Raw genomic sequence first — 207,725 nt, forward strand, 5'->3', positions numbered from 1 at the left:
GCAGGGGAATGGGGAAAGGTAAGTAACAAATGTTGTTGTTTTTTTTTTATACAGGGCAATAGGAGGAGGGGAGGGGCACAATGTGAGAGTCCACAATGTGAAGGAGACAAAAGAGGGGGCCACAATGTGAAGGGGATAGAGGACAGGGGCCACTACGCAAGAAGGAAAAGACTCAATATGAGGCTACAATATGAGGAAAGGGGCCGCAATATGAGTACAAGGGAGAAGGGCTGAATTATACCATACGTTTGCGGGGCCTTTAGGATGAATTTTATACCATGCTTGGGGTTTGTGCATATCAGGGAAGTGGAAATGGGCGTCAAATTTTCCTTGTAGCATCCCATGTGCAGCACGGTTTTGTCCTTCTTTCTCTATCCCAAAAGATGGGAGGTACAGTATGTATTGGTATGTAAAACTATGATTTATCACATAGTATACTGAAAGAAATAGCTTGTGGGCCCTCTATGTTTGCTATAAGTGGCCAACCCTTTAATAATGAATTCAGAGGACACTACATTAACTGTTTATCCCTCAATCTAGGCATTGAGCTACAGAATTAAAAAACACACATGTGAGTTTTTAATATGAACAAAATATGCTGTAGATCGCACATTTTATGGAAAAAAAGAAATTCAAGATTCTTTCACTGAGCAAACAAACACATGCCCAGATTTCACCTGTTACATCTCAGCTGTGCTTGTTTGTTATGGAATAGTATTACCTCTTTTGCTGCCTGGTACAATTGTCTAGAGGCATTTTGTGTTTAGTCTGAGACAAATTGTTCCATTTTACCACAAAGATGTGAAAATACTCTGCTGAAGCGAAAACACACAGAGCAAGCTTAAAACATCAAATAAATGATTTCAATATGTGCTGTGGATTTTTTGATGAATTTGGAAGTATTACTTAGGAGAAATTGTGCCCTGAATAGCTGTGTTTGGAAAGAAGAAATCCTCTTTTTCTCTAGGTGTTTTCTTTAATAGTTTTTATAGGGGTCAGGGAAACAGTGCCACTCTCTTCCTGAGGCTGTGGATGGTATTGCATCTTATATCGAAGGGAGTCTGTTAGGCACAAAATGCCTCTAAAACTATAATAGTTGCATGTAGAGGTCTTTAATAGGGGCAAAAATCTATTTTTGTGGACACAAACCAATGAAGCAATTGCAGGATAATATTTTTTTACGGCTATGCAAAATAGTGTGCAAGGGCACCAAGAGCAGGAATGATTTGCCTAACCTCCCTGCAGACATTTTCAAGTGATCCAGCTCTCCCCTCACTCACGTACTTATAGGCATTTTCCAAAAAAAACATTACCATGTCAAAAAGAATGTTTTTTTCCCCCAAAATGATTTTGTTATTCCTCTAGATGTTTTCATTCAAAATTCAAAAATGATTCTCAAACTTTAAGGTGATAACAAATTTGTTCTTTTCGGTCTAGATCTTGTCTTGTGTCTCTTTCTCATTGTGCTACCTTTGGGTCAGTGTTTAGAATTTAGAAGAACTTTGCTTTGTAGGAATAGCCATTGTAGGAATTAAAATACCGTATCGTACAGAACCAGTGAGACATCATTCTCCCCAGATTTCAAATATTCAGGTCTTTGATTTCAGTCTTGGCAATCTTCTTCTATCAGTCACTGGCTCACCAGGCATGTGCCACCTCATTGCACAGCTGGGTGTGAGCTTCAGCTAGCCAATCCATTCTTGAATGGGGAGTGCACACAAAATTGGGCATGGCTAGCTAGCTGGAGATCGCACTCATGCTGCACAATGAAGCTGCGCATGCAGTGACGTAACTTGTTCCACTGCAAAATGTGTGCCAGACCCCCAAATATAATGTATTGTTTATATTACTAGTCTTTTCATATAGGAAAGGTAAACCATATGGGCCTCTTAGGTCTCTTGGGCTTAGTTGAGACCGCACCCTCTGCAGCCCCTCAGGTAATGTCGCTGGGCGCATGCTTGGTGCGCTTGTTAAACTAACTGCCAATAACAAATTTCAGGCTCCCTAGGGTATCCTCTGGCAGGGTCTAATTCCGATTAATCCATTACAGCAATGAAAGCCTCTGAGTCAGTCATAGCATTGGGTTGCTGTCCCCAGCACCAAACTATGAAGATCAATTTGTTACACAGAAAACAAGCCCTAATATAGCTCCTTACATGAAAAAATAAGAAACTTATGGATGTTTGAAGGTGGGGAGTGAAAAGTTAAAATGAAAAAACAATAAAGGCCTTGGTTGTTAAGCGGTTAATCAAGCCCCGCCCACCTATGCAAGATGGTGTCTTTACACTAAGTCAGGGCCAGATTAAGTGTCCCAGCGGTATGGAGCACCTCATTTAGGATGGGGCCCCCCCAGCTCGGCAGCCGACGTGGGGCCCCCTCCCACAACAATATATGTAAAAAGATTTCACATAGTTACACAGTTCCAAAGCTCTAGAGATATTAGAAACAAAGGAATCTTTAGTTTTAGATAAATTCCTACCCTTACTAAACCATTTCCAATTTTGGTCCATGACAAACTAAAAAATACTACCACCATACTATTACCGAATAATGATACCACAATACTGTTACCAAATAAATACTACCATAAGACCAATATTCCAAACAATAGCGCTACAATTTGCAAATGATCCCTCGAAACTGACCCACAGGATTACCACAACATGACCAGTATTACCAATAATTTACCAACTATAAACTCCATTTACTGATGATCTTTACCGCCATATTGTTATAATACAAACACCACCGAGCACAGGACAATATCACTAATGACACCTCTGTACTAGGCCCAAATAATAACATTACATCATGATTATCACCACTACATAATAACTGAATAATACTGCAATACTATATAATAACCTACACACACAGACCAGTATTTACCACCATATAGTGATCATATAGTAGTAGATACCAGTCCTGCACAGAGGCTGCAGTGTCATCCAATGACTTACAGGTGACGTACCCTGATGTTGTCTCCTCCCTTCTGTCTGATCTTCCAGGAGACTTCTTCCAGCCATGACTCTCTGCGGGTTTATCATATGTACCCCTCACACCACAACTGACCACACTGTACCCCCACATATATCATATATACCCCTCACACCACAACTGACCACACTGTACCCTCTCATATATCATATATACCCCTCACCACACAACTGACCACACTGTGCCCCCACATATATCATATATACCCCTCACACCACAACTGACCACACTGTGCCCCCACATATATCATATATAACCCTCACACAACAACTGACCACACTGTGCTCCATCATATATCATATATACCCCTCACACCACAGCTGACCACACTGTGCCCCCACATATATCATATATACCCCTCACACCACAACTGACCAAACTGTGCCCTCACATATATCATAAATACCCCTCACACCACAACTGACCACACTGTGCCCCCACATATATCATATATACCCCTCACACCACAGCTGACCACACTGTGCCCCCACATATATCATATATACCCCTCACACCACAACTGACCAAACTGTGCCCTCACATATATCATATATACCCCTCACACCACAACTGACCACACTGTGCCCCCACATATATCATATATACCCCTCACACCACAACTGACCAAACTGTGCCCTCACATATATCACATATACCCCTCACACCACAACTGACCACACTGTGCCCCCACATATATCATATATACCCCTCACACCACATCTGTACACACTGTGTCCCCACATATATCATATATACCCCCCACATCACAACTGTACACACTGTGCCCTCACATATATCATATATACCCCTCACACCACAACTGACCACACTGTACCCCCACATATATCATATATACCCATCACACCACACCTGACCACACTGTACCCCCACATATATCATATATACCCCTCACACCACACCTGACCACACTGTACCCCACATATATCATATATACCCATCACACCACAACTGACCACACTGTACCCCCACATATATCATATATACCTCTCACACCACAACTGACCACAGTGTGCCCTCACATATATCATATATACCCCTCACACCACAACTGACCACACTGTGCCCCCATATATATCATATATACTCCTCACACCACAACTGACCACACTGTGCCCCCGCATATATCATATATACCCCTCACACCACACCTGACCACACTGTACCCCCACATATATCATATATACCGCTCACACCACAACTGTCGACACTGTACCCCCACATATATCATATATACCCCTCACACCACAACTCACCACACTGTGCCCCACATATATCATATATACCCCTCACACCACAACTGATTACACTATACCTCCACATATATCATATATACCCCTCACACTACAACTGACCACACTGTGCCCCCACATATATCATATATACCCCTCACACCACAACTGATTACACTGTACCCCCACATATATCATATATACCCCTCACACCACAACTGACCACACTGTGTTCCCACATATATCATATATACCCCTCACACCACAACTGACCACACTGTGCCCCCACATATATCATATATACCCCTCACACCACAACTGACCACACTGTGCCCCCACATATATCATATATACCCCTCACACCACAACTGACCACACTGTGCCCCCACATATATCATATATACCCCTCACACTGCAACTGACCACACTGTGCCCCCCATATATCATATATACCCCTCACACCACAACTGACCACACTGTGCTCCCACATATATCATATATACCCCTCACACTGCAACTGACCACACTGTGCCCCCCATATATCATATATACCCCTCACACCACAACTGACCACACTGTGCCCCCACATATATCATATATACCACTCACACCACAACTGACCACACTGTGCCCCCACATACGTCATATATACCACTCACACCACAACTGACCACACTGTGCCCCCACATACGTCATATATACCACTCACACCACAACTGACCACACTGTACCCCCACATACGTCATATATACCACTCACACCACAACTGACCACACTTTGCCCCCACATATATCATATATACCACTCACACCACAACTGACCACACTGTGCCCCCACATATATCATATATACCCCTCACACCACAACTGGCCACACTGTGCCCCTACATATATCATATATACCCCTCACACCACAACTGCCACACTGTGCCCCCACATATATCATATATACCACTCACACCACAACTGACCACACTGTGCCCCCACATACGTCATATATACCACTCACACCACAACTGACCACACTGTGCCCCTACATATATCATATATACCCCTCACACCACAACTGCCACACTGTGCCCCCACATATATCATATATACCCCTCACACCACAACTGGCCATACTCTCCCCTACATATATCATATATACCTCTCACCACACAACTGACTATACTAACAGTGACCACACTGTACATAACCCATTATGCAGGTTCCCCCCATAGTACTTCATTAGGTAGGTCTCCCCCTTAGCATTTCATTAGGCAGGACTCTCCTTTAATAAATCATTAGGTAGGTCCTCCCCTAATGAATTTATTAGGCACAGTTGTTAATACACACACAGTGATGTCACAGCGGATTAATACACACATACGCACACACACAGTGATAGCACAGGGGATAAATACATACACACAGTGATGTCCTAGCACAGGGTGTTTATACACACACAGTGCTGTCACAGTACAGAGGGCAGATACACACACACAGTGATGTCACAGCACAGGGGGTTAATACACAACAGTGATGTCACAGCAAAGGGGGCTGATACACACACAGTGATGTCCCAGCACAGGGGATTGATACACACACACACACAGTGATGTCACAGCACAGGGGATTAATACACAACAGTGATGTCACACCACAGGGGGATGGTAAACACACACAGTGATGTCCCAGCACAGGGGGTCAATACACAAACACAGTGATGTCACAGCACAGGGGGTTAATACACAACAGTGATGTCACAGCACAGGGGGCTGATACACACACAGTGATGTCACAGCACAGGGGGTTAATGCACAACAGTGATGTCACAGCACAGGGGGCTGTTACACATGCAGTGCTGTCACAATTCAGGGGGCTGATACACACACACAGTGATGTCCCAGCGCAGGGGGTTAAGACACACACACATAGTGATGTCACAGCACAGGGGGTTAATGCACAACAGTGATGTCATAGCACAGGGGGTTAATGCACAACAGTGATGTTACAGCACAGGGGGCGGTTACACACACAGTGATGTCACAGTACAGGGGGTTAATACACAACAGTGAAGTCACAGCACCAATATTATCAATAAGAAAATGCTGAAAACCATAACAATAATTGATAACAATAACCCCACACCCCAATGCTGGCTCACTATGAACACTAGGAATATTACAGGGCATGTACAGTACAAGCTGAGAGATGTCTCACACTAGAAGGTTAGTCAGTGAGTACAATACTGATCTGACACAGGTAGAAGTGGCATCTAGTACCTCACAGGTGACGTGTCTTCTCCTTCAGGGCCAGAATCGATGTAACTTATGGCTGAAGAATTTTCCACCAGATGTCTTCTGCTCCTGGCAGCACATGCCCCACACTTTGCACCTAAAAATACCACAGTTACTCACATTATAATGCCACCTGGATAACAGAAATATGCCCCCCCAAATATACCCCATAATTAAACCTCTGTGTCCCCTGCATATATTACTATACTACAGACCCTGAGTGATACTGTACCCCTAATTATATATGTCACCCCCTAATTACACAATATATGTTTCCCCCATTACTTAATTTATATATTACCCCCTTTAATGAATTAACCTACCTATTTATGGCCCTTTCTAATATACTGGGGTGCCACACTTTAAAGGCTGGCCCCTCAAGTAATTATTTAATATACTGCCCCCCCCCCCATTTAGTTATTTAATATACTGCCCCCCCCCCCGTCCATTAATTATGTAATATACTGGGCCCCCAAATGTATTTTTTTGCACTTCACTCTTTGGTTCAGTAAGATCACAGGGAAAATAAATTTATAGAGGTTTTATTGAGTTTTAATACATTTGAAAAAATTAAAACCTCATCAAGAAAAAAAGGGGTTTTGTCTGACGCTAATAACTTTTTCATAGCGTATATACTCAAGGCTTATACTCGAGTCAAGGAAAAAAAAGTCAAAACTCACCTTTCCAGCGCCCCCGCAGGTCTTCTCTTCTTCCATCGGCAGCGGCAGGTCTGTACACGCTGCCGACGGAACAAGAGAAGACCTGTGGAGGCAAAGGAAAGTTGTATACGGGGGAAGGCTATATCAGGGGCAGGTGTTGGCTATATAAGGGTTGGCTTATACTTGTGTATATATGGTACTGAGATACGTGAGGAGTTATTTTCATTGCTACCATTTTGAGGACTGTGAGACCTTTTGATCAGTTTTTATCACATTTTTTATGTGATGTAAAATGGTGTCAAAGTTGCGTTTCGGACATTTGGGCGCCATTTTCAGTTATGTGGTTCAACACCAGCAATAACCGTTTTTATATTTTGATAGATCGGACATTTTGAGACATGGCCATACCTAACGTGTTTGTGATTTTTACTGTTTAATAAATTAGTATCAATCTTAAAATAGTTGACTATTTTTTTAGAGTACTTTAACCCTAGATGGTCTGATCGTTCCTACTATATACTACAGTACTACTGTATTGCAGTATATGCAATTATTACACAGTATTCATTACAATGAGCCACTGGCACATTGTGACGAAACTGCAGATGCCATGCAGCCTTGGGTCTGACGAAGACTCAATGCTATCATGGCAACCGATCGCTACCCCCCGATGACGTCCCAGGGAGCGAGTAACGATCGGAACAAAGATGGCGGCACCAATGTGCCACCGTCCTTTAAATGTTGGCGGCAGCATCAGAAGGGTTAATACCCACTGTAGGCACTAGCACTAATCGTGGGTATTAGCGGTGGATGTTTGCTGCAGTATGCAGCAAACCCCACTGCTGTATGGAGAGGGCTCAGCACGTGAGCCTTCTTCATACAGGTCCCACACTTCTGCGCCGTACATGTAAGCCTCAGAGCTAATATTGTACCCCTCACACACACACAATTAACTATTAAATATGCTGCCCCCCCATAATTAACTATTTAATATGCTGCCAGCCACACAATTAATTATTTAATATGCTGCCCCCCCATAATTAACTATTTAATATGCTTCCCCCCACACAATTAACTATTTAATACGCTGCCCATCACAGTGATCTATTTAATTTGCTGCCCCCACACAATTAATTATTTAATATGGCAATTACATAAACATAAACAAGTGTGGGCACGGTCACAACACGGTCTCAGAAGTGAAGAATACAATTTTTAATTTCAAACGGAGTGTTACTTTTCTTTCTAAAATACCCCCAAATCCACAACACACTAGAATACAGAATAGATACTGGCCACTACAGAATGAGAGTTCCCCTTTTCCAAAACAAAGGGAGGAACTTTTTCCATGGAAACCCCACTCCACCACAGATCACGACAGGAGAACACAAAATGCCCCTCCTCCACAAATGCGAACACACAGGACACCAGTCAGAAACACATACACACAACAACAACCTTACCACAGTCAATATCACCACCAAGATTATCACCAAATAAATCAAAGACAATTTCATCAGCACTCACCACGACACATACACAGAACATGGACACAACACAACGAAATAAAAAACTCACGACCAACCAAGGACCACCCACGCAGTCAACCTCAGACATATGCACAAGCAACACAGAGTTCACCCACTCTAACACAAGGAACACATGCCATACAGACACAAACCACACTGAACTTGGGACAACACACAAGAAAAAGAGAATTAGAAGAGGACGCCGAAATAGACACAATTCCGAAGACAAAAATAGGGAAGATGTGAATAGCACGGAATTAGAAACACTAGGGATTTTTAATCTGAGTAAAACAACACTCACCAGAAACCATATTAACTTGTTAAATAAGGGGTTAAAATTTGCACCCAGCCACCCCCTAGATAAGTTTGAAGTCTATATAGGCATAGAGAAATATATGAGAAACCTATGCCTAAAGAAATATTTTTTGAAAAACCCATTGGAAAAGGCAACCGTAAGTTTAGGACCTTACAAACACACTAGTTTAAAACCGAAGTCAAAATTCTTTCCCCGACAGGAAATGAGCAAAGAGATGACATCCTTTAAAATATTCTGTGAGAAGGATGTAAAAAAACTAAAACAAACCAACAGACAATCAAATTTAACCAAAGCAGAACAGTGTTCTTTAAAAAATCTACAAAAAAATAACAACATAACCATACGTCCGGCAGATAAAGGGGGGGGGAATCGTAATACAAGACACATTCGAATACAATAATGAATGCCTGCGACAACTTAAGGACACCAATACCTATCATAAACTTACACACGACCCCACTGAGTCCTACACAAAACAATTAAATAACCTCATAAAGGAAGCTTTGTCAATGCAAATTATAACAGAGAAAGAATACAATCACATTTTACACAAACATTATAGAATACCGGTTTTTTATTGTCTGCCCAAAATCCATAAGGATAAATCCAAACCCCCCGGAAGACCTATAGTCTCAGGTATAGGATCCCTAACAGCCAACCTTTCTCAATACATAGACCATTTCCTTCAAGACTATGTAAAGAAAACAAAAAGTTATTTAAAAGATACCACCCAAATTATAAGAATACTGGAGAACCTAGATTGGAAACACAACTGGATTATTGCGACACTCGATGTAAGCTCCCTGTACACATGTATACAACATGATTCAGGAATCAAAGCAGTTGAACATTATTTAAGGGGAACGGGAGACCTAAGGTATGAACAGATCAATTTTTTGTTAGACTGTATCCGTTTTATTTTAGAACACAATTATTTTTATTTTGAAGGTGAATTTTACCTACAAACATCCGGTACTGCCATGGGCACCAGGTTCGCGCCAAGCTATGCCAATTTATTTATGGCTTACTGGGAAGAACTTACCATAAACGGCAAGCTTGGCGACGGCCTGGTGCTCTGGCACCGTTATATTGATGATGTCATCTTAATCTGGGACAAAAGTGAATTGGAATTAAATAATTTCATCTCACTAATAAATGATGATAACACATTTAATCTACAATTTTCTCCAAATATAAGTAAAACACGGGTAGAATTTTTAGATTTACAAATAGACATAATAGATAACAAGCTGGAATGTAGTACATACACAAAACCAACATCCAAAAATAGTTATATATCCAAATACAGCTGCCACCTTCCTAGATGGCTAGAAAATGTACCCTTCGGCCAGTACAGACGCCTGAGGAGGAACTGCACAACAACTGAAAAGTTCGAGGAAGAAGCCAACAGATTAACAACACAGTTTCAAGAAAAAAACTATACTACTACAACTCTAACATCAGCTCTACAAAAAGCTAGACATCTAAAGAGAGAAGATCTAATAAAAGAAAAAACCACACCTCCAGAAAAAATCACATCTTCAGAAAGAATTACATCCTTAGAAAACATGCAAACAACTTGCGAAACACAAGAAAATCAGAGCAAAATAATCTTACCATACAATACACAATACAAAAAACTACAAAAAATTATTACTAAACACTGGGACATTTTAAAGAACGACAAAACTCTCCATTCAATCTTACCTGACAAACCATCTATAATTTACACGAAGGCCCCCAATCTAGGCTCACAAATAGCTCCATCCATAAAGACTAAACCGAAAACATCGAATGAAACTTGGTTAAACCTAAAAGGTTTTTTCAGATGCGGTGATTGCATTTGCTGCAAAAAAACTTCCTTTCAAAAACGCACTCAACAAGTCATATCATTCAGCAACAAATTGGTACACAACATAAATGAATTCCTTACCTGTAACAGCAGCGGGGTAATTTATGTGATAACCTGCCCTTGCAAAAAACAATACATAGGGAGGACGATCAGACCCCTAAGGGAAAGAATTTCAGAACATTTAAGAAATATTAAAAAAGGACTAGACACACATACCTTATCGAAACACTTCAAAATAGCTCATAATATGGACACAACAGGGTTAAAATTTTGTGCTATACAATCTATCAAAAAAGATTGGAGAGGTGGGGACTATATTGCGAAAATGTCTAGAATAGAATCAAGATACATCTTTTCTTTTGAAACTATGTTACCAAAGGGCCTCAATGCAGAATTGGAAATTTTTGGTTTTCTATAAAATTGAATAAGCAAGTATTGGATGGAGACAGCCGCAACATGAGCCACATAGGTCCGGCTGTATACCAGCACATGTGGCCGTCCTTCGGCTTCCCCCACCCAAAATTCTAAATAAGACGTTGTATATGTACTACTATGCAAACACCCAACTTTATCCATATTCATTTTCATAAAAAACATGTATTCGACTATATAGATTTCTCTACTTCTATTTTCTTGTTGTTTGGATCTAATTACACCTTTGTTACGATCGGAACCTGCTTGTCTGTTGCAATGATCCACTTGGACACATATATTGTAAATTAATATCACTTTGAAGGGGATATAAGTAAATTGGTCCAGGTCCGGTTTTTAAAGTCCGATCCAGTCCACACGGATCCAGACCAGGCAATGTTTAACCCAAAAAGGCTATTTAACCAAATACAACAAAGAGGAGGTTTTCATAATTTTCAAGCTACTGAGGAAGAAGCATTGCGCTTCGAAACGCGTTTAGCCATAGACATTAACCATAACCATTAGACTCTTACAAAATCAGAACACTCCCAAAATTGGATCCACCGCACCACTCTCTATACAATTATAGGAACATTTACGGGTTGCTGGTGGGCTGGAGTCCATTGTTCGGAGTACTGCACGTTGGCAGGCACAACATCATCCGTGGCACGCGGTGGTTGCGGAGCCCGCACTGTGAAGGGGAGGACCGAGGAGTGGGGAGCGTGCAGACTCGTCTTTCTTGGTGGCGTTCCCGGAGGATACACACGGACGCCGTTGCACGTGGAGGACGCCATCACGCATCGAAAGCGGCCAACAAAGTAATCCCTACAATATAGAACGTCTCCAGACATCTCCGCTAACTAGAAACAGAAATACGGACATAAAAACAGCCACATAAGACCAACCAACAGTGAGTGCTCAAACTTCAAGTATTATTATAAAAGAGTTGTAAGAGTCTGAACAGGTGTAGGGCCCTACACCCTGTGCAACTTTAAAACCTCCTGGATACCAATTTACCCTCAGAAAAATCCTTTACCTTTTTAACTTTTTCATTTTAATGCATGCAATTTTTTGTGAATTTTTTACGATTTTTTACGTATTTTTTCATTTTTACCTTCCCATTTTTATATTGATGTTTACACTAGGGAAACCAATTAAGGACTAAATATATAAATAAAAAACATAGGATTTCACATTGTGTACAATATATGATCCTACGGAGAGAGATATTTTATACACACAACAGGATAAACCAAATCCACGCAGTTTAAGGAAATTACGATGTATACTGCTATACTGTTCATAAGTATTATATATTATTATTAATTGTTAAAAACTAACCTTTCTGTCAGTAAGACTTTGCACACATAGAAAAAGATGAATTAAGTCCATACTGGGGTCCATACATCATCTATGTGTAGATGTGTCAATATTGTTCATTTCATTTGTATTTAATGTTTGTTGTATTTTAGAAAGAAAAGTAACACTCCGTTTGAAATTAAAAATTGTATTCTTCACTTCTGAGACCGTGTTGTGACCGTGCCCACACTTGTTTATGTAATTGCCATTTTTCTACCTTGGTCTTTTTCTGGTGTTGGGACCTATTGTGGATGCACTCAAACTCGGCCTAGCAGAGATCGATAAGTGCCACCATAACCTCAACTTAATTATTTAATATGCTGCCCCACACACAATTAACTAATATGATGCCCACCCCCAATTAATTATTTTAAATATTTCGTCCCCCACCATCTTTTAATGCTGTTTAATTAAAAAAAAAAAATAAAACCTTATACTCACCTCGGGTCCCGCGTCTTCTGTCTTCTTGCCGCGGCCCTACAGGAAAGGGTGCGCGGCCCCGTGATGACGTCATCACGCGGCCGCGCATCCTAGATCATGGAGCGATGTGCGCCGGGGTTGTCTTCCGGCCACATCGCTCCAGTAATAGTGCTCGAGCGGCCGGAAACGGCCGCATCGAACACTATACAGGGACGGGCAGGAGCTTCCTGTCCGGACGGACGGAGGCACCTGCCCGATTGCCGAGGCGACTGTCGGGGCACGCCGGGGCCCCAGCAGGAGCTTGAGCATCGGCGCTATTGAAGCGCTATTGAAGCGCTATTGAAGCACTATTGAGGCGCTCCATTAGCACCAATGATGATCCGGCTCTGCACTAAGTTATACTCCCATAGCATGCCGCACCCAAGAGTTACTAAACTCCACACAAACTGTTTATAGATGGTCAAAATCAACATGTACAGAGAAAGAGTCTCATACTGCCTCCCTTATATAGGAATAAGGCTTCTTTTTTAAAATAACACAACTTAATACTGCCATATAAGTAGCGGAGATACAGGAGTCCATCGGAAGGTGAGTACATGGTTTATTATTTTTAGACCGGCCCCACACAGACAGCCCACCGGCATTTCCAGTCTTCCCCTGTCCCTTATGCTACACACACACAGTCCAGGGGAATAACCACACTATGTACCCCCCTACCATTTACATTCCTATGAAATGCTACTGAAAAGAGCCGCTGTGCTCCCTAATACAGTCACATGCTCATTCCATACACTTATCACAGCCGCCACCACTTGTAATTATGACTTATGAGATGCCTACAATGGGACCGCACACATACACCCAGATACACACTATTAGAGTTCACCTAGACACACATTGCTTATAGCTACTGCGAGCACACAGACAGGGTCACATGGCTTAGAGATAATTTACCGCTCCAAAGATATGGGTACTTATATAGCAACAACAAGCAAACTTATTAAAGGACAATTTAATACAATGCTTACAAGTTACAAAAATGATTAAGTAAACAGACATAAAAACAAGATAGTATAATAAATAGGGATAAAATAAATATTGAAAGCACAATGGCATAGAGATCATCGGAGGAGAACCGATGAAATCCTGCAAAACCTAGTTGCATCTGCTTGATACTGACGCTGTGTCAGTGTTGGTATACTCTTTGTCACGGGTGCTCCCGTGCCTCTCCGGGTTCCGGTGCCCGGCTGCACTCACCTCCCCCGGCTCCAGCGGCATCCTCCGCTGCTTCCGCGGCTCGCTAAGATTTAAAGGGCCAGTGCGCCAATAATTGGCGCTGGCCTGATTTAAATTCCCGCCTCTTCCTATTGCCCTTGCTGGATCTTCAAGTCTTCGCATGAAGAGAAAGCTCTCCTGTGATTCCTGCGTTCCTGTGATTCCTGCGTTCCTGTGATTCCTGCATTCCTGTGATTCCTGTGTTCCAGTCCGTTCCTGTGTCCTGTGATTCCTGTGTGCCAGTCCGTTCCTGTGTCCTGTGATTCCTGTGTGCCAGTCCGTTCCTGTGTTCCTGTGGTCCTGCGTTCCTGTGATTCCTGCGTTCCTGTGATTCCTGTGTGCCAGTCCGTTCCTGTCCGTTCCTGTGTCCTGTGATTCCTGTGTGCCAGTCCGTTCCTGTGGTCCTGCGTTCCTGTGTGCCAGTCCGTCCCTGTGGTCCTGCGTTCCTGTGTGCCAGCTCCTGCGATTTATGACGTGAGTGGTGTCTCCTGTATTACTACCTTGGCAGCCACCGCGGGCTAGTCGCACCTGTGGAACGACCTGGTGGAATCCCGCCGCAGCAAGTCCATTACGCTTTGCGGCGGGCTCTGGTGAACACCGGGGTTCCACTTAGACTCCGGTCCCAGGTCGGCTAGTACCACCTCCGTGGTGGTCCAGAGGGTCCACAGACTCCCGGTCCTGACACTCTTTTTGAATAATCACCCTTAGTCCGCCATTTTTGTCATGTGAGAGGGGCGTGGCTACACCTGGATCAAGGTGGAAAGTTGGGGACATATTTCCTAATTATGTCATATTTTCTTCCAGGGGTCTCCTGAGAAGAAGCTATGCCCAGCACATTTCCCAGCATGAATTAAGAAATGTAGCCATACCAAACACCAATATGAAATATTTAGTCAATTGCCTAATATTGATTTTTCTTCAATACTTCCATGGCGCTTGATACCCTCGGAATATCAGAGGATACTGCTCATAGATTAATTGACAAGAAATTGAAATATATAAGTTATGACCAGGCTGGCTTTGAAGTATAGTTATGCATGATCTAAGCCCCCAGTTTACAGACATGGAATACACACACATGGGCCTTGGTGACGGAGAGTCTACATCAATGAAACTTTTCTATACACACCGAAGGCTGTAGAGGAAAAAAGTTGGCCTGTTGGGTAGGTGTTAATTCCATTATCTTATAGCCAAGGTGGTTTTTAGCTGGAGGGTGCATAATAATCCATTGCTCATCCCAAATAGCATAATTGTAAAAGCTGATTTTTGAAGAAGGAGGTCATGGATAACAAATATAAGATGACCACCGCAGTCACGGAGCCTGGATCTATGAGTAAGAGGCCATGGTTTATTATGCTGGATTTTCTTTTTATTATTTCATCTTGGAAAACATTTTGCATATTCATTGTTCCCTAATTCTCAGTGGAACATGCATAACCTTTAAGAATTTTGACGCCTGCAAAGGCAATCTCCTTAAGGAGCTTCATTCCTCTTTCTGACCAGCATAGAACTGGTTTTAGTGTATGCTATCATACTGTAATCCCCATAAGGCACTCAACGTTTCTAGGGTAGATCGCCATCTAGTGGAGTAAGTTTCAGCATTAGACACGGTGTGCCCCTTTTCCAGCAACCTCCAGCATACATAATACTTGAGTTATAAGCGATGGTACACTTTAATAGGGTTGTATTGCACTTTGACTTGACATCTGTTCCATTAATTATGACCTGGAGCAGGTGCAGATCTTTATTACGACTCCCAGTAGGAATGTATTTCTTGCCTTACTTGGCAAACTCGGTTCTATTCTTAGAGTGTTGGCTAGGCTCCAGTCTTTACCGGAGAAAATGAATTAGCTAAATATGAATGAAAAGTGCACATATAGTCCTGAACATAAAGTTTAGGGCTACATAACTGCTGTAAAACTGTATACTGATCTGCCCTAGACAGATTGGCACATCATGATGGAAACTGATATCTCTCCACAGCTGGAAAACTGCACAGTGTCCATTGCTCCCAGTATAAATTCTGAGCATAATATGTCATTTTTCTTCCTAGAAGTCTTTTCACATGCCTGTCAAAACAGAGAAAACACAATTAAATTACCTATCAGCACTGTCAGTCAAAGTTTTGTCTTCAGGGTATCTATATAGATATGGGCTCAACCTGTGCAGGTTGAAATGGTAGTAAATATATCAGAACATATGTTGTTTGTGTTTAAAAAAAATGAGGCTCCTTATTGGTACATTTGAAACCCTATAAAAGTAGCTCCACCAAGCCAGCATATGCAGACACTATGGGGATAGCCAAAAATTATCTTAAGCCAAAACTTAATTTAATAATATTGAACTTGCTTTCCAAAGATGGGGGATGCATTTATCAGGGATCAATATGCCAGTTTTTTAGCCCTGAAATTATTGCTATTATTAGTGAACTGCCAGTAATTGTCATCATTTCTCCCATTCAGGCCATCTACATGCCAAGTGGGCGAGGAGGGGTGCAAAGGGCGGCAGAGCATTCAGACCTGATAGTTTTCAGGCTCTAGCCGAAGCCTCCTGACAATTAGCCTGGCGTGGGCTGGGGCCAACTTGTAGGAGCGCCGGCATATGATAAATGTCTCCCATGGGATTTATTAAAAGATTATCTCACCCATTTAACAAACTTTTCAAAAATGTGTAGTTGGGAGGCAGAGGCATAACAAGGAGTGGCATATATATAGCATATATACATCACATATATGTTATATACATATTATGCTCTACAATATGCAGCATAATATATATTAATACATATATGCATATAATGGTGCTCCTTCTCCATTTTTTTGTGTGTCAGGGCGGAAGACAGGGCCCCTTGATACTGCAGACCCCATAGCAGCTGCTATTGCTTGTCAGGCTTCTGGGGTAGTGAACCCCCTGGACCACGGCGGATGATGACACAAGCTGACACCTGGAGTCTACGTGGCACCTGGTTGTCACCAGAGCCCACCATAAAGCGGGTTGGTCTTGCTGGGGTGTGGTGCCACCAGGTTGTTCCACAGGTGCGACTTGTCCACGGTGGCAGCCAAGGTCGAGGTACAAAATTGGCAGGCAATCTTGTGGTCGGGGACAGACAGTAGGTCAATACAGGCGGCAACGGTACAAGGTCAGGGACGGAGCATGAGGTCAAGGATGGAAGCGAAGGAGCGGAATCAGGAACAGGTCCGGGGTCACAACGGGAGGTCAATACACGGGAATCAATCACAGGAGGAAGTTTTCTCTGAGGAATATAGCGCAAAGACCCGGTTTGGGATACTGATTAATCTCACCCTATGTTTTGCTTTATCATATAACAGTCCCATTAACATATATGCTCCAAAGCAAATTGTTGATAAGTATGTTTGCTTATTTGTAGGTTTGTATTTAAAGATGACCTGTCACCAGATTTTGACCACCCTAACAATGCCTACTGAAGGGTTACAAGTCCTCCCCATATCACCTAAAATTAACTGCCAGTGGGGCACTGTAGCTTAATATTCAAATTAGCATTTGTGACTCATGTCTGGTATCTGTGACTCTTCTCTCTCTCTCAGGCTAGCAGTGAACCATGCCACATTATTGTGACTGACAGCTTGGTGTCTCTTAAAATCACTGCCCTGCCTATGTAGCTCTATGTACAGATGAGAAATATTGAGGCACATTTACTTACCCGGTCCTGCGCCTTCCCTGACCCGGAGTGTCCGACGAGAATGCACTGTGCCACTTACATTGTGCGTCCGATATCCTGCATGTGTCGATCCCGCTCAGGTCCGCCGGAGTTCACCATCTTCTTCCCGATGCATGCAAGTGCATGGCTTGCGACACAATTTTAAAGTTAAATCCCCCGCTCAGTCCGAATCAGTCGGATCGTCTGACGGCCCACTCCCAGATTTCTGTTGCACGAAAGCCGGCGCCGATGTGGCAAATTCCAGTCGCGTGTGACACAATCTCATTCTAAATCCCTGTCCCAGCGGCGTGATCCCCGAAAATGTTGGAAATGCAGCCGTGGAATCCTTATTAAATAAGCCCCATTGTGTCAATTTTTGTTGGTGCCTTGTGATATATTCATTTCATGTGGCCAGAGTGACATCATTGAAGGGCCTTGTAACAATAGCAAAATGTACACCATGTATGTGATTACATGAAATCATAGCAGCCTCCATGTTGGATGAGGAGGAGTAGAAGTCCATGGAAGCAGTTGTGATATCATGTGGCAAATACATGCATATGGTACAGTTTGCTATTGTTAAGAGGCTAAAGGACCTGGGATAATGTCACTCTGGTCACATGACATAAACTGTGACCAGTAATGAGACATAAGGCATGGGGATGATTAGATGGGAGGGCCGGATGGGCAGGACACGTCCTCTTTGATGTCAGGTAATATAAGATAAAAGGTGATTTATGGGGATGTAAGCGAAACAATTTTAAGCTAAAAGAAGGGGGTCAGTCAGTTAATAGGACTCTATAGGAACCTGTAACTGGCTGTATTTGTGCAAATGTGGTGACACTTTCCCTTTAAAGCCTGTATTTTCCTGTAAATAAATCGTACCTCAGCGGGTAGTGAGAAAATATGTGCACTGGAAGACTCCGCAATCTTCACCACTTGACTGCATCATGTGAACACATGCACATGGCACATAGTTAATAGCAAATAGCATAGCAAATTCTTCTTTATCTCTTATCTTTCAATAGAAACAACTCTTGAATGATAGTGTTTTATATAATGTCCACATTCAAAAATCATTCATAAATAGGGTAAAAGTTCTCATGGTCTCACCCGTAATTTGGTGTCCAGGTGAACGTGGCGCAGAACGAGGCATGGATCCTTCCTCGGGCAAATACATTCAATCACATCTGTAATAAAAACTTGATATGACTTTGATGACTTTCTGTTTTCATATGGTCTGTCCTACACGTGTTTCAGTGATGTCAGTTGGAATTGGTGATGAAATCCATGGAATCTCACACCATGGAGAGGGTAATAGTTCAAAACAATGTGCATGCATTCTGGAAGTCACCCAAACAGAAGGTAATGCTTGTCACTAACGTGCTCATACAAGACACAAACTTGGACACTTGTCATAACCTCTTCTCTACATATTTTCATATCAGCAGACTTTTATTTTTAGATGTGTTTGTGTACAATTTAAAAGGGAACAAGAAAATGGGATGCTGAACTTCATGCTCAATTATTGTAAAATAGTCAAAACATGAAGCATCTGAGGATTTATGTATTATCTGTCACAGGACCCCTAAGGCCCCTTCCACACTTGCGTTGCAGATCACGTCAGAGTCTGATCAGGGTGCGATCAGGATTTGGTCAGTGAAAAACTGACATTTTACATCAGAGTTCAATCAGTTTTCAGTCAGAGTTTGTTCAGTGTCTCAGTTTTTCACACGCGTTTTCAATCCATTTTCAATGCGTTTTTCACGCACAGATAACGCACATGAAAAGGACTCAGGACTGAGCTCTATCTTTTCTATGGCAATTGATGCGTGAAAAACGCATTGCACTTGCATTGGACTTGCATGTGTCTCAGAGTGCAATGCGTTTTTGATGCATCTCCATAGACTTGTATGGTGCGTTTTTCACGCATGTGACTTGCAAAAGTAGAGCATGCTGAGATTTAAATGCGCATGTGTGCGTGAAAAAAAAATGCAAGTCTGAAAAAACCCATTGATTATAATGGGTCAGAGTGCAATGCAAGTTCTGCGCGTCAAAAGCATGTGCAGAACACGCGCATGAAAAACACAAGTGTGGAAGGGGCCTAACAATAACGTCTTATTTGTTATGCCTGCCTCACTCCCTTCATAGGAGGCAGAAGAAGGATTGGCCATTGCAGTGTTGGACAAATGCATTTCCACAGGACACATCATCCATCGCTGCTGAACAAGGCACCACTGATGTCCTGGCACCCAAGGATTATGAATCTTGAACTTTATCATAAAAGCTTGTTTTCAAAGGGGTTGTCCACGTTCAGCAAATAATTGACATTGTGCAATTAAAAGTTATACAATTTTTGCAATAGACATTGGGAGAGATTTATCAGAAGTGTCTGAGAACAAATCTGTTCTTGTTGCTCTATGTTTCAATTCCTCACAGTTTTCTAAATCTCTGCTTGTCATTCATTGTTAACTTCCAGTGGACAGAAATCTTTCGAAAGTCATGTGATGTCACATAGGTGCATGGCTCGTAAGTATCAGAGAGTAATCAGAGCCATGCACCTGTGTGACATCACATGACTAGGGAAAGCTTATTATACACTGAAAGCAAATGAAGATCTATAGAAGGACAGCGAGCAGCGATATAGACAAAGTCAGCAACCGAGACAGAAAGTATATTGGAAAATTGTATAACTTTTCTTTATATAAACAATATCAATTATTTGTTGAAAGTGGACAACCCCTTTAAGATATTATATGATCCTGTTATGAGTGTTATACTGATGACTTTATGCACTTGTTATTTGGTCATTTGATTGATGGGTATTATTGCAGCATATTTATTGGCACAATAGTTAGTAGGACATCTCAGTGACGTGCTTCCCATAAATAGATTGATATATTTCCATGACACATACTGTTAAAGGCCAAGGCAAACTGAACTGAATTGATGGGAATGTATGTACAGCTCCAAGCATAACCAGGTACATATACACACATTCACAATTTTCTCCATCAGAATTTGCAATCACATCAAAGACAAAATCCACGTGTGTTAAATGCAGATTAAATTGTGGATTTTGCTGTGTTCACCCCATGAAAATACTAGTCCTCTCACTTAGAGTATAAAATTCCCTTTCTATAATTCCCCTTCATTAATGTGCAGTCAGTTCAGACCATTTTCGGTGGTGCGCCAATTCAATATGCACAATTCTGAATTTTCTGCTTTTCAGGCATACCACCCTAATAACTGTATAACTAACATATGTCTGCTTAATATCGGCGTAGCTTTTTATTAGAGATGAGCGAACACTAAAATGCTCGGGTACTCGTTATTCGAGACGAACTTTTCCCGATGCTCGAGTGCTCGTCTCGAATAACGAACCCCATTGAAGTCAATGGGAGACTCGAGGATTTTTCAAGGGGACCAAGGCTCTGCACAGGGAAGCTTGGCCAAACACCTGGGAACCTCAGAAAAGGATGGAAACACCACGGAAATGGACAGGAAACAGCAGGGGCAGCATGCATGGATGCCTCTGAGGCTGCTTAATCGCACCATTATGCCGAAATTATGGGCAACAGCATGGCCATGACAGAGTGACAGAATGAAGCTAGATAGCATGTAAAACATCCAATAATTGACCCTGACACTATAGGGGACGGCATGCAGAGGCAGAGGCAGCGGCAGCAGGCTAGAGAGTGGCATGGCGACATACCCTAATTGGACTCAGGCTTCAAACCAATGGGTGTCAGAGAGGAACCAAAGGAGGTGAGCAAGAAGCGCTCAAATAATATCGGTACATGATAAAAGTTTGCCAGTATATTTTGTGGATTACACAGCAGGGTGGCGACAAAGTTAACATGGAAGCCATGAAAACAACCCAAAATTCTGCCTGACACAGCTCGTTTGATAAGGGGACCATGTATGCTTACAGTTCATGCCAGTCGCTGCACTGGCTGCCAGTCTCCTTTCGAATACAGTTTAAAATAATAATAACCCTCATCCATAAAGCTCTGTATAATGCTGCACCCCCCTACCTCTCCTCTCTTATCTCAGTCTATCGCCCAACCCGTGCTCTTAGATCCGCCAGTGATCTTAGATTAACCTCTACCCTAGTGCGGACCTCCCACTCGCGTCTCCAAGACTTCTCTAGAGCTGCACCAATTCTATGGAATGCTCTGCCCTGGACTATCAGACTAATACCTAACCTCCAAAGTTTCAAACGTGCTCTTAAAACCCATTTCTTTAGGCAAGCCTATAACACTCATTAACTGCATGAAGTTTTAACTCTTCTACTAACCCGTCCTGTGTCGTCCTCCCATCTGTTATCCAGCAACCAACAGGCACCAGACTTCTCTGCAGTCCCATTCACCCTGGACCTGGTATATAAGATGACGGCTGAGTGGTTCAAGCGACAGCAATTCCATTTATTATATTTTTTTCTATTCCCTAAGAAGAATGGCTTGACCATTAAATATTCTTTTACCTCGTGTTACCCCATCATCTTCATAAACCGTAAGCTCTGGCGAGCAGGGACCTCACTCCTGTTGTTCCATACAAATGTTGTGCTCTGTTACATTACATTTGTATTTGTTTCCTATGATTTGTAAAGCGCTACAGAATATGATGACGCTATATAAATAAAGATTATTATTATTATTATTATGGAGGCAGTGAACTAGTAGTAGATTAAAGGTGCTGCAACTATGTTAGTTGGATCTTGGGATGGAGCTGGCGCTCTGCAGCCAGGCGAGCTTTTGCCAATCCAAGCCCCTGTCTCTAGGCTACTCCCCAAACAGCACTTCTAAGAACCTTTTGTATAAGATCAAGTGTAGTAGCGTTCTTATAAGTTTAGGATATGGCGGGTGAGGGGAATGTAAACAGATGCGCAAGAAGCGCTGAAATAATATCCCTAAATGGTAAAAGTTTGCAAGTATATTTTGTGGATTACACAGCAGGGTGGCGACAAAGTTAACAACTTTGATGTGGAATGCCCTGTAATAGCTCTTGGGCGGTGTGCCTTTTATCGCCTAGGCTCAGCAGTTTCAGCACCGCCTGCTGTCGCTTAGCGACGGCACTGCTGCTGTGCCTAGAGCTACCGACTGATGGCGCCATGCCCACGGATGGTAATTCGGAGGAGGAGGAGGTGGAGGAGGGGTGGGAGGAGGTATAGTAGGCCTTTGAGACCTGGACCGAGGTAGGCCCCGCAATTCTCTGCGTCGGCAGTATATGACCAGCCCCAGGGTCAGACTCGGTCCCAGCCTGCACCAAGTTAAGTGTAGTAGCGTTCTTATAAGTTTGGGATATGGCGGGTGAGGGGAATGTAAACAGATGCGCAAGAAGCGCATGATGCGCATGGAGCTGGCGCTCCGCTGCCAGGCGAGCTTTCGCCAATTCAAGCCCCTGTCTCTAGGCTACTCCCCAAACAGCACTTCTAAGAACCTTTTGTATAAGATCAAGTGTAGTAGCGTTCTTATAAGTTTAGGATATGCCGGGTGAGGGGAATGTAAACAGATGCGCAAGAAGCGCATGATGCGCATGGAGCTGGCGCTCCGCTGCCAGGCGAGCTTTCGCCAATTCAAGCCCCTGTCTCTAGGCTACTCCCCAAACAGCACTTCTAAGAACCTTTTGTATAAGATCAAGTGTAGTAGCGTTCTTATAAGTTTAGGATATGCCGGGTGAGGGGAATGTAAACAGATGCGCAAGAAGCGCATGATGCGCATGGAGCTGGCGCTCCGCTGCCAGGCGAGCTTTCGCCAATTCAAGCCCCTGTCTCTAGGCTACTCCCCAAACAGCACTTCTAAGAACCTTTTGTATAAGATCAAGTGTAGTAGCGTTCTTATAAGTTTAGGATATGCCGGGTGAGGGGAATGTAAACAGATGCGCAAGAAGCGCTGAAATAATATCCCTAAATGGTAAAAGTTTGCCAGTATATTTTGTGGATAACACAGCAGGGTGGCGACAAAGTTAACAACTTTGATGTGGAATCCATGAAAACAACCCAAATTTCTGCCTGACACACCTCGTTTGATAAAGGGACGATGTATGGAGGCAGCTATATGGACGACTTTTGGAGGTAGCAATGGAGACAACGTGTGGAGGCTGCTATGGAGACAATTTAATTTGGATAGTGCCTGTATGTGGCAGTCCCAAACATTTTTCAAACCAGAGGAGCAGGTAGGTGGCCCTCCAGTAAAATGGAATAGATTGAGTGCCTGTATGTGGCAGTCCCAAAAATGTTTCAAACCAGAGGAGCAGGTAGGTGGCCCTGCAGTAAAATGGAATAGATTGAGTGCCTGTATGTGGCAGTCCCAAAAATTTTTCAAACCAGAGGAGCAGGTAGGTGGCCCTCCAGTAAAATGGAATAGATTGAGTGCCTGTATGTGGCAGTCCCAAAAATGTTTCAAACCAGAGGAGCAGGTAGGTGGCCCTGCAGTAAAATGGAATAGATTGAGTGCCTGTATGTGGCAGTCCCAAAAATGTTTCAAACCAGAGGAGCAGGTAGGTGGCCCTGCAGTAAAATGGAATAGATTGAGTGCCTGTATGTGGCAGTCCCAAAAATTTTTCAAACCAGAGGAGCAGGTAGGTGGCCCTCCAGTAAAATGGAATAGATTGAGTGCCTGTATGTGGCAGTCCCAAAAATGTTTCAAACCAGAGGAGCAGGTAGGTGGCCCTGCAGTAAAATGGAATAGATTGAGTGCCTGTATGTGGCACTCACAAAAATTGTTTCAAACAGAGGACCGGGTAGGTGGCCCTCCAGAAAAATTAAATGCATGAAGTACTATAGCAAGAGCCAGTGGGCCCTGTCAAAAAATAGCCATTTTCCTCTGCTTTACTGTACAAAGAGGAGGAGAAGGAGGAAAATGAGGAGGAGGAGGAGTGGATCAATTATTCAGGTTGAGCTTCCTTCACCTGGTGGAGATTGGAAATTCTGAGAAATCCAGCCTTTATTCATTTTAATAAGCGTCAGCCTGTCAGCGCTGTCAGTCGACAGGCGTGTACGCTTATCGGTGATGATGCCACCAGCTGCACTGAAAACCCGCTCGGACAAGACGCTAGCGGCAGGGCAGGCAAGAACCTCCAAGGCGTACAGCGCCAGTTCGTGCCACATGTCCAGCTTTGAAACCCAGTAGTTGTAGGGAGCTGTGTGATCATTTAGGATGATGGTATGGTCAGCTACGTACTCCCTCACCATCTTTCTGTAAAGATCAGCCCTACTCTGCCGAGACTGGGGACAGGTGACAGTGTCTTGCTGGGGTGACATAAAGCTGGCAAAAGCCTTGTAAAGCGTACCCTTGCCAGTGCTGGACAAGCTGCCTGCTCGCCTACTCTCCCTCGCTACTTGTCCCGCAGAACTACGCACTCTGCCGCTAGCGCTGTCAGAAGGGAAATACTGTTTCAGCTTGTGCACCAGGGCCTGCTGGTATTCATGCATTCTCACACTCCTTTCCTCTGCAGGGATGAGAGTGGAAAGATTTTGCTTGTACCGTGGGTCCAGGAGAGTGAACACCCAGTAATCGGTGCTGGAATAAATTCTTTGAACGCGAGGGTCACGGGATAGGCAGCCTAGCATGAAATCTGCCATATGCGCCAGAGTACCAACGCGTAAGAATTCACTCCCCTCACTGGCCTGACTGTCCATTTCCTCCTCCTCCAACTCCTCCAACTCCTCTTCTTCTGCCCATACACGCTGAACAGTAAAGGACTCAACAATGGTCCCCTCTTGTGTCTCACCAACATTCTCCTCCTCTTCCTCCTCATCCTCCTCCACCTCCACCTCCTCCGATATGCGCTGAGAAACAGACCTGAGGGTGCTTTGGCTATCAACAAGGGAATATTCTTCCCCTGTCTCTTGTGACGAGCGCAAAGCTTCCGACTTCATGCTGACCAGAGAGTTTTTCAACAGGCCAAGCAGCGGGATGGTGAGGCTGATGATGGCGGCATCGCCACTGACCATCTGTGTTGACTCCTCAAAGTTACTCAGCACCTGACAGATATCAGACATCCACGTCCACTCCTCATTGTAGACTTGAGGAAGCTGACTGACCTGACTACCAGTTCTGGTGGAAGTTGACATCTGGCAGTCTACAATCGCTCTGCGCTGCTGGTAAACTCTGGATAACATGGTCAGTGTTGAATTCCACCTCGTGGGCACGTCGCACAACAGTCGGTGAGCGGGCAGTTGGAGGCGGCGCTGCGCTGCCCTGAGAGTGGCAGCATCTGGGCTGGACTTCCTGAAATGCGCACAGATGCGGCGCACCTTCGTGAGCAAATCAGACAGATTGGGGTATGTCTTGAGGAAACGCTGAACTATCAGATTTAACACATGGGCCAGGCATGGCACATGTGTCAGTCTGCCGAGTTGCAGAGCCGCCACCAGGTTACGGCCGTTGTCACACACAACCATTCCCGGCTTGAGGTTCAGCGGTGCCAGCCACAGATCAGTCTGCGCCGTGATGCCCTGTAATAGCTCTTGGGCGGTGTGCCTTTTGTCGCCTAGGCTCAGCAGTTTGAGCACCGCCTGCTGTCGCTTAGCGACGGCACTGCTGCTGTGCCTAGAGCTACCGACTGATGGCGCCGTGCCCACGGATGGTAGTTCGGAGGAGGAGGTGGAGGAGGGGTGGGAGGAGGAGGAGGCATAGTAGGCCTGAAACACCTGGACCGAGGTAGGCCCCGCAATCCTCGGCGTCGGCAGTATATGAGCAGCCCCAGTGTCAGACTCGGTCCCAGCCTCCACCAAGTTAACCCAATGTGCCGTCAGCGATATATAGTGGCCCTGCCCGGCAGCACTCGTCCACGTGTCCGTGGTCAGGTGGACCTTGTCAGAAACGGCGTTGGTCAGGGCACGGATGATGTTGTCTGACACGTGCTGGTGCAGGGCTGGGACGGCACATCGGGAAAAGTAGTGGCGGCTGGGGACCGAATACCGAGGGGCGGCCGCCGCCATGAGGTTGCGAAAGGCCTCGGTCTCTACTAGCCTATAGGGCAGCATCTCCAGGCTAAGCAATCTGGAGATGTGCACATTAAGGGCTTGGGCGTGCGGGTGGGTTGCACTATATTTGCGTTTCCGCTCCAGCGTCTGGGGTATGGAGAGCTGAACGCTGGTGGATGCTGTGGAGGATCGTGGAGGCGACGATGGGGTTTTTGTGGCAGGGTCCTGGGCAGGGGGCTGACTAGCAGCTGACACAGGGGAAGGAGCAGTGGTGTGCACGGCCGGAGGTGAACGGGCTTGTTGCCACTGAGTGGGGTGTTTAGCATTCATATGCCTGCGCATACTGGTGGTAGTTAAGCTAGTAGTGGTGGAACCCCTGCTGAGCCTGGTTTGGCAAATGTTGCACACCACAGTCCGTCGGTCATCCGGTGTTTCCTTAAAGAACCTCCAGACTTCTGAAGATCTAGCCCTCGCCACAGGAGCCCTCGCCACGGGAGCTTCACTAGTTGACACATTTGGCGCTGATGCACCAGCTCTGGCCCTGCCTCTCCGTCTGGCCCCACCACTGCCTCTTCCAACCTGTTCTGGTCGAGGACTCTCCTCCGTCTCAGAAGCACTGTGTTCACCCGGCCTCTCAACCCAGCTTGGGTCTGTCACCTCATCATCCTCCGATCCCTCAGTCTGCTCCCCCCTCGGACTTCCTGCCCTGACAACAACTTCCCCACTGTCTGACAACCGTGTCTCCTCATCGTCGGACACCTCTTTACACACTTCCACTACGTCAAGAAGGTCATCATCACCCACAGACTGTGACTGTTGGAAAACCTGGGCATCGGAAAATTGCTCAGCAGCAACCGGACAAGTGGTTTGTGACTGTGGGAAGGGTCCAGAAAACAGTTCCTCAGAGTATGCCGGTTCAAATGCCAAATTTTCCTGGGAGGGGGCAGACTGGGGGGGAGGAGGCTGAGGTGCAGGAGCTGGAGGAGTGGCGATTTCGGTGACATGGGTGGACTGCGTGGAAGACTGACTGGTGGTGGACAAATTGCTCGAAGCATTGTCAGCAATCCACGACATCACCTGTTCGCACTGTTCTGGCCTCAACAGTGCTCTACCACGAGTCCCAGTAACTTCAGACATGAACCTAGGGAGTGTAGCTCTGCGGCGTTCCCCTGCTCCCTCATCAGCAGGTGGTGTCTCACCCCGCCCAGGACCACGGCCTCTGACCCCTGCAGTAGTTGGACGCCCACGTCCCCGCCCTCGTCCTCTACCCCTAGCCCTCGGGTTAAACATTTTTAAAATGAGAGTTTTAACTTTATTTTTTTTTTTACTTTTTTTTTTTTTTTTTTTTTTTTTTTGTGTTTTTTTTTTTTTTTTTTAGTTTTTAAAACCAAACAATGCTATCCTATTGCTATGGCTATTTTCTAGCCAAGTATCAAAGCACACTACTATGCCAGATGAGATGACACTGAGTTAGTGCCTAATTGAAATCCAACCCCTACTAAATTTTCCCACTTCGGTCTTTGCTATGGATATGTGCGTCACTAAGCGCAGAACACAGCGGTCGCAAGTCTCACTACAAATTGCTCAGAATTGGCTAGTACATGCACTGCAGAAAGTACAGCCACCAGCAGATCAACCAGAAATCAAATATATAGAACGCTACTGTATGCGTAAGTAAGCTCTTTGTATTCTCCTATGGCTATTTTCTAGCCAAGTATCAAAGCACACTACTATGCCAGATGAGATGACACTGAGTTAGTGCCTAATTGAAATCCAACCCCTACTAAATTTTCCCACTTCGGTCTTTGCTATGGATATGTGCGTCACTAAGCGCAGAACACAGCGGTCGCAAGTCTCACTACAAATTGCTCAGAATTGGCTAGTACATGCACTGCAGAAAGTACAGCCACCAGCAGATCAACCAGAAATCAAATATATAGAACGCTACTGTATGCGTAAGTAAGCTCTTTGTATTCTCCTATGGCTATTTTCTAGCCAAGTATCAAAGCACACTACTATGCCAGATGAGATGACACTGAGTTAGTGCCTAATTGAAATCCAACCCCTACTAAATTTTCCCACTTCGGTCTTTGCTATGGATATGTGCGTCACTAAGCGCAGAACACAGCGGTCGCAAGTCTCACTACAAATTGCTCAGAATTGGCTAGTACATGCACTGCAGAAAGTACAGCCACCAGCAGATCAACCAGAAATCAAATATATAGAACGCTACTGTATGCGTAAGTAAGCTCTTTGTATTCTCCTATGGCTATTTTCTAGCCAAGTATCAAAGCACACTACTATGCCAGATGAGATGACACTGAGTTAGTGCCTAATTGAAATCCAACCCCTACTAAATTTTCCCACTTCGGTCTTTGCTATGGATATGTGCGTCACTAAGCGCAGAACACAGCGGTCGCAAGTCTCACTACAAATTGCTCAGAATTGGCTAGTACATGCACTGCAGAAAGTACAGCCACCAGCAGATCAACCAGAAATCAAATATATAGAACGCTACTGTATGCGTAAGTAAGCTCTTTGTATTCTCCTATGGCTATTTTCTAGCCAAGTATCAAAGCACACTACTATGCCAGATGAGATGACACTGAGTTAGTGCCTAATTGAAATCCAACCCCTACTAAATTTTCCCACTTCGGTCTTTGCTATGGATATGTGCGTCACTAAGCGCAGAACACAGCGGTCGCAAGTCTCACTACAAATTGCTCAGAATTGGCTAGTACATGCACTGCAGAAAGTACAGCCACCAGCAAATCAACCAGAAATCAAATATATAGAACGCTACTGTATGCGTAAGTAAGCTCTTTGTATTCTCCTATGGCTATTTTCTAGCCAAGTATCAAAGCACACTACTATGCCAGATGAGATGACACTGAGTTAGTGCCTAATTGAAATCCAACCCCTACTAAATTTTCCCACTTCGGTCTTTGCTATGGATATGTGTGCCACTAAGAGCTAAACACAACGGTAGCAAGTCCCCCTGCTAATTCCTCACAAAATGGTACTAGATGCAAATTAAAATAAAAAAAGTAGAACGTTATTGTAGCCCTAAGAAGGGCTGTTGGGTTCTTTGAGAATCACTCCTGCCTAACAGTAAGCTAATAGAACACCCTAACGCTTTCCCTGACCAGCAGCAGCTCTCTCCCTAGCGGCATCCAGACAGAGAATGATCCGAGCAGCGCGGCCAGCGGCTAGTCTATCCCAGGGTCACCTGATCTGGCCAGCCAACCACTGCTATCGACGTGTAAGGGTACCACGTCATGCTGGGTGGAGTGCAGAGTCTCCTGGCTTGTGATTGGCTCTGTTTCTGGCCGCCAAAAAGCAAAACGGCGGGAGCTGCCATTTTCTCGAGCGGGCGAAGTATTCGTCCGAGCAACGAGCAGTTTCGAGTACCCTAATGCTCGACCGAGCATCAAGCTCGGACGAGCATGTTCGCTCATCTCTACTTTTTATGCATCCTCTCTGTTTTCTGAGTTGTTTGGAGGTTCAGAATTTTGGGTGAAATTTTTCTCAGTTTTATGAAAATCGCCAAAACCCATATTCAGAGTCACCTGTTCAGCTTCAAGTGACTTCAGAGGGCTAAATAACAGTAAATCCATGTAAATTATGTCATTTTAGAAACAATACCCAATCAACTTTAAGGCTCCTCCCAGATTTGCAGATCCCATCAGAGTCTGATCAGGGTGCGATCAGGGTTTGGTCAGTGAAAAAATGACATTTTGCATCAGAGTTCAATCAGTTTTCAGTCACAGTTTGTTCAGTGTCTCAGTTTTTCACAAGTGTTTTCAATGCATTTTCAAAGCGTTTTTCACGCGCAGATAACGCGTGTGAAATGGACTGAGGACTGAGCTCTATCTTTTCTATGGACAACGCATTGCACTTGCATGCGTCTTAGAGTGCAATGCGTTTTTGATGTATAGTGCGTTTTTCACGCGCGTGATGTGCAAAAGTATAACATGCTGAGATTAAAAGGCGTGTGTATGCGTGAAAAAAAATGCAAGTCTGAAAAAGCCCATTGATTACAATGAGTCAGAGTGCAATGCAAGTTCTGCGCGTCAAAAGCACGCGCAGAACAAGCATGTGAAAAACACAAGTGTGGAAGGAGCCTAAGGGTGATGGCAGACGTGTCGTCTTGGCTGCGTTTGTAAATGCAAATGCAGACCAAGCCGCACCTACCGCAAACGCAGCCAAGACGGCATGTCTGCCATCAACCTAAGAAGTTTGTTAACCCTTTTGGTGTTTTACAGGGGTTAAAACAAAATGAAGGTATAAATTACAAACTGTAATTAGTTTTAGATAATGCATTCATTTTGGCCAAACATTAAAGTCACAATGGACATATGGGGGATTACTTTTTGCAGGATGAGATCCACTATTCAGGTACATCATCTAGAAGGATTCAACAGCTAATACGGTAATGAGATTTTATTAACTCTTTCTTGGTGGTGGTTAAAAAAATCATTAATTCTGGTTTAAGGTTGTTACTTTTTTTTTCCTGACCGTTTACCATACCATGAAAATAATATGTTATCTTTATTCTATGGGTCACCAAGATTACCCCATTTATATAGCTTTTTTGTGGTTAACTTGTTTTGCAGAATATAATGATATTGGTGAGAAATGTTGTTTTAGAGCTTGTTTTGTTGCAGGACAGGCTGTACTTTTTATTGGTATCATGTCAGGTAAATATTACTTTGATCACTTTTTATCCCATTTTTAGAGGTCAGTTTTGGAAATACCATAATTTTTGTGAGTTAATTTTAACTTTTTTTTTTACAGCGTTCACTGCACAGGTTCCGTGACAATTTTTTTTTTATTGTACCGGTAGTTACGGTCATTATGATACCCAATATGTAGTGATTTTAGTGATTTTTATTTTTTTATTTTGTATTTGATTTTTATATGGGATGGGGCATCAGGGGACTTTTATCCCTTTTTAATACTTTTTTTAATTTGAATTTTTTTCAGTTGTTTTTTAAATGTTTTATTTTGTCCCAGGGTGGGACACGAACAAGTGATCATTTGATTACTTGTTCAGTGTAATATACCGCAATACTCATGTATTGAAGCATTCTGCATAGGCTGACATCAGCACTGTTAGATCGGTCTAACAGGCTTCAACTGAAGGCAGCCCTGGGGTCCTTCTTTTGACCTTAGGGCTGCAATAGTAACGATTGGCACCTCCGTCCCTGTAATGCCCTATAGACTCACTATGACCGCCGCATCTATAGGGTTAAACAGCTGGGATTGTGATAATCGCAATCCCAGCTGTTACTGGGGTTGATCACCATGAAGTAACTGTACGTCATGATGCAACAACTACTCGCACCTTATGACATACAGTTTCATCAGGATGCGGGAAGGGGTTAAATTACTGCCACACATGTGGTAGTTTTCCTTTAACTGAGCCAAGACCAGGATGTTGGACTACACATAAAAAGTGAAAATCTTTTTGTACTTTATCTTTGGAATCATATCTTATCTCGGTGTAGTCTGCACAACTCATTGTGCCTCACAATAAAAATATAAAACTCATGAACATGTCTGGTGTGTGGATCCCAGGCCACACAGTGGTCAGATATCATGGACACTAAAAGAAACTTAAAAACACCCATGAAAAAGGATAACAACATCATAATTTATTTTAAGGTAATTCAGCAGATATTGCAATGTGCTGTAATGCCACTATTCACCACTAGAGTATGCTACAAAGTGCTGCAGTGCATAAACATATCTGAGGTTGTATTTCTGTTTTAGAAGGTAAGAAGAATTAATTATTGCTTCTAACATCTAACACCTAAATGGTAATTACAGCACCTTTGTATATGTAACATTTTTCATAAAACAATTAAAGAAGGTGATTATGAATTGGTGCCAGGATAAACCTATAAGCTGTATATATTGTTCAACAAAATTCACTTGAATAGAGATGTGCTAAAATACCATAGTCAATTGATTGACAGATATGTGTCGTTTCTGGAAAGAAGATTTAAATATGTAAATCTGTGTTTACATTACTGTCATCATGGGTGTTGTCTTTATAGGACACATATACATAATCCTGGCTGTAATGAAGTGTGGAAGGATTTTTTGGGGGGATCATTGGAGTCTTTCATGACAGGGACCGTGCTGACTGAGGCCTATGAGCCCCTAAATTAGTGCGGCTAGCTCACAGCCTCTGGACACGGTCCAGAGAGTGCATGAGGGATGAGGCCTTAGAATGTAGTAAAGTCTTTAAACATCATCATTATTAATATCTATCAGAGATGTCCCATTTAGTATCGGGGACCTAACAAATGCAAGATATAAGTTCCTGATACCATTGTACAATAAGAGCTTGTTATGTTCACACTATATAGGATATGTCCCAAAATTCATGAAATTTGTAAGTGTATATTATATCAAGTATTGGGAACTAAGCTGTTCACTCCACTATGCTTTACACTAGGGCAGGGGTGGAGAATTCATTTTCCCATGGGACCACATGAGAGAGTGGAATTAAGGACGGACTAATATATTTTGTTCTACCCAATACCTCATGCCCCTTCTCATTACGCCCCAATTTATAGTGCTCTCCTTATGCTCCTTCCATTCTGTCCCCTTTTATAATGTCCCCTCTCCTTATGCCCCCTTCTATAGTGCGCCCTCTCCTTATGCTCCTTCCATTATGTCCACTTTTATAATGTCCCCTCATCTTATGCCCCAATATATAGTGCCCGCTTTTATTATGCCCCCTTTCATTTATTATGCTCCTTCCATTATGCCCCTATATATAGTGTCCCCTTAATCTTTCCCTGTTTTATAATGCCTCTTCTATTATGCCCCCTTATATGTTGCCCCCTTTATTTATTTTTTACAATGCCCCCTCTCATTATGCCATATGCAAAATAAATAAATACCTATCTGGTGGCAGCTATTCACGTTTCTGCAATAAGACGCCCAGTGCCGGCAACATGGTGACATCATTACATTGACGATGGTGGGAGCCGTGCTGTCACTAGTTGCAGAACAGGGAGCGTATTACTCTCTGGTCTGCCACGGCAGGAACAGCAGTCAGCTGCAGCGCATAAGCCAGCTGGAGCGTACGAGCCAGGTGCTCCATGCTCATACATTCCCGTTGCCCTGTGCACTGCTGCTGGACCCACTATCCCCACGTGACCGACCACCACGATTGCTGCGGATGTGACTCCGATCGTGGCGGGCAGTCACTTGGGCCATTTCAAAATACTCAGCAGACCGGAATTGTCCCACAGGCCGCACAATGCTCGGCCCGGCACTAAGATTTGTCCAAATACAGGGGTCCCCTACTTAAGAACACCCAACTTACAGACAACCTATAGTTGCAACCTCTTGATGTTGGTTTAATTTCTGTACTTTAGCCTTAGGCTGCAATAATCCGCTGTAACAGTTATCAGAGGTATCTGCAATGAAGCTTTAGTGTTAATCCTGGTTCTTATGAAAATCCAACACTTTTAAAATCCAATCGGGACCACAATTATAAAATATACAGCTGTCTGTATATACACACAATAATATGAAAAATATTAAAGTGGTTTGCCCACGAAAAAAAGGCTCAAATTTTAGTCCACAAGTGATGTTTTTGACGTCTTACAATTTTACTCAGTTTTATAGATTTTTTAGCTAGTATCAGTGATGGTCAGTGTAATATTCCAGATTGTGGACAGGGGCACTTTTAGCAGACACTTCATGATTCCTCTGTGTTATAATAATAATAATTCTTTATTTATATAGCACCTACAGATTACACAGCGCTGCACTAAGCATGACAAATGGTCCCTGTCCCCATGGAGCTCACAATCTAAACAACCTACCAGTATGTTTTTGGAGTGTGGGAGGAAACCGGAGGACACCACGCAAACACAAAGAGATAATACAAACTATTCACCTGGGTGGGACTAGAACCCAGGACTCTAGTGCTGCAAGGCAGAAGTGCTACCCACTCAGCCACCATGCTGCCCATAAGGTGCTGTGTACTGACAATGTGGGTAGATTATCAGGGTACAAGGTTTGTATACACATTCATTTAGCTTCTGAATATTCACTAGTATCTGACACATAGAAAGAGAGGTCAGAGATTATGAGATCCATGAGATGGATATAACACAAGACACTCTCAGCTCTAACTCACCTATAACACACACAGTTCTGCTATATGTGCTACAGGGATACGGATATGAGTTTGAACAACATAAGGGAGGAGTTGAGAGGAATGAGGAGGCATTATATAATCCATTTAGGGGGGCGGCATTATAAATGAAGACACACTAAATGAAGTAGCCATGGTTGGTGTGGCTTAATATAAGTATATAATATGCACATTACAGCTTTTTCTCCACCTCCAGATGTTTTCGAGGTATATGGAGGCTGCAATGCCCTGATACCAATTTGTACCAGGACTCCCCACTGGCAATGGGAAGGGGCTCCTCGGCCTGAGAGTAACTGCCTCTGCACCCCCTGATGTAGGATCAGGAATAGTAGGTCAGAAGCAGTGCTCAATTTTTTCCCATAGTAACTTCTACTTCTAGTAACTTTAGACGAGTAACTAAAAAAAAGATGGTGCTTAATATTGTTTGAGACTGTATGCAGAATTTATATGCTGGGTTAGTTCAAGGCACTCCAGTTATAGGAAAGGCTGTGACCGCCATGTGTAAAATATTGTACGTTAAACAATAATCATGTACCTCAAAGGCAGTATTCACATTTATATATTGACATCCAGAAAAATGTGAATTCCTGACACATGCAATGACATATGTGTCCATGTTACCCATAAAATTCCACAGTGCTTGCATGAAAAAGTTTGTTGACTGCGCTCTGCAGTACAGCTGTAAAAAATGGTATGTCAGTTTGTAAAAAGGACAAAATACCAGAATATACATTTCATTGTGAAATGCGTCAGCTCATAAACAGGAACACATGGCAAAAGATACATGTTTGGAAAAACACCAAGTAAACATAGCCTTGCTTCCTTCAAGTCATAGGGAAAATAGTTGGGTTGGCCACTTTACTTCATGTTTTTTTGTAATGTGTAGTGGGGGGTATTAAGTAACTTACCATTATACATCTATTAGCAGCACTTCCTGGTTGTGACATCAGCTAAGGGCAATCCACTAGGGGCATCCATATGAATCAGAACAGCATGTAAGCATGTAATGAGTCACATGCTTGTGAAATCACTCCAGGTCCTATTATTTTGCACTCCTCTAATAATACCCCTCCCAACAAGCCTCCTCTCTTCTACAACCAAAGCATGAGAAAAGGAGAGTAGCCTGGGGGGACAAAGTAAAACCTCTGCTTGCTGATAATAGTCTTCACTTTACATATCAAGAATGGAACAAAACCTTTAATAGATGTATAGTGAAAAATTGCTGCACATCCTGTACCCCAGATATTACAAAGAACATAAAGGAAAAGTAGGCAACCCCTTTAAATATTCTTATAGGCAGGACATATGTTTTTTCCCCCCTGCCAACACTAAATATGTTGGTTCCCTGGAGAATCTCCTCCACCCATTGTGCTCATTCCCATGTGAGGCACATTTATAATATAGTTTTTAAGACAGCCTTACATTCCAGGGGCATAACTATGAGATCCTGTGTGCTGATAATGTGCTTAAATTATCTGACACATACAAAAAAAAGAGATATGACAGATCAGAGATGATGAGATCCATGAGATGTATATAACATACATTGATACCCTGCTAACTCACCTATAAGGCACGTTCCACTCTACTATATCTCAGCTGTAACACACAACACACACACAGTCAGTTCTGTTATATACCTCCTTCCCCTGCTATACAGATCTTATCTTGTCTGTAGCTTGCAGAGTAAGTCTGTGCACGCTGCTGCTGCTTGCTGGCAGGAAGTGTCTGTGTGTGAGCTGCTCTTGTAATGGAGGGGGAGGGGCAGGGATCACACTGCATCGTGCAAAAAGGAGAAGCTATTCATGTGACAGTGTATGTAGCAGAGCTGGATTTGTGAATGCAGAATCGTGAGGTACAAGATCTCCCCTGCTCCCTATCAGTCCTTCCATCTTAGTCTGTGATTCTACAGAACTTTCTCTGTCTCTCTCTGCATCTCATGCTGCACCCCTCCCCCAAGTATCAGCTCGGTGCAGATACACTATTAACCCTTAGTGCTTACACAGCACAGGCTATAGGCTGCATGTAACTGGTTTACTTATGATTTCTACCATTTATTACATGTTCTCTGCTCCTCCTTGTAATGGAAGCTACCATACTGGTCATCATATACATCCTGTATGTGCACTGTGCAGTGTTCAGTGGATTTACATGTGGGAAACTAAATGGATTTACTGCTAAATTAGTTTGAAAGAGAACACAAGGCATCATGGGTTCTGTGGGCAAGCTAACTGGCCTCAGCCTGAGGGCATAGACAGACAGACATTAGTCTCCACCCACTTCACCTCTGGTGAGGAAGATTTTTGTCAAAACAGAAAATCCCATTACTTTGGAAAGAAAAGAGTGAGCAGAACAAAGTAGGTATCGCTCTGTTTGTTCTCAAAGGGGGAATCACACATAATATCTTGGTAAAATCACTATAACTTTACAGTTATGCTTTAAATTGCATTGTAGCCACTACATTAATAAAGGTTGCTGTTTGGGCACTCATTCTCCTAAACTTTCACCATCACTTGTATAGGTGATCAATATCAGAAAGTAGTACAACACCCAGCAGGAAACCGCTTATAAGCATTAATAAAAATCAGGGCATATTTATCATCTGATGACCTGTTCGTAGCACAGTTCCATATAACATTAAAAAAAAACTTACAATGTAAAACACCTATACAATGTATGAATTGCAATACCACTTAAAAGGCTTTTTAACAGTTTCAATTCCCTACAAATTTCTTTTTTTATTCTACACTTAATTTACATTTTTCAAAACAAAGATTTAAATATACAGACAGGTGAAATCCCTACAAATTTCTGAAACCACATGAAGGTGCAAAGGAGAAAATAGATCAATTATTAATACTTTCACTTGTGTTGTGCAGTTGTCGTCTCTTGAACATGCAATAAATCACAGGAATCTTGCTTACAGCACATTAAACCCTATAATTATGCACAAGCAGTGTAAAAGTAAAGGCAGTCGCTGTGAAATCCGGGCTGGTCAGCCAAATGTTACTTACATAACTGAATTGTTTTATAAACACACTACCTGTAATTCAGGTGACGAACACCAGGAGCTGACTGAGCTTTTCCTAATGCGGCAAAGGTATTATATAATTTAAAAAAAGCAATAAAAAAAATTGCATGCCCAGACAACTGGAACTATTTGTGGTGTAATGTACCTCCTGAAAAATCAAGGATATTTTTATAAATTCTTTATTTAGAAAGAAACATTCAGAAGCAATTCCCAAAGAAACAGAAGCAATTAGCATAGTAATATTGATGTAGAAAGAGAATACTAAATATGCATAGTGAGAAAGACGGAGCCATGGAACGCCATTGTAAAGGTCCGCACTTAAAATGGGAGTGCACATTAGTCCCTCTGCGTCACTGAAATGTCCCTCTTCTAGAACTCGTTAATAAATCTGTATTAATTAAATACTATAGTCTCAAATTGCAAAAGAACAAAACTCTAATCATTGGATCTTTCACAGGATGAACCTTAAGTGGAAAAGCTATGTATAACACACTAGCATAACAGTCATGACTTACATTACTGTCTTACTATGCACCAATATTTTGGGAGAATTTTGTGAACACTGTTAAATCCTAAACCACATATCTTTTTGGTGCAAGGGAAAAAAACAAGGAATTAATGATACAATAGAGATCATTCAAGGAATGAACGCCAATTTCTTTTTTTTATTTGTGAAAACTCTGTTTCCTTGAACTCATTGTAAAACCATGCTTAAGAGGGGCTAGCTGAGAGTTCAAAAAAATTAGGAGCCAGGCTGAGACGGGCTTTTAAAAAAAATAAACAGGTTGTTTAGTTTCCCAAATCGTCCCCTACACAATCGCACAAAAATAAATAAACATTTATACTTACCTACCATACTGTACTAGTGAAGCCGTCATAGCACACCTCGGCTATATTATCCCAGTGTCACGGGGGCTCCCACAATCCCTGTCTCGGATCGCGGGCGCATCCATGTCCCTGCTTGTCCCCCTGGAGCCCGACACAACTTACTGTACCTCCCCTGGATCCAGTGGCGGCCTCTCTGGCTCCCACCTCCTAGGGCGCACGCGCACCGCCTCACAAAGATTTAAAGGGCCAGCGCACCGATTGCCGCTGGCCTGCTATAAGTTCCTGCCCCTTCCTGTGACTCTTGCCGGATCTTTGTGCCTCACAGCCTGAGAGAAAGCTTCCTAGCGATTATTCCTGCATTCCTGTGCAGGGCCAGATTAAGGATGGAGGGGCCCCTGGGCGCAAATTGGTGGGGGCCCTTCCAACAATGTTTTTGGAAGTATATAGCCTGCCAGGCCCCTGTAGTATATAGCCTGCCAGCCCCTTGTAGTATATAGCCTGCCAGCCCCCTGTAGTATATAGCAAGCCAGCCCCTGTAGTATAGAGCCACCAGCCCCCTGTAGAATACAGCCACCAACCCCCTGTAGTATATAGCCTGCCAGCCCCCTTTGGAATACAGCCACCAACCCCCTGTAGAATTTAGCCACCAGTCCTCTGTAGAAAATGGCCACAAAAGAATGAACTTCATACTTACCTCACCTTCCCTTCCCACAAAGCTGCAGGCTCTTCCTTGCTCTTCGGGCAGCCGCCGGCCACTGAAGTCACAGCTGCCATCAATGGGGGAGATCGCCGATGCACTGTTTTGGAGGCAGCATGTAGTGATCGGACGCCGTCATCACTCACCACCGGTGCATCGGTGACCACCCCCAGCAATGGCAGCTGTGTCTCACTGACACAGCTGACATCCTAAACCCCTATGTGCGATGCTGGCAGCCACAGGCTGAGCTTAGTCACTGACTGTCGAAACTGGTGGGGGCCCCTTAAAAAGTGAAAGTGGTGGGGGCCCAGGGGCTCGAGCCCCAGAGGCCCCTCCTTTAATCCAGCCCTGTTCCTGTGTGTTCCTGCTCCTAAGTCCTGTGTTGCTGTGTTACCAGTATTCCTCCATGTTGCTGTGTTTCTGTTTCCCATGTTACTGTGTTCCCATTCCCATCTGCCTGGACCTCCCGTTGTGACCGCGGATTGGACTTGACCCTGCATTTCTGCCGCCTGCCTTGACCCTGTGCCTGGACCCAACCTTGAGACTGTCTTCCGTTAAGGTACCTCGACCTCGGCTGCCACCACAGGCTAGTCGCACCTGTGGAATGACCTGGTGGTACCCTGCCGCAGCAAATCCAACCCGCTTTGCGGCGGGCTCTGGTGAAGACCAGGTGCCACTTAGACTCTGGTCCCATTTGTCAGCTAGTACCACCTCCCGCGGTGGTCCAGTGGATCCACACATCCCGAATCCTGACACCCAGCTTCATTTCCCGCAACACAAGAGGAGGCACAGGCACGGGATCTTTTGATGTGAGTCAATGTGCCTCATTGGACTCACATCCAGGTAATAATAAATGTTTTATTTTTATTATTGAGGCCACGGAAAGATGATGTACAAGTCGATTTGGACCTTATAGAATCGGCTTATCAGGCTGTCTTTAACTTTGCAATGGACTGCCCATTTTAAGGTCATTCTTGTTACTCAAGAATTTGACCTGAAATAACCGAAAATGACTACTAATCATCGAACAAAACTGTTTTGTTTGCTGATGGTTCTGTTGAATTCAAACTTAGAAAAAAAAATAAAATCATGCTAGTGTTGTGGTCGGGCCACATACAATTTCAACGTTGTTCCAGCATAAGAAAAAGTGAAAGATGGGGACAAACATAGCAGTGTCAGGGACTATGGGACTACACTAAAAGACAAATAATGGGAGTATTTATTGCTAAATATAAAGGATAGTGAGGTCTCTTCCGATATGAGAACAGTTAACCAAAGTTAGCCCAAGGGTGCAATATTGACTTCTCATGAAAGTATTTAGTAGTACATACAAAGAAGAGCTTTAGCAGAGGTTTGTGCTTCTACAATAACACATGAGTATAACAGAAATGAGATTAGGGGAAAAATGTGATATAAGTAAGACATGAATGGATATTCCCAAGCACAGTATTAAGGACATGTCCTCCAAAATGTCATAAATTCTGTATAGATTCAGGTCCCCCATCTGGTACCCATCTTGAGAACAGGGCAGGGCAGGACTGTGGCTGAGCGGAGAGATGGTCAGGCATGTGCAGTTTATGGGAGCCAAGAAAAAAACTGAGCTAATAAACTAGGTTATTTTTGCTGTTCCAATTAACTTGATGGTGAGTGGTCACACTGGACTTCATGAGGTCCAACTGTGGCACAGCATCAGCATACCTTAGAGATTGGACCAGTATGATTTGTAAAGCGCTACGGAATTTGATGGCGCTTTATAAATAAAGATTATTATTATTATTATTATTACCTATAAATTCATTTGCAGTATCCTAAATATTCAGTCCACAAAATTTCAAAGCTTCTGAAGCCGGCCGCGATAAAAAGTTGTTCCTGAAATGGCTAATGTATACATGTGCATTGAGATTCATGAGTGAAGATCCTACTGAGTATAAAAGCCTATAAGGCTAGGGCCACAGGGTACCGCCCAAACTCGAGCCTACACCGTGTGGGGCTTTTTCTGAAAGTGAAGCCAAGATAGAAGAGGAGCTGCAGGGAGCGCTGGAGGGAAATACAACTACGTTATTTTTTGGCTGTGACCAATGCATTTTCCACCCTAGGCTTATGCTTTAGGCCATAAATTTTCCCATTTTTTTGTGGCAAAATGAGATGCCTCGGCTTATTTTATGCACATATACACCCACAAAGTTTGGTAACACTACTTACTGTAAATTTTAAAGTCAATGCTCTTCATCCATGTTAACCTGTACCATGCTAGGGTGGACATCCGGCAGCTTTTTACAGGTATTTTTCAGAAGCAGAGTAAATTCCATAAATTCCCTTTGTTATTTTTTCATCTTTCTTTACAAAACTGTACAATATGAGTTACTAATCCAAAATAAAATCGGCTATTTAAGAACAGAAAAAAACTGCCAATGGCCTAACATAAACCCAATTGATAGAAATATCATTTCATACAGAAGAGCTGTTAGTATTTCAACAAATACATCTTATCCCTGTTGCTTTAATACATTTATCAGTGCTACATCTTGCTGCGCTGTAATGATCTGAACAATATAAACTTTATTTGATGAAACCAGATATGATAACCAGTCTTGTGGGAAAATCTGTTTCCTGTGGAAAACGTAGCTTGAAGTCTGCTAAGGTCTTAAGAGACACAAATGTGTTTTTTCTGACCTCCTTATCAGTTTTGTTCACATGTTGCATACAACACATAACAAACTCATCAACACATCATGCCTAGCTTTGTCCAGGCACAAACTCAACAAAAGCAGTCCCTCGCTGGCATTGTCCTAAATAGTCCAGTTTACACCCGAGTATTCCATCAACATTTATAGTATACTGTGCTTCCAGTTTCCTTGCACAAAGTATTAAAGTGCTTCCCTCAAAGAGCATTGGTACCTCTTCTTCCCCGAGCTGAGAGTCCAAGAGAATAACCTATCCTGGTTATACAGCACACTGCCAGGTGCTCACATCAAGGCTCAGGGCGCGTTCACACGTTGCGTTTTTGCCTGCGTTTTCATTGCGCTTGAAACGCATTACAACAGCTGAGGAAAGGCGATTTTCCTAATTACATTACTGTTTACATTTGTGATCGTAGTGTTAATGCGCATGTTAACATAATGCACATGTTAACAAACGCTAACATAACGTTTAGGATGCGTTTTGTAAACGGTAATGTTAACAGTAATGAAATGCGTTTCAAATGCAATGAAAACCCAGGCTAAAATGCAACATGTGAATGGGCCATCAGGCTTCAGTTCTGTGATTTAACCCTTTCCAAATAACTTTTTTTAGCATATATTAGAGATCTAGGAGACACTTACATGTTGAAACCATGCTGTTGAGAACTAGCACTATAAACATAGGGTATAGTGATGTGTGGCATGTGATTGACAGCTCCCATTGTCGTCCACCACTGTGATTGCATTGGTTTTAATATGGTAGATAAGAATGGTCCTAATGATTGCCACTTGTAGTTTGGCAATAATTCAGACTTGGCTTAATAAGTACCTGTCAGTTTTCACTGACGAGACACTAGTGCATTGAAATACTGAATTTCTTCAAAATTACATTATTTGTTAAAAGTAAAAAAGTCAGGGGCATTAAATAGGGAAGAAACACTAATGTCGAATTTGTTAAATGTTATCAAACATGAGAAAAAAACTACACATATTATAATGTGTAATAAATATTGTTTACACTAGATAGTAAGTAGTCTAAAATAAACTGTGAAACATGAGTTATGAAAATTACCACATTAAAATATATGTATCCAAATTGTGTTATCTAAAGGGTACCTGTCATCAGGGAGGTCATTTTAACCTGAGGACAGGTTCCAATAGCCTATGGCATGTGCATTCCAAAAATGTCTTTGTCAGCAATCTGAATAATTTCAGTACTTTTTAATAGATTGTTTTACATTACCTGGCTCCCTGCCAGCAGCGTGCAGTGAGTCCTGGGGAGAGGGGCAGTTCAAATGGCAGAAATCGTCTTCTCCTCAATCGCTCCTCTGCCCTCACGACCCTCCTTCGCACTCCTGAAGCCACGGAAGGAGGGATCATGAAGACAACTTGTGCCAGTTGAAAATTAAAGATAACTTATGAGGTCGATTTGGAATCCTAAACCAACTACAGGTCCGTATGAACCTGAGATTTAGGGTCCAATTTTGACTAGTATGACAGCTGTCTGTAGGTGCAATTGAAAAGAACAAACACTTATTATCACCTAGATGTGAGTCCAGTGACACACATCGGACTCTTATCTAAAGGTCTTGGAGAAATTTGAAATTAGAATTCCCCTGTGTTTGTCTCCTAGGTCTTGTGAGGTCTCCATGTGAGGATGTTACTGCATCTACTAATGGTTTAAGCTTCTAAAACACTGCTCAACTGGAAGCCAAGTTTAACTTTGATAAATGCAGATCTTCCACTTTATAAATTTACCAGGAGAAGGCCAGAGTACTTTAATCAGATTGGAGATTTCTGGGTGAACGCTATCCGGAGTGTTTATGGGATTTCTTGACACTGTGGAGTGTGTGAGGATATCTGTGTGTGGGCTGGTTTTCATAAGTCTCTATTTTTCCATGGATGTCCCTATACTCTCTAGTCATCTAATATGGGTCCTGTGCTTAGAACAGCACCGGGCTGTCAGCCTACCAGTTCTTTTCATCATACATGTAGCTTTGCAAAGGTGAGTCACATGTTCTCTCTGCAATGTGCTTTGCAACCGGAATGGGGAGGGGTTTGTGTAAATCACATCTGCGTTTCCTCTGAAACACAGGCAATCAGTAACTAGTACCACATGATTTGTATGTAAATAATGCAAAACAAGTGGTGCTTGTTACCAATCTCCTGCATTTCAGAGGAAACGCACATGCGATCGGCACAAGCCCCTCCCCGTTCCAAATGCGGAACTTGTTACCGCACCCTGGCAGCTTCACTTTCTAGATCAGTGGTTCTTAACCTTGTCTGAGGTACCGAACCCACCAGTTTCATATGCCCATTTACCGAACCCTTATTTAGTGATAAATGATATATGTGTGTGTCTTGACCTCCATGGCGGAGGCTCTCCCGAACCCGTGAGACCGACTCACCGAACCCCTAGGTTTCGTTAGAACCTTGGTTAAGAACCACTATTCTAGATTCTTTTATTGCCCCAGGAAAGCCTTATACTCTACTGATTATGTAAATGTATATAAACTCGGCATCAGAAATTTTTGTTGGTTTCTTTATTTTATTGCTTATTAAAATTGCAAAAATTTACATTTATAAATTTATTTATGGCTAACAGGTAAAATTACAAAAAAGGCTTATATTAAAATATAGAATGAGTTTGGTTTTGGTGAACACTGTAAAAGGTTGACAATTGATTATGTAGGGACATTCACATGTAAGACAAGAGTGAAATATAACATTTTAACAAGTGCAAAAAAGATTTTAAAAAATCATTAAAAAATATACCGGTAAATGTTTTCATTGCTTTTGACAGCACTATGCAACGAGAAGATATTTATAAAATGTAATTCTTGTACATTACTACTGTAAAGAGAAGATTTGAAGGCATGAAAACAGCCCAAAACTTATCTCATGTTACCTAGGATTATAAAGAGCCTTTGGGCTTCATTCACAAGCCGTTTTTCTTGTTGCATTCCTAAGGGAAAGTCATTGATGTGCTTGTGCCATGCCACACAAACCAGCTTTGTCCTCTTTAAAGCAAATGGTGCCCCTTCTTGTCAGAGGTTACATGGTGCACTCAGGATTAATATTGCCCTGGTTACTTGGTTCATATAAATGTTTCCAGAGCGCCTGCACCCAAATACAATAATATATTTATAAGACTAAAGTGTGCATGGATTTTATTTAATAAATCATCAATCATTCTGAATCAGCCCATCTCATCCTACTCCACAGAATCAGATGGCAGGTTTAATGTGGCATTGAGTTTACCATGATTCTGAAATGGTTTGCAGGGGTATGAGCTCAGCCACAGCCATAAAGTTTACACTTTCAATGAAATTTGGGGTATCTGCACGTTGTCTGGATTACTTTCAGATTTGCCGTGTTTCCAGGGTTCTTAACTCATGAAAAGCGAGTTCTTACACACTAATGTCAAGTTCTGCCCTTGTTCACACAAGTGAGCTCAAAGAAATCACACAAAGACAAAAATTAATGGGGCTCATTTACTTAACCGGTCCTGTCGCGATCCCGTGGTGCGTTGTCCGACAAGGATTCGGGTCTGCCGGGATTCACTAAGGTCATGCGGCCGATATCCAGTAAGTGTCGCTGCTGCGCCGAGGTCCGCCGGAGTTCACCTGCTTCTTCCCGGTACATGTAAGTGCTTGATCTTGCGACAAATTTCGTTTTTTAAACTCTGCGTTTTTTTAGAATCCGTCGGGTTGTCTGATGGGCACGTCCCCCGATTTCTGTCGCGCAATTGCGCCAAAATCCCACCGGAATTCGCTGCAAAACGGAAAAATTCGGGAAACCCGACGAAAGTGCGTCTGCGGAGCCCTTAGTAAATAAACCCCAATATCTCTGTGGAGCAGTGATGCCATGCAAGGCTAGGCAGATGTGAGATGCTTTATTCAAGTCACAAAGGATTATACAGAAACTTTTAGTGGGGCAGGACCTGGGCTTGGTTAGTTAAAGATAAGAAGTAATGTCCATAGTTCATTGGTTAGTAAATTATAACATGGGCATCGCAGAAACAAAAGATGTCTCTTTCCCTGGAATAGGTAGTATCGTAAATCAGCCCAGGGAGCCTCACATTGTTTCGCCGCACAGCAGCGTGTTATCACACTGTTATGTTGAGCGTCCTCTTAGTTTCAGCATTTAGCAAGCATATAAAAATAAAAGCGTTTTCATAGATTATACAGCAATACTTCACATTACTTATATTGCTTAGTTCAAGCAGTGTTATGTTTTTTGGTTGTGGAAATTGTAATAAGTAGAGGTTACTGAAGCCACTCACACTGTTCATTTAGGAGCACTAGAAGTCGGAATCTGGGTCACATATGACTCATACACATGAGTCACAACTGAAATAAATCTATACCTCTTACAGTCAAGATTGTCAAGATTGCAAGGGGCCTACAAGCAACAATACTAAATGGAAATGCTCAATGAGGTTAATAATTGGGTGAAAACAAATAATATAAATAAATATAATAATGCATGGATTTAACCAACGTTAAGGTATCAGCATATATGAGGAATAGAAATGAAGTTCATCAAGCTTAAAGGAGTAGTGCAGCGCTGCGTAATCTGTGTGCACTGTATAAATAAAGGAATTATTATTATTAAGGGGTATTCTTGTCTGACCATTCATATGTAATTTCATTTATCTGCCATACAAGCAGTCCTCACTTAGGGCTGCATTCACACGACCACAAGGGGGACATGATTCTCGAATACGTGATTACACTAGCAATCATCTGTAACCTCCCTGGAATATCGAGCAGTCCAAGACTGAAGTACCTGCGACTAGACCGACCCCTCATCGGTCCCCTCGATGTACCCCCGGCTGTCTCATCACTCCCCCTCTTCACACCCACTCCTCTTCTTCTAGGCTCACCCATGGGAACACTCCCCCCCACCCCCCACCCTTCCTTTTACTTTTCTCTTCTGTTTAGTTCAAGTTATAAATTTGACATGTAATTGCAAGTCTTACAATGTTCCATTGTTATTCTACTGTTATTGTAATTTTATGCTGTGGCTTTTGGTACTTATTGCCCTACAAGGCACCCCATTGCTTCATTGCACTGTCATGCCATTGCTCTGTTTTTTATTTTTACCTGATGCTTAATAAAACCACTTGAAAGGAAGAAAGGCACTATAGAAGGGAACATTATAATACCCCTTTTTCTACAGCCCCCTACACACACCAATAATGTCCTCTCGTCTTTGGCAAATGTCCAGCACCAGCCGCCCCTCGCTAATAAAGTGTCCAGTAGCAGCCCCCCCTCGCTAATAAAATGTTCTGCAGCAGCCATCCCTCACTAATGAAATGTCCAGCAGCAGCCTCTCCTCCCTAATGAAATGTCCAGCAGCAGCCTCCCCCACACTAATTAAATTTCCAGCAGCAGTCATCCCTCACTAATAAAATGTCCAGCAGCAGCTTCCCCACACTAATAAAATGTTCAGAAGCAGTCCTTCCCCACAAATAAAATGTCCAGCAGCAGCTTCCCCACACTAATAAAATGTCCAGCAGCAGCCTCCCCACACTAATAAAATGTCCAGCAGCAGCCTTCCCTCACTAATAAAATCTCCAGCAGCCTTCCCTCACTAATAAAATCTCCAGCTGCAGCCTCCCCACACTAATAAAATGTCCAGCAGGTGCCCCTCACTGATGAAATGGAAGCAGCAGCTTTCCCACACTAATAAAATGTCCAGCAGGTGCCCCTCACTGGTGAAATGTCGAGCAGCAGCTTCCCCACACTAATAAAATTTCCAGCAGCAGCCTCCCCACACTAATAAAATGTCCAGCAGCCTTCCCTCACTAATAAAATGTCCAGCAACCTCTCCTCACTTATAAAATGTCCAGCAGTAGCCTCCCCTGACCAATAAAATGTCCTGCAGCCTCCCCTCACTATAAAATGTCCAGCAGGTGCCGCTCACTAATGAAATTTCAAGCAGCAGCTTCCCCACACTAATAAAATGTCCAGCAGCTTCCCTTCATTATTAAAATGCCCAGCAGCCCCCCCCCCCTCGCTAATAAAATGTCCAGCAGTAGCTTCCCCACACTAATAAAATGTCCAGCAGCAGCCGTTCCTTATTTATGAAATATTCCCAGCAGAGCCCCCCCTAGAGCGAAGCTAGTCAACCATTCTGGAAGACCTGAAGACAACTGCATCCACAGAGCCCCCATAACCCTCAATATCTACAGTAAACTGGCCAAAACAACAGGCCCATCCTATAATTGCTTATAACTGAAGTATTGAGACCCTGAGTCAGACAACTTCTTCACCCAGATGTGTTTCCCATCCAACATCCGATGCACGATTCGGTTGGGAATCTGTCCTGACTCCTGCAATCCTGCAGAAATCCAGATCCAGTCTTCAGCAGCCATCACTGCAGCTCTCAGTTACTCCCAGGTCAATATGCAGGCAGTTTGCACACTCTGTGAAACAATGGAAACAACCAACAGGAACACCAAATTAATTCCCAGTGGCAAGAAACCTTAAAAGAAATTAAGTAACCAATTGTGGTCACTATTGTGATGTACCAACAAAATTTGGAAAATGATTTCTTTACATCTGATCTGTGGTATTGGAGTACAGTGAAGAGGTTGGATTGTCCTCCCCGCAAATTGTTTGTTAGATAGATGAGTGGCATGTTTGATATGGGATGCTTCAAAATCAAGCATGGATAAATCAGGGACACTTACTCATAGAAACAAGCACATGACTGTGGTAATCTTTTTATATTTGTTACTCATGGCCTCCTTCCTTCTAAAATGAACAAATGAGTATTTTCAGAGCCGCTCAGTGCTGCAGATTCACAGGTTGTTACAATGAGCAGAGCAGCTCTCCCTTCCTTCTGCACTTCCTGCTGTTGCTGCTAGATTACACAAGTAGAAGGAGGAGGGAGAGAGCAGGGGGATGGGTGAGCTACTGTAACGGCTTATGAATCTGCAGCACTGGGGGACTTTTGTAACGCCCCCCAGAGCCCTTCAGGCTCATTGATAACACATATAAGAAGATTACCACAGTCACAGTCCCTGGATCTATGAGTAAGTATCACTGGTTTATCATGATGGATTTTGCTGGTAGATTTTCTTTAAGGCAAAGGTCATTATTTTCTGGTTGATGGCATTACAGCATGTGCAGTTCTATGTTCTGCAATAGAAACTTATCTGGCAGCAGTTTTAGGAGAGTTACATTTTATTGCTGTAATTCATGTCCCTGGTAGAGATTCTTTCTAATCCTCTTGAATTGGCATTATGGGGCATTCTGCTGTCACTTTTTGCAGTGTAAGATTTGTCTACTATCCTGTTCATATAAATGGAGCCTGGAAAAATGCTTGTCCTCAAACAACCCCATTGATGAAACCAATGAGCATAGAAAATGTGAGAGGTGCTCCCTCTATCACCCAATAAGCCACAAAAGACACTTACCTCCTATCAGCAGGGATAAATGTCTGATCACTAGGGTCCGACAGCTAGGACCCCTACCAACAGAGAAAAAGTCCTTTGACGTCCCCTAGATAAGTGGAGCACAGGTGCACATTCTCCACCTGCACTCATTTATATTCATATATATGTCATTTTAAGCACAGGTATCCTGGATGTATCTGCTCTGCGCTCCATTTCAGAGATGGTGACAGCACGTGAAGGTAGACACCAATGACGGGTTCAGTAGTCACATGTTGTTTATGTGACTACATGCAGCCGCATGACAAATACAAGCCAGAGGAGCTGGAACAAGGCCACAGGAACTGGAGGGCGAATATTAAGTTTTTTTATTTAAAAACACAATGGACAGTTAAAAAAATAATTAAACCCTGAAAAACACTTTACAGGTAGAGTTTATGCCTGACTTCAAGCAAAGTTGGAGCTACCAATGGTGTTTGTTTTGCCATCCAACTGTCAGGTGGGGGGGCCTGAAGTGCTCTGTAGGGTGTTACCAGAGCCCCTCCGTGCAGCAGATTCACAGGCTGTTACAGTGTGCAAGGAGCACGTCCTGCACCCTATGTGTGCTGAAGCTTTGTCTGCTGCTGTGAGATAACATAAGGCAGCAAGAGAGAGGAAATACTGAGGGAGAAAACTGTAGCAGCCTGTGAAGCCCCCATAGTATAATTTTAAAAGCTGCTTTTAGAAGGATGGAGACCATGGATACCAAATATAAGAAGATTACCACAGATGGTGCCTGGATCTATGAGTAAATGCTCAAGGTATTTTATGCTCGATATTGATGGTAGATTTCCTTTAACTCCTTACCGACATCTGACGTATTAGTATGTCACATGTCCGCCGTGGGTGTATGGAGAGGATTCACGCTGCTTTATTGGCTTTGATCGCCGCTCCCAGTGGCAGTATCAGGAAGTGAGGATCTGTTACCATGAACGCCTCCGGTCATACAAAGACCCAAGGCTGTCTCATTTTCCACTATCTAATACAATGTGCGATTTGCACATTGTAATAGATTATGTGGAAAATCCGCATATACTGTCATACTGTAGTATGGCAGTATACGGTAAGATTAATCAGACAACCTAGGGTTAAAGTACCCTAGGGGGTAAAAGTACCCTAGGGGGCTTAAAAATAGTAGTAGCCTACTACCCTAGGGGGCTTAAAAATAGTAAAAAAAAAGAAGAAAAAAACCCCATTAAAATTCAAACCACCCCCTTTGCATAGAACTGATATAAAAATAAACAGTAAAAATCATAAACATGTCAGTTAACACTGCATCCCAGGTCTGATCTATCAAAATATAATAACGGTTATTCCCGGGGTTTAACTCCCGTAACGGAAAATAGCCCCCAAAGTCGAAAATGCCACTTTTTTGGCATTTTACAACATATCAAAAATGTAGTAAAAAGGAACAGCATTGAAAACATCATCTCATTTCACAAAAATTTACACCATTCAAAGCTCCGTACACTGAAGTATGAAAATTTTTTTAGTGCCAGAAATGGAAAAATTAAGAATTTTTATGTACAGGAGATTTTAATGTTTGTAAATGTATGAAAAGATAATAAAACCTATTTTAAATTTAGAATTCCTGTGATCGTACCGACTTAAAGGACACCTGTCATCAGGTCTCTGTCACTATTTCTGTCACCTCTACCTGTTGGAGCAGCTCACAAGAATCCCATCCCAGCCTTTATCTAGTCATTTCATACATTAATTATTGTAAAATCATCATTTCTTTATTATGTATATGAGGCTGGTCACATGGTCAGAGGCAGTGATGTCACTGCTGTTACCCCTCCCCTCTCCTCCCCCTGCTCATGTCTGTGTGTAATGTATAGTAAAGCATTGCTAGTGTGTGTGCTGCATCTGCTAACATGCTGCATCCTCCTAATACACAAGTGTGAGACACAGACATCAGCTACACAAGTATCTGACATGTTCTGCTATAACATGGCTGCAGCCTGGAGCTACTGTATCTCTCCTATACACAAACACACATGCACACACAGGCTGCAGGGGGCGTGGCCACCAGCAAGCACATGGAGCAGCCATCACCTTATTATACAGCCTCACATCATTACACAGGCTGTCAGTCAAGCACTGGGGGTGTGGCTGTAACTCCCACTCATGAATAAGGTGGACAGCTTGAATATGCAAATAACTCACTGGACATTTCACAGGTCATTTGCATACAGCTTTAGGACCTCATTGCTTAAGTTTACAGGCATATAGAGGGACAATGAAGGGATAGAGGCAATGCTCTCTAATGGCAGTTTATGAAAATATATTTAGTTTAGGAAGGTTATTTTGCCTGACGGGTTCTCTTTAAAGAATAAAGTAGACAGTAGTAGACATTTGGGGCGCAAATATCGTCACTATGAAGTGCAATTTGTTATGCAAAAAACAAGCCGTCACACAGTTCTTCATGGAAAAATAAAAAAGTTATAGATTTTTGGAAGTAGGGAGTGAAAAATGGAAATGCGAAAATAAAAAAGGGCCTGGTTGTTAAGGGGCTACAGTACTGTGACACACAGTTCTGTCATGTGTCATCAAGAGGTCCCTTGATTTTGATCTAAATGATGACATGTAGCAACTGAGAACAATAAAAAATTGTAGTGCATAGTGAAAACTGTAAAAAAAAGAGCCCACAAGAAAATGGCACAAATTTCACTGCATTTGGAATTTTCCAGCTTCCAGATACTAGGTACTTCCTGTCCTATCTTTCTCCGTAGTACGGCGCCGTGCGCCATTAATTCCTATGGAGAGGGACGGGGGTGAGCTGCGCTCACCTCCTCCTCCTCTCCCCGTGCACTGCCGTTGCCCGCTACGGTACGGTACGGGCGGGCAACGGCAGTGTGAATATAGCCAAAGAGAGAGGCTGCATGAAGGGAGACACTATAAGAGATGGACTGCATGAAAGGAGGCACTAGAAGAGAGGGGCTGCATGTAAGGTGACACTATAAGAGAGGGACTGCATGAAGGGAGACACTCTAAGAGAGGGACTGCATGAAGGGAGGCACTCTAAGAGAGGGACTGCATGTAAGGAGACACTATAAGAGAGAGGCTGCATGTGAGGTGACACTATAAGAGACACTGCATGAAAGGTGAAACTATAAGAGGGGGACTGCATGAAGGGAGACACCATAAGAGAGGGGCTGCAGGACAGGAGGCACTATAAGAGAGGGGCTGCATGAAAGGAGGCCCTATAAGAGAGAGACGAAAAAAAGCATTATAAGAGAGGGTCTGCATGTAAGGTGACACTATAAGAGAGGGACTGCTTGAAAGGAGGCACTAAAGGAGAGGGACTGCATGAAATAAGGCACTATAAGAGAAGATATACACTCACCGGCCACTTTATTAGGTACACCTGTCCAACTGCTCGTTAACACTTAATTTCTAATCAGCCAATCACATGGCGGCAACTCAGTGCATTTAGGCATGTAGACATGGTCAAGACAATCTCCTGCAGTTCAAACCGAGCATCAGTATGGGGAAGAAAGGTGATTTGAGTGCCTTTGAACGTGGCATGGTTGTTGGTGCCAGAAGGGCTGGTCTGAGTATTTCAGAAACTGCTGATCTACTGGGATTTTCACGCACAACCATCTCTAGGGTTTACAGAGAATGGTCCGAAAAAGAAAAAACATCCAGTGAGCGGCAGTTCTGTGGGCGGAAATGCCTTGTTGATACCAGAGGTCAGAGGAGAATGGGCAGACTGGTTCGAGCTGATAGAAAGGCAACAGTGACTCAAATCGCCACCCGTTACAACCATGGTAGGTAGAAGAGCATCTCTGAACGCACAGTACGTCGAACTTTGAGGCAGATGGGCTACAGCAGCAGAAGACCACACCGGGTGCCACTCGTTTCAGCTAAGAACAGGAAACTGAGGCTACAATTTGCACAAGCTCATCGGATTTGGACAGTAGAAGATTGGAAAAACGTTGCCTGGTCTGATGAGTCTCCATTTCTTCTGCGAAATTCGGATGGTAGGGTCAGAATTTGGCATCAACAACATGAAAGCATGGATCCATCCTGCCTTGTATCAACGGTTCAGGCTGGTGGTGGTGGTGTCATGGTGTGGGGAATATTTTCTTGGCACTCTTTGGGCCCCTTGGTACCAATTGAGCATCGTTGCAACGCCACAGCCTACCTGAGTATTGTTGCTGACCATGTCCATCCCTTTATGACCACAATGTACCCAACATCTGATGGCTACTTTCAGCAGGATAATGCGCCATGTCATAAAGCTGGAATCATCTCAGACTGGTTTCTTGAACATGACAATGAGGTCACTGGACTCAAATGGCCTCCACAGTCACCAGATCTCAATCCAATAGAGCATCTTTGGGATGTGGTGGAACTGGAGATTCGCATCATGGATGTGCAGCCGACAAATCTGCGGCAACTGTGTGATGCCATCATGTCATCCATCATGTCAATATGGACCAAAATCTCTGAGGAATGCTTCCAGCACCTTGTTGAATCTATGCCACGAAGAATTGAGGCAGTTCTGAAGGCAAAAGGGGGCTGCTTCAAGAAGCAGCAGAATTTTTTATTTATTGAATTATTTTATACTTTTTCCCTTATAAAGAATAGCTGGACCATTATACAAGCTCTTATACCTCTTGTGTCTCCCCGCCATCCTCATAGACTGTAAGCTCCTCACTCCTATTGTTCCATATGACTGTTTGTACTCTGTAATGTAATATTATATTTGTATATGTCCCCTGCAGGGGCATAACTAGAAGAGGCTGGGTCCCATAGCAGACTTTTGAATGGGGCCCCCCTTACCCCTTTGCCAGGCAGTCTTCTTATCTCAGGCGGTAACTGCAGACCCCATGGGGGAAGTAGATGGCAGGATGCTAGAGATGAAAGATCGCTAGTTCTGCCGTCACCTATTTTTTATCCGAGGTCCTGACTATTGTGATGTACAATGTGCAGCAGGGCCCCCTAACACTGTGGGCCCCATAGTAGCCGCTATGGCTGCTACAGCTGCTGTTACGCCCCTGTTCCCCTGTGATTCGTAAAGCGCTATGGAATTTATATAAATAAAGATTATTATTATATTATGTAGAAGCCACTAAGGGAGGGCATTCTGTAGAAAGGTAGTGGACCACCAGGTGTATAATATTTCCTTGCTGTGTACTTGTTGGCCACTTTCTCTTGAGGTATATTAACAGTGACGTAACTAGAAGCTGATGGGCCCCAGTGTAAAGTCTGTGCCAGGCCCCCGACTATAATGTATGGTTTATAGTAATAGTCTTCTCATATGGGAAAGTGACAAATGATGGGCCCCCTAAGCTTCTTGGGCCCAGGTGCAACCGCACCCTCTGCAACCCCTCAAGTTACGCCCCTGTATATAAACCTGCACGTCCCATGGTAAGTCTATACAGCGATAGGTCGCCACAGTTGTAGCTTTTTCACTCTTATACCACAGTATCATAGTCTTTCTGAGGGAATAAAAACAGACACATCTACAACTAACGCAACTATCTGGCATATCAGGACGCAGAATGTGAACACAGCCTTAGCATGTGCTCTGTATACCATGTAGTGTCTCTCTCAGGGAAGCCGTGCGTGAGACTGGGCGCCAAAGCTCTGCATTACCTACTGTACGTCTCATACAGCTGCAGAGGAGAGGTAACCACAGCAACTAAACCTTGCCATGTGACGGCCATGGCCTAGAGCTAACCATTCACTATGTGCGGACCAGTGTGTGTCAGGTAAGTGGTATCAGGTAAGTACCGCCACCACTAACTAGTAAGTGACTGGGTACCACACACTCGCATAGCACATACACAGGCGGGTAAGAGGTTCTGTTTCTACGGTAACCAAACCCTTCCCCATGACTGGCATCTGACTGTAGCCAATCAGAGACTGGATTAAACCCTACGTCACCGCAAACTCCTTCCACAGTCGCTTCGCGGCATTGAAAAAAAAAAATTAGTAAAGAAAGAGGGGGCGTTCTTCGGATGTCCGTTGACCGACAAAGTCGCCAGCCAATCAGCCCGGCGCTCATTAGGCTGCCGGCCAATGAGCGCGAGAGTGGGGCGGAGTTACACAGGTTTCCAAACGCTCGGCGGCGCCATGGGCTTGAGAACTAAACGGAGATGGAATGTCCCAGTCTGAACCGGTTTCAGCCGGTTGCGAGTGTGTGGCACTAGAGCAGAAGAAGCGCCTCTTTCAGCCTGCCCGCCCGCCTGCTCCATCAGTCACGACTGAGAAACTTGAAAACACACATCCCGCCTCGCAGTCAGCCGCCCGGGAAGCATTTAGTAGAATGTGTTAGGGCCGCCCGGAGAGAATCTATTAGCATTCATTACACCTCCCCGCTGTACAGTGACTGTGTGTGAGAGGCCTGGAGGCTGCCCCTTCTCCTCTCCATTCATTATCCCGCCACACATTGTGTCAGCACAGCCCGCACTGAGGGAGGCTCCGTGCTATTTCTATGAGCGCAGCTCCGGGCCTGATTCTGCTGGATTATCCCCCCACGTCTGAGGAAGAGGCAGCTCCCGCTCTCGGTAAGTGCCGTGTGTACGTGACGGGGAGGGGGTGTGTGCCGCTCACACGAGTTGTGCTCATTTGTGTCCCCCCCACGTGTGACTCCCCTCATCACAGGGAGAGCGGTGTGTGGTGGCTCCCTCCGTGCTACTTAGATAAGTGGTAGGCCTCAGGCTTTTAGGGGACTTTCCTGAGGCTACAGCCCCCGGCTGGGGGGAGAGTGGTGCAGAGCTGACTCTCATTTGTCCTCCCCGGGTTGAGGCGAGTTATTGGCGGAGTGGAAATTTCCAGAAATGTTGCACAGTGTGTGGAGAGCTCCGTGCGCGTCACGTGCTGCCGAGGAGGGAGGGAGGGGCAGGGAGAGGCCGCGGCTCAGCCACAGGGAGAGCTGCCCGCCACACACTGTCACCTGCCCGGGCCTACACCTCATGCCTGACCACCCGGGCCTGCCTTACCACCAGCCTGTACCCTCTGCCCACCCGGGCCTGCCTTACCACCAGCCTGTACCCTCTGCCCACCCGGGCCTGCCTTACCACCAGCCTGTACCCTCTGCCCACCCGGTCCTGCCTTACCACCAGCCTGTACCCTCTGCCCACCCGGTCCTGCCTTACCACCAGCCTGTACCCTCTGCCCACCCGGGCCTGCCTTACCACCAGCCTGTACCCTCTGCCCACCCGGGCCTGCCTTACCCCCAGCCTGTACCCTCTGCCCACCGGGCCTACCTTACCACTAGCCTGCACCTCCTGGCCACCCGGACCTACCGTACCCCCAGCTTGTACCCCGTGCCCACCTTACCCCTAGCCTGTACCCCCTGACCTCCTAGCCTGTACCCCTTGCCCACCCAGACCTACCTTACTCCTAGCCTGCACCCCTTGCCCACCCAGACCTACCTTACTCCTAGCCTGCACCCCTTGCCCACCCAGACCTACCTTACTCCTAGCCTGCACCCACTGCCCATGCGGACCTACCTTACCCCCAGCCTGCACCTTCTTCCCACCTAGATTTGCCTGACCCACCGCCCATCCGGACCTACACCTTATACCTGCCCTGACACATACAGTCACCTGCTCGTGCCTACGACCCCTGCCCACCCGGACCTACCTTACCCCCAGCCTGCACCCCCTATCCACCTAAACTTGCCTCACCCACTGCCCACCTGGACCTTCATCTTATGCCTGCCCAGACCCACACACTGTCACCTGCCTTAGCCTACACTCCCAGAACACCGGACCTTACTTGCCCCCAGTCTGCCCAAGGCTACACCTCATGTCTGCCTGGACCTACACACTGTCACCTGCCTGGGCATTAGTGCACAGTCCTACCTCACCCGGCCGCCAGACACTGCCAGCTGCCTGGGTCTACTTTGCCCCCTACCCACCCAGAACTACACCTCATTCCTGCCTGGGCCTGCCTTACCTGGCCGCCACACACTGTTACTTTCCCGGATCTACCTCACCTGTTGCCCACCAGAAATCATACCTTGGAAAAGAATAATTTTTCACTGATGCTTTACTGAAACAATCTGTATGTGTCCATAAGCCAAAATGGGTTTCGGTAAAAAAAATCACTGTGCAAAAAAGCCAATGTGCAACAACCTTTAATCTTGATCGCCCATAGTGTAAGGCCTAGTTCACATCTGTGTTTGTCAGGTCCTTCTATTTTCTTTATTTTGCTGTTGGCCCAGGAGGGTATCAACATACCAGTCAGTGTATATGCTGTTTTTATCAGATGCTCAGACGTGACATGTTGCCAGCCATGCATCAGCTACAGCTTCTGCGTTGCAGGTTGTACTGTACACGTGCTTTAGCGGGAGTTTTGGCATGGAGATTTTGGGGTATATTTATCATGCACCGGCATATGATGGGCCCACCGCAGCTTTTTTGCAGCACAATACATAAAGAGGCTGAAGTCTCAACGTATTTGGAGGGTTGTCGCGCAGCGTCTATTTCTACGCCAGGCTCTACTATCACGCGTGAAAAGTTACCAGCTGCAGGAAGAGTCCTCCGCTCGGCCTGTAGCGGTCGTTGGCGGATTGAGCTAAATAACTGCAAGTTCTAGCAATAAGCTAGCATTTGCAATTATTTCAGGGCTTCTAAGCCACTGACGTGGTGCAGAGGCCCTAATAAATGTGCCCCTGTTTATGTATAAAGCAGTGTTGAGACTTCACTTATTGTCTGCATGGAAATAATGGTTTTCAGTCATTGGAGATCAATATCTTGTAAGGAATACGTAGAAACTTCAGGTTTATAAACTTGCTTGCCCTTCAATACCCCACTCTATTTTTGATTCTCTTGGCTGGTTGCTGTCCTTAGTGGTCATGTGCGTTTACTCGTTTGCTACAACAGTTGCGAGATTAAAAAAAAAAAAACACCTGATTGTCCTGAAAAGTAGGGATGCTGAAGGCACAGGGAAACTTCAAAAGTTTAATATAGTTTGTACTTCTGTAAATTTAGTGATTTCAAGTGCTATGCCCTCTGACTTCATTGTTATCCCCTGTCTAACTACATGTTATACATAGTTATACGTAGTTGTGTGGGGTTTTGCAACAAAGATGCTTCTACCAAGTAGTCAGTGACTACATAAAGCTAAGGCCCCATTCATATGGCTGTGGGTTTTGTGATATCGCCTGGTCTTGTTTTAGGAAATATCAACATATGGAAGTAAATCCCAGAGTTGTAGGTTTGTAATTATCCTCTTGTGTGAACTGGAGATGAGTTTCATTTCTCGTTTCCTTGTGGATCTGTGTTTACATAGAAACTTGCTTTCACACTGAGTTATTGAAACTGGAAGTGTGTTTCCAGTAGTAGAATAGTATTATAACTTGTTTTTAACTGTTTAGCTTTTCACACACTATTATTTCAGACGCCTTTATAGTTTGTTTTCTGGAAGTGACCAGACAAGGACACTGTAGTTTAATGTTACCCTCCTGGTTTTCAATATGTAACTTGTTAGTTTGTTGCCATGACTTTTTTGTGTGTGTGTATGACGGATTTTAGATTCTGCTTTGCAGTTCTGTCTGATAATAAACAAAATAGTAAATATGACTTAATGTTTAATTGAAATCATCATTGCTCAGATGTTTTGGCGAGGTTGTGTTTATACTCTCACAGCTTCATTCAAATGGTGGGACAAAGTACTCTTAGTAGCAGTGCCTATATCTCTACAATCGTCTATTTTTTTACCTATAGCAAAGCTGTCGGAGGATTTCTTCTGCTCGTTCTAAGGGTAGGATATGACAGAGGGAGAAAAGGGTGAAGCGTACGTGAATTCAATCAGGATATCTGTGCTAATCCTTAAAGGGGTTGTCCGAGTTTAAAAATAAAATATATGTGGCCGGGAGCAGGCTGCCTAAAATAATAAAGATGTACTTACCTCCGGTGCCCTCCGGTATCCAACGCTGCTGTCGCTCCGGTCCGGGCGCCATGTAAACAAACATGGCCGCCGGAGCAGCGCTGGACTCAGCTGCCGGCCGTGGCCGGGTACGCCTATCCCTCCCTATACACAGCATTGTGTATGGGGGCCGGAAGGTTGTCGGGTCCGGCCGGAACTGAGTCCAACGCTGGATACGGGAGGGCACCGGGAAGTAAGTACAGCTTTGTTTTAGTCAGCCCGCTCCCGGCCACATATAGTTTTTTTTTTTTTTTTAAACTCGGACAACCCCTTTAAATCTCTAATAGGGGAAACATTGAGGACTTGGTGTATGATTTCTGTAGTGATAGTCTTCTGCCTTTTTGGCTTTATGGAGATGAGCCTATTTGTGTTAGGCCCAGCTACTGAACTAGTTTGTAAGCCTTGCCAGAACATGTGATTTACCCCATCCACCAAGGGTTAAAGGGATTGACAAGACATGTATGCACCAATACAGTTGAGTGAGCAGATTAAGTGAAACTCTTCCGTGTTTTGAGTTTTTGAATTTTTGAATTTTTTTACTTAAATTCTTATTTCCAAATCAACTTTGCAGCAATCTCTGGGAGCGACAAGCGGTGCAACTGAGGTTCCTCGGACCCACCATTCTCATGAACTGTGGGGGTCTTATAACTGAGACCCCCATTGATTAACAAGTGAGGCCCTATCCTGTGTATAGGGCCTAACTTCTTTCCTGGGAAAACTATCATTAACATGTTAATGTTTTCTAAATGCAACTTACATTTACAACTTTTTAACAAATGCTACATGTGAGAATGGCCTTTTTCTTTCGTGAGATGTGGCAACCTCTAAAAGACCTGATTCTCCATTTAGGTACAGGTACCTATTTAAGGTGGAGGGGGAACCTATATGAATATGTTTGAAATGATGACACATGATTTCTAGCTGCATATGATATTGTGTGTTATAATAAATTGTTATATTATAAGAGTCGGTATTTATGTAATCATTTATTTTGTAACCAATGACATTAAAGCTGCAGCAAAATTCACTTAAAGTTTCTATCATACTAAGTTGACCAGTTTATTATGGTGCAGAAGTATTCTGCACGCAGGATGTTTTCACTGACTTCCAAATAGCAGCATTGTGTTCTCATTCCCCCTGGTATTACCCACCGTGTTTTTTATTGGAAACTACAAAGACTTAGTGCTGGGTCGTCTGCATTGTTTAACCACGTGTTGATTTGCGCCCGCAGTCACATGCTGCTGACCCTTTTAGGGATTGTTTTGAACCATTGGCTTAATTGTTGTTGTAGTTAAGATGTTTATTTACACATATATTGACATGACACTGAAGGGGTTGCTGCTTTACCAGCATAGTCTGCCTCCTATCTCGGCTCAGCCACAATATTAGAAGGCTTTAATGGCGTTAATAAGTTATGACTGATGGTGTATGCAGCATGTATAAATATACCCTAAGGCTGCATTCACACGTGGCATTTAAACTGTGTGTTAACATTGTGTTTACTTAAACCAAGCTTGCCAGCCTTTACATTGTTTCAAAATTGAATGTAAGTGCCATGTGTGAATGTAGCCTTAAAGAATTGTGTGGTTTTTATGGTTCCAAAACTGAAAACCCTTTTAAGATTGCAGCTGGGCGTGTAGGAATAGGATGACATTTTGCTCAACACTGCTCTTATACAGTCAATTCTCTTTGAGCAGATGCAAAATTTGGTATTTTAAACGGATGGTCTGCTCATGGGGAGAAAGAGTTGAATGAGAAAAAAAATCTTGGGGAGAGGGTCTTCTCAAAGGGGTGGTCTTTTAGAGGTTTTGCTGTGTATGGTTTACTTTGTATACTGAAGTGTGTTGTATGCTACAAATTATTTGCCTTGATAGTAATCTTTCTTGTTGCAAAGTGAGTTTAGCCAGCCCAATATACTATAGCCGGTGCCAGAGTCTTGGCACAGGTTATTCCTGAATTCTACAACAAGGAGCACTTGCCATAGAATTCATTGGAGCCTTTTGGTATATCAAGCCTGTCATTCGCCAGGGAGGGATATGAAGACCAGCGAACTTTGTACCAGCCATAGTAAATTTGCCCCCATGTTTTAACATTTAAAAATAACTTACATTTCTGATCAAAAACAATGGGTGATATTATAAGGCTGTATATTCCATATCCACATTTAAAGGGGTTTTCCCAAAAAACAAGTTAGGCCCACAGGATAGGGCCTTACTTGCTTATCGGTGGAGGTCTTGGTGATGAGACCTCCATAGATCACAAGAACTGGGGACCCCATTGGACCCCGCGTCACTCCCCCATATTTATGGAACAGATGGCAGCAAATGACTGTTCTGCTCCACAGAGATGAATGGAGCAGAACGGTCATGTGCGGCCGTCTGCTCCATTCAACTTGTAGAGCAACGAGGGACCGAGGGGTGACTCATAAAAGCAAACTACTCAAGTGACATTGCTGACATTCTGAGTTCTGTTGTATTCATTCATTTATAGCATTATGGGTTTTTGTCAGATGTTCATATTCGTGGAGTAACCCTTTAACATGAAATGGTAGAAAACCTTTTCACTAATACAGTACAGAGGAGGAAAAAGAAGCAATTCAGAAACCAAAAGAAGCCCTTCAAATGACTGCACATTTTCCGGATTATACATGGTTTAACGCAAAGATTTTGCTCGCTACAAAAAGTCACTTTTTTTAGCTGCAACTACTTAAAGGACACACAGCACCAGGATCAAGGTTTGCAAATCAAGCACATTGACATACTGGTGTGTGCCCCCTCTGGCAGGATGCACACTACTTTTAAAGGGCATTGATCACCAGAATGAAGGATTGTATGCAAATGAGCGTGAGGGGGTCCAGGCTCCATGGGTGTTAATAGATCCTAGAGCCTCTCAGGCTCATTTGCATACAGTCTTTCATCTTGGTGGTAGATGTTCTTTAAGCTTCATATGCCCTTGTTTTAAGGGAAAAGGGCTTTAACCCCTTAACGCTCTGTGCTGTGGCTCTACTGCGCAGAGGTATAAGGGGTGTGTGAAGAGGGCTCACGAGTCCTCTTCATACAAAGGTGGGGTTTTTGCATTTTGCAGAAAACCCCCACCGCTAATAACCGCGGTCGGTGCTTGCACCGATCGCGGCTGTTAACCCTGTCATTGCCGTCGGCGGCGCCGGCATCTTTTTTACGATCGCCGCGCCCCCGAACGTCATCGGGGGGCGGCGATCGGTTGCCATGGTAGCCTCGGGTCTTCTTTTGACACGAGGCTACATGGCTTCTGGAGATTCGTTACAATGAGCCAGTGGCTCATTGAAATGTATGACCTGCAAAAATGCCATATATTGCAATACAGAAGTATTGCAGTATATGGTGGGAGCGATCTGACCATCTAGGGTTAATGTACCCTAGATGGTCTAAGAATTAGTGGGGAAAAAAAAAGTTTAAAAAATAAAAAAAATTAATAAAATATTAACTCAAATCACTCCCCTTTCCCTAGAACTGATATAAAACATAATAAACAGTAAAAATCACAAACATATATTAGGTATCGCCGCGTCCCAAAATGCCCGATCTATCAAAATATAAAAACTGTTACGGCCGGCAGTTACACCTTTTTACATCGCATTAAAAAATGATCAAAATGTTGCATAGACCTCAAAATGGTAGCAATGAAAACGTCGCCTCATTTTGCAAAAAATGACACCACCCCCAGCTCCGTACCCCAAAGTATGAAAAAGTTATTAGCGTCAGAAGATGGCAAAAATAATTTTTTCTTTTTTTTGTACACATTCGTTTAATTTTTGAAAATGTATTAAAACACAATAAAACCTATATAAATTTGCTATCACCACGATCGCACCGAACCAAAGAATAAAGTTGAGGTGTTATTTTGAGTGCACAGTCAAAGTCGAAAAAACTGAGCCCACAAGAATGTGACGCACGTGCGTTTTTTTTTTTTAATTTTTCCACATTTGGAATTTTTTTCCAGCTTTGCAGTACACGGCATGTTAAAATAAATAACATTACGGGAAAGTAAAATTTTCTACGCACAAAATAAGCCCTCACACAGGTCTGTCACGTAAAAATGAAAAAGTTATGGATTTTTTAAGTTGGAGAGCGAGAAATGAGCGGAAAAATCCTGCGTCCTTAAGGGGTTAAAGAGGACCTTTCACCCGTAAGTTACTACAGTCCCAGCAGTGACACTGCTAGCGTTATTGGAAACCTCTAACGCTAGCAGACACTGCCGCAATGTACAGAAGAAACACTGGACCGGCGGTAACTGCCATGCACCATTACTTTAGTTAGCAGCTCCTGGTGCAGTTTTTAAAAGGTCATCTACCACCAGGATAAAGGACTGTATGCTAATGACCCTGATGGGCTCCAGATTTCGTTAAAAAATTATGCAAATGAGCTGGAGGGGCTCCGAGCATGATAGGTGTTAAAGCCTTTTTATGTAAAAACCAAGGCATAAGAAGCTAAAAGAGCAGACCCTGCCATTGGGAGCACACACCAGCATGTATGTGTGCCTGGTTTAGGATCCTTCATTCTTTAATAATTTCTTACATATTGTCCGATTATTGACCCCCACTCGTTGCAGTTAAAGTGGCTGTACCAAGTTGGATTGTTTTCCCCTAACCTGTCGGTGGTTCTTGCCGATGCACCATTCAATACTACTGGAGCCTTGAAAATTGCATGGCACACTCGTTCACTGTCTGAGAGTGATGGTAATGGATGAGTAATTTCCATTGCTGCCATAATATTGATTTCCTTCAATTAGTGAGAATGGTGGACCCACAATCTAATGATTGTTGAGCTTCCCAGTAATTAGACATCCACCAGTTACCTTTTTATCTTCTATCATTTGCTTCTGGGATAAACCTATAACTAGGTACAGCCCTTTTAATGACCCTAAACCTTAAATAACGGATCTGGCCTTGGATGTATTTGGTCATTATAAGGAGCGTTGAGGGTGTATCCACACGTTCAGTTTTTTCAGATGCAGTTTTTGAAGCCAAAAGCAGGTGTGAATCATAATGGGTGAGGATTATCATTCAGTTGTTACTACTCTATTTTCACCCCACTTCTGGTTTGGGCAACAAAATCTGCATCTGAAAAACTGAACTTGTGACTGAAGTACTCTTTCACACGATCCCTTGCGTCATGTTTTTTGATGCCTTTTTAGTGCATTTAAAAGGCTGCAGCCCTGATCACATGCTGAGGTTACATTGCGTTTTAGCAGATGCATTTGAAGCGCAATGTAACCTTAGCATGTGGGCGAGGCTGGAGCCATTGGAATGTGTCAAAATACGCAACACATCGTGTGATCGTGCCCTAAAGGTTTATACTGGTTGAGCATCGCACCAGGGCATCTGCACCGCTCAAGCACAGTGAATGGGAGTGCCAGAGATGACCGAGCGCTGTGCCCAGCTTTTTGTCACTACACAGTCTGATAAGTTCTAATCTCAATCATGTTGTACAGAGCCTGCCCCCTAGAACCATCATCCTCTTGGCAATATGTTATAAAATCCATGTTCATGAGTAATTATAACAAAGGAATAGCACAATGTAATTGATCTAGTAGAGTTTCAGTTTAATGTACAGTCTATTCCCCAGTGATGACTTCTGTACCACAGCATACATGCAGAATTTTACTGATGCCTATACAGATTAGACCAAAAGTTTGGACACACCTTCTCATTCAAAGAGTTTTCTGTATTTTCATTACTATAAAAATCTTAGATTCACACTGAAGGCACCAGAACTATGAATTAAAGTGTAATCATATACTTAACAAAAACATGTGAAACTGGAAATGTCTTATATTCTAGGTTCTTCAGAGTAGCCACTTTTTGCTTGAAGCTCATCTAGAGAATGTCACCTGAAAAGGTTTTCACATCACAAGTGTACACTGTCAGGTGTAATAAGTGGGATTTCTTTCCTTATAAATAGGGTTGTTCTGCTGGTGGATACACTGCTGATATTCTACCTGTCTACAGTAGGACTTTTCAAGTAAAGAAAAACAAGTGGCCATCATTAATTTAAAAAATCAAGGTCAGTCAGTCTGAAAAATTGGGAAAACTTTGAAAGTGTCTCCAAGAGCAGTTGCAAAATCAAGTGCTACAAAGAAACTGGCTCAAATGAAAAACCACCCCAGGAAAGGAAGACCAAGAGTCCCCTCTGCTGCGGAGGATAAGTTCATCCGAGTCACCGGGTTCAGAAATTGCAGGATAACAGCAGTCTTTGTGTGAAGCAGTAAAAGTAAATGAATGGACTCTACTTTTCCGAGTCCCACCATGAAGTATAGAGGTGTGATGGTGTGGGAGGCTTTGCTGGTAACACTCTTGGGGATTTATTCAAAATTGAAGGTATACCGAACCAGCATGGTTACCATAGCATCTTGCAGCGGCATGTTATTCCATCCAATTTGCGTTTAGTTGGACCATTTATTGTTCAACAGAAAAATAATCTCGCGCAAACATCCAGGCTGTGTAAGGGCTATCTGACCAAGAAGAGTGATGGGGTGCTACGCCAGATGACCTGGCCTCCAGTCACCAGACCTATACTTGAGATTTTTTTGGTGTGAGCTAGATCACAGATTAAAGGCAAAGGGACCAATAAGTGCTAAGCATCTATGGGAACTCCTTCAAGGCTGTTGAAATATATATATTTATTCCACAGAAAATTCTTTGAATGAGAAGTTCTTGGTTTGTACTGTAGGTGGAAAACCCTGTTGTATATAACTGCTTAACTTTGATTACAGAAAGTCACTAATGTACCATGACCCCTACTAAATGTACACTGTTCATCCAGCTTTAGAAGCAGTGTGAGCTTTAGGCTGCATGCGCAAAAAAAAAAACTATATACGTTCCCCTTAGTCATCTATGGTGACAGGCTTGGTACGGTGAGCATTGCATGTTCTTGCTGTGGCTGCAAAAAAGATAGAGCATGCTCTCACTCTAAGAACGGCCGTGCAGCGTTTTCTTTGAAGAGGGGAGTGGTGAGCAGCCGTGTGGTCACACGTTTTTGTGCATGCAGCCTTAAAGCTGAGCTTTGATTTGTAATGAGCACATGAATTGTCATTAATATATTTTGTTGACCATTTTGCTGTTACAATTCATATCCATGGATTTTCCTGGAAAGATTGTTGCATACAATAGTTTGTTCCAAATTTGTGTGTTTTGAACAGATGTGTTGGGTGCTTCAACAGTTTTTATGGAACATTGAAATCTGACTATACCACCTCTATGCCATGTGGACATGAAGGGCGTGGTTGCCCTCAAAGTGGCCTGGCATGGGGCATCCCTGCCTCCGTGTGACTTCACAACCTGTGGTCGTTCACCGCTGAATGTTTGCAGGTTTTTACCCCAAAATATACCTACTCTGACATGATGCAGTTTTGTCCACTATTACTAAACTGGAAGATGCTTCGTGAGGCTTGGGCTCCATGCACACGACTGTCTGCGGGGACACGTGTACGGCCTAATAGTTGGCTGTGACGCCCGGGCACGGTACAGTGAGCACAACAAATGCTCACCGTTCCGAGCCATATCCACAAAGATAAAGCAGGCTATCTTTGTCCGTATCGCCAGCACTCGCCTCCCCTCCCGAGAACCGAAGCAGCCAGGCGGGCATATGTTTGTGTGCATGAGGCCTTAGACCTACTGATGTATCAGTCGAGGGGGGGCTTTATCATACACTGATGCACAATAAATGTCCCCCACTTGGTACACTTCCATTCGTTATAGGTTTGTTCCGGTAAGAGACACGGACACTTTGCCAGAACAAACTCCCTTATGTACAACTGGCCTTTTGCCAAAATTTTGGCAAACTAGTTTGTACAGTTTTAAGAAGCAAGTCTATTTGGCAAAACATTGGAATAATTTAATCATCTATTAAAGGGGTTCTCCAGTGACTTACAAATTTAGCCCTTCAAATAGGGGCTAACTTGCTGATCAGTGGGGGCTCAGTTATTGAACCCCATATATCATGTGCATGCGCTGTGTATTCTGTTCATCTCTATTGTGCTGATATATTTAAGAGTACGGTGTTCTGCAATCTCTGTCAGTTATAGAGCAGCAGGTGTATGTACGACTGGCTGCTTTCTATATCTCTAGGTACAACAGACCCCTGTTCTTGGGGACCCCCCCACCCCCACCTCGGTATTTTCTTCTGAAACCTGCCATCTCAATCTGCATAGTTGATGGTCCAGGTACATCTACTGTGACCTATTAGTTTAAGGTGGGTCTGGCAAGTCACGGATGCTGCCTAAATTAAATAGAAATGTAGGACCTGGTGAATTCCCAGTTGGTTTATAAAGGGTTTGGCCAATATCACCAGCGTCCTCACATCTGGCTTAGGAATTGTGTTCAGTCATAGAAGTAAAGTTCCTCTAACTTATTCCCATACTTGCCATTTTTGACTACGTCCACATCTGAATATATCTACTTAACAAGTTCACCAAACCCAACATGTAACTTTGCCAGAGCCAAGGCTACTCCAGACCCAAGTAGCCTCTTTAGAAAATCTGCATATTAGGGGAATAAAAGTTTGCGGGAATGTGAGGATTAGCCCTTAAAAGGGCTATCCTCACATCCAATAGATGTACTACCACCTGATCTACCTTTATAGGGATATCCGTGGTAGTAGGTTTTCTTTCTGTCAATTTTCAGCCAGTAACATTACATGCCAGTACACACAGAAATAACTTTGTGTGTAAGTGCACACCCTAAGGTGTTACCTGAAAACAGCACTTTCTGACATCACTGTTGATTTTGACAATGCGCTATGATTCTGCACTGTACATAGGGGCTTGTTATAATACAGTGGTCTTCCATGTTGTAAAGATCTTCTGGGTTTGAATATCTTCCTAATCTTTTAGGGAGTTATATCTATACTGACGAAACCTTTTTACCCGGTCACTCACTGGTTAACGTGTCGATATATTACAGGTGCGATATATAGGAAAAAGCACAGTATTGGGGTTTTGCTTTCTGGCTGTGTTGTTGAGGAAAGATGCAGAAATAACATGATAAAGAATTATATCACATTCTCTTTGAGTTTGGGGGCATAATAATTTTTCTTGTGTTTTTATGCAGATTTATGTGTGACTGGGGGGAAATTTGTCACCCACATATCCCCATGTAGGTTTTCTTTGTAGTAGCTGTGAACTACAATACAGGGTTTAAGCTTTATTTGCACTTTGTGTGCCCGCCGCACAGCGGGCACATGTCGGCGCCAGGAAGAGGAAGTGGTGTGGTGGTGAGCGGTGCTCAGCCCCACCCCCACCTGTCTCGATAGTGATATATGGCTCATGGCGTCGTATTCCGGGGAAAGACGGGACATGTCCTCTTTCTCCCGGCTACGGAATGGTACGGTGCTGCACTGTAACGCTCCTGTACGGCACAGTGTGCGCATTGTGTATATACGTCCCCCATACGGACGTGTGAATATGGCCTGGTGCTTATAGACTCCTCTACAAACAAGCCACTTCTAGTCTAGTCTTAAATACATAAACATTTTTATACATTGGAGGTAAGAAATGCATAAGCAGATATAGACCATTAGGAATAGTTCTAGAACATGTATTAAAAAGTTAACTTTTGTCCCCAACTTGGGACATCCACTGTTTTTTAGTAGTGTGTGTGTGTGTTGGCTGAAGGCAGAGTGCAACAGTAGCTGCAGCGAGGCAAAAAAAGATAGAGCATGCCTTGTCCTTGGCCGTAAGAGCTGCCGTGCATCAGTTTCCTATGGGGACTTTTTTCATTTGCGTTGTCATTATAAGAGGTTATACCTTTTGTAACGCCTTAACATATTCAGGATATTTTGAGACTGTTTTCTCGGGATGCATTGTACTTCAAATTAATAGAAAAACTTTGATAGCGTAAGTATTTTATTTATGAAAAAACCCCACAAATTTTAGCAAAAATTTAAAAGTACTGTACTGTTTTGCTTTGCTTTAGTCAAAGGACCCAATTAACTTTATTACTAACATTTCCCAAATGTCTGCTTTATTTTTTTTTTTTTTTTTTATGCGACCCACTCCCCAGCGCCGCCCCCCCCCCCTTTTTTTTTTTTTTTTTTTTTTGTTCAGCATTTTGGGTGCAATTTTTCTCATTTTTCTGAAAATTGGCAAACCCCATATTTAGAGGCACCTGCTCAGCTGTAAGTGACTTTGTGAGTTCTAAATATCAGTAAAACCCATAAATTATGCCATTTTAGAAACTACATCCCTCAATGTATGAAAGGTAAATTAAAGCAAAATAGAGGTATCATATACAATTGTTTTTAGATAATACATTCATTTTGGACAAAAATTTAACTGTTAGTGTATTGTTTTTTTCCAGATGAGATCCACTTTTCAGGTTCATCATTAAGGGGGGTTTCTAAAGCTAACAATCAGATTTTATTAACCCTTTCTTGGTGGTGGTTAAAAAACCATCAATTCTTGTTTATGGTTTTTAGCATCTTCCTGCTGTTCAACATACCATAAAAATGTTATCTTTATTCTGTGGGTCACCACAATTACCCTATTTATATAGAACTTTTATAGTTAACTTGTTTTACAGTATATAGAACTCATTTTGTGATAAATTTGCTCGTTTTTCGTTAATGGGCAAAACGGTTTTATTTTTACAGAGCTTGTTTTTTGCGGGGCAAGCTGTATTATTTCTTGGTATCATGTAAGGGCGCGTTCACACATTGCGTTTTCATTGCGTTTGAAAACGCATATACAACAGCTGAGGAGAGGTGATTTGCCTAGTTACATCACTGTTAACGTTTCTGTTTACAAAACGCATTGTAAACGCGATGTTAACACATGTGTCTTGTTAACGCATGCTTTACCGTTTACGTTTGTAAATGCAATGTTAATGTAATTAGGCAAATTACCTCACATCAGCTGTTGTATATGCGTTTCAAACGCAATGAAAACGCGACCAAAATGCAACGTGTGAACGCGCCCTCGGGTAAATGTTACTTTTACGCTTTGATCACTTTTTATGTTGTTTTTGAGGTTAGATGTGAAAATTTCATAACTTTGTGAGATTTCTTTTACAGCATTTACTGTACTTGTTGAGTGACAATTATATTGTATGAGTAGTTACGGAAGTAGTGTCACTGAAGGCAGAATAAAGGGGCTTTTTTTTTTTTGTAGGATTACCATGTTTTGACCTTTCTTTTGTGTTAAACCTGTAAGGAGTGGTTAAAGGGATTCTCTGGTCACGTCATGTCAAAGGTGCTGACCGCTACTTTACTACTTCCATGACTGCTATAGACTGTGAATGGAGTGGCAGTACTTATGTCCGACCGGGGAAAACTTCGAGTGATTGGCCACCCCCTCTAACTTTACACAGACAAAACTACGCAAAATAAGTGGTCTCCAAATCTGTTAAATATGTTTGGTGCCCACAAAGTGTGGTGAAAGTGTGTTTTTACCAATTTAGGTTTGGCTAACAAAACTTTTTTAAAAAAAGTCAACTCCAGTTCATATCTGTTATATAATTTCTTATATATATATATCTCCCCATTTAACTTGTTGTGTGTTTATTGCAGTAATCTATGCCAGCAATTATGACCATGTTAGCGGACCATGCAGCTAGACAGCTGCTGGATTTCAGCCAGAAACTGGACATCAATCTTTTGGACAATGTGGTGAATTGCTTATACCATGGCGAAGGGGCACAGGTAACTTTTAACTTTTTATGTTTTCTAATTCTTTTCTCTCATACTTCTTAGACATCATTTCCCCAAAAATGCATACATGAATTGAGTAGTTTGCTTCCTTTAACCTTTTCATGCACCAGAATGTACTATTACATCCCGGTGCTGCGGGGGTGTAAAGAGCTTCACAAGCTGAGCTCTCTCCATACACAGCGGGTGTCAGCTGTGTAATACAGCTGACATCCACCTGTTGCTACTGTGGTTGGTTCTGGCACCAATTGAGGATGTTAACCTGTTAAGTGCTGTAGTCGAACCCGACCACGACACTTAACATGCTGCTGATCACCATATACTCCAAATGAATATTTGAATAAAAATGATCAAACAGTCATATAGATCCCAAATTGACAACTTTCATATGTCCGTACACCAAAGCAATTTTTTTTTATTGTACAAAAGATTCTTTATTCTTTTAAATCTAATAAAACCTAAATGAATTTGGTGTGTGTGTATTTATACACATTGCATGGAATTTTAAATTGCACCACTAAAAAGTAAACATAAAAATTTAAAGTATTGCTTTTGCAATGAGGGGAAAACAAATGCAAAATCTGAAGTCCTGTAAGGGTTAAAACCAAAATTGCTCTTTTGCACATTAATTAAAAAATGATTAATGTATGTACTTGTCCCCCCCTCCAACGGCCCCGTATGTGTGGAAATTGAAATATTTGCCCTCAGCAATTAACATGAACAGTTTGTTACTGATGAAAATTCATTTTACAAATTGACAACTTAATTTTAATTTATTTGAAATCTAAGAAAAATTTTTATTATATTATCAAGCTGCAAAATTTTCCATTAAACTGTAGGACCTGAATTTTCAGGTTTCTATAAAAATTAAAGCCATTTCTATCAGGAATTAACACAATCTTACTGTTACTGCAGACACAATGTCAATAGATTATAAATAAATAGTTTTAACCTTTTTATGGGGGTATTTTGCATTTGCCTCATGAGAAGGAATTCTGGTTTGAACTTGATGACTGGTGTCTTTGCTTTTTTCAGTCTCCTATACTACTGAGGTACCTTAAGGTCTTTAGTAGATGTATCTATATGTATACAGAAGATCCGTGGTGATATGCCTTGGCTACATCCAGGGCCTCTGAAATAATTTAAAAAAATGTAAAAGTTTATTGATTAGTTAACAAATGTACAGGCGGTCCCCTACTTAAGAACACTCAACTTACATACGACCCATAGTTACAAACGGACCTCTGGATATTAGTAATTTATTGTACTTTAGGCTACAATAAACAGCTGAAACAGTTATCAAATGTGTCTGTAATGAAGCTTTAGTGTTATTCCTGATTCCTGACAACCCAACATTTTTAAAATCCAATTGTCACAGAGACCAAAAAAGTTATGGCTGGGATTACAATGATAAAATATACAGTTCTGACTTGCATACAAACTCAAACTCACATACTCAACTCAAACCTGCAGACCCTATCTTGTATGTAACTGCCTGTATAGTGCATGTATAGGTTTTCTGTGCATTTAATCTGCTTGTGAAATGTGTAAAAGCACAGTTTTTTATAATTTTACCAATCTCTTGTCTTCTTAATATAGCAAAGAATGGCACAGGAAGTATTAACCCACTTAAAAGAACATCCAGATGCCTGGACAAGAGTTGACACCATTCTCGAGTTTTCACAGAACATGAACACCAAAGTAAGAACTTCTGAACAAATTTGAAACAAAAAAACAAACCCAAATCTTATGCTTTGCATTTCTACCTGTACCCCTAACAACTTTGAGGAAGGTGTCTTGCTTGGCTTCAGCATCTACTATGCACAGTATATGCAATTCAATACATTTTTTTTTTTAAAACAAAGTCGATTAAATAGGCAAGATTGTGGTTTCCAAAGTCTTAAGGGTTATAATGTTCAAAGGGGACTTTCCTGTCCCAATGTAATTTGTGTGCCCATGGCTTAGCAAATAAAAGCTACTATATTGCCCTAGTGTGTGCTTTTGTGTAATTTGTGTTGTGGGCCATTATCTGCAGCAAATTATTTTGATGTGAAAGGAGTAAATTGTGAGGCAATATTATGTAAATGAGCATAGTTTACTTTGCTTAGCCCTGTATACTAGCCATCCCTGTTGCTATACATATAAGTATATATATTTTTTAATAAAGGGTATCTTGTTTAATCTAAAATCTTCAAATGAACTTTGAACCTATGGCTAAATTCCCATCTGCGTTTATGCAGTACCTGTCATATTCACTGTAATAAATAAATAAATTAAAAAAAAAAAAAACTTGACCCAAGTCACAAATTATGGACACCATAAAGTGAATGGAAGATGTTCCATTCACCTTCCATATTCAGTTTCTGTTACACCCTTCCTTAATTGAGGGGCATAATGGAAAGATCAGGCACAGATGTGAATTGGGCCTTGGTGTACACGTACTCAAACATGCATTTTTGCGAAGTCACCGCTGTTGGCCCCATGTATTTTAATGGTCTTACACCAACTTCCCTGGTAATCCTACTCTCATTGGTGCCATATGAGGTTAGCTCACCCACCAACGACACACAAGCTGCAAACAGACCACTGGCTCCTTGTTTGCTGCCACTGAAAAGTACTTTTCTCTCGGACTCCATGCACATGACCAGGCGCTTCACCAGGCTAAAGCACACGGCTGGGTGGAGATGGGAGAGCTGAGCGCTGCAAGTAGTAGGGTCTGCTCTCTTTTTGCTGCCACCCAACTCTGTGTAATAGATCTTTATGGTGGGCCATGATCTGGATGCAATTAGTGTGGCCAAATCTCTGCCCCCAATACGGTCGTGTGCATGGAGGCTTGCACAAAGCAGCAGCATGTTGAAATGTCGCTGACAATGTGTTGATTTTTCTATATTTTATAAGTTTACAATTTTGGTAAAATTTGCAATTATGTAATAGTATGTATATAAAATGGGTTTTGAATTTTTCTTTGTACGACTGCATTCACTGTAAGCATTTCATTGTAAACAGTCTTGCTGAATATTCTCGCAACCCATTTTATATATAATGGTATTTAGGACTTCTATCGGGAAATAATTTCCTTCTCTTCCTAAAAAGCGCTAACTTTAAGTTAACAGTATTTGCTTTCTGGACATTTTTTTTTTTTTTTTTCTGCTGTTAAAATACTGACGGACATTACTAATGTTTAAGTTGATTTATCAACAGTACATTATTTAAAAAAATACTCAAATTGTCTTGTGAAAAAATGACATGATTAGCGGAACAGAAAGAAAGCAGCAGGTAAAGAACTCTTCCATTTACATAAACTGCAAATGATTTGGTGCTAAATTTTCTGCACTATTACATTTGGCTTTTATGCATTTTTTTTATTTATTGAGCTGTTAACGCTTCCTGATATTAATCATCATGTTCCATTATGTTGATTGCTTGTAATAGGAAGAAAAGGGGTGTCTTCCTGTGCAACTGACACAGCTAGGCTTTGACGGCAGGCCTCCACAAGGTCTACCCTTTTCATTCCCTTTAACTGAATTCTGTTCATCAATTGTTTTGTTTCTTGGGTGGGTTTTGGGAGGTTTTGGGTACCGGTGGATTGATAGAATTGAGTATTTAGAAACTTCTGCCACAGGGATCCTTTTCATACAGTCTGCAATCCATATTTGCTGTTCAATTATTAACAATAGAAATCTGACCCATCGAAAGTCTGTCTTATTATTTTTTTCCCCTTACCAATCTTGTGGAAATAACTGCATCCGAAAACCTGAACTTATGGAGGCATCCACGGCCTGCATTCACACACGGCAGTTCTATTGTGATTTTAATGCCAATTGAATGGCTCCACCCTCAATCACTGATTGCGCTTATTGCACATTCAGGAAATGAAATTTTGCCTTAATGTGCTATCAGGGGTGGAGTTTATTTTTATTAAAAAACGCAATCGAAATGCCATATGTGAATGCCGCCTTAAGGCCCCCCGTGTGTGTATGTGTGTGTAATTTTATATTACACAAATACATGTCCTCTAGATTTTGGTCTAAACAACTTGTGTTTTAAAGTATTAGAAATCGGGTTCTTAAAATGTGTTTTGTTCACATAAATACAGACTGAGGTTTTTTTTGCATAGAAAACGTAATTTAACAAATCGTAGAAATTTTTGCAGGGTCTATCCAAATTAACTGACCATGGCCACGTACTTCCCATGTAACTTAGGGCTTGTTTACATATGTTAATTACATCATCAGCTTTTTTAAACACTAAGGCTGCATTCACACGGCTGGTGCCCGCCGTACCGTACCACGGCGGGCACATGGCAGCGTGCGGGGAGAGCGCTGCTCACCCCCGCCCCTCTCCATAGGGATATATGGCGCACGGCGCCGTATACCCTGAAAAAATAGGACATGTCCCGTAGGGCGCCGCATGCCCATTGCCGTCTATGGGGGACGTATATCGGCCGTATATACGCCCCCTTTGCGGTCGTGTGAATGCAGCCTTATTGTGAGCCAAACAAAGTGTGCTTGAATGCGCAGAACCAGTGCTATAGTTGCTTCACCTACTTTTTGGCTCACAATAATTGATAAAAATAACTGAAGATATGTTTGAGATATTAACTGGGCTAGTTTTTATCTTAATTACTGTGTTATAGCTAGAAACTAGTTTACAAATCAAAACTTAAGAAACTTCATTTCTCTGAAATGTTGAATTGCAATGAATCCATAGTATGTAAAATAGTCTCTGAGGTCACTAGGATTTTTTTTTTAAGTATAAATTTCCCCAACAGCAGATATGTTTGCATACTGTGTGATGTACTTAAAACAATCCCTTTGGTGGAAGTTGCATTGATCGACTTTGTTGTATAATGACTAACCTTTTTCTAGTATATACTTTTATTCTGGGTCAAACTATTAGAATGCAGATTGTGCAAAATTTACCTTTCAGGTATTACTGGGTCCTTGTCCCCTCTTCAAATTTTATTTATTTTTTTAGGTTATAAAATTATTTTTGGGTACTCTACCTTCAAAATGAAGCCTGAGTTCACCAGGGGCACTTACCCATAGAACCAGGCACCGTGGCTGTGGAAATCATCTTATATTTGTTATCCATGGCTTCCTCATAAACAAAATCAACCTTTCAAATTATTGCCGAGAGGCTGTCCTAGCCCCATTGGGATTTTTGGTTGCAGGTTCTAATAAAGCTGTTGCTGAATACTGGGCATGGTAATTATATCCAGCCCATGTGGATGTGGGGACATGTTTGTGGTACCTTATTTATGCTGGGGAAAAAAAAACCCCTGCGGTCAGGCAGACAGCCCGAATGAAGTCCAGGATAAATTGTATAGTGAAAACGGGGAGTGGGTGCGCTTTCAGGTACATGTGCCAAAACCATGAGACTCTGCCATAGTTAGTTTTAGTCTTGATAAAGAATTTTTTTATTTTGTAAAATGCAAAATAACATTGCAAAATGAAAAAATTGTTTTATCAAGCCTAAAACTGACTCTAAACTTTGAGTCTCATGGTTTCAGCACCTGGAAGCGCACCCACATCCCGGTTTTTTCACTATACAATTTACCCTTTACAGACAGTTGCACATTCTCACCCTGAGGACGTTACATAAGGCAGTAGGAGGCAGTGACTACACAGGAGAGAGGAGGAGACCTGCTACTGCACAGTAAAATAGCCTATGTAGCTGCATCCTGACGGGGCTCCAACACCCCTGGAGTACTTCTGGCTCACAGCATTATTTTAAGTCTACTTTAGAAGAAAGGAGACCATGGATAATAAGTAGAAGATTACTCATAGCTCCAGGCGCCATGACTGTGGTAACTGCTCCTGGTTTATCATGCTTGATTTTGATGGTAGATTTTCTTTTTCACTTTTCTGATTTTGTTTTAAATCCATGCTCTTTATCAAGTATCAACTTGGTGATGTAGAGCAACTGCTTGATCCTGTAATTGATTGCGGTCCCTAGGGATTTTTTTTTTTTTTGTTGGGGGGCCAGGATATTATTTCATTTACCAATATATATCTATTAATAGTTTTACTCCACGGCCCCAATAGCCACTACTGACCGACCCCTCTGGAATTATTTGAGCAGAGTTCTCAAGCAGCACTTCGGCAGCGAGCTACTACAGCTCAAATACTGCCGGAGACGGACAGGTCAGTAGTGGATACTGGGGGCGTGGAGTAGCCCTTAAAACTTTTTTTGACCGAGATGTGACAGAATCTGCAACAGAAGCTTCTAATGCAGCTCTGAGTGTGATTTTAGTGTAAGGATTTCTATACAAGAATTTACTTGGTCCATGTAATGGCTCCATGTGCTGGGTGTATTTTAGACTGAATGTTGTCCTAGAAGCCGTACTTCAGGCATCATACTCTACCGCTAGCTGCAAGTACCTGCAGGACTACAGCTCTTGCATGGTCTCTATTTGTGTAAATCATCATGACATTCATAATAGGCAAAAGTTAGCTACGGTATATATTTTTGGTAGAAATGTCTATTCCTGGCTGACTGTTCCTGACTAACGAAAGCTTAAGACATCTACCATCAGTTTACTGATGGTAGACATGTCCTAATGAGTTACTGAGGAACAATGTGCCTTGTGATTTCTTTTATTATAAGGCTATACGCTTCAATTGTGGAAATAGTTTAAAAAAAAATATGCTAATTACCCTGGGGCGCTCAGGCTGCATCACCCGAGCACTTTAGGGAGCCTTGTATTTTTTATTTATACGCACTCCCCGCTACCTTAGGCTTCCTGTGGTACTCGGGTAACTTTTATAATTCTATATTTCCACTATTGCACGGTATAGTTATAATGAAAGAAATTCTTAGGATTAGGGTGCTTCAGGAACTTGGTAGGACACTAATGGCAGATGTCCTTTATTTCACTTGGATGTGTTCTGTTCAGCATTTGTCGTCATTATTTGGATATATAAAAATATGTCCAAAACCAAATAGTCTCGCCATAGGAAATAACCATTTTCGTGGTCCTGGTTACTTAACACTTGCCTCCCGGTACCACAAACTTTGCAGAAATCGAGTGCTGCTGCTCCTTCCTGCCCTCAGCATTGTGATCTGAACTTTGATCTCTTCTCTGAATTGTGCCTTGCTAGTAAGAAAGACAGACTAATAAAGCAGATTAGTAGGGTGAAAGTAATGTCTTTTTCGGAGCAAAGAGCTTCCATCGTAAATTCTTAAATTGACTTCTTGACTTTATGCAAATTTTGATTAAAAACATACTGAGACTGAAGACTTCTTAGATTTGTAGATCAGGAAAACTGTAGAATGTAAGGTCTCCACATGGGACAGGAAGACCATGTTCCTTCCCATGCAAGAACAGTGAATGCAACCCTTTATACATATTTTTTTCACGAAGGTCCAGTAGATCTTTCCTTTTTTTTTTTTTTTTTTTTTTTTTTTTACATTTTTTTTTTTAATTTCCTGGGTTTTTTTTAACTGTTAAATTAGATTCTTCTTTTTTATGTAACTTAATTAGTTTTCTGTGTTTTTTTTTTTTTTTAAATAAACATATATATTTATATTAAAGTTGTTTACATGAAAATACCTGAAGGGTAAATGTACGCTGCGTTTTGTTTTTGACAGTATAAAAGTACCTCTGAAAGAATGTTATTTATATGCTGTGGGCAAGGTTGGGTGGTCTGTGGGGTCCCGTGCTGAGCTTTTAGTTTCACACCAGTGAAGTCTGTAGCCAGTGGCAGCTTTTAATGTGAACTAAATAAATTCTTGTCGACCTGTAGAGACCTTTCTAACTTTTACTTCTTTTCTCAACACTCCTGTTATTGTATGTATATCTTTTTTTTATTTTATTTATTTTTTTTGTGTGTAATTTTGTTTTATAGATAATTTGCCTTCTAGTTGCCCATATGGCTACAGGAAACTTATTTGAAACTTCCTGGTGTGATCATAATTATACAGCAGGGGCAGTAGTTAAAGTTTTTAGGAACTTTAAATTGCATGTAAACAAATGGGATTGTAGCTGAATTATGTCCTAGTCACTTTGTCCTTGGTGTGTTGAGTGATTGAGTTGAATGTATGCTTTTAAAAAGTAATATATTTCTTTAACCAAATAAAACCTTGTAACCTACTTACATGATTTTGTTCTCCAATTTTAGTACTATGGACTGCAAATATTGGAAAATGTCATCAAAACACGATGGAAAATTCTTCCTCGAAATCAGTGTGAAGGTAGGATTTTGTGTTATGCTCTTATCTCATAATCAGATGCATACTATAAGTATCTTATTATCTCCTCGTTTTAAGGAGACAATGTACTGGTTTGCTTATCCTTTGAATCTCCCTTTTCAGGTATAAAGAAATATGTTGTTGGGCTGATAATCAAGACGTCTTCAGATGCGACATGCGTTGAGGCAAGTGACCTTATTGCGAGTAAACTTGTTGGTTGTATAATTGGTAATTAGAATTCTAATGTTAATTCTAGTACTATCTATCTTCTAGAAGGAGAATGTGTACATTGGAAAATTGAACATGATTCTTGTACAGGTAAGGGATACTAAAATACCTTTTTTATGGAACTTTCTGTGGCTTTAAAGGCCTGTCACTGGGTTAGGGTTTCCAGTCACCGTGATGGGTTCTCTTTTTAAGAGATTTTCTTTGTTATGGGTGTGCAAACTAAAAGTTGAATTTCTGATGTAATTTCAGATACTGAAACAAGAATGGCCTAAGCATTGGCCTACATTCATTAGCGATATTGTAGGTGCCAGCAAAACTAGTGAAAGCCTCTGTCAGAACAATATGGTAATTCTGAAACTTCTGAGCGAAGAAGTTTTTGACTTCTCCAGTGGACAGATAACACAAGTCAAAGCCAAGCACTTAAAAGACAGGTAAATATTTCCTTTGCAGGCAACTTTGGTTTTAATACTGTCAATAATATGGTGAATGCTACAATTGAGCAAAATGGCCAAATCACCAAGTTTTCGGCACCCAATTTGAAAAGAAACTAATCCTATAGTCCTCCATGTTCCTAAAGTGGTATGAAAATGTCAGATATGCATCTGTGCCCTGAGGTGAGATAAAGTAGTTGGTGGCGGAAAATGGCAATGCAAACTGAACTGAAGGAAGTAGATTTTTCCCGCAGAAAACCAGCCCTCCTATGGCTTTGAAAACGGAAAATTTAAAAAAAAATCTGGCAAGGGGGAAACTGAAAGGAGAGATGTAAATTCTACGATGTAGAGAGTTTAACGCTGAAGTCGAGCTCTCCTGACCCATGAACGCCTCTTCCCACTGTGATTTAAATTCATGCACCAGACTTCAGGAGATCGATTAGTGATGTCTGGATCCAGGACTAATTTACAGTGAATGGGGCATGGAGAGCTTGACTTCAGTGTTTAACTTTATGCCTCTGACCTTTTATACAATCAAAAGGTTATCTAACCTTGTACTACATAAAACTGTTTTTTTTTTTTAATTTGCCATGTGACTTGAAACTTTTCTTTTACAGTATGTGTAATGAATTTTCAAAGATATTTCAACTCTGCCAGTTTGTTATGGTAAGTTTTCATGTGCCAAAAGACACCTTTTAGAGATACTCATGCTAACTTTTTTTTTGTCATACAGCTCACAATTCGGGAGATTGTGTGGTTTGTATGTATAATATAAAACTGGGAAAAGAGCAGCACTGTACAAAAAGGTTGTTTAAATGCCAAGCCCAGAACTTAAAGCAAACTCCTTCTACAGTATAACAAGAAGACAACAGCTGCGCTACCTGAATTCCAGAGTGCTGCCGTTTTCTTGTTATATGTATAATCTGTATGTTTGTTGCGATATATCTATGTTAATGTTTGCCGCTGAATTGCAGTGTTATATTATGATTTTTTTTTTTTTTCCCCTTGATAGGAAAATTCTCAAAACGCACCACTTGTTCATGCTACCTTGGAAACTCTTCTCCGCTTTCTTAACTGGATACCACTTGGTTATATCTTTGAGACCAAGCTGATCAGCACGTTAATATATAAGGTACAGTATGGAGGGTTTACTATGCCCGAATAACAAAGAGTTTGTGTACAAGCTCTGTGCTCATGTGAGATTTTTATTTTTCAGTTTCTAAATGTTCCAATGTTCAGAAATGTATCGTTAAAGTGTCTGACTGAAATCGCTGGAGTCAGTGTGAGCCAATATGAAGAACAGTTTGTGACTCTCTTCACACTTACAATGATGCAGCTTAAGCAGGTGAGAAGACTTTAATTTTTACCTCAAAGATTTTTTTTTAATTTTTTTTTTATTCTTCAGACTAGTCACTGACTCTCTTTTTCTCTGTGATAATAGATGTTGCCATTAAACACAAATATCCGTCTAGCTTACGCCAATGGAAAAGATGATGAGCAGAACTTCATTCAGAACCTCAGCTTATTCCTGTGTACTTTTCTTAAAGAGCACGGTCAACTCATAGAGAAGAGACTCAACTTGAGAGAGACTCTGATGGAGGTTGGTTTACATCTCCATGTCAATGCAATGACTATCACATTGTATAAATAATCTAAATAGGATTTACATTTTTCTTTTATGATTTCCAGGCTCTCCATTACATGTTGCTAGTGTCTGAAGTAGAAGAAACTGAGATCTTTAAAATATGTCTTGAATACTGGAACCATCTGGCTGCAGAATTGTACAGAGAGAGTCCATTTTCGACTTCAACATCGCCACTCCTTTCGGGGAGTCAACATTTTGATGTCCCACCACGAAGACAGCTATATTTGCCAGTTTTGTCCAAGGTAATATTCATTCTTTTTATTCCTGCTTATTTACATGGGTTAGGCTTTTTAACTTCTGGAATAATGAGCAAGCAGGTTCATGGCTGTGTACAAGCAGGTCTCTCCTGGGCAGTCTAAATGCCCCCCCATGCCCTCATCCCCCCTGCTTATGAATTGTAATCTCTCGCAGTGGGATGGGTATTTGACCTATATTGTGTCCTTTTGCAATTAAACAAAAACATACATTTTTCTTCAGTGATTTTCTCCCCACTTCAGTGATATAATCTTCCCCTTTGCCTTGTATGAATTTGGACACAGATTTATTTATTCATCTGGGATTTGTTCATTGTTGTTCTGTTATTTTCTCTCTAGGTGCGTTTGTTGATGGTTAGTAGAATGGCTAAACCAGAGGAAGTTCTTGTTGTAGAGAATGATCAGGGTGAAGTTGTACGAGAATTCATGAAGGACACAGATTCAATCAACCTGTATAAGAATATGAGGGAAACATTAGGTAAATATGTTCTGTTGAAGCTGTGTTCTGTAAAATGGCTACTTTCCTAAGACCTTTTCTAAATATTACATTTCCTTATGTTCAATTTACATGAATCAGGAATTTGAAGTCTCCATCTTATAAATGGTTTTTCTTTTCCATATGCAGTGCCTAGTTCCACATGTATTCATGTTGTGTATAAGACGTTATCCTGACTGCAGCCTGCATAATCTCCCCCTGCCAGTGTTATTTTACAATTGGTTGTCCTTCACTGTGCCATTGTGTGTGCTCATGTTAGTAGGAGTTGTTTCTGCTGTCCATTGAAATGTTTTTTCTTTTCAGTATACCTCACACATCTGGATTATGCAGACACTGAAAGAATTATGACAGAGAAATTGCACAATCAAGTGAATGGATCAGAATGGTCATGGAAAAATCTGAATACCTTGTGTTGGGCCATTGGTTCTATTAGTGGAGCCATGCATGAAGAGGATGAGAAGAGGTTTCTTGTTACTGTTATAAAGGTATATTCTACTGAAACCTGTTGGCTCTTTGCCTTATTTTTAATTTTTCTCCAATGCCAGCGGTATGCTCGTGCACCCATTTTCTTTCTACAGTAAAGGTATTGTGCTTGGGGGCACTGGACATCTCTGAAAGAAAATTGGTTCACTAATCTCCAGTGCCCTGATCATGGTTCACAAATAATCTAATTTCGTTACAGCCAAAAACTTCTCTCTAAAATTAGTTTTAGAAAAACAGGATGGGTATGCATGGAAAGCTCATAATGTGTCCTATATAATTTTGTTTCCTCGTGGGGCTGATGTGTTCTAGTACCCATCATAGGCCAGCTTTGTGCTTTAAATGCCCATGACTTGAAACATTTGCTTCATAGTTGTCTAAACCACATAGGTGACAATCTATGACTTCAACATTTTAAGGAGTTGGAGGGAGAGCGCGCAGTCAAGCATCAATTCTCAGACTTAATCATTCAGCATCAACTACTCGCTCAATTAAGACAGTGTCTGGTGTAGAATGGCACACTTTGTTTTTTTCCCCCCCTGTTTTATGTACTTCATTTTTTTATTTTTTTTCTTGTAGGATCTGCTTGGACTATGTGAGCAAAAGCGTGGGAAGGACAATAAAGCCATAATTGCATCCAATATAATGTATATTGTTGGACAATATCCCAGATTTTTAAGAGCCCACTGGAAATTTCTGAAGACGGTCGTAAACAAGCTGTTTGAGTTTATGCACGGTATGAAATGAATATTATGTTTAATCTGGCAATGCAATGTCTGAAATGATGACGTATGGACTCATTTGTAACAATTCTTTTCAGAGACCCATGATGGTGTGCAGGACATGGCGTGTGACACCTTTATTAAGATCGCTCAGAAATGCCGCAGACATTTTGTTCAGGTGCAAGTCGGAGAAGTGATGCCTTTCATAGATGAAATTTTAAACAATATAAATACCATAATTTGTGACCTTCAGCCACAACAGGTACATTTTTATATTCTTTTTATAGTGACTTACTATTACCATTACCTGAAAGATTTTATAGCAACTAATTTGCACTCTTAAAGGACAACTACCACCAGGATTGTAAACCCAGCATAATAGGGGTGTGCCTCCTCTGGTAGGATCTGCTTTTAGCTTGGCTTCTTATGCACTGGTTTTTACAAGAGAAGGCAAACCCATTTGCATATTTAAGGACTCATTTGCATAATTTTGCAGGGGTTTTTTTTACACTATGAAAAACATGGCCGTAGGAAGCTTGATGAGTAGCAGATCGTAGCACAGGGGGCAAACGGCAATATGTCTGCTTGCCTGGCTTAAAAGTCCTTTTATCTGTGAACCATTTTGACCATACAAAAGTGTGGGCATTCTTGGACTGCAGTCTTAGAGATCTGTGTAACTAGCCTTTTGTATTGGCAGCAGCAGAACTGTGATTGCTGCATCTATATTCCAGTATCGTATGATATCTGGGGCACTATTGTGTGAGATCTCTGCACCACAGTTCTACAAATCTTGATAAATTTTATGATCCAAATGCATTTTAGTCCTGATGGTGCTATTGTTAAACAGATCTCTCGGGCTGCTACCGATCTACATCTTTTTATGTTCAAAACTGCTGACAGATTCCCGTTACTTGGACCTGCTTCTTCATCCAAACAGGAGGTTTCCTGTGGGTTTGTAATGCATAAGTTTTTTTGGGGTTTTTTTGTAATCTAGATCTATCCAAACCCTCTTAAATAGAATTATAATTTTTAAACTCCTGCTAAATCTTTTGATTTTAAAGATGTTTAAATATATGACAAGAGTCCTTTGATCCCGTATTTGTGAGAAGTACTAGACTTTGGTTGGGAAAAATGTTTAATGTGCAAAGGTACCTATTAAGACAAAGTGGAAATGCAAATAGTTACTTGGCAGAGCAGGTGTCCATGACTGAAGGAAGAACCGTTGCCTTCATGAACAAATCGCACAAAACCATCATACCTCTGACACGCTCCTACTCCCAACACCTTCTTTTTTCTCTTTATACATAAGTCTTACATGGACTGTTACTGTTCAGCTATTTGCTCCACAGTGTGTGAACACGAGCAGCACTTCGCCCAGAGAAAGTAACTATTAAACCATATTTATAAATGGTAATTTAATTTAATTTTTTTTCCCCAGGTTCACACCTTTTATGAAGCGGTTGGGTATATGATCGGCGCTCAGACAGATCAGCCGGTGCAAGAACATTTGATAGAAAAATATATGTTGCTTCCAAATCAAGTATGGGACAGTATTATTCAACAAGCCACAAAGGTAAGTAACCTACAAAAAAAATAAAAAATCATCTAAGTGATTCTCTCATTGAACTGAAATTGAGCTATTTCATGGTACAAATTTAAAATGTGTTTTGTTTTTGTTTTTGTTTTTTTTGTTTAAACAGAACGTTGATATCTTAAAAGATCCGGAGACTGTGAAACAACTCGGCAGTATATTAAAGACCAATGTCAGGGCATGTAAAGCAGTCGGTCATCCTTTTGTCATTCAGCTGGGAAGGATTTACTTGGATATGTTAAATGTGTATAAGTGCCTCAGTGAAAATATTTCTGCAGCTATTCAGGCAAATGGTAATTCACACATTTTCACTCTATGGTTGGGGGTGGCTGTTCATTTAGGCAGTAATTTTTCTGGGTGGATGGAGCTCAACTTTTGCTGTAGGTTTGTTCAGTTACAGATCTAATCCTTTATTCTGCTGATGTAAATTGATAGAGGTTAGCAGGTGCCATATCCCTATCGCTCCCTATATCTCACAGGTAAATGACAGGAGTGCAATGCCCCTGCAGAGATAATCATTGGCTTTATTTGTTGCAGGTGAAATGGTCACTAAGCAACCTTTGATACGAAGTATGAGGACAGTTAAGAAGGAAACGTTAAAACTGATTTCCGGCTGGGTGAGCAGGTCGAATGATCCCCAAATGGTAAGTACCAAATGAAGTCTGAACTTTGGATCTTATTGTTGCTGAGCAAAAATTCTCTAAAGCTTCATACACTGCTCAAACACGGGCGGAGGTATCGGTCCAGTTGCTGGGTTGTTGCGCTCCTAGGGCCCCCTCCATGTTTTCTGATGTACTCGCCTGTCTCCTGGTAGCGCCTACAGCCTCCGGACACTACGAAACAGACATGGCAAACCACCTGGCCACAGCTCGCATTTATGTGCCATCCAGGATGAGCTGCACTACCTGAGCCACTTGTGTGGGTTGCTGAAGGGAGGTCATACAGGCACGTGGAGGCCACACACAATGCTGAACCTCATTTTGTCTTGTTTTAAAGACACTTCATCAATGTTGGATCAGCCTGTGGTGTGTTTTTCCACTTTAATTTTCTGGGTGACTCCAAATCCAGGCCTCCATTGGTTAATAAATTTGATTTTCCATTGATTCATTTTTTTTTTTTTTTTTTTTTTTTGCAATTTTGTTGTCGGCAAATTTAACTTTGCACAGAACAAAGTATTCAATGAGACTACTTCATTCATTTAGATCTAGGATGTATTAGCCTGTATTCACACTGCCGTATGGCAATGGGTGAATGGCGCCCTATGGGCGCAGTACGGTGCGGCTCCGTACCCCGTGAAAAGATCGACCGTGTCCGATCTTTTCTCTGCATGCGGCGTTGTGCGCCATGTTCCTCTGTGGAGAGGGGCGGGAGTGAGCAGCGCTCACCACTTCTTCCTGGCGCCACCGTACTACTGTACAGTGGGCAATGTGAATGTAGCCTTATTTCAGTGTTTTGAGCAATGTATGTTTAGGTCAGGTCGCATGCAGTTTGGATCCTCTTTTCTGCAGTGGATTTAACAATCCATAGGCCTTCGGGGAGGGGGGATTCGTGTTTCTCCATTTCAATTCTTTGGTTTTTCAGTGGACCAGCTAGGAGACGATGTGAAAATTTTTAAATATTTTTATTATATTGCTTTCTAATTTTTATTCTTTTCCTTTTTGTCCCAAGGTTGCAGAAAACTTTGTCCCACCTCTGTTAGATGCAGTTCTTATTGACTACCAGAGAAATGTTCCTGCTGCCAGGGAGCCTGAAGTACTTAGCACAATGGCCACTATTGTAAACAAGCTTGGAGGCCATATAACAGCTGAAATACCTCAAATATTTGATGCAGTGTTTGAATGCACACTAAATATGATAAACAAGGTTTGTTTGGTTTTTTTAAACTTTTTTTAGGCTTGATTCAACCCTCTTAAAGAGAATTATGTTAAGCTATTCACGCTATTAAGTCATCTATTGTCAAGTATTTAAACATCTATGTTTTTGATGCCACCGTGTTTCTGTGTGCAGTAGACTCTAAGGGAGCTTTATCAGTGCTTCTACACCAGTTTTTGCATGTAGAAGCACTGATATAATTGCAATTTTTTTTGCGCAGTACAAGAAATTGTAATTATTCTGGCAAGGTAGATGGGCATGTGGTGTGTCTGCATAATTTTTAAAAATCTGCAAACAATTACCGGTGATGTGGTGTAGTACCTTACACTTAAATAAACATTAAACTTCTAATATGATGGCTGTGTCTGGTACTACTGCTCGGACACTTCAAAATGTACTAAGTTATGCCTAGTCCAGGTGGGGGAAAAAAACTAATATCCATTTTGTGTTTTGTCCAGGACTTTGAGGAATATCCAGATCACAGGACAAACTTTTTCTTGCTCTTACAAGCTGTAAATTCGCACTGTTTCCCTGCATTCTTGGCCATTCCTCCCGCACAGTTTAAACTGGTTTTGGACTCTATAATTTGGGCGTTTAAACACACAATGAGAAATGTTGCAGATACAGGTAAGTAAAGCAAAAACTAGTTATATAGGAAGTAACAATCATCAGTTTAGTCTTCTACAATAACCTCTAACTCCCCACCTTGTCTTGTATGTTTTTTTAAAAACTGGTATTAATAAAAGTTAACCTCTTAATGGCATTATGACATACATGCGCATCATAATCATTAAGTATATATGAAGAGGGATCCCCAATACATGGTGAGTGTTGGCTGCATAATGCCTCAAGCGCCCATCACTGCCAGCACCGATTGCAAGTGTTAACCATGGACAGCCATGATCCGTTCCCATGGTAGCCTGGAGTCTATTTGAGACTCTAGAACTTCTCTCAGCAGCATCTATGCATAGCAAATTCTCCATATACAGCAATGCTATACTATGGTAGGGTCGGTCAGGCCCCCTTAGGGTATTATATAAAAATGCAAATACAATCTTTAACATATATCACTGCATTCAAAAAAACTACTGATCTATTAACTGCTGGGAATAATCGTTTTTAGATGTTAACACTTTTATGTTATTTTCAAAACGCCACTTTTTTGCCATTTATAGAAAAATATAAATTTAATAGTGATCAAGAGGTTATGAAGTCCCCCCTCCCTCATAAAGCTTTGTAAACTAGAGGAGAAAAAATTATGAATTAAAGACCGGGAGTGAAAAAAACTCAAAAGCAAAAATGGTCTCATTCTTCGCATTAATATAGCTGATTAAAAGCTGTATGGTATTGTAGCTTATTTGATATCATTGTCCATTTCCAGGTTTACAAATCCTTTACACCTTACTGCAAAATGTTGCTCAGGAGGAAGCTGCTGCACAGAGTTTCTATCAGACATACTTCTGTGATATATTACAGCACATCTTCTCTGTCGTAACGGATACCTCTCATACAGCTGGTAAGTTTCTAAGAATTGCTATTTACCTTAAGGAGTTACTTTTGTCTTGGGTTTAGGTTTTTTATTTTTAAATTCTTACAACCCCTATCTGTTGGGGTTATATATTATTATGCATCTAGACCTGAAAAGTTGTGTAATAAAGAAAGCTCAATGCTATTAGACACCTGTTGCTGTATTTTCATGCACCGTACTGTTGAATTTAATATTTTATAGGTTTAACAATGCATGCTTCAATCCTGGCATACATGTTCAACTTGGTAGAAGAAGGAAAGATAAACGCACCATTGAATCCTGCAACTCCATCAAATAACCAGATATTTATTCAGGAATATGTGGCCAATCTTCTAAAATCTGCATTTCCACATCTGCAAGAGTAAGTTGTGTTAAATATGTACAGTATATTAATACCTGAGCCGCTTCAGGGATTTCCACCAAAATGTCTCATCTCATCCAACGAGAACACATTTTAGAGGAGCAAATTTGTCTTGCTGATCTTCAGCCATTTACCTAGTGGGGGGGGGCTTGCAAACTATGGACTGAATTTTATAAAAGAGGAGAAAAGAAGGCATAAATAAACTGTCAAAGCAATAAAAACTCAACTCATTATACTGTTTTTTATCTTTCCTCCTTTTAGTGCACAAGTTAAACTTTTTGTGACTGGCCTCTTCAGTTTAAATCAGGATATTCCTGCATTTAAAGAACATCTTAGGGACTTTCTTGTACAGATTAAGGTAAGTGCATAATGACTATGCAGACACCTTGTTAATTGTAGTTTGTGGTTCTGATTCCTCTTCATTTAGCATAGCAATAAAGGAAATCTGCCATCAAAATTAATCCTGATAAACCAAGGACTCTTAATCATAGATCCAGGCAACTGTGACTTTGATAATCTTCCTATATATGTTATCCATAGTCCACTTCCTCCAACTCATGCTGATGAGTCAAAGGGCTCTGGGGGCATAAATAGAGGATCTGCATGCTGCACAGATCATCAAGCTCTTACACTGCAGGAGCATCTCTCCCACCCCACTGCTTGCTAAACTCTCCTCTTCTGCTGGGTGAGTGCATCATGGGGGAGGAGTACTGATGGAGGATGACAGTGTAACATCCAGTGAAGCTACAGCACAGAAGGCCCCCTGATAACCTACCACAGAGCCCTTCCGGTTCATTAGCATAAAGTTGATTTTTGAACAATGGAAGCTATGGATTAAAAAAGAGTCAGTGGCTTGATTTATGAGTAAGTGCCCCTGGTCAATCCATGCTTGGGTTTTAATTGTCAGATTTCTTAAGTGATGTGTGTAGGTATTAAGGGAATGAGAGATTCCTACGTTTTGGCGTTCATGAGCTGTTTCTTTGTGCTTTCTTACACAGGAATATGCTGGGGAAGACACTTCAGACCTTTTTCTGGAAGAAAGGGAAACATCCCTCCGGCAAGCCCAAGAAGAGAAACACAGAATACAGATGTCAGTTCCTGGCATTCTTAACCCACATGAGATTCCTGAAGAAATGTGTGATTAGTTTTTAGAAGCCAAGTTATGCCGTTACTTTCCCTCCTCCCGCTGAACATCAGTTTTGTTCAGGAAAACATCACTTTGATTCTTGTTGACCAAAATGATGCCAATTTGTAAATTATGTCACCTAGTGGCCCTTTTTTCTTATTATGCGTTTTTTGTATAACAGATTTTCTGTGAATTATCCTTCCATTGTTTAAAGCTTTGGTCATCTTTAGGTTTGCATGACATAAAGAATTAAGGCTTTTTTTTATATATAAAAAAAAACTACTCCCCCCTGTTTTGTGGCTGTGGGGTCAAGGGCGGTCAGATTTATTTAATTACAAGTTTATTGCTGCAAAAAAGTTTCCTCAACCCCCCTCCCCCTATAGAAGATCCATATTTTTGATTAATTTTTCTCTGTAGTGGGTATTGCAGCATAGGAGGATTGTCAATGGAATCAAACCCCACCACGGGACATGAGTAAGGCATTGCCTGCGCTCACCCAAAAAGTAACAGGATTAGTTTGAGTTAAAGTGGGTTTGACTAAATACATCAAATCGGATAAACTTTTGCAGCAAGATCATGTGCATATCATCCCATTGTAAAGCAACTTCGGAAAGTATGGGAACACAGTACAGTTAGTTATTTTTACACTTTTTTTGTTTTTGTGTGTGTGCTGTCGCTTTGTCGACAACAGCTTTTTGTTTTCCTCAATGAGGAGTGTTGCTCATTTGTGAGCCTTCATTAACGAGAAGTGAAATGGTTAAAAAAAAAATATTTATCCTGTTAGAATAGGCTTGCATCTTTTTAACAACTCATAAAAAAAAAAAAAAACCTCTGGCTTTTGAGATGACTTGTACTAATTTACATTGTTTACCATGCTGTAGTGCTTTAAGAACACTACTACTTAAAAAGCAAAATAAACTTGGTTTACATTTATTTCTCTGGCTTCTAAAAAAAAAAGTGGTTTTACAGGAGACCGAGAAATACTGTAGTCGGTGTTCACTTCACCTTTGCAGTTTTGACAGTTGTAATTGAATTTGTTTCATGAAATTATACCATCTTTCCAGTGAAATCTCTTTAGTCTAGCGCCTCTTCTTGAATGTCTGTGAAATTACATTCCACCAGGTGTCATTTTACAAGACGGGTGCAGGAACCTGAACAGTTTTAGAAATTAAAATATTCACTGTCCTATCTGCAGAATACAAGTGTATCCAGTTGTTTATTTAAAGTGTAACTAGTGTATCTGAAGCCTTCTGAGGTCCCTCTACTTCAGACCGATAAGGAGGCAAATGATTAACACTTTCTATACCTAAAGCACATGTCCTTTGATTATTCTGATCTCTGAGAAGATTGGACACTTAATCAGGTACTTTATCAGCTGTTTGTGCAAGTCAGATTTCTGTCCTTTACCTACCAAACTGCTTAAATTAGGAAGAAATAAAGAGGAGAAAAAAAACACAGGAACCTATTTCTAAAATTTTATTGCACAGTTTTTATTTTTATTATTTTTTATTTAAAGGACATCTACCACCAGGATGAAGGATTGTAAACCAAGCACACAGTGTGTCCCCTCTGGCAGGATCTGCTCTTCTTTTAACTTCTTCCGCCCATGTTTTGACAGAAAAAAAGGCTTTTAAATTTATGCAAATGAGCCCAAGGGGCTCCAAGCTCCATTCACCCCTATGGAGCCCCTCGGGCTCATTTGCATAATTTTAAAAGTCCATTTTTTTTCCCCCCATAAAACCCAGGGTATAAGTGGATCCTGCCTGAGTGGGCAGACAACAGCATGTAAGTGTGCTTGGTTTACAATTCTTGAGCCTGATGGTAGATATCCTTTAAACTATTTTTCCAAGTTTTCAATATCCTAGAATCTTATTATATTTAGAATAAATTCTCATGGTTCTACGTCAAGCAATATTTCCCAAGTTGAGACCACATGTAGATAGAGGTGTGTTTTTGTTTTTTTGTTTTTTAAAGTAGGGCCTGTAGCCTAAATTACATCATTTGTAGCTTGTATAGAACATGAAGTGATCCTTTGTGTTGGAGATGTATTTTGAGATCCAGTACAAATGCAGTCATTATCCAGCCTTGCTCTAACATGATGGTAGTTCACACTTTACACTTTTATATATACACATACATCAAGTTGTTTTCAGAAAATGCTGACACTAGTTTATCTACTTAAATCTTTAAAGGAAATCTACTATCAAAATTTAAGTAGATAAACTAGTGTCAGCATTTTCTGAAAACAACTTTTAAAGATATGCAAATGAGCCGTGTTTTTCTCCTGCCCTAATCCCACCCCTCTTCTTACACTCCATCTGCTTCATCCAAATCTTGTATGGTGGATTCAACAATACACTGCATCAGATACGCTCCTTAACCCTTTAACGAACCGTCACGTAATAACGCGTCACGGGCTGACTGCGGGTGCATGGAGAGGGTTAACAGGCTGAGCCCTCTACATAGCCGGTAAGTCTTTGCTGCATATTTCAGTCTTTCCCTAGAACTGGTTTAAATATAAATAAACAGTAAAAATCACAAACACATGTTTGTATCATCGCATCCAGAAATGCCCATTCCATCAAAATATAATAGTTTTAAACGGTGTTTAACCCTGTAACGGAAAATGGCATTTTTTTTGCCATTTTGAAAAATTATAAAAAATAAAAGTGCTCAAAAGGTCCTACAGTCCTAAAAAATGGTAGACTTGAAAATGGAAAAAAAATGACACCACCCACAGCTCCGTTCACCAAAGTATGAAAAAGTTATCAGCACTAGATGATAAAAATAAGAAAAAAAAATGTGTGCAGGGAGTTTTAATTTTTGCAAATGTATGAAAACATTGTAACACCTATACAAATTTTGTATCTCCATAATCGCACCAACCCAGAGCATAAAGAATTTTTTTTTCTCTGCTTCCCAGTACACGGCATGAAATAATCAATACTATTACTATGAAGTTGAATTTGTTACACAGGCTGGCACAGAGCTCTTTGCGTGTATAAATAAATAAAATTACATTTTTGATTGTGGGGAGTGGAAAACATCAAAATGGGAAAAAAAAGGCTAGGTATTTAAAGCCAGAGACTTGGATGAAGCGGATGCAATGTAATAGCTTAGTGGGGCACTGGTGATTACCTCCTTCAGAACCCCATCTCCCTGAAGCAATGTCTCCCTTTGCATATTTTTTTTTAACTAGTGTAGGCTTTTCTTGAAACCCTTGCATTGTGTAGAGGCTTATCCTAAAAAAAAAAAAAAATATGCAGCCTGCAAATGAGAAGCAATGTCCTACACATATACGCAACTATAAGCTGACCCAAGTATAAACTGAGGCCCCTAATTTTACCACCAAAAACTGAGAAAATCTGTTTACTCGAGTATAAGCTGAAGGTGGTATATGCATTGGTCTCAGGTCCCTTCAGTATACAGCGCACACAGATTACGCAGCACTACACAGTTTGCTAAATCAGTCCCTGTCCCCAATGGGGCTCACAATCTAATCAGCCTAGCAGTATGTTATGTTAAAAGTATATAGCCAGCACAGTGTAGTATATAGGGAGCCCCCAGTTTTCCCAGCACATTAACTTGCATATACGCCTTCAGGCGGTACCCAATGCTCAGAGTGGCTCCTCTTCTCTCAGCCAGCAGAAATGCGGTCTGCTGGTAGGTGCACACTATGACATAATCAGAGTTGACACCGCTCATAGTGTGCGCTGGCCGGGAGAGTGCATGGCTGCGCCTCTGCCGGCTAATCGAGCACAGAGAAGAGCCACACGGAGCATTGGGGGCGCCGGAAGGCGAGTATGCAAGTTTATTATTATGTTTTTAATAGACTCGTGTATAAGCCAACATGGGGTTTTTCAGCACATGTTTTGTGCTGAAAAACTCGGCTTATACATGAGTATATACAGTACTCAAATACAGTGCTGTTTGTATACTTAACGTCTATCAGTCTTCTGAAAGGCTGACAATCTGGGTGAAATGTTGAGTGCATTGTAGAGGCATGTCTAAAAATCACTAGATCTTGCCCATGTGTACACTACCCAAAACTAGCCCACTATTGTGACTTTGTGTGGGCCAGTGTCAATTAACCAAGTGTTTTATTAAAGGGCATTTGGAGATGCAATGCACACATACAATGAGTACAGCACATAAATGGTGGTCTCTCAGGACCCTCCATATAGAATGAGAATAGAAAATAAAACAGGAAGGGGTGTATAATTATACAATATGCATATTAGGTTCACTACTATAGACTGATTGTCTCCACAGAAAAGAACTTGTAGAATCATCATACAGTGTGGCACATGCCCTTGTAACAATAAACAAATTGGAAACCGCACAAAGCACCCAACCACGCAGCTGCACTGCAGACCTCTCTGGATCATGGTGCAGTGACCACATGGTATATCACCTCACCATGACTGAGTTTGGCAGCCGTGCTGCAATGTATAGGACATGTCCTATACTTTGGCAGATTTGCGGTGAGACTACTAGTCTGCCCATGAAGGGAGGAGGGGTGATGAGGGCTCCACCTAAACCCAACCCATGCCAGCCTGGGATCTGGGCCCAGCAAGCACACGGCCATGTGAATGAGCTCTATTCACCACACACCTACCTGTTAGCTCATGCTTGCATGAGGGAGGAAGAGCTAGCGGAGTCCAGATACTGATAACACCAGGGGCTCCAACATCCCCTTGACTCGATACAGTTTGCCGGCATGAAGCCATCCATACTACATGATCATATGCAGTCCATGGACAATGGCCAGCATGTTGCCCCAGCTCCACAGATGGCACACTGTACAGAGCACAGAAGTCATGCGTTATATCAAAATATAAAGCACAGGCTACTCGGAGGCCGGGCAGCATTGTTGGCACTGCATTAGCTGTTATACAGCAGTCAGTTGGGCCGAGCCGATATAGGACTGCATGCGATAGTAACATAACATTACTGGTCCAACTCACACTTAATTGTAAAAGTAGATTGGTATTAAAAAGACTATGGCAATGGTGGCAAACCAAAACTTTCTGCAGTCCCAGGAAGAGATGCTGAGAGCCTAAAGGGACACTCCATTGTCTGTTTGGAACTGCAGGAAAAGTGCTGAGAGACCCTGCAGAGAAGCTACAATGATAGTCTGAATTTTCCCTCCTTCTTTCAACTGTATTGATGGGCTCAGGGGTCGATACGATTGAAAGATGTGGAAGAACAGGTAACAGTAAGTTACTGCTTCAAATGCCATGTTGGCACTTCAAGGTAAATAAGTGGATTTTGGTTGTAGTTTGGGCACTCTGTCTCCACAAGGTTTGCCATCACTGGACTATGGTAACCTGTCGTGACAATGTGTGTGATACATGGCGGAGATAGTAGTTTTGATCTGAAGAACAAGTTTGTCAAAATGCAAACATTGGATAATGGACTAGTGAAGGATCTATTGATGTATCTGTCAAACTCATGAAATTCTGTTATCGAGCAATGGCCGGGATCTTGCAGTGAAAAATGTCCTTAAAGGACACCTGTCATCAGGTCTCTGCCACTACTCCTGTCACTACTACCTGTTGGAGCAGCTCACAAGGATCCCATCCCAGCCTTTATCTAGTCATTTCATACATTAATTATTGTAAAATCATCATTTCTTTATTATGTAAATGAGACTGGTCACATGGTCAGAGGCAGTGATGTTACCCCTCCCCTCTCCTCCCCCTGCTCATGTCTGTGTGTAATTCATAGTAAAGCATAGTTAGTGCATCTGCTGACATGCTGCATCCTCCTAATACATATGTGTGATACACATCAGCTACACAAGTACCTGACATGTTCTGCTATAACATGGCTGCATCCTGGAGCTGTTGTATCTCTCCTCTACACACACAGGCTGCAGGGGACGTGGCCACCAGCAAGCACATGTAGCAGCCATCACAGCGTTACAGGCTGTCAGTCAAGCATTGGGGGTGTGACTGTGCCTCCCACTCATGAATACAGTGGACAGCTTGAATATGCTAATGCTTCATTGGACATTTCACAGGTCATTTGCATACAGCTTTAGGACCTCATTGCTTAGGTTTACAGGCATGTAGAGGGACAATGAAGAGATAGAGGCAATGCTCTCTAATGGCAGTTTAGGAAAATATATTTAGATTAGAGGGGTTATTTTGCATGACGGGTTCTCTTTAAGTTGGAAGTGTTCGTCAAGCCATCCCATATCAGGTGCTCTACATGTTCATCTCTCGTGGCTTTGACATTGACAGGAAGCAACACAGTTTATTGATTCAATACAAATTTTACAAAGGGGCGTTGTTCAGCTGTCTGTCTCCTAAGTTCCTGCGATTATGGCAAGGAGGTATGGAGTCAGGCTTAATTAATGACCTATTCTTAGACACAAGACAAGTTTATTTTCTCAGGTAGCCATTTTTAGGCCCGCTGTACACAACATAGAATATAGGGCATGGACTAGCCTCAACAACCACAGTACAGCACACAATACGACCCCAGCAACCAAATACTGCATTCAGAGACCCCTGAGCAGACAGAAAAGAAAACTAAATTCCTTTCCTGGCTTCTTTTCTCATTGCAGCCTTTTCTCTTCCCCCATGTGCTGCTCTGTGTCCTGCATTGGTTGTATGTGCCAGCAGTAGTACAGCTGACAAGTACTTACCACTCCCATACAACCAGCGTGAGGAATGAGGACCCAGGCGCAGTGAGGATTTAAGAGCTGAACTTTCCGCTACTCGACCGGCTGCATCAGTTATGGAAGCATACTTGTACATACTCTTCTACTTATTTAAAGGAAACCTACCACTTGTAGTGGCAGGTTTCCGATGGCAATATCGGGCACCAGCTCAGGGTGAGCTGGTGCCGGAGCTTATTTTTGTTAGTGTTTTAAACCGCGGTATCGCGGTTTAAAACACTTTTTAAACTTTATAGCCGGCGCAGGGAGGTACGCGCTCGGCGCTTACCATGCGCGCGGCTCTCCTTCACTTCCTATGTAGCCGCACGCACGGTAAGCGCCGAGTGCGTACCTCCCTGCGCCGGCTATAAAGTTTAAAAAGTGTTTTAAACCGCGATACCGTGGTTTAAAACACTAACAAAGATAAGCTCCGGCACCAGCTGGTGCCCGGTATTTCCATCAGAAACCTGCCACTACAAGTGGTAGGTTTCCTTTAAATGGGATGCATGTGCTGCACTTTTTGTACATGCTCAGTAATGACACTCCCATTACAGATCAGAAGAAAAAGGCACTGGTAAGTTCATCTTTGAACTCCAAGTGAGCTCCTACCGGCTCCACACCATATAACTGCACTCTTAGTGTGCAGGTAGTCTATATACCTTTATAGGACCAACAATCACTGTGGACTTTATTGGTGTCTGGTAGAAGATGCATCCATTTATCCAGCCCAGGGGGGAACATCTTGTTCCAATAGATAAGGTATGATGTTCTAAAATCTCCAGCCCATTGCACTGCATCCACATATGACATTATGGGGTCGTGTGCATTCCAAAAATAAACCTCCTGAGCAGAGATACATGAGACTTCATGTCTGGTCTGCATGAAAATGTAAAATCTTTCCCAATGTACGTAAATAAGGATTAAAAAAAAAATTAATGTCTGACAAAACCCATTGAATACAATGTGTTAGATTGCAACGCAAGTTCTATACATCAAGAACTCGTACGTGAAAGGGGCCTATTTTGTAAATAATTATGTGTCTTTAGAAAATCAGTGTCCTTGGAAAACAGTTGCCTGGAACAGAGACACGTGTGGGGGAGCACTGCAGTTGTTGAAAAGTGTCAGACAATTAACTCTTGACCCAAGACAGGAATTCCTGAGTCTCTAAAGAAACAGGTGCATAATCCTCAGAGGACACACAAATATCCTCATAGCTGCTCAGGTAGTGGCTGATGACATCTAAGACGGCTTCCGTACTTCAACTCACAGGGGTCATTTAACAAACTTTTAAAACTTTTTTTTTTTGCTCTTTTTTTTACTTTTTAGCATAATTGTTCCAAAATGTGTGCCTTTTATACAATTTTTTTGTGACAGTAATCCAGATGTGGACATCTGAAAAAGTGGCAGATTTCTCTTCACGAATCGTTCTAACTAGTTCCAGTATCCTAGATTCCATGCTGCGCACTTGGAACCGGGCAAATAATTCCAAATGAGGTAATATTGACAAATCAAATCAAATTTTCTCTTGGGCTCTGCTTTATTCTTTGGTTTGGTATGACCCCGGGGATACAACATTTATAAAGCTTATTTAGTAGATTTAAAATATATATATATTTCTTAATTTTGCCATATTCTGACGCTTATAACTTTTTCATATTACATGGAACAGACTTTTTTTGTGGGAAGAGCTGAATGTCAGGATCGGAGGTAGTGGATCCTCTGACGACCACGGACGATGACACAAGCCAACACCTGGGACCGGAGTCTAAGTGGCACCTGATCTTCACCAAAGCCCGCCGCAAAGCAGAATGGTCTTGCTTCGCCATACTACCACCAGGTTGTTCCACAGGTGTTACTTGTCCGCGGTGGCAGCCAAGGTCGAGGTACAGGAACGGCAGGCAATCTCATAGGCGGGGACAGGCAGGAGGTCAGGAAGGGCAGCACGGTATCAGAGTCGGGGACGTAGAAATAGGTCAGGGCAGGCAGTGTGGGAATGTAGTCAGGAATGGAACCGGGGTTACAACGGGAAATCACTAGAATAGCGCAGGGCATCAGACAAAGCTTTCTCTAAGGCACAAGGCCCAAAGATACGGCGGGGAATGCTGGGAGACGCCGGCACCAATTAGTGGTATCTGACCCTTTATATCCTCAAGTGCCTGTGCGCGCACCCAAAGAAGCGGGGACGCGGACAGGTAAAGTATTGCGGGGAGCCGGTAACCGCGGGGCAGCAGCCATGACCCTGATATTTTCATTCTTACCATTTTGAGGACAGCACAATCGTTTCATCACTTTTCATTAAATTTTTTATTAATAGCAAAATGTTCAAAAACTATCGATTTAGACATTTATAGATTTGATAGATCTGGACTTTTTGGATGCGGCGAAACATAACTTGTTACTTATTTTTTTGTTTATTAATGATATCAGTTCTAAGGAAAAGGGGGTGATTTGAACTTGAATTTTTTTTAACAGTAATTTTTTTAGCCTCCCTAGGGTACTTGAACCCTAGGGGTGCGTCCACACATTCAGTTTTTCAGATGCAGTTTGTGATGTCCAACCCAGGAGTGGAGTGAAAATATAGGAGGAGCAGCACTTCTTAATGATAAGTTCTCACCCATTATGATCCACACCTGCTTTTGGCTTCAAAAATTGCATCTCTAAATGCCTGTCTTCAAACAATCGAAACAAAGAATGAGATGTGCATGCACCACTGCATTTTAAATGCCACCAGCAGGTTTTCCTGCATTTCTATAGCTAAAACTATTGATCAATGCTAGCACCAATCAAGGATGTTAGTGTTGGGGGTTTGCTGCAATTTGCAGCAAACACCCTAACTGTATGGAGTGGGCTCAGCCAGTGAATCCTCTCCATACTTCGGGCGTACATCGGTAAAGGAACCTGTCATGAGAATTTAGACCCTCAAACTACCACAGTGTCAGGATGACGGGTGAGTGGTCCTGTTGGGGTTTTACGAGTATGGGCAAACACTCACCCCCACCGGTAAGGCCCCTTCCACACTAGCGTTTTTCACGCGTGAGTTCTGCGTGTGCTTTTGACGCGCAGAACTTGCATTGCACTCTGTCCCATTGTTTCCAATGGGCCTTTCCTCATTTGCGTTGTTTTTCACGCGCGTGCTTGCGTTTGTTTTGACGCGCGTTTTTCCCGCCCCATTCAAGTCTATGGAGACGCATCAAAAACGCATTGCACTCGCAAGCATTGCAATGCGTTTTAAATGGATGGGTTGCTAGGTGACATGAATAATTCCCCTGCTCGAGGTCGAGCATTTAATTAAAAAAACACAGTGAAGAACAGTGAAGAATAGAATAAAAACAGTGAACAGTGTTCTTTACACACATATATATTGTTCTTCACATGCTATTTTGTTTGCACCGTTCCACGCGTATCATCTGCAATCTATTCTTCACTGTGTTCTTTACTGTGTTTTTCACTTAAATGATCCTGTGTTCACTGTGTTCACTGTTTTTATTCTATTCTTCACTGTTCTTCACATCTGCTAACTTGTCGGGAGATAATATACGCGCGGAACAGTGAACAAAAGATTGCAGCTGTTTGCATACATCTGCTAACTTATCAGAAGACATTCTTTTTCAATTAAATAAAACATTTTATTCCCGAACCATGGTCCCTTTGAAAAATGCTCGAGTCTCCCATTGACTTAAAAAACGTTCGTGAAAACCGCACCGAAAACGCAAAAAAACGCGAACAACACGCAGCCAAAAACGTCAGTTTTTCACGCATTGCACCCTGACGTAAAATGCAACGCTAGTGTGGAAGGGGCCTTACACTACTGATCGGTGCTGGCACCGATTTGGGTGTTACCCTTTAAATGCTGGTGGAAAATTTTCTGTAGGACCGTGGCTCCCCGATGACATCACGGGAAGCGATGGTCCTACAGAAAATTTGGCACCCGGATTAAAAGGGTAACACCCAAGATCGCTGGTGTTCCCAGCATGGATTAACCTGAATCTGCAATGTTAGATATGGACCCGAACATTACGGGTTTGGGTACTCTCTTTTCTGGTCAGGATCATGATGGTGTTTATTTACTAAGGGTTCGTGGCTGCACCGTAGTCAGATTTTCCGACATTTTCGGGGATTGCACGGCTGTGACAGGTATTTAGCAGGGGATTGTGTCGCACGCAATTGGATTTTGGCTTTCATGCGACAAAAATCGGGGGGCCTAAATGTGTAGCTGTATGCAGCCATAGGTTGGCCCAACCTGTGACGTCTAAAGCAAACAGTGGGATGTGGACTAGCTTGGATTTGGGACAATCATAAAGACAATTGCATAAGGATCAGGACTTGTTGCCTGGACCCATGGCAAATACCTCTTGGACTAATACCAGGGTAGGTGGCAGCTGTTCCAGGGAGAATGGGGGTTGGTGAGGGTTCAGGTGGAGAATCTTCAAACAGCAGGTGGCAATGCCATAGGTAAGGACAGCCAGGAAACTGACAAAGGAAACAGGCCAGAAGTCTGGGGAGGTCAAACCATGGTCATCAACAAAGCAGAATCGTAGTCAAAGGACAATGGTGGGAACAGACCATCACAATTACAACCAATGGCAGCTTGATTTTAGGATTCCACACTGTATGGCCATGCCCTAACTTGCTAATCATAAGATTACCTGTGCGATATAATTAAAGATCTTTGTCTTACCACTTAAACAAGTTTTGTTACATGCCAGGAGGAAAGTCCTAGTTACCAATTATAAGAGACAATGGTAGAAGCCAATGTGTTATTTACTTGTGTCCCTTATTTCAAGGCAGTAGCAAAAAGCCGGACACAATGATTAGGATGAAGAATAAGTGTTCATTCACATAAGCAGTCTGAAGGGTTAAAGACTCAGGGCACAATTGTGCTAGGTAAAAAAAAAACTAACAAAAAAAAAATCAGTAAACCCGTATTTTATTTAGTTAGGGTTTAAATAGCAAACAAAATATATATTTTTTTGTGTCTGTAACTCCTAAGGAAACACTTTTTACATACCCGTAGATTCCATTATTGTGTTCTTTTACTATGTGACGTTGCATCTACCCACTGGTGAAATAAAAAACACTGCTTTTTCACGGAGTGCTGCTTCCTTGTTTTTTTTGTGTTACATCCCTGATTTTTTTTTTATGGAATATCCTACAATTATTCCTAACATAATCTGTGGAAGAGATGTGAGCAGGCCTTAAGCCTCATTGATTTTCCAGGTCCCTCATTTTTTTATTGCTATTAAAAAAGAGCTAGGGCTATGTGCAAGTTTAAAAATTAGATGGATGCACCAGCCGTGATGCGAGTTGAGCCTCTTGCCTTATAATAATAATAATCCTTTATTTATATGGCACACACAGATTAAGTAGCACTACACACAGCATGCCAAATCAGTCCATGTCCCCATGGGGCTCAAAATCTTATAATCCTACCAGTATGTTTTGGAGTGTGGGAGGAAACCGGAGAACCCGGAGGAAACCCACGCAAACACAGAGAGAACATACAAAATCTTCGCAGATGTTGACCCAAGGACTTGAACCCTTAGGCAGCACCCAATGAATTAAAATTGGGGGATGCATCAGGTGTGCAGTGACCTACTACGCAGCAAGTCCTGACTCTTAAAATTAGTGGGGCAGATTTATCAAGACCTAGAATGCTTTTATTTGCCCATGGCAAGCGATTAGAGCTCCCTTTTAAAATATTCATCAGCACTGGTAAAATGAAAGCTGAGCTGTTATTGGTTGCCATGGGCAACTAAGAACATTCTAACTCTTAGACAGCTTGATAACTCTTCCCCAGTGTCTTCATGCCTGAAATCAGCACGGGTGTGAGACAATGCAAGGAGAACCCAATTACTAAAAAAATATCCCAATATATTACTATTAGATGGGGTAAAGGGGGTGATGTTTTAGCTTACCTCTGCAGATAATTTAGGTTCACTCCTGGATAAGGGACACCAACCTGACCAGCTTCTATGAGATAGTAAGTTACAGACTGGACCTGTGTATTTGGGTAAGAAATTGGTTCAGTGATAGAAAACAAAGGGTCATTAATGGCACATTAACAGATTGGGTTGAAGTTAACAGTGGAGTGTCACAGTGGTCAGTATTGCGGCCACTTATTTATAATATTTTATTAATGACCTCATAGATGGTTTACACAGTAGAGTTTATTACTGTAAATATGCAGAGGTAATTGTGGAAGCTGGAAGATTGTGCAGAGAATAGTTGATGAGGTTTAATGTAGATAAATGTAAGGTTATGCACTCGGCCCATGGAAACAAAAAGTATAATTATGTTCTAAACAGTAAATTACTTGGTAAAACTGGAGCTGAAAAGGACTTGGGGGGTATTGGTGGATGGTAAACTTAATTTTAGCGACCAGAGCCTGGCGGCTGCTGCTAAAGCACATAGAATTATGGGATGTATCAAGAGAGGAATAGATTCTCATGATAAAGACATAGTTTTACCCTTATACAAATCCCTGGTCAGACCACACATGGAATATTGTGTACAGTTTTGGTCACCAGTGTATAAAAAGGACATAGTAGAGCTGGAACGGGTGCAGAGGAGAGCAACCAGGATTATTAGGGGAATCAGGGGACTAGAATACAATGACAGATTACTAAATTTGGGATTATTCAATTTACAAAAAAGACGACTGAGGGGAGACCTCATTACAATGTACAAATACCTGAACTGACAGTACAAGGAACTCTCCAAAGATCTTTTTATACCTAGGCCTGTGACCAGGACAAGGGGGCATCCTCAGCGCCTAGAGGAGAGGCGATTCTACCATCACCATAGACAAAGGTTCTTTACTGTAAGAGCAGTGGGACTATGGAACTCTCTGCCGCAGGAGGTTGTTATGGCGGACTCTATGTACAAGAGTGGCCTGATATTGAGAATAAAAATATAAATGTATGGAATGAATACATTTAAAGGAAATCTACCATTTGCTTTTATGCATTATGAACCAAACATACCTTGAGAATGCTGTAACTACACTGATGCACAGACATTAATCGCTTAGCCAAGTGGTTTTGCTGGAAAAAACAATTAAAAAATTCAGGACCATGGGAAAGCAGGGAGCCTAAATAAACACATTACTCACGGAACTTCCTGAACTGTCCAGATAGGACTAATCAACCTGAGGTGGGTGACTCATATACAGCAGCTAGGAGATGGTGCAGCTATTGATTACTTCTGCCTCTCAGGGACAACACAGTGATGACATTTTCTCGGCTTATGCTGGGCAGGACAAGGCTGGAGCAGTGCATAATTAGGGTGAGAAGAAGTGCTGAACCAGTCACAGGAACGACAGAGCCTCATTATCATAATGTTATAATAGTTTTTTTTAGCAAATCCACTTGGCTCAGGGATTAAAGAAGATATGTTTGTGCATCAGTGTAGCTACAGCTTTCTCAAGGTATGTTTGCTTCATAATGTATAAAAACAAATGCTAGATTTCCTTGAAAGGCTTCTGTACAGCGGTCATGTGGGGGTAAAAGGAGCTTTCCAGTGCATAGTTCAGCTCCCGCCTCCTTGACTTTATGAAAGGGAGAATAAAAGAGGATTTTGGAAAAGAACAAGAAAAGAAGGAATTGTAAACAATTTATAAGAAGAATATGGTAGAACCTGGGATCTGTGGTGCTGAGGCCCAGTGACAGGTTCCATTTAAAAGCCATTTTAGCTAAAAACAACAGAGAACAACAAGTAGTCAGGCACAGATTTGGGGGCAGATTTATTATGACAATTTTCATATAACAAGCCAATCTCTGACACTTTTTATGGTTTTCTGTGAACGCCCTTTCCCGTAGAATTTACTGTAGTCTCCACAGGAAAACTGGTGGGGACTATAGTTAAAATCTCCTGGAGAAGATCCCTTCCTGATCTACTAAAAGGCAAACCCTCATAGTAGATTAGTAGATCCAGGAAGCTGTGCACTGGTGTGGGGGAATTTTAAGAGCGGCTTGCAAAATGTTAGTTTTAATTCTTATTGTGCGCTGCTAGGGTACAGGCTAAGTGCATTAATCAGATAGTCTGGTTTAAGAAATCCAAGCTATATCTGCAAATGTTGTGGATTATCCACAGTTTTTCCAATCAAAATTTCCAAGCAGCAAAACCGCAGCATAATATAGTAGCATTGTAGTGTAGCATTTCATTATTCCTGAGCTCTGATATACATCTGACATCACTATGTGTATTATTCCTGTGACATCACTGATTGTATAATTCCTGTACTGTGACATCACTGTGTGAAATATCCCTTTACTGTGAAATTACTATGTGTATTATCTATATACTGTGACATCACTAATTGTATAATCCCTGTATTGTGATATACACTCACCGGCCACTTTATTAGGTACACCATGCTAGTATCGGGTTGGACCCCCTTTTGCCTTCAGAACTGCCTCAATTCTTCGTGGCATAGATTCAACAAGGTGCTGGAAGCATTCCTCAGAGATTTTGGTCCATATTGACATGATGGCATCACACAGTTGCCGCAGATTTGTCGGCTGCACATCCATGATGCGAATCTCCCGTTCCACCACATCCCAAAGATGCTCTATTGGATTGAGATCTGGTGACTGTGGAGGCCATTTGAGTCCAGTGAACTCATTGTCATGTTCAAGAAACCAGTGTGAGATGATTCCAGCTTTATGACATGGCGCATTATCCTGCTGAAAGTAGCCATCAGATGTTGGGTACATTGTGGTCATAAAAGGATGGACATGGTCAGCAACAATACTCAGGTAGGCTGTGGCATTGCAACGATGCTCAATTGGTACCAAGGGGCCCAAAGAGTGCCAAGAAAATATTCCCCACACCATGACACCACCACCACCAGCCTGAACCGTTGATACAAGGCAGGATGGATCCATGCTTTCATGTTGTTGACGCCAAATTCTGACCCTACTATCCGAATGTTGCAGCAGAAATCGAGACTCATCAGACCAGACAACGTTTTTCCAATCTTCTACTGTCCAATTTCCATGAGCTTGTGCAAATTGTAGCCTCAGTTTCCTGTTCTTAGCTGAAAGGAGTGGCACCCGGTGTGGTCTTCTGCTGCTGTAACCCATCTGCCTCAAAGTTTGACGTACTGTGCGTTCAGAGATGCTCTTCTGCCTACCATGGTTGTAACGGGTGGCGATTTGAGTCACTGTTGCCTTTCTATTAGCTCGAACCAGTCTGCCCATTCTCCTCTGACCTCTGGCATCAACAAGGCATTTCCACCCACAGAACTGCCGCTCATTGGATGTTTTTTCTTTTTCGGACCATTCTCTGTAAACCCTAGAGATGGTTGTGCGTGAAAATCCCAGTAGATCAGCAGTTTCTGAAATACTCAGACCAGCCCTTCTGGCACCAACAACCATGCCACGTTCAAAGGCAATCAAATCAAGGCACTGAGTAGCCACCATGTGATTGGCTGATTAGAAATTAAGTGTTAACGAGCAGTTAGACAGGTGTACCTAATAAAGTGGCCGGTGAGTGTAACTGTGTGCTTTATCCCTGTACTGAAACATTATTCTGTATTATCCCTGTACAGTGACATCACTGTCAATAATAATCGGGTTGTGCAAATTCAGATGCAACAGGTTTATTCAAATGCCGAAAAAAAAATTGGGTTCGGGACCCGGGCTTTGGCCCTTAATTTGACCTGAACAAGGACCCCTATTGAAGTCAATGGGGACCCAAATTTTAACACTCATAAGTGGCTGTAAAATGGGGCTAGTAAGTAGTACTTAAGTACTTAACATAATATAAAACAAATAAAAAAAGAGAACATTTATGGAAAAATGAATTAAAAACAAAGTGCGCTCTGGTGTTCAGATCTAATTATTTACAAAGAGGGTTAAAGAAGCAATGGGACAAGCAGACACCCTTATTCCAGTTAACCCCTTAACCCCACAGCCCTTTTTCGTTTTTATACAGCATTATAATTTGTAGCTGCATCAAAATCTGTAAGGTGCTGTAGCAATTATTGGTATTTGAGAAGCCGTTGCCTATCTGACTGACCCTATGAACCGCAGCAAAGTCTTCCTAGCCCTGTCTCATATAATTGCGTCTGGACATGTGACCCTGCGCTTGTACTGCAAAGTCACATGTCCCACCTGGCCTTGCCCACAGAGGATATGCCTGCGGCTGCTAATGGGATGCAGGCTGCTTGATTGGCTGCTCAGTGGTGAATCAACCAGTTTGGCGCTTTTTCCCTTAACCCATTCCCAAAGCAAAAATTGCGACGTCTTTTCAGGCAGTTTCCCACGTGCCATTTTGGTTGTGTCTTTAAGAGCATCCAAAACGTAAGTGGGAGGGGAAACACATATGCGTTTTGGCCAAACCCCCTCTCCGAATTTTGTGTATTATCTCTGTACTATGATATTTCTGTGTATGCTATCCCTATACTATGACATCACTGTGTGTATTATCCCTATACTATGACATCACTGTGTGTATTATCCCTGTACTGTGACATCACTGTGTGTATTATCCCTGTACTGTGACATCACTGTGTATTATCCCTGTACTGTGAAATCACTGTGTATATTATCCCTGTACTGTGACATCACTGTGTGTATTCTCCCTATACTATGACATCACTGTGTTAATTATCCCTGTACTGTGGCATCACTGTGTGTATTCTCCCTATACTATGACATCACTGTGTTTATTACCCTTGTACTATGACATCACTGTGTGCATTATCCCTGTACTGTGAAATCACTGTGTATTACCCTTGTACTATGACATCACTGTGTGTATTATCCTTATACTATGACATCACTGTGTGTATTCTCCCTATACTATGACATCACTGTGTTTATTACACTTGTACTATGACATCACTGTGTGCATTATCCCTGTACTGTGAAATCACTGTGTATTACCCTTGTACTATGACATCACTGTGTGTATTATCCTTATACTATGACATCACTGTGTGTATTCTCCCTATACTATGACATCACTGTGTGTATTACCCTTGTACTATGACATCACTGTGTGTATTATCCCTGTAAGGTGACATCACTCTGTGTATTATCCCTGTACTGTGGCATCACTATGTGTATTACCCTTGTGCTATGACATCACTGTGTGTATTATCCTTATACTATGACATCACTGTGTGTATTATCCTTATACTATGACATCACTGTATGCATTATCTCTGTACTATGATATTGCTGTGTATGTTATCCCTGTACTGTGATATCACTGTGTGTATTATCCCTGTACTGTGACATCACTGTATGCATTATCTCTGTACTGTGACATCATTATCCTTGTACTGTGTATAATTTCTGTACTGTGACATCACTGGGTATGAGTTCTCCCCTGGCTGTGCCCTCCAGTGGTTGCTGAGCTGGAGGCCATTCATTCTGTATGTGGAGCGGGAGAGAGCAGCTCCCAGCATGCATTGCCCGCCACCTGTCACTCCTCAGAGCTGCACAGTCACAGCCGCCAGCTCCGGCCTCGAGCCGCCGCTTAGCCCCGCCCCACTGTCAGCGCGGTCATGTGACCTGACAGCTCGGCTACTGGGAGGGATCACGAAACCGAAGCGCCGAATCACTTCCGGAAACAGCCGAGCCGAGCTGAGCATCCCCAACCAAAATGGCGGCGGCTGTGGTGATGATGGTTCCGTGAGGCAGTGAGTGACTCCGCTTGTCGCCGCCTCGGTCACAATTGGGGAAAATTAACTCGTTGTTCGCCGTGTCATTACGCCCCCTCTCCCCGCATCTTCGTTGTAGGCGGCATCCAGTCCCAGCGCGGTCCTCTCTCCTGCTCGTCCCCGGGCCTTGCAGTCACCAGCGGCGCCGCATACACCGGCTGACGGGGCCGCGGGCGGCACGACATCCATGCTCGGGACGCGGCTCCTTCATGAACGATGTGTGAGATCTGCGCAGACCTGGTGGAGGTGTTGAATGAGAGTAAGTGACTCCGGGGGAGGACGGGGCTGCAGCCCAGGCCTGTGCTCGTCATGGCCGGCAGCCGTCATCTCATGTCACCCTGGGCCTACTAGCCGCGGGCCTCGGGCTGTCAGTGTCATAGTGATCCGGTACACGGGAACATGGATGTCTATGGAGGAGACTCACAGGAGGGGGGCCGAGACATCCCTGTACCGGGGAATGGTCACATTGTACAGTGGCCTGCAGGTAGCATGTTATAGAGCAGGAGGAGCCCAGAATAATGTAGTGTCCTATCTGAAGGCAGCATGTTATAGAGCAGGAGGAGCCCAGAATAATGTAGTGTCCTATCTGAAGGCAGAATGTTATAGAGCAGGAGGAGCCCAGAATAATGTAGTGTCCTATCTGCAGGCAGCATGTTATAGAGCAGGAGGAGCCCAGAATAATGTAGTGTCCTATCTGCAGGTAGCATGTTATAGAGCAGGAGGAGCCCAGAATAATGTAGTGTCCTATCTGAAGGCAGAATGTTATAGAGCAGGAGGTGCCCGGAATAATGTAGTGTCCTATCTGCAGGCAGCATGTTATAGAGCAGGAGGTGCCCGGAATAATGTAGTGTCCTATCTGCAGGCAGCATGTTATAGAGCAGGAGGTGCCCAGAATAACGTTGTGTCCTATCTGCAGGCAGCATGTTATAGAGCAGGAGGAGCCCAGAATAATGTAGTGTCCTATCTGCAGGCAGCATGTTATAGAGCAGGAGGTGCCCAGAATAACGTAGTGTCCTATCTGCAGGCAGCATGTTATAGAGCAGGAGGAGCCCAGAATAATGTAGTGTCCTATCTGCAGGCAGCATGTTATAGAGCAGGAGGAGCCCAGAATAACATACATAGTGTCCTTTGTGCAGGCAGCATGTTATAGAGCAGGAGGAGCCCAGAATAATGAAGTGTCCTATCTGCAGGCAGCATGTTATAGAGCAGGAGGAGCCCAGAATAACATACATAGTGTCCTTTGTGCAGGCAGCATGTTATAGAGCAGGAGGAGCTCAGAATAATGTACACAGTGTCTTAGCTGCAGGCAGCATGTTGTAGAGCAGGAGGAGCAGATTGTACACAGTGTCCTAGCTGCAGGCAGCATTTTATAGAACAGGATGAGCTGAGTAGATTGTGCATAGTGTCCTATCCACAGGCAATGTGTTATAGAGCAGGAGGAACGGAGCTGATACTATGCAGTGTCCTATTTGCAGTCAGCATGTTGTAAAGCAGGAGGAGCTGAACCGATTTACTATAATGTCTTTGCATGCAGCATATTGTGACAGAAAAGGCACTGAGGATATTCTATTTGGTGTCATGTGTGTAGGGTGCATGTTATAGAGCAGGGTGAACTGAGCAGATTTCTAGCTATGTTGGGAAAGTTAGTAAATCTTGTTATTTATTGATGTAGATATCAGTTTTCTGGGAGTCTAGTGGCCTCTCCTACTTGGTCATTGGCATCATTCTCTGTATGAAGGGAGACCGCCCACTGGACTCCTTAGCCAAGAATGACCAGAGATCTAAATGACACGTTATACCGAATCACATAAAATCTAACTTGTTTGTAGAGATGAAGGGTTAAAATGAATATGGATGTTGTGGGCCCTCATTGTGGAGGAGAGTTTTGTCCCCATACTTTGTCGTACAGTAGCTGGTAGTACTCTCAGATCTGAGCTGCACTATCACTTGTAGTTATTGTGATGATGTACTAGGGCAGTGTTGTGCTGCTGTGGGGTCCCCAGTCACCCTGAGAAGAGGCAGCTGCTAGATCTGCCCCGTGTGTCGCCTCTCCTCGGCCCTGGCGCACAGCTGGGTTTGGTCCCAGAAATCCGATCCGTTTGCTGTTTTTATGTCCTGGACTTACAGTATCACAATGATCTATACTCATCTATGACGCTAGTAGTCACCGCCTCACCACGTCTCCATGCAGGACGGTAGTGCCATGGGGATTCCTAATATCACGGAGAACTGGGGATTGGAGTCTTGCTGCCTGCATAGTGGAAAAATGAAAGCTGAGCTCTGATTGGTCACCATGGGCACATGTATCATAGGTTTTTGGCTGCCACTTTTTCAAGTTTCCTGAAGTTTGCCTACTTAATCATTGCAGTGTATCTGTTTTCCCCTTTGTGATACATGTGATGAGTTGCCCGTTTAGTCTCACTTTTGAGACTTAGGACTTAAAGAGAACCCGTCATGCAAAATAACCCCCCTAAACTAAATATATTTTCATAAACTGCCATTAGAGAGCATCGCCTCTATCCCTTCATTGTCCCTCTACATGCCTGTAAACCTAAGCAATGAGGTCCTAAAGCTGTATGCAAATGACCTGTGAAATGTCCAATGAAGCATTAGCATATTCAAGCTGTCCACTCTATTCATGAGTGGGAGGCACAGCCACACCCCCAGTGCATGACTGGCAGCCTGTATAATGATGTGAGGCTGTATAATGATGTGCTTCCTGGTGCTGGTGGCCACGCCCCCTGCAGCCTGTGTGTGCATGTGTGTGTGTATAGGAGAGATACAACAGCTCCAGGCAGCCATGTTACAGCAGAACATGTCAGATTCATGTGTAGCTGATGTCTGTGTCTCTCGCCTGTATATTAGGAGGATGCAGCATGTCAGCAGATGCAGCACACACACTAGCAATGCTTTACTATACATTACACACAGACATGAGCAGGGGGAGGAGAGGGGAGGGGGGACAGGGGTGACATCACTGCCTCTGACCATGTGACCAGCCTCATTTACATGATAAAGAATAGATGATTTTACAATGAATAATGTATGAAATAACTAGATAAAGGCTGGGATGGGATTTTTGTGAGCTGCTCCAACAGGTAGAGGTGACAGGACTAGTGGCAGAGACCTGATGACAGGTGTCCTTTAAGTCCCAAAAAGTAGTTCCCAAAAGTAAAAAAAAATAATACATGAACTAACCACAGTCAGGTGAGCCGGACTCTATACCATACTTTTCTATTGTGTCTCATTACCAAAAGTAAGTCTAGGTCTAGCATGCTCTATTTTGCGACTTATTAGGTGCAAGAATGGGACAAGCCCAAAACTTATAAAAGTTAAACATCTGGGCTACAAAGATATAAATGTGGCGCCCTGCATTACACCCTGGAGGCAGCTAACTTTGGTACGCTTCTTGATTCTGCAAGCTGCCGAAAGTCGCACAAAAAAAGACAAAGGAAGCAATAGGAGTGATACATGTCCCCCCATAGGGTCCCCACTTTAATCAAACTTGCATGGCTCGTCCCCCGCACTGTTGCTGGTCCGTGGAATCCACCCAACATGTCCGTTTTTCACAGACCGACCACGATTGTGTACCACCGGCATGGGAAGCTAAGCGTCTGTGGTGTCCAAATACAGGTAACATTTCTCTTCCTCAATGAAGCCCTTATCAATATTCGATGAGAAGGTGAAACGTTGCCTGGTGAAGTAAAAGGATATTTTATCTGGTAGTGCTGCTACAACCCCTGTATACGTTTGTTGGTTTGGTCGGAACCGTTGAAGACTCCGTTTCATTATTGTTTTATTTATTTGTATTCAGCAGAGCTGTAAAGGTCATGGGGTACGTACACCAACGTTCCGGAGACATAACATGGAATGAAGGCCCCGCTCACAAGAGCTTACACTCTATGAGTAAGAAGGGGTGGCAGGGCTTGTAGAAATACATTCCCATCCACATGTATGAAAACGTCTGCAGCAAACATCATGCTGTATTTCCCAAGCCCCGTCCATTTATTTATGGGGAGATAAGATCTTTTCTCCTACTGATGACCTCTGAGGCTGGGGGTCACATGTTCCGCTAGCATTGCGCTTCCTGATGCAAAACTAGCGCATAGAGCTCTGCCTCATCGCATGTGCGTTTCACTGGAAACGCCTCGCTAGCGGGCCGTGTGACCGCTGCCCAATGGTGTAATGGTCATCATTCTCTCTTCTGTACTTGTGAATATTGTTTTAGCACCAAAGGATTTTTTCAAGCCCCATTCACATGAACGTGATGGTCACAGAAACCTCGGGAACAAATCTGCCACCTGTGAATTGACTCTTAGGGTTAAGATCCCTGGGAACGATGACTTCCTCCTGATGCAGGTTGTATTGTAGCGTATTATAGCCTTTACTGCAAATAGAGATATAGAATTCTGGAAATGTTACGTCCTGATGCTTATAATACTAATAATGGAGCACAAGAACTGGGTCCTCTTCTCCCTTATTGTGGGAAGCTGTAGGTCAAACAGGCATCCAATTAATACCATGTGAGCATAGACTCAGCTCAACTTGGTGCTCTTAGATAACAGGACCCTTTTCTCGAAAGTCGTCGGACACCCCTGATCTGGAGAGTCAGCGGGCAATCTGGTTGTTGTTGCCCATCCTGTGAATAAGTGGGGACAACCCATCTTGGTCCAACCCTTCTAAGTACATTGTCTTACCTCTTAGATTAAACAAGCATCAGTTGTGTCCCTATTATATTGGCCTATCAGTGTATCAGAGGTTGTCACCCAGTTATTGTGGTTGTGTTACTGTACTGTAGCTCCCGTTTACTTTTGGTAGTGAATTTGCTTCATACTGTCTCGCTGTACATTATTTTGTACAATATGGTTTGTAGCTCTGTTTTCAATGGGAACCTGTGTCTGGCTTTGTATGTTCTACATCTTTAGTTTGTCGGTATATAATAGACTGCGTTTTTCCCTTAGGGCAATGGTGGTCAACATTTTCGAGGCTGAGTGCCCAAACTACAGCCATAAAAAACCCCACTGATATATTGCAAAGTGCCAACACAGCAACTTATTTCGCCTTGCCCTTCCACGGCTTTCAATAGTATCGGCGTCTTGAGGACACCAAGAAGGACGGAAAATTGAGCTCATCATTGTAGCTTCCCTGCAGGGTCTCCTTGAACAGGAAACATGGAGGGCAGGAGCTTCAGTGATAATCCAGCCCTGTTCACACCTCTATGCTCCTCTTGGAGTCCCAAAAAGTTTTGCTTTAAAATGTCGCTGAACACAGCACATCCTGGGCTACTCACGGCTCAACATGTCTGACAAACTTGGTGTTGACGGCCTGGGTGCCCACAGAGAGGGCTCTGAGTACCACCCCTGGCACTGTGCAATAGGTTTGCCACCTCTGCCCTAGAGGCCTTTCTGAGATATGGTCATATGAAGTCTGATGTCATGTTATTGGAAATACCTACATAGCATCCAGACTTGCAGTTTGATTTCCAAGCATCTGGTGCCAGGGGAAATACTGTCATGGAGTGTAAAATAAATACTTCTCAAATTCGTATGAGCACAACTTTTCTGAACATCTAGGGGCAGTTGTCCCACAACAAGTTCAGGGTGGGGGTCCAGGTCCCAAAATCAGTTCTTCAGCAGAATTTTCTACAGGAAACGCAAAGTTCATAACTAGCGCCGCAGGTTTTGCATGTGTACTGTGCAAACGGGTGGGAACTCATATCTGATCCGCCCAAGCCCTTTTGATAGAATTTCTAAACATAATTCGGTCACCACATGAGTCGTTGAAATCTTAGGGCGCGGTCACACGTTTCGCTAGTGTTGCGTTCATAACGCAACGCTTGCGCATGTGTTTTTTGGAAACGCATTTGTTTTTTTAGAAAATTTATTATCTTAATGAAAAACGGACAAAAACGCATGCTTTTTTAAAAAAATGCATGTGTTTTTTAACGGACTGAAAACTCATGCCTAAATATGGACTTAAAAGGGGTTCAAAACTCCATGTGTGCCACTACCCTCAGGGTGCAGTCACGCATCTCTAAATGCAACGCTATCTCCGTGGGCATGCCGCGGCCCGATCGCATATGCATTTCCAGTTAGAGCATGCGCTTGGTAACCAGCATCCGGTGTTTTACATATACAATACAAATTACTGGGTTCTGGTTACCGATTGCATGCGTATCACTGGAAAAGCACATGCGGGGCGGAAGCAGTGTAAACGAAACGCTAACTCCACCTGTGATCACATCTTGAGTTCACATCTCCGTTAAGCATTTGCATCAGTTATTGTGAATCAAAACCAGGTTTGGTTGGACACACAGAAAAGATACAAAGCTTTGGAACGTGATGGTCACAGAAACCTCTGGAACAAATCTGCCACCTGTGAATTGACTCTTAGGGTACATTCACACAGCGGTATGGCCGCCGTGTGCTGGAGAGGAGGAGGAGGTGGCCCCTCCTCCCTCCATAGAGAATAGCCACGCACTGCCGCACACACGCCGAAAGATAGAGCATGCTCTATCTTTTTGCGGTGTGCGGCCCGGATCGGTGCCACACGTGTGGCACCGTATCTGCGCCGCGCCGCTATTGCCGTCTATGGGGACGTACATGCGGCCGCATGTACGTCCCTGCAGATGGCCATGTGAATGTGCCCTTAGGGTGAAGACACACATGGCGTTTTTGGGCCGTTTTTACTAAGTGCGTTTTCAGATCGTTAAAAACGCATGCGTTAAAAAACGCATCCGTTTTTTAAAAACGCGTGCGTTTTTGTCCGTTTTTCCGAAATTGCGCAATGAAAAACGGACAAAAACGCACACGTTTTCAAAAAACGCATGCGTTTTTAAAAAACGGATGCGTTTTTTAACGCATGCGTTTTTAACGATCTGAAAGCGCACTTAGTAAAAACGGCCCAAAAACGCCATGTGTGTCTTCACCCTTAGGGTTACTTTACTGTTTGCATTGAAGACAAGATCCCTGGGAATGATGACTTCCTCCTGATGCAGGTTGTATTGTAGCGTATTATAGCCTTTACTGTGAATAGAGATATAGCAGGAAATTCTGGAAATGTTACGTCCTGATGCTTATAATATAATAATGGAGCAGCTTTCCTCTAGGTGATTGGTGATGGATGGGGCTCGTACTGATCCTCACCTGTAATAAGTGACGTGTTGGGAGGAGGCTGCGGGTGACGGATCAGGGTGACTCTTCCTGGTTATTTACAATTCAAACACAGTGGGGGGATTTTAAACCTAGACGCATAACACGTGGTACTCATTCCCAATCTCCAGCTTTTTATTGTACACCCATCTGTGATTGGAAGCTGCTCCTCCCCGCTGTGTTTCGTGTGCAGTGTGTGAACACAGCCTTGTGTCTCTAAGCGAACAGCTAGATCCAGGGCATGTGAACTAGTCTATGCTCTGCCATATAGTTAGGCCACATTCATATGTTGCGTTTCTAAGGTTTATTGCCACGAACAAGCTTGATTCCTGCAACCTGCATTGTGTGCTTGCTGTAACGTGCAGCCCGAATGCTCCGTTCAGCGTTCGACCCGGACATTTCAGCACAATGCAAGTTGCATGCTTCAAGCTCAATCGAGGGCAATAGGCCCAATACAAGTGTACGTGGGTGGGACTCGGCCCAACGGTGTATGTGTTTCCGTTAATATGCAAGCGATCAGTAGCGAGCAACCGGTGTGTTGCATTGTTTACATGAAAATCGATAGGTGTTCATTGCCGATTGGTTGCAGCCTCAGGCTGTGTTCACACTTTGCGTTATTTGTTATCGACGTATCGGAAAGGCATGGGTTTTGAACGCAGCCGAAGACCAGTTTTCCAAAAGTTTGAAAGCTGCATTATATCCTATTCAGTAGCGACCTGTCACTGCTTCCGTCTCATATACTTTACCTCCTGTATATACAGGCATTATAGGGGGAATTTATCACATGCTGGTGCTATGATGCCAGATACATTGAGAGGCTTAGATCTATTGATGTTACTGTCATCACAGCCTGACGTAGTTTTGCGTAAAAACCTTCAAACATTCAGTGGTGAATCTTTGCAGGTTTTTAGAAGTGCGCTGGCACGCTGCAACCCACTACTTATGCGGCTGTGCCCCCGTTCATGCTCCCACAGTGTGGTGGTGTAGTCGCAAGAATATTCACAGTTTCTTGCACTGAGCAAGACAATGGGGCACATTTACTTATCCGGTCCTGGTGCGATCCCCGCTGTGCGTTGTACGACGATAATGCACTGAGCGGAGATTAACTTAGATGGTGCACCCGATATCCTGCCTGTGCCGCTTCCCCGCTCACGTCTGACGGAATTCACCTTCTCGTGATGCCACACAAGGCTTTTTGAACCCGTTTTTGGTCCGTTTTTAGGCAGTTCGTTAAGAAACGCAAGCATTTTTGGACGGACTGCTTATAAACGGACCAAAAACGGGTTCAAAATGACATGTGTGGCATCACCCTTCTTCTTTTTCCCGGTGCATGTAAGTGGTTGAACTTACGACGCAATTTAAATGTTAAATCCAGCGCTCAGTCCGCATCAGTCTGATCGTCCGACAGCCCGCCACCCGATTTCTGTGGCATGAAAGCCGCCACTGATGCGCCAAAATCCGATCGCGTGCGACACAATCCCCTTTTAAATGCCTGTCCCAGCGGCGCGATCCCTGAAAGCAGTGGAAAACCCGACGGAAATACGGCCGCGGGACCCTTGGTAAATAAGCCCCATTGTGATTACTGCGGTGCTTCTACAATAGAAAACTTGTGTAGAAGCCCTGATAAATCTCCCCCTATGGGTGAAGACACACATGGCGGTTTTAGGCCGTTTTTGGGCTGTTTTTAGTTAGTGCGTTTTTAGATCGTTAAAAAACGCATGCGGTTTTTGAAATCGCATGCGTTTTTGACCAGTTTGAATTAAGATAATTGCTCAAACCTGTCAAAAAACGTATGCGTTTTCAAAAAACGTATGCGTTTTCAAAAAACGCATGCGGTTTTCAAAAACGCATGCGTTTTTTAACGATCTGAAAACGCACTAACTAAAAACGGCCTAAAAACGCCATGTGTGTCTTCACCCTTAGTGTGTAAGGGTGAAGACACACATGGCGTTTTTGGGCCGTTTTTACTAAGTGCGTTTTCAGATCGTTAAAAAACGCGTCCGTTTTTTAAAAACGCGTCCGTTTTTTGAAAACGCATGCGTTTTTGTCCGTTTTCCGAAATTGCGCACTGAAAAACAGACAAAAACGCATGCGTTTTTTAACGAAACGCCATGTGTGTCTTCACCCTAACGTGTGAAGCCGGGAAAGTCCCTTGGATGGGCCAAGCAGCTGGTGGTTCCATGAGAACCAGGAATGTTCTGCAGATGGGTATTGTCATATAAACAGCTAATGGGACACGTACAAGTGATATAGACTGCTATTCCGGCTGCAGATGTCATTACAAGTAATTTTCAATCGTTACAATATTGATGGCCCATCTTTCAGGGTGCGGTCACACGTCGCGTTTAACGCATGCGTTTAAAAAACGCATTGGAATAGCTGAAGAGTGATTTGCCTAATTAAACAGCTCTTAACACTTGTGTTTACAAAACGCATGTGTTAACCGCGATGTTAACGCATGTGTTAACAATGCGTTAACGGTTGCGTTTTGTAAACACAGGTGTTAGCAGCTGTTTAATTAGGCAAATCACTCTCCATCTATTGCAATGCGTTTTTAAACGCATGCGTTAAACGCGACGTGTGACCGTACCCTCAGGGCCCGTTCACACGTTGGGTTTTGACCTGCGTTTTCATTGCGTTTGAAATGCATATACAACAGCTGAGGAGAGGTGATTTGCCTAATTACATCACTGTTAACATTTCTGTTTACAAAACGCATTGTGAATGCGATGTTAACACATCTGTTTTGTCAACGCATATGTTAACATTACGTTAACAAACGTAAACGGTAATGTAATTAGGCAAATCACCTCATCAGCTGTTGTATATGTGTTTCAAACTTAATGAAAACGCGACCAAAACGCAACGTGTGAACGCGCCCTCAGGGTGCAGTCACATGTCGCAGTTAAAACTGCATCGCCATCAGCTTTGAGGTGGTTTTAGGTGCAGTTTTGTCAGTTGAACAGGTGAAAGACATGAGCTGAACGAGTGAATTGGATTTTGAAGGGGAAACCTGTCATTCGGGGTGCGGTCACACGTCGCGTTTACTGCATGCGTTTAACCCCTTAACGCTCTGCGCCGTAGCTCTACGGCGCAGAGGTATAAGGGCTGTATGAAGAGGGCTCACGGGCTGAGTCCTCTTCATACAGAGGTGGGGGTTTTTGCATATTGCACAAAACCCCCACTGCTAATAACCGCGGTCGGTGCTTGCACCGATCGCGGCTATTAACCCCTTCAACGCCGCCGGCAAAGTCGCCGGCGGCGTTTAAAAGACGGCGGCGCGCGGGCGCCGCCATCTTTTTTCCGATCGCCACGCCCCCGAACGTCATCGGGGGGCGGCGATCGGTTGCCATGGTAGCCTCGTGTCTTCTTTTGACACGAGGCTATCTGGCAGCTGCAGATTCGTTACAATGAGCCAGTGGCTCATTGTAATGAATGTGCTGCAAAAATGCCATATATTGCAATACAGAAGTATTGCAGTATATGGTAGGAGCGATCTGACTATCTAGGGTTAATGTACCCTAGATGGTCTAAAAGATAGTGAAAAAAAAAATAAAAAAAAAAGTTTAAAAAATAAAAAAAATTAATAAAATATTAAAAGTTCAAATCACCCCCCTTTCCCTAGAACGGATATAAAACATAACAAACAGTAAAAATCACAGACATATTAGGTATCACCGCGTCCCAAAATGCCCGATCTATCAAAATATAAAAACCGTTACAGGCGGCGGTGACCTCCGAGGCGGGAAATGGCGCCCAAATGTCCGAAATGCGACTTTTACACCTTTTTACATAACATAAAAAATGAAATAAAAAATGATCAAAATGTCGCACAGACCTCAAAATGGTAGCAATGAAAACGTCGCCTCATTTCGCAAAAAATGACCCCTCACACATCTCCGTGCGCCAAAGTATGAAAAAGTTATTAGCGTCAGAAGATGGCAAAAAAATTTTTTTCTTTTTTGTACACATTCGTTTAATTTTTGAAAATGTATTAAAACACAATAAAACCTATATAAATTTGGTATCACCGCGATCGCACCGAACCAAAGAATAAAGTAGGCGTATTATTTGGAGCGAAGAGTGAAAGTCGTAAAAACTGAGCCCACAAGAACGTGACGCACGTGCGGTTTTTTTTAAATTTTTCCACATTTGGAATTTTTTTTCAGCTTCGCAGTACACGGCATGTTAAAATAAATAACATTACGGGAAAGTAAAATTTGTTACGCACAAAATAAGCCCTCACATAGGTCTGTACACGGAAAAATGAAAAAGTTATGGATTTTTGAAGTTGGAGAGCGAGAAATGAGCCGGAAAACCCTCCGTCCTTAAGGGGTTAAAAACGCATTGCTACAACTGAAGGGATATTTGCCTAATTAAACAGCTGTTAACACTTGCGTTTACAACCGCACCCTTACTCGTTCAGTTCCTGTCTTTCACCTGTTAAATTTACAAAACTGCACCTAAAACCGCCCCAAAGCTGATTGCGATGCAGTTTTACCTGCAACGTGTGACTGTACCCTCACATAAACAGGCCATAGGCCGGCGCCACACGTGGCACTTTTGTCTGTGCTTGCAAACGCAGACAAAGTCGCGCCCACCGGGGCGGGCCTCGGCCCGATCGCATCGGCGTTTCTATGGAAACGCCAGCGATAGGGAACGAGCCGCCGGTGTTTTGCGTTAATTTAACGCCCGTTCCCGATCGCAGGCGTTTCGTGTGGCGCCGGCCATAGGCTTCAGATGTTGGAGGGATCCGCTATATTCCATGATGGGGGCTGCGATGCTTGGTCAGTCATGGCCGTGTCGTCATTGTTTCCATGGCTCCATATACCTGCACACAGCATGGCGGCTATGCTGGATATCTCAGCTTTGTTTATTTGATAGGCTGCGTTCACACGTGGTGCAAATGCCTAGAGGCGGGAATCGGCCTGGTCACCTCTGCGTTTCCAGTGAAAAGTATATAGATCGGTAACGGGCACTGTGTGTGTTTTGATTGGAACCATGTAAACAAAGAAGACTCTGCCATGGATGACCATTAGGACGGTGGCACACGTGGCGTTTTGAACTCGGCTTTGGGCCTTTTTAAAGCAGTCTGTTAAAAACCGCATGCGTTTTTCACCCGTTTTAATTAAGATAATTGTTAAAACCGGTCAAAAACTCATTAATTTTTTAACGGACTGCTTAAAAACGGCTCAAAAACGGGTTCAAAACGCCACTTGTGCCGCCGGCCTAATCCTGATTAACTCTTCATGCGTCCTCAATATTAGATTGAGGCTTACACATGGCGCTAGTGCTGTGTTTCAGGTGAAATGCATGTGATTGGTAACCACCACCCATATTTTTTAAGTGGAAGACATTGGGTGGTGGTTACCGATTGCAGGTTACCGATTGCAGGTAATTGCAGTTTAGTCTCCATTGATCTGAGTGTAATGAGCAGTCTGGCCGTTACACAAAGCATGGAGCCGTTTTCTTCACGTTCCATCCAGTGAACAAAGCCTTGGGATCCTATCACAGGGACAAAGTTGCTCGGCGCTTGTTTAAATGGACTTTGCACATGGTAACACCATCCCTCATCTCCAGACAGTCACCCCACTTGTCGCAAGTACATCCTCTCATTACATCGATAGTCTTTCTCTCGACATAATTGATTTTTTTTGGCTACCACAAAAAACACGATCAGCCAAGAAATGAATGTTTCAGTGTCGGGCCATGAAGAGCAGTGATGGTGTTGCTGGGGTTTGTTGTATCACAAGACATAGACGTGTGCTGTGTATTAGCTGGATGTCAGCATGAATGATGAGCTGTAAGTATTAATGAAAGGATCCTTATCTGGCACGTGAGTGGGCACTCCGGGTAAATGTTTACTCCTGAAGGCCACACTAAAACTTGGTGATCAAGGTTAACCTTGGGACAGGCCAGAGAGAACGTACAGTCAGCACTAGTGATAATGGAGCCCGGCTGACACTTCAAAAGTTAATGTTTAAATACGGTAAAACTCAATTTTTTTCGTTTCCGAGAGGATTAGTCTGGGGTTAATAATAATAATAAGGTTGCGATAAAATAAAAACCCTCCTCCTGCACTTACACTTTACGGGTAGTATTTAATTTGAAACGCAATCCAACCAGAGTGATACGATTGTGTTTTCACTGGAACGTATTTGATTTATAAAAAGTGGAAACGCACATGAGACTGTGCCGTGCTGCTCCCCATTCTGCTTGGATTGTGTTTGTAATCGGAAGGTGTGAATGCGGCCTCCAAAAATAAAAAATGCATTGAGAATTGGGCTGCATTCATATAACTGTTGTGGGGGCGTATATCCGGTCGCAAGTTTGCGGCCAAATAAACATCCCCATAAACGGCTATGGTGACCCGGCGGCGGTATGGTGCCACACATGGGGAAAAGTGTATCATGCTGTATATTTCCCCGTATGTATGGCCCGGGAGCGCTATTTCCTCTCCAGCTGCTGCACACGTGTGCGCAAAGGAGGCCGTACCTGGTTGCTTTTTCCAGCCATATTTACAGTCGAGCTGCTACATAAATCACATCCATTAGGCTGGCGGCACACGTGGCATTTTGAACCGTTTCTTGAAACCGCATCCGTTTTTGACTCGTTTTAATTAAGATAATTGGTAAAACCAGTCAAAAACGCATGCATTTTTTAAGGACTGCTTAAAAACGGGTTAAAAATGCCACGTGTGCCGCCGGCCCTTAGGGTGCAGTCACATGTTGCCGCTTTGACTCTGTTTAGAAACGGATACAAAGCGCATGGGCTGTGCCGCAGCCGATCACATTGCATTTCTATGCAAACGCACAATATCCAAAATGCTAAGTGTCAACTAGATGTAAAGATGCAAATGAGCAATGTTATTGGGCAAATCTTCTCTCCTCAGCTGTTGTATTGCGTTTCAAAATGCAATGTAAACGTCATGAGGAGTCCAGCCAGAGGAGTCCTTATATTCTGCCAGCATCTGGGTCACATATAAGCTGAAGAGACGCAGCCTGCGGCCGCATTTGCATGTGGTGTTTGGATTGCATTTTTTTTTTTTTTTTTATATATACGGTAATTGTATTTTTATTGAAAGTTTCACAAACAGTGTGATAACAAATGTCAGCTTATAAACATGCAATAAAATTTTCCAATATAAACGTATACAAAACAGGACTTGTCGGATCTGAAGGCAAGAATTAACATCATTCTGTTGCTTTGGCTAGGGACTATCCATTTATCAAGCACAATAATTATACAGTGATTCTCAGGTGTGTGACCATCCTATATAAAATCTGGAGAGTACTGTATATATATAAGCAGTCATGTACTGCACAGGGCTTTTGAAGTTGTTGGTCTCGCTGCCAAAGCCTGCAATCAGGCACACCCATTTCGGTGTTAACACCTTCCTAGCAAAGATCCTAATAAACACTAAAGAAAAACGACCAGTAGTAGAGACACAAGGGTACCATTCATACTCATAATAACGACAAACAACATATAAACAGAACCCCCCCCCCCCCCCCGAACAATTGGGTGTCCGCCTCACTCTTCCTCACGTCCCAACTCCTCTGCCCAAAAGCGGTCCCACTGGACCCATACCTTATCAAAAGCTAAGTGAGTATGTGTAGGCACATCTTAGTGGTTATCTTGGCCAGGGAGCAACATTCAATAGGTAGAATAGAGGGGAAAGTGGGGCGTCTACCGCTGTAACCGCTTGAATAAGGGTCTTCACCTCTTGCCAAAAGGGCTGAATGAATGGGCAGCTCCAGAAAATGTGCTGAAGGGTCCCGCCAGCGAGGCCACAACGCCAGCAAATGTCAGGTGTGTCCGGGAACAATCTATGTAGCAAGGAGGGTGTATGGTACCACTGCAACATTAGCTTGTACTGGTTCTCCTTTGGATTGCATTTTATGCCTCAACTCAAAGTCTGCAGGAGGGGCTGCACTCGATCACAGATGTGTTTCGACATTTGTTCATTGAATATTATTTGGGTTAGTTGGTAAGTAGAAGTCTAAACCTCCAGTGCTATTAGTCGGGTCTGCAGAATGTTGTTTTGACATCTGTCTCTATTAAGATTCCTGAGTAAATCCTTCTTACACTGGTGGTTTGTGCCTTTCACCTCCTGATTTTTATTTTGTAAAAGGGCCACAAAGGAAATAGGGGGCCCTATTGGTTGGTTTTGTGTAGGCTTTTTGTTCATTTTAGAAAATTATTATCACAAATAATGTTGGACTGCTCTGACCAATGGGCTGGTAGGAGGATAGTAGTGTGTAGGGACACAATTTTTTACTACTTGTGCTTTAAAGAAGCTGTCCAGGATCCCGGGAGGGGCGGGGGTTGATCAAAATAAACAGGTTAAACTTGCGCCTCTCTGCTGCCACTCTCGGCCTCTGTATACTAGAGCTTAGCTATGGCTACATATTGACAGCCACATACTTGCTACAACCTACAACTCCTGCTGTAGCAGGTGCATGTCTCTCAATGCTACGTCACAGCCTTCTGTTTACATGTTATTTTTATCCCCACTGGGATGTATATATAATAAACCCTGATCTCGGACAACCTCTAACTACTAATGGAAGCTGGCACATATTTGTTGGGGTGTGCCAATTTCATTCATTTGTCAAAAATGTGCATTTCTGTTTAAATAGTTGTTCAGCAGATGACGTTGTCTGCCCTAAGTACCTTATCATCCCAGAGCAAAATTAGTAAGTTCTGACCAGAGATCACGATCACGATAACGCCTGTACAAGGGTCTATTACACTTGTACAGGCAGATTTACTCTTCAAAGATAGTCTGATGCTTTTCCCTTCTCCCTCTGACCGGCTGCTAGTTGCAGTCTATTCACTACATCAGCTTGTGGGCCGAAAGAAGGTCATGTGACATATCTCGGGTCACATGACCTCCTGACATGGCGGTTATGGCCGTGTGCGCTCCTGCAGAATTAGTGTGATAGACAGATCCTGTTCTGTGACCGTTGAACGATATTACCAGTCCCCTAAATATAGCGCCCATACGGAGGGCTGAGTCTGCTGGGGGATTCTATGACTTCAGCAAGTTTTTGGGAGAAGAGGGGTAAATAGACTTGCAGCGGAGATTCTATGTGCACCCTCTCTGTATATACAGATCACATCTATTAAAAAACAGTAACTCCCCCTTTTCCCCTGATTTCCAAAAATATGTAAATCTACTGCGTTTGGCCTTCCGACCCGGACAGAATGCCAGATTGGCTGCCGAACAGCCAATCCGGCAAACTGGCGGCCCTTGTATTTAGTATCCGGCATCACCAGCCATGTGTCGCCCATAGTCTGCACCGGGTGGGGGTCTGGGGTTGAGAACACACTGGCTGTAATGATTTTCTTGCATAAATATTTGTCTATTGGTAATTTATATGGCTAGTTGTTATTTATATGTATTACTGAAAATTTCATGCTCCTCCTCTGCTAAAAATACTCCTCAAAAATTTTAATAGGAGTATTATTACTTTTCTGAAAAAGTGCGACCTCTGGTTCTGACCTTTCCTTCAGGTCCAGGAATTTACTAATTTGCTAACTTAGCAATTTTTTTTTCTTTGTACAATATACAATACAGCAGGGAATAAGACATGTGTATGTGTACATTGCTCACTGATTCGCCTTGTCATGGTCTATGTACTAATTCTTTATTATTTGTTCATTTCAGTATCCGACTCTGATGGCAGCGACGAGTTACACCTCAGAAAAGAACATGCTCTCAAGATATTTGCTTATATTAATTCCTGGACACAAAGGTAAGAAGTGCAGTTTTTAGGGAATGTTGCTGATTTTTACTGATTATATATTTTTTGTAGTTCTTCACCATCCCAATTATATGTCCTGTAGTAGGAACGCTGGAGGGTTATTTGTTAGAACTGTAATGTGCCGTTCCTCTCCGCCCATAAGTGCGTGGTTTTCAATATATTTGCATCATAGTAGTAGTAATAACAGAGCAACAACCCAATGCAGGGAACAGAATATATATCTTTTTAAAAAAAAAAAATTATAGTGACTACTAGTATCTACAAAAACAGACATTTAAAGGGAACCTGCCGTCAGGTTTGATTGCCCGAATCATGTGGGCATCTCTCCATCCTTCCGAGTCCCAAGCGATCCGTGTGCCCCCCCCCTTCACTTCCTTTGTGGCTACATCACAAGCTGATATTTTTCAGAATGTATGTTTGTGGGTAACCGATTCAAAAGATGAATTCTTGTTTTGTAATGCAGTGTATGGACTATGCATTGTGTTCTCCAAAATGTAGCTTTTTATATTTTCCCTTAAATAAAGCTTATTCATTTTATAGAATCGCTGCTTCATTACAAGAATTTCTTGAGTGTTTCTGTGTATTGATGTCAAACATACTGATACTCATTCTCATTCCCTAAGTGTGGACATCCAACATAATGGGGGCAGATTGATCAAGTCTCTTGTGCTGCATCAGGGCTTGCAATCAGAAGAACCTGTTCTTATACATTCATGGGAAAACCCCTGTAAATAGTGGTGACACAAGACATTAAAGACCATCTTTGTGCTGCAAATTGCATAAATTTGGATTGGAGAATTAATCTTCTGCAGGTGTATTAGGGGACATCATGGCTAGCTGTGCATGTTAATTGTGGAGCAAGGTGGGATGTTCAGTGGAATATCTTTCGGCTGAACAACCGCTGTCGATGAGATGTGACGACCCCAGAGCCTGAAAATGCTGAGGAAATGACGTTTGTAGGAAGTGACATTTTTTTTCTTAGTGTTTTAAACTTTGTGTAAAAACAAAATGTGGTTTATGAAAATGTTCTGTTTAAATGATGTTTTTACTGTTTCCTTTGCAGACAGTGTCTGTGCTGCTTTAAGGAGTATAAACATTTGGAGATCTTCAACCAAGTGGTATGTGCCCTTATTAACTTGGTGGTAAGCCAAGTCCAAGCCCTGCGGGACCAGCTTTTGAAAATTTGCACTACTAGTCCTGATACAAACTGGCAGGATGAGGCAAACCCATCCGAGGAGCTGCTGAATGTGGAGAAGGAGCCTCAGGAGGAGGAGGGGGATGAGGGGTCATCAGAACCATGTAAAGCCCCCGAGAAGCAGGCAGAGACTGCGAGGACTTGTAACCTGACAGAAGAGGACCTGAAAAGCACTGACGCCTTTACTTTATGGAGTACTGACGAAAAAGAAAAACTGTTACTGTGTGTGGCAAAAATCTTTCAGATCCAATTTCCCCTCTATACAGCTTACAAGCATAACACCCACCCCACAATAGAGGTAACGCATGTCTCCTGCTTCTATACTATTCAGTGTGTGTAGAGGATGGTTGTCTTCAGTTGTCGTTTTATTCTCAAATTTCCATGAGGACGGGTGGGGTGGGGTGGCGGGTTGCAAATTTGTTAGCCGACAAATCCTCTTCTGGCTTGGTACATCCTGGCTTCGCTGCCTTGGGTACAGAACATGCACATTGAGGCCAGGGTGTACTACAGTGGCTTCATTTACTCACCATGCAGATGCTGAGAGCTCTGGACTGAAGTGGGTATAAGAGGGTAGTTTTAGTGTCCTTAATTGCCCTGACACGTTCCGTTTAATTTCTCTGTGCATGCTGTGCCTGTAGGTTTTGGTACAGATGGGCACATGTAAAAAAAAGTGCTGCACAGCCTGTGCCACCTGTAGTCCTTAAGATTAGACCAAAGTTTCATTGGATTATGTTAGCCACTAGGCTCCAAATACAGGAAGAAGAATGAATCCTGCTAGAGAAGAACAGTAATGTCGTGGCGTAATTCTAAATTTCCCAACGCCTAATTCCTCAAATCTTCACTACTGAGCATGTACATAAAGTGCAGCCACATTCCTCTCAACTAATAGCAGGATCAATGGCTCACAAGCCGACAGGCCTCATGCAGCCTGTCCAGCTATAAATTGCAGCCCACATCCCGCTGACAGTCAGTCCAATGAGAACTTCCATAACTGATGGAAGCATTTATTAGTACTGGAGGCCTGGTAGCGGTGAGTGCTATGGGGTCTCCGGTATTATTGTCTTCAGTATTTGTATTTATCTGTTATGGGGTCTCCAGTATGAGTAGTTTCATGCTCTGGTGGTCCCCGGGATTTGAAGGCTGCTTTGTGGTCTCTAGTACTGTTATCTTCTCTAGGGTCTGCACTTTTTTGATCTGCTCTGAATGCAGTATTTGGTTGCTCAGGTGGCATTTAAAAATGCCACAGCAATAATTCCTGGGGTGGCATTTTGGGCTGTAGTGTGGTTGTTGGTGCACTACTGGTTACTGATGCAGCCCCTTAAAGTTGAGCGGTTTGACAATATGACCCTTGGACCAAAAAATAGTGCTCACCCCAGGCCCCATCAGTAATAGAACATACATTTTAAAGAAAATTACGAAATTTTGACAATTTATTATATTTTGAGGAGTCAGTCGTCCATTTATTACAACTCTGACACTGACTCCACAGCCCTTATTGTTATTGTCGATTTTTGTTTTTGGGATCTTAAGTCATTGAACTCCTCTATGCAGGCAGTTTCATGCATGACACTTACAGGAACCTGCCATTAGACTTAACCCACCCAAAATAAATTCTTCATTAAAAATTGATTAAATAGCATTGATCTTATCCCTAAATGGTTCCTCTCCATGTTAGTAAAAAATAAAATAAAAATCAGTTTGCATACTTACATGCAACTTGCCTGAAGTGACTGGAATCACTGTAGGGGAGTCCTGCATGTTCATGGTTTTCTGCATTGCTTCCCGTCAACATTGCTCCTCACTCCTCCCTTAGAAATTCTCTTCAGCCTGGGTAGCTTGGCTGTGTAAGGAATGGTGGCTCTAATACCATGGATAATGGAACATGTATAAAGACATTCAAAAAGAACTGTGAGGGGTTTGTTGGGGGGAGTGAGGGGGGAATTGCTGGTGACAGGTTCTCTTTAAGGATTGCATACACTGAATCACATGTACTGGCATCAACTCATGGCTTTTTTTTTTTTAAATCTTTTATTAAAAGGCCAAAAAATCCACCATAGAATATGACCTAAAGTAGAAGGGAAATGCCCTTTAAAAAAAGAGAACCTACTGTCTGCCAAACTGATCTAAGGTGTGTAGATGATGAGAATGGCTATAGACTGGGAAACTGTAGTAATAAGCGCTGCCACCCTTCTACTATAAAGCCTTTCACACACCAGAAAATCGGTCCATGTGTGCGAGATTTACCCGACAGAAATAAGAAGTGCTGGACTGAACTCTGCAGGTTTGTTCAGTACAGCAGTTCTAGCTGTTACTTAGTTACTTAGGTGAATCCTGCACACGCGGAGCCGGGTGATCAGAATAATGTCAATGTGGACTGTAAGCCTCAGTCTATGGCACCTATCGCCTTCTAGTTACGCGTCACAAGATGATTGTTATTGACGGCTTTAGGATGCCAAAAGATTTCAGATTCTGATCAAGTCTGGTTGGTAATCTGCTGTGCACCTGCATGTAACACGTGGGGACTCCTCACCGGTTTTCATGTGGATTTAGTAGAGAATTTCTCCTCTCCCGTTGTGAAATGTGTGGTGCACGTCCATGTATTATCTTTCATGCAGAACCTGCACCGCATCCCCTATGGCAGTGATGGCGAACCTTTTAGAGACCGAGTGCCCAAACTACAACCAAGACCCATCGCCAAGTGCCAACACAGAAATTTAACACAACATTTCTGGGCTGTCTGGGACTGCAGGAAGATACCTGGAGTCCTCTCTGGTGATGGCCTGGGTGCCCACTGATAGGGCTCTGAGTGCCACCTCTGGCCAAGTGACAGCCTCTACCTCTGTGGGTGTGTAAACCGCAGAATAGAATTTATCAACATAAGGGAAAAATTGTCAAACAGGCAGCGATTGTGTAACTACTACTACAACTACTACTACTACTTTTGGCAGGATGAATCCGGATGTCATAAATTGTGTTATCTAATTTTGCTTGGGGCTGAGTTGCTGTGTTTGTAGATAGGAATGGATGTAATCTAAATAACGTGTTCTAGTAGTAAGTTATTACATAAGCGGCTGTGGACTGTTCTTGGCAATGCTGCTTGTAGGTGAAATGTCTCTATTAAAGGGGTTGTCCCTCTCCTCAATCTAATATAAGATGTCGAGTGATGCTGCTTCCCGGGTGGGAAAGTTGCCAATCCAGGAAGTGTCTTGTTAAGGAACATGCAGGTTATTAGCTGTGTGTTTCAGGCACTTGGTGCAGATAGAAAAAACCTTACAGACGCCCTCTAGTTACAGACGGACCTCTCTGACCTCTGGTGAAGTCTCTGGATGCTTTACTTTCCTCCCAGGCTGCAATGATCAGCTGTAAGGTGTCTGCAATGAAGGTTTATTGATGACCCTTGTCCCCATGAAAACCCAATTGTCACAGGGCCAACATTTTTTTTTTGGCTTGAGTTGCAATGATAAAATATACCGGTTTTGACTTGCATACAAATTCAATTTAAGAACAAGGACTGCTTGTATTCCTAGAAAAGTTTGCTCCCAATATTTGGCACAATCATTGGGTCTTTATTTGTGGACACTTATCCTTCATAAAAACTTTCTGTTCTCCTTCCTCTCTCCTTTCTAACACTCAATAAAAGCAAAAAAGCCCTTCTGATACTCGGCTGCCCTCCTCTTCATCTTGATCCCTGTGCTAGCATCCCGGAGTGCCGGACATCGATTCCCCACTCTCCAGGCTGCTTTTTTATAAGTCTCTTTTTCTGAATAGCAGGATTTCTGGACATCTGGTTGTACCCTAACATGGTGCCATCATAAGCTTTGTCAAAGTGGCGGGTCTCAACACTTTCTAAGGCTGAGGCTACGGGGCGCGGCTACTCCACGCACCAGTGGCCTCTTGCGTTCCGCCTTCCAATGCATCTTCAGCATGCTACTACGAGGAGCTGTGCACACTTGCCTGCAGAACGCGGGCCACCAGCTGCGCGGTCTTGGATCCGAAGAAGTAGCTGCTGCTCATATAACAAATTGTACATTTGTTAGATCAGACAGAAGTAGTGGAAAGGTAGAAGGGATTATGACTTGTGTATCACAGTATTTGCTTTCTATGATGAACCCTGACACTGATGTATTGAAACTTGCCCCTCCGGCGCACCAGATACATCCGGAGGCTCCAGCCTGGCTCCCCTGGGGTACAACTATGCCAGAATTGCTGTGTTACTTAAACCATTCAGGCTTGAATGGTCGCAGGCTATGGCGAGTGCGCAGGCGTGGGACAGGAATGCTCTGCCGACGGCTAGGCCCTCTTGCCGTGGAGGTGGCGCAAAGGGGTAAATAATCACAATACCTGGCAGTTCCCGATTATTTCAGGGTTTGTAAAATGGGACTTAACCTTTAAATGTCTCTAGCATCACATTTCGGCACTGCATGTCCTGTAGGTGTTACATAGGAAATCGCAAAACTTGTCAAACAAGATTTAATTTTTATAAAATTGTCTTGTGGTTATGGTTCATAAGTAGTCGGCCATTATTCTGTAATTGGCGCAGCAACCATAGGCCGCCCTGAAGATGTCCACGTCCGCTACAGTCATGGCTGGAATAGGTTCACGTGTTTTCATGTGGATGTTGGCGTGTCTTCCGAGTTGGAAGCTCCATCCTAGTGTCGTTGTAGCTGATTTTTTACAGACGCGGATTTGTGTTGCAAATGTTTGACGCTTTGCTAATTTAACGGAAATCTACCATCAAAATTCATCATGATAAACCAGGGACACTTATTTTCAGGCAATGTGACTTTTGTAATCGTCTTATTTATTAACCATGGCCTCCTTCCTTTTAAAATCAACTTTTAAAATGATGCTAAAGGCTCTTAATCTCACTAGCAGCGGAGGAAGTTTTGGCACTCGGTGTAACAATCTGTGAACCTACAGCAAGGAGGGGCTCTGGTAACACCCAAAGAAGCTACTCAGGCGTATTAGCATAATTTTAAAAGTTAATTTTAGAAGGAAGGAGGCTTGTTATATAAGAATATCAAAGTCACGGTGCCTGAATCTATGATTAAGAGACCCGGGTTTATCATGATGGATTTTTATGGGAGATTTCTGAGGACATGGATTCCACTACAAATACCAAGTGAATTCTTGTAATGTGTATGTATATAGTTTATTGGTGACAGATGAACCTGAGAAACTTCTTGGTCCGATTCTAACATTATTTTTTTGTTTTATTTTTAGGATATTTCTGCGCAGGAAAGCAATCTCTTAGGGGCCTTCTGTGACATGAATGTAAGTGTGAAATACATATTTTCATATTGTTAGTATAAAGACAAGACTTTGGTCAAGCTCACCCGACTGGGACCATGCTGCTTTGAAGATAGTCTGTGTTTTTAAAGCAAATCTATCCCTCCACAGTATAAATAACTTGTAGGGCTTCTCATCAGTAAAGCTGACACAACTTTGTCAGTGTCCCCGATGTCTGTAAGGGGGACGGAGCGCACAAGAGGTATAATGGGTCAGCCATCCGTTACAAGAGAACAGAATAAAAAATAATGTAGTCATTATAAATGCTGCTGCTTGTATATAATATGGCGGCTGATGACTGGTTTAAAGTCCAGGATCAAAGGGACTACAGGGAACCCTGGAGCTTGGTATCTGGTGTTTGACGGATAACAGACAGAAGCAGGACACAGCAAGTGTTAGTAAAGAAAGAGTTGAATTTTTATGCAGTTAGGGAATGTGATAGGTTTAAGAGCAGGTTTGACGCTTTGGAGGTTGGTTATTAGTCTGATAATCCAGCATAGAGCATTCCAGAGAATTGGTGCAGCTTAGGGGTTGTCCTTGGGACTTGCATGAGAGGTTTAAATTAAAGAAGAGAATCATTTAAGTCACAAACCGTCTGAAGGCCATGGGTTGGGTGATAGACTGAGATGATAGCAGAGAGGCAGGGAGGTGCAGCATTTTGCAGAGGTTTGGGGATGAGGGTTATTAGTTTGAACAGTATTTGGTAGGAGATTAAGGTCTCATTCAGACGGCTGTCTGTGGGGATGTAAATGCGACCACATATACGTCCCCAATGGCGGCCCAGCGGCGGAACGATGCCACACATGCTCTATCTTTCCCCGTCTGTGCGGCACTACTGCCGTGTGAATTTACCCTAACTCAGACTGGAGGCATCCGTGTAGTGGAAAATCGATTAATATCCTCTGGATTCTGTTGTTTAGTGATGATATTTCAAGACTTGGTTCACACGTGCAGTTGGCTGGTTCAGTAAGATCTTCCGTTATTAATAGTGGGAAAAAATTGTGCAGCAGTCATCAACTTTTTCTTCCCACTTTAAATAAGCTTAGTTCTAATTAAATTTATGAGTAATGGAAGACCGCGGTTTTCTTTTTATTCTATTACATTCACTGTTTTAGGAGATGCCAGTTCTGGGCCTATTGTGGCTCTGGCTCCTTTACGAATGATGGGTCAGAATTTGGAAAGAACCTATATTGTATTAAACCATAAAGCCTTATTTTCCTCTAGAGATGTTCTGTAGTAGTTGATACTGTGGCTTTGGTTTCTTTTGCCATGAATCTTGCACCGTACGATTTTTCTTATTATTTCCTGCTTTTCCTCCAGGATGTAGAAGTCCCGCTGCACCTTCTCCGTTACGTCTGTCTGTTCTGTGGGAAGAACGGGCTTTCCCTTATGAAGGATTGCTTTGAATATGGATCACCAGATTCTCTCCCCTTTTTAATTGCTCATGCGTTTATCACCGTTGTGTCCAATGTAAGTTCACTGTCTTGTAAGGCTTTTATCTCAGATGATATAATGGCCTAGAAATAAGGATATCCAAATACTGGGATAACAGGTCAGCATTGCATTTTGTAATACTGTAAAAGCTCCTGATTGGTGGAAATACCAGCTACTCTATATTTATGGTAGTAAAGCCATATTTTATAGCGGACTGAACAATATTCCTCCATCCCCCCTGTAAATGTAATGAGGAATGAACACTGGCAACAACCATTGATTAGGTGCTGCTTGTATTCAAGGTGTTTTCCCAGTGATATTGTTGACCTTCAATGGGCAGTTTAATCACTGTGGACCTCCAAGAGTATAAACGCTCAGCGGAGGCTTGGGTTGGATGCAGTACTGCTTCATCTGTCCCTATAGACTCTTCTGAGTGTATACGTCACTTAGCAGAATGGAAAGATATCTGTGACGTACACTGGTCAGAGTGAGGCAAAGAAGATGCCTTAACCTTGCAGTGTATGTCTATTTATATGTTCATTTGTATACACCAGGAGCTTTCCTGGCGCTGAACATACTAAAATCGTGTGGTGTGAATGTAGCCTAAAACGCAGATTTTTTTAAAAATGTTTTACTTGCTGTTTGATCTATAGCTTGATGCTAACTTATTTTATTAACTTTGTTTTTTTTTATAGATCAGAATATGGCTACACATCCCAGCTGTAATGCAGCACATTATACCATTCAGGACCTATGTTATAAGGTATGTGAAAAAGACTATTCACCTTAATGCTGGAGGGATTCTGGGACTATCTTGTAATTAATTTGCCAGGCTTTCTTTTTCATCCAGTAGCTATAATGCAGATGTGGCTGCATAAGGCCGGTGGTGTACTCCATGCATCATAGCACTTTATGATGCGAGGAGTCTCTTAAATATGGAGCGTATCGACAGAGACAATTATATCGCTTAAAGAACCCGTCACCACATTTTCACATATACAGCCGATGGCAGGCTACTATAGAGCTTTAATAACTAACTGACCCCCTTCTTTTAGCTAAAAATTGTTTCCCTTACATCCACATAAAATCACTTTTTATCTTGTATTCCCTGGCATCAGAGGGGGCGTATCCTGCTCAGCAGGCCCCTCCCCTCTAATACAATCATGCTTTATGCCTCCTTACTATTCAGTTCATGTCATGTGACCAGGGTGACATCATCCCGGATCATTTAGCTTCTTAACAATAGCAAACTGTACCCCATGCATGTATCTGACCACATAAAGTCAATGCAGCCTTCATGGACTTCTGCTCTATGTAGGCTGCTGTAATTTCATGTAATCACATACATGGTGTACAGTTTGCTATTCTTAGAAGGCTAAAGGACCTGCGATGAAGTCACTGGTCACATGTCATGATTGTAACACAAGGCACCGTTTAAAAAAAAAAATGACACAATATTTCCCATCTGTACATAGAGCTTTATACATCTGTAGTTGAATATTAGCAGGTATTTCCCAAGTACAAGGAGGCAAAGCAGTGATTAGAAGAGACACAGAACTGTCAGTCACAATAATGGGGATATAATTGGCAACCGTTCGAAGAAACGCTTGCATAAATGTCCGTCATGTGTGAACGCCACTGTAACAAGAAGTAGGTGCACAGATAAATGCGCTTATTATCAGGAAAAGAGAGAGCAAGAATAAGGAATTCACAAAATGTTCTTAAAAATTACATGGTCAAAACACCAAATCTCAGAAAACACAAAATCTGCACTCTGCATGTACTATTTGTCCAATCTTTTATACAGATTTTTGTTTCTATAAAATTCTTGTGGTATGTAAGAGTAGTCTCCTCCAGTATGCTCCAGCTATTCTGTTATGAGGGGATTCTGGATGTTCAGCAATGACACCAATATATATTTTCATGATTTTCTTTTTTATCCCTCAGGTATCTGTGTAAACTGTCTGACCAGGAGCTACGGCAGAGTGCAGCTCGCAACATGGCCGACCTAATGTGGAGCACTGTCAAGGAGCCCCTGGACACGGCTTTGTGCTTTGACAAAGAGAGCCTGGACTTAGCCTTCAAATATTTTATGTCCCCCACTCTAACAATGAGACTTGCTGGACTGAGTCAGATAACGGTGAGTTCTCCAATATTCTCCTTGGAAAGCTTTGTCAGTCGGGATAGTCAGTCTTTAGCTGTTAATGATTGACTGCTGTATTTATTTCTGTTTTTTGACAAAAACCTTTTTAGTGTGTAGTCGAAGCCTTTTGATAACGTTAGATTTGTTGCGTTTGATTTGTATGTGTTTTTTCCGGAGGGATCGGCTTTGCCTCTTTGTTTTGAAGTTTTTTTTTACTCTTCCATCCCATAGAATCAGCTGCATACATTCAACGACGTCTGCAATAACGAGTCCTTGGTTTCTGACACGGAGACGTAAGTGCATCCGTTCATCTGAAATGTTCCTTTTTTTTCCCACATTCCATGTATGTTGAAACATCAATGGACTTTTCCATCTTTTTACGAGGCCGAATTCACTTGACTGGAGTCCGTTAACAATTTATCTGGACTCTGATATCTGGACTCTGTGCAACATAGTGAGGGTCTCTTCTTCCTTGCAAAAGAGCACGGCCAAATTGTAATCATGCTTATAGGTTCCACGTTGCTGTTCCACAGGGACTCCACATTATATGATGTAAGGCATCTCATCCGCAGCAGAACGGTCGGTGAATGCCGCCAAGCGCACACAGTCCATCACGGATTGACCATGGTCGTGTGCTGCCTGACTTAGATGTGCATCACTTTGTGTAATGAACAACACAAATATAAGCAATATCGTGATCATACACTTGTAAGTAGGGCATCATCCAGTACTAATTTCTCTAATTATCAATTAGTGGCTGATGATGCCCAAAGCGCACATACATGCACGCACGCAAGCTGTAGAACAGTAATGCTTACCTGACTCTGGCTCCCAGTTCCTGCGTCACTCTGGTGTTTTGGGTTTCAGCATCTTAAGCTAAGGTGGATCACAGGACCCAACTTGAGCCATTGAGTGGTCTCCTTGGACCAGGGGACTATACAGGAAGTGAAGTCCCCTGGAATACGGAAGTGTTGTCCCGTGTCCAAGGCCATTCATTGGTCAGGTGCAGGCCTATAACCGTAAGTGACGCAGGAATCTGAGAGGGGTAAGTATGTGTTAGGAGTTTTTCGTCTTACCGGACAACAAATTTAACCTATTGTTTCTAATGGTGGCCTTCACCTTCCCTTTGTAGTTTTCATCATTTTGCTGGACAAAACGTTTACAGTGTTCCATGTACTTCATTATTTATTTATTTATTTTTTACCAGAATTAGTAAGTGTCTCCTTCAAACTAGATGTGAATCTAGACTAAATACCGGCACTGGTCACATTTAGAAAGTGCATTTGACGTAATATCTTATTGTTTCAGGTCTATAGCCAAGGAGCTTGCAGACTGGCTCATCAGCAATAATGTTGTTGAACACATTTTTGGACCAAACCTACACATTGAGGTTGGTGTCGTGACCTCTTCTCAATTCTTTTTCATTGATGCTTTTGTATATTTGTGCAGTTTTATCTATACTGTTTGCATCTTATAGCCTAGCTTAATGACTAGAGGTCCCTATCGAGGACTTGCCTGCCTTGCCATCCTGTTAGATCTCAACAATACCTCTTCTTTGTGGCCAGTGTGATTAGAGCAATGGTTTGGCCCAAATTTAAAAAAAAATAAAGTTCATCTAGGCCAGAAAACGCATTGGATTTGGCAAGCTCTGTGTAGCGCCGTGTAATCTGTATGCTCTTTATACATAAAGACATTTTTATTATTAATTAATTATTAGTGAACACATTTTTCTTTATTTTCCAGATCATCAAGCAGTGCCAAGTCATCCTAAATTTTTTAGCGGCAGAAGGTCGTTTGAGCACACAGCACATAGACTGTATCTGGGCAGCAGCACAGGTAAGTGTCCCTCTCCCATATGAAGACGTATGTGATGACTCTTATGTTGGTTATGTAGGTAATAGTTAACACCTTATGTTCTTTTGCAGTTGAAACATTGTAGTCGCTATATCCATGATTTATTTCCTTCATTAATAAAAAACTTGGATCCTGTGCCTCTAAGACATCTCCTGAATCTTGTATCTGGCCTTCATCCGAGTGCACACACCGAGCAGGTAAACGTCTGATGTGTCCCTGTCCATCCAATAACCCTGTCTCTCATTTGTAGGTGTTAGTGTTTTGACTCCTATGACCTCCTAGCTCTTTGCCAATACATTTTTGGGTTTATTTTACTACAACAGATCTGATGGTTACACATTGCATATTTAGAGCATAGTTTTGCGTTTCAACAGTTGAATAACAACATAAAAAGCTGCTTTTTGGAGTCAGCAACTTAACTAGAAAATGATACGTGTTCTTGGGAAAAACATTTTCAGGTGGAGCAGAAAGAAATCTTTGCAGAATCCATGCCACAGATTTTCACTGTGGATTTTTTCCCCTTCATGGCCACTTGGAACTTATGGAGTTCCTGCCCATTTACAGGAGATCAGTAGCTGAAAAGAAATATATCAAACCATAAAAAAAACATGTTAGAAATGTGTCTTGACTTTTCTGCTCGTCTACTGACTCTGGATGCCTATTTGGCATATTGGGTGCCACAATGATTGGCTCTGGAATGGTTCGGTCTAGAGAAAAAAAATTCCATATGCACTGGGATCAGTAGAACAATTAAAGGATATAGCGAGTTTGAGGTGGTGAAAAGTCCTATATAAAAGGGTTGTAGAAATGATTATTCCCTGTCCACAATCTGATTGGTGAGCGTCTGACTGCCGGGAATGCCACCATTAAGGAGGTGGGGTCCTGTTATTACTGAGTGAGCCAGCAGGTTAAGCATGCCTCCATTCTATACTATGGGAGCGTCAGAAATCGCTGAACGTAGGTAGTGCTTTGGCATCTCCGGCACCTGCAATCACTGCCTATTAGAGCACAGATAGACAAGTGCTCTGCTGTTTGCAACTCTCCTTCGGTAATGAATGGAGTGGCAGGACATAATGTGTACGTTGGAAAGGGGCCACTGTTCTCTTAGGCAATCAATACTTAGCACAACCCCCTTTTAACGTTACTTTGAGCAAGGCGTTTATAGTAGCCTTACCATAGTCAGCACAGACACTGTACACACAAAGGTCTTGGAGATGATTATTGAGACCTCTGTGTGCACTAAGCTTAGTGTATCGGGAACATAAGGTGGTGGCGTTGTATCCATCAGCTGTAGTAATGCTGGATCCTGTCTGTGGTAAGTGAGATCCCTTTCGGAGGTTCTTCTTAACACATTATGTTGCACTAACTGATGTTTTTCTTTCTTTTTTCTTTACTATGTGCTCTTGTAGACTCTGTATTTGGCATCAATGCTGATAAAAGCTCTCTGGAACAATGCCCTTGCTGCTAAGGCTCAACTTTCCAAACAGAGTTCATTTGCCTCATTGCTCAATAACAACCTACCTATGGGTAATAAAAAGGGTAAGTCCATACATAACTATTCTTTGATTTGTGGAAGGCGGAATATCCATTTGCATTTTGTTGGTACCAAGACTAAAATGGATGCAAAATAGAGGAGCGTTATTGCCCTTCCTCTTTTTTGATCCACTTCAAGTTTTGACTTAAAAAACACAAAAACATCTTGCCTAATGAAACTAGCAGTAATTTAAAGCATTTAACTGATGTAAGAAAGCAGGATGCTGAGAATAAGTTAAATGTCTTATATATTTTTAGGATCACCGGCAGCCAGTCCCCAAAGCAGTGACAACAGTGATACTCACCATAGCGGAGGAAGTGACATAGAAATGGATGAGCAAATCATGAACAGGTCGAAACATGTACAGCAGCGACTGTCTGATACTGAGGTACTTATGGTTTGTTTGCAGAATTATAGGTTTTGGATAGAAACAAAAAAAGCATTATTTATCTTTGTTTTAACACACACACACACATATATAACACTCTGCACACCATATAAATATTTGTTATGTGCCGCACCTGGACATAAAGTTTAGCTTAAACTCATTTGCATTATGTCTTCTCACATAGTAGGAAGAAGGGTTGGGGTTGTTGGATTCAGAGGTCGCATTAACTCCTCCCCATGCATCATAGACGCATGATGAGGCGCCATTACCCCCCAAAATAATTGCCATGCATAAAAGTACGCTTGGCAATTATTCTGTGTAGCGCGCCGCTGATACAGTGATCCATGCATGCAGGGTGTGCATGCAGTGACCCCTCCTCCCTCCATAGAAAACAGCGGCACACGGCCGCACACTCGCCGAAAGATAGAGCATGCTCCATCTTTTTGTGGTGTGCTGCCAGCCGTGCTGCTATTTCCGTCTATGCTCTCATAAGGGGTGCTGGAGGATAGCTAAGCTTAGAATAAAATGGAGTAACAAGACTAAGGGGGTCAGTTCTTGTGATCCTTGGAGGGACCCCCACTTGTCAGATTACCTATGCCAGTGATGGTGAACCTTTTAGCGGCCGAGTGCCCAAACTGCAACCCAAAACCCCCCTTATTTATTGTGAGGTGCCAACCAAAAATTAAAGCAGTAACTTATTGCTCTTGTTCTTCAACAAGGTTCGATCATATTGGCCTCCTGAGGACAAGATGGAAAATTTGCATCATTTTAGCTTCTTGCCAGTGTCCCTCTGTACACAGAGAATTGTGGGGCCAGCAGGAGGTCCTGCAAACGATAATTCGTCCCTGTCTACTCATTCTCCCTCTTCCTACAAACCCAAGTAGTGAAGTATCACTTAAATATATGACTGAAAGCAGCATCTTTTAAGTTGCTTGGAGCTGCAGGAAGATTCTTTGAGTCCTGCCTGGTGTGCTGGGGGTGATGGCCCGGGTGCCCACAGAAAAGGCTCTGAGTGCCGCCTCTGGCACCCGTGCCATAGGTTCACCACCACTGACCTATGCTATGGCTAGGAGATAATAATCAAACTTGGGGAAACCAATTTAAGTTGACCACAGAAATACACTGAATATCATCGGCTAAGCAACGACCAAGTTTTTAACAAAATAGATGCATCACTCAAAGAGGAATAACTAGGCTGTTCAGAGGTTTGGACAATACTTTATTTCTTTATCTTCTTATTCCTCTTTGTTGCTATTCATTGAATAATGTATATATAGTTATTAGCTTTAGGTTATTTACTGTTTAGTGACATCTCCTTTCTTATATTTCCAGGAATCCATGCAGGGGAGCTCAGATGAGACAGCAAACAGCGGTGAGGATGCAAGCAGTGGACCCGGGAGTACCAGTGGGCACAGTGATGGCTCCAGCAATGAAGTCAATTCCAGTCATGCCAGTCAGTCTGCGGGAAGCCCGGGCAGTGAGGTGCACTCAGAGGATATAGCGGATATGGAGGCATTAAAAGAGGAGGAAGAGGAAGAAGAGCATTCCCACAACCCACCAAAAAACAGCAGAGTAGTTGACCCGCAGAAGCGAAAATTGGAATCTCAAGCGGGTATTTGTTTGGGGGAGCCTGAGGGGCCAGCAGACATAGGTACAACCAGTAATGGGACGTACAAAGACCTGTTTTTTAATTCCGAGTCTGTTCAACCAGGTGATAGTCGCATTCGCATCTTGGATGGCTGCTCTCATGGTGAAGAGCCCGAACACGACATGGCGGGAGAGATGAGCGGCGGCCACATACAAGGCTCCCATGATACCTGCATCACACGAACAGGAGACTTCCTCGGAGAAACCATCGGGAATGAGCTGTTTAACTGCAGACGGTTTATTGGCCCCCAACACCATCATCACCACCACCACCATCATCATCATCACCATCATCACCACCACCACCACCATGAAGGGTAGGTTATCAAGTAAAGCAACTAAAGATTTTATTGTAATGCAAAACACTGTCCGATAAACAGTTTTATAGTTACCGTTTTATAAACACATTTATAGTACAGTTGTTTTTTTTTATATGAATTACATCTTTGCTGTACATATGCAATTATTAGAATATGGACGTTGTCCAAATACATGTAGTTAGCTGAGGCTTATAACAAGAGTAAGTAGACACCAAAAATGTTTAAATCAATATAATATTTCAGTTTTATACCCTGTAACTCCTGTAAACAACAAAATATACAGTCTTGCCATTCCCCCAGATAGCAGAAATGGTTCTGTATCTAGCCTGCAATGTGATCCAGAGCTGATGCATTATGGGATTGATGTTGTAAAGCAGAGGGAGCGAAAGCAAGGGAAATCTGAAACTTAAGAGAGTTGCAATATAAACAATACTGATTTCTGAAAATACCCCAACGATTCAAGCAGCCCCTTTAATAGAAAAAAAGTAATGGTGGCACATGCATGCCGCTGCTTTCATCTGTATGGATCTTCCCCGAGTACTGACCATGGTTATTTCCAGCCGTTCCTTAAAAATACATAATGCAGCAGCTTTTCAGCGGCTACCACTCTGTTCTAGTAAAGAGGGCTCGTAGACCCCTCTTCTCATGATTTTATCAGGGTGCCAGCTACTAGTGTACAATATAAGAATACTAATGCCCACTGTAAAGACATTGCTTAAACTTTATCACCTATAAGATAATATATGCCAAGCAGTAGATAACCGCTTTAACGAATAAACTGCCTTTTAATTATTGTCTATAATGAATAATTGTTGCTTTATGTTAAATTTGTAGGCACATGGTGGACGACATGTTGAGTGCAGACGATGTTAGTTGTAGCAGCTCACAAGTAAGTGCAAAGTCTGAAAAAAACATGGCCGACTTTGATGGAGAAGAATCCGGCTGTGAAGAAGAGCTGGTGCAGATTAATTCCCATGCTGAGCTGACGTCTCATCTGCAGCAGCATCTCCCCAACCTGGCGTCTATCTACCATGAACATCTCAGCCAAGGCAAGGAAAATGTTTAACTCTCTCTCTTCTTTATGACACAACTTCTGCTATCAGTTAATAAGTAGGAGTTCCTCTACCTGCACCAATCTGATAATTATCACCCTATTTTATGGGCATTGGCCACTAGTACAGAACTGTATTACAATAAGTACACTATAAAATTATAACAAGGTCTCTCATATAGAGCCTTGGTAAAGTTTGTGTAAAGCTGCTGTAACTTAGGACTTCCTGTGACATCCCATATCCTAAATCCTTTGGTGGATAGAGTGGAACGTCCAGTCTTTATGATCAGTGTTAGGAGGAACATGCACGCACCCCTCCAGCCACTGCTATAGCTGCTGGAAGCCATCAGCACACAGAACATCACAGTCCTGAGTTCTGCTGCCTGGGGGTTACATGAGCCTCTGTTCTCAGCAGCTTTACACAAAGTTTACCAGCATAAGTACAGTAAGGGTGACCCTATCTTGGACTTGCCCTAGTAAGCTTTTGTATTAGTGGCAAACCCCTTTTAAGGGGATTTCCAGTGATCAAAAGTTATCCCCTATGCTCCGGATAAGGCCTAACTTGCTGATTGGTTGGAGTCTCATCTCTTTGGCACTCACTGGTATACCTGAGTACTTTGCTGCAATGTTCTCGATGTGGGTCCTATCACTGAGACCCCCACAGATCAGCATATAATTCACAGGAGAGCGGCTAACTTGTTGTCCCTGGAGAACCACTTAAGGAGCTAATTCATAAAATAACATGCATAATTCAGATTTTTTTTTTTTTTCAATTATTTGATATTTTCATGTACGTGTACCATGCAGGTCCTTCAGTTCATAAACACCAGTACAACAGCAATGCAGTGGTGGACATCAATCTGGATAATGTATGCAAGAAGGGCAACACTCTTTTATGGGACCTGGTTCAGGACGAGGATGCAGTGAGTTCACCTTTACAGATTTTGTGTGTATTATATTTAGTTGCCTTGTAGTTTTATATATAACTGTGTGCTTATTTTTGAGTTGCAGGTTCATCTGTCTGAAGGCTTAATAAATGAAGCAGAAAAACTTCTTTGCTCCTTAGTTTGCTGGTTTACGGACAGGCAAATTAGAATGCGATTCATCGAGGGCTGCCTAGAGAACCTTGCTAATAATAGGTAAGTAATAACTTATCTCATAACTTATTTATGATCACATTTTCAACACTGTCATGATCATTTCATAAGTTCATGGTATATCTGATTTAACCCTGGAGAGGCTGGATCTAAGCTGCTTCCAGTGCTTATGGCTACGGGTTTCTAATTAAAGGGGTTGTCCAGCATCGGAAGATTTTTCACTACTGGCCCCAGGTGGTATACAAATAATAAAGAACTTGTACTTCCCTCGGGTTTTACTGGCAGATCAACAAAGACTCAGTTGGTATACAGATACTCAGCTGTGCTGTCATGAATAGTGTGCGCTTACTATATCCTAACGCTGGCTACTGTATACCAACAGAGGCCGCAAGAGATAGGAGGATCCGAGGTAAGAACCATGATAAGTTGTACACTTTTTAACTTTGGCCAACATGCAATTATTGGACGATTAGATTGGTAAGGGGGTTTTATTTTAAGCATTTGTCTGAATTGTATTGTATTCTTGGCAATAGTAAAGTGCAGGTCACAGAGCTGTGAAGTGCAGCATTAACCTGTAAACTTAGTCAATACATATATCATTATGTCTGACAAATCTACCGTATATACTTGTTTATAAGCCGAATTGTTCAGAACAAAAACTGTGCTTAAAGGACACCTGTCATCAGGTCTGTGTCACTTGTCCTGTCACCTCTACCTGTTGGAGCAGCTCACAAGGATCCCATCCCAGCCTTTATCTAGTTATTTCATACATTATTCATTGTAAAATCATCTATTCTTTATCATGTAAATGAGGCTGGTCACATGGTCAGAGGCAGTGATGTCACCCCTGTTACCCCTCCCCTCTCCTCCCCCTGCTCATGTCTGTGTGTAATGTATAGTAAAGCATGGCTAGTGTGTGTGCTGCATCTGCTGACATGCTGCATCCTCCTAATATACAGGTGAGAGACACAGACATCAGCTACACATGAATCTGACATGTTCTGCTGTAACATGGCTGCCTGGAGCAGCTGTATCTCTCCTATACACACACACAGGCTGCAGGGGGCGTGGCCACCAGCACCAGGAAGCACATCATTATACAGCCTCACACCATTATGCAGGCTGTCAGTCAAGCACTGGGGGTGTGGCTGTGCCTCCCACTCATGAATAGAGTGGACAGCTTGAATATGCTAATGCTTCATTGGACATTTCACAGGTCATTTGCATACAGCTTTAGGACCTCATTGCTTAGGTTTACAGGCATGTAGAGGGACAATGAAGGGATAGAGGCAATGCTCTCTAATGACAGTTTATGAAAATATATTTAGTTTAGGGGGGTTATTTTGCATGACGGGTTCTCTTTAAAAACCCCAACTTTGCTTTTACACAAGTGCATAAAAAAATAAACTCATATACTCCCCTTCCGGTGCTCCGCTCCTCTTCCTTCTTTCCTTCCGCTGCTACACACTATAATGTGGCGGTGTCCCCCGCTGCTGACAGGAGGAAGAGGATCCGCAAGGAGCATCGGACGGTGAGTATATGAGTTTGTTATTTTAAACAATGAGACAATCAGAGGTCGCACTACCATTTTTCCAGAAGGGTAATAATACTCCTCTCACCATTTTTGAGGAGTATTTTTAGCTGAGGAAGAGTATGGAATTTTCAGTTAATACAAATATATAAGTTGTATAAATTGTTAATAGCCAGCCGCAAACCCCCTACATCCCCACACTGAGCAGGCTGAGGCTGCCGCCTCTAAATTTATTTCATTTATTTTTGGGGGGTTGAGGACATAACACTTTTTTTTTTACACAGTTTATTTTTTACTAGATAATCCTTCCCAAAAACATAAGCCTTCTGACCAATGCACTTGCGTTCACTAACTAGCAAGATGTGTTTGGCCGCGATAAAGTTGTTACTTACTGAGCACAAGTGTTTTGGTTCAGGGAGGATTTTTTTCAATACAATGTGAAAACATTGGGGTCTTTGGTGTATTTATTTATTTTATCCCTTACTTAAAATGCCTGGATCATTGTACAAGCACTGTCATCTCCTGTGTCCCCCCTCCTCATAGATTGTAAGCTCCTGTGATCATTGTACAAGCATTGTCACCTCCTCCTCATAGATTGTAAGCTCTTGTGACCATTGTACAAGCACTGTCATCTCCTGTGTCCCCCTCCTCCTCATAGATTGTAAGCTCTTGTGACCATTGTACAAGCACTGTCATCTCCTGTGTCCCCTCCTTCTCATAGATTGTAAGCTCTTGTGACCATTGTACAAGCACTGTCATCTCCTGTGTCCCCTCCTTCTCATAGATTGTAAGCTCTTGTGACCATTGTACAAGCACTGTCATCTCCTGTGTCCTCTCCTCCTCATAGATTGTAAGCTCTTGTGACCATTGTACAAGCACTGTCATCTCCTGTGTCCCCCTCCTCCTAATAGATTGTAAGCTCTTGTGACCATTGTACAAGCACTGTCACCTCCTGTGTCCCCTCCTCCTCATAGATTGTAAGCTCTTGTGACCATTGAACAAGCACTGTCATCTCCTGTGTCCCCTCCTCTTAATAGATTGTAAGCTCTTGTGACCATTGTACAAGCACTGTCACCTCCTGTGTCCCCTCCTCCTCATAGATTGTAAGCTCTTGTGACCATTGTACAAGCAACCCACCCATGCATAGCATTTTCAATCATAACTATTTTGTACTTTATTGAATACATCTTATATCAGGCTCAGGTAACCAATATTAATCAATTGAACTCCCTGGGAATAGGTCAGTCACACAAACCTGTGAGAACACCACAGCAGGCACAGGACCACCACCACAGATGACAACAAACTCCTTTGGAATCAAACGCTTCTCCACTCTCTTTTCTCAGACTTTGCCAAGTCTGCTAGTGCGCATGTGCAGCTGTATATATTAGAGCTAGAGAGACGGGTCAGGAGGGGAGGAGGAGCTGAGACCCCTGTAAAGGTCACATGTCCTGTCCTCCTGCTTGTGCTTGCCCCGCCCCTTTTTAGTGTAATGTGATTCCCCTGCTGCTCCCTATATGTGAAATGAGCTTGGAGAAGACAGTGACCGGCAGCAGTGAGTGTTCAGGGGGCGTGGCTTCATCTTCCCTTCTGCCGGCAGAAGCAGAGACCTCGCTGCAGTGTAGTGGGTCCGTGTGCACGTGACTGCTCTGTGCGCTTCGCTGTCCGCGCTGCTCCTTACACACTAGCAGGCGGCAGCTGCACATCACTACTGCGGAGAGCCAGCGCTTTTACAAGAAAATCACCAAGCGTATTTATACGCTTGGTGGTTTTTTTGGAGAGTAAATCAGCCTCTGCATGCGTCATAGACGCTTGTAGAGGCGTTATCGCGATCTCTGGAGACAATGCTGCAGGGCGTTTCATTACAGGTGGGCGAGGCTGCTGCAGCATCGGGCATTAGTGTGGGAGGCTGCTGCAGCATCGGGCATTAGTGTGGGAGGCTGCTGCAGCATCGGGCATTAGTGTGGGAGGCTGCTGCAGCATCGGGCATTTCCTACCTTAGGCTTATACTTTAGTCAATAAGTTTTCCAGTTGTTTGTGGTTAAATAAGGGGCCTCTGCTTATACTTGGGTCGCCTTATACTCAAGTATATACAATAATCTTTATTATCAACAGATAACATCCAGCTCCACACCTGACCACACTTGGTATGGTATTGTAATTAAGCTCTATTCATCTCTATACAGCTGAACTGCTATACTAGCACAAACCATCGTCAGATGTGAACCTGTTTTTGGAAGAAAGCAGCCATGTTTATCAAATTCTGAACAACCCCTTTGGTGTCACATGGCATAACCTGTCAGCAGTTGGTGTGAATTATTGCAACATATATCTGCAATTTTTTTAACCATGCCAAACCAAAATAAAGACATACAATACACATAAATGGCACTTTATTATTTACTTCTGCTCCTTGTATACCGGCATGTGGTTGTATGCCCCTTAAATAGATCAACATGTCATGTATTTAACCTATGAACCACCTTATAACTTTTAGTGATTTCCTCTTATTGTTCATGGTTTTTTCTTTCTTGTCTTTCAGGTCTGTTGTGGTCTCCCTTCGCCTCCTGCCAAAGTTATTTGGAACCTTTCAGCAGTTTGGGAGCAGTTATGACACCCATTGGATAACAATGTAGGTCTTGTTCTGTGTTATATGGTGTTAGTCGTGTCATTTTACAGATTAGTGGGACAAATTTTCTTCCGACAAGTCTTAATTATTAGGTATTATTAGGCAGATTCCATATACTATTGTGTATTCAATGTAAAGCACATGGACAAATTTATTTCTGTGGGCTCGTACACACGGCTGTAGTTTCCACATCTCGACTGCAGTATTCTCTCCTGGCACAGACCTCAAGCTGATGACTTACAGGGCTGTCATTTGTTGGCTGTGATATGCACACGTTCAGGGCATAACCTGTATGGAGTTTCATTATACAACAAAAGTCTATAAGAAATACAATAGCTTTTTAACTAATCTGTCTGTTCATCGGAAAGCTACGTAAAGATCTCTATGTCCGTGTAGCCCCACTGTGGGGACTGTTTGCACATCCTTCAGAATAAAATGAGAGTTGTCTGTTTCTTTATTTGTTAGTCTGTAATAAGGGTTTTGTCTTGCAGGTGGGCCGAGAAGGAGTTAAACATGATGAAGCTTTTCTTTGACAATTTGGTGCACTACATCCAGTCTATTCGAGATGGGAGACACAAACATGTCTTGTAAGTTTATGATTGGAGAGAATTTGTAGACACCTTTGTTTTTTTTTTGGTGGGTTTATATTTTGCTGGGGGTCAGATGGAGCTATATGATCAATACCAACTGAAGATTCAATGTGTTGTGAATAGGTACAGTCACAGTGCAGAGGTCCAGGTTCGTCTCCAGTTTTTAACCTGCGTGTTCTCAACATTGGGGTCACCGGATCATTTCAGTAAGTTACATTTTACTTTATGGGAGAGTTCTTCTTTGGGTATACAGAGGGTTGGGGTGCAGTTCCATGGAAGTAAGCTCTACTTGAATTTCATTTAGAGGAGCATCATAGCAGCACCGAGATGGGCAGAGAAGCCGGTTGCAGATGGCCGGGCTGCTCCGTTCACCTCTATGGAGCTGACGGATATTGTCGAGTGCGCCGCTCAGCAATCTCCATCAGCTCTATAGAGATGAACGGGTTGTAGTGATCTGAGGGGTATTTTCACCAAGACCCACTGATCAGCAAGTTAGGCCTTATCCTGTGGATAGGGTCTAACTTGTTTAGTGGAAAAACATTTTTTTTTTTTAAGTATTTTTTTTATTTATTTTTAACAAAACAATAAGGTTACATACAGTAAGTTGTGTTGCAACCTAACAACATACTTGATTGCTTAGTGATCAATGGACATATATTTTGAACATTACAACTGAGTTGATCACTTAGTCGTACATTAGGTAGATCTTTATTAATGTTCAGCTAAATTTGGGTTGCCAGAACAAACCCCCCCTCCTTTGTGCAGGCTCCATCCCCAAAGTTGTTAGTTTTCTCTCTCATTATTAGTATTACTGTATCTATGTTCTGTTTGATTAAAGTTAATGGAATTAGCAGACTAAAAGGAAAAAAAAAAGTGGATCCATTTCTAACTACGCATTAGAGACTGTGACAAAGAAGGATAACTGAGTGGAAAAACATTTTAAGGTTCATTGCTTACAAATGTTTTCTTTCTTGCTTTCGAAGTAGACCGCACTGTAACTCATTGATAGGATAAGATCTTATGTGTACACAGCATAGTAGAGTATCTGTAAAAATGCGGAACACTCTTCTCTTATCTGAGTCCTGTGTTAAAGTCAGTGGGTGTGTGGAAATAGACTGATGGCTCCTGGATCCCATCCTAGTGTGGTCATATTTTTTTTTTACTTGTTTCAAGGAAGAAGCTTAGAGCTGTAATAATCTGATTTGAAAATCTTACACAATTTGGCTGACGCTAAGACTATTGATGCAGATTGTCGGATAGCACTAGGACTAAAATCTGACTAAACTCTGAAAAAATTGTACGATTTCACACTCATGGAGAACTGGACTTATTCTCCTATTCCCCAAGTTGCTGGAGGCTTCACTTTAAAATGTGAAGCATATCCACAGCAATAACAATGTCTGAATTGTAAACTTCAAAATCCCATTGTATAAATTGCAAAAAATATTGTGGGAAAACTCTAGGAAGAAGTCGCACCTTGGACTTCTGAAAAGAACTGACCTGTAAATGAATGCTGTGTATTCTGTATCGATTCCACATGAAAAGAAAAAAAGTCTCATCCAAAATCCTACATTTTTTTTGAGTTTTCCAAGTTGATTTGTGGTCTCCAATAAAGAAAAAAAACTGTTTTACAGAATCGCATCAGTGTTCATACAAACAGTGCATGTGTGTTTTTTTAATGGAGTTTTTGATATATAATCTTTAACAATTTAAAAGTGTAAATGTAAAAATGTACATTTTTAAATTGTGAAAGATTTTAAAACAAAAAGAAAAAAAGAAAACCTTTGTTGTATTTCATTTTTCTAGGACTGAGTTTAGAGCAGGTGGACATCCTGTGGCACTGCTTAGTGGAAGATGTGGAGTGCTACGATGATGCTTTACACTGGTTCCTTAATCAGGTGCGCAGCAAAGATCAGCATGCCATGGGAATGGAAACCTACAAGCACCTCTTCTTAGAGAAGGTAATATTAAATATCCGCGCCTTGGCCACATCACCCATTTATAGAAATGATACATTTGGCTCTACACTTCTAAAAATACATGATATGTCCTTTTCTGTGCAGATGCCGCAGCTTAAACCTGAAACTATCAGCATGACGGGCCTCAACTTGTTCCAACATCTGTGCAATCTTGCGCGATTGGCAACCAGCGCCTATGACGGTGGCTCAAACTCAGAGGTAAGTTATCAATGGTCCAGTCAAGGTATATTTATAGAAAAGAACCATTTGGGTAGAGAGAGAAGTATTTTCTATAATGTGATGTATCTGCAAGGTTTCTTCCATTGTAGCTTTGATTTATGCAAATCTTCTTAAACGGTAATAAGGACTTGTTTCTCTTATCTAGTTATGTGGAATGGACCAGTTTTGGGGCATTGCTCTAAGAGCGCACTCTGGAGATGTCAGCCGTGCTGCAATCCAATACATTAATTCATATTATATCAATGGTAAGAATATATTTGATAAGTCACACATCTAAATAAGTGGATTTACTTTTGTGTATTACCTTTTATTGCTGTTTGTTTGGTAATGGTATTTTGAAAAATCTTTATGCTTTTCACCCCTTTATAATTTCAATATACTCTTTTATGTTTTGTGTGCAAAAGAAAATATTTATTAATCAGATTTTTCTTTTTAGGTAAATCAGGGCTAGAGAAAGAACATGAGTTTATTAGCAAGTGCATGGAAAGCCTTATGATCGCATCAAGTAACCTGGAGCAGGATGCCCAGTCGAGCCTCACCATAATTGAACGAGGGCTGCTGATGCTGAAAACACATCTAGAAGCTTTCAGGAGACGGTAAGGGTTAATTAAAACTAAGCTTTACTCATTGGTCCTTCTTACTGCCTCTTCAGTGATGCAGACTGGTCCAAATATATTTACATGGCAACAGTGGGGGTCTGTCCACAGCCAATCCCTGGCTTCAGGGATATATACATAATGAGTCTGCGCAGGTCATGGATAGGCTGCAGTGGTTGTCTTTGTAGACACCTACCTGTTAACCTGTAAAAATAACTCGGCCATAAGGACCATACATAGAAATATGAATGTTATTTTATACCATTTCCTGGACTTATGACTTGGGAAAAACTACCTTTAACTTCTTCAGGACTAATGGTCATTGGTGTCCAGGTCAATTTTTGACGTTCTGCTATGCACTTCTTTAAATGACGACATCTCACCCTTTCCCAGGTTCAGCTACAGATGCAGAGGGGGCATGTACTTCTGCAATAATGAAAAGTGAAATGGTTTCTACATTCTGCCTTCAGAGGGGGCAGAATGTAGAAAGAACTGGAGGGGGGGGGGGAGCACACTTCAAACGCCTGAACCCTTGCACCTAGAAACAAAATTTTCAAAGGAGATTCTCCCCTTAAATATGATACATAGATTGTGTATGGATGTTTAACAGAACCAGAGATAACAACTCTTAAAGTTACAATTGGCAATGGAAAGTTGTACTTAAAAATCAACTTTTTTTAGTACAAATTTAAGGGTGGAAATTTCTGGCTCTGTGAAGCACCCGTACACAACAGGAGATTCTCCTGTTTAACATGACACCGGAATTTAGTTTCTAGGTGCAAGGGTTCAGGAGATAAAGGTGTTTGAAGTGTGCCCCCTGTAAGCTGAAGGCAGAATGTAGAAGCAGCTGCAGGAAACACTTTCACTATTTTTCATTATTGCAGAAGTACATGCACCCTCTGCATCTGTAGCTGAACCTGGGAAAGACTGATGGTATAATGCTGTACATATTTATAACATAGTTTGATAAATGTTACTACTTATTGAAAAAACACTTCAATTCCCTCCATCACGGAGGGTTCTGATCCCATATGTTAGTTTGGGCGCACGGCAGCTTAGCAGTCACCACTGGCATATTGTATGGGAGTGGAGACCCCAGAGAGAAGCTGAATAGAGGGGAGCGCCTTGGATCCCCCCCCCCCCCGAATTAATACGCCAGACTTCTACAAGTTAGGTACGAAAATCGGACCGCAATGTAGTGGATTGTTTCCACTTCTTAATTATGTTCTGAGCTGCTTACATTAGTATGAGCAGCTAAAGTGTATTATTGACCTGGCAGGTCCTTTTTAACCCTTTCACGACCAGTGACGTAACAGCACGTCACGGGTCGGCTGCGGGTGCATGGAGAGGGCTCATAGCCGGCATATCGCAGCAAAGACTTACCGCGAACTCTCGCGGGTGTTAACCCGCACATCGCCGCCAGCAAAGCTCCTGGCGATCCGTCGCCATGACAGCCTCGGGTCTTCAGAAGACCCAAGGTTGTTTCGTTTTAACCCTTTTATTACAATGTGTTATCAGCACTTTGTGATGAATGAGGAGGAAAATCCCCAGTAGTATGGCAGTATACGGTAGGATCAATCGGACAACCTAGGGTTAAAGTACCTAGGGTTAAAGTTAAAATAGTAAAAAAAAAATTAACACATTAGGTATCGCCGCATCTGAAAATGCCGGTTCTATATAATAACCGTTGTTCACTGCATTTAACCCCGTAACGGAAAATAGCGCCCAAAGTCGAAAATGGCACTATTTTGCTATTTTTTCACTATTTTGAAAAATATAAAAAAATCTATAAAAAGTGATCAAAAGGTCGTACAGTCCTAATAATGGTAGCATTGAAAATGTAATCAGAATTCGCCAAAAAAAGACACCACCCACAGCTCCGTACACTGAAGTATAAAAAAGTTTTATTTTTGTAAATGTATGAAACCATAAAACCTATACAAATTTGGTATCCCTGTGATCGCACCGACCCAAAGAATAAAGTAGACATGTCATTTGGGGCGCACAGTGAAAGCCGTAAATTCCAAGCCCACAAGAAAACGACGCAAATGCGGTTTTTCACCAATTTCACTGCATTTGGAATTTTTTTTCACGCTTCCCAGTACATGGCATGGAATATTCAATACCATCACTATGAAGTGCAATTTATTACGCAGAAAACAAGCCATTACACAGCTCTTTACGTTCAAAAAAAAAAAAAAAGTTATAGATTTTTGATTGTGGGGAGTGAAAAAAATAAAAAAACAAAAAAGGCGAGGTCCTTAAAGGGTTAAAATGTGTTATATCTAATGTATAGACAAAGTGATCTGTCCACTGAATGAGCTGGCAAAGAATTTACTGTAGCCTCTCAACAAAATCCACAATTGTTCTCAAATATTGCATTTTTCTTTGATCTCTATTCATTTACTGTGAATAGAACAGAACTGCATTCTGTATATTGTGTATTGTTTCTCTGCTAGGTTTGCCTATCATCTGAGGCAGTGGCAGATAGAAGGCACTGGTATTAGCAGTCACTTGAAGGCATTGAATGATAAGCAGTCATTACCCCTGCGAATAGTGTGCCAGCCGGCAGGACTTCCAGATAAGGTCAGGTTTCTGCTATTCATTCTCTGCACAGCCTTGTCTCATGTGTTATATGCTGACAATGACGTTATTGTATCTTAGATGACTATAGAAATGTATCCAAGTGACCAGGTAGCTGACCTGCGGGCAGAAGTGACCCATTGGTACGAAAACTTGCAGAAAGATCAGATGAACCAACAGCCTCAACTTCAGGAATTTGGTCAGAGTAGCCGTAAAGGGGATTTTCCTGGTAAGTTCCTGTCCATAAAATGGCCTCAGATGGGGGATTCTAACTGTCCATGACCAATCTGCAAATGTTGTACTTTACAGGAACTTATGATCGCCTTCAGTCTAATTACTGTCACTCCCTTATACTGTACACAGGAGGGGTCTTGTGACTGTTTATCAATTCATTTTTCCCTTCACAAATTTAGTACTGCTCACCCCTCCCCTCTCCATAGACGTATATTCAGCCAGATATATGTGAATGAGGCCTTAAAGGAAATCTGACATGATCAAGGATTGTAAACCTACCACACTTACATACTGGTGTGTGCCCCTTCTGGCAGGGTCTGCTCTTCTTTTAGCTTATTATACCCTTGTTTTTACGAAAAAGGGCTTTATGATTATGCAAATGAGTCTGATGGGCTCCAACCTTTATAAACTGCAGTGGAGCACTTTGGCTCATTTGCATAATTAAATGTAAAGCAAATTTTTGTACAAACAAAAGCAGAAGAAGCTAAAAGAAGGGCGGTTCCTGCCAGAGGGTTCACACACCAGTCTGCACAGACTATCCTATGCACCACTATCTGGAACGTCACCTCTTTTCTTGCTGAAAGTTAGGGAGATGCCAAGCAGGGGCATATGAGCTAGCAGACTATTAATATCATATATAACCAGGGACTAAGCCCAAGAGGTTGGGAAACGGTTTGGTATCAGAGGATAAATGTTGTATAACCCAAGGAAGAGCAGAGTCAAGCCTCCGTTGCAAGCAGCTTTACGCCGTATTCAGCTTCTGTCACACGGACGTGTGCTACACCCAGCTCAATCAAGCCTCCCCATCCGCACGCGCTTCTCCATTGGAAGCCATTTTGCCGGGCCGTACATATGGAAAAAGATCCTTTTCCGTTAACAGTACGGTAGCTGGGCAATACGGTCATTCAAATGGATGGCCATATTACCCATTAAAGTGGATGTGGCCGGCTGCTACCTGTACTGAAATGGTACGGCATACGTAGCACACAGCCGGAAAATTCTCTTTGCGTGCAAGGGGCCATAATACATATCTCCTCCTAACAGAGGTTTGCTGTTACTAATGTGGGGACGTTGCAACCTGAAGTTGGTAAATACGAAAATTCTTTTTTCTTATACTTAGGTGGCTTAATGGGTCCAGTTCGTATGATTTCATCCGGCCATGAACTAACAACAGATTACGATGAGAAGACCCTACATGAACTGGGATTTAAGGATATGCAGGTATGGAAATGGCAACTTTATTTTGTTATATTTTTTCTTTTGAATTATAAAATCCTAAGTAATGCAACCGCTAATGAGCCATAGGTTGTAGTTGGGTTACAGTGACGGGTCTCTTCTCTATTTGTCTGCTCGTATGAATGTTGTTTTCATATACCTGTCTGTAACGTTGTTGGTAGCTTCTGACAGGCCCTCACCTGGGAAGATTTTGTTCTATCTTGAACACTAGAGAAATTTTCCCAGTGTGTTTGTGTGTACAGGCAGTCCCCGGTTATGTAGAAGATAGGTTCTGGAGGTGTGTTCTTAAGTTGAATTTGCATGTAAGTCGGAACTGTATATTTTACAATTGTAGCCCCAAACTAATTTTTTATTGGTCTCTGTGACAATTGGATTTTAAAAATGTTGGATTGTCATAAGAACCAGGATTAACAATGAAGCTTCATTACAGACACATTTGATAACTGTTACAGCTGTTTATTGTAGCCGAAGGCTAAAGTACAGTAAATTACTAACATCCAGAGGTCCATTTGTAACTAGGGATCGTATGTAAGTCAGGTGTTCTTAAGTAGGGGACTGCCTGTTTATGTAGAATTTTAATGCACTTCTTTTATAAGTGTCCTGGACAATCCTACATATTTAGTAAAACCTTTTGTGTTTCTCAGATGGTATTTGTGTCGTTGGGTGCACCACGCCGGGAAAGAAAAGGAGAAGGTGTTCAGCTCCCTGCATCGTGTCTGCCCCCACCCCAGAAGGACAATATCCCCATGCTTCTCCTACTACAGGAACCTCATCTCACCACGCTATTTGATTTGTTGGAAATGTTAGCCTCTTTCAAACCTCCTTCTGGGGAGATGGATTTATTGGACATTGAAGTAAGACAGTTGTCTTTTTACTGTATTTTATGATCTTGATTTTATTTTATATTGATATAATTTCCTATCCTAACCACATTCAAACCAATAAACCCAATGCTGCATGGCAACATTACTAACAACTGAGTATCTATTACTTATCTTGGAAAAGGTTTGTATTTAGTCATAAGGTAAAACCATAAAAGGAAATCTTAACATCAGAATGATGTAGATTAAAACAAAGACGCTCTTAGATGCTGCTTCGTTGTCATGGGCAGGGCCTACTGTCTGTCTCCTTCGACCCAGCCACAGAGCCGGTCAAATCACCGGGCTCTCAGCAGATCCGTGCATTCGCAGTCGTACATGCAATGCACAGCTGGCTACTCCTCAGTGTGGCTGTGCAAGTCATCTCAGAAGTCACTCTAAGAGGAGCAGTTGACTAGTGATGGGTCATTCGCGACTGGGCAGGCACAAAGTACCAGCTCTCTTCAGTGAATGATAGGAGCCGGCAGCCACCTCAGTGCTGATCCAGGGAGCAGTTTTCTTCAGATTACAGTAAAGAGATTTGGGCCAGGCATGAGGACAGGACATCTTGGGTCTCTTCTCCTCCTCCACCTGACCTGTCCCTCTCTCTATCTAATAAAAATCATCTTGCAATTGATGGCTCCGGGCAGGGAGCCATTGGCTAAGCTACCCCCAACCCTGAATGGAGACTCTATAAATTATATTTAATAGAGAGCTGTTCAGGAGCCGGATGATCCAGCTCTGGTGAGTTCCCTGGGCTCATTTGGATCATTTAAAATTCAATGCGGCACATGTATCATTGTATTTCTGCTGCTCCTTTCAAAGTTGCCTGCTGTTGGCACACTTGTCTGCTCTCATGTATCTCAGTATCAAATTTGTCCTGGGTCCTGTGTAATTGTAAGACCAGGTCACTGAAAATCACCTCCCATTCATTTGAATGGGAACTTGCCTGCAGTTACAGTGTTCAGCCACTACACAGAGAACGGAGTTGTCTGCTTCCCGCTCCATTCTCTGTTAACCAGCTCCTGAGATAAGCTGTGGAGGTGTTGGGACCCTACAATCTCATTATCAGTATTTTTAGCCCTTTGAACTTAGCAGAAAATGATTATCTTAAATAATGCATGTAGAGCGCACACATACTGGATCCGACAGCTGTTTCATTTGTAGATACAGTTAATTCCACAAAACTTTTCTTAAAATAAGGTGAAATTTCCAGTGAAACATTTTTCAGTCCTCTTGTTTCATTGCAGAGCGCAAGGTGCGAAGAACTGCATCTCCACGCTGAAAACCTTTCCAGGCGTGTCTGGGAGCTCCTGATGTTACTTCCTACTTGTCCTAATATGCTGCAGGCCTTCCAGAATGTGTCTGAGGAGCAGGTGAGGCGCCTCACACTATATAGCAGTGATGAGGAAATAAGAGCAGTTTTATAAGAGTCTGCTGATTTTTATTAAAAAAAAATATTTCAATTTTAAAAGGGAAATGATGGACCCTGCTGGAAAGACTTACTTCGAATAAAAAGTGCACATAAGCTTCTTTATGCTCTTGAAATAATCGAGGCCCTGGGAAAGCCAAACAGGAGGATAAGAAGAGAATCTACGGTAATGATCTCAAGCTGGTTTCCTTTATTGCATAACATTATATAATTGCTGGAAATACTCACTTGTCTGGTTAACTAATCTTACAAAGGGGCTTTATTATCTTACAAAGTGATGGCATAAAGGAATTTTTGGGATGCCTAAGACTGAAAGGCATTATTCAAAAATTTTGGGTCCCAAAGGTTGTAATATGCTTTACTGGATTACAGATCCATCTTAGTGAATCCATGTAATTGCTCAAATGAAATTATATAGATCCAAAGCTAAAACATGCTGAATGACATATCTGATCTAATTTATACTGTGCACCTGATTGGTTTGGTGGTGGTGGTCTCATATCTATCCACCCATTCAAAAAAATATGGCCCCCAAAGCTACTACGTGAATTGGCTCATACTTTCCTAAGCAGCAGTAACCTTTTATTTCCATCCAGCATGAACAACCCAAAGAAAAAAAAAATTAAAGGTTATCGCCTCTTTGGCTACTACATATAAACTTCTATATCTTTTAAACTAGCGGTTGGATTTTAAGGTTAATCTCAAATTGATCAGGGGCACAGAGGCAATGAAATGGGATGTCATGAAAGCGGATGTCTTCTTTGAGCAAATAATAAATTTTATTTGTACAATGAAAAGCTTTGCCAATATACTTCCTGTATCACTGTTTTCTAGATCTCTGCTTGCTGTTTTCCAACAAGAAGCTACATTGTTGAATAGAAATCGGTCCATGATCATGTGATGCCACACAGGTGCACGGCTCATTATAATGACAAATCTCTGATGAATGAGCTGTGCACCTGTGTGACATCACATGACCAGGGACCAGTTTCTATCCACAGGAAGTAAACAAGCTTTTTATTGAACGACAGCAATCTAAAATCGGTGAGTAATTGATACAGAAAGTGTATTGGAAAATTGTAAAGCTTTTCCTTTCTTCAAATAATTCAAATTAGTGGGCAACCCCTTTAAGTATTTGGTGAGAGATCCAGTTCAACTTGGAGGTATGCCCATCTCTAGGGGCCCTATGAATTTTTCTCTGCTTTCTTTGTAGTTGTGTATTCCATTCTTAGATGGTTGTAATGTAATTAATAATAATTTCTATTACAGGGCAGTTATAGTGATTTGTATCCAGACTCTGATGACTCCAGTGAAGATCAGATTGAAAACAGTAAAAACACATGGAGCTGCAAGGTACAGTTTTACTGAAGATTATGATAATAAAATACAGGCAGTTCCCGGGTTGCGTACAAGATGGGTTCTGTAGGTTTGTTCTTAAGTTGAATTTGTATGTAAGTTGGAACTGTATATTTTATCATTGTAACTCGAGACAAATTTTTTTCTGTCTATGTGACAATTGGATTTTAAAAATGTTGGATTTTATAAGAACCAGGAATTACAATAGAGCTTATTTGCAGACACCTGTGATAACTGTTACAGCTGTTTATTGTAGCCTAGGGCTAAAGTACAGTAAATTACCAACATCCAGAGGTCCGTTTGTAACTAGTGGTCGTCTGTAAGTCAGGTGTTCTTAAGTAGGGGACCACCTGTACACTGCTTCCTGGGTGATAGGAAAAACAAAGAAATGCTCTTAACAGTAGTAAATTCCTTCTGTGTGAGCACTATTGTATGCCATGCTAGATAAAGTTGAATTAAATGTTTAGACATTGATCCAATAAATGTTTGACTCCCTACGTATTCTCAGTTTGTTGCTGCAGGGGGTTTACAACAACTGATCGAAATTTTCAATTCCGGTATTTTGGAGCCCAAGGAACAAGAGTCTTGGACTGTGGTAAGTTTTATTTGGTGCATTATATGATTCGTGGTATGGAGAAGTAACCATGGTATTGGTCTGGAGTAGACTGCTTGAGAGCGCTCACCTCATAGACGATGGTACAATTACCATGTACTGTAAAACTCAGTAAGCAGAAACTGCCTGTATCAAGGATCATTTAAAACCTATACATTTTATTGAAGTACTCTTAAAAATTAGGCTTATGTATAGCGCAGGAGCCCTATAGATTATTTTTCCCCTAATACAGGCTTAGACTCAAGGTGGACCCCAAATGTGTACAACTGCCAGAATTACAACTAACGAAACTGAGATCTGCAGAATATAACAGCTGGATGTGTACATGTATTTTAGGGCCAGCTGTACATGGTTTGTGCATGAAGGGTATCCACTGTATTGTCTGTACCAATCTTATCTTTGGGAGTACGAATACCTGGACCTCTACGGATCTTCCAAAGTGGTGGTCCAAATTTCACTCATTAATTGTGGAGCAGCTAGTTGAACTGTGCTGCTCTATGCAATACTATGATGGTGTCAGAGCTTTCCAAGCACCCCACTCCATCTTTTAGACGGTGCCGGAGATACCTCCATGCTTTTCTCTGCAATTCTGTCACACTCTTAGAGTTGATATATACATGACCTACTGCTCAGTCAGTCAGTGGGAATGGGACCCCTGTTATTTTAATTGGTGGGAACCCCTGTGATCAGTTTGTAATCCCCTATTTTGTGAGTCAAAGGTGGAACAAGCCCTTAAAAGCAGCGTCTTTCTGAATCTTTAATGATGTTCCATGTTTCCTTATAAATACAATTTTTTTTTTTTTGGTGTATTCTCCATTTAATTTTAATTCTGTGTGTTTATAGTGGCAGCTGGACTGTTTAGCATGTTTGCTAAAGCTGATATGTCAGTTTGCTGTGGACCCGACAGATCTGGATCTGGCATATCATGACGTATTTGCTTGGTCAGGGATAGCGGAGAGCCACCGGAAAAGAGCATGGCCTGGCAAATCGAGAAAATCAACAGCAGATCACTCGAAAGGCCTTCATATACCGCGGTTAACAGAGGTAACATACGTTTTCAGTATGTCAATTGCTTAATCCATCACCTTCCAAATAACCATACTGCCAATGATATTGCTTTGTAGGTCACTGCCTACCGTTACTAGCGTATCATGCATGTTCCCAGGAGGTGACCTGGAATATTTTAGAAATGTGTTTTTTTTTCCTTTGGGGACAATGCCTCTAATTGCCATGATTTTAATTTCTTTTTACTCCCTAGGACCATTTCTATAAGGCCTCTTTCACATTGCCGTATTCTGTGCATGGTATGGTGGCACACGTGTCTGCGCACCGTACCACGGCCGGTTGCGATAGGCATCTATGGGGACATATATCAGGCTGCAAATTTGCGACCGTATTTACGTCCCCACGATGTCACTATGAAATGGGCCTAATTGTGATTGGCATCGGTAATAGATGCCATGGCAGGAACATAGGAGCTATGAAGTTGGTATTAGAGGAATTTCAGTCACTCTGGCAAAGGCCAGTATATTGACCTCCTAGCTGTTTACCTAGGCATGGCTGTGCCTTTTGGTGGACCCAAAGTGTCTAATATGCATATGAAATATTTTCAATAATGCCAGATTGTCTTGCATCATGCAAGTTACGGTGGTAACCTGAACATGTTGGGCACCATAGGAAATGACATTACTTTATTCTGTCAGTTATGGGGGAGAGAATAAGTTATAACACCCCAGACTGATTAGAATAGTTTTTATATAGAGCTATAATAAAAGCCATCCTGAGAAACCTAGTTCCATGGTTACTTCTTAGTAGGACACGTCTACCATCAGTAAAGCTGTGATGTCCTTTAATAATGAGGAAAATGTGATACTTTCCTTTCCATTGTGTTTAGTGACATTTATTTCTGCTTTTGTCTCCCTTTTAAAGGTTTTTCTAGTACTTGTCCAAGGAACCTGTTTAATTCAGCGCTTAATGTCTGTTGCTTATACCTATGATAATTTAGCTCAACGGTAGGTGTATATCAATAGTTGTATCTGTCAAACACAATTACATGTTTTCAGCATGTCCTTGTTCACTCCATGTGATTGTTTTGAACTTGCAGGGTATTGAAGGCACAGTCTGATCATCGTTCAAGGCATGAAGGTTAGTAATGCCATATTTGCTGCCACCTATACAATGATTTTATGCCAACTTTATTATTGGTCGCAGTTTTTTTTCTTTTAGAAAGGCCATCATTTTTAAATGGCCCTTTCATGACCTGTGACGTAATAGCACGTCAAGGGTTGGGTGCGGGTGCATGGAGAGGGCTCATGGGCTGAGCCCGCTCCATAGCCTGTAAGTCTTTGCTGCATATCGCGGCAAAGGCTTACCGGTAACTCCCGCACAACGCTTTGCCTGCGTCTTAAAAAAGGTGTTAGCGCGTGGCCGCATCCATCTTGTTGGAGATCGTCGCTCCCTGAGACGTCATCGAGAGGCTGTCTGGATTTAACCCATTCAGTACTGTGTGCTAATAGCGCATTGTAATGTAGGAGGATGAAAATCCCCATATGCTGCCATACTGTAGTATGGCAGTACATGGTAGGATCGATCAGACAACCTAGGGTTAAAGTACCCTAGAGAGTCTGAAAAATAGTAAAAATAAAAAAGTGGGAAAAAAATTATAATAAAAACCCCTAAAAATTCTAATCACCCCCCTTTCCCTAGAACTGACGTAAATATAAATTAACAGTAAAAACATACACATCAGGTATCACCATTTCCAAAAAATAGCACCTGAATTTGAAAATGGCACTTTGTTTCCATTTTTGAAAATATAAAAATTCAATAAAAAGTGATCAAAAGGTCATACAGCATTGAAAACTTCATCAGAAGTCGCAAAAAATTACACCACCCACAGTTCCTACAGCAAAATATGAAAGTTATTCGCGCCAGAAGATGGCAAAATCTGAAAAAAAAAATTTTGTACAGGAGGTTTTAATTTTTGTAAATGTATGAAATTATAAAACCTGTACAAATTTGGTATACTCGTAATCACCCAGTGAAAGCCGTAAAATCCAAGCCCACAAGAAAACGGCGCAAAGGCAGGTTTTCACCAATTTCACTGCATTTGGAATTTTTTTTCCGCTTCGCGGTGCACGCCGTGGAATATTAAACACAGTCATTATTAAGTGCAGTTTGTTACACAGAAAACATGCTGCCACACAGCTCTTTAAAAAAAGTTATAGATTTTTGATTGTGGGGAGTGAAACGTAGAAAAAAGGGCCAGGTCCCTAAAGAGTTAAAGATGTATACGTATATGCTTTATGTGCTGCAAGGCTGTGACAGATGATAGATATCTCCTTATTACTGTAATCACAGGGGGGTTGTATTTCAACAAATTAATATTGTTTGTGTAATTTTAAAGTTCCAGTTTTCCAATATACTTTGTGTATCAATTCCTCTAGGTTTTCTAGATCTCTGCTTGCTGTGATCCTATAGGAATCTTCATTGTTTACTTTCTGTGGATTAAAACCTGGTCCCTGGTCCTCTCGCAGAGAGGTATCCAGAGCTGTGTGTTATAACGAGCCGTGCTCCTGTGTGACATCACATGACAGATTTCTATTTACTGGAAATGAACAATGAAGCTTTGTCTAGAATGACAGCAAGCAGAGATCTTAAAACTGTGAGAAATTGAATGATTTTATGTTCAACATATTTTACTCTTAACAGTTACACATTATTCCATGTGGCTACTGGTCAGCTGGGCGCATTGTTGTTCTGCGGTGAAATCCAGCCTAGCAGACAGTGACAACTTACAAGACTGGCTGAAAAAATTAACTCTTCTTATCCCTGAGGTAAGCTATTGCATTGGTATGATCTTTCTTGTTTGTTTGTTTTTTTATGGATTCCAGTTGATCCCTCATTTATTCCAATACAAACATGAGGGTTTAATTTATGTTAAATTGCTTTATTCCCTATAAAATTTTGGCCTAACGTAAGCCAACTTAGAAAATGCATGGAAGTGTTCCTGGTAATTACTCGTTGAGAGGAAAAATGTGAATAAAAATAAAAAGTATTATTGTCACATCTTTCTTTTTCCTTAGACTGCAGTCCGTCATGAATCCTGCAATGGTCTGTACAAACTGTCCCTTTCTGGTCTGGATGGTGGTGATTCAATAAATAGATCATTTTTGCTTCTGGCCGCATCAACGTTGTTAAAATTTCTTCCTGATGCTCAAGCACTAAAGCCTGTTCGGGTAAAGACTTGTGGTTATGGCAATTATCATTGTATTCCCTGTATTAGGCCTCATCATGTAAATATCCTGCAGCAATGACTTTTCATCCTGTCAGTGGAAAGAATCAAGTTAAATACTAAATGGAATTGTCATTGTTATTTCCTGCTTATAACTAAAAGAACAAAACTGTTAATAAGAAACAAAGGTTTTCTTCTTAACAAATTATTTTACCAGAATTTTTTTTTGTGGCATGTGTAATTTATATTTAGAATTTTAGCTTCTCTCTGCCACATGTAGTACCCTTGCTAATCTGATATTGATGAACTCGTTTTGAATATTTAGGTCAGAAAGTAGTTCTAACTTTTTCACAGCCGCCTATTGGCTAAATATGTCCTAATTGCCAATACCCTGTGCAGATATCTGGCAAACTTCAACCAGCTATATCTTCTAAACCGTGGTACATAGAAACACAGGGGAACATTTATCATAGCTGGTGCTTTGGGAGGACCCGCCACTCTAATGCATCAAGAGGCTTAAACCCCCCTGAGCAAAAACTACGCCAGGCTCGACCTGCAAACATTCAACGGTGAATGTTTTCAACCTTTAGCAAGTGCGCAGGCAAAGGGAAAAAACGCCCTGCGCCGGCTCACTCTGCACACAAGGAATGGAGATGGCATAGTTGCAATAATGATTAAATATGACAAAAGAAATGTTGCAAAGAGAGATTCTGAGTTCAGAAGATATAGGAGTTTGAAGTGAGCCTCCTGTTGGTTGAAGGCAGAATAGAGGCGGACCTGCACGGAGACAGACCTGACAGTCAGCAGAAGTACATTCACCCTTTGCAGCCCGGTACCGGTCCCTATTGGCACGTTTCCCGGTCACTGTGCGACTATGTGTGCCCACGCACTGTGACTGGGCGCCATAGGTGTCAATGTCCTATATTTCGCCAATTTACAGCAACAGCCCTGCGAGGACCCAAATTGAGAATTCTTTGTTCAATGTAACCGTTTTGTAGTAATTTAATAGTCATATTTTTGTCTTTTTTTAATGCAATTAGTGTGGGCATTTTTATGTAAGAATTGAAGGATATTTTTTTTAGCTTCTGTTTTTTCACCACAGGTTGAAGATTATGAGGAAGAAACTATACTACGACCTGGATGTAAAGAATATTTTTGGTTACTGTGTAAACTGATTGATAACATCCACGTCAAAGATGCCAGCCAGGTATTAGGCTTTACTGTGCTAATGCTTGAATGCTTTCTACTAAACAAAAGCATATTGGTAATATGCCAGAATGGTCAGACTTTTTACATTTAGCAATACTCGTCCTGCTTACACTACCTTTCCCACCTTGTGTCTTTCTGCTCCAGATATGTTGTAAAATAAGCAATTTTTGATGTTGACATTAGGCCACGTGCACAGGAACGTGAGCTGTTTGCTGCCTGGAAACAAGGGGCTCTGATCCCTTGTCTGTGGCCTGTTATCAGCAGATGAGCACATGCAGATGGCCCATGGGGTCTGCTCCTACACAAGAACCCATACACAGAAATAAGGGTGTTTGCTATTTGCTGGAACAGCGGACATGCGGTTCCTTTTCATGTTTGTGTTCATTAGGTGTTATTCCATGTGTTTTCTCTGCTTTTAACCCCTAGGCGCACCACGACGTTATACTACGTCCCCGGGGCTAGATACTTAGCGCACCGGGACGTAGTATAACGTCCAGCTTCTGGGACCGGCTCACGAACGGAGCCGGTACCAGAAGCAGCGGCTGTCAGCTGTCTAGTACAGCTGACAGCCTGCGCTAACACCCGCGATCGGAGCCGTGGGTGTTCCTGCTGTGGATCGGATCCCCCGTGCCGCTTACCGGGGGATCCGATCCTCTTCCGGGCAGCTCCGAGGACTGGCATGTGCCCCGGAGCTGCCCGGTCTCCATGGCAGTCAGACCCCTTCCGGGTCTGGCTGTAAACTGTCTGAGCATGCGCAAGCTTGCTCAGACAGTTTACACTGCTCTACAATAAAATGGTATTGTAGAGCAGTGTATTGAACTTAAACCAGTGATCAGAGCATCACTGGTTTAAGTTCAAGTATGTATAAGTAAAAAAATGCAAAAACACTGAACACTACACATTATAATAAATAAAAAATAAATACATAAAATATAAGCCCCTAAAATGTCACTTTCCCATAAAAAAACGTAATAAAGTATAAAAAACATAAAAACACAAAAAAAACCCGCATATTTGGTATTGCCGCGTCCGTAACAATCTGCATAATAAAACAGAATTGTTACTGGACCCGCACGGTAAACGCCGGAGGAAAAAAATGCAAAAAACGTTCCGAAAAAAGATAATTTTTAATTAATACCCTATAAAAAATGCTCTAAAAATTTTATGCACTCTAAAATAAGCCCACTAAAAAGAACAACTGTTCTCGCAAAAAATAAGCCCCTAACAAGATTTGTCAGCCAAAAAATAAAAAAGTTATGCATATAAAAAGATGGTGATGCTAAAATGAATAAGATTTTCTCCAAATTTGTTTTTATTCAGTACAATTGAATAAAATACACAAAACCCCCACATATTTGGTATCCCTGCGTCCGTAACAATCTGTATAATAAAACAGAATCGTTATTAGATCCGCAAAGTGAACCCCGTAAAAAACAACCTAAAAAAACTCTCTCTGAAAAAGATGATTTTTTATTAATGCCCTTTAAAAATGCTCTAAAAAAAGTGATTTAAAAAAGTTACGCAATCTAAAATAAGACCACTAAAAAGAGCAATCATTCTCGCATAAAATAAGCCCTTAAACAGATTTGTGAGGTGAAAAATAAAAAAGTTATACATATGAAAGACGGTGATGCTAAAATTAACAACAATTTTGCCAAATTACTTTTTATTCAGTAAAAATGGTAAAAAATTAAAAATATATAAATGAAGTATTTTCATAATCGTGGCGACCCATAGAATAAAAATAATGTACTATTTTTATGGTATGGTTAACGGCCAAAATAAAAAACACATAAAAATTTTCCTAAAAATTGATGATTTTCATTTCCTCCACCAACAAAGAGTTAATTAAATCTCACCAATTAGCTATAGAGGCTCCAAAATTATGTATTAGAAAAGTGCATCTCATGTGGCAAAAGAAATAAGCCCCTATAGGTCCCCATTAAAAAAAAGAAAAAAATTATAGCCTGTACAATGTGACATAGCAAATCTGATTTGGATGGCGCCTCCTTCCCTTCTATGCCCGGCCGTGCGCCCATACAGCAGGTTACCACCACATATAGGGTATCTGTGTACTCGGGAGAAATTGGGTATCAAACTTTGTGGAGCCTTTTTTCATTTAATCCATTTTAAATGTTTAATTTTCCACCCAAAATGAGTGTATTGTAAAAAAATATTACAATTTGCAGACTCCACCTCCGTTTTGTTTTAACCCCTATAAAACACGTAAAGGGTTAACAAACTTCTTAAAAGTAGTTTTTCATACGTTGAGGTGTGTAGTTTCCACAATGGGGTAATTTATGAGTCTAGCTATTATTTAGGCCTCTCAGTGTCAATTAGAAGTTGAGCAGGTCCATCTAAGTACGGGTTTTGGCGATTTTACAAAAAATGTGAAAAATGGCACCCAAATTCTGAGCCTCAGAACATTCTAGTAAAATATGTGGAATCTTAAAAAACCATGCCAACATAAAGCAGACATTTGGGAAATGTAAGTTATGAATTTATTTGGGTGCTTTGACTATCTGCATCAAAAGTAGAGAATTTAGAACGTTGAAAATAAAGAATTTTTCAAAATTTTTGCCAAATTTTGTTTTTTTTCATAACTAAACGCAAAAGATTTCATCCAAATTTTTAAACTAATTTGAAGTACAATGTGTCACGAGAAAACAATCTCAAAATCCCCTGGATATCTCCGCTATAACCACTTATAGTGACACAGGCCAGATTTGAAAAATGGGGCCGCGTCCTTTAGGCCAAAATAGGCTGAGTCCCCTAGGGGTTAACTTTATCGATTGAATTGATTTGGTGTAAATGTTTGTGGTGACAGCAGTAAAGACTTTGTTGTTATTTTTGTTTATATTTCTATCCTAGACAACATTGCTTGATTTAGATGCACTAGCACGACATTTGGCTGACTGCATTCGCAGGTAGGTCTGTTTGCTGTTAATTCTTCATGAAGGGTTTTGTGGGGTTACCCAGGCTTCTCTTCCCATTTACATAGCCATAATCTGTCCACACATATGGTGGCCAGATCACGGCCACAGTAAAGTCTGTGCAACCCGTTCATGGTGTGGTGAGCACACAGTGGGGAACATTTACTAAGGGTCCTAACAGCGCATTTTCGTCGAGTTTCCTGACTTTTTACAGTTTTGAATTGCCCCGGGTTTTTGGCGCACGTGAGCGGTTTGTGGCGCATCGCCACCGGCTTGCATGCAACACAAATCGGGGGCGTGCACGTTGGACAACCGGACTGATTCGGACCAATCGCAGGATTTAAAAAAACGAAATTGTGTCGCAAGATCAGCACTCGCATGCATCGGGAAGAAGAAGGTGAACTTCAGCGGGGGAAGCGACGGATGCAGGAAATCGGGCGCACGAGCTATGTGAATCGCGGAAGATCCGAATCCTCGGGCCATTTTTCTTGTAATGAAGAGGGGAGCGGTTGAGGAGCTGTCACTCCCCCTCCCTTCACCTAGCCGTGTGCTACTCCTGGAATTTGTTCCAGGCGACCATCCGAATGAAACTTGCACAATAAATGTACTTAATGCATCAACTTGTATACAAAAAGATCTCTATTTTTAGTTTTTTCTATTTGTTGAAACTAAAATGCCTCATTAAAACCGATGTATAACCCATTTGTAGCATCTTTTAAGTAGTCATTCTGTTTGTAATCCCTTTATTAGCAGGGAAATCCTGGATTATCAGGATGGGAATATAGAAGATGATGGGATGACCGGACTCCTGAGGTTGGCAACCAGTGTCATCAAACATAAACCCCCTTTCAAATTCTCAAGGGAAGGGCAGGTAAGGCTTATACACAGAAGTTGTGAATTAATAAAAGTGCATAACTTATTATAGTTTGGTTTCTGTAAAAATATTTTTTTCTTTAGGAGTTCCTCAGAGATGTGTTTAACCTCCTGTTCATGTTACCAAGTTTAAAGGACCGGTTACAACCCAAATGTAAATCTCATTCTTCACGAGCTGCAGCGTACGACCTTCTTGTGGAAATGGTGAAGGGCTCAGTGGAGAACTACAGGCTGTTACACAATTGGGTAATGGCGCAGCACATGCAGTGTAAGTGGAGTAATTCTTTCATGTATTGCTCAGTTAACTCTTCTTTATGACCTAGTATATTCTTTCACCTTTTTGTATTCTACGAGCCGTTTTATCCTTACAAAACTGCAGTATTGGCCCTGGAGATCTATGTGACCATACCGTTGTGTATGTTGATAGTAGCATTAGGGCCATGAAAAAAATGGATTCCCAGATTGTAGCTAGACTTGATGCTCACGGGTGCAGTGCCGTTTGAGATTTTACAGCACAGCCTCTCCTTTCTGTTTTGAGTAAGAGCAGCTGTAAGGATTTGGTTAGATATTATTGCAGACTCTCCCCAGTGCTCCAAGTCCAGTTGCATTTCTGGACTGGAAGTGCATTTTTCACAATCCTGCTGCTACAAAAAACTCACACAAAGGTATTGTTACACAGATCACCAGGGCCAATGGCAAACACCCTCTGGAGCTTTGAATGGTCAAAACTGCGGGTAGACTCCCTTTAAACCTTTAGGACCTTTCGCTAAGTAAAAAAAATGCTTCATGGCCTGCCTCATTAATTAATTTGGATTTTCGTTATGTATTTAGTCTATGCAAGACATATGATGCCTGAAAGTTTATATATGAGTTAAATCATAATAGCCAAGTTCTGCATAACAAATTCTAAGATGTTTTTTTTTTATCTTTTGGAAATAATGTACATTTTAGGGCTAAATTAATGTATTACCGACAATATTAGACCATTCTAAATTTCATCTCCATTTTGTTTTAATTACTAAGCAGCACTCAAAGGGTTTGAAATCTTCCTAAAAACAGTTTTTATTAGTTTGAGGGGTGTACTTTTGAAAATGTGGGGGATTCTAATAATTTTATATTTGAAACTCATTTCAAACTAAAAATTATGGCAAAAATCTCAATGTAGAAATTTCAGGAAAAATGAATGATAAAGATTATTCTATTTCTAAGCTGTCGAATGTCATATAAGAACAAAAGGACTTATAAAAAATAATGAAAACATAGAGTTAAGATATGGGAAATGTTGGTGAGTAACTCTTTTGGGTGGTAAAATCGCTCAACAGCAGATCATTTCAAATTTTGAAAATGACAAATTTCCCAAAAATGTAGCAAATGTTATTTTTCTCATAAATTACCGCAAAACATATCAACCAAAATTTACCATTTTACATTTTACATAATGAGTCACCAAAAAACAATCTGAGTCATTTTGGTATGTTAAAGTGTTCTAACGTTATAACCATATAAAGCGACACATGCCAGATTACACAGATTACAAAAGAAGAGGCCAAGCCTTAACATACAAACTCGCTGCGCCTTGAAGGGGTTAAACAACGATTACTATGTCTATTATCTTTTAATGCTGTTGAGTGCAACTAATGCTACATGGTGCTGCTATAAAACTGTTTTTAACTATAATATTATACATTGATTATATTTTGTATCATTTTGGCCCACAGCTTCCCATGCACCTTACAAATGGGACTACTGGCCTCATGATGATGTCCGGGCTGAGTGCAGGTTCGTTGGACTAACAAATCTTGGAGCGACTTGTTATTTGGCATCTACAATTCAGCAGCTGTACATGATCCCGGAGGCAAGACAAGCCATCTTTACCGCTAAGGTATTTGAATGATATTCCCATCTTATATTATTAGAGATTTTGCTGGATTCTACCATACATATAACTACTCTGAATAAAATTTTAAATGTGTTTTTACTTTGTAAAAAAAAAAAAAAAAATCTTTAATAATTCAAAGTAATTGTTCTTGTCCTCTTGCAGTATTCAGATGATATTAAACACAAGACGACCCTACTGGAACTTCAGAAAATGTTTACTTATTTAATGGTAAGTTTTGTTTTTCTTGGGAATAGTAAATTTACTATTCCCAATTCTTTTGATATGTTATATTGTTTGCAAAGAGTAGAACATAAATGGTTTCTTTTTGCACAGCACTATCACTTTTTCTGAAAGTCGTGTATTCTCCATGTGCTAACAATTCTGAATAATTTTTAAAGGCTTTATTTATGTGAACTTAAAAAAAAAAAATATATATATAAGATTGATCTATTTTTGCCATTTTAAGACAGAACATAACACCCATACAATGGTCCCACACTCCCTAGGTTCCAACCTGAAGAGCACCTTAAATGTACCCAGAAATAAAATAAGCCTTGTCTGCATGTCCTAGGCCAGTGATGGCGAACCTATGGCACGCGTGCCAGAGAGGGCACGCAGAGCCCTCTCTGCAGGCACGCGTACCATCTCCCCAGTCTCATGAAAGTGGGCCCGACACGCTGCGATACCTGCGCAGCCCGGCGATACCTGCGCGCTCTGATGCCTGCGCGGCCCGGCACTCCACTGTCTGCGCGGCCCCGGCGCTCCGATTCATGCGCGGCCCCGGCATTCCGCTTCCTGCTTGTTAGCGGCGCGCCGACGTCTGCGCGGCCCCGGCGTCCCGCTGCCTGCGGGGTCGCAGGGTCCCGGCGCCCGATGCCTGCTGCCTGGCTCCTGTGCTTCGGCGGTGACGTCACCGCATCCTCGCCTGCACTTGAGATGGCGCGTTTCGGCTGCTGCACCTGGTAAGCCCCTCTGTGTGTGTCTGTCTATACTGGGGTGGTGGGGGGGGGAGTCCCTATTTCTTTCCTGGGGTGGGGGATGAGGCCCTATTTCTATCCTTGTGTGGGGGATGAGGCCCTATTTCTATCCTTGTGTGGGGGATGAGGCCCTATTTCTATCCTGGATTGGGGGATGAGGCCCTATTTCTATCCTGGGGTGGGGGGTGAGGCCCTGTGTCTATACTGAGGTGGGGGGCCCTGTCTCTATAGTGGGGGGGGGGTGAGGCCCTGTCTCTATACTGGCTACTGGAGGGACTGGGTATTACCTCTAAACTCACAATGCTGCAGCATTTCTCCTGTGTTGTGTAAGATATTTTCAGAGAAAATAAAACTTTTACTTAAAGAGCAACAGCCGCAGTACACAGCCATACACGGAGCTACAGCCGCAGTACACAGCCATACATGGAGCTACAGCCGCAGTACACAGCCATACATGGAGCTACAGCCGCAGTACACAGCCATACACGGAGCTACAGCCGCAGTACACAGCCATACACGGAGCTACAGCCGCAGTACACAGCCATACACGGAGCTACAGCCGCAGTACACAGCCATACACGGAGCTACAGCCACAGTACACAGCCATACACGGAGCTACAGCCGCAGTACACAGCCATACACGGAGCTACAGCCGCAGTACACAGCCATACACGGAGCTACAGCCGCAGTACACAGCCATACATGGAGCTACAGCCGCAGTACACAGCCATACACGGAGCTACAGCCGCAGTACACAGCCATACATGGAGCTACAGCCGCAGTACACAGCCATACATGGAGCTACAGCCGCAGTACACAGCCATACACGGAGCTACAGCCGCAGTACACAGCCATACATGGAGCTACAGCCGCAGTACACAGCCATACATGGAGCTATAGCCGCAGTACACAGCCATACATGGAGCTACAGCCGCAGTACACAGCCATACATGGAGCTACAGCCGCAGTACACAGCCATACACGGAGCTACAGCCGCAGGCAGTAATACAGTATTCATCACTATATTAGCTTCTAGTATAGTGTTATTATTGGTAATGTTGGCCGTTCTATAGTGGTCTTTATAACCAGAATTATGCTATTTATGTGGTTGTAATGGTGGCCTCATGATGTCAAAGTGTTATTTGTCTCTTGTATAGTGGTATTGTGGCACTATGGGGCTAAATTGCTGTGTTGGCACCTTGCGATAGAAACGTCGGCTTTGGTTTGCAGTTTGGGCACTCTGTCTCTTAAAGGTTCGCCATCACTGTCCTAGGCAGTCCCAAAATACATCACCCATGTCCCAGCTCTCAATCATTTATTAGAATTTTAGCACAATTTTCCAAATAAGACAAAAATAAGCATAAAAATCATCTAATGCGACCAGGCGAGAGACGTATAAGAAATGTTGGCAGCAAATATTACAAATTTAAGCAAACAAATGTTTGCACTGACACCACTACCAACTCATATACATGTACTTTCCCATCTGTAGGCCAGTGGCCTCCAAACTTCAAGCCCATATTTTCTCAAACTAGGTCATTGGTTTGTGAGGTCGTCCCACGTGCCCATGACATTAGAGGAGATTGCCTCATACACGTGGACGTGTAAACCATGCTGTATGTGGAAACTTATAGAAATACATGGGATAGTGTGCTAGCCCTATAAATAACGGATAGCAATAGTCCCCAAAATACATTTGTGTTTGTGTGCAGAATCTCCTACTTGGTATAAAATATAATATAAAGTTATACACATTGACTAACTGGAGCCAGTGCCACAAAGAACACTTAGAAAAGGAATGCACATCACTTCCAGGTTTGCTTGGGTTCATCAATAAGGGTACCAACCAGTGTAGAATCAGCTATCAAAATAATTTGGCCCTCAGTTTTTGCAATGTAGAAGTAAGTCTTTATTTATGATATGCAGACAATTGAATATTTTAAGTGTGCAACGTTTCGATCCACTGCAAGATCTTCTTCAGACACGGATTGCGAGGAAATGTAGACTAAGTCAGAAAATAAGCAGTTTTACCGCTGCAGCGCAGGCTTGAGGAGAATCACATAATAGAAAAGGCGCCGTAGAGGAGCATAAATTAAAATATGCTCCCTAAGGCACTCGGGTGTTGTAGCCAGAGCGCCCCAGAGTAATTAGCATAACTCTTATAACTTTATATTTCTGCCATCACGGCATAGAGTTCTAATACAAAGTCGTTCCTCAGGAGCTTCTTATTAGGACACATCTCCCATCGGTAAAGTGATGATAGATGTCCTTTAACTAGTAACAACCACTTGGTAAATGATCTCAAACAAGGCCATGATGTGAATGTAATAAAGATGGTTATCAACTGATTGTGTATATTACAGGAGAGTGAATGCAAAGCTTACAACCCCAGACCTTTCTGTAAGACCTACACCATGGACAAGCAGCCGCTGAACACCGGCGAGCAGAAAGACATGACCGAGTTCTTCACTGACCTCATTACCAAGATCGAAGAAATGTCTCCTGAGCTGGTGAGCTCTTGGGCACCTTTTACCTCTTGCATTTATCATTCAGAATTTGTTAACATTTTCAATTTGTTTTATTTTTTTCACCCCACATAATCTGCAGAAAAACACAGTCAAAAGTTTATTTGGAGGAGTAATTACGAATAACGTTGTGTCTTTGGTGAGTTCTCTTGCAGTATGCATTACAAATGTTTTTTAAAATTCTTTTGTAAAAGGTAGAGGGTCACAGTTTTCTTAAAAAATGAACGCCCACCGGTACATACACAAAATATGAAGTTGATGCTTTAGGTATAAAAGTTGCTGCACAAACTCAAAAATCAATAAAAATGTCCAAAATTAAGTATCATGTAGATCTACCACAATGATTTCAATTAGAATTTAGCATTTTTATTCTTATTAACCCATTCACTCTCCACGGGGGGTGTATGAAGAGGTATCACAGGCTGAGCCTCTTCATCCACGGGTGGGGTTGTGGCATATATTGCAACAACCCCCCACCGCTAATACCCGTATACGCGTATCAACTCTTCCGGTGCGGCATTTTAAAGACGGCGGCACATGGATCCGATTGTCACTCTCCCCGAACGTTATCGGAGGGGCGACGATCGGTTGCCACGACAGCCTCGGGTCTGGTTCTGGTTCTGGTTCTGGGTCTGGTTCATTACACACTTTGTGTGTTCCTTCAGGTCATTATGTTTCTTTTTTTTTTTTTTTTTTAAATTTAGGATTGTGAACATGTAAGTCAAACAGCTGAAGAATTCTACACGGTCAGATGTCAGGTGGCGGATATGAAAAATATCTACGTGAGTTTGAATATATTCCTATTATAATCTTTATATAGCACCGTCATATTCCACAGCACATCATGGTGAACGTGTACAAATAGAATAAGACATTGCAAAGTCATAACATGAAAAGACGATAAGAGTAAGTGTCCTGCCTACAAGAGATTACAATCTACATGTGTACATACCTAGTCTGGCTATATTGGTGTCCTGCAAGGTTATGGACACAAAAACGGGTAATGTCCCATTAAGGCGTTTAATTTTTTTTAATTGAATGGGTGACCTTGAGTCAAACTCATTCACTCAAAATATTGGAGTAACTTTTGGTACTTTAGGGGAGGTGCACTCTGCATTTAAGGCAGACATTACAACATAATTGTTGATGTATCTTTCCCCTTTCTGTGTCGTAAATGTTGTTCTTCAAAAATCTGCCCCCATGTTTTCTTTTAGCAAAACTGAGCAGAAAATGAAAGAGTTTGGTACATAGAATATACAGTATGTAGAAACAAATGTACATATTATATAACTAAAGAGAGAATGATATATTCAATTTGATGATTTTTTTTTTTTTTTTTTTTATATTTGGCCCTTTCCCAGGAATCTTTGGATGAAGTTACTATAAAGGACACATTAGAAGGTGATAACATGTACACTTGTTCCCATTGTGGAAAGAAAGTGCGAGCGGAGAAAAGGTAAGTTGTTCTATGGTTTTTCCAGTCATGCTTCCATGCATAATGTGTGAATTGTTTATTATTCTCTATACATAACTGTATAATGATGGACAACATATGGAACTTGGATAGTCATCGCCCTATGAAGTAACAAATTGGCCGTGGTAGATTTATATTTGGACAAGTGTGTGTGTGTGTGTGTGTGTGTGTGTGTATATATGTCAGTGGTGACAAACCTATGGCTTGAGTGCCAGAGGTGGCACTCAGGCCATCCTCCAATTTCACCAAACAGGACCAAATTCACCAAATCTTCTTGCAGTCCCAAGCAACTTAAGGGATGCTGCTCTATTTTAAAGTGGCAATTCATTGGCTGTTTGAAACAGTGAGAAAAGTGAGAAGCTGCTGACATAACTGCATTGTCTTTAGAGGTCATCCTCTTCCTGGAGAGAAGCTACAATGATGGTCTGAATTTATTTGCCCACCTTTTTTCAACTGTATTGGTGGCCTTAGGAGAGCCAATACAATTGAATAATGTAGAAGAACAGGTAGCAATAAGTTAATGCTTGAAATGCCACATTGGCACTTCCTGGTAAATAACTGGATTTTGGTTGTAGTTTGGGCACTCAGTATCTAAAAGGTTTGCCATCACTGCCCTATGTGATCCTTTTTTTTCCTTCCTTTTTACAATAGTACATACTACACTATTCTCCATCAAAGTAAAACAGACATGTGCCGTAGACAGAGCCCCTGCATCCAAGCCGCTGGTTCCTGAAGATGAATGAATTTATTAATTTTGTGTTAATTTTAGGGCTTGTTTCAAGAAGTTGCCACGGATATTAAGCTTTAACACAATGCGGTACACATTTAACATGGTCACGATGATGAAGGAAAAGGTCAATACTCATTTCTCGTTTCCTCTGCGACTTGATATGACGCCCTACACAGAGGATTTTTTAATGGGGAAGAATGATCGAATAGAAGGTAATTTCTAAAAATGGATTGCTGGTGATTTTATTCACATAGCTGTTGTTTGTGTAATGAAAAGTTATATAGTTTTTTTTCAATATACTTTCTGTATCAACTACCTCAAATGGCTATGAAGGGAAATATGGTCTTAAAGGAAATCTACCATTTTGTTTTTATGCATTATGAGCCAAACATGCCTTGAGAATGCTGTAGCTGCACTGATGCAGAAACATATCTTGTTTAATCCCTGGATTGATTGGTTTTGCTGGTGCACGGCCTGTTAGTATCAGAGTCATCAGAAGTGCACGTTTTAACAGTTTTGTGTACACTGGGAGTAAACAAGGAAGCTTCCTATAGAATGACAGCAAGCAGAGATCTAGAAAACAGTGAGGAATTGATACGGAAAGTAAATTGGAAAATTTTATAACTTTTACTTTACACAAACAATATAAATTATTTGCTTAACAACCTCTTTGAATGTTATGGTAAAAAGTTTAGATATCCTTTAATCAGTGATACTCCCCTTCACTGAAGGTGTTTTTTTGTTGTTTGTTTTTTTTCCCATTTCAGAGCAAGAATACTTATTTTAGTGGCAGTCCACTTTTATAACAACCCTCTCATAGTTGTAATACCCACATGACTTGTCTATTTTTTTTTTTGTTTGTTTCACACATTTATATGTTGGTGAGCTTAATAACCTAGTCACAATCTCCTAATATTACATTGTTTGATGTTTTAGGGTTAAAAGAAGATGGAGAAGAACTGAAGGAGACTGAAAGCTATGAGTACGATTTAATTGGTGTCACTGTTCATACTGGTACGGCAGATGGTGGACATTACTACAGCTTCATTAGAGACATTGTGAACCCACATGCTTACAAAAATAATAAGTGGTAAGTTGGCTCCTGCAGGCAAAGCCCTGTTCACGTTAATCATGAAAAAGGGTTCATGCTCCTCCCCTCAGACTCTGCACAAGGTATATGTCAAGGAGTCCGCTTTGACTGAAGTGTTCCTTTAATTTTGTCTTGCTTCTAAGATGGCTAGAAATTCATTGAGGTGTCAGAGAGAGGGGGGGGAGACACGATCATGCGAGGGACAAAGGTGAGTATTTCTAGGGCTTTTTTTCTTTTATGGTTGGTTTCTTTTAAAGGGGTATTCCCAAAAAGACAAGATTCTTAACTATACTTAAGATAATGACATGACGCATTCTCTAAATCATTGTAATTTAAAAAAAAAAAACAAAAAAAACAAAACCTTTCACAGATATAATTCCAACCTGTATCTATCAGTCCTGTGTATACAATTTTGGTTGTCCCTGAATACGACCGCTTATCTTCTTACTGGTCATTCTTCTCATGAATAGCTTCTCTTGTCTGCACGCATCAAGACCAGCTCGGACACAGACACTCCCTAAATAAAAGTGTAGATTAACCCTGGATCCTGATAATCTAAGCACATTGTCAGTGCACAGTATCTCAATATCTTTGAGTCCTTCTTTTTCCTCTGCCTTTCTTCCTGTATTAAGCAGTTTGTGTAAATACACTTTCTGTCCTTTATCTACTGACAGCTGAGAGATGAAGGAACCTGCTAAACTTCCTAATGACCTAACTCTTTACAGACAGTGCCTGGATAGTCTAATCTTTTAAGAGAGCTGAATCGTCAAGGGAAATATACTCTAGGTGTGAAAAGAGTTAAATTGGTTTTTCAGACTATAGAAACAATATATATATAAAATATATCTCCTCCTCTGATGTTCCTGTTATTTTGCAGTGCTGCACGTTGCTACACTGTCAGTTTCAATGTGTGGAGTAATGGGCGGCTCCACAGGTGAATGAGAGCACGGAGAGAGGAGAGTGTAACATTTTTCTAGCCCCCCAACCTTATATAAAATTATTTATAAGCCTTCTTATCTGCCTGAGGATAAGTCATCTACACTGCTCACTACAGGAGAAAGCAGAAAAAAGGCGCAGAAATGCCTATTTACTTTACTATAATGTCTTGCACCATTCATTTTTTAAATGAATGGCAAAGTGTCCTACGCGAATCAAGTCCGGGGATTGGTCTTTATACATATATTTTCATATCTTTCATGTTGCTCTGTTTGATTTTGTCTACCCAGAAGGATTTTTGATCATATATACTAGGAAATTTGGCTATTGGCTTCAATGTAGTAGGAGTGAGTCTCCACATATATTTAGTTAGTATACATTGTGACCTTATGTAAGCCCTGTATTGTATGTGCGGTGGTCCTTGTTTTTGTTTTTTTGTTTTTTTAATTATGTGGTTTTAGTTTTGTTATCTAAGAAACCTAAGGTTTTACTTAGGGTACATTCAGACGGTCGCCTGGGGGGATGTATATGCGGCCAACAGTGTAATTTGTATGCGGTTTTGGATTTCTTTGGTTGGGTACTTTAGTATGGTTTTGGTTATTTAGTATAGGGTCTATGGTTTAGTTTAAATCGATGAAGGCTTGAAATTTCACAGAACACCCATAAACGTGGAGAGGAAGTTTTGTGTGTCTTGGAATACTTGTAGTACTACAATGATATCACTGGTGACTGCTCAGCATGGTGGCTCAGTGGTTAGCACTACAGCCTTGCAGCGCTGTGCTCCTTGGTTCAGATCTCATCCAGGTCAACATCTGCAAAGAGTTTGTATGTTCTCTCCGTGTTTGCTTGGGTTTCCTCTTCGTCCTACGGTTTCAATAGGTTACTGTTTTATACTTGGCTACAGCACCTCTGTCATTATGACTCTCCATTCTATTAGTAAATTGTCTTGATAGTTGTAGTACCCATTATAAGGTGTCTTATTTTTCTTTCTTTCATTCCAGGTATCTCTTTAATGATGCTGAAGTGAAACCCTTTGATTCTGCACAGCTCGCCTCTGAATGTTTTGGTGGAGAAATGACAGTATGTATTTTTTTTATTACAGTTGTTCATGTATAAAGTTTCTATTTTTATTCCTGGATTTATTACATAGTTTATATTATCGGTGAAGGTCTGACTGCTGGAAAATACATATATGTAACACATATAAAAACAAACCAAAATGTCTATTCTTCCCTCTGTAGACTAAGACCTACGATTCTGTAACAGATAAATTTATGGACTTCTCCTTTGAAAAGGTAGGTACAGAGAATGATCCATGTACAATTGAAGTATTAAGAATCATTTTATAAGTTTGTGTACTTGGGGTAGCGGTAAACAAGAAATGGATGAAAGTTTGCGTTCTACCACTTTTCTGGAGATGGACATAAGTATTACTTCTGCCTAGAGTATTCCTCTCAATGCTTAAATGCAGCAAAGAGAATTTCTTGAGCTCATTTAAATGGATCTTTCTAGGTAAATGCCTTATGTAGGGGACAGGACCATTTTTCCTATTATACCAAGTTGCCCAAAAATATGTTTGGGAGCAATTGCTCCTATTAGCCAAATGTCAAAGTATTTTGTGTGTTTTGTCAAAGTATTTTGGACCTACTGTTTATATGAAGTGATGTATTTAGTGAGACGGATCAGAACATCCATTACATCCAAAAATAAACTGACAATTTAACATATGTCACATAACCTAATTAACATGGAATTCATTTAAATGTAGCTTTATATGGCCTACTTCCGTTTACAATTTACCAGCAAAATCAAGCCTGATAAACCAGGGACACTTAGTTTCAGGCACCGTGAATGTGATTGTCGTCTTATATTTCTTACTTATGGCCTCCCTCATTCTAAAATCAACCCTTATAATTATGCTAAAGAGCCGGAAGGGCTCTCAGGTTTTATTTTGCCAGAGCTTCTCACTGCTGTAACTTCTCAGGCTGTCATAATGAGCAGAGCAGGTCTCCCCTCCTCCTGCACTTCCCGCTGCTGCCAGATTACACAGGTAGAGGGAGGAGGGAGAGAGAGAGAGCGCAATGGGTTGGGTGAGACATGTTCTGCGCATTGTGACAGCCTGTGAATCTGCAGCACCAAGGTGCTCTGGTTGTGCCCTCAGAGCCCTTCAGGCTCATAAGCATAATTATAAAAGTTGATTTTAGAAGGATGGAATCCATGAATAACAAATATAGGATATTCATATATCCAGACACCGTGACTATGGTAAAGTGCCCCTGGTTTATCCACGCTTGATTTCTTGATTTTCTTTTAAAGACTCTCTTAATGAGAACCAAGGTTGAAGACCGACAAAGATTGTGTAATAGTGTCCATTTCCGGCTTAAAGGTGTTTATCCACGAACACAAGTTGGGCGCTATCCACGGGTAGGGTCTAACTTGCTGATTAGTGGGAGTCTTGGTGATGAGACCCCCACAGATCATGAAAACGAGTGGTCTGATGGAGTCCCAAGTACCTCCTTCAGCCCCCTTGTTGCTCCGTCAGAGTACTATGGAGCATAGTGGTCATGTGCGGCCGTCTGCTCAATTACTCTTTCGGAGCAACGAGGGGTCCAGCGGAGGTACGTAGGACCCCATCGGACCCCTCGTTTTCATGATCTGTGGAGGTCTCATCACTGAGAGTCCCTCTGATCGGCAAGTTAGGCCCTATCCTGTGAGTAGGGCCTAACTTGTGTTTGTGGGAAAACCCCTTTGATCCCCTTTCTACAAGTTGCTCTCTCAAGGCAAGGGCAAACCTTTCATAGATCCCATTCCATTAGGCTTCACCTAATGCACCCATTGGAATATTGGGAGCTGCTGGACACCCACCTCCAGTGTACAATTGGATATCTAAATTTTCACGGAAGCCATCTGGTTATTTAGAAACACACCAGGGCCTATGGGATTTGTAAGCGCTAATTGTTTTCTGTTAGACTCACAGTGCATACATGCTTTTCTATAAACGCGTGGAACCGGAGGAGGAAACCAGCAAGGAAGTCAAGTTTGATGTCTCTTCAGAACTCCTTGAGGTTAGTGAATTAGTGGAAATCTGGAATGTGGGACACCACAACATTTTGTTTTTTGTTACTATTTATTTACTCATGCTACAAAAAATTGTCATCGCCCGAAAATCACATTCATTAATTTTATTTTTCCCCAGTGGATTTGGCATGACAACATGCAATTTCTACAAGATAAGAATATTTTTGAGCACACCTATTTTGGGTAAGCATCCTATTGTTTGGGTTTACCCTTAGATGACTTTTCAGCATGCAAGCAACTCAACTTTTTCATTTGCTTTTACTTAGGTTTATGTGGCAGCTGTGCAGCAGCATCCCAAGCACACTACCTGACCCCAAAGCCGTATCACTGATGACTGCCAAGGTAATGTCTGCAAAAAGGAAAACCAAGCATACATTGGGCAGTACATACTTTTTAGGATTGACCACTTTTGGCAAGGTCTGAAGGATTTACCAAACATTTAGCTGTAGACCCCTCTTTTATAAGAGCATCTGACACATTCTGTGCTGTCCATGTAACTCTACATAGAGGTTATATAGCTTCCTGGAAACCAGGGCTTGTTCACCTGTGTTCAGACTGCCTTAAAATTAGTTTATTACTCAATTTAGGGTTGAAAGGGGGTGGTTCGGAAAACCTCATTTCGAAGATATTACTAGTGAGGACTGATTAATGTATCCTTGCAACGTAGAGCTAAAATAAGGACTGAACATGGCCTATTTTTTCGTGATTACAAATTGAAACATATTCAGGATGGAAATGCAAGTATATTGACTGACTTTTGTCATCTCAAAACTTTCCCATTTGTTAGGGGGCGATTTAGTGGGCTCCAATGGTGGGAAGCTGTCACAGATTTGTGCTGAAGGAAATAGATACAGGCACCGTGAGTGTGGTAATCTTTTTATATTTGTTATTCATGGCCACCTTAGTTCTAAAATCAAGTTTTAAAATTATGCAAATTTACCAGAATGTAAAAAGCGTCACTGGCTTTTACAGTGTGCAGGAGCATTTACCACTTTCCTTTGTGTGAAATTACAGCAGGCACAGGGAGGTAAGTGCCGCAGTGGATGGAGGAGACAGTGTAACAAGCTTTTGCTGCTACACCATTGATGGGCTCTGGTAACACACCCAGAGCCCTTCTGGTTTATTAGCATAATTGTAAAAGTTGATTATTGGATGGAAGGAGGCCATTGATAACTAATATAAGAAGATTACCACAGTCACAATGCCTGGATTTATGAGTAAGTGTCCCGGGTTTATCCATTCTTGATTCCCAAACAGAACAGAAGGACTCACAGCATCATAGTTCAAAGCTTTGAGTCACTGCCTAACTATGGAGGCTACAATTTTGTACTAATAAACTTGATGACCGAACAGTAGTTTTAAAAAGAGACAGAAACTCCTAACATGTTTATTCCAGTAAATACAACCGCCACGTGGTTACTATTCTCCAGACATGAACATGTGTTTATCCAGCTGGAGGCTGATGCTAATTTAATGATCTCTTTTTCTCTTACAGCTAAGTACATCATTTGTTTTGGAGACTTTCATTCATTCAAAAGAGAAGGTATTCTTCTTATTTCACTGTTTTCTATGTACGAAAGCCACATGTTAACCATTGTGTAAAATGATGTCCTGGAGATCGATCTGCAAAGCTAAAATAGTTTTCCATAATATTTGCTGCACAATGGGCCATCCCCGTAACTGTCTGTAGAACGGAGTTGATGTGGAGCATCACCGCAGCTTTACAATGTGTATTTTGATCATTTTTTTTTTCTCGCATTTCATTTTCCTTGTGCATATTACACATGGGTGTTATTATCTCAGAATGTTCTCCAATCTAATTTATACTGATAGAAAAGATACCGCCCTAGCTTTCCCTTCCTCCTTAGTATCCCCCCACACGCTTGTATGATTCTAACAATCTTTGTTGCTCTGTTGATGCTGTCAGTCAACAAAGAAGAATCAGGATTGGAGAATACTGGGGAGGAAGGTAAGAAACAGAGAGGGGTACTTTCCAGACAGCATTCATGGCCACACTCGTTTGTGGTCTTCTGATGTTTTTAAGCTTTTGCCTCTTTGGGCTAGTACCCTATTCTCTTTCTACAAGTTAGCTGAAAGGGGATGTCCCGTTCCCACTAATGAATGGAGTGGCAGGTTGGGCATCTGAGCTACCACTCCATTCAATGGTATGGGACTGTCAGAAATTGCTGAGCACAGCGCTAGACTATCTCTGAGATTCCGATTTACTACGAAAGTATCGGAGATAGCCCAGTTCCCTGCTTGGCAATGTCTTGCGCTCCCATACTATTGAATGGATCGCTAGGACAGGATCTCTGTCCCCCATATTACTTCTGTCCCATTCTCCTTATTGGCAGATTATGCTGAGGATGGGGGATAACCTGAAAAGTCTGGACTGCCTGCACCTTGCATTGTCACATTTTGTCCTCTACTTATTTGCACACTGAGTTACATGTTGCTCCAAAGTGGAAGAACAGATGAGTTCACAAATGCAGTAAAAAAGTGATTTTGTCCATTGGTTATCATGTCAGTCGTCTCCATTTCTACTTCAAGCTTTATATACCACAATTCATGATATTCTTGTGTTTGAAGACTTTTGAAGACAAAATGTCTGCAATATGTTCACTTGGGCTTTAAATGATTTTAGTAGTAGTCACTTGTGAGACTGTTGATCACTGAACTTAGGTTTTATTCAGAGGTCTCCCAATCAGAGGTCAGAGGTCGTCCAATCATCAGCGCATAGAGGGTTATATATGCACAATATCTATCTATCACATACATATGTAATTTTATTTGGACTGGTAGCTCATTCCTGTTCACCCATTTAGCCCCTTTGTTTTGTTTATTGGTGGGGGTCCACACCAGGTTTGAGCCCATCAAACCTACATGGATCCCCTTATTCTTATTTTGTCTTCTAAATTCTTGCCACATCCAGTCACTTATTGGTAGGATTTTTTGTATCCCCTTCTAAATCATTATAAGCTCATATATCTGAGGGTTGTAAATAGATGTTGTTTAGAAATGATATCTACTCATTTTTATAATGTCAGAGACTCCTTCAACATCTTTATTTTGTGAATCCGATATATTTATAGCGGTTGTTCACATTCAGCAAAAATTGTTTGTGTAATGAAAAGTTCTACAAATTTCCTAGATTTTATGTTTCCATTCCTCACATTTTTCTAGATCTCTGCTTGCTGTCCTTCTATAGTAAGCCTCATAGTTTACTTCTTCTTGTGGATAAAAACCGTTCCCAGGTCATGTGATGTCACACAGGTGCATGGCTCGTTATGTCCCTGGTCATGTGATGTCATGCAGGTGCAGGCTCATTATAACACACAGCTCTGATCACTCTGATACTATTGAGCCGTGCACCTGTGTGACATCACATGACCAGGCATATAACGAGCCGTAAACCTGTGTGACACCACACGACCAGGCATATAATGAGCCGTGCACTTGTGTGACACCACACGACCAGGCATATAATGAGCCGTGCACTTGTGTGACACCACACGACCAGGCATATAATGAGCCGTGCACCTGTGTGACATCCCCTTACCAGGCAAATAACGAGACGTAAACCTGTGTGACCTCACACGACCAGGCATATAATGAGCAATGCACCTGTGTGACCTCACACGACCAGGCAAATAACGAGACGTAAACCGGTGTGACACCACAGGACCAGGCGTATAATGAGCCGTGCACCTGTGTGACATCACATGACCAGGCAAATAACGAGACATAAACCTTTGTGTCATCACACGACCAGGCATAAAATGAGCCTTGCACCTGTGTGACCTCACATGACCAGGGGCCTGTTTTTTTCCACAGGAAGTAAACAATGAAGCTTCCTATACAATAACAGCAAGCAGAGATCTAGAAAGCAACGAGAAATTGATGCAGAAAGTATATTTTTAAATTGTTAAACGTTTTTCATTATGCAAGCAATTGAAATACCTTGCTGAAAGTGGACAACCACTTTAATCCTTTGGTGATGAATCCACTAGATAGACCTTGAAGTATTTCCACAGAAAGTATCATGGAAAATTTTATACCTTCTTATTACTTTAAATATCTTTTTGCTGGAAGTGGACAGCCCCTTTAAGTCTTAAAGGGGTTTTCCCATGAAGGAAAGTTAGGCCCTATCCACGGGAGAGCCGGTTTGAGTAGTGTACAAACTTTTCAGGATTGTCAAGGAAAGTGAGCCTTCTCTTTTAATTGCATCTTATGTCATTATAATTTGGGGACATAAAAAGTATCACCAGGTCTGTTCTAACTAGATTTATTTTTTTTTTTTTATAAATAACACTGCTGTTTTAATTTATTGGTTGTGTTGAGAACCTTTCATTATGCTTAGATCTCTAACCACAATTACTTTGTATCTGGCATGCTATTCTTTTACATTTGTAAGACATATAATGTATTTTATAAGGGATTGATCATTTATTTCTTATAAATGTCCCTTCTTCTCCTTCCCCCTAGCCCACCATGCTTCAGTGGATTGAGCTGCTGACAAAGCAGTTTAACAACAGCCAGGCGGCTTGTGAGGTAAGTTGTGTAAGTGTGTGTACCAGGTTGTGGATCTCAAGGCAAAACGCCGGAGCACTGCTGACTTTGTGGCCTTTCTTGCAGTGGTTCCTGGATCGTATGGCTGATGATGACTGGTGGCCAATGCAGATACTGATCAAGTGCCCAAATCAGATTGTCAGACAGGTGGGTGAGACGCATTTCGGAAAAAAATATTTGTATATAAGAAATATATAAAACCATCAAATGCATGAGAGCATCTGTCTGGGTATACAAGTATCTGAGACAAAGTTCACATCCTCATATTGAAGGTGTTGGCTCTCAGCTTTTTAAAACTCTTTGCATTTATGTAAAAAAAAATAATTCTGCTATCCGAAACTGCTGGAAAAATTGTTCCATCAATAAAATGATTATTATTTTGCAATAGATGTTCCAGCGTCTCTGTATTCATGTTATTCAGAGGCTGCGGTCGGCACATGCTCATCTGTATCTGCAGCCTGGCATAGAAGATGGGTAAGTGTATCAGGTGCCCCATCTCTAGTGAAGTACCTTCCCACCAACATGTGAAGAGTGTTCATTTATTTGATAGTTAATGCATTTGTGTATGTGTAGCTAAACTGTGCAAATACTCTTGTATTTTGTTTTAAGTAAAAAAAAGTTGAGCCATGTAGTTTTTGGTCAAATGTGTGTGTAATTGTGTAAATATATATATGTGTGTGTGTGTGTGTGTATATATATATGTGTGAGTATATGTATGTATAAATATATAATATCTCTAACGGCACTGCATTTGAGAAGTGAGGTTTTTACAATCCTGCCAGCCTAATGTGTTTTTTACAATGATTTTTATTGTAATTTTTTCCTTGATAATTATCATGATCCATGAATTCTTTCCGTGATAATTTCGTTGTGTGAGTTTTCTACTTTTCACATTCTTCCCTTAAGAAAACAAGAAGAAAGCTTGCACATGGGAAACCCCCCAGGTCCCACTGGATACATCAAACCGCTAAGCCAGGAAAGCACAATAGACCCCACCTGGCATAGTTTTGCGTAAAACCAGCAAACAAAAGTTTGCAGGTTTTTCAAAATTACCCAGGCAAGGGACGAGAACCCTCTGTGCCCAACTACTCGACTGGCAGCCGCACCCCTTTCGCGCCATGTGACGTAGTCACTACCTTTTTTTCATTGCTTCTACACCAGAAAACTGGCGTGCAAGCAGTGATACATCTCCCCAGTTGAAGATTATCACATGGACTCATGTTATTAATGCGAATGTTCCTTTATTTGTAAAAAATGATAATCCATTCTGACATTTTCCACTCTCCTATTTTTTTTTTTTTTATATATTTTATGGTGAATAGACAGACCTGTTAGTTTTAGGCTTATATTTATTTTTAGATGTTTCACATGTAATTTCTCGATCTCCTGTTTAGCTCGGATGACATGGATGGACCTGTAGAGGATATTGGCAGCCGCTCCTGTGTCACTCGTTTCGTAAAAACGTTGCTGTCAATAATGGAGCACGGAGTGAAACCTCATAGCAAACACTTGACCGAGTACTTTGCTTTTCTGTACGAGTTTGTCAAAATGGGAGAAGAGGAGGTAATTTCTTATGTTTCTTTTATGTGTATATTGTGTGTGTGTGTATGCAAGTTGTAACAAAAAGGTCAGGACGTTAGAACATCTCAGGAAATCCACATTGGATCGAGAAACTAAAAGTATATGTGTCAGATATTTTTCACGCTTGCTTTTTACTCAAAATTCATGTTTTGAAAATATAAAAATTGCATTAAAAAAGGGGAGGGGGTTTCCCATTTTAAAGTGACAAAAATATTTTTTTTTTTTTTTTTTTTTTTAAATCTGGTGTGTATTTCTCAAGATATTCCGCCGTCCCAACCTTTTTGTTAGATACATGCAAGTCTTTCTCCGTGGTGCAGAACTATAGCTGTTATCTGTATAGAACAATATTTTGATCATTTTTATACAGATATTTGTCTGTGAGAATTGTATAACCGTTGTTTTTCCTTTCAGAGCCAATTTTTACTGTCATTACAAGCCATATCAACCATGGTACATTTCTACATGGGGACCAAAGGACCAGAAAATGTAAGTGTCGGCCCTGTTATGGGGGGTGCTAGTTGTGTAAGGTGGAGAAGTATCTTATTTTGATGCATGTTGAATATAAAGTATAACCGGATCTGTTGTTTTCAGCCGCAGGTTGAAGTGTTGTCCGAGGAGGAAGAAGGAGAAGAAGAGGAGGAAGAAGATATTCTGTCACTTGCCGAAGAAAAGTACAGGCCAGCAGCATTGGAAAAGATGATAGCGCTCATAGCTTTCCTGGTGGAGCAGTCTCGCTCAGAGAGGTTGGTAATGGATGCAAACACTTGACTATAATGTAATGTTCAGGGCACAAACATCCTGCCCAATATTGTATCATTTGGATCCCATGCAACAATCTGGACCTGAAACATGCCTTGATAACCACTATATAGCTAGTAATGTACAGTAGCTAGGGCTGGCGTTAGGGTGCAGCAAACTGGGCACTAGCCCAGGGCCCCATGTCCTAAAGGGGCCCCCTGCATGTAGATTTTTGTGGGCAGAGGATGTATTGCTCCTTTAATATCCCTTGGTTGAATGACGAGTGAAGATGATCATCATCTATCTCCTGTCCATATATCTATCATCTATACGTCTAGTTATATATCTATCTATACATCTGTCTAACCATTTATCATATATATCTATCTCCTATCAATCAATTTTCTATCTCTCTTCTACTGTATCTATTTATTTCTCCTATCTATCTTCTATCATCTATCTAGCTATATATCTATACATAATCTATATTTATGCATCTATAGATCTATATCATCTTTCATATTTATCTCCTATCATCAAGCTACCTATCATCTGTCTATCTCCTATAAAATTATCCTACCATTCTGCCATGTTATAGACATCGATAAATAGTCAGTGGTTATTACAAAAATTGTGTGAAAGTCTTCCTAATAGTTTAAGAATGGGTATAGTAGACCCAATGCTTAATATATGTATATTCTTTATAGGGAATTGTGTAGGGTTTTGTTTTTTCATGCATTCCCGTGTTTTATTGGGTTGTGTACATGGAGTGTGTTGCTTTGGCTGCCATATTTTGGGAAAGGAATATTATTATACAACAAAAAAAAATCATGTATTTGACCTAAGTTTATTTATATATTGCTCCCTATAATTCCAAAAATGGGTATCTGCGTTATTTTTGAGACACATAGTAATCTAGGAGTTCAGATTATTTCAGTTTTGTGAAAATATTGGAATGGTTTGCGACTGCCTTTATTGGAATACTTAAAACTGGAATATATAATAAATTTGTTTTCTCCGTTGCAGGCACCTTACGTTGTCACAGAATGACATGGCGGCATTAACGGGCGGAAAGGTAAAAACTTGTCTCAATGTTCTTCTGTTTAGATGCGCTGCAGCCTGTCTATCAGATACATGTAAAGCTTTTTCTTGCAAGTCTTATTAGTGAGAAATAGAACCTTTTAGGCTACGTTCAGATCTGGTTTTTAGCCCTCCATTGCAAGGATACGTTGGATAGATTCCCAACATGTCATTACAATGAAGGACTTGGATGTATCTCTCTGTATGCACCCAGTTATTGGTATTTGTTGATGTTCTGGGGTCTTCTTCAATGGTTTTTATTGTCCTTATATGGACAGTTACACTATTGTGGATCTCCCAGAGAGTAAACTCGGCAGAGGCCGGAGAGGGATACTAAATATTGCGTTTGTCCCCCACGGTCTATTATGTGTCATTTCCTCCTGCTTCCTCCTGCTGAGCAATGTATATGCTCAGCAGGATGGAAAGATGCAGTTTGAAGTAGTTTGAAGCAGACAGAGGCAAAACTGTTCCTCCACCTCCCAATACGTTTTAATGGATAAGCTCAGAGTATTGTCTGCTTCTTACAATATGGCGTCTCTAACATTTTTGTTTTTTAGGGCTTCCCTTTTCTATTCCAACATATACGGGATGGAATTAATATCAGACAGTCCTGTAATCTCATTTTCAGCCTGTGCCGATACAACAACCGACTTGCGGAGCATGTAAGTACAGATCTGTTTCTTTCTGCATCTTACATCACTTTGCCTGGGCCTCCTTTTTGTTACAAATCAGTTTAGGGGCTCCTCAGATTAATTTGCATAATTTTAAAAGCCTTAAGAAGCTAAAAGAACGGACGCTGCCAGACACACACCCGTATGTCAGCATACTTGGTTTACAATCCTTATTCTGGTGGTAGATTTCCTCTAACATGTTTATATGCTTTAAGCTCAAAATCGTATTTATCTATATAAAACAGGAGATTATTCAATGCTCCCAAACTGACCTCTAGAAATCTGTTATTACGAAAAAATTATATATATTTAATATAAGAAGGTGATTAAAGTATGTGTTTTTCCCCCAAAGATTGCATCAATGCTCTTCACATCCATCGCAAAACTGACCCCAGAGGTAAGTAGCATTGCATTGTTTTAGTATCACCATGTGTATGGTATTTACTGCAGCTTATGCAGGACACTGTTGCCCATTTACATGCACATAACTTTCATGTATCCACTTATAGATCACCCATAGACTTTATGGGGGTTTATATAATTGTAGTTAAAGTGGTGATTCACTTTAAATAGAACCCATCATCATAAATTGACCTAATAAACCACTAGCAGTATGTTATTAAGCAGCTGAACACCTTCCAGATCAAAGTTGATTTTCTGGATGATATGACCACATTGGGTCATGAAAGAAACATGAGATGTAAATAGGTTGTATAAAGTCAAGGAGGAGGAGAATTTAAGTCCAAGGTAAGGAATTCTGAATGCCCCCTCCTCTGTGATTGACAATGTGCATTGGACTTCCGGAGATCTGGTTAGTGAGGTCTCTGGATGCAGGACCAGGGGGTTTTATGAGGAAGAGAGCGCTTGACTTCAGTGCTAAAATCTTCGCCTTTTCGAACTCCAATAGTCGCACGGCTTACGACCAAAAATACCCTATTTCCACCAGGGCGAAAGTTAAAATATAACCTTTATTGATTAAATTTTAAAGAACCAAACAAAAGAAATACACATTAAAGTGTGCTAACAGGCCAACGTACAGGAGAATGCTGAAGCTAGGAGGCTTATGAATTCAACAAACAAGGAGTTGGGACTTTGTGAATACTCCGAGGGGAGTGGATCAATTCTCCCCTGGGTTTGTCAATATGTAAGCTGTTTTATACAGGTTTGTTGACAGTGGCCTCCTGGCTTATCTCAGCGGGTTGTATCCCTATTGTCAGGATTACTGCCAGGCTACTATTTCATATTCCCTTGTGTAATTAGTATTATTCTATATCTCCCTATGCCAGGCCTGTTGCTGTTAAAAAACACATACACACACGCACTTGGTCAACCAAGCCCACCCCTTTTGTATATCCTGTAGTCAGGTGAATGCAGAGACTGTGTGTCCCCCTGGGATCGCTGTGTAAGGTCTCTGTCAGCAGTGACTGCAGCATCTGATGGGTTTGGGGGGTAGTGCAGACGATGTTATAGGATGGTCTAGCATAGAAAGCATTGATGCTGTCAGTGTGATTCCCCCCTTATATAAAGCATTTTGTCTTCTCTCCTCATTTAGCGCTACTGGACAATATGACCAAATATTAACTCTGAGCTGTTCAGGCTACCCGGCTTTTAAGCTTGCACACATCTTATTTAACTAGAACTCCAAGTCTGATCGAGCTCCTCTATTGTTTTCTATATTTTAGGCTGCTAATCCTTTCTTTAAGCTGCTTACGATGATCATGGAGTTTGCTGGCGGACCGCCGGGAATGCCTCCATTTGCGTCGTACATTTTACAAAGAATATGGGAGGTAAAGGGTGTAATGAAAAGATATAAGCTCCCGCGGTCTGGACTTGCATGGTAGAAGCTCTAACTTTTATCTTTTTTTTTCTAAAAGGTTATCGAGTACAACCCATCTCAGTGCTTAGATTGGCTGGCCGTGCAAACGCCAAGAAACAAGCTGGCACATAGCTGGGTGCTCCAGAACATGGAGAACTGGGTGGAACGTTTCCTGCTGGCCCATAACTATCCAAGAGTGAGAACATGTAAGTGTTTTCTTGGCTAAATAGCACATTGCTTGCTAGATGACGGTGGGCTTCATCTAGAAGTTGAAATGAGTTGAAATCTCCCAAGAGACCTGGTTATTTTAGTGCTTATAGTGAACATTTGTATTCGTTTTGTATATTTTTTTTAGCCATCGTTTTTTGTTGCGTTTCTTGGTTTAATAACTAGTAACTTAAAGGGCATTTGCCGCCAGGATGAAGCGCTGAATACAAATGAGCTTGTGGGGCTCCAGGCCCCATAGGTGTCAATGAAGCCTGGTGCCCCTCAGACTAATTTGCATACAGTATTTCATCCTGATGGTAGATGTCCTGTAAATAATTGATATTGTTTGTGTAATGAAAATTTCCCATATACTTTCTTTATCCGTTCCTCACACCTTTCTAAATCTTTTTGCTGTCGTCCAACAGGAAACGTCATTCTTTACTTCCTGTAGATAAGCACCGGTCCATGGTCATGTGATGTCACACAGGTGCACAGCTAGTTAGTATCACTAGCTCTCATTACAGTGTGTGATGTAATTAGCCCTGCAGCTGTGGGGCATCACATCACCATGGTCCGGTGTTTATCTACAAGAAGTAAAGAATGAGGTTTCGTGGTGAATGACAGCAAGCAGAGATTTAGAAAAACTGTTAAGAATTGATAAAGTATATTGGAAAATTGTATAACTTTTCATTACACAAGCCATATTAGTTGCTGGAATGTGCTAAAAGTGAACAACCCCTTTAAATATAATCTTTTTTTCTCTCTATTTGCAGCTGCAGCCTACCTGCTAGTGTCCCTGATCCCAAGTAACTCGTTTCGGCAGATGTTCAGATCGACCCGGTCACTTCACATTCCTACACGAGATCTGCCCCTCAGTCCTGACACGACAGTGGTGCTACATCAGGTGTACAACGTCCTCCTCGGCCTCCTTTCTAGGGCAAAGCTCTACGTCGATGCTGCTGTACATGGTACCACCAAGCTGGTGCCGTATTTTAGTTTCATGACTTATTGCTTGATATCCAAAACAGAAAAGCTCATGTTCTCTACATATTTTATGGATTTGTGGAACCTCTTCCAGCCCAAGCTGTCCGAACCAGCCATAGCCACCAACCACAATAAACAAGCACTGCTTTCTTTTTGGTATAACGTATGTGTTGACTGTCCGGAGAATGTGCGCCTTATAGTTCAGAACCCTGTGGTCACCAAGAACATTGCCTTTAACTATATTTTGGCTGACCATGATGACCAGGATGTGGTGCTCTTCAATCGGGGCATGCTGCCCGCCTATTATGGAATTCTTCGCATGTGCTGTGAGCAGTCTCCTGCCTTCACCCGTCAGCTTGCCTCGCACCAGAACATACAGTGGGCCTTCAAAAACCTCACACCTCATGCCAGCCAGTACCCCGCGGTAAGAATCACAAACCTCTTCATCATCAAAAAAAAACTGTTTGCACAAATAGTGTTTTTAAGCTGCCGTTGTCACTTTTCGAGGAGAAGGTTATGGGTGGGTAGTTTTCAATTAAGGTGCAAGGACAGACAGATAATGTGCCTCATATATTATAATGGCAGTGGATTAAAGGGAAAAAAGTAGAGCTGCCGCTGCAGTGAAACGCAATTCCCACTGCTTTTCAGTCAGCAATATTCCTCCTCCAACTAGATCACAAATATTTAAGAACCTGACGAAGGGAGCGGTCCGCCCCCGAAACGCGTGGTTCATTTTCAAATACTTTGTGAATAAAATGAATTTGTGATCAAACATTGGTTAATCCTGATATCGATGTTCAGCGAACTGAGGAAGCCCCACTTTTTTCCCTTTAATCTACTGCCATTTGCAATACGGCCCTTCCAGGAGGAAGCGGTAGGAGTGCTGCAGCGCTACATCATCTCTTGACACATTCTGAGTAGTTCTGCACTGAGCATAACTACCCCAGGTGAGAGCATAACTAACCTGAGCCTAGTCACCAGAAATAGGATTCCCGTGAACCAACGGGTGTTTGCCCTATGAGCGCCTTTGTGTCCTTTTATATTTCGTTCCAGTCTATCATATATTATAATATTATATCTTAAAGAGGTTTCCTGGTCTCTTCAGTATGTAAATCCGGGACATCCCCTATAAAGGATATTTACCATTAAAATTGAGAATGATAAACCATGAGTACTTACTCATAGATCCAGGCACTGTGACTGTAATAATCTTCTTATATTTGTTATCCATGGCCTCTTTCCTTCTAAAAGAAACTTTAAAAAAAAGCTAATGAGCCAGAAAGGAGAGCCCCTCTGTGTTGTATGCTGTTACACTCACTGTTAGTCTCGCACTGCCTCAGCACTTCCCCCGTTCCTGCTGTAATGTCACACAGTGGGATGGACAGCGCTCAGGCACAGTGTAACAGCCTGTGAAGCTACAGCATGGAGAGGTTGTGGTACTTCCCCACAGAGTCCTTATGGTTCATTATAATTTAAAAGGTTGATTTTCCGAAGGAAGACGACCATGGATAACAAATATATGAAGATTACCAGTCACAGTGCCACAGTCCTGAACAATCATCCTGTCAGGACCTTGATCTTATATTTATGATACTATAATAAGGTCCTGGCAGGGCGATTGGACAGTTGGACACCACATGACCCTGCATTTTGTGGACAGGAATGTCTGGCTGATGATTTAAACACAGGAGGCTTCAATTTACATATCAAGAAAGCAGAGCAGAACTAATAATAAATGTATATTGGTAAACTACCTGATATCCTGTCCCCCCATACTTACACATATATTACAAGAAACATAAGGAAAAGTGGCCAACCCCTTTTAAGTATAAAGGACCTATAAGAACAAATGCCCTCTATGTACAACCTATGGCAGTGGTGGCGAACCTATGGCACGAGTGCCTTCTCTGTGGGCACCCAGGCCATCACCCCAGAATAGAGCTCACCATACAGGGCTCAAAGAATGCTGGCCCAACGATTCTTCCTGTACACAGGGACCCAATAGTTCGAATTTGCCCTACTCCTTCCAACTGCGTTGGTGTCCTCCGCAATAAATTACTGCCTAAATTGCTGTGCTGACCATAAAATGGTGCCTTCTGGTTGAAGTTTGGGCACTCATGATCTAAAAGGTTTGCCATCACTGACCTATGGTTTTGCAAAGTTCTGCTTTCTAACTTCCTCCACTTCAAAAAAAAAAAAGTTGAGACATTTCAAATTGTATCTGTAACCGTGCCCCTGCTAGGAAATTTTTCTGATTGGGTTTAACCCCTTCAGGACTGATGGTCATTGGCACCAAAATGACCAGGTCAATTTTTGATGTGCCGCTCTGCACTTCTTTAAATGACAATATCTCAGTAAAATGTGTTATGATATGCAGCGCTTTTACAATGTAGAGCATTATTCCATCACCCTTTCCCAGGTTCAGCTACAGATGCAGAGGGTGCATGTACTTCTCCAATAATGAAAAGTGAAAGTGTTTCCTGCAGCTCCTTCTATATTCTGCCTTCAGCTGCTTGGTCGGAGGGGGCACACTTCAAACGCCTTTATCTCCTGAACCCTATGCACCTAGAAACTAATGGTGTCATATTAAGTAGAGTTTCTCTTTTAATATAATATATGGACTGTGTATGGACGCTCAACAGAACCGGAGATATCCACTCTTAAAGTTGCAATCGGAAATAAAAGCTATACATAAAAATCTACTTTTTTTTAGTACTCTGTGAAGCATTCATACACAATCCATTTATCATATTAAATGGGAGATTTCTGTTTAATTTGACAGATTTGTGTTTCTAGATGCCAGGGCTCAGGAGATATAGGCGTTTGAAGTTGGCCACTGTCAAGACACTAATGTCCTTTCTGCAATCTGTCAAAGTAAAAACTGTCGTATATTTACGTGGAGCTGTACTGAAGGGGTTAAGCTGAAATGTGATCAGTAGAAATGACCATTGGATATCTGTGCATTAAATCCACAGCCAAGCCTAAGGGTTGAGGCACACGTGGCGTTTTGAGCAGTCCGTTAAAAACCGCATGTGTTTTTTTTTAACCTTTTTTGTCCGGTTTCCAATAATTGGGAAAAACTGAAACGCATGCATTTTTAAACGGATTGCTTAAAAAACTGGTTCAAAACTGAGTATAACTATGTTAAAGAGAGGCTTATTCAAGCATGTTTTACCTTTGTGTTTTTTCCAGGCTGTGGAAGAATTGTTTAACCTCATGCAGCTGTTTGTAGCTCAGAGACCGGACATGAGAGAAGAGGAGCTTGAGGATATCAAGCAGTTCAAGAAAACCACAATAAGCTGCTATTTACGATGCTTAGATGGTCGTTCCTGTTGGACTACATTAATAAGGTATCTATTAAGGCTGCTGTCGCATGTTCACGTTCTGATTCCATTTTTTTTTTTTAACAGAATCAAAATGCGCTTGGAATGCGATCGGCAATCAGCACCTGGTATCTTGATCGTGTGCATTTTCATACAAACGCATATGTGATCGGCCGTGGCCTGGCCCAGTGCGTATTGATTCCATTACAAAACGTGACAGCACCTTAGGGGTGGGAAGAGCTGTGCTGTACTCGTTTTGTTTAAAGTTTTGTTTTGGTTATCCGAAGTCTCTGAATGGGTTAAAAGAAATTACAGTAATCACCAGTTGCTTTTGCTCCCGTTCTATTGCTTACCTATTACAATATTTGCTTTGTTGTATCTAATCTGGACATCGTGAATTGCCCCATCGGTGACTACCACAAGCAGGGTCGCACCAGGTCTTAGTAGGCCCCTGGGTGACAGAGCCTCAGTAGGTCACTATGCTCGCTCGCCCGGGTATGCCCATTGTTGGCACCAGCCCTGACCACAAAGTAGTTATTGTCTGTAGAGGCATTAATGTGTGTCAAGCCTAGACCATGCAGTAGAGGCCTGGCAAGCAAGGGCGTTATGATACATGCAGCATATGTATGTATCGGCGCTGTTATTAAAGGCATTTATATATCCATGTTTTAGTGTGTAACCTTCTTTCCCGGTGTATCTTCTAGTGCCTTCAGAATATTATTAGAGTCTGATGAAGACAGGCTCCTTGTCGTATTTAACAGAGGGTTAATCTTAATGACGGAGGTAAGTCATACAATGTGCCACACTCAGGTGATTTAAAGTGCATGTTGTTTCCTCTGTTGGGCCGTACCTCTATGAGTCCTACAGATAACAGGCTGCTTTCACATGCTTGGGTTTGGCCCATGAAACTCATTTCTTGTATAGGGCAGCGATAATGACCTAAACCTGACATGCAACAATCACTTCAGCTTAGTCGGGTTTGGGTCAGTAAAATCCAGCTCTGGTGAAGTCTGGTATGTGAAATCAAGCTGCTCGTGACATGTGCACCTTTATCATACAGTGTGCGACTCAATTCTGCCGAGCCGCAGTAATAAATGTGTCTTAGAAACTCTCACTAAGCAGTAACATGTCCATTTCTCTGTCTTGTCGGCACGCTGCAGCCACGCCACGCCACAAAACTGGCGCAGACACTTGTTAAAAACATACACAAGCTCCAAAGTAGTTCTGTTCAGTGCAAAGTCGGACCGAAAACTGGCGCAGCCACAATGATAGATTTGGGCCATTGAGTGCCATGCAGTGCACAGAGGCAGCAGGATCACAGAGTAGCCGCGCAGACAGTGACTGTACAGAGGTATTATACAATGTAACCTGGGCTCCTATGGATATCCCAGAAATGTGCAGAACACAAAAAAGTGCCCCCAATAGTCTTGTGCCACCTCCAAATGTCCTTGTAGCGCTTTCTTCTAATCATATTCTATTAAATACTTTTATTGATGATTCTAGTTCTGCTTATTGTAAGTTGTACTATATTATTTTATATCATGTAAAACCTTTTTATTTTCAATTATAGTCCTTTAACACATTGCATATGATGTACCATGAAGCCACAGCTTGTCATGTGACCGGGGACTTGGTGGAACTATTGTCCATCTTCCTGTCTGTCCTGAAGTCCACACGTCCTTATCTTCAGAGAAAAGGTAGGAGTTTTATGTGATTCATTGCCGTGTACTACATGGGGTGTCAGTGTGATTATGCCCAAAATAATTATTGAATTATTATTTCTCCACAGACGTGAAGCAGGCGCTCATCCAGTGGCAGGAAAGAATTGAATTTGCTCACAAACTCCTCACCCTGTTAAATTCCTACAGTCCTCCAGAGCTGAGAAACGCCTGCATAGGTAATGTATATCTTTCATGGTCCTTAGTTACTCTCTATATATAGTGAATCGATACAATAAAGGATGGACTCCTAGGGAAAGAGTCTCCAAAGCTTTTGTAATGTATCTGCTGTCTGTAGACACTTGGCAAATGAAAAAGTCTTTTGTTCTAATTTGTTATTTTCCACAAATTCAGAAAATATTTTTTTCCACCATCCTTATAAATTTGGTATTTGCTGCCCTCATTTCTGTCTATGAAGCTGACCCTGGACTATACTGGTTATGATGGACGGATTATTACCCACCTCTATCCTACACTGACATCCGCAGAATATTTGATATCTGTTAATAAATGGCTTTTGCATAACAATTTTTTCTTTTGATTCTAGATGTCCTGAAAGAACTCGTGCTCTTGAGTCCCCATGATTTTTTGCACACTCTCGTACCATTTCTACAGCACAACCATTGTACATACCATCACAGCAATATCCCAAGTAAGTGTCCGATATTGGCATTAATCTGGAAAATTATCCGGTCAGCAGTGAAAAACTTTTGCTATTTAAATGTCCATTTGGTCTCATGCACATGAATGTGTTCTCTCCTGGGCAAGCACACAGCGGGTAGGAGGGGTGAAAACTCCTCACCCCTCCCCTCTCCATAGAAAGACGGCTCCGTCTCTACATGATGACTTTGACACCTGATGAATAGCTCTCACAACAAATATTCCTAAATTATTTTTTTTTTCCTGAATTTCAGTGTCCCTTGGTCCCTACTTCCCGTGTCGTGAAAATATGAAACTTATAGGAGGAAAAAGCAATATCCGTCCTCCCCGTCCAGAACTCAATATGTGCCTCTTGCCCACAATGGTTGAATCCAGTAAGGTAAGTAAGCACCACTACATTAGATCTCTGGTTGTGTATGGTGTGTTATTGCCTGATGGTGTGGACTATAGGAAAAGAGTTCATAACGAAGTCTGAAAATGACACTTTTTATATATTTTGATTTTCAGTTCTGCACTAGGGGAAATAACTATTGTGCGTTTTTGTGTTTTTTTTAGGGTAAAGATGAAATATATGACCGCATGCTGCTGGATTACCTGTCCTCCTATCACCAGTTTATCCATCTCCTTTGCCGTGTTGCTATCAATTGTGAAAAGTTTACGGAAGCTTTGATAAAGCTGAGTAAGTCCTTGTTCCCTCTGTTTTTGGAGGGGGTAATATGGTTTGTGTAATGGGTGCACTTCATGGACTGACCAAATTCAGTGCATCCTAATCTATGACCATGCAGCTTCTGTCTTTTATTACAAGCAAAACTTACAATAGGAATTGGCTTACAATTCCCATTGACCAAAACTTTAGACCTTTTGGTCTAATTTTGTCTAAAAGGGAACCAACAAAAAGGGAACCAACAGCCCTGTTTATTGTGAATGACCCCTTTTACAGTTGATGTAAATTTGACCAAAGTAGAATAGTCAAATACTGTAGTGTACATAGTACATTGGTTACATGTTTAAGAAAAACTCTGCCCATAATCTTAAATTTTGCTTTTTTTTTTTTTTTTCCCATGATTGTGTTTAACCATCTAAGAACACGTGTACACAAATGTTGTTTGGGGAACATGTGCTAGCCATTGTTGGGGTGGCACATGTTCCTATATATTTATACGGGACATGGCCCATGTATGAGCCATCTGCCCAAGCTGCCAAATTCCGAGCAGATACTATTCCAGCCATGTGGGTTCTTGCAGACTTTTGTGCTATTATCCTATTAAAGCACTGCAGAATTTGATGGGGATATATAAATAAAGATTATTATAATTATTATTATTATATCCTCAGCAGAGATCATTGGAGCCTATTGGGGATGGATACAACGTGTAGAGGCGGGATGAGCTTTGTGGAGAAGTGAGCATCCGGCTCCATAACATGGCAAAAAAATAAACAACATGTGCTCACCACACAGTGACTGAGCGCCATAGGGGATGGGGACCCAATTAAGTTTGTTTGAATGAGCCCTGACATGTGTCAAGCATTTATCAATGAACCTTAAGCTTGTTCCTAGTTTAAAGGGTTAAACTTTCCATTTTGTAGTATACTCTTGTATTGATATGAATACTGGTTTACTTTGCAGGTGTCTTGATTGCATATGAAGGGCTTTCCTTGCACCTTGCATTGTTTCCAAAACTATGGACGGAGTTATGCCAGACCCAGGTATGTGACGCCCTGTTACATTGTGCCAGTAATGGTAGTATATCCATACGCCTGCAACGAATTAAGGGCTCTCCTCATGTGACTCGAGTATAGCTATTTTCTATATCCAGAGTAAGTTTCAGTTAACCCCTGCATTCTGCAGGTTCTGGTCCCACTTCCAAAAATAGCGCAGCTGCCTGCTAGCATGCCCCCACCCCTGCTATTAGGGTCCATTCATACAGCCGTATGCCCGCCCGGCTGCCACCCGGGGGGCATGCCGCTGTGCGCTGAAGAGGAAGAGGGGGTGACCCCTCTGCAGAGAAAACCGCGGACATGGCCGCACACACTGGGAAAGATAGAGCATGCTGTATCTTTTCTCCGTGTGTGGCACCGCCGCCGGGCTGCCACTGCTGTCTATGGGGATGTATATGCGGCCGCATATACTTCCCCCCAGGCGGCCATGTGGATGCACCCTTATTCAGGTCAATGGGGAAAGGAAGGTAAAAGGAGACCACCTTTCATTCTAGGTTTCTGGTACTTTCTTCTAAAATGGAGAATATAACGGAAACCCCCATCTCAGGTGTGAACTGGGCCTAAACGCCGTCTTCTGCTGAATCTTTACAGATATAAAATAAGTGCCGTTTGCTTGTCTTCATGTGAGTTTGCTCTTCAGTCTTTATATGTGACTTAATCTCCTTTGCTCCTGGATTTCTAGTCTCCTCTGGCGAAAAACTGCATCAAGCTGCTGTGTGAGGATCCGGTTTTTACAGAATATATTAAGAGTATTTTGATGGATGAGCGCGTGTTCCTCAATAACAATGTGGTGTACACATTCCTGACCCATTTTCTAGTAAAGGTATGGATTTTATTTTCAATTCTTACTGGAGATTGAGGAGGGAATCATCATTTCCAATGTGTATATTTATATTTCATTGTTCCTTTTCTTACAGGTCCAGAGTCAGGTCTTTTCTGAAACAAATTGTGCGAGTCTCATTAACACGATAATCACCCACGTCATCAACCAGTATCAAAATGTGGAGTCTGATTTTATCAGCAGAATTGAAATATCCAAAGCAAGCAGCACTTTAAATGGGGTAAGAGGAAATCCGTCCGTATCCCCCGTTCAATGTTATCTCTGTTGTCCCTTCCATAATAAGTGGAAGCATTAAAATTTCAGTGACTGGTAACTAAACCTGCGAAGGAATTTTTTTAAATTTCAGAAATGAATAGTACGAGTGCTAATATTATACTAATATTATAATTTACGAAGTGAACCAGCTGCTGCTTCTTCTTCTTCTGCTCCTTCTTTCTCTTGCAGTGAGCAGTATATCTGATGTCCTTGACGCAGAATAGAAATAAGGAAAAGAGGCTAAAAATTAACTCTTTGCAAACGTAGAGAATATTTCCCTTGATGATTCAGCCAAGTAAAGCGATTAGACTATCTAGGACTGTGTCATTAGACACTTTATCAGCTTTCTGTCCTGGAGCCACTGACAGCTGAGAGATGATACAGGACAGAAAGCCGATTAAGAGAAGAAATAAAGGGAGAGGAATAGAAGGACACTGGGACAGTTTTTTTTGTATTACACATTTTACAATTCTCATTTGCACTATTCATTTATACATTTTGTTAAAAGTTTAGCTACGGTTTGCCCCGCCTCCTTGTCCTGGCATCACATCACCTGTTGCCTTGCTGTCACTCCCACGGTCACTTCTGACCCATCTGGAGGTGTTGACATGGTGATGGGCATGTCGATTCTTGGAGCTTCTCAGAAAATCCTCTTTATTCCCCATAATGTTAGACATACAATTTATATCTATAAATCTATATTAAGACTGCGATGTACAGTATTGACATATTTCTAACACATTTCTATCTTGTGTCTTAGGATCTTCGAGCCCTAATTCTACTCCTCTCGGTTCACACTCCAAAACAGTTGAACGCCGCCTTTATACCAACATTACAAGATCTCCTGAGTAAATGCAGAGCCTGTCAGCAGCAAAGAAATTCATTGCAAGATCAAGAATCCAAAGATGGTAAAGCTAAAGGTAATTTCTCCATCATTGACCTTAGTGCTGCAGATCCCCAGATTGGAAGAGGTTTACATCCGGGATATCTCTGTACTTGGTCGCATTCATCTTTCCTTTAATTGCAACCAGTCATCCTCCCCCTGCCCCCATAGTATGATGCTGCCATGATGTGTCACTGTTGGGATTGTATTTGGGTGATGATGAGCAGCGCCTGTTTTTCTCTACACATACCGCTTAGAATTCACTCTCCGTCTCATCAGACCAGAGTTTCTTATTCTCGTAGACTGGGAGTCCTTGATGTTTTTTTTTTTTTTTCGTCATCACACTCTGCCATAAAAGCCCAACTGGTGGAGGCTGCAGTGATAGTTTACTTTGTGGAACTTTCTCCTGTCTCCCTACTACATCTCTGGAGCTCAGCCACAGTGATCTTGGGGGTTCTACTTTACCTTTTTCACCAAGGCTCTTCTCCCATAATTGCTTAGTTTGTGTGGGCAGCCAGCTCAAAGAAGAGTTGGTTGTCCCAAACGTCTTCCATTTAAGGATTACATAGGCCATTGTGCACTTGGTAACCGTGAGTGCTGCCGAAATTCTTTTGCAACCTTGGCCACCTCTGTGCTTTGCCACAATTCTGTCTCTGGGCTCCTTGGTCAGTTCCTTAGACATTGTGATTCTCATGTGCATTGACATGCACTGTGAGCTGTGAGGTCTTTATATAGGTGTGTGCCTTTCCTAATCAAGTCCAATCAGTTTAAGTTAACACAACTGGACTCTAATGAAAGATTAGAACCATTTCAAGGTGGATCAGAAGGAAATGGACTGCATGTGAGTTAAATATTAGTGTCACAACAAAGGGTCTGAATACTAATGACAATGTGATATTTCAGGCTTTGTTGTTTAAAAAGTTGAGTGAAAAACTTAAAGGGTTGTGAACACTTTCCGTACCCCCTGTATTTATGTAGGCCTTTGGGCTACCTGGACATGGCAACATTAAAAATTCAGGAACTAAAACAGTCTCCAGTACCCTAGAATACTCCCTAGTTTATCATACTAAACAGCCCCCATGGTTATTTTATGTAAAGCACCCCTCACTCCCTATGAATCATTAGAAACAGTCCCTTTCAACCTCATGGATCCCTTATGTGGAGGCCCCCCAGCAGCCATGGGCCTCAACACTTGCGCAGAGCTGGCGCCAGCCCTTCCTCTACCCACCAGTACCAAGAGAATATGCACGTTGCATGATATCCGGAAACCATCATTCCTTATGTACACACCTTGTACTACTGGTTTTTGCTCAGTTTGATGATAAAGGAGACCTAATGTTTTAAACCTGATCTCTGTCGTTGTGTTTAGATGATGAAGGTGCCACGCCAGTGAAGCGGAGGCGAGTCAGCAGTGATGAGGATCAGATGGTTGACAGCTGTATAGGTGATCTGAAAAATGAATGTGAGGCCTCCACCCCAACAAGCACATCCGACAACGAGACTAGAGACTCCTCCATCATTGACCCAGGGACGGAACAAGATCCTCCGTCCCCCTCTCCGCTCTCTACCAAGGAGTACAGAATAGAAGTGTCCTCTTCATTCACTGAAGATATACTGCTGCCGGCACGGCCACAAGCCGCAGACGATCAGCCGGGTAGTGGCGCTAAATACGAAGACGGGAAAGAAACGAAAGAAATCCAGAGCCCTAAGGAGACTAATGTAATGGAGGATGACGGCGAGCTCCCCTCCACTTCCATATCCGCTGTCCTGGCCGACCTGGCAGACTTACGGGGCTGTGACGCTCAGCCGTCGCCCTCACAGGACAGTCCGGAGCTCGGCTTGTCACTAAATTGTGAGCATTCCAGGGGACTGTTCAGTCATATACAACAGAATGACATTTTAGATACCCTGTGCAGGACCATTGAGTCCACAATTCTGGTGGTCTCGAGGATATCAGGAAAAGAAAACAAAGCTGCTTCTTGACATTAGTTGTAGCATGTCTTGCTTTTAAGTCTTTATTTTTTTTAAAGCTGTTTGTATACATTTTTGCAGGTTTTTTTCCTGTTTTTTGTTTTATTTGGTTACGTTTTTTTTTTTCTTCTTCTTGTGCTTCAGTTTGTCAAGTGCTTTCTGCTTGGATGGCAAAAATAGATTTATATGCTTTACTCTCGGTCAGGCAGAAGTCAAAGAAATAATAATAAAAAAAAAAACTAAGTTGCATCTGCAGTACATTCTGTAAAGGCCAATCATAATGGTTATGTTTTATGTAATTCAGGTTCGCTGTAGTGGCTTTCATTAAGTGGCCGCTTGGAATAATAGGGGGGACCCCAATCCCCAATATGATGTAATTTAAACTTGTCATTTTTACCGTGTATAATATGGTGTTCTCTGTGCCAGTTTTGTACCTTATAATAGAGGCAGTTGCCTCAAATTCTCTGTGGTTCTTATTATCAAAATTAAGTTTACTTGTACTAAACCACAAGAAATTTGATTCTGTAAAGAATCCTCTCTAGCTGTGGCCTGGCAGTATATATGGTGCTTTATTTAACAGAATACCTGTGGAGGAAATAAAGCACATTTGATGTAAAGAAAAAAAAAACAGAAGACAAAAAAAACAAAAATAATTGTTTTATTTTATTGATATGATTGATCGCTATTCTGTGCACTTCATTAAACTAATTGTGACGACTTTTCATATTTGTCTACATTGGCCTCTTTCAGAATCCACCTGATACGTTTCGCCACCTTAGTCGAGATTTTATTCCCGCAGAGTTTTTTTTAAATTTATTTAAACACACATATGTTTTTCCATACGCCGCGTTGCAGGTAGAAATGGATGTACAGCAGACGTAAAGCTCTTTGCTTTAACATATTGTTTGTGAAAGAGATTTAAGAAGTTTAGAGCAATGTTACAGAACTATTTTACCACTGTCCTACCTAATAAAAAAAAAAACAAGAAAACAAAATCTTATTTCTGACACTGTCACAAAGTACAGAGTCTTGCGTCTCCTAGTATTATTGCATTATATGAGTATTACAGAAAGGTTCTCTTTTATCCCTGTACAAATACCGTCAACATTCTGGAATTTTTAAATTTTAAGGACTAGTTCATAGGATTGATATTCTGTCGGGGGGGGGGGGGGGGGGGAGGAATTGTGGCAAAGGCAATGGCTCTTCCATTAAAAGGGTTGTATCTGAACGTTCATCAAATGATTCAGCAGTGCTGCTACTTAACTTTGTACTATGTGCAGACTCTCCATGCTTCTTTCTTTACATTACTGAGCTCTGTTAAATAGGTGACGCTGCAGAAGCAGAAATGAGACTTGTCCTTCTCCCTCCCCTCATGGGCAGAATTTTGTGGAGAGAGGAGAATGTTTCCTGGAGCAGTGAGAGAGAAGGCAGCTGTGTGTATATATGCAGAGGGCAGCATGGTTAGAACTGGGAAAGGCTGCAGCTTTCAAAGGAGGCAAAGACACTGGTACATATACATGCAGAGACCTGTCTAATTGGGATATTTATTATTAAAGTGATCAACCCCTTTAAAATTCAAAAAATAATATAGCCAGGTGGACACCACTTTAAATATCGGGCATTTTGGTCAAAAATTTGCTTCCAAAAACCTGACTTGATGTTCCATTGGAAAATACTGGTCCAAAGCTGTTATATCATGTAAGCTCTTAGGGTACGTTCATATAAGAAATATAAATAGGGGTGTTTCCACAAACATTTGTTGTTGCCCCCCTCCCCCCCTTCGGTCCATATTTTTTTTTACCAATCCTGTGCCATTGGCTCCTTCTGTGAGTCGTGTTGAAACGACTATAGCGGGTTAATGCAGCACAGGGCGGTATTACTGTCATGTGCTCATCCAGCACCACTCACAGGATGAGCCAATGATTGATGATGGCATCACAAGGCAGCTGAAGGGGATTTCTGGTTCCCCATTCCGCATATTGTGAAGGATTTGAGCAGTCGGACTTCTCAGACTCCAATGTTTATCCCTTTCTGGAAAAAAATACTTTTAATTCTCAGAATTATGCAGCCATATTTTTCTAATCCTACTTTTTGTATATATTTTTATTTCATAGGAACAGTTGAAACCAGAAGTTTCCTTACACAATATAACAGTACACTATCTATATGTTTTTCTCACTATCGGACATGAAATCAGAATAAACGTTTCCTATTTTAGGTATATTAGGATCACCAGAATTATTTAAATGCCAGAATAATGCGAGATAATTTTTAAGATATTTTTATCATTTGTTGCAAAGTCCAAAGTTTACTTAGATTAATATCCCTCATATCCAACATATGAGTTAGAGACCCAATGCTGTATTTGAAGCCATACCTGAAACACACTGCTTATTTGTGTAACATCATGGGAAAGTCTAAAGAAATCAGTCCAGATATTAGGAACAGAATTGAAAACTTGCACAAGTGTGGTTCATCCTTGGATGCAAATTCTAGAAACGTGAAGGAGCCTCATTCATCTGTACAAGTAATTATACAAAACTACAAACAAGATGGGAATATCCAGCCATCACATGGCTCAGGAAGGTGACGAGTTCTGTCTCCCAGAGATGAGTGTGCTTTGGTCCTCAATGTGCACATCAACCCAAGAACAAACCCAAAAGACCTTGTGAAGATGCTGGCTGTGTCACCATCCAGAGAGAAACGAGAACTGTATCGACATGGGCTGAAAGAGCAATCTACACCACAACTGACCACACTGCGCCCCCACCCTTGTTTATTAATCATACCCAATGCTACTGGATGCTGTGCAACCTGCATATAAAAACTCCTCAGTAAGTACCCCTTGACATTTGCCCGCTCCAAGGTTGAAGAAACCCAGGGTTGGTTGCATCAATTAATGACCTTTCTTCATTGGTCTTAAGGTTTTACGCTATGGGAGATCTGTCCGCATCTACATAAGAGAAAATGCTATGTCAGGGTGATCTGTATCATGTGATGCAGGAAAACTGACTGATCAGCGGGTAACCTTTTCTCTAAAAACTGATTTTTCTAGGGGAGGTGTTTTTATGCAAATCCCAATTAAGGTGATGTTAGAACTTATGGATGAACTATATCAGGCAAGGAAACTAGTGGCCTCTCATTGGTTAGATGCATCACCTCCTGAAGTCAAGGAACGAGTTACACAAATGAATCAAGTAATTAGAATGGAAAAGTACATTTATTTGAAATGAAACGAGATAATATGAAGAAGTTCGAAAAACAGTGGCGGAAATGGATCCTCACACCCGGCGTGCCGTCTTCAGCAGTTCTTAGGGACATGGTGCTAATTAAGCTCCGCCTGTCTTTCTCTTGGTATATCTGGTGGCGCACACTGTTTGATT

The 207,725-nt window shown here is 41.9% G+C and overlaps 2 protein-coding genes across 5 annotated transcripts; both read left to right on the plus strand.

The window, feature by feature from the left end:
* The first annotated feature begins 55,860 nt into the window (after nucleotides 1-55,860).
* Nucleotides 55,861-91,391, plus strand: XPO1 (exportin 1). Of its 2 annotated transcripts, XM_072140563.1 has the most exons (25): nucleotides 55,861-56,347; nucleotides 71,258-71,389; nucleotides 72,995-73,096; nucleotides 79,519-79,591; nucleotides 79,712-79,773; nucleotides 79,862-79,906; nucleotides 80,066-80,247; nucleotides 80,865-80,913; nucleotides 81,260-81,379; nucleotides 81,464-81,592; nucleotides 81,689-81,847; nucleotides 81,937-82,134; nucleotides 82,486-82,624; nucleotides 82,946-83,127; nucleotides 83,702-83,858; nucleotides 83,943-84,106; nucleotides 85,283-85,417; nucleotides 85,545-85,728; nucleotides 85,973-86,079; nucleotides 87,104-87,298; nucleotides 87,766-87,934; nucleotides 88,689-88,823; nucleotides 89,037-89,196; nucleotides 89,458-89,554; nucleotides 90,195-91,391. In XM_072140563.1, exons 2-25 carry the CDS (start codon nucleotides 71,264-71,266, stop codon nucleotides 90,339-90,341), a joined length of 3,216 nt encoding a protein of 1,071 aa, XP_071996664.1. In that variant the 5' UTR covers nucleotides 55,861-56,347; nucleotides 71,258-71,263; the 3' UTR covers nucleotides 90,342-91,391. The 2 variants fall into 2 exon arrangements, with proteins under 2 accessions (XP_071996664.1, XP_071996665.1); XM_072140564.1 differs by lacking the exons at nucleotides 55,861-56,347; nucleotides 71,258-71,389 and adding an exon at nucleotides 74,828-74,891.
* Nucleotides 91,392-108,480: 17,089 nt separating this feature from the next.
* USP34 (ubiquitin specific peptidase 34) lies at nucleotides 108,481-205,064 on the plus strand. Of its 3 annotated transcripts, XM_072140567.1 has the most exons (81): nucleotides 108,481-108,919; nucleotides 125,485-125,572; nucleotides 126,645-127,074; nucleotides 132,000-132,050; nucleotides 133,386-133,535; nucleotides 134,195-134,262; nucleotides 135,447-135,639; nucleotides 135,874-135,935; nucleotides 136,951-137,032; nucleotides 137,386-137,478; nucleotides 137,568-137,693; nucleotides 138,906-139,035; nucleotides 139,288-139,418; nucleotides 140,751-141,030; nucleotides 141,130-141,382; nucleotides 142,220-142,434; nucleotides 143,244-143,359; nucleotides 143,448-143,575; nucleotides 147,607-147,696; nucleotides 148,185-148,280; nucleotides 148,407-148,489; nucleotides 150,090-150,244; nucleotides 150,347-150,460; nucleotides 150,627-150,726; nucleotides 150,918-151,077; nucleotides 153,537-153,663; nucleotides 153,742-153,889; nucleotides 155,015-155,115; nucleotides 155,775-155,984; nucleotides 157,238-157,363; nucleotides 157,463-157,585; nucleotides 158,689-158,772; nucleotides 159,284-159,370; nucleotides 160,232-160,432; nucleotides 161,318-161,400; nucleotides 161,493-161,533; nucleotides 163,100-163,224; nucleotides 163,474-163,626; nucleotides 164,725-164,829; nucleotides 167,703-167,758; nucleotides 168,515-168,635; nucleotides 168,722-168,905; nucleotides 170,356-170,519; nucleotides 170,679-170,744; nucleotides 173,857-174,003; nucleotides 174,101-174,157; nucleotides 174,723-174,800; nucleotides 175,380-175,474; nucleotides 176,262-176,434; nucleotides 177,159-177,312; nucleotides 179,250-179,328; nucleotides 179,490-179,543; nucleotides 181,218-181,313; nucleotides 181,445-181,509; nucleotides 181,593-181,668; nucleotides 182,822-182,869; nucleotides 183,254-183,295; nucleotides 185,812-185,877; nucleotides 185,962-186,042; nucleotides 186,284-186,369; nucleotides 187,290-187,458; nucleotides 187,888-187,962; nucleotides 188,068-188,219; nucleotides 189,241-189,289; nucleotides 189,852-189,956; nucleotides 190,318-190,362; nucleotides 191,648-191,752; nucleotides 191,840-191,987; nucleotides 192,762-193,396; nucleotides 196,165-196,322; nucleotides 197,000-197,078; nucleotides 197,866-197,992; nucleotides 198,085-198,192; nucleotides 198,561-198,665; nucleotides 198,928-199,052; nucleotides 199,229-199,352; nucleotides 200,301-200,380; nucleotides 201,075-201,215; nucleotides 201,310-201,453; nucleotides 202,249-202,408; nucleotides 203,741-205,064. In XM_072140567.1, exons 1-81 carry the CDS (start codon nucleotides 108,877-108,879, stop codon nucleotides 204,352-204,354), a joined length of 10,587 nt encoding a protein of 3,528 aa, XP_071996668.1. In that variant the 5' UTR covers nucleotides 108,481-108,876; the 3' UTR covers nucleotides 204,355-205,064. The 3 variants fall into 3 exon arrangements, with proteins under 3 accessions (XP_071996668.1, XP_071996667.1, XP_071996666.1); XM_072140566.1 differs by lacking the exon at nucleotides 183,254-183,295 and having other exon boundaries at nucleotides 108,481-108,639; nucleotides 108,740-108,919; nucleotides 140,751-141,382; XM_072140565.1 differs by lacking the exon at nucleotides 183,254-183,295 and having other exon boundaries at nucleotides 140,751-141,382.
* Nucleotides 205,065-207,725: the final 2,661 nt, after the last annotated feature.

This window comes from Engystomops pustulosus, chromosome 3 (assembly GCF_040894005.1).
Source record: "Engystomops pustulosus chromosome 3, aEngPut4.maternal, whole genome shotgun sequence".
Lineage (NCBI taxonomy): Eukaryota > Metazoa > Chordata > Amphibia > Anura > Leptodactylidae > Engystomops > Engystomops pustulosus.

Coding starts and splice junctions, on each gene's coding strand:
- USP34 (XM_072140565.1), top strand. CDS start 108,877: ATGTGTGAGATCTGCGCAGACCTGGTGGAGGTGTTGAATGAGA. Junction 177,313..179,249: donor GCTTACAAAAATAATAAGTG/GTAAGTTGGCTC, acceptor CTTTCATTCCAG/GTATCTCTTTAATGATGCTG. Junction 185,878..185,961: donor ACAGCCAGGCGGCTTGTGAG/GTAAGTTGTGTA, acceptor CCTTTCTTGCAG/TGGTTCCTGGATCGTATGGC.
- XPO1 (XM_072140563.1), top strand. CDS start 71,264: ATGCCAGCAATTATGACCATGTTAGCGGACCATGCAGCTAGACAGCTG. Junction 81,848..81,936: donor TGAGAGAGACTCTGATGGAG/GTTGGTTTACAT, acceptor TATGATTTCCAG/GCTCTCCATTACATGTTGCT. Junction 87,935..88,688: donor GAGAAATGTTGCAGATACAG/GTAAGTAAAGCA, acceptor GTCCATTTCCAG/GTTTACAAATCCTTTACACC.